Raw genomic sequence first — 243541 nt, forward strand, 5'->3', positions numbered from 1 at the left:
CACTCGGTTCTACCCATAGTCACAACGATTTTTAAAGAACAAAAATCTAACCACATCATTCCTCTGCTTAAAACTGTTCAGTTGTTTTGCATTGGCCTTGGACTAAAATCCAAACTCCATTTGGCTCCTGTTTGTATTTTATGCCTCATTTTTGCCAGTCTTTTTCTCAAAACTGATCATTGGGTTTTGCCCAAAGAAAGTGGCTTCCATAGTTCCCTGCACCTCCTCCTACATGGCATGCATAACTGTTGTTACTGTCTCCACTACTAGACTTAAGGGTTCCAAGGTCAGGGACCATCTGGTTCCTCTGCTGTGTCCCCAGGTGCCAAGCACAGCCCCCAGCACCATGGACACTCACTAGTGGTCGATGAATGCAGGCACAAATAACTGCTAGGCTCTGGAGACAAAAAGAACCTCCGCAAAAAGCTCCTAGTCCAGGTGGAGAACAGATACATTGATAATCTCTCAGCTAAGCAATCAGCAAATATGTGACAGGAATGGTAGATTTGCGTTGTCTTCTAAGTTCCACCAGGGGGCGTTATTGGAATGCCTCAGATTTCTCCTAATAAAAAACCATAGTTTTTTTTTGCTGAAAAGACCCTGCCTACTTTGAGTAGAAATGTGATTTTCACATGTGGTGTTTTCCAAAAGTGGTGGTTATCTTGTTTTGTGTTTTAATAAACTCCCTATTCAGTTCACTTGAGAGAGCTGTAGATGAGCCATCTGTGAATTTGAAGGACTAAAGTAATTCCTGTTGGTGCTCACTGTATACCTGCAGTGATTCTTCAACTTGAAATCATCTTCAAATTGGAATCAAGAGCTTTCAAAACATGATTTAACTTATATTCCACATCAACTGTTGGGAGCTAAAATAGGGATTGTCATTATTATTTTCATCTTAAAGATGGTAACTCTAAGGGGTCAAAGAGCTAATTTTCCCAAGGAATGACGGTAAAGCAAGGACTTGAATCTGTCTTCCAAATTCAAATATATTCAGTCACTAAAAACATATTGAGTTCCAGGCTCTCTGCAATATGACAGAGATGCAAAGACATACCCTCCAAAATTAATGTCTCAGAAGCAAAGACTGTCAAAGCTGGAGGGAACTTTGGGAAAAAAACAACTAAGTATTCTCAACGTAGGCGTGCTTAAGAATCACCTCATGAGCCTGGTAAAATGCACATTCCTGGGCCTTGCCTCCCCTTTACCTATATTTTGATTCAGTGAGTCTGTGGGGCTATGGGATCTGAATTTTTCCTAAGAACATCCACTCTTCCCTCCAATTCTGATACTGATGGACTGTGGACCACACTTTTAGGAACATGGACCCATTGATTGAATCCTTTCTGAATCTATAGAGGAGGAAACTGAGGAGAAGTGAGCAGAAGTGAGTCCCCAGAAACTCTCCTTGAATGTGGCCCGGGAACTGATAACGAGCAACCTGAAGTAACGATGCAATGGAAAAGCACTCAACGGGGTCCTGGAGACCCGGGTTCAATGTTTACCACCTTCCAGCCAAATCTCTTAACTTCAGATTTCTCAACAGTAAAATGCAGAAGAAAAATGCATCCCTCATAGGCTTATTCTGAGGGAAAGGAGATAGATACGGTAAAAGATTCAGCAAAGGACAAGCACAGAGAGGACCCTTGATTCATGGGATAGTTTTGAACGCTCTTTCAACTCCATTATCCTATTTTTTTAATATGTTTTTTATTGATTTCAGAGAAGAACAGAGAGGGAGAGATAGAAACATCAATGATGAGAGAGAATCATGGATTGGGTGCCTCCTGCACACTCCACACTGGAGATCGACCCTGTAACCCGGGCATGTGCCCTGACTGGGAATGGAACCGTGACCTCCTGGTTCATAGGTCAATGCTCAACCACTGAGCTATGCTGGCTGGGCCATTATTCTATTTTTTAATAATGACAATCCCAACAGTACTTACTGTTGCCAGGCAGTCCTGTCTACATAACACTTGTGATCTAGTGGAGCAGATATCCATCAATTATAGAAAAAAAGTATAACTGTAATAAATGCTACCAAGAGAAAATATAGGAGGTGTTTTAAATAATGTGGGGATTCAAACCTAGTCTGCAGACAAATAAAAGATCCTCAAGGAAATGACTCAAAGGATGAGTAGGAGTTAGTCAGAAATTACACATGAATCGGGAAAGAGCTTGGCAGGCAAGGAAATGAAAAGGCCAAACTCCAGCCTGGCAGTTGTGGAGTGAGCGGGGGGATTGCCATTACATGAAGCCAAGGATGCTCACTATTTCTGGAAAAGCCTTTCTTCTTTCCGGCCTTTATATTTATTTGAAAATCTTGATCTTTTTCTTGACCCTTATTATTTCTACTTATATTTCCTTTTCATTTTTGCATGAAAAGCCTAATGATAGTAACATTTATTCAAAGTTATTATACCATATATAATCATAATATTCAGAAATAGTGATTGTCTAATAATACAGGTAAAAAAAAAACCTCTGCTAAATACCAAACAGGAACATACATTGAGCCCTCAGAAACTTAGCCATGTTTGAAAAATATCTATTCTATTGTCACATAATTATTTGCACTTATAGCATAATTTAGTTACATTTTAGTTAGGTTTTAGTTAAACTTGGAATCCTGTTGTTACTTAGAGTGACTTCAAAAATTCCTCTCTGATGCAGAATTAAAATACCATAATGTAAGAAGTTCAAATTGTGGGGAAATATCTTACCCACTGAATGAAGCTATAAAACTTGGGCAGAATGCATGGAGCAGGCATTTAAGTATTCTCAAAAGTAAATGATAGCAGGGAGACTGGGGAAAGACCAGAATTTAAGCACCACTGAATTGGCGGGGACTTTCCCCTTTTCGTTCCTCAGTAGTCCTAACCCCAAGGCGAGAAGGCCTCTAGCTCTGGCTCAGGGAGAGGGAAAGAGGACTCTTCACGTGAGGTGGAGGGACATACCATGTTTTCCTGTCTTTGTCCTCTGTTCTTTTGCACCTTTCCCCCAGGCAATGGTGGTAGTGAGGGTCTATGGGTTATCTTATGTATTACATTTACATACATTGAAACCATATCAAATACCAGTAATGCTGTAAGTTTTGCTTTCAGCAATCCCAACCTGGGGGGGAGGGGAGGGGAGCAGAGGTGGGGAGGGCATATACCCACTGATTTTTTTCTCTTTCTGTTTTCCTGCCACTTGGCCCTAGATGCATGCAATCATGAGAAATACACAGCAGAGTAGAACAACTGAAGCCTCGGGTTTTTGGCAAGAGGACCAAAAATGGGAGTTTGAGAGGATTGGAAAATATCAGAGAGATCACAGAGAGGAAATAGGTTCAGGAGAGCAACCCCATAATTCCTGGCCTCACTCCTGAGCTGTGTATGCATGGATCTGATGCTAAAAAGCATATAATACATTTTCATGCTGAGATATGGGGTAGACCCCTGTCCAGATCCAAGGTTGGCCACTGGCTGGTGCACAACTGGGATGGATCTGTATAGCATTGAGAAGCTTTAAAGACTGAACTGATGTTGGAATCACAACCACAGAAGGCAGGTTAGGGTTTCTGAATTCAACTGAGTCAACTGCATGCTAAAATAAAAATATTACGATTCTCCATAAAATTTAAACAAGATCTAGATACTTACAATATTCAAAACGTCTAGTACTTAATCCAAAATTACTCAGCAAATGAACCAGGAAAACCTAGACATGGGACGAGCTCCCTCCTCAGAGTTGCCGTTGCTCATTGCACAACCCTCAGCTATCCTGACAGCGCTTTATTGTGGTTATTTGTCTACATCCCGGTCTCCCGCTGTGAGTCCAGGGTTGGTTCTGCTATTTCTGTGTCCTCAGCACAATGACAGAGGTGCTAAATACAGGATATTCCCCCCAAAATGTATACACACTTTAACAGCTGATAGCTCAATTGTGAAAATAAACCATATTTTATTAAACACCGCCTTTATAATTATTCAAAGTGTGTGTACACTTTTTTGGACATCCTATATTTGTTCAACGAATAAATGAACGGTGCCTGGGAAAGAAGGGAAAGGAATAAGTAGCCTAGTAGGATATACTAGTACGAATGGCAATATTTTGTTTGCTTAAGGGACCACGGGTGTGTTGTGTGGAGCAGGGACCCAGGACCTTTGAGATTTAGGTTCTGTAGGTCCTAGATTCGCGGGGCACTGACCCTAATGGCCTTTACCGGCTTCACCTCGGGCCAAAAATTCTACTCATCCTTTAAGATGGCTCAGCTGTGCAGGCCTTTGCGAAATGTTCTCCTCTCCTCCGTCCTCTCACAGCTCTTTACTCGCAATTCCCATAACACATCATTTACTCTCCTGGATTTCCCCATCAGAATCCAGTGGTATTTCTGTATTTCCACACCCTGATCTGGCGGTGGCGGTGGTGTGTGTGAATGTTTTTAGGATGGCTGTGTACAGCCATAGCCCGATTAATTCATGGCTCACCCCACCCCAGCCTCAGTTTCCCCGCGTGTGGAAGGGGCACAGCGAAAACACCTGCCCGGGGCTGTGCTCGGTGGAAGGCGGGCGGCCCCTGGGGTGCAGGCAGCCCCCGCGCAGCGAGAGGAGCTCGGGGGCAGGAGGTGGGAGCCCGGGAGTGAGCGCGGCGTCCGAGCAAAGGAGTCAGGGGCTGGGGCCAGGCGGGCGCAGGGGAGGACCAGCGGGGCGGGCGGGGCGGGGCGGGGCCGAGGGGCGGGCGGGGCGGGAGCTCCGGGCGGCGGGGCGTCTCGGGCGGGACGTCCGCGGGGACGCGTGCGGGCGCCGGCGATGGGCTCCGTGGCGCGGCTGGCGGCGCTGCTGGCGGTGCTGGCGCTGCGGGCGGGGGCGCCGGCGGGGGCCGCGGCGCGCGGGGACACCTTCTCGGCGCTGACCAGCGTGGCGCGCGCCCTGGCCCCCGAGCGCCGCCTGCTGGGGCTGCTGAGGCGCTACCTGCGCGGGGAGGAGGCGCGGCTGCGGGACCTGACCAGGTGAGGGGCCGGCAGAGTGGGGGAGACCGAGTCAGAGGCCGGGACTGAGACGCGCGCTCCAGGCTGGGGGTGGCGCTGGGACTCATTGCCGCCCTGCGTGGGACTTCACACCCAGCGTCACGCCCCCGTGAGACTGAGCCGCGGGGGGTGTGCCTCCCCAGATGCATTGTCACCCTGTGTGCGACCCCAGGCGAGACAGTGTGGCATGGGGTGATGGGGGAACTGAGGCTGAGGGTGACCCCGGAGACGCTGTGTCACACGGTGTGGCCACACACACACACACACACACACACACAGCGCCCTCCAGTCCAGCGTCGCACAGAGGCAGATGTGGGAAGGTGTGGCGGAGTGCCTCTGAGGCCAAGGAGGACCTGCAGGACAGTGTCCAAGGTGTGGGCCCCAGGCTCGGTGCCACAGAGATGCCCAGACGCTGCCAGAGGGCCATGGGGAGGAGACTGTGTGACGCTGCAGCCGTAGGTGTGTTGACCATGTGCCTGGGTCATTGGTGTTCTTATGAGTCAGGTGACATTCTGTGACCACGTGGGAGACGCTCATGTCAATGGAACTGGATGCACATGGCACTATGGATACCGTCCCCCTGGGAGAGATGCAGAGTGTGTACTCGTGATTGTGCAAGTCACTATGTGAGTGTGCTTCACTTTCACCAATTTATTCAACACGTGTGCTTGAGTGCCAAGCCCTGTTCCAGACACTGGGGATAAAACGGTGAACAAGACCCAAGAGTCAAGGAGCTTGGAGTCTGTAGCATCAGGATTGTGAGTCAGAGATGCCCACGTCTCCTTTGCTTTCAGCCCTCCCTTCTCTTCACCCCAGGAAGAGCTCTCTAAATTCTAAACAAATAACTGAGGTGTTATATGTGTATGAAAGTGGCTGACACCAAGAAAATACTGGGTACACAGACAATGGGGTGGTGAAGGCCTGGGGCAGGGGCAGGCGGGGGCTAGAAGGGGTCCATGGGGGGGGGGAGGAATATATGTAATACTTTCAACAAGAAAGATTAAAAAAAATACTGGGTAAAACCATTCTTGATGCTAGAGCAGCGGTTCTCAACCTGTGGGTCACGACCCCTTTGGGGGTCGAACAATCCTTTCACAGGGGTTGCCTAAGATCATTGGAAAACACACATATAATTACATATTGTTTTGTGACTAATCACTATGCTTGAACTATGTTCAATTTGTAACAATGAAATTGGGGGGTCACCACAACATGAGGAACTGTATTAAAGGGTCGCGGCATTAGGAAGGTTGAGAACCACTGTGCTAGAGGATGCTGGGTATAGCACACACAGGCAGATACTCAGCCAATACTGTTTTGCTATATAATCAACAAGCGCTAGTGCTACACACCGTGGGATAAAACGCTGTAGACTTGGAACACTGGGACACTGTCATCACATACTGACTCTGTCACTGTCAAGCTATGAAAGATCAATGATTGTATCTGACACCATATGTGTGGGCATGTGCTGTGCCTTCTCTGCTTGGGGCATGGAGAAGCCCGCAGTGTGAGAAATGGTGGTGTAAACACATTGTTATCTGAATATATTAATACCGTGCTTCTGAGATGGGCCCCTCTGCTGAGCTGAGACAACAGAAGGCTGTCTGAAACGTACTGCTTATAAAGTTGTGAGTGGGTGTTTGTGATGGGAATACCCATTCTGGGGCACATGGGAAGAAGGTGTGTGAAACACCAGGGCTGTGTGGGAGAGCCACGGACAAGAGAATCAATTTGTGTGTGGAAGTGTGTGTGATAGATCTTGCTTGTTACTCAGTGGTGACTGGATGATGATGTAATTTGGAATGTGCTCTTAAGTGTGTAGTTTGCATGTAAGCATTAGATGCATGTTTAAATTCACTGTTAGTTTCAAATAGGCATGATACACACATACATGTATAATGTATGTAAGTGTATATTAATAATAACAGTAAATGATTATGATTTCCATAATTTTTGTCACTCTTTGGAAGAGTATAGTTGCCTAATGTTCTGTAAGCCCACATTTACAGAGCAAAATATTTTAATTTTGTTCTTAGTCTTGATCAGTGATTTTCAACTTTTTTCATCTCATGGCACACATAAACTACTTCCTAAAATTCTGTGGCACACCAAAAAATGTATTTTTTGCCAATCAGACAAAAAAAAATAGGTCTAATTTTGATTCATTCACACCAGATGGTTATAGTTGTGTTGTCTGTTGTCCTTTTTTAATTTGACAATCTAGAGGAAAGGAGGTCAGTGACCCTGACTAGTCAGGTAGTGCATGTTTTAAACATTCTTGTGACACACGGGTTGAGAAGCGTTGGTCTAGATTCACTGAAGTCCAAGTTTATTGAGGGAAATAGCAGACTTTTTTGTCTTTGATTTCAGATCCCAACATGCTCCCGGCTACCCGTGTGCTTGCTCTCTTACCACTAACGCCTCTTTTTGGTGGTCCTGATGGAGATGAGGGTCAGAACTCTGACGCCCATGCCCAGCCTCTCGGGAACAGGCTCAGAAGGGCGCTTGTTGATTAAAACATCTGGGCAGGGCTTCACTGTCTGATCACCATTGTCATTGTCACAGTGGGAGGTTTTGCACAAACCTTCTCTCCTTTAATTCTCTCTGACACACAGTGCTTTGGAGGAGGTTTGTATTACTCTCTTAAACAAATGAGACATTATTTAAACTATGAGAAAACCGAAGGACTTTATCCAAGATTATAAATGCAGTCGGTAGCAAATCCAGGACTAGAACACAGCTCTTTTGATTCTCCTCCCATTATGCTGTGATGTTCTCCTGCTTGCTTCTCTGATATGACAGGACCCAGACCTGAGGTTTATGAGCAGCCAGAGTGCATAATGGTTAGGAGTCTGGATTCAGCAATTTAATGGACCTCTATTTGAATCCTGGGCTCTGACTTTGAGCGAGTTTCTTTATCTCTTTAATGCATTAGCTTTTTAACCTGTAAAATAATGGTAGTGAGAGTACCTACCCCCGTAGGGTTGTTGGAGGGATTAAATACCATATAAAGGTATTTATCATTGTGCTTGGGATGTAATAATTGCTCAATAAATGTTAGGTCTTCACGATTGTTAAGACTGACTAGTGAAACTAGACCCCACGTTTGGCTCTAAACGGTAACTGGGACTGTGAGAGCTCAGATAATAAAAAAGAATCAGAAAAATTCTAGATTCTCTTCTCATGTGACTTACGGACATGTAATTTCAGAAAGTGTAATTTGATATTTTTGAGACTGTCTGTTCTCGAATCAGTGCTCTAAAACCTAGTGAAATGTTTGCTTTTTAAAGCAAGAATTTTGGCGGTTCCTGCTCATGTTCTGATACTCCCGACCTGGTGATTTCATGGACTTGAGATGTTATTTCTAAGGGCCTCAGTTGATGTTCTTCTCTGAATTTTTCAATTTAAAAATGAAACTTTGGGGAGGTTGAAACTACTCTCTACCCACATTAATGAATAAAAATTATACTAGTTATAGTATATATTGTTATATACTAATATAGCATATATTTGTTACATATATAAATATAATATAGATATATATATAATTAAGCCCTAGCTCTTTTTATAGGTACAGTTTTTTAAAACTACCAAGATTGAAAGAGTAGGGCCAGCAGCAGTTATTTCTGTGCTAAGAATGAACCATTCTGAATGTCTCAGAAGAACTGAAGCAAAGCCATTTCTAAATTCCAAAGGAGAAACATATTGAATTGAAATAGCCCGTGTATTGTGGTTGGATCATCTGTCCAGGCTCCGTCTAATGCAGGGATTGGGTTGCACATTTTATGTGCAAATTCTTGAAGGAAAGGATCTGTTTTTCCACTCTCAGCAGCATTTGCCATTTAGGAAACCGTGAGGTTTGAATTCAGCATCCAGTTACTCAGTCTCTGAAAACCAGCTATTTGCTCAGAGGCTGGGCATGGGGCCAACGTTTAGATTCCAAACCAGCCTCGGATATTAGTGGATAGGGGTTTTTTCTCTCTGCAACAGAAAAGTGATGTATCTGAGCGCTGAACTGAATTATGTGCTTCAAGGAAGATCAGACCCCTGTGCTAAATAAATGGAGCCCGTCCTGCAGAGTGGGCTGCGAAGAGAAAAAGAGGTAGTGCTTTTGATCTGATTGATGGCTTGGTACACCTCTCTGTCTTACCTCTTTCCCATTGTGCCTCAGTTTCCTCTGTTGTCTGTTAGACATCAGTCCTCAAGCACCAGATGAGGAGTCTATTTACCCAGTTGCAGAAAAGGAAATGGAAAGAAATCCTAGAACAGTCACGCTAGAAGAGAGACCTCCTAGACTAGACCAGCTCTGTCATTCTATAGAGGAAGAAACTGAAGGATAGTTGGAGGGTGGGTCAGGATAAGTCTCAGGTCTCCTCCCAGTCCGACCGTCTTATAAAATCACTGCCCGTTCAGCCTCAGTTGTTTCTGGACACTTGCTCTTCAGGTTGGACTCCAGCCCAAGTCTCTGCTGAGAAGTTTTTTCATCGAGCAATGGAATATCTTTCATTAAGTAGTTCCATATGGAGCTGATGCAGGAAATAATGGGTAATAAAAAACAAAACAAAACCACACCCTGAGACTGGTATATTCAAAACCCTAGGACAGTGATGGCGAACCTATGACACATGAACTCATTTTTTTGGTTGATTTTTCTTTGTTAAATGGTATTTAAATATATAAAATAATATCAAAAATATAAATCTTTATTTTACTATGGTTGCAAATATCAAAAAATTTCTATATGTGACACGGCACCAGAGTTAAGTTAGGGTTTTTCAAAATGCTGACACGCCGAGCTCAAAAGGTTCACCATCACTGCCCTAGGATAACCGCTCTCAAACAGCCCTGTTTGGGGACCAGAGACACCCTGGTATTTGACAGGCTTCCCATTCCCTCCCTGGGGCACCCAGGTCCTGATTCTCCTTCCTTAGTTTATGCTTGAATTGAATATTTGGCTCCCTGGAAGCACCGTGAAGCAAGTCATCTTCTATTTTCAAGCTCTGTTTGATAGTTGCAGGAACCACCCTTGAGAAGTCTTTAGGTCAGACTCTGCTTGAAGGTATTGAAATCCTCCCACCCAACCACCATCTCTATTCTTCACTTTCATCCCTTTCCGCTCATGGAAGTCCCCACTCTTGCCAAAGAACTCCTGTATTCTCACGTGCTCCTGTACACATTCACATAAATCCATATCCTTTTTACTTTGATAACACTCCTTTCTTTTACTTCCTTTGTTGTTATTATATTTCTTGGAAATTAATAATTTTAAAACAAGGGGGGGGGAATTCTTTGAGGGCAGGACTAGAGCTCTTAAGTCTGCCTTTTTAAAATCTATACATTTCAATAGTATAAATCCCGCTGTTAGGAGTGGGATAACCATAGTAGACCAGAAAAGGAGACAGCATGTTTTGCTTACAGGAACACTCCTGTAGGATATCTGAGGAGAGAAATTAACGAGGAAGATGGTCACTTCTGGCCCCACTCTTCTGTCCCTTCCTGCAAATGGAAGCATGCTGGAAAACATCACCTCTTCATTCCCCATTAGCCATCATCAGTGTCTGCATGTCACTGTTATCATTCCGATTCTCCTGGTCTCTTGCTTGCAGTTTTGAAATGGCCTCCAAACTGGTCTTTCTGCCTCCAGTCGCTTCCACTTCTGAACCCTCCTCCCCACCCTTTCACAGACTTTTATATGTCAACATATCCCACTCTCACTTAAAACTTTTTGGTGGCTCCTAGTTGCACTCAGGGTCAAAACCAAATTCCTCAGCAAGGCCTATGAGGTGCTCCTCACTTCTCCCGTCGGATCTGCCCAACTGCCAATACTGCCTGTGCTCCAGCACTACTAAACTGCTTGTAAGTCCCCTGCTGTCTCTCTCTCTCCGTACCTTGGCATCCTCGGGACTGCCTCTGCCTATCGGGAAGGAGGCGTCCTCCTCCCTTCCTCATGTTTGCATTCCCCCATCAATCTCGGTTTATTACCTCCTTTGTGAAAGGAGAGATGATCTTCTCTGACTTGCTCTGGCCAAATCAATCACTCCCTTCTATACTCCCACCAAGTCTTGTTCAGAAGTCTGGTGTTGCTTCTGTCATGTCATTATTTGTGTCTGTATTACCCATTAGACCAGGGGTGGGCAACCTTCCTAATGCCACAACCCTTTAATACAGTTCCTCATGTTGTGGTGACCCCCAACCATAAAATTATTTTCATTGCTACTTCATAACTATAATTTTGCTACTGTTATGAATCGTAATGTAAATATCTGATATGCAGGATGTATTTAGGCGACCCCTGTGAAAGGGTTGTTCGACCGCCAAAGGGGTCGCGACCCACAGGTTGAGAACCGCTGCCTAGACTGTGAGTCTCTGAGAACCAAGGTTACTGTCTTATTCACAATTTTGTTCTTAACTCCTAGAATAATATAGTATTTCATTCATTCTTTCATAGAAGTATGTATTGAACTTAGGTATAGAGTGATGAGTATTTTCTTAGGCATAGAGTATTTTCTTATCTATGAAATCCTTGAGCATGGGCCCCTGTCTTGTCCAACTTCTGGCATGGCGTCTGACAAGTAAACAGTATAGAGTGACTTGTTGAGTGAACAAATACATGTCAAACCTCTATGCCTCTGTGCACATTATTCCCTGTTGGATCAAAAAACACTCTTCCTCCCTTCTTTGTTCTAGATCCATGGAAACACTATGGCACAGTCAACTGCGAACAGGCTTCAGAGTCGGCAGGCTTGGGTTCATTCTTGGTTTTGTTGCTAATAGTATGGCCTTGTTTCAGTTTCTTCTCCTGTAAAACGGGCATGATCAAATCTATTCTGAGGGTTGTTGGGGGTAATTAAATGAGACTATGTATTTAAAGTGCTTAGCAGAATGCCTAATACATGGTGAGGACTCAATAAGTAGTAGCTACCCATATTGTAGTCCTTCAGGACTCAGATCAAGAGCCATCCCCTCTGGGAAGTCTTTCTTATATTTCTTTCTCCTTTTAAAATTTTTTATTTATTAATTTTGAGGGAGAGAGAAAGAGAAACATGGATTTGTTGTTTTACTTGTTTATGTATTCATTGATTGCTTCTTGTATGTGCCCTGACTGGGGATCAAACCCACAACCTTGGCGTATTAGGACAATGCTCTAGTCAACTGAGCTGCCCAGCCAGGGCTCTTCCCTTACATTTCTAACTCCCATCTGGGTTAAGTGTCCTGCCTACAAATTGCTATAGCGTTCCATAGCATGATATGCTCACTTCACTTTTCTCATAGCATGTATCACAATTATTGCAATTAATTGAACAATGTGTTTGCATTTCTACCAGATTCTAAGTATTGAATATAGAATGGTGAGAGAGAAAAAAAGATTTTCTGGATTGTGAACTCCTTGAGAGCTGGACTCTGTCTTGCCTTTGTATCTCTAGCCCCTAGCATGATGCCTGATGTACAATAACTGACTGGTAGAGACTGACTTATTGAATGAACAAATGAAGAGACCTACTTTTGTTGTGATAGTAGTGGGTTTTTGTTGTTGTTGTTTTTGCTTATTGATTACAATATTCCATGAGTCTCAAGGGACTCAGCATTTCATTTTTAACTACTCTCAATGTTTATACAGCATGCCAGCCTTTCCTAGGTGTCTGGTTGCATCGGTAGGTGAGATCATCCCAGTCCTCTCTTTCAGGTTCTATCACAAGGTGCTTTCTTTGCATGAGGATTCAGCAACCCCTGTGTCTAACCCTCTGCTTGCATTTACTCTCATCAAACGCCTACAGTCTGACTGGAGGAATGTGGTACATAGTCTGGAGGCGAGTGAGAACACCCGAGGTAATGAGGAGGCGGGCTGGAGGGTAAAGAGATTCTATCTCCTGACTCAGTGGAAAGGAGAGAGATTCTGATGGGATGTGATGACGGGTAATAAGTGGGTAGGTATTACTTGATCTCCTTAACTCTAATTATCACAAAGAACTAGGTCCCCTTGTTAATAAGTTGATATAATTTTACATTAGAAAGCATCATACCCATTATCTCACTTGATTATGGATCGAATCCAAAATATCATCCCATTTACCTATATGTAAAAAGTGATGTCTTCTAATAATTTCTGTTTTATTAAGTTGCCACTACAGTGTGATCTGTTGCAGGATCACTTTCTTAATTTACTCTGCTTTGTATTTGAACAAGTTTGTTGACTTTAGGGAAGTTAAGAGGGAAAATAATTATCCCTGCAAAGGGAAAGACTCCTGGAGACAGAGAGGTGGGAGCAGTGTGGTAAAGGTGTGTGCCTTAGCTTTTACTCTAAAGCCTTTATTCCTCATTGAGAAGATTGTATTCAGCATCGCTCTGTGCCAGGAACGGTGCTTGCCACTGAGAAGAAAAGCAAATCAAATATTATTTTTATTCTTGAAATACGTGAACAGGTAATTGTGCCTTGCATGTATGAAAGGTTCACCGCCTGCTGTTTGAATGGGGCTTGTTTTCACGACCTTACAGCTCTGAAGGATGGCTTCGAGAAGGTGGAGCAGGACCTGCCAGCCTTCGAGGACCTTGAGGGAGCAGCGAGGGCCCTGATGCGGCTGCAGGACGTGTACACGCTCAACGTGAAGGGCCTTGCCCGCGGCGTCTTTCAGAGGGTCACTGGCTCCGCGGTCACTGACCTGTACAGCCCCAGCCGGCTTTTCTCCCTCACGGCAGATGACTGCTTCCAAGTTGGCAAGGTAACAGTCTTCAGAGAGAGGGTGAATTGCCAGGGGCTACTTTCTTGTGGATGAAATGATTATCTCCCGGTTGCTTTTTACATTTTTCTAATTCTGACAGCAAACTTGGACATTGGTTGTTATTCCCCATTTTCAGGTGAGGAAACTGAGGTTCAGAGAGGGTGTAGAACTTACCTAAGGTTTCACAATTTTAAGTAGGACTAAAATTTTTTTTTTTTTTTTTATAAATTTTTTTTTTTTTTATTGCTTAAAGTATTACAAAGGGTATTACATATGTATCCATTTTATCCCCCCACCCTAGACAGTCCCCTAGCCTCCCCTATCACCCAGTGTCTTATGTCCATTGGTTATGCTTATATGCATGCATACAAGTCCTTTAGTTGATCTCTTACCCCCCTACCTCCTGCCCCCCAACCCTCCCCGGCCTTCCCGCTGCAGCTCGACAATCTGTTTGAGGCAGCTCTGCCTCTGTATCTATTATTGTTCAAAAGTTTATAATGGTCTCTATTGTCCACGAATGAGTGAGATCATGTGGTATTTTTCCTTTATTGACTGGCTTATTTCACTTAGCATAATGCTCTCCAGTTCCATCCATGACGTTGCAAATGGTAAGAGTTCCTTCCTTTTTACAGCAGCATAGTATTCCATCGTGTAGATGTACCACAGTTTTCTAATCCATTCATCTACTGATGGGCACTTAGGCTGTTTCCAGATCTTAGCTATGGTGAATTGTGCTGCTATGAACATAGGGGTGCATATATCCTTTCTGATTGGTGTTTCTGGTTTCTTGGGATATATTCCTAGAAGTGGGATCACAGGGTCAAATGGGAGTTCCATTTTCAGTTTTTTAAGGAAACTCCATACTGTCTTCCATAGTGGCTGCACCAGTCTGCATTCCCACCAGCAGTGCACAAGTGTTCCTTTTTCTCCACATCCTCTCCAGCACTTGTCGTTTGTTGATTTGTTGATGATAGCCAGTCTGACAGGTGTGAGATGGTACCTCATTGCTGTTTTGATTTGCATCTCTCGGATGATTAGTGACTTTGAGCATGTTTTCATATGTCTCTTGGCTTTCTGAATGTCCTCTTTTGAAAGGTGTCTATTTAGGTCCTTTGCCCATTTTTTGATTGGGTTGTTTATCTTTCTTTTGTTAAGTTGTATGAGTTCCCTATAAATTTTGGAGATTAGGCCCTTATCAGATATGTCATTGGCAAATATGTTTTCCCACACAGTGGGTTTTCTCGTTGTTTTGTTGATGGTTTCTTTTGCTGTGCAGAAGCTTTTTATTTTGATGTAGTCCCATTTGTTCATTTTTTCTTTAGTTTCAAGTGCCCTAGGAGCTGTATCAGTGAAGAAATTGCTTCGGCATATGTCTGAGATTTTCTTGCCTTTGGATTCTTCTAGAATTTTTATGGTATCCTGTCGTACATTTAAGTCCTTTATCCATTTTGAGTTTATTTTTGTGTATGGTGTAAGTTGGTGGTCTAGTTTCATTTTCTTGCATATATCTGTCCAATTTTCCCAACACCATTTATTGAAGAGACTATCTTGGCTCCATTGTATGTTCTTGCCTCCTTTGTCAAATATTAATTGAGCATATTGGTTCGGGCCGATTTCTGGGCTCTCTATTCTATTCCATTGATCTATATGCCTATTCTTGTGCCAGTACCAGGCAGTTTTGAGAACAGTGGCTTTGTAATACAACTTGATATCTGGTATTGAGATCCCACCTACTTTGTTCTTTTTCAGGATTGCTGCAGCTATTCGGGGTCTTTTTTTATTCCAGATGAATTTTTGGAGAGTTCGTTCTAGATCTCTGAAGTATGCTGTTGGTACTTTAATGGGAAGTGCGTTGAATTTATAGATTGCTTTGGGTAGTATGGACATTTTGATGATGTTGATTCTACCAATCCATGAACACGGTATGTTCTTCCATCTGTTTATGTCTTCCTCTATGTCTTTTTTCAACGTCCTGTAGTTTTCTGAGTAGAGGTCTTTTACCTCTTTAGTTAAGTTTATTCCTAGGTAGCTTAGTTTTTTCGGTGCAATGGTAAACGGGATTGTTTTTATAATCTCTCTTTCTGAAAGTTCACTATTGGTGTATAGAAATGCCTCAGATTTCTTGGGGTTAATTTTGTATCCTGCTACATTGCCAAATTCATGTATTAAGTCTAGTAGCTTTTTGATGGAATCTCTAGGGTTTTGTATGTATAATATCATGTCGTCTGCAAATAAGGACAGTTTTACTTCCTCTTTTCCAATTTGGATGCCTTTTATTTCTTCTTCTTGCCGAATTGCAATGGCTAACACTTCCAGTACTATGTTGAACAGGAGTGGTGAGAGGGGGCATCCCTGTCTTGTTCCTGTTCTTAGGGGAAATGGTGTTAGTTTTTGTCCGTTGAGTATGATGTTGGCTGTGGGCCTGTCATATATGGCTTTTATTATGTTGAGGTATGATCCTTCTACTCCCACCTTGCTGAGAGTTTTTATCAAAAATGGGTGTTGAATTTTGTCAAATGCTTTTTCTGCATCAATTGATATGACCATGTGGTTTTTTTCTTTCAATTTGTTTATGTGATGTATCACGTTTATTGATTTGCGGATATTGTACCATCCTTGCATCCCTGGGATAAATCCTACTTGGTCATGGTGTATGATCTTTCTGATGTACTGCTGGATCCGATTTGCTAAGATTTTGTTGAGGATTTTGGCATCTATGTTCATGAGGGATATTGGCCTGTAATTCTCTTTCATTGTGTTGTCTTTACCTGGTTTTGGTATTAGGGTGATGCTGGCTTCATAGAATGAGCTTGGAAGTGTTCCTTCCTCTTGAATTTTTTGTAGTAGTCTGAGGAGGATAGGTTTTAGTTCTTCCTTGAATGTTTGGTAAAACTCCCCTGTGAAGCCGTCTGGTCCTGGGCTTTTGTTTGATGGAAGCTTTTTGATGACTGCTTCAATTTCTTCCATAGTTATTGGCCTGTTGAGATTTTTAGATTCTTCCTGATTGAGTTTTGGAATGCTGTATTTTTCTAGGAATTTGTCCATTTCCTCCAGGTTGTCTAGTTTGTTGGAGTAAAGCTGTCCATAGTATTTTTTAACAATCATTTGTATTTCTGTGGGGTCTGTTGTTATTTCGCCTCTATCGTTTCTGATTTTATTTATTTGGGTCCTCTCTCTCTGCTTCTTGGTGAGTCTGGCTAGAGGTTTATCAATCTTGTTTATCCTTTCAAAGAACCAGCTCTTGGTTTCATTGATTTTCTGTATTGTTTTTTTGGTCTCTATGTCATTTATTTCTGCTCTAATCTTTATTATCTCCTTCCTTCTGCTCACTCTGGGGTTTTCTTGTTGCTCTCTTTCTAATTCTTTGAGTTGTAGAGTTAGATGATTTACTACCATTTTTTCTTGTTTTTTGAGATAGGCCTGTAGAGCTATAAACTTCCCTCTCAGGACTGCTTTCAATGTGTCCCATAGGTTTTGGATTGTTGTGTTTTCATTGTCATTAGTTTCCAGGATGTTTTTAATTTCTTCTTTGATCTCATTGGTAACCCAATCAATATTTAATAGCATGCTATTCAGCTTCCAGGTGTTTGAGTATTTTGGGTTGTTTTTATTGTAGTTTATTTCTAATATTATGCCATCGTGGTCTGCGAAGACGCTTTTTATGATTTCAATCTTCTTGAATTTGGGGATACTTTGCTTGTGGCCCAATATGTGGTCTATTTTTGAATATGTCCCATGAGCACCTGAGAAGAACGTATATTCTCTGGCTTTGGGGTGAAGTGTTCTGAAGATGTCTATTAAGTCCATCTGATCTAGTGAGTCATTTAGGATTGCTGTATCTTTGCTGATTGTTTGTCTATAGGACTTATCCAGTGCTGTCAATGGTGTATTAAAGTCCCCTTAAGTAGGACTAAAATTTGAACCCGGGTCTTTTAACTCCAAATCCCGGGCTCTTTCCGTGATAGCTAAAGTGACCATCTACTTAGGACACTATTGGGAGTGGAAGGGGTGTTATTAGCCAGGACTGTCCTGGGGAAAGTGGTCCTTGGTCACCCTAGCTCAGTGGTCGGCAAACTCATTCGTCGACAGAGCCAAATATCAACAGTACAACGATTGGAATTTCTTTTGAGAGCCAAATTTTTTAAACGTAAACTATATGGGTAGGTGCGTTGTTATTAACTTAATTAGGGTACTCCTAAGGCTTAGGAAGAGCCACACTCAAGGGGCCAAAGAGCCGCATGTGGCTCGCGAGCCGCAGTTTGCCGACCACGGCCCTAGCTATTGCACCCTGACTGAGGATGAACGGCTGGGTGGAAAGGAGAAGCAGAGTTAAGGGTGGGGGAAGGGATAGGAGATGGTGGTTGTGGAGGGAAGATCATGGACAGTCGGCCTGCCGAGACGCTCTGGAATCCCTTGTACATTTCCTGGGAATTTAGAAATACTAAATTAAAGTAGTGTCAAAAACAGGCCATTCACTCTAACGTTATTGGAGGAAATAGACTTCAGGAAGCTCCCATATGAGATATTTTACTGATCTTTGATCATAAGTCATAAGCACACTTGAGGTCATTTTACAATATACTCTTTGTGTGCCGTTGCTTTAAGAAGTAATGGAGTATGACAAAGGAGGCAAGAACATACAATGGAGTCAAGACAGTCTCTTCAATAAATGGTGTTGGGAAAATTGGACAGATACATGCAAAAAAATGAAACTAGACCACCAACTCACACCATACACAAAAATAAACTCAAAATGGATAACGGGCTTAAACGTAAGACGGGAAACCATAAAAATACTAGAGGAATCCAAAGGCAACAAAATCTCAGACGTATGCCGAAGCAATTTCTTCACTGATACAGCTCCTAGGGCATTGGAGACCCTGAATGGAATTAGAGCTGAATCATCAGGTTCCTGGCTAATTTCAGTTTATGCCTGTTAAAGTAGTTCCATGTCAATATATGCTTCATTGGTGAGGCCTTTCTGAGTCCGAAACCATATGTTGAAAATTTAGTAAGTCAGTTCCTGAAAGTCTCCCTGGCAGTCTTTATTTCTGTGTGTATTTACTTATTTTGAAAGATAAGACATTTCAAATTTACCAAAAGTATGTAAAATAATACTGTAACAAGCAATTCTATCAGTCATTGAGATGAGATATACGTTCACATTTTGCTATATTTGTTTCAGTTTTTTTTTCAAGTCTTTACAAAAGAATTTACATAGAGCTAAATAAAGCCTCACTCCTTTTCCTTCTCACCACCCAGCACCCTTTCTACTCCACCTTCCCCAGGTACCAGGTAGCCGTTGTCCTGAACCACAGAATATGAGCTTTTCTGAGTCCAGCTCCTTTCTCTCAGCACATTATGTCTGTGAAGCTCATTCATGTTGTTGCATTTATTAGTAGTTCAATCCTTTTTATTGCTTAGTAGTATTCACCCAGTTTCCTATTGATGGATACTTGGATTGTTTCCAGGATGGGCTGCTTTGAATGGAGCTGCTAAAAACATTCTTATGTAAGTCTTTCTGTGGATGTTTGTTTTCATAGCTCTTGGTTAAAAAACCTGGGAATGGTGTTGCTGGGTCAAAGAATAAACTTCAATAATTATTCACATGTGGCCAAGTGTGTTTCATCTACATGTCTCCAATTCCCTCCATCATTGTTTATTTTATTTATTGATTTTAAATACATTTTATTGATTTCAGAGAGGAAGACGGGGGGGGGGAGAGTTAGAAACATCAATGATGAGAGAGAATCATTGATCCGCTGCCTCCTGTCCACCCCCCCCCACACACACACACATACACACACATACACACACTGGGGATTGAGCTTGCAACCCAGGCACATGCCCTGGCTAGGAACTGAACTGTGACCTCCTGGTTCATAGGTTGACACTCAACCACTGAGCCATGCCGGCTGGGCCATCATTGTTTATTTTAAAGTGGATCACTCCATTTTCTGATTTCTTAATTGTCTAATTCCCCGACCCTACCTAGTATTATGTCTGTTGATTCTTGTTCATGATCAGTTATTTCCTAATAGGATTTGTTGTGTTTGATCGTGAGGTTATTTTTAGCAGGACTTTCCCCCCCCCATAGAAGAATCTCTGTGCCCAGAACTGTGGGAATATTCCCCCAGAGAGTTTTGGATTTTCTTCTTCCAGGTACTCGGATGGTATCACTGGACTTAGACCTCCCCCTTTTTTTGACTCTATATTATATCCCCATGACTTATTTATTCTATGACTGGAAATTTATACCTTTTGACCCACCCCCTACCCCCTACCTTTGTCAACCAATTTGTTTTCTCTTTCTATGGGGTTGGGTTTGTTTGTTTGTTTAGATTTCACATATAAATGAAATCATATGGTATTTGTCTTTCTCTGTCTGACTTGTTTCACTTAGCATAATGCCCTCAAGGTCCATCCATGTTGCAAATTGCAAGAGTTCATTCTTTTTATGGCTGAATAATATTCCATTGTAGGTGTGTTATATATATGTATATAACTTTACTTATTCATTTGTCCATTGCTAAACACTTAGATTGTTTCCATATATTGGCTATTGTAAATAATGCTGCAATGAACATGTGGGTACAGATATCTTTTTGAGTGAGTGTTTTCATTTTCTTCAGATAAATACCCAGAAGGAATTGTTGGATCTAATGGCAGTTTTATTTTTAATTTTTTGCAGAATCTCCATACTGTTTCCCATAGTGGTTGCACCAATGTACATTCCCACCAACAGTGCGCAGGATTCCCTTTTCTCTACATCCTCGCCAGCACTTGTTGTTTCTTGTCTTACTGATAATAGCCATTCTAACAGGTGTGAAGTGATAACTCATGGTTTTGATTTGCTGTGGCCTTAGGTCTATTTTTATATTGATTAACTGGCCTGATGGTTCCTTAACTGTATGAATAATGTAAATTCACACCCTAAACTCAAGTGAAGCGTAGGCTTAAGGTTAGTAATATTCGAAGGAGCTATTTTATTCCCCTAAACAGAGCCAACAGAAACAAACCAACTTTCTTTTCTCCTTGTGGCAGTGGGTAGATTTTTTTCTGGTCTACTCTGATTCTTAAGGTATTGTTTTCAGTGGGTTACCGTTTTATGAATGTGTCTAAATTCCAATCCCTAGATTTGGGGAGGTCTGCAGAAGACTCATCTGTCCTCATGTGGGCATTACAATCTAAGGTTACTAAGAACCAAGGTTAATAAGACTTACCCCCATCCCAGGCAGCTTCAACATCTGCTCATAAGTTTATTGCTTGCATTTTTCAGCTGCTCCTTTTTTGTTTCTGGTGCCTGAGTATTTTCCGTTCTTTCTTAAAAATATATAAATAAATGTTTTGTTCAAAATTTCTAAATCTCTGTGGTTGGAAGGATTCCAATTATCTCAGTCTTTCTCATGGAAATCTTAAATAAATTGTTAACTTAGCAGAAAAGGTTCAGTCATTTTTTATCAGAATTCCTCAACTCAGTCTTGTCACAAATAGGGAACTTGAGGACCAGAGAGATAACACCGCAGGTGAAGTGCAGGCCTGGGATAGGAACCGACTTATAGTTAGGCTGCAGAGTCACGGTATCTCTGCATTCTGCTGTCTTTCTGCCTATCTGGAAGTTATACCTGCATTTGATCATTTTGTAAGAATCCTTCCAGCTCTGCGACTTTATAATTCCATGCTGTCTCCCACATCAATTTCCAGGAAATTCCACTAGCAGTTCTGGTATTCTAGTTAATGGTGAACTATTAAAAGACAGGTGCTATGTCTAGTACATGTTGCCATATTCCAACATTTAATATAGACAATGCACTGAACTCTCATACCATTCCCAGGTCTACCTTCATTATAGTGTCTAATGCATTGTGTGACAATTATTGGTTTATCACCAGCCCCTTGATTTTTAAGACCTTTAAGGGCAGGGACCACCGGGTACATTACAAACTCTCAGTAAATATTGAATAAATAAATGAATGAATTAGTCCATTCCTCACAATGCTGCCAGCAATATCTTCCTAAAAACAAGACACTCACAATTCTCACTAGCTTATCCCATGCTGCCCTTTTAAGTTCATTTCCTGCTTCTCTTCACCTTACACCACAGTCACAGTGTGTCATTTGAACACATTCTTGCTTTGGCTTCTGTTTCTACCATTCCCTCATTTAAAATGCCCTTCTTCCCAATCTTGGTGTATTGAAATCCTTTGGCTTCTTCAAGGGTGTCCCATCTCAGATGCCACTTCTTCCATGAAACCTTTTGAGAGTCTCAAGCCTCCTCCTTTTTTTATGTCTGCCCAGCATAGAATATATATATATTTCCTTCCAGCATTCATGCCAGTCTGTCCAGTATTATAATTAACCTGAGTTCATATCTGTCTTCTCTCCAGGTTATAAATTCCTTAAATGCAAGTATCCTTGTGTCTTCTCTGTACCCAGTGCAATGCCTTGTATGTAACAGGTGCTTAATAAATTGAATTTAATTGAATTTGAGATGGAAACTGGCTTTGTTGGGTTCCAAAGGCCCCCCACTCTTTGCATGTCATGCCCTTTCCTCTGCCTGTGGACTAAGGCTTTAATGATAGTGCCTGTGTTTCCTACAGGTGGCCTATGACATGGGGGATTACTACCATGCCATCCCCTGGCTGGAGGAGGCCGTCAGTCTCTTCCGAGGATCTTACGGAGAGTGGAAGACAGAGGATGAGGCAAGTCTCGAGGATGCCTTGGATCACTTGGCCTTTGCCTATTTCCAGGTAGGGGAGTAAGTGAGACTCACTGCTTTCATCACAATAAATGTAATGCTTTATATGCACTTTACAATTCTGTAAGCATTTTCATGTCTCTTAATTTATTTCATCTTCCTAACAGGACCAAATGTGAGTCGAGCAGGGCGGTAATTTTATTATTTCCGTATTTCATATGTGAGTAAACTAAATCTCAGAAGAATTCCTAACTTGTCACAAAGTTCACTTATCCAAGTCTGTCTGACTCTTAATCCAGTGCTCTTTCCAATGCACTCACTACTTTGAAATCGTCTCCCGTGTAGGAGGGCAGCCTTTCACCTGTAGCAGCAACAGCTGCATCGACACATGTTTAGTAGGCTCACGGTCAGTGAAGATCACTCTTTTGCACTCTCAACAATTCATAACTCTTCACAGATATTGTGCCATGATATTGCGAATATCCAAGGAAGAAGTTTGATTGCTGTCCTCTTCCATTTGCAGTCGAGTCCAACTGTAACATGACTAGTGTCCAGCTATAGAGCCGGCCTTATTGGTCCATAGTACCAGCTCAGTGCCTCCTCCAGTGTTTCCTTGACACTGTTGATCTTTGACCTGTTGTCCCTCACATGGAAGCTCATTTCCCTAAATATGGGAACTGTCATCTTTGGGCATAGCTAACCCCGTTTCCCAACTGCTTTGTGCAGTCTTCACGAATAGGCTGAAGAAGTCACTGCGGAGCCAATTCCTTAGAGTTTCAAAAACTAATAAACCAGTTCTACGCCCTTCATTCCTTTTTCTTTCCCCCTTTTGCTGAGAAAAGGGAGGAGGATATGGGCGGTCCAACCCTACGTGTTGCTCCCAAAACATATCTGTTCTCAGTGCAGCAAATGGTCTGGTTCCTCTCATGGAAGTTTCTGGTAAGTGGATCTTTGTTATAAAACGTATCAGGGTGCCTCTCCTAACTTTCTTGCTCAGTTGCTACATATTAAAACTGAAATCGAATCACTGTGATGCAGCAAAGCGCAGGAAGCGATTGAATTGTAATAGAGGAAGAAAATGGAGAATTGACACTGAGAGACTCGGAGAAGTTAAACTAAAGCAGCTTACCCTGAAAGATGGGGTTTTTAATCCCGTGTCTGATTGTTAAATTTGGGGTCTCCCCCCCCCCCGTGATGACTTAAATTTCTCTTCTACTCACTGACAAAATCTCCCTTCCCACAATCGTGCTTTGTCTGGTAAATTTTATTCATCTTACAAGGCATAGCTCAGATGTCACCTGTTTTGTGAAGTCTTTCTTAGTTCTCCCGAGACTCTCCTTCTTTGTGCTCTGACAGCGCAATTTTTTATGCAACAGTAATAGAACACATAAGGCATTGTCTTGTAGACCCTGTATGTTCCCTTTTTTTACCCCCAGTAAATTAGAAACCAATGTCTGTTCATGGACCTTTCATTTCATTTCAAAAAAAAATATATCAGCTTCAGCTAAAGACAAAGAAAGAGAGCTATGAGGAGAGGCCAGTTATGGGAGGTTATCCAGAAAAACATGGTAAACAAAGGTAAGGTTGTTGTGCAGATTTTTTTTCCCTTTATTGATTAAGATATTACAAATGTGTCCTTATCCCCCCAATGTCCCCTCATCCCCCAATCCTGCCCTCACCCTCACCCCCTGTTGTCCACATCCATCGCTTATGCTTATATGCATGCATACAAGTCCTTTGGTTAATCTCTCCCCCTCACCCCCGCCCTCCCCTATCTAAATGGATAAGATTCTCTTGTGATTTAGAGTCGTCCTTCCCTTCCTGGCCCACGGAGGGAGATACTTACAAATGGGGATGCCCTTTATGTCCCTTACAAAAGGGTAACACTACTCTGGTTTTCAGAATGTCTCCTGCGTCTGCTCTTTCTCAAAATATTTAGCTTAGAATTATCCTTATGCCCAAAAGGCATATTTGGGGATAGCATATTCTACTGCCATTCAGTGCTCACCTCAAAGAGTTGTGAGGATTAAATGAGCTCATATGTGTAACACCCTAACACTGACACATATGTACTCAATACATGGAAGCAATTATGATTATATTACATACCACAAGTGTATATTCTCTTTTTCCATTTAACATTATTTAGTATACACATTTCCAAAGAAATGTAACTGAAACATAAAAAGTAATTCTAACATTGTTCTTGATAAAATATAACTATTACATGAAAAAACCCTTCATCTTAAAAATATGTAAAATTACATTATAGTTCTCTTCATTTCAAAAGAGTTTGAAAAACTGTAACCCTTAGTTAATATCTGACATTATAAGATGTCAGTAGATTATTTAACTATTCCTCTGTTAAGTATAAAAAAGAATAATTATATTAAATATTTAGAAACGATCTGTATGTCCCACAATAGTGGAATGGCTAGGTCATCTGTGATGTAGCTTCTTGATGAAATAAAATGCACCCATTAAAAATGCCCAATCTCTTTCACACCCATGTTCATAGCAGCACTATTCACAATAGCTAAGAGGTGGCCGCAGCCCATGTGTCCATCAAAGGATGAATGGATAAGCAAAATGTGGTATATACATATAATGGAATATTATTTGGCCTTAAAAAAGAAGGAACTCTGACACATGTCACAACATAGGTGAACCTTACGGACATTATGCTAAATAAAACAAGCCAGTCACTAAAAGACAAATGCTGTAGGATTCCACTTATTTGAGGTATGGGTCTGCTTCATCGAGACAAAGCAGAATGTGGTTACTAGGGGCGAGGGGAAGAGGAAATGGGGTGTTGTTTAATGGGTACAGACTTTCAGTTTTGCAAGATGAAAACATTCTGGCAGTTGGTTGCACAACAGCGTGAATATATTTAATACTGTATGCTTAGAAGTGGTTAAGATGGTACATTTATTTTATGTGGGTTTTTTTTTTTTACCACATTTAAAAATAATAATTTTAAAATGCTGTCTCTGAAGACTAATTTTGTAATGATATATAAAAACCATTCCTGATAACCATGTTGAGTGGAACAATCAGGATATGAATATGTATTTTATAACTATGTAAAGACTATATGTTATCCAGAGTGTTTGGAGTGCCGGGTTCCAGTGGAGCATTGTTTTTCTATTTCTCATATGTTTTATTTATTTATTTATTTATTAAGATCTTTATTGTTGAAAGTATTACATATGTTCCCTGTTTTCCCCTATTGACCCCTTCATCACCCTATTGAACGTGTATGCATATATGCATAACCCATGGACACTGTCTCGTATGTTTTATAATGTGCTTATTATTGCGCTTATCACTAAAAATAAAAATTAAAAAAATACATATATTTTTATTGATTTCAGAGAGGAAGGGAGAGGGAGAAAGAGCTAGGAACATCAATGATGAGAGAGAATCATTGATTGGCTGCCTCCTGCACATTCCCTACTGGAGATCGAGCCTGCAACCTGGGCATGTGCCCTTGACTGGAATCGAACCTGGGACCCTTCAGTCCATAGGCTGACACTCTATCCACTGACCCAAACCAGCTAGGGTTAAAACTAAAAATTTTAATATGCAAAGGTAAAATGACCAGAAGGAAATAGTTCACCATCATCAGTTCACCATCATCCCAGAGCAAGGAGACAGACCACCTAACCTGGTCTGTTCCTCAGGTTTGTCTGGAAGGTCCTGTTTCCTTTTGCCCAAGGTTGAATGGCTACAGGAAGAGTTCATTACTATGTGGTAGGAATGGTTCAGGGTGAGGTATTCCTTTGCCTCCCTCCTGTTGGCAGCAAAATGGCACCAGGTGTGAGACCAGTGGAGTCAGATGGAATCTTGGTTCAGCAACCTCAGCACTTGAGTTCTGGCTAAGAAAGAATTCAGAGCCAAGATTCAAATACTACAAGCAAAAGTTTATTTAGAAACTCCCAGAGGGAAGAAAAGTGAGCCAGCTGGGCATGGGCTTAGGAACAAGTTGGAGGCAACAGAAGGGCCCTTGGAATTTAGGAGAAAGACAGAGGCAAGGAAAATGCACCTGAGGGAAGGGGGTGGGAAAGGTGCAGGGCTGCTCAAGAGAGAGCCACACTGGGTGCTGGTCTTGAGGGTTATTTATCTGGAGGTCCCAGGGGAGGATCTCAATAGAATATGCATCAGCTTTCCAGGTGTGTCCTTTCAGGGCCACGGTCTCCACTGATTGGCCGGCACCAGGTCAGGGCTCATTAGTCAGTGTAGCTGGTCCTGAGGTCAGCCATGGCATTTCTGTCTGGTTTTGCTGCTTTCCTGGGCCTGGGCCTGGGCCTGAAACACAACTGAGGCCTAGATGTTACCACAGGGGGTTGGGGCTTCAGGGAGGGGTCGTGCAAGGGCCAACATGGCAGTCGCATGAGGCCACGCTTTGGCCCCTTGTTCCTCCTCCAGGCGGTTATACCACATGACTAGTGACATGCCAGGGGAGGAAAGGGCAGGGCAGGGCCCAAGCCACACGACCAGCGATATGAAAGGTCGGGGGGCTAATCCCTATGACCAGCAATATGAAAGGTCAGGTCTGAATGAACTTCCCAGTTTTGCCCATTGCCAGGCACCCAGGCACCTGGTGAGCTTCCGCACCTGGCCTATCGTCCTTGCTCTGCTCGCGCCTGTCTAACTGCCGAGCACACTTCCACTAACTTTGTCGACTCCAGAAAGTATTGAGCCTGGAGAAAAAAATATATTTTTACTAAGGCTTTTGTAGTTTCATATTAAGTTTAATAATGAAATTTATCCAAATAATAACTACCCTGCAATTACATGGTCTTGCATGCTTTAGGGTTCGAGAACATTTTAAGAAAGTTTATTTTTACTTATTTTTCTACCTTCCCGGGTAAGGGTGGTAATAAGTCATTGGTAAATGAGGAAACTGAGGAGACCTGATTTACATCAGGGCTGCAAATCCTGAATTAGGACAGAGAGCCTCCCCATTTCTAGTCTGCTGCTCATTTCAATGAGTCTTATTATCTACTTATGGTAAGAATGTCTTACAATACTTTTGAAAATCCATTGATTGATTTGGTCAGAGGAGATATCCTCAGTGCAGTAAACTCTTTCCCTTTTCTTTCTTTCTTTTTTTTTTTATAGGCGGGAAATGTTTCATTTGCCCTCAGCCTCTCCCGGGAGTTTCTTCTCTACAGTACGTAATGATAAAAGATAAGCCACAAGTCTGAGTTACTGGAAATCCCTTCTGCCCTTGCCCTTTAATCTCTGCAAGTGGAATACAGCTATCTATTTTCATTTTTCTAATTTCATAATCTAAGTTACATTTCTAATTTTGGATTGAATCTTACGTAGTGATTGATGCATTGGGAGTGTGAGTGTGGGGGGAGTTTGAGTTGGAAAATCCTAAGAAGATACTAATCTGTCCTTTCCTCCTCCACCCCCAAACAGTTATATATCAATATTTATTCAGTGGGGAACAGGGCCTGGATTGGGAGCCAGCTTCTTCAGGGACATGGAAAGACCCAGGCTTGGGAAATAGACCTGGGAACTAGTGAACTCAAGGGGAGCTGTGTGTGCAAGGAGGGTGACTCAGCAGGATTATTCACATCTACAAAGAGATAGCAGTCCTTCCTTTAAACCAGGGCTCACTTTGCTATGCAAGCATCCCGCCCAGTTAGCACAGAATGGAGCTTGGACCCTCACCAGAGTTGAACAAGAGAGAGACTTTCTAGCTTAGCTCTCTGCTTGGATATTTTTGTGTACAATTTTGGTAGCAGATGGCTTCCCAGATTTTCCTTTAATAAGATATTTAGATTCTAAAGAAAGACACATAATCAATATGATGTTTTAATAGTTATACAATATTTCATGTAGGACTTTACAGTGGTTTTTTTTTATCTATCACTTTTGAATAAAGCCACTTAGTAATGTTATTCTATTCTGATAATTTGGCAAACCGGTAGGATAAGGAAGTAGCCGTATGGTCTGGAAACACATGGGCAATTAGTGGTGCAGGCAAAATGAGAACCCAATGTTCCTTTATTTTTGTGCTTGATGTGGTAAACTCTCTGCCTGTCCCAGAGGGCCCACATTGTGCACTGTTATAGGTGGATCAGCGGGACACAGCAAATTGAGAGTCCCAGTTCCGTTTCTGGCTTTGCAGTATTTTCATTGGTGTTTTGGGTTCATCATTTCCATTCTTCAGAATTCCATTTCTCCTCTTACGAAAAAAAAAAAAAAAAGGTGGTAATTTCTGTCCCCTCCTTCCCTCCTTTGTCAGGGCGGAGGTGGCGGTTAGAAGCACACCGAGCTCCACAGAGAAAGATGCTTTGGAAGCATTAGAGCAATTTAGCACCTTCTTCTGAGAATCATAGACAGAGGCTAGGCGGCCAGGGGTAGTTGCCAACTCGCAGGGCATCTTGCAGCCAAAGTGGGCACAAATAGGACACAAGACCCCACAGGATCTCGGGCTAGAAGTAAAGCTAGAACCCCCATGTCCCAGACTGCTTTGCTCTGTGTCTAGGCCGTTTAGGAATTCTGAAGGAGCTGGAAGAGTCAGGAATTAATCAGCTTCCAGTTCTCCAGGCGGAATAGGCTGGGCCTCTGCTATAGGGTTTGGCTCTCAACTTCTCTTTCATAGCACTCACTTGTCATGTTTCATTGTAACTACGTAATGTCTCTTCCCCATTAGACTGTAAACTCTAGAAAGTTAGCTCTAGCACAGTATCTGTGTATAGCAGATGTTTGCTGAAGATTTACTGAATCGATGACTAAGTGAACGAATGAAAGGATGAAGATCATTCCCTATGCAAAAAAAAATTGACCATGCCCTGCCCTAGAGCTGCCGTCCTGATGACCCCTTGGCCTAGGAGTGTTAAGTACCACTTTCCTTTCCAAAGTCCTTTACCTTCAGATCTATCAGGCCCAGTTCAATCTTCTTAAAATACCTGGTACTCTTCTGGGAGTGCGGGCCCCACATCCTCCTCCGTCCCCGGGGACACAGGCGTTACCAAGGTGTGCCGGTGCTGATCGCGGTGACAGTGAAGCCGTGGGACACCGTGGCAGCACTCCCGAGCCCACTGCTTGTCAACCTGCATGATCCCTGCTCTGCTCTCTCCCAGGCCCGGATAATAAGAGGATGGCCAGGAATGTCTTGAAATATGAAAAGCTCCTGGCAGAGAGCGCCAACCAGGCCGTCGCAGAGGCTGTCATCCAGAGGCCCAATGTGCCCCACCTGCAGACCAGGGCCACCTATGAGGGGTTGTGTCAGACCCTGGGTTCCCAGGTAGGATTTTTCAGAGAAAGAGAAAAGGGGAACTGCCTGGCTATAGAGAGAGTAGAATTGGGGCAATGAGGAAAAAGGCTAGTTTAAGAAACAACAACAACACTCACTTGGACAGCATCAGTGACCGCATTCTGGATCTCCCACAGTCCACTGTTTTTATGTGTAGTTGCCCTAAATTCGTGCCAGCTCCTAGGCCCTTTCCTCGTATGCTGACTCCAGCCTTTCCTTCCAGCCTACTCACTACCAGATCCCGAGCCTCCACTGCTCCTACGAGACCAATTCCAGTCCCTACCTGCTGCTGCAGCCTGTCCGGAAGGAGGTCATCCACCTGGAGCCCGATGTTGTCCTCTACCACGACTTCGTCAGTGACTCAGAGGCTCAGAAAATTAGAGGGCTGGCAGAACCGTGGGTGCGTGTCCCCAACGCTTGCCAAGAACTTCCCTCTGTGCCTTCACAGGCCTGGAGTTCAGGAGTGTGAGAACAGACAGCCTGAGCAACTACACCTGTCAGCGGTTCAGGAATTCAAAATGACAGCTGTGCTGTACAACTGATCAATGGTGCAAAAATATCACAGTAGTGGTTGCCTCTGGAGGGAGGGGATTGGCTGGGGAAAGGTACAAGGGATTTTCTGGGGTGCTGAAATGTGCTCTCAGTATCTTCTTAGGGATATGGAGTACGCAGCTGTAGGCATTTGTCAAAGCTCACCAAATAGTACACTCCAGTTCTGTGTGTTTCATTGTATATCAACTTAAAAAAAAAAAAAAAGGTATCTTCCCAAAATGTCCATCATTCTATGTAATTGGTAAAAGAAAAAAAGGGTGAAATGACAGGGTCAAGAGTGATATCCTGGTCCAGATCTACAGACTAACAGAGTAGAGAGATGATCCAGGTCAGCTTTATTATTTTGTTAAGGGGGAAACAGGCCCAGAGAAGAGAAGGGACCTGATTAAGGTCCCCCATGAAGCTAGAGCCAGAACAGGAACTGAGAGGGGCGGTGATGGTCACGCGGCTCGCCCCCCCCCGCCTGGTACCAGTTCGCTCAGGCTAAGTTACATTCGCCAGGAGCGGACTGAAATCTCCGGGACAGCAGACCGTCTGCTTCTTTCTCCCATTGCACGTCAGTGGTGGGCTGGCTGACTCCGCCCCGCTGTCTTCACTCAGACCCAGCCTGCAGGGCAGCCTCTGTTTGGGACATTGCCAGTCTCGTGGGAGAGGAAACAGACCGAGATGGCAGACTACTGGCTGGCTCTTAGAGCTTCTGCTTGGGCGTGTCAGACGTTCCTTCTGTTCACGTTTCGTTGGTGAAAGCAGCGCTGAGAGAGAATATTGGAGTCTCCCACAGGGAAGGCACTGCAAGTCGCTGTGCCAGGCTTGACGTTGGTGTAGAGGGGACGTTTAGTTGTCGCCCAGAAAATGTGGCACATATTTAGGGAAATTATAATACAGTCTCCCTCTCCACTCTAACATGTTGCGCCTTTTTACAAACGGCCCATGACCTGGCTCAGCAGTACTCACATGAGGGTGCCCGTCGTGGTGAGCTGTTCACGCAGCACCCGTTACTCACTGGTCGGGAGACGGAGCCTGCTGCGTGTCCACTCACCGACCCGCTGACACGCTGCGGGGGGCTGGCTCCCGCAGGGAGATGAAGTATGGGTCCTTCCCCTTTAGGGACACGCTGCATAACGGGGAAATAGAGATCTACAATACACTGTGCTGTGTGCTGTTGGAGAGGTGTGTGCAGGGAGCCGTGTGATGGCAGCATAGGAAGCGAACCTCCTGCTGAGGGAAAGGCAGTTGGGTGAGGAGTAGCTGAGGGAAGAGGAAGAAACAGGGCTTCCCCGTGGACATGAAATTCATCACAGTGACCAGGTGGCAGAGCATATTCCAAAGACAAGGCAGTCTGTGCAAGGACCTGAGGTGCAACGAGTTCAGGGGGTGGGGGAAGCTCCGTGGCTGGTGTGGTGGAAGTGAGGCTGCCCACGGAGGCAGCATCAGAGGCTGTAAGGACCACGGGGATGTGGATTCTATCCCGGAGGCAGGGGGAGAGCTGTCAGACAGGAGGGTGGCGAGATCGGGGCTGCAGATTGTAAGGAGGATTCTGACAGCAGGCAGGACTGGAGGGGAGAAGAGCAGCGATAATCATTTCACCTAAAAGCCCATCCAGTGAAGTATAGAATCTTCGTAGAGAAGGTGTTTGAGATGACTAAGCTCCACCGGGGAGCGGAGTGATGTATTTTCAGTAGCTTTGGCTTCTCAGGGAGCCAGCAGGAGCAGTTGGCCAGCAGCTACTTTCTCCTGAGAACAACTCTGTTGCCGTAGTAACAGGACAGAAGGCTCATCCGGAGATATGCACTTAATCCCTCTTGGCCAGGTCATCTATTTAGCTTGCACAAACCTTGCCACACTCCCTGTCCCCCAGAAGTGTCTTGCTGGGTGGCTGATCCCTGTCTGGTCTTTGGTCCTGCCAGCAATAAGCCCTGTTTGTGTGGTGGCGGCTGCCCCACGGGAGCTGAGCACAGACGCCTCAGAGGCTTGTGTTGAGTTTATCTGCTTCCTAGTCACTGTGCCTTTACCAAAGGATGCTCTCGCTCCCCCCCCCACCCCCCCCACCCCCCCCACACACACATCCACATTCTAACCAAACTTAAAGGCTCGGTTGAAACCCCTCACCTCCATTGACCCACTTAGCCCTGACCACTTTCATTGGTTCTTTCAGTAGAAACATTTTTTCAGAGTACTTTTGGGGGGCAACATACCATAATCTCTCCCTCTTCTGAACTGAAAGCTTTGCCACTAGTTGTTTGGTACTTTCCTTTTTTCTGCCATTTATATGTTGTCTGGTATCACTAAAAGTTTCATGGGTGAGCATCCTGTCCCCCCAATGAGACTGTCAACTAGCTGGGATCATACGTTGTCCTTCCTGAAATGCCTAGCCCTGTATCATACAGGATGCAACCAAAGTGACCTTTAAAAGGTTGAATCTGACCATGATAAGCCCTTGCTTAAACTCTCTAATGGGTTACTTTTGCTTTTGAATGATTACCAGCACCTTGGCCTGGCTGCTGCCAACCCCTTCTGTAGCATGCCCCCCTTGCACGCAACTCCCCAACTGCACTGAACTTGCAGCCCCAGGCAGGGGTCATACTCTCACCAGCCTCCACACACACTCTGCTCTCTGCCGGAAACGCTCTTGCCTTGGCTTCTTTTCACCTGCACGATTCCTGTTGCCTTTGGGGCATCCTGGGAAGCCTTTCTGTCCCCTAAGAATGGCCCAGATGCTCCCTCTCAGTATTTCCATAGCATCCTGTACTTGCCCCTGAGGGCACCATTGCATGACTCATGTCTGGTTTCATATGCTGTATTTCCAACGCCTAGCAGTGTTTTGCACAGAGAACAACCAATAAATATTTGTCCCCCAAAATGAATGATTTGTAGGTATACAATAAGTAATCGTTAAAGGAACTCAGTGCAAAGTGGTTCCTTAATAGTGGGGGTGAGAAAGCAGAGATTCTCTAGGATTTTTTTTTTTTAATCACTGCTGTTGCCCTAAAAGAACAGGAGGGAACATCTCTCCTCTTCAATGAACAACTCCGGAGAGGATGCTGGGAACAACTGGTGGAGGAGTGGGTAGAGCAGTGGTTCTCAACCTTCTGGCCCTTTAAATACAGCTCCTCATGTTGTGACCCAACCATAACATTATTTTTGTTGCTACTTCATAACTGTAATGTTGCTACTGTTAGGAATCGTAATGTAAATACCTGATATGCAGGATGGTCTTAGGCGACCCCTGTGAAAGGGTCATTCGACCGCCAAAGGGGTCGCGACCCACAGGTTGAGAACCACTGAGGTAGAGGCAATATCCATCACCCACTGACTTCCTGCATCCTGATATTGACAGGAACTTCCAAGCATGTGTTGTTCCCATGCTGCAGTTTGTGGCTGGGGAAACGGATCCAAGGAAAGGAAGGGGCTTTCCCAAGGGCATCCACCTGGTTTAAGAGCAGGAACAATAACATAGAAGCCTCCGGGAAGGAATAGGGTTTTTGTCTTGTGCAGGTCATTGCCCCGAGTTCTGCTCTGACTGCACGTAAAGTGACAGGGCTGGGCCTTTAGACAGCACTCTGCTCATCTCCCCAGTACTGAGCACCCACTCCCTGCCAGGCCCTCTCTGGGCCCTGGGGGCACAGCACCGACAGAAGACCAAGTCCTTGCCCTCATGAAGCTGACATTCTGATGACAGATGCAGAAGAAAATGCATCATCATAAAAGTAAACATTTTTCTTTCTATCCCTGGTACAGTGCTTTTGCAATTAGAACCCCCTTTATTTGAAAATAATGTTGCCCTGGCTGGTCTATGTGGCTCAGTTGGAGCATAGTACCATACACCAAAAAGTGGTGGGTTTGATTTCCAGTCAGGGCACATATTCAGGTTGTGGGTTCAATCCCCATATCACATCACATCAATGTTTCTCTCTCTCTCTCTCTTTCAAAATCAATATAAAAAATAATGTAGCCCTAGCTGGTTTGGCTCAGTGGATAAAGTGTTGGCCCATGGACTGAAGGGTCCCAGGTTTGATTCCGGTCAAGGGCACATACCTCTTGCAGGCTCCTCCCTGGCCCTGATGGGGGGAGAGGGGGACTCATTCAGGAAGCAACCAATCAGGGTGTCTCTCTCACATCAATGTTTCTTTCTCTCTCTCCATCTCTCCCCTTCCCTCCCTTCCACTGTCTCTAAAAATCAATGGAAAATTATCCTCAGGTGAAGATTAACAAAAAATAAAAATAAATAATGTAAATTTTATGTCCAAACATTCAGTTAAATTAGTGACTTCAAACCTGTATGGTCCCTACTCCCCCCAGTCAGGGCAGTTGTAGCAAACAGATTTTGGTTCCCTGTAAGGAAGGGCCTTTATTAGAGTTGTTCAGAAGGAATAGGCTGCCGCTGAAGGTAGAAAGTTTCCTTCTGTTGGAGGTGTTCATTTATTTTTTTATTTTTTATTTTTTTAATATGTTTTATTGACTTTCTACAGAGAGGAAGGGAGAGGGGTAGAGAGTTAGAAACATCGATGAGAGAGAAACATCGATCAGCTGCCTCCTACAAACCTCCTACTGGGGATGTGCCCGCAACCAAGGTACATGCCCTTGACCGGAATCAAACCCGGGACCCTTGAGTCCGCAGGCCGACGCTCTATCCACTGAGCGAAACCGGTTCTGGCTGGAGGTGTTCATTTAATTCAACAAACACTAAGTGCTTACCGTCGGGCAGGCCCTGTGCCAGACACTGGGATACAAAGAGGAATGAGAAACAGTTCTTTTTCTTACAGAACTCACAGCCGTGTGGATGCAAGAGGGATTAGACTATCACTGTGTTTCCGTTCAACAGACCTTTACCGAGTGCTTATTGTCTACCAGACTCAGTGTTAAAGATTATTTCAGCTCTGAGATTTTTGTCACTTCTTATTTTCAAGATCGATAGCTATTACTAAATTAGTATCCTGTGCAAAATATCCTTTAATTGGGAGGAACTGGCAATTGTTGGTTTATGCTTGGGGCTGGGGGGAGAGCATGTCAATGGAAATGACGGAGCTCTTCCCTCCGCATCATAACCACTTGGATGTTCTCTTACGTTCTTCCCATCAGCTGCAGAGATCTGTGGTGGCGTCCGGCGAAAAGCAGTTACCCGTGGAGTACCGCATTAGCAAAAGGTAAGAGGGTCCTTCCTTGTCTGGAACTCTGGCCATACCTGCCGCCTGCCTTCTGGCCAGCGGCTCAGCTGATGAAGGCCAGCAGCAGCCCTTTGGTGCCATTGGAGATGCTGCCGGAGAACCTCTAGTTGGTGCTGATACCTGTACATTCTTGTTGAGCAGGAGACATGGCCACTCCCCTGCCCCAAGGGCCTCTCACAGGTCGTTATATGGTCCAAGGACTTAACTAGGAGCCATAGGGAAACACTTGAAAAAGCTCCTTTGCCCTAACCGAAAAAGTAAGTGTGTAGTTACTCTAACCAGGATTGCTTTTCCAGAGAATACGGTCCCATCCCTCTTTGTAATTTGACTTTCCAAGATTCCATTCCCAGCTCCTGACTCATATTCGAAGCATGACTTGCCAGCGTTCAGGCAAGAAGGATGACTGGGATCTCTGGACCTGAAGGCTTCACTAGAGGGGCAGATTCAGCTGCTAGAGCCCAGCCGATCCCCTCCTTCCTCCCCTGTCCCCCCACCCCCACTGCAGCGCCTTATTTACACTGTAAGGACAAGACTGAGGATACAGTAAGAGGGTCCCCATCGCAGCCATGGAGATGAGATGACACATCCTTGGGGAGAGGCCAGACCTCAGGCTGGGTGGATAGTTTTTGCTGTCTGGGAAGTGAGGTGAGGGATTGGGTCTGGTCCCTTTAGGAAGCTTTCACTTTAGGAATTATCCTCTAAGCTTTGGAAGACACATATGACCTCAGCTTCATTGCGTTTCTAACCTTTCTGACATTCCAGTGTCAACGAGAAAATTAATCTTTAGGGCAGTGGGTCTTCTCTTTACTTTTCAGGTAAAGAAACTGAGATGCTCGTTACCTCTTCTTCCTTCCCATCCCTCTGCCTCCCTTGGAACTCTGGTTCTGTCCTCACAACGTCACTGTAACTGGTCTCTCAAAGGTCACCGTTGAACTCCTATTTGCCAAGTCATTTTCCTCCCACAGACTTCACTGACCATCCATTACCCACAAAGTGAAGACCAGGTTTCTGAACACGGTGTCCATCTTGTTCTCCAACATGCCGAGCCTGTTGGTTCAGCATTGTCTCGTATTGTTTTCACTTCTGTCCACACTATCTATTGTCACCCCTCCATGCCTGTACTTACGCTGTTTATTCATCCTGGAATACCCCTATGTCTTTTCTATCTCTTAACTTTTATGCACCCTTTAAAATTTGGCCTGCTTGTCACCATCTCACCGCAGTGCCCTAGTCAGAATGATGTCTTCTTCCTCTGTGCTCCCCAGAACTTTACTGTAAAGACTGGTTCTCATTTTTTCACTCTACCTTGATCTGTACTCAGTTACACTTGTGTATCTTCTCTCACGAGCTTTTTGATGCAACGGCCTTGTCTTGAGTACCTTTTAAACCTAAGAGCACATAGCACAGTACTTCCCTTGCACTCACTTCCTTGGGACCTACAGTCTGATCCCAAATCCTCCACTTTATCAGAACCTCAACAAGACAGTCAGGAAAAGAGACGGAACTTTGCTCTTTGGCCTTTGACCTGTCCTGGTTTGTCTTGGAGTGGGACAGAAGAGCAGAGATTGTTCTGGGTTTTACTGCAATCACTCACATGCAGCTTACAAATCATCTTCATATGCATTGACGCTCACAATCTTCCTAAGTCTATGAAGTAGATGTTATCATCATCCCCATTATATAGATGCGTACAGTGAGCCTTAGAGAGGTTAGAGGTTAAGTGCCTGACATAAGGTCACACAGATGATCAGGGACTGCCCTTACTACTTCGAATCCAAAGCTTTTCCCACTGCATGCAGCTGTTGACGTCTCTGAAACAGCCGTTTTAAAGGCAGGGTTTTGTCTTTTTCCTCTTTGTATCCCAGCTCCTCATGCTTTGAGCATTCTTCAGTCTTCACAGCACCTAGCACAGGGACTGGCATTCCGTGAGGAGCCTCAGAGAATGTTTGTTGAATGAATGAATGTGTGGATGGTTTGGTGGAGCATAATAGACTCAGCATGAGGAGCAAGTAGGTAATTAGGCCCTACATCTATCTTCCTGTCTTCCTTCCTCTGGCAGTTGACATCTCTCATTCCTTCATTCACAGATATTTACTAGTAATAGTTTCTGGCATAAGATCAGTAATGCTCCAACCTGTGATTTGTTTTAGTGCCTGGCTGAAGGACACCGTTGACCCAATGCTGGTCACCCTTGACCATCGCATTGCTGCCCTCACAGGCCTTGATGTCCAGCCTCCCTACGCCGAGTATCTCCAGGTGGTGAACTATGGAATCGGAGGGCACTATGAACCTCACTTTGACCACGCTACGGTAACTACGGGCTCAGAGACCCATCTCCTGGGGTGGAGAACCAAAGTGTCGTTTATTTCTCTGAGGCAGAGCTCTTATAGGACTCCCGTGGAAAACTAAGTGAAGGTTCTTGTTCCAGGAAGATCTGAAAGCCTTGGTTCCAGGCTGATTTCTGGTAACCCATTTTCTTATATCCACCGCCCACCGCTCCATCGTTTGCTAGTGGTGAGAAGAATGTGGCCTGTCAGTCTTCTATCTTGCTTCACTCGAGCACTTCCCAGGGAAGATTGTCCTTCCTCTAATCACTCTCTTTACCTACATATTTTATGATTCTATTTATATGAAATTTCTAGAAAAGGCAAAACTAAAGGAACAGAGAATAGATCAGTGGTTGCCCGGTATTGGGGGTCAGAGTGGTGATTGACTGCAAACAGACGAGGAAACTCAGTTGAGGGAAGTGTTCTCAAGTTGGATTGGTGGGATGGTTACACAACTCTTAAAATTTACTAAACGTCATTGAATAGTACACTTAAACAGGGTGAATTTCATAGTATGTAAATCATATCTTCATTAAGCTGTTCTATGACAAAAAAAAAGAGTATGTCTTTTCAACATATAACTGGGAACTCCAGTCTTATGACTTGGTATTACTACAGAATAATTATCTGTAATATTTTATATGTTAATTTATTTATTCCACCAAGAACCTGAAGGTGCAATTAGCCCCTCATACAGTTCTTTCACTACTAGCAAGGAATTGTGTTTTATGAGTGTCTAACAAATTAGTAATAAAAAAGTACATTGAGTACCAAAAAGCACAGATGGGCACAAATTTGATCGGGTGTAGCTCAAGACTATATCCCACCTGTGACACCCCCATTTTTCTCCTCCCTGTATTATGGTGGAATCCTGGCTGTCACTCTGGTGCCAACTGCATAAAATAATGATGTTTTATTTTTGTCTCAGTCACCAACCAGCCCACTGTACAGAATGAAGTCTGGGAACCGAGTTGCAACATTTATGATCTATGTGAGTCTTGCTCTGAACCAGGGCTTCTTACTTAAGGACTATTTATGTCTCTCTCTTATTTTATGGGTTTCAAAGCAATTTCAGGTGTTGATTTTATCTGATACTCGCAGCTGAAAAGTCTCTAGGAGATACAAAGAAGTGCAAATCAAGACAAAACTCTTCATATTAAGAAAGCACATCCATAATTCTAGAATATGGTGGTGAAACGCCTTAGCTGAGGTTACCTAGAGAGGGACTGAGTGACCTGGGAAAGATGCAATCAGTAGTTCCTATGATGCCCAACTTTCAAAACTAATTATTATACTCTAAACAGTGTTCTGTGAGACACAGGTCATGACCCATTAGTGCGCTGTGAAATACATTTAGTGGATCTGGTCAGTATTTAAGAATTCTGAACAAGAGAATAAAATGAAATGGAAAATAAGAGGGTATCTTATGTAGTAAGAATATTTTATGAAACATTTACTATTTCAGGGTGTGTGTGTGTGTGTCTTGGGTTGTGATATAACCGATGTTTCTTTCTGAGGGTCTCAAAGTTTGAATCTACTTATTGTCGCCTTCAATAAGGATGTTAATTTAGCTAGAAGGGTAAAGAAAGGGGGACTTCCTAAATGTCCTTCCTCCTGTGGCCCTGCAGGCAAGCACATTGAGTAGGCTTCTTTAATTCCTAAATTGGGTAATTGTCTTTCAGTATTACTCCCAGAGTTGAATAGGAGAACAGGGGAGGAATCTATGCAGAAATGACATCAGAGGTCAGGTAGGGCCGAGTAGGGCAGTCAGGGGCTCTTTCAATCTGGTTCTTCCTCTGGTGTTTCAGCTGAGCTCGGTGGAAGCTGGAGGAGCTACAGCCTTCATCTATGCCAACTTCAGCATGCCTGTGGTCAAGGTGAGTGGGGATCTGGTCCCAACAGATGGTTGTAAGGTGAAGAACTAACATTCTAGCTTTCATGTTGTCTGTGCTTGCAAGCTTATTCCGAGGGGATAAGGACAAGAAGAGGTCTTTCCCTGATTCCCGGAACAAAGATAATCCCTCAGTCTTGATGACCGCATGTTATTGTGCCTCTATTTTTTACACTTATATTACAAGTAGATGATTACATGTCTGCCTTCCCTATTATAGTAGAACTTCTCTATTACAATAGAACATAAAATAGAACTGTTTTTTTCTTAATCTTCGGATCCTCTACAGCACCTGGTCCCCCCAGTCACTGGTTCAGTAAACATTGAGGGCTGGAGGCACTGAGGGTACCAGGGAAAACTCACAGTCCTTGTCCTCCAGGAGCTCACAGAGAAGGTAACAGGCAGTAACAAGGTATGGCAATAGAGCTATGAAGTCATGTGAGGCACAGAGGAGGGCCAAGTAGTAAGAGGTTTGTTTAATGAATGAATATTTCCCCCAAATTTTAGACCAGCCAATCAATCAGGGATGGCAGCCCTTATTAAATTCAGGAATGAAATTAGGATAAATAAATGAGATTGTGCCTATAAAGCACTTGCCACAGCGCCCTGCACATCACAAAGCATCCATTAAGTAAATGCAGGTATCTACGAATACTCAGGGGTTGGCGAAGGTTAAAGTAAGTCTATAGAAGTATAGAGGGGGAAAGCTGGGTATGGAGGAAGAACATATGACTTGGAGTCCAAACATTGGACTTGGAGTCTTGACCTTGTTCCTTCTTAGTTGCATTAAGCCCCTGGGCCTCAACTTCCTGCTGATAAATTGGGGAGTGTGAAAATGCTGGCTCCCGAGGGTTGTTATTAGTGAGAGCCTAAGGAGGGGTGTCTGGATTAAGTTCTTAGTTGTATGAGGAATGTTTTATTCCACCTTGTGGATTTTTGTTGTGTGCATCTCCTCAGTGATTCAATGACATCCTATACCACTCATTTTTTTGGTTGATTTTTCTTTGTTAAATGGCATTTAAATATATAAAATAAATATCAAAAATATAAGTCTTTGTTTTACTATGGTTCCAGATATCAAAAAATTTCTGTATGTGACACGGCACCACAGTTAAGTTAGGGTTTTTCAAAATGCTGACACGCCGAGCTCAAAAGGTTCACCATCACTGTCCTATACTCACCTTTCTCCTAGCACTTATCACACTGTCTTGTCCTGGTCTGTTTTTAAATCTGTCTGTCCCAAAAGACTGTGAGCTCCTTAGAGCAGAATTGGACATGATTTGTCTCTGCATCTTCAGGGCCTGAAGCAGGGTAGGCCCTCAATAAAGGACAAATACATGCATGAATGAATGAATACATGGCAGCTTATGCCACTTTGTGATATTTTATGCATGCTCGCCCTCAACCTGCATGGAAAGCTTTCATGTAATGACATGCATGCATTTGTTCTCAGTCATGTGCTTCCCAAGGAATGACTGGGGTTGGGGTCATTTTGTTTCCAGAATGCTGCACTATTTTGGTGGAACCTGCATAAGAGTGGTGAAGGGGATGGTGACACACTTCATGCTGGCTGTCCTGTCCTGGTGGGAGATAAGTGGGGTAAGGCCTGCCTTTCTGGGTATAAGAATGGGGTGAGGGGTTCATAGTGAAGTGAAATAGGGGTGGATGGAAAATAGCCATCCTATCACTCTAAAAGCTTCATTGCAGTGCCACGTTATAGCGAGATGATCAGACTCTGGGGTAGTTGCCCTCAACAAATCGGGAGCCCACAAAGGGCAGGGATCTGTCACAGAGCAGGTGTCAGGAAAGGCTACTGACCTGACAGACGGGCCTGGATTCCTGAGTACAGCTGAGGAGGCAGATGGTGCTGAGTCCTAGTCCTGTGTCCCAGGGAGAGAACCATTCAGTGCCTCTCCATGAGGAGATGGTCAAACAAGGACGAGATAAGTAAGTAGGGGATGTGTTTATGTAATATGTGTGTCCAATAGGACTTGGCTCTGAATACAGAAAAAGGACAGGGACTCTCATGCTGAGATGGACACTGTCAGGAAGGGCCACCCTTTTCTCTCATTACTCTGGAGTGGCACCATGGTGGAGGTGGGCTCTTGGGAGCTACATGAATAAAAGATGACTGACCTCAGAACCCACAGGTTTGAAAATTCGTCTATAGTAGACAGGGCCTGTCAGGACTTTTCCTAGGGATCAATGTCCTCTTTGCTAATTATCTCTGCTTGAAGCAACATCTAGTCTGTCTGTAGCAGGACTGGGAGTAGGGTTAGGCAAGTGAGTTGCCTGGGTGCAGAATTTAAGGGTGCAACCCTGTGGTGAGCACTGCCACTGTTCGCTCTGCTGAGCCTGCTTTCTTCCTCCCCATTCTCCCCCAGTGGCCAACAAGTGGATACACGAGTATGGGCAGGAATTCCGCAGACCCTGCAGCTCAAGCCCCGAAGACTAACATGTTGGCAGAGAGAAGTTGATGACGTCCCATGGCTTTCCAGGCAAGCCAGAAGCCAAAGCGAGGGACTGGAGAGGAGAAAGGAGAGCATCCTTCTGGAAGAGGGCCTTGTCAGCACTGTGTTCCTTGAGAATGGGAGGCAGGGAAGTGGTCTTTATCAGGGCTCACCTGAGAATTCACTGAGAAACCATTCACATTTTTTCTGCTCCAGGCATGGGCACAGTAGAAGGGACAATACAAAGGGTGGGGCAAAAGGCTGGAGAGAGGTTTCTGGAGATCAGAGATCTCTGTTGGGAACAGGATATATCAACGGTCTCTGGGGCTTGGTACAAGGGGCTTTTGCCTTTTTGAACCTTGACACCAGGGTCCCATAGGTGCAGTGAGGACACCTGCAGGAAGGGCTGGCCGGCTCCCACGGCTTTTTGCCCTTCAGCCCACTGACTTGTGCTGAAGCCTAAGCAAGCAGTAACTCCGTATCAGGAGTGCACTTCATATGATAATTTTTTAAAGCATAAAGCAACTTTTTGTATGACAATTTTTAAATACTGTTATTAAAAAGGTTTACAAATCATTTCCACACCGAAAATATTCTTACATTATAATATTGAGTGAAAGAAGCAGAATGCAAACTTTTTATTTATGCCATAATCTCAACTTGGCTCACTTCCCACCACTCCCCTCTCACTCCATTCCAGACACATAACATTATTTCTTTTCTTTCTTTTTTAAAGCTATTATTTATTTCAGAGAGGAAGGGAGGGTGAGAGGGAGAGATAGAAACATCAATGATGAGAATCATTGATCGCTGCCTCCTGCACACCCCATACTGGGGTTCGAGCCCACAACCCAGGCAACATGTGCCCTGACTGGGAATCGAACCGGTGACCTCTTGGTTCATAGGTCAGTGCTCAACCACTGTCCCATACCGGCCGGGCACATGACATTCTTTCTGTTCCTCAAAACCACCATGCTCAGCACCCTCAGCACCATTCCTGCTTTCTAGACCTTTGTATTTGCAGCTCCCTCAACTCCTCCCTGGCCAAGCTCTTCTCATCATTTCACTCTTGGCTTAATGTCACTTCAGAGAGGACTTCCCTGATCACCCAGCCTTCTAGCCAGTGTCCTTCAGATTAACTACTTTTATTTTCTTTATAACAAGTTTCTCAAATTGAAATTACTTGATTCATTTGTTTGATTGTGGCCAATTGCCTTCCCTGCAGGATGAGTGCTTTAAGACCCCACTATGTTTTGTAAATGCCTCTATTACAGCTCTGAGCTCACTGAATTTCAGTATTTATTTGCCTGGCTGTTCACATTACACTCTGGGCTCCTCATTCCTCTTGGTGTCCCCAGAGGAAGGTCTGGTTTGAAATAAGTAGGCATTTAGCAAACATTTTGGATAAATCAATAAGAAGGCATCCTTTGAGCTGTGCTTTGGGGGACGGGTAGAACTTTAACAGGCAGAGTTTTAATGAGAAGCATTTCCCAGTGGAAGGATGAGCATGGGCCATCGTTGCGTTGATGGGTGACTATAGCATTCGAGCACCTGTGCACAGAGAACAGTCCATGCACCTTGGCTCAAGATCCTCAATAGGCAGGGGGGTGGGGGAGGGAGGGAGAAGGGGTGTGTCTCGCTTGCTCACAAAGAAACCACACAGTGAAATGACTGGGTGGTGAGACACTGCCGCCTCCATCCCAACCTGCACCATGCATGTCCCGATTTCTGCTTCCCAGAGCTCTGCAGCCCCTAACCTAGGGTTCTGATGTGCTGATGCACCGCATCCTGCAGAGCCTCAGCGAGCATCTGCTCACATCCCAGTATTTCTGCTGAGTGAGCCTGGGTTCTGGAAATCATCTAAGTTATTTTTATGTAGGAAAGGAAAAATAATTTTCCCTGTAACTTCTGTGTTCGTAGCTGAGACCTCTGCAATTAACAGATTAACCAGAGGAAACACGCATAAGTTGGAAATGAGTAACTCCCTGCGTTGTCGGGAATTCAGGCTTAACTACCATCCGAATAGAGAAAGGGGAGGGAGGATGTAGGCCTCCTTAGGAAAGATGAGTGGGCCCTTAGAAGAACAGATGGGAAGGAGGGATGATAGTTTGCGATCATTGGTCTGGGTGTGGTGTCCATTTCTCGTCTCCTCTCCTGTGATGAGTCAATCTTTCCTGCTTGATGAAACTCCCAGGGGGGATTCATGACCACTGCGTTCCTTTTGGAGGATGTGTCTTTAGGCAGATACAGCAGTTCAGAGGAAGTCTCCCTCTGCATTTGCTGTTTTTCAAAATAATCAGTATGCCCGAGCAGCGGTGTGGCATGTTCCGCTACCCTGACCGCCTGCCGCCTCCTGCTCCAGAGGAAACGGCCGAGGCAGAAAGCTGTCTGCGGGCACCACGGCTCCGCTTTCTTCCTGCTGCGGGGATCAGACCGGGCCTTCTCGGCACGGTGGGGTGGGTCTGAGCTAACAGCAGCAGTGGTGAAGTTGATGAGTTTCCCACGTGACAGGCACCTTTCCAAGGTTCATGTGAGTTAATGAAACTTTAAAGGCTTGATGAATTCACACTCACCCCAAGCCTATGAGGTCGATCAGTTATTATCCTCGTTTTACAGAAAAGAAGACAGAGTTAGAGAGTTAGGTTACTTGCTATAATCCCACATTTTGGCTCTAAACCTTGTGCTTTGAACCACTACTCTCGCAATATCTAAGAGGTGACAATTTTCAAACACCCAAGTGACTGAAATTCAAGAACTGTCTGGCTGCAAATGAAGCAACAATGACTTACAGAGCATTCGCAGGCCCAGGCCCAAGCCCAGGTGTGCTGTGGGAGTGAGAAGTGCTGGATGCAGTCAGCTGGTAGGGAGATGAGACATTCATCCGGGGTTAAATATTAGTGAAACACGATATGAAAATGTTGCATGCAGTAAGAGATGAATTATTGAATGCTTCAATTAAGAGCTGAAGGGGTCACTGTGGCTTGGGATAGTTGCGATAGCCTCATTTGTTTATTCAAATGAATTACCAAGGTGCGAACTCAGTGCCAGGCCTTTAGGAACACCAGGAATGGAAAGGAGAATTCCATGCCGACCCTGCCCAGACCCTCAGATCATCACAAGACAACGTAGTTATAGGTGGAGACAGAAGCAGAGCACTGAGGCTTCAGGGTAAGGAGAGGCTGACCAAGTCTTGATGACATGGGGCGGTCCTGGGAAGGGTTTGTAGAGGCGCAGAAAGAGGAGCAGGGTGGGGAGGAATGACTCTCCCTAGAGCTATGAATAGTACCACCTTACTTTTGGCCAGTATGTTAGTTTTAAAATCATTTCAGCGTCCCTTCTCTTGAGCCTCACCTACCAGGGAAGAAAGATGAGCAGGCATTGTAGAAAGCAAGTCCAGAATGGTTAGTGGCCTGCCTGGGGTGGCACAGCAGAGCTTGGCCTGAGACCTGGTCTTCTGACTCCCTCACCAGTGCTCTTTCCACTGGATGGCTCTCAAAGCTACGTCCCTTCATTGCACCACAGGTGGAGAGTGGAAAGGCCTCATTCTTTTATATTTGCACGAGTTTCTATGCCCTGGGCAACTGGCTAGTCCTTCAACAAAGTGGTGAGGCCGAGGGGCCCCAACATCGCTTAGTGGTTAGGTAGCTAATTATAAGTAGAACTGACCGTGGCTAGGGGCATAGCTTATTTATAATTTTCTTTTTTTCTTTCTTGTACTGTTCTTCAACCATTTTTCTAACAGCTTCGTCCACCCGGGGCTCTTGACATTGCATTATGTATCCCTCACAAGCTTCACTCCAGGGCATGTTCTTTACGTAATGACTATCATCATTATCCTCAGTAACCACATATTGACTATTTACTGCAGCCCAAGCACTGTGCTAAGAACTTAGGTGGATTTGTTTCTTCGGTCCTCACAATGAGATGGGCACTGTTATTCCCACTTTACAGATAAGGGAAACAGGGACAGAGGAGGTGTAACTTGCCTGAGGGTACACAGCTATAAAGTGGCAGAGGCAGGATTCAGATGAGGGTCTATCTCCAAATAGCGTCACTGGCCCTGTGTTGTCTGCGTTACATGTTGTTTTGCTGGGGTTGCTTTGCTCCCACTGGAAGCGTATCTTTTGGCGCCAACAACTTTTGAAAGGAGTCTCCAACGTTTCCCCAGGCTTTGGAAAGGTCTGTCTTTTGTGCCTCTAATGCCTAATGGCTAGGAACCCCGTCAGGATGTAGGTACTGGTTGAATACACAAATGAATCACCCCAATTCCACAGATGTACAATGAACACCTATTGTGCGACCAGCCCCATGCTAGGTACTCCATGAGAATCCAAGAAAATGAAGAGGTCTGTCTGCTCACTGCTCTTAAAGCAAAATTAGCACATGCCCAAGGCGGAGAATAGAGAAGTAGACATCATCAAGGGGAAAGCTGTGGGGTGCTCACCCTAAGGAGCATGGGAGCTGGGAGAAAGGGAAGAACCCTATGGATAGAGTAGACTGAAGGCTTCCATGTTGGGGCTCCAGGAATACAATGGAAGAGTGTGCTTGTGGAGGGAGCGGTTGTCACTTCACTTGTCCCCTTTCACACACAAGGGGGTAGGGAGAGCTGTCCAGGAGGAGGAGGATGTGAGAGGGTGTTGATTCTGGGGGGCCCTTGTCCAGCAATGCCAACAGCAGCCAACACAGACTGCCCTTTCATGGAACCACTCAAAGAGTTCCCTGTTTGGGAGCATTGCTTCTCAAGCTGAGAGCATCCACGAGGGAGGGAGGGTGGAACGAAGGGGGCACTTGCCCGCAGAGTGCTGCACACTCTGGCAACTCCGTGAAATCAGCCAAGGGCTAGGGGAGGAGACACACCTTTGTACCTATTCTGTGCCAGCTATTTATTCTCCCTTCTCTCTTTCACAACAAGTATGAGGTAAGGCAAGAGAGGGAAAGGAGGCTCAATGAAAAGACTTCCTTAAGTTCACACAGCTAGCAGCAGAGCCGGGTGCAGAGTGAGGCAGGCCTCCCTACCAGCTGCTTCTAACCTTTCTCACCTGAAGATCCTCACAACTTTCCCCCCCTTGGGAAGTAGAGCTTGTCTCTTTCCCGTCTTCGTCTCTACCCCATCCCTCATTCATTCCCTGTTGTGCTTGGGAGCAGTCCCACTTGGTGAGGCTGGGGAGGCGAACCCAGTGGACCTCAGATCTAAGGGGTTTTGCCTTGGTTTCCCCTCCTGTTGGAATTCCTTTGTCTTAGCAACATGGCATTTCCTGCTTTTCACCTGGACTACTGCAGGAAGCACATTTGAATTATACTTTAAATACTTAAGTCTCATTTAACCCTCCTGACACCTTGTAATTTAAGGATTATCAACCCATTTTTAAAATTTTTTTTTGGATAAGGAACCTGAAATTCTGAAAGAAGTCAATGGTCACCCAGCTAGTGGGTGGCTGAGAGCCTGTCACCACTAGTACCTGTCAGCAAGCCCCAATCTTCTCACCTGCCTCATCCCCATCTCTTTTCTGGTATATGTAGGAGTAATAAGGTGTGCACTGGCCTGGAAGCTCTGTGGCTTGAATCCGAGCCCAGACTGTGCTAATTGTGTGACCTTGGGCAAATTACTTCCCTTATCAGAGCTTTCGTTTTCTCACCTGTAGGATGGCACTGCTAATCTGCCACCCCTACCCACTCCAGAGGAGCTGTGAGACCTCGAAGGATGAAAATGTGCTTTATAAATGGTATATGCTGTATTGTGTCGTTAGGCTAAGCTTGATTAGTCATCGCTTTGTGGCATCATCATTGATCATCAGGAAAAACACTTTCTCCCCCATCACACAGTTCCCTACTCAGTTAACTGTTCCTTCCGTCCACCAGATAGTTGCAGGCTCCAATGTTTAGCCTGGCTACAGGCTGGGGTTTTCTAGCAAACTGCTGGGAGAGAAAGCCAGCTCTAGGAATAAGGGAGTCTCTTGAGTTTACATAACATTCTGAGCCTTGGAACCAGAGTGAGAATGTGTTGACTCTGGCTGCTGATGGGTAGCCAGCTGGGGCAGGAGAGTTGGCTGGAAGCTTACAAACAGCACGCTGTTCCTGCAGGGAAGAGTGTGGCTGCCTTTGCTTTCTCTACTCTTATAGGCTCTCTTCTTGCTTTTCCCTTATTGTCTTTACCCTTTAACTCCCTATCCCCTGTTCTGATGACAGGCTCTTGAATCCAACTTAAGGGTCCTTGCACCTCACTGTCCAAATCGGTTTGTCTTGTTCATTTCACATCCAAAATCTTGAGCCGGTTGCCTCCTCTCATCCCTGCAGCCATTGTCCTAGTTAAGTGTACTGTTGCCATTTACAACTGCCCCTTTACTGAGCTCCTGCCTCTCGTCTGGTGCAGACCAATCCAGCTACACAGGATACTAGAGTTCCTTCACTGCAAACAACTCCCCATTCTTGCCACTCAGGGTCTTTGGGTCTGCCTCCTACTCCAGCCACACTAATCAAGTAAATCTACCAGTTCTCAGAACGACTTTCAAGTCTCCTGGGCTTGTGTAAGCTGTCGCCTCTACCTGCAGTGAATTCCCCTTCCTTCTCTACCTCCGTCTGATGATGCTTCAAAGCTCAACTCAAATGCTACCTCTTTTGTGAACCGTCTCTGACCCGTTTCCAAAGGTTTGGTTGTCCTCTTGTCCTTTGCACAATGTGGTCACTGTTTCTGTAACGGTCTCTCTACCGTGAGCTAATTTAAAGGGCCTCATTATGTATTGATATCTGTCTCCAAAATCCACTAGAAGCTTTGCACAGAACAGGTTCTCAGGTTTGCTTAATCAGCAAACAAATGCTCACCAACAGCAGGTTTGAGGATAACACCAAGTCATGCCAGCTCCCCTCATGCCTTTGTCTGAGTCCTCTCAATTTTGAGATCCCCCCTTCTATTAGATCTGCCTACCTTCTTTTTAAATCCAGATTCAAAAGAGGGAGGAAGGGAAGGGAGGGAGAGAGGGCTGTTTTTCCACTTATTTATTTATGCATTCAACGGTTGATTCTTGTTATATGCCCTGACTGGGGATCAAACCCGCAACCTTGGCATATTGGGATGACACTCTAACTAACTGAGCTATCCAGTCAGGGCCACCTACCTTCTATTTTTCAGGAAGTTCTCCTTGGGTATTGGTCAGTGTGTGTGTGACAGAATCGTCTTTGGTTTGACCCAAACATGCTCCTTCTGGCTGTGCAGCAATCCTTCACTTAAAAGGTCCAGGGGTTTCCCAGCCAGAGTGGGTCAGCTGGTTAAGTGGCGATTCCAGTCAGAGCACATATCTGGGTTGTGGGTTCCAATCCCAGGTTGGGACATGTATGAAAGACAACCAATTGATGTTTCTCTCTCTCCTCTCCCCGTTCCAAGCATGTCCTCATGTGAAGATTATTAAAAAAATAATTTTTTTAAAAGGCGGAGTGGGGGGGGGGGTCTTCTTTATTCCCTGAGTTCATAGTGCTGACCTGTAGGCTCAAGGATGTTGTTATGGCCAGCACATAGTAAGTGCTCATTAAATATATGTTGTTTTGAATGTTTCCTTCTCTGCTGGGGTGTAGTGAAATGATCAGTAGACAAAGATGCTGCCACGTCCTAGCTGTGGCTGTGGGCAAGTCATTTCAGATCTCTGAGCTTCAATTTCTGTGCCTTTAAATTGGAGATAATGCCCATATGTCATAAGGATACAACATATAAAGGAGATGTGACTAGCACAGTACCTAACACTGCACAAACATTTCATTCATTCTCAGCCTCCATCCATCAAATCTGAAGAAGACTTATTTCCCTGGTCATCATTCTTTTTTTCTTTTTAGGTCCAGTATCTGGACCAAAATGACCTCTGCCCAGTGTCCCCATGTATTGTCTAGGAGGCAGCATGAAGAGGAAACAACCTAGGTTTGCATTCTGACACTGTCCCTTCCAAGCGATATAAATTTGGACCTGTCTACCTGTAAAAGGAACATCACTTACGTACCTCAAAGGGTTGCTGTGAGAATTAAATGGGATGTGTGTAAACTAACTTAGATCACCAACATTTGATGACTAAATTTGACTAGCCTGGTGAACAAAAGTGGCTGTGTCCCTGAGAACCATGCATGTGAGCATGCTGCCCCCCTGTGGGCAAAGGGCACACGCCCCACACAGAGATCCCACCCACACCCATATCCACAAGGGATTGGTGGGAGAAATGAGATCACACACAAACACTTTTCTTCTCTGCTAGGGAGCTCATGCTTTACCCTGAAATATTTAGTGGACATCTAACCCTCAACTTCTCAGGATTAATGTGCTTGTTAAAATACAGATCAATTCTTAATAGGTCTGGGGTAGGGACAAAATCTTTAACAAGCTTCCAGATGATACTGATACTACTAGCCCACAGACCACTTTGAGTGATAAAGGTTTTAAATTTAAAGTGTAATCTGGGAGTGACATGACAGGAACTATTCATTGAGTGCCTCCCCTGTGCCAGGTTAACCTATATTAACTTACATGGTCCTACCCTACTATTGATCTCCACTTTTCAGTTGAGGAAACTGCAGTATAGAATCAGTTATCTCATATAAACCATAATGGCTGGGCCATGGGTTCTAATTTAGGCAGCCTGGCCCCAAAGCTTTCTAGGACTCCAACATTGTGCAGAGGACGACCAAAGGAGGGGCTGTGGCAGGGAATCAGCACAGGTACTGAAGTGATCTGAGAGATGAGGCCTCAGCTAGGGCAGGAGCCATGGGTCTAACAGGTTTGGTAGTAGACTGGATATGGGTCTAAGAGAGCTATCTATGGAGCTCTAGCTGTCTGGTTTGGATAATTGGAGAGATGGTGGTACCTACCGTTTACTGAGCTAGGAAACACAGGAGAAATAACAAGTTAGTTTTAGAGGGAAGGTGAATTCAGTTTCAGGAATGGTCAACATGAGTGGCCTTTGGTCTTTTGGGAGAGATGAGGAGGTACAAGGACCCAACTGTTTGGAGCTCAGGAGATGATCTGGATTGTGGACAAAGTCTGGATGTTGGCAGATATGAAGCGATGAGTGGTGAGGTCACGTGAACAGGGCAGACTGTCCTGTTCCAGAACAACAAGTTAACACAGCACATAATTTGAAGAGATGGGACTGGAATCCAGGTTTCCCTGGCTGTTGTGGAGGCTGGCCCTGTCCATTCCACTGGGCATCCCAGACCTGAGGAACAGGCAGAGCATATCATGCTGATGGGCTACAAGAAAGGGATTTCTGGAGCTCTATGGTAACTAAATCCAATGAATTGTCCCCTGCCCCCCATATCAGCAGAAATAAGGACAACTTCACGGAGAGACTATATCAATAAAGGCTGGGAGATATTTATTTTAACAAGATCATAAATAACAAAGAAACAAAGTAGGTCCCAGACTCCAGACCGTGCAGCAGGATAAGGGAGAGGAAGTTGTTGGGTGAAAAGTGGAGGAGGCTAGGCATCACCTACGACAGTCACAGAAAAGGTGGGCTGCAGGAGACTGCCCCTCCCTGCCCTTGGAAAAGGTATGCTGGGGCAGCAGGGGGAGGCCGTAGTGCTGTGATGAGGCAACTGGAAGAGGCAAAGATTGAGGATGCTAAGCTAATTCTATGAACAGTGACCTGGGAACCACAAATGCTGAAGATAAGCTGTGTGGGTCTAGAAGAAGCAAGCGGGCACTCTGCACACCTCCAGGAACCACTTATGAAAATGGTTAAATTTGACCCTTAAAAACCACTGCACAGGCTTTAGCGCTGTGGCTTTGTGCATGGGCTGTACTTAACCTGGGTTGCTCTGTGACAGGTGAGGGCTCAAGAGGTCCCTGGAGCAGCCTGGCCTCAGCCCAGGACAGGTGTCCAGACATGTGGGAGTGGGACAGTGGGCTCTCCCCAGATAGGAGGCCATGTGCTTGGACTGGCTGGACCTGATTTTCAGGATGGTTTCTTGTGATGCTATCCACTACACCTCCTTATGCTTAAGGATTGGATCCTGGACTCTATGAGTCTTCCAAGCCTGGAAGAGTAAGACTGGGATAAAAAGGTACCTGACTGGTGATTTATTTGGAAGGGAAAAATAAGGACCACCCTATGCATGGCCCAAACCGTGAAGTAGGGCAGAGCTATGCCAAGAACAATATCAAGGAGTAGAGGTCTCTGAGCCTGGGGAGACATTTGAACCAGGTGCATTGCCTAATGCCAGAAATAGGGGCCCACGTGGCAGTTCTGATAAAGGCTTTACCCTAGGTAAGGCAGAGAGAACAGGAAAACCCTGAACAGGGAAGGGGTATGATCTGGGAACCTTTGACTAGGGAGGTTCATGTTGGTCAAAGGCCCTGAAAAACAATGCTTTCAACAGAAATACACAAAAGGGTCTGTATATCTGGAGATGCCCATCTATAGGAAGCCGGTGTCACATGGTCGGGCAGGATGGTGAGGAGGAGACAGCGGCATCACAGTGGCCTCTGGTGCGATGTATTTACAACAGAGCTCAATGTTAAGGGAAGGACAGATAGCAGGTCACTAACAGCCAGGAAACACACTGTGAAGAGTAGAAAGAGAAGGGAAACGAAATGTCACCCTGCCTCCTTCAGTATGCCCTTCCGAATGACCAGCAAGGACCTTGCAGATCGGTCCCACCCCCCACAGCTTCATTCAGGGCTGTACACAGGGTCTGCCCTCAGTGTACTGATGATTTGACAAAAGCTCCAAATGGTCTAGGGCCGTGGTCGGCAAACTGCGGCTCACGAGCCACATGCGGCTCTTTGGCCCCTTGAGTGTGGCTCTTCCTAAGCCTTAGGAGTACCCTAATTAAGTTAATAACAATGTACCTACCTATATAGTTTAAGTTTAAAAAATTTGGCTCTCAAAAGAAATTTCAATCGTTGTACTGTTGATATTTGGCTCTGTTGACTAATGAGTTTGCCGACCACTGGTAGGGCCCCAAACATTGCTTATTAAGGGAAATTCAGTCTTTACTTTTGATTCCTGGTCAGTCGCCTGTTTGGCATAAGGGAGTCACTTCTATGTGGCTCACTGTGCCAGGCTCTTGTCATCATTTCTAATGCCTACCCTGCCCTGTCACCCTCACCTCCCAGGCTCTGGTATTCCAAGTTCTCTAACACAAAAGCCTTTTCTTCTTCAAACTTCCTGAGGGTGGGGAACGGGTTTCCCTGGACCTTCACCAGGCTGTGGGCTCTGCGAGGTATCAGGGGCCTTCTGGAGCACAGCGAGGAGCTCCTTGAGGTGTGGCCAAGACTGTGTGGTGTGGGTCACCATGCTTCTCTTCCTCCTCAACAAAGAGCCCAACTGTGTCTCCCTAATCAGATGAAGGACATCCTAGCAGAGAAGCATCCTTTTCCCTCTAGACCAGTGGTCGGCAAACTGCGGCTCGCGAGCCACATGCGGCTCTTTGGCCCCTTGAGTGTGGCTCTTCCACAAAATACCACGTGTGGGTGCGCATGTACAGTGCGACTGAAACTTCGTGGCTCATGCGCAGAAGTCGGTATTTTGTGGAAGAGCCACGCTCAAGGGGCCAAAGAGCCGCATGTGGCTCGTGAGCCGCAGTTTGCCGACCACTGCTCTAGACCAATGGTTCTTGCCTGGGAGTGATTTTGCCTTCCTTAGGACATTTGGTAAAATCTAGAGACATTTTTGCTTGTCACAATTGTAAGTGTGTGGGGGTGCTACTGGCTTCTAGTGCAGAGAGGCCAGGGATGTTGTTTAAACATCCTATAATGCACAGGGCAGTCCCCAACACAAAGGATTACCTGCCCCAAGTATCAATAGTGCTGAGGTTGAATACCCTATTCTGGGTCTCTATTTAGCCTCCACAGCCGGCCCGGCCTTCCTCAGCAGATCTCTCTAAGAGCCTGGGAAAGGACGGATGCCCATCCCAGCTTCCTTAGAGAAGGGCCACCTCAATAAGAAGTGCACATGGGGGTGGGGTGTAGGGTGGTGAGGGACAATTTAATCTCAGCTCAGCAACAACCCACGACCTGAGAGACAAACAAACAACAGCATTGTAGAAACACACATTCTGGGCTCTGTGTTGAGGAAGGCATGGTGACTGAACCAGACAGGGTTAAGGAAGAGATAGTTACAACTTTGCAAATATCTTTTTGTTGGAGTTGGCCAACACTTTGGGCTCCTTAATCCTTTGTACACCATAAGCATCTATAGACACAAGCAGCGGACCTTCCCCACATGCCATGTGTGTCTATAGCCGCAAACCTCACCTATCAACTATGGTCACCCAATTTTAAAATCAGACTTGTTAGTGACATCTCTGGGTTTGTAAAGAAAATTATGGTAACTTAAATATTCCAGCACATATGGGAGAAATGGGGATGGTTTCCGTTTTGGATGTGTGGCAGTTAACTGGTTAAACCTTTTTACTGCTTACCACTGGAATCCACCGACGGACTCTGCAAACCTGTTCCGGATCAGGAAAGTGGCAACAGCTTCAGCTACCTAGAATACAGAGATTTTCCTAGCCATGTGAAGGTTAGCAATGGGCCTCAGCCTTAGAGGTCCTGGGGGCTTCTGCTGGAAGGTCAGACCCTATAGTGAACTCACGAGACCTATAGGTCTTGGGAGCTTGAGATCACAATGACCTGGGTACTGCTAGGGTAGGAGACTCATTCCTAACTATCAGTATAATTTAGGGAGCAGTTTCTACCCCAATTATCCCTTTTTCCATCTGGCTTTTGGAGGTAATGGAGAAGTGGAGCTTAAGATCTTCACTATCGGATCCCAGGATAAAATAGCAGGGTGCCAGTAACTTCTCAGCCCACACACAGAAAGCCAAGACCATTGGCTGCTGCCAGGGAGAGGTATGGGAGCTGGTGGAGTTGCATCTGTGTAGGTCCCACAGAAACAGCTGCAGGAACACAGACTGATTTAGAGCTATGTTCTATCTTCTGTGAGACCCAAGGTTACTCTCACAGAGGTCCTCATAACTCTCAGTCATCAGCACTGGGCTCACCTTGTCTGGGGCATCCTCATGGACTGCATGGCCACACTGAGGTAGGACCTGCATCTGGAACTTCCCTGGAGAAGAAACAAATCCAGGCAACTTCAGGGACAAAAATGGCTCTCTCCTTACCACCTCTGCAGCCTCATAGGACATTTCAGAAGCCCAGGACCTCTCCCTCCCTCTCTCCCCAAAACTCTAGACTCAGTTGCCAAGCCTTTGAAGAGGATTGTAGTATCTATAATTGTAATCTTGGACAAATCATTTTCCTTTCACTTTTTCCTTCTGCAACTATTTAATGTACAAATATCTACTTCAGGCCAGACATATAGGAAGAAACGGTTTCCTTTTTTCAGATTTATTATAGTCTAGTCGGGGAGCAAAACACAAGAACCAACATTTTAATGCAACAGGTAGTTCCTATGATTAAACTGCACACATGGTACTGGAATAATGTAAGAAAGGGGGCTTTGTAATCAAATAGGGATTCAGGGAGGCTTCCCACGGAAAAAAAGCCTACACAAAGGAAAGGAGGATGAAATAGTATTTATTCCTAGAAATAAAAACTTGGCATGGTGCTTGTGAGAGTTAATAATGAGGGTGGAAAAGCAAGCAAGGACCATAACATTAAGGGTTTTGCAAGCTATGCTAGGATTTTGAAATTTATTATTAAAGTTACCATTTGAGTGCTTAACTATATGCCAAACACTGTACAAATAAGGACACTGTTTTGTAGAACACTGTAAGCTCACAACTAATATGATCGTTATAAGGAGTTAACAGAGATGACTGATAAAGCAAGATCTCTGAGCAGACTAAAAGATATGGGACCAGAGCTCCCCAAAGCAGAGAGAGCTTCAGTGTCTCCATTTACAAACAAAGTGAGTGCACTCTGACAGCTCCTTTCTCTCTTTTTTAATAATTCTTTATTGTTGAAAGTATTGTCAATTCTTTATTAACCCCCTCCAGTCCGCCCCTTCCCCCTCCCCTGCCCCAGGCCTTCAGCACCCTATTGTCTGTGTCCATGGGGTATGGATATATGCATACAAGGTCTCTGATTACCTCCAACCCACCCACCTTCCCCCAACTCCCCTCTGAGATTCAGCACTCTGTTCCATGCTTTGAGTCTCTGGATCCACTTCATTCATCAGTTTATTACTTAGATTCCACATATGAGTGAGATCATGTGATACTTGTCTTTCTCTGACTGACGTATTTCACTTAGCATGATACTCTCCAGGTCCCTCCATGCTGTCTCAAAAGGTAAGAGATTCTTTTTTTTACTGTTGCATAGTATTCCATGGTATAAACATACCACAGCATTTTTATCCACTCATCTACTGATGGGCCTCGGGCTGTTTCCAGATCTTAGCTATTGTAAATTGTGCTGCCATGAACATAGGGGTGCATACATTCTCTGAAAGCTCTCTCGGGTCATTACATCCTGTGATTCTTACCCCAGTTACACAGTGCTTTAAAATATTTTTCAAGCCGAAGCCGGTTTGGCTCAGTGGATGGAGCGTCAGCCTGCGGACTGAGGGGTCCCGGGTTCGATTCCGGTCAAGGGCATGTGCCTTTGTTGCGGGCGCATCCCCAGTGGGAGATGTGCGGGAGGCAGCTGATCGATGTTTCTCTCTCATCGATGTTTCTAGCTCTCTATCTCTCTCCCTTCTTCTCTGTAAAAAGTCAATAAAATATATTTAAATATATATATATATATTTTTTTCAAAATAGGCTTCTATCCATGTTTTTAAGTTCTCAAATCTACCCTATAAAACTAAGCAGGACAAATACTGAAATTCTTTTTTCAGATGATGAAACTGACTGAGGCCATGATTAACAAAGTGATTTGCCCAAGGTAGCTTACTTAGTAGAGAAACTGCATTCCATTCAGTAAGGTTCAGCTTATTATGCCCATCCTCTTGCAGGAAGCTGCCCCCCGGTACTCAAGCCTAACTCCCCTCTCCTTTGTATCTCTTAATGTACTACTGTGAATGCATTTGAATCCAAATAGAGCAGTGTGTGCCACTCTTGTTTTGTAAGCTTATATTTTATACTAGTGGCCTGGTGCACGAAATTCATGCACGGGGGAGGGTGTGTTCCTCAGCCTGGCCTGTACCCTCTCCAATTTGTGACCCCTCGAAGGATGTCCTACTGCCAGTTTACAGGGATTGGGCCTAAACCAGCAGTCAGACAACCCTCACTCAATTCGGGACTGCTGGCTCCTAACCGCTTGCCTGCCTGCTTGCCCCCAACTGCCCCCACCCCGCTGCCTGCCTGCTTGCCCCCAAATGCCCCCCCGCCAGCCTGATCACCCCAAACTGCTTCCCCCCTGCTGGCCTGCTTGCCCCTACCTTCCCTCCCCCCTGGCCTGCTCATCCCCAACTGTCCCCCTGCTGGCCTGCTCACTCCAAACTGCCCCGCCCCCGCTGTCTTGATCACCTCCAACTGACCCCCACTAATGGCCTGCTTGCCCCCAACTGGCCCCCCTGCTGGTCTGCTTACCCCCAATAGCCCCGCCCCCCACCAGCCTGATCACCCACAACTGCCCTCCCCTCTTGGCCTCTAATCGCCTCTACCTTGGCCCTGCCACCATGGCTTTGTCCAGAACATCTGGAAGGTCTCCCAGTCTAATTAGCATATTACTCTTTTATTAGTATAGATATATTTGTCTGTAAATATGATTATGAATGCAGATATGAGTAGGACCAGGTAAAATTTTATAGAATGGGCCTTTTATTACAGATGGTTTGCCATGTATGCATTTTTTCTAAAGTAGTAAAAACTACTTTAAAAAATGTTTCAGGAAGACTTTGAGAAATTTACAGTATCTGCTTTTCTTCCAAGGAAGTTGTCACTTCTTTGCCAGAGTGAGAATTATCTGTATGCTTTGTATGTCAGCATTGGGCCACTGTGACTGGAAGGCACTTAGCTTGACTTGAGAGTAATTATCTTGCTGACTGACTGGGAGGGAGGGTGTGTGGCAGAGGAGATAAATACTCGGTTCTGAATTATTCATAGATTGCTGACTTTCTGGATTGATTGTGCAAGCCCCTCCTTTTATTGATGTCCACCTTCTATTGACAGACATCTACCCTGGTAGAGAAGTGAGATGAAACTCTCTTTCTTTTCATTGTAAAAAGCATTTGAATTCCTAAGGTGTGATAAGGCCACCCAGCCATCCACAGTCAAGGTACACATTTTCATGGAAGATGTTCCCACTCTTGAGTAAATTAAAACAATTTTTTCCTTTTAATTTAAACTTTCTTCTATAACTGTTTTCTTGTTACTTAAAAGCTAGTGTTTTTTAAACTACTTCCAAAGCTTTTCAAGCTGTATATGTCCTTGGAATGAATTTATAAATAAGAATTGAGCCCAGCCGGTGTGACTCAGTGGTTTAGCATTGACCTATGAACCAGGAAGTCACAGTTTGATTCCAGGTCAGGCCACATGCCCGGGTTGTGGGCTTGATCCCCAGTACGGGGCGTGTAGGAGGCAGCCGATCAATGATTCTCTCTCATCATTGATGTTTCTATCTCTCTCCCTCCCTCTCCCTTCCTCTCTGAATCAGTAAGAATATATTTTAAAAAGACAGAGAGAGAGAGAGAAAGAAGAGTATATATGTTTGTAAATAAGAAAACATGTATTTGATGCTCTAAGAAAGTCTTATTTTCTTTCATTAAAACTTGTGCAGTATAGGGCACTCCACAGATTTTCTTAATTTGAATAAAGTTAGAGGGAAAGGTGCTAATTCAGAGTTCCTTGGGAAAATGTGTCACATATTTTTTTTATGTTTATTTTTTTAAATCAAAAACTGAAATATTTTCTATTCAGAAAATATATTTGGATCTAAATATCGTCTGTAATTTTAACCCTAAAATATCAATTTAAATATTTTAAAAATGGTTGGGATGTTTGTTTTTTTAAATAGTTAGGTTACTGGAGTTCTACATGTTACTGGATCACCTGGGGTAATTTTCTGATTGGAAAATTAAGAATTATAGTCAGAGGGGAGGACATGAGAATTTTTAAAGAACATATTCAATTTACTTTAGAAGCCGAACCTCTCTTATCATGTGACTTGTTTGTATGTTTGTTAAACTATATTATCACATAAGCATTGCTGCTATTGGGACAAACAGTGACAGTTGATTCAGGTCATCTGAATGTCCACTGTGTTTTAATTTGTATGTTCATTTTGACTCTGTCATATGCTCAAACTTCAGTGGAAGTCATGAGAAACTATTATTTTTGCCTGCTCCCTCCTTTACGTTGGAAATATTCTTTTTTACTCAGGGGGACCTTAACTCTGATGTAAGGGATCATTTCCGTTGCCAACTGTTTTCTTCCTTGCCAAGTAAGACAGTTGCTGTGAACTCTTCAGTGATGCCTTCCCCAGGATATTTGCAGATGTGGTTGGGAAAAGTCACCTTTGCATGTCAGGTGCTGGGGTGCCGGGGTGCCGCTTCGCCTGCATCCTGGCTCTCCGATTGCGATGCGGCTCTCTCTCCCTCCGATCGCCATGGTGACCACGGGGCCGCAAGCCAGGCGGCACCCCTGGGCCTCAGGGGTGCCACCTCGCCTGTGCCCCGGTTCTCTCCCCCTCCGATTGCCATGTGATCACGGGGCCGCAGGCGATCACTGGCTGGGGGGTAGGCAAAGGCGGCCCCGGTTCTCCGATCCAGGGCTGGGGGGGCAGGGCAAAGGCAGCCCCCTGGGCCGCCTTTGCCCTGCCCCCCGGCTCTTGCCTGCTGCCTGGGTTTCCGATCACTGTTCTTCCATCCTTCCCCTCTCGCCTCCCATCATTGCGCTTATGTATGCAAATTAACCGCCATCTTTGTTGGTGGTTAACCGCCATCTTTCTTGGCAGTTAATTTGCATATCACCCTGATTAGCCAATGGGAAGCATAGTGAAGGTACAGTCAATTACCCTTTTTGTCTTTTATTAGACACTAGAGGCCCGATGCACGAAATTCGTGCATGGGTAGGGTCCCTAGGCCTGGCCAGCAATCAGGGCCGATCTGTGGGACGACCAGCAGGGCGATTGGGGGCTCCCTGCTGGCACCCACCCTGGCTGGCCTGGTGCCGCCCGCTTGCCAGCCCTGCCTCCCTGACCCCTCTCTCCCCCACCCCCCCTGCCACTGCCACTGGTCAACTCCCTCTGCAGGGCGACCAGCAGGGAGATCGGAGGGCCCCCACTGGCACCCGCCTTGGCTGGCCTGGGCCTGTGGGCTGGGGGAAGCTCCTGCGTTGAGCATCTGCCCTCTGGTGGTCAGTGCGTGTCATAGCAACCGGTTGTTCCACCGTTCGGTCGATTTGCATATTAGGCTTTTATTATATAGGATTGGTGCTTGCCTCCCCAGGAGTGTGTCATTTCTGTAAGGACTCCGGTTACTATCATTACTTGTTATATATCCCTAATAGGGTTCAACACAGGGCGAGACAATGAGCAAGTTAATAATTTAAGCAAATGATTTGATAAAACATATAACTCCCAGGATTAATGACTAGAGATGCATTTTAATTCCTATTTGAAAGAATGGGCATAAGGAACCAAGGAGAACTCACACATACTAACACTATAGCCAGTACACATAAAAATAATGTTATATGGGCAATCCTCACAATAATTCTATGAGGTGGGCATATTCCAAACCCTCCCCTGTCATCTTACAGATGAGGAACCTTAATTTTAGAGAATCTAAATTATTTACCCAAATTGCACTGTGAGTGAGCACTGGGTTTCCAGGATTTGATAACTAATTCAGTTGGTTTAAACACAACGCTGGAAAGGCTGAGGTTAGGAATTTATGCTGAGTTAGCCATTTCTCTTTGTTTTATCGAATGTCCCTCATCACAGCCATTTAATCTCTATACTCATGAGATACTTTGAAAGAGAAGGTGGCCTTGGCATAATCCTTACTGGAGAAACAAAAGAGCATCTAATGAGGAATCGTGACTGCTTCTTGAACATAGTGAAGCTATCATCTGTCAGACTCTTACTTCACCCACATTTTCTCATTTAAGCCTCACACAACTGTATTGAGATATAGCATTATCTCCACTTTATAGATTTTAAAAAAAACACCTCCGGATTAAAGAAATCAGCAATTCATTCAGGCCACAAAACCAGTAACAGGGAATCAAATCAAGAACTATCTGATGCCAAGGCTGGTGATCAACACTGGTTCCAAATGCGAGTCCAGTCCAGATCAACTGCTTTCAGAGTATCAGGTACCATGTTTGATTCTTCTGTCTGCCCAACAGCAAGCATAGGTCTTGCACAGAAAGAGTACTTAGGAAAGGTTTGCTTGAATTAAATTCAAGGAAAGGTGTTTAAGCTCAGAATTACCAACATCAGAATTACCAATCACACAGCCCCAGCCCAGAATTCTTCTCCAGGCTTCAGAACACTATGTAGTTGGAGAAAGAGATAGTATGAAAGCCTGGGGCCAGAGTTTGATAAATCATTCTGGAGTCTTTGAACAACTATTGTGAGGAAATATAACCCCCTTTCTCTGTGGACAGCTTAAGAACAGCTAAAAGAACAGTTTAAGGGGCCTATGAAATATCTAAGTGGAGCAGAGGTGCATGCTAAATCTGGGTCTAACTCTAAAGCTCAAGCTCTTTCCACTGCATCTCAACATCTCAGAATATTAATTTCCACATGACTGCACCTTTCTGTACCTTCAGAGAACCACCTAGGACAGTGATTTTCAACCATTGTGTCATAAGGATTTTTAAAACATGCAATAACTGACTATTAACTCAGGGGCCCTGACTTTTTCAAAACCCTTAGATTGTCAAATAAAAAATGACAACAGCCCTAACTGGATTGCTCAGTTGGTTGTAGCATCGTCCTGTACACCAGAAGATTGTGGGTTCGATTCCAGTCAGGGCACCTAGGTTGCAGGTTTGATCCCGTTTGAGAGCTTATGGGAGGCAACTGATCAATGTTTCTTTCTCTCTCTCTCTCTCCCCCCTTCCTTCCTCTCTATCTAAAATCAATAAAAACATATCCTCTGGTGAGGATAAAAAAAAAAAAGACAACAGCCAATACAAAAATAGTAGTCTGGTGCAAATGAATCAAAATTATACCTTTTTTCTTCTTTTTTGTTAGATCACAAAAAAATTATTTTTTGTGTGTGCCGAAGAATTTTAGTAATTAGTTTATGTGTGCCATGTGATAAAAAAGTTGAAAATCATTGGCCTAGGGATATCATTTCTTGATGTCTTACCTTGCATTTGGCCAATAGTCAGATCTTTATCCAATCTATCAACACCTAGAAAAAAAATAAGAGAATCCATAAGTAGCTTACTAGAAAAGGCCATGTGAAGTAGGTTTTACTGTTCAAGTATGATGTAAAAATTGTTACAAAGTTGTAAATATGATGACATTCTCAATTCATGTTAATGACAATCCTAACTCCCTAAGGGTATATTCTCACCATACGAAGCTTTCCAGGCAATCAATTTGCTCATTTAAACTGGTTTCTGAAAACAGGGTTTTACTTTTTAAAAGTTCCATTATACTCAGAATATCCTTACACCACTCTAGGAGAAGGACTTGGGCTTGACCAGGTACAGAGGCCAGGCCAGAATCAGGCCATCCCCGGTGGATGCTTATGCTTCATTAGGTTTAGGGATCTGGTGTGGGGAAGAAAAAGGGCACAAATGAGTGAGGATGGTATTTCACCTTGGAAGTCACTACCCATTTGGTGAGTATTTACATATAACAAGAACATATGCAGATGACCATATACCTACACTGCTATGAACTGAACTGTGGCCCCCCAAAATCCATATGTTGAAGCCCTAATCTGTAATGTGACTATATTTAGCAATATGGAAGTAATTATGATTAAATGAGGAAGTAAATGAGTTAAATGGGGTCATAAGGGTGGGGCCTCCATCACATAAGATTAGTGTCCTTATAAGAATAAACATCAGAGAGCTTGCTCTTGCTTTCTCTCTGCCATGTAAGGAAACAGTGAGAAGGTGGTTGTCTGCAAACCAGTAAGAAAGCTGTCACCAGAACTCAACCATGTTGGTACCCCGATCTCAGACTTTCAGCCTCCAGAATTAGAAAATAAATTTGTTGTTTAAGCCACCCAGTCTATGGTTATTTTGTTATGGCAGCCCAAACGGACTAATACAGGCACATACACACTTACCAGCCAAGAGCAGCAATTTAGGAATAGGACAACTAAGAAAGAGATTGGATAAGCCTCGGAACCAGCCATCCCAGTATTTTTCAGTTTTTGCCAGTTCAATCCTCCAAGTGTATGGATGGTCTTTCTTGGTCTGGAGGAATAAGAGAAAGTTCTGAGTCTCTGAGGGCAACCCCTGGAGGAACAAGATAAAAACAAGGTCCCTGGGAAAAGGAAAGGGAAGGAAACTAGCACTTATTAAGAACCTACAATGTCCCAGACATTTTAATAAACATTTAATTCTTTTAACAGCCTTGTGATATACTGTTATTTCTGTGTTTAGATAATGAGAAGTTTACTTTTACTTCTATTAATTCAGTGAACTTGGGGCATTTTCTTAATATTATAAGGCTAGTAAATGGTAAAGCCAAGACTGAGTTTCTCTATATTTAGTGAAAAAGAACACACCATCAAAAGGATAATTTAAAAAAACCATGTTGCATATGAAAAAAAATGCTTACGATATATTAAGTGAAAGAAGCAGAATACAACATGTCATCTACATTACGATTACCACTGGGAAAATATGGTATAGTTTGGGAAAGAACTGGAAAGGAAAACTGAAAATACGTTGATTTGTTAGGAGAGCATTTTTCTTACATTTTCATTTATGATAATGATATAATGTTCCTGCAAAAGTAATTTAAAAAAAGGAAATCTGACACAAATATAACAAAATGTCAATATCTGTTATATCTCAATATAAAGCAGATGGATGGGGGTGGGGTATTCACTCATCAAATGCAAACTGAAGAAATAATTCTCTATGCTTTCCTGCATCATTAAAAATTTGAAACATTATAACTGAAGTAAATAATTGGGATACTGCATCAACCACAAGATGAAAATCTAGAAGTGAACATAAGACAGCAATATATTATATTAAAGATCACTGGATGGTTAAGTTGTCCATATTATCCACAGCAATCTGCAGATTCAATGCAATCCCTATCAAAATCCCAATGGCGTTTTCCCAAAAATATTCATAGGGAATTTCAAGGGACCCTGAACAGTCAAAACAATTTTGAAAAAGAAAAAAAATCAGACTCTTTGCTTTTAAAACATTACAAAGCTACAGTGATTAAAACACACTCTGAACCATTCCCTACACCATCCTTCCAAGAATGCAGGCTTTTAATCACCTCCATGTCATCTTCCTTCTTCCTCTTGTTAACTGATTCACTTCCTTCTTCATCATCTTCGTCTTCCTCTATGATTCCTTCCACTACAGATTTTGAGCCTTCTGGACTTGTAATTCCTTCACACCTAGGTTTTTTAAAAAAGTGCTGTCACAAACCTCTCTTGTATACACAAATTATCTCAGAAATACTGAAACTTATGCTCTTTTATAATCAAACTAGAGGCCCGGTGTACGAAATTCATGCATGGGTAGGATCCTTAGGGCTGGCCAGCAATCAGGGCTAATTGGGGCCTTTCTTCCCCCGGCTGCTGGCTGCTAGCCGGGGCCTTCCTTCATTCCGTGCAGCCCGCTGGTGATCAGCATATGTCATAGCAAGCAGTCGAACTCCTGGTTGGTTGAACTCCGGGTTGGTCAAAGTCCCGAGGGGGCAATTTGCATATTAGCCTTTTATTATACAGGAGGGTGTTAGTTAAAACTTAACAACGCTTCTGGGAGGATGAGAAAAATGTGCTTTTTAAAATGTACAAAAGTAGCCCTGATCAGTTTGGCTCAGTGGATAGAGCGTCAGCCTGCGGACTGAAGGGTTCCAGGTTCGATTCCAGTCAAAGGCATGTACCTTGGTTGCAGGCACATCCCCAGTAGGGGGCGTGCAAAGGCAGCTGATTGATGTTTCTCATCGATGTTTCTAACTCTCTATCCCTCTCCCTTCCTCTCTGTAAAAAATCAATAATAAAAAAATATATATTTAAAAATAAATAAATAACACGTACAAAAGTAGACTAGAACTGTGGAAGGTAATGACCAACATAAAACTATACTACAAGAGATGGTTTCCAGTTCTGGTATCAAAATTGACCCACAGAAGGGAGTAATCACTTGGAGTTTTATTGACATTATCCTATGTAAATCCTCTTAACAATCCTATGAAATAGGCCTGAAGAGTTAAAAAATAGTCCAGGATCATCTAGCTCATGAGTAGATGAAGCTAGTAGGCAAATGCAGGCCCAATTAATTCTAAGGCAAAATGGATTTCTATTATACCCTTATAGTAGAACAAGGCTCAACCAAATGGAAAAAAGCTCCCATTTTTTAATGAGCTGATAGAAACTGGCAATTACAGTAATCATGACAGCTGAACCTTGCAAATTAGAACATCTGGTCCAACCAATTATTATTGTTGTGTTTCCTCTAAAAACATTATCTCTTTATTATGCAATTAGGTAGAAAAAATATTATTTTATGAACAGCTGGTGCCATAGTTACTTTTAGCGAGAAGTTATTAGAAAAAATATATTGACAAATGTTAGGGGTAAAAATCCCAAGGGTCTGGCCCAGCCGGTGCAACTCAGTGGTTGAACGTCGACTTATGAATCAAGAGGTCATGGTTCAATTCCTGGTCAGGGCACATGCCCGGGTTGTGGGCTTAATTCCCCATGTAAGGCATGCAGGGGGCAGCTGATCAATGATTCTTTCTCATCATTGATGTTTCTATCTCTTTCCCTCTCCCTTCCTCTCTGAAATCAATAAAAAATATTTTTAAAATTTATTTTTTAAAAATCCCAAGGGTCTGGATAGCAGCTAGTGCCAAGGTCTGCTAGGCATGGTACACAAGAATTTGTTTGAAAAGGAAAGAGAAGGGAGGAGAGAAAATAAGCAAAAAAGAGTGGGATAAACTGAAGGTCAGTGGACTTCAGTGGTGGGTTTTTAAGAATGGTAACTTCTCTTTCTCCTCTACCCAACTTTCAGTGAAGCCTATGGTCACAAATGGGGTTTCTACTGAACTTGGAGTATCAGGTTTCACATCTAGGGCAAAGGACCATAACAAAAACAACATGTGCTTTGGGTTTCCATAGCTATGAACTGGGAGATTCAAGAGAATTTCACCTAGATGAAGAGGGCAGAAATGTTACAGCTAATATCTATGTGACAATTAAAACACATATACTCTTACACACACAGATTTACAAATTAAGAGAAAACATTACTTAAGCTTACAAATAGTAAAATTTAAAAATCACTTAATTACCTGCACACCAGCTATGTAACTTCCTTACAAAATGCTTTACCACTGCTTAGACAAGTCAGATCTCAACATATTTAGGCACTGAAAAGTGGACAATTTCACAAATTACTCAAAGCCTCTGCTATGTGTCTGCCAGATATTACTACTCAAATTATACTTTTAGTCATAAAATCCATAATATAGACCTTAGAGTAAAATACACAGGAGTTTGAATCTGAGCTCTGTGATTCACTAGCTATGTGATCCTGAGAAAACCACTCTACTTTTCTGGACTTCCATATCTTCACTTATAAAATAATACTTATCTTAAAGAGGTATTGTAAGAATTAAATGAGATAAAGCAAATGAATTAATGAATCCAGGTAATGACCATCTATGGCTGCTAACATTCAAAAAAGAGACAAGCAGACATTATTTACTTTCTGATGGCATTAAACAATATTACCTTTTCTTAAAAACAAAAAACAAAATAAAAACAAATCAAATCTCTGGATCTCACTAACAATTTACAGACAATACAGGGAACAAAGGAACATGTTAAATTACACCTTGAAGGATCAACCAGCAAATTCAGATTGTGGGACATTCTACAGAGCAAACAACCATGTTTCCTCAACATATAAATTGCAAGAAAAAAATGAGAGAGATAGAAGTGAAACCTATAGAAAACATACTGAAATCATACAGAGGAAATTGTTTTTGTCTAGAATTTGTTTCACAATATTTTGTGCTTAGGGGAAATAAATAGGGGTACAGATAAAACAAGACTGGCCATGAGTCAGTAATTGTTATAAATGGGCAAAGGGTACACTGGGTTTCAATGTATTATTCTACTTTTATATGTCTAAGAATTTTCAATATTACAAGGTTTTAAAAAATGAGATAGTGTATATAAAATACCTTTCACAGTGCCTGGCAAATAGCACACATTCAATAATGCTATTATCATTACCATCAACTCTTATGTTCCCTGTCTGTTCCATTGGGCAACATTTTCTCATTTCACCTAAAGTTTCTTTTGTGCCTACATGGCAATATCAAGGGCTCATGTAACCCTATCCAGGAAGATCAACGGAGCTAAATAATCTTAGCTCAACATTAGAATCTGGCTTTCATTCAGGTTATGCTAAAGCTTTTATGCTGTAATTTCCTCACAACCATTATTGTTTTAGAAGGAGACTTTCAGAATAAAACCATACTGCCCGCACTTAAATGGACACTCAATTTCTTATTTTTGACTTGAGAGAGACAGAGAAACATTGATTTGTGTTCCAGTTATGTATGCCTTCACTCGTTGATTCTTGTATATTCCCTGACTGGGGATCGAACTCCCAACCTTGGCATGTTGGGATGATGCTCTAAACAACTGCGCTACCTGGCCAGGGCTGGCCACTTAATTTTCAATGTCCATTCTCTGGGATTCTTCACCTTTAATACCTGGAGTTGTACTAATAAGGTAATCCAATACTATACTGAAGGCACTAATTGGTCTTGGGATTTCCTCAAAAAAGAGAAAGAGAAAAGAAAATCAATACAATTGGCCCAACTGAGCTCACTTGTAAAAATTATCAAAAATGATGAAGACATTCACAAGGATGACAGGATAAGTGTATAAGAAAAAGAACAAATTGTAATTTCATCACCATGTTTCATTCTCTAACTAGCACAACAGGGAGAAATAGAACCTACTCTTTGACTTGGCCAACCATGGAGACTCGGGCAGACTCCAGATTTCTAATCTGGCCACTCTTCACACTAGAAGAGAAAAGAAAGAAGGGAGAGAGGTTATTCAGCATCCACCTTATCATGTCACTAGGGTCAAATGAGTAATTCTACAGATTCTGTAGGACCTACTAAAAAGTTATGGTTACCACTGTATGGAGGTTATCACTACTTCCCACTTAGTTATTATGTCTATAAACTGAGTAGTAAAAATTAAGACATTGAAGCCATTTCAGTTCTGCAAATATTTACCAAGAGGATACTATGTGGTAGGCCCATGCTGAAGAAGCATAATTCACTGGGGAGAAAGAAACACAAGCAGATCATTTTAACATAACAAGTCAAAGTTCAAAGGAGTCACCTTTATTTTCAATGGGAAGATTAGAGAAAGCTCCCCAAATGTCCTGCCTAAACTGAGAACTGAAGATAAGTAAAAGATAAAAGAGGTCAGAGCATTATTGGCAGAGGGTACACTGTGGGAATGAAGGTACTACAATGTAAAAAAGTCAGCAGGATGACGACTTTAGAGCAGGGGTCGCCAACGGTCCGCGGACCACTGGTGGTCCATGAGGCCTGACAAGGGCAACCGCTGCTTTAGAGGACAGAATACAAGGAAAAGCAGGGGCAAGCAAAGAGGGAGTGTGACAGGGCCTTGCATGTCATGATATAGACTAGAGTTTAGGAGCTTAGACTCTATCTTAATAGATTAGTATTCCCAGAGTTGTTTAAGCATCTGTAAGGGCCAAGGAAACACCACATGAACCAAGCAGGCCAACAGAACACATTTCTTTAAATCTCATATTTTAGCTTAAAAAAAATCATGTAAAATTCTAAAGTGCACCCTACTCAATGACCTTGTTTATTATTTTAGTAATAAACAGAAGCAATTAGAACTACTAATTCATTTTTCTACCACAAACTGAATCTACAGTAACAAACCCACCAGTATTCATGATCATATAGTCTTGTTTTGATGACAGTTTAATATATGAAATATCTCTGCTCCTATTCAAGGCCAACCATGGGTACTGGTTCCCATGCCCATGCCCTCTTGCTTATGAGGAGCTTGTTTCCTTTAGTTACCCTATCTCTCTCCTATGTCACCATTTTTTTCCTCTAATGGACATTATAAAACAACCCCTAGCCTTTTAAAACATTTTCAACCCACATTCACTACTAGATACTACCCCATTTCTGTTCTCCTAAACAACAAAACTTCTCAAAAAAGTTATCTCACTTACTTTCTCTACTATATCACCTCCCATCCTTTCCTCAACTAATATCCCAAACTTTTTTTAAAAATTAAATCTTTATTGTTCAGATTACAGTTGTTCCTTCCCCCACCCCCACCTCCCCTCCAACCAGTTTCTACCCCACCCTCTGCCCTTACCCCCGCCTGTCCTCATCCATAGGTGTACGATTTTTTTCCAGTCTCTTCCCACACCCCTTTCCCCCTGAGAATTGTCAGTCCACTCCCTTTCTATGCCCCTGATTCTATTATAGTCACCAGTTTATTCTGTTCATCAGATTTTTTATTCACTTGATTTTTAGATTCACTTGTTGATAGGTATTTATTGCTCATAATTTTTATCTTTACCTTTTTCTTCTTCTTCCTCTTCTTAAAGGATACCTTTCAGTATTTCATATAACACTGGTTTGGTGGTGATGAACTCCTTTAGCTTTTTCTTATCTGTGAAGCTCTTTATCTGACCTTCAATTCTGAATGATAGCTTTGCTGGGTAAAGTAATCTTGGTTGTAGGTTCTTGCTATTCATCACTTTGAATATTTCTTGCCACTCCCTTCTGGCCTGCACAGTTTCTATTGAGAAATCAGCTGACAGTCGTATGGGTACTCCCTTGTAGGTAACTAACTGTTTTTCTCTTGCTGCTTTTAAGATTCTCTTTGTCTTTTGCTCTTGGCATTTTAATTATGATGTGTCTTGGTGTGGTCCTCTTTGGATTCCTTTTGTTTGGGGTTCTCTGCGCTTCCTGGACTTGTAAATCTATTTCTTTCACCAGGTAGGGGAAGTTTTCTGTCATTATTTATTTCTTCAAATAGGTTTTCAATATCTTGCTCTCTCACTTCTTCTGGCACCCCCATAATTCAGATGTTGGTACGTTTGAAGTTGTCCCAAAGGCTCCTTACACTATCTTCATATTTTTGGATTCTTTTTTCTTTTTCTCGTTGGGTGTTTTTTGCTTCTTCGTATTTCAAATCTTTGACTTGATTCTTGGGATCCTCTAGTCTGCTGTTGGGAATCTGTACAATATTCTTTATTTCAGTCAGTGTATGCTTAATTTCTATTTGGTCCTTTTTCATATCCTCAAGGGTCTCAGTAGATTTATGGAGGGTCTCACTAAATTTATCAGCGGTTTCTAGAAAATTCTCGAAAAACCTTATAACCGTGGTTTTGAACTCTATTTCCAATAGTTTGCTTTCTTCCATTTCTGTCATTTGTGACCTGTTTTTTTGTCTCCTCATTTTGGCTGCTTCCCTGTGTTGGTAGAGTGGCTTTGTGTGCTAGGTGTCCTATAGGGCCCAGTGGCTCAGCCTCCCCAATTACCTGAGGTGGACACTCTTGGTGCACCCCTTTGTGGGCTTTGTGCACAGTCTTGTTGTAGTTTAGCCTTGATTATCGTAGGTAACACTGGGAGGAATTGACCTCCAGGCCAATTGGCTGTGAGAATTCGCTGTGTCTACGGTGGGAGAACTTCTGTGCTGGAGACACCCTTCTGGGGCAAGACTTGCTTCAGTGGGGCTTTGGTGCTCACTGAGTCTGCCCCCTGAGTGTGTCCCTTATGGATCTGAGGAGTTGTAATCTGGATGGTCCCACTCTGACCACTGGGTACACTGGCTCTTGGATCTCTAAGGAGGTGCCAATTTAGCCTCTGCCTGAGGCTACCCAGCAGGAGCTACAGAGAGATCTGCAGATTCCTCTTCTTTGTTTGGGATTTGGAGGTGCCCAGATGAGGCCCAGCTGTGAAGCAATGCAAGCTGCTGTGGGGCCTTGGGCCTTCTCTTGGAAGTTGTGGGTCTCTGTGACCCAGCTGCAGTTTGTTAGGTAATTTTAGATTGCAAAGGGCCAGGCCATTCATATGCAAAAGCCTCTGTGCACAGCCTGGGTGGGGCGGGGTCTCAGGGAATCAACAGGGTGGAGCAAACAGCTATGGCTGATCCTCAGTCCTGCCCTAAGAGGCCCTGCGTCTCAGTGTCCCGCAGTAATCGCTGCCAGCACCTCTGAGAGAAAGCCGCCCTCGAGTTCCGCCGGCTGCCAGACAGTCCAGTTTCTCCCTGTATGAGTCTGGGTCCCCAGAGACTCGCCCACAACTGGAATTCAGAGCTGTTGGAGCTTGAGACTCCTTCCCGATTGAAAAAGACAACCATGTCCTCAGCTGTCAGCCCTGTCCACACGCCCCCCTACCTCTGCACTTTACTTCCGCACCTCCTCTGAGTCTCAGTGTGCTTTTCTTTCCTTCTAGTTGTAGAATTTCCACTCAGCCAGCCTTCCTGTGGTTCTGGATGATGTCCGTTTTGTCTTTTAGTTGTATTTTGAAGTGGTTGTGCGAGGCAGCAATTTCTGGTGTTTACCTATGCCACCATCTTGGTTTCTCCCCCAAACTTATAAGGGGTTTTTATCTGCCCCTTATACTCTGAGATTTTTTGTTTTTGCAAGGTCACCTCCATCATGTCAATTCTAATGATCATTTCTTAGCCCTCATCTTGGGTGATCTCTCAGGATTATATGACACAAATGCTCTCTCCCTCCTTCTAGAAACATTTACTAGACTCCCCCCGTTTTCCTTTTATCTCACCAACTGTGCCTTTGCAGTTTCCTTTCTTCAACCTTCCCCCACTTTCCAAGCTCTAAATACTGGCTAGTACTCCAAGGATCAGTTCTTGGATCTTTTTTTCTATCAACATCAAATCCCTAGGTGATTACATTCAATCTTTTGGTTTTGAATACTATTAATACCAGAAGTGGGGAACCTTTTCTCGGCCAAGAGCCAATTGGCTATCTATATATATTTAAAAGCCTAAGCGACCATTATGACTGGTCGACCGGTCGCTATGATGCGACTGACCACCAGGGGGCAGACACTCAACACAGGAGCTGCCCCCCCGGTGGTCAGTGCACTCCCACAGGAGCGCTGCACAGCTGACCAGCATGAGCGGGGCCGGGATGAGCAGAAGTGGCTCCTCCCCAGATCCCCGCAGGCCATGCCAAGGGACCCCACTGGTGCACAAATTCGTGCACCAGGCCTCTAGTAAGTTATAAACTCAATTCAGATATCCAGCAGAGTATAAAACAAAATTAGCAAATATTTTATAGTACTCTCTGATTCTCAGACTCAGAAAGTGGGATCTATAAATCAGTGGCTTTCATGGAGCCCAGAACATTTTCACACAGAATATACAAAAATCTTATCCTATCCAATTTCTGCCACTAGAATCAAGACTCTATCTCAAGCATGTCAAACTCGTGGCCCACAGGCCACATATGGCCCACAACAAATATTTTTGTGGCCCAGTCAAAATAACAGTATGTAAGAAATGTTTTAATAAAAATTTTGTAACTTAATTTTTACGATATCCTGTTTACATAATTATTAATAACGAACTACAACTTTCACTAATGACTGATTACTATAATTGTGTTGCATTCATTTCCCTTACACGCCTTAGGCGCACCATTTCTCTCCACTAATACTAGCAGCGAGTATTTTAGCAGCCGACTGCCATGTCATTACTCTTGTACTGACTTGTTTGGTGTGCACAACAGGAAATATTTTGCTTTCGGAGAACAAGAAAAATAGGTTTATTTGCATTATGCTTATTAATTTGTGTAGTTATTCAGTGTCTGGTAAGTTCATGTTCAAGAAAAAATATTAATTTTTATTAAAATGTTCTATTATTTTATGTCAACGATTACTCATTTATTTCAGCCCTTTGTATTCAGCATGTTTCTCTCGAAATAAACCTATGTTTCTATGAAAATTGAGGCTTTTGTTTTTTTGCGGCCCACATAAACTTAAACCTTGTTTATCTGGCCCGTGTTAGCCTTTGAGTTTGACATGCTTACTCTGTCTCCTTTAGTAGGTCTGCCATGATTCCCAGGCTGAATTGGATACCTATCTTCCGTACCTCCTGTGATCCTTCATTGTATTGTTTATGTATTTACTTACTGATGTTGGTATCCCCAACAAGTAAATACATAAGAACTAAGTTTACCAGTAATTATCAGGTACTGAATACATTTAAAGTTATTTGGAATAATTTTCTCACTGGTTGCTACTGGGGAAGCAGGCAGTGTACTCAAGCTACATGTTGAGCTGGCAGCAGCTGCATTCTCAATGCTGTCACTGATGAAGATGGAGAGATCTTTGATGCTTCTGAGAGAGCAGTAGCATGAACACAAAAGGTAAAAGTGCCCTCACTAAACACACACATCATTCTGGCAAGGCATATTTGGCAAAAGACCCTCTGTCCTAGGGTAAAATCCCTTAAGATATATTTACCAGGTCCTTAATTTCCACTTGACATCTCTGATTCAGTTAATAGATATGTTCTGCCTGTTAGAGCAGCCAGCAATATGCTATATGCTATGTGAAAGTACTAAAGAAATAGAGAATAGCCGCTGTCCTTATGATGCAGGAAGGGCATTAAGGCAGAAATGAAAATTAACAATATAAGCATATCCCTTGCGGAAGGACTAGAAGCTTTAAGGGGTAAACAGTACAAAATAATTCAGATTTAAAGGTGTCAAGCAATTTTACTGAGGCAGTGATCTATGTGGTTTGGAGGAGTTAGAGAAAGGGTTCAGAAAGGGTTCTGGATATGAATTTTGAATAGGTAGGAAGATGGGATATTAAAGATATTTTATCTGAAGACTAATCTCTTTGGGGGAGCAGTGATTTACTTATCTCTGAATCTTCACCGTTTAGCACAAAGTGTTTAATAAATATTTAATCAAATAACTGAAGTAATAAACTAATGACTGAATAGCCTTTACTTAAGTGAAAGTCATAGACAATTCTGTCAGTGATTTTTATGAAAGCCATTTACCCAAAGGGTTTTTACTTATCCAAATAAACTGAGAAAGGAATCCACACCTATCTTTTGTTTCTCCATCATTTTTTCTGGAACACTGTAAGTGATTCTATAACCTTGGAGCAATAGAGGTGGAAGAGGTCTTAGAGTCTCAATTAGTCTAAACTCTCACCTTAGAAATGGGAACAGCTAGACAGCAGGTGATGCATAATTACTAAGATGTAGGAGATACTATAGTATATTAGAAAAAGGTTAGATTTGATGCAACTGAGACAAGTCTGAAGCATTTAAAACATTTTTTAAAATTCTGCTCTTTATATTTTTACTCATGATATTACAATAAAGCTAAGACATGGAATTATTCCTTTAAACTTTGGTACTTTAGTTGATGAAAAAGGAAAGCTCCAGCCTAACATTTAAAATACACACAATAGCCCTAACTGGTTTGGCTTAGTGGATAGAGCATCGGCCTGTGGACTGAAGGGTCCCAGGTTCAATTCTGGTCAAGGGCATGTACCTTGGTTGCGAGCACATCCCCAGTAGGGGGTGTGCAGGAGGCAGCTGATCAGTGTTTCTCTCTCATTGATGTTTCTAACTCTCTATCCCTCTCCCTTCCTCTCTGTAAAAAATCAATAAAATATATTTTTAAAAAAATAAAATACACACAATATAGATTTATGGATTACCTCCATTCAATGGCATTCTCCAGAGACTTGAAGGTTTTAGGACGACCACGTAAGAAATTCTGCATGCTATTAAGAGCATCCATGGCTGTACCTAGATGTTAAACAAAAATTTTAACCATAGCACTTAACATTTCCAAGCATTTACACTTACTGGGGAAATACACATATCTGCCTTCAAGGACTGCAGAATTCAGTGATGCTTGGGGAAAAAAAGATGCAGTTTAAGAAAATTCAGAAGCCGAGACCGGTTTGGCTCAGTGGATAGAGCGTCGGCCTGCGGACTGAAAGGTCCCAGGTTCGATTCCGGTCAAGGGCATGTACCTGGGTTGCGGGCACATCCCCAGTAGGAGATGTGCAGGAGGCAGCTGATCGATGTTTCTCTCTCATCGATGTTTCTAACTCTCTATCTCTCTCCCTTCTTCTCTGTAAAAAATCAATAAAATATATTAAAAAAAAAAAAAAAAGAAAGAAAATTCCGAAGATTGATGGGATAGCCAGGTTCCAAGATGGCCTCCAATGATTTCTTCTTCCTGGTATTCACTCCTTCCTGTAGTATCCCGACAATGAAAAGGGCTGACTTGTATATGTAATAGTGTGACTTCTGAGACTGGGTCATAGAAGACATGGCAGTTTCTTTTTAAATGTTAAATAAAATTATGGGATATACATAAAATTAAAATATTATGCAGCCATAAAAGATGTTTATGAAGAGTTTCTTATGTCATGGAGAATGATTAGGTAATGTGGGGTGTTGGTGACATGAATGTAGGTGTAAAAAAAAAGTTCCAGTCACAAAATAAGTAAGTCCTGGGGATACAATGTATAGCATGACTACCTACACTAATAAAAGAGAAAGATGCAAAATGACCATACCTTCACGACACTCACCAGCCAATCAGGAGTATGCAAATTAACCCAATAAAGATGGCGAGTTGATTTGCATACACAGGCACCAAGTGGCCGGGGGTGGGATGCTTGCGTCGTCGCCATGGCAATGACGCAGGTGTTCCACACCGCCCCAGCCCCTCAGGGCTCTGGGCAGCATGGGAAGGCGGAAAGGTGACTCCGGGACGGAGCAAAGGCAGAAAGGTGGCTCCAGCCAGAGCAAAGGCGGTGCCAGCAGCCAGGGGAAGGAAGGCCCATTCTTGCACAAATCTTTGTGCATCAGGCCTCTAGTAGTTAATGATACTGTATTATATATTTGAAAGTTGCAAAGAGAATAAATCTTAAAGTTCTCATAACAAGAAAAAAAAATTGTAACTGTGTGGTGATGAATATTAATTAGACATATATGGTGATCATTGTGCAATATATACTGAGTGGGGCAAAAAGGTTTATAGTCATGAGGATGCGAAACACAGTTTATTCTTGTAATATTATTTATTACTAGAGGCCCGGTGCACAAAAATTTGTGCACTCGGGGGGAAGGGGGGGTCCCTCAGCCCGGCCTGTGCCCTCTCGCAGTCTGGGACCCCTCGGGAGATAACGACCTGCTGGCTTAGGCCTGCTCCCGGGTGGCAGAGGGCAGGCCCAATCCCTAGGTGCAGCCCCTGGTCAGGCTCAGAGCAGGGCCGATTGGGGAGTTGGGGTGCCGCCCCCTGTCACGCACAGAGCAGGGCGGATTGGGAGGTTGTGATGCCACCCTCAGTCACGCTCAGGGTAGGGCCGATTGGGGGATTGGGGCACCGCCCCCTGTCACACTCAAGGCAGGGTCGATGGGGAGGTTGCGGCGCCACCCCCTGTCAGACACAGAGCAGGGCCAATCAGGGGGTTGGGACACTGCCCCCTGTCACGCACAGAGCAGTGCCCATCAGGGGGTTGGGGAGCTCCCCCCTGTCACACACAGAGCAGGGCGGATCAGGGGGTTGGGGATCTTCCCCGTCACACACAGAGCAGGGCGGATCAGCGGGTTGGGGCGCCGCCACTGTCACACTCAGGGCAGGGCTGATGGGGAGGTTATGGCTCTACCCCGTCACACACAGAGCAGGGCCGGTGGGGGGGGGGGAGGGTTGGGGTGCCGCACCCTGTCACACACAGAGCCGCAGGGCAATCAGGGGGTTTGGGCTCTGCCCCCTGTCACGCTGATCCCGGTGCTGGGAGCATATTACCCTTTTACTATATAGGGTAGAGGCCTGGTGCACGGTGGGTGCTGGCTGGTTTGCCCTGAAGGGTGTTCTGGATCAGGGTGGGGGTCCCCACTGGGGTGCCTGGCCAATCTGGGTGAGGGGCTGAGGGCTATTTTCAGGCTGGGGGTGACTGAAGCTCCCAACCGCTCCTTTTTTCCTTTTTTTTTTTTTTTTTTTTTTAATTCTGGGCCAGCTTTAGCTTGAGGCTTGGCTCTAGGTTTCTGGCCTTTGCATACAATGTTGCGATCCTGCTGGCTGAAGCCCGGTGGTATTTGTTACAATGTTTGAAACTGCAGGCTCAGAGGCCTGCAGCCGAAGGCGCAGGCGCAGGCGGGGAACGTTGGTTTCCTCTGTCACTGAGGCAAGCAAGCCTCATGTTAGTTCCAAGCTGCCTGGCTGCCGGTCGCCATCTTGGCTGACAGTTAATTTGCATATCTTGCTGATTAGCCAATGAAAAGGGTAGTGGTCGTACGCCAATTACCATGTTTCTCTTTTATTAGTGTAGATTATATTATTTTCCATATGAACTGTAAACCTACTTTTGTTCCACCCTATACATATACCAAATCATTATATTGTACAACTGAAACTAATACAAAGTTATATGTCCATTATATCCCAATTTAAAAAACACTTGGAATGCCTTTGCCACAAAATAACATGAAAGTAAGATATAAAAGACAAAGGGACATAATTCAAGATGAGTGAAATCAATAATAAGTTAAAACATGATAATAATATACCAGGATGGGCTCTTATACTCAAAGATTTTGAATGGGTTCGCACAGGGGTCCTCAAACTTTTTAAACAGGGGGCCAGTTCACTGTCCCTCAGACCGTTGGAGGGCCGGACTATAGTTTAAAAAAAAAACTATGAACAAATTCTTATGCACACTGCACATATCTTATTTTGAAGTAAAAAAACAAAATGGGAACAAATACAATATTTGTATTTGCATGTGGCCCGCGGGCCGTAGTTTAAGGACCCCTGGGTTAGCACAAGAAAACTTACCTTCCACAACATCAATCACGCATAGACCCAGGAGGCTTGGCACCAGGTTGGATGATGCTGTGTGGACTGCAATAGCTCCACCCATGCTATGTCCAATCAGCATAATCGGAGGAGGGAGGTCCCCATACATGGCTTCAATTACATTGCCAACATCTCTGCAAAAAGAAGCAAAGAAAGCTGGGAATGCTCTCTGACAACACAAAAATAGTTTTCTTTCCTCACTCCTTCCTTTGGTCTGTCACTAACAGGCCGAGGCCTGTAAAGGTCTATTGAGTCATCTCGCAAACGTGACTATGCAGAACCCCTAACATGTCCCCAGGATTTGTACACACAGCCACACACCTGGCTCTTATGGCAAATGACAGTTTAAGGACTGAGAACCCAAATATTTTTACTTTCCTTTATATAACACTTTCACTGTTCCACACAGTTAGTACTATTACATAATCACACAACTTTAGTTTAAACCTAAGCTTGAAACTCTGCACAAATCATTTAACTACTCTATGCTTTAGTTTCCCCATCTATAAAACAAAAAACAACTCTATTAAGCTTTACAATGTAGTGAAGTTTGGAGTCACAAGATGAATTACAGCCCAAGTCTATTTTTTACTATATGGACTTGGATTATTTAACCTTTCAGAGTTTCTATAACTCAAGATAAGGATGTCATTTACTATTCTGAATTGCTGTAAGAATTAACTGAGTGAATGTAAAAATACTTTGAAAAAAGTAAAGTACTATACAAATGTTAATTATTATTTATCATGTAAAGTTGTTTGAAGTATGAACATAAATGTAAGTATAGTGTACTGAGAAACTTGAAAGGTGTTTATATTTTTATTGGCTTCTGTCCTAGCCTTTAATTATGAGTAGGTCTGTTTAACAAAGTCAAACCTTACAGCTTTGAAAATGAGAACTAAAGTAGGAATTTTGGCTTTTATTTGGGACAGGCCTTCTTTGTTATAACAATAGTTTAAGTATGGTATATTTCTAGGAACCACTGGCTCTACTGTCTTCTTTAGGGAGTGGCTGAGTCAATCAAGTTCAAAAGACAGTTTTGCCTTGCTTAGTCTCCACAGTATTCAGAATACCGAAGGTAACTGTCATTATTTCCAAAGGAATTAATCTTAAAAACCTCATACAACAATACAAATGTCAATACGGTAGCTGCAGCATCTGCAGATAATCTGAATGAGAGATAAGGAGGCCACCAATTTTATAATTGAAAATAATGGAGTTAAATTTAAGGCTAAAATTTTGAGTCAGTAATAGATATAATTAAATAAATTAAAGATATAATAAATAAAAGATATAATTAGTAAAATAAAAGGATGCTGTAGAATTTGAATTCAGGTCTCCTTAAAATACTAAATTGAAGGGTTCTATGGTAGCTGCTTCATGCATGAAGGTGGATAGGGTCTGAAACAAACCAACTTAATATTGTATCTAAGCTTAGGAAAGGAATATTTCATACAGATAAAAGTTGGTTATGATCAATCCCTTGATCATCTATCACCAGGAGAAATGTATCCTTATTAAAGTTAGGCAAAATTCAGTCACGAAGATTAGAGCCTTGAGACATGTCCTGAAATTTCAGAGAAATAAAATAAAAATGAAGTAGAGATTAACTACAAATCTAGTCTATAACTGGATGTACCATAATTTTGGTAGTTGCTCTCTAAGGATATTCTATCATACTTATTAATAGTAGGTTCATTTCCTGAGAAGCAGTATAGCATATCACAGACATAACAGAAAAAGAATATCACAGTGACCTGAGCTCAAATCTCAGCTCTTCTACTTTCAGTGGAGTTGCATCTTATGTAGGGTATAGGTTCTAAAGTTGATACGTAAGGGGAAAATCATCCTGTCAGTACTACTTGAAAACCCCACTAATCACCCATTAAGTATACACCCATTTTGGGATTTTTGTTTCACAGAATTACTGAATTCAGAAATCATATAAATGTTTTACTGTTTAGTCTATTTCAGCAAGAATCCAACTTATTGGCCATAATCAGTTCTACATGATTTTAATCATTTATTTTCTCTTTAACTTTATTGTGCCAGTTATCAACTTATTATCTCTCAGCCCCAATTCACCTTTCATTGCATATTCTGCACAGTTGGACCTGAGGCCTTAAAATGTTTTTCCCTTGCCAGCTAACAAGACATTAAGCTGTGTCAGTAGATGACATAGGAGACGTTGCAGAAAGAAAGGTTTTGTTCCTGATTCATGGGTGTTTTCTTCACAAACTCCTATAACTTGCACTTCCCCAGCACCCAGGTCCTGCAGCACAGGAAACCCCCAGCTCCTGTACCACAAACAGTTTCCCCAGTGCCCAACTTCTCCAGCACTCCAACCCCCATTCCCAATGTTTTTCTTCCCAAGCTTTATTGAGGTATAACTGGTATACAAAGAAATGGTACATAATTAATATACACAATTTGGTAAGGCTGTATATATGTATATATATATTTATATATTTGTGTTAACATCACCCCAAAATTACCTTGATCATATCCATCACCTCCAAAAATTTCCTTGCATCACTTTAAAAAAATGTATTTATTTATTAAATTGATTGGGGTGACATTGGTCAACATGAACATATATGTTATAAGATCTGTATTTGCACCATATGCCCACTACCCAAAGTCAAATCATCTATCACCTTATATTAGGACCCTCCTTGCATCACTTTTGTGTGTGTGTTAAGAACACTTAACATAAGATCTACTCTCTTAAACTTTTTATAAAATGTTTTTATTGATTTTAGAAAGAAAGAAAGGGAGAGGAAAAGAGAGAAACATTGGTGAGGAACATTGATCAGCTGCCTCCTGCATGCCCTCTAGTGGGGAATGAGCCCACAACCTGAGCATGTGCCCTGACCCGAAATAGAAACAGAGACCTCTTGGTACATGGACCGAAGCTCAACCAATTGAGCCACGCCAGCCAGGGTACCCTCTTAATCTTTTAAGTACATAATATCTTACTGATAACTCCTCTTCCTCTCCCTTCTCTTTCTCTCTCTCTCTCTCTATCTGTCTCTCTGCCAAACACTATAGTTGAATGATCACAATTGGTCTATTAACTGTGTGATCGCCATAGTTATTCAACCTATCTGAACTAGTTTCTTCACTGGTAAAAAAGTGATAGTATCTACATTACAGAGTTAATAATGTAGACACATTTAAATAACTTAAATAAATTGTTTATTCTTAATAAATGCTTATTTTACACTTAATGAAGCCTGGCAAATAGAAAGAGCACAAACAGCATCTATTATCAACAACAAAATGATGGCCACATGAGTTTGGGTTCTAAAGGAAAAACAGTTTACTCTTGGATTAAAACTGTTAAAGTAAGTAGGAACAATATATTTTTGGCCAAAGTTGGTCAACTACTTGAGAAGACATATTAAGTACATGACAGAGCATGTATAAAAGCAGGGCCATAAGAATTCTGCTTACAATACAAGATAGTAATTCCAAAACACTAGTCCTATATCAGATTCCTCAATAGAGCTTTATCAAAATGCTAGAGGCCCAGTGCACAAAATTTGTGCACAAGGGGGAGAGGTTCCTCAGCCTGGCCTGCGCCCTCTCGCAATCCAGGACCCCTCGAGGGATGTCCAACTGTCGGTTTACAGGCCTAAACTGGCAATCGGACATCCCTCTTGCAATCTGGGATGCTGCATGCACCAGTGACTATACTTTTCATACAGGTGAAAGGCATCTTGCTGTTGTATGGGCAGCTATATTTTTTTGCCCCGATTATAAAAAGTAGTACATAACATGATCCTTCTGAGGCAGTAGTACCATTTCCCCCATCTTATAGATGGAAAAACTGAAGCAGAGAGAAGTAATTGGCTTTGTCACATAGTTATAAGTGTCAGAATCAGGGCTGACCACAAAATGTGCATGTCATCGCTGCATCATCCTGTTGTTTCAGTGTTAGAGTAGCCTTGCCAGATTTTAATTTTTAAATCTAAGAGACTGTTCCCAATATATAGGGTAGGGTTCCTAGGCCTGGCCGGAGATCAGGTCATTCCGCCATTCAGTTGATTTGCATATTAAGGTTTTATATAGATAGATAAATGCCCAGATTGCACTGATAGAGGCACTAATTCAGTAGGGTGAAGTAGGGCCAAATCATCTTTATTTTAATCACTTGTCAGGTGATTTTGAAGAGTGACCAGATTTGAGAGGTACTGTATATACTACATTTATTTTTTACTTAAGGCCTAGGATATAACTATTTTTTCTTTAAGACTCTTTTCCTGTCTTACTACAAAGCTGGACAAAGAATATGGGCAAGATATCTTAAGAACATTTCACAGGGCCTCTTATAGAGAACTACTTTCCAAGCATGGGTCCCCAATCAATATCCAGATTCTATTCAACAATGTCAACAAAAGAAAACTTTTCAAAAGCCAATACAAACTAAACTGTACCTCGAAGAATTTAAGTGCTTTATGTATGACCATCACATTAAATATACCAAGAAAGACGAATGTTTAAGTAGATTAAATAGTAAGGAGACACCAGATATAAGTAAAAAAGGATAGAGCATTTACTAATTATTGTCCAACAATCTCACCAGGAGAGTGGTAAAGGTATGCTACTCTTTATGACAGTAATGAAAGCTAGGTGATGTGTAAACAATATTAGATTACTTACTTTGCCATTGTTTCTGCAGACAGATCTTCAGAATTCTTGACTTTTGTTTCACCTAAAAAAAAAACAACCACTGTATTTTAAAAATAAAACTCCCAAGGATAGAAATTATAAATGCAAGAGTATTCTCTTTAAAAAACCTCACCTTTGGACAATGAAATGAAGACTTTATACTTATATAAGGAGGACTTAGCAAAATTTTGTGTTGCATGCACATCTTTATAGTTGTATACCCTAAGGATGATAATTACAATAGTCTAAAAGTGAGTTATTCACATTCCTTATATATTACCAGCATCCAAATCTGGTTACATTAAAGGACATTTTCTTAGCTAAGCAACAACAAATATATGTGTGTGTGTGTGTGTGTGTGTGTGCACTTGTAAAATATTTATAAAAACTGCAAGCTAGAACTTCCCTCAAAATGCCCAAATGGAAAGACCAGGTTATTTGACGGCCACACAGAAATTTGTAATATTTAACACTATTCAAAGGGCTTGGCAAATATGCCATTCAGTCAAAACTAATTAAGAATTTCACTCGCCCTGGCTGATGTGCTTCGTGATTGGAGCATCAGGCCATGCACCAAAGGGTCAGAGGTTCGATTGCCGGTCAAGGGTTGCAGGTTTGATCCCTGCCCCAGTCAGGTTGCATGTGGGAGGCACCCAATCGATGTGTCTCTCTCACATCAGTATTTCTCTCCCTCTCATTTCCCCTCCCTTCCTCCCTTCCTGTCTCTAAAAATCAATGGAAAAAAAACAAATGAGGATTAACAAAAAAATAATTTAAAAAAAGAAAAAGAACTTCACTCACCATGACCTCGCAGATCCAAAGCTACAATCCTACATTGAACCCTGCTAATGATCGCTGCCTAGGAGGAAAAGGAAATGTAGTAAGATACATCTGGGTTAGCAAAATTTTCCCATTACCAATAACTTTGTTGAATGACCTGCCATCAGGATTTGAGGATCTCAGGACAATTGAAATAAAACTTTCCAATTTTAAGCAAAAATTTTTAAATGACAATTTTCTGCTTTTTTGGTGCATACGATGGTTTCATCCCAACTTCAAAATATAACTTTCTCTACTTGAATCCCTTCATAAACCTTAACTCTTCCTAGCTTTTCATGAAACACAGAGTGAGCATCTCTAAGCAATGATCCTCTGTATTCTATTAACTGTGATTTTCATCCATATTCCTTGGTTATCTTTTCCCTACTTTGGAAGGGAGATTCCCTAGATAAGGACCATGAGTCAGTTAATATCTTAGTTCAGGATATCACACAAAGTAACATTCAGATCATGAAATAATCCTGAAAGCGGTAAAAGTCATAAAACCTGCCAAAGATTCACTTTCAATGCAGGAGTACACACAAACTTGTATTGCAGTTAAATAAAAATATATTTTGAAAAGAACATATATGCATAGCCCATGGACATAAACAGTGCAGTGAAAGCTATAGGAGAGGGGGCAGGGACTGGGTGGAGGTGGGCAAAGGGGGAAATGGAGGACATCTGTATTAGTGTCTACAATTTAAAAAAAAGAAAGAAATCATAATATCCTAGGGAATTACAATTTTAGAGGTTTAGATACTGTAAACTCATCTAAAACTGAATGCCTGAGTAAAGCACTTTATCAAGAACTGCACATCTTTTGTTTATTCTCACAACCACTCTATTAACTAGATGGTAATATATCCATTTCACAGATTAAGAAACTAGAGCTTGGTAGATTAAGCTGTTTTGAGATTTAAACCTCAGTCTGTTTGAAATGAAAGCTTCTTAAAATTTTTGCTGTTATTATTTGTATACATGTGCCATCTCCATTTTTCCTATCTTTAGGATATATTCACAATTAAGTAGTCCCATTTGACTTAAATCATTATATGAACAAGAGGATAGCATGTATATTTAATTCTCCATTGTATCCATAGCACCTAGCATAATGCCTTGGACAAAGCAGGGGTTTACCAAGCATTTGCTGATTGGCTAATCTTATAAAAGAGTGAACTCTCATTTTCCTATTTGAGTAACCCATCTCAATACCTGAGATATAGAATATACCTAGTAAATATTTGCTAACATAAATTGAATCAACTGAAAGAAGCAAAAGAAATCAGCAGACACTGCAGATTCAATTCTTGGCTTTAATCAATTCACACTTGTTTGGTCCCAGACCCCTTAGCAGTGGTTCTCAACCTTCCTAATGCCGCGACCCTTTAATACAGTTCCTCTGTATTTCATGTTGTGGTGACCCCCAACCATAAAATTATTTTCGTTGCTACTTCATAACTGTAATTTTGTACTGTTATGAATCGTAATGTAAATATCTGATATGCAGGATGTATTTAGGTGACCCCTGTGAAAGGGTCGTTCGGCCCCCAAAGGGGTCGTGACCCACAGGTTGAGAACCGCTGCCTTAGAGGTACCAAAACTGAAAACAACTGGAGGCTGGCAAAATGTAGCCTGCTGAAGGCTGCATGTATCAATGAGCTCCAACTGCTCCTCTGCTCTCTCAGCCAAACTTCAACTTCTGCTTAGTTCTGGATTTTCCCACAGCAATTATGCCAGTCTGTTATACCCATTACTTACTAATGGAGAAGTCTATAGAAGCCCTAAGTATTGTATTATCCACTACATATGATAAACTTGATTACAACAACTATAGTAATAACTAATTTATTGAATATAAACAAGGGATAAATAATTCTGAAAAATTAATTTTCTAGAAACCTAAAGCTTACCCTTTAAAACACCGTAATTCCCCTCTCTTAGTTATCATCCTTTAATAAATAATGATCACACACACACAAATGCCTTTGTGTTTTTGTTTTTCCTGTTACAAAAGCCAAAGTAGAAATGCTTTCTCTTGACAGTTAATAGAACTTGTTCAGGTGAATCTCTGGGGTCCCCCCCAAAAAACCCACAAAACATTTAATGTAAAAGGGTTTCTACTCAGGTCTAGAAATTTTACAGAATGATAGATAAGGAACATTAGGATATATTCACAATTAAATCCTACAACATGCACTATGCTGGAACACTACCAAGATGATGCTCCCCTTCCTCTGTAGAGGTCCTTGTCTGCTTTGAAATAGTCCCAATCTTTAGAAGTTCTGCCTTATGTGTCTCAAAAATATGCCTCTATGGTTTCTGCCCTGAGTCTGTACTCTTAGGCAGTACAGAACTGGTCTCCAGAGAAACATGACACTGGAGGCAGACAGAGGTAGGTTTAAGTTCTGGTGCAGTGAATGGCTGTTATTTCTCTAAATTTAACGTTCTCATCTGCCTACCCTCACAGAAATATAAAAAGAATTAAATGGGAACATGTAGGTAAGCACTTATCACAGTACCTGGTACATAATAAATGTTTAAAAGTTGTGGCTGATTTTTAAAAAAATTAATATTACAGTTGAAAGCAAATATTATGCCTCCCATGTCTTTGCTTTTCTTAGGCCAAACATTCAGTTGAATGCTACGGTTTCTAATCCTGGCTGGGCAAGTTTGTTTGCTAATCTCCTCTTAACTTGTAGGATAGAGAACTGAAGACAATCTTTGAATTCATCTTTGGAAATTAATGCAAACTTTTTCCTTTAAAAACAGTGTACATTAAAGAAAAAAACAATCTTTAAGTTATAAAATAAAAAACATACAACTGAAAGAAAACCTAGAAAATAGGAAAACAGAAAGAAAGCTTTTCCCATACTGTCCAGAATTATTTTAAAAGGTTGTATAATATTTTGTCTTATAGGTACACTAGAGGCCCGGTGCACAAAAATTTGTGCACTCGGGGGGAAGAGGGGGTTCCTCAGCCTGGCCTGTGCCCTCTCGCAGTCTGGGACCCCTCGGGAGATAACGACCTGCTGGCTTAGGCCCAATCCCTAGGTGCAGCCCCTGGTTGGGCTCAGAGCAGGGCCGATTGGGGAGTTGGGGCGCCGCCCCTTGTCATGCACAGAGCAGGGTGGATTGGGAGGTTGCGATGCCACCCCCAGTCACGCTCAGGGTAGGGCCGATTGGGGGGTTGGGGCACCGCCCCGTCACACTCAAGGCAGGGTCGATGGGGAGGTTGCGGCGCCACCCCCTGTCACGCACAGAGCAAGGCCCATCAGGGGGTTGAGGAGCTCCCCCCTGTCACTCAGAGAGTAGGGCTGATAGGGGAGTTGGGGCACCGCCCCCTGTCACACACAGAGCAGGGCCGATCAGGGGGTTGGGGCGCCGCCCTCTATCACCCACAGAGCAGGGCCGATCAGGGGGTTGGGACGCCGCCACTCTCACACTCAGGGCAGGGCCGATGCGGAGGTTATGGCTCTACCCTGTCACACACAGAGCAGGGCCAATCAGGGGGTTGGGGCGCCGCACCCTGTCACACACAGAGCCACAGGGTGATCAGAGGTTGGGGAGCTCCCCCATATTAGGCACAGAGCAGGGCTGATCAGGAGGTTGGGGCGCCTTCCCCTGTCATGAACAGAGCAGGGTGGATAGGGAGGTTGTGGCCCCACCCCGTCACACACAGAGCCGCAGGGCGATCAGGGGATTTGGGCGCTGCCCCCTGTCACGCTGATCCCTGTGCCCGGAGGCCTCTCAGCTCCGCTGATCCCGGTGCTGGGAGGCATATTACCCTTTTACTATATAGAATAAAGGCCTGGTGCATGGGTGGGGCCGGCTGGTTTGCCCTGAAGGGTTTCCTGGATCAGGGTGGGGGTCCCCACTGGGGTGCCTGGCCAGCCTGGATGAGGGGATGATGGCTGTTTGCAGCTGGTCACACACCCTTCAGGGTGGGGGTCCCCACTGCGGTGCCTGGCCAGTCTAGGTGAGGGGCTGAGGGTTGTTTTCAGGCTGGCGGGTGACGGAAGCTCCCAACCGCTCCTTTTATTCTTTTTTCTTTTTTTAATTCTGGGCCAGCTTTAGCTCTGAGGCTCCAGCTCTTAGGCCTCCGCTGGTAAAAGTAGGTAATCGAAACAACATATAACTCCAGCTCTGAGATCCCAGCTCACTGAAAGCTGGTTTCTGGGTGTGTTTTTTTTTGTTAAAATGTTTCAAACTGCCAGCTCAGAGGCCTGCAGCGGCAGGCGGGGAATGTTGGTTTCCTCCATCACTGAAGCAAGCAAGCCTCATGTTAGTTTCAAGCTGCCTGGCTGCCGGCCGCCATCTTGGCTGACAGTTAATTTGCATATCTCGCTGATTAGCCAATGAAAAGGGTAGTGGTCGTACGCCAATTACCATGTTTCTCTTTTATTAGTGTAGATACAGTTTATTTAAGCATTTACTTATTGTTGGACATTGGGATTGTTAATTTTTGACAAATAGCTTTTCCCATTTTTGGTATTTTTCCTTATAAGTACAATTTCTGTGTTAATTGGTATAAATATTTGCTGATTCATCACTGTAAATTACTTTCCAAAAAAGCTCTATTTACAGTGCCACCAGCAATGTTTGAAACTTTCGTTTTCTAAGTATCTTTGCCAATAGAGGATTTTTAAAAAATATATATTAATTTGATATTTAAAACAATGATACCTTTTATGAATCATATTTAATTACTAGTGAGGATAAACATTGTTTGTTCTCCATGAACTATTTCTTCCTGTCCTTTGGCCTCATGTCTCCTGGAGTTTGTAATTTTTCTAACACGTTATACAACTTGTTTATGTATCAGTTATATGTAAATGACTTACTGACATTTGATAAAGCCTTTAGGAAAATTACATACTTTTCTGCTTTCTTGAATGAGAGACAATGAACAAAATTTAATCTTTTAATTGTTAGGAGTTGGTATTAACTTATTCAAGGAAGAACTACTGAGCATCAACTCCATGCCAGGCTCTGTGTGCTAGACCTATAGGGTGAATAAGGCACAGATCTGCTCTCAAGGTTCTCATGATCTAGCATCAATCACAGTTATTCATCTCTTCCTTTGGCTGCCAATATACTTGTCCTCCTGCTATGCAAGGGCCTTTTTGCTTCTATTTTATTGCCTTTTTTTACCAAATATCATCTGGGCAAAGATCTCAGGGAAAATCTGCCTCTCAGGATGATGAAGCACTTGAGCTTATTCCTGCTATTCGCCACAGCTGCCTTCTGGATTCACAGACACAATTCAAAGCACAATCTCATATCAACGCATTCAGTGGGCTGGTACTCTGCAGGAATAACAAAAAAAAAAAGGGCAGGCAAATTTAACCAGCCAAGTCCAAGCTATTATTAAGTCAATTGAGTGGTAGAGAATTCCCTTGGTTACACAAGTAAACCAGGTAAGCAACTGGGACACAGTGATTTATCTACAAAAGGAGTTTCACAAAGTGTGAGAATCAGTAGACACTTCAGATTCAATTGTTTCAGAAAAAAGGAATCAAGTGGTCAAATACATTTAGGAGACATAGTTGAAATTTAATAGACTTCGAAAAACATCCTAAAGGCTTTAATAAAATACTGACATGCAGGATGAATTTCCAAGAGAGAATAAGAAAAGGATATCATATGTAATATTGCTCAAACTCATTTAATCACAAAATCCCTATTTCATTAATTTCTCATGGAATTTGTAATCTGTAGAATATATCTTGGTAAAAGAGATATCTTCTACAATAATAACAAATATAATAATGTCAGCAGCTATTTATCAATCACCTCCTCTATGCTAGGCACTTTCCATGTTATTTCATTGTTCCAATCAATGGATAAAAATATTTAATATCAATACATGCCAACAAATAGCTTATTATAGTATTTGTACAAGGCTTTATAATCTACAAAGTTTTTATATTCATTATTTCAAATAATCTTCAAAGAAGCCTTGAAGTCTAAAGAGACTGTATTTAGAGAATAAAGGCTTATGTGGCTTGCTCAAGGGCTAAAATAACTTTCACGAGGATGTATTACGAGTACTGGTAAAACTGGAGCTAGAAATCACATCTTCTGAACTCCACTTCATTGTTCCTTCTTTTAGTGTCAAAAGCAATAGCTGTTTTGTGGGAAGTATGTTCTCTAGCCCTACCTGGATCCCTCATCTCTAAGGATTCTGAATGCTCAAAGAGGTAATGTTACCTCTGATTTCCCACCAGACTATAAGAGAGTTGCTCAAAGTTCAAAGAATACAGTGAAGCCACCTCTAGCCTACATATGTAATTCTTTTTTTTTTAATTAAATCTTTATTGTTCAGATTATTACATTAGTTACTCTTTTTTCCCACCATAACTCCCCTCCACCCAGTTCCCACCCCACCTTCCGCCCTCACTCCCCACCCACTGTCCTCATCCATAGGTGCACGATTTTTGTCCAGTCTCTTCCCACATCTCCCACACCCCTTTCCCCCCCAAGAATAGTCAGTCCATTCCCTTTCTATGTCCCTGACCCTATTATAATCAACAGTTCATTCTGTTCATCAGATTATTAATTCACTTGATTCTTAGATTCCCTTGTTGATAGATGCATATTTGTTGTTCATAATGTGTATCTTTACCTTTTTCTTCTTATTCCTCTTCTTAAAGGATACCTTTCAGCATTTCATATAATACTGGTTTGGTGGTGATGAACTCCTTTAGCTTTTTCTTATCTGTGAAGCTCTTTATCTGGCCTTCACTTCTGAATGATAGTTTTGCTGGATAAAGTAGTCTTGGTTGTAGGTTCTTGGTATTCATCACTTTGAATATTTCTTGCCACTCCCTTCTGGCCTGCAAAGTTTCTGTTGAGAAATCAGCTGACAGTCGTATGGGTACTCCCTTGTAGGTAACTGATTTTCTTTCTCTTGCTGCTTTTAGGATTCTCTCTTTGTCGTTTGCTCTTGGCATTTTAATTATGATGTGAATTGGTGTGGTCCTCTTTGGATTCCTTTTGTTTGGGGTTCTCTGCGCTTCCTGGACTTGTAAGTCTATTTCTTTGACCAGGTAGGGGAAGTTTTCTGTCATTATTTCTTCAAATAGGTTTTCAATATCTTGCTCTCTCTCTTCTTCTGGCACCCCTATAATTCAGATGTTGGTACGCTTGAAGTTGTCCCAGAGGCTCCTTACACTATCTTCGTGTTTTTGGATTCTTTTTTCATTTTGCTTTTCCGGTTGGGTGTTTTTTGTTTCTTCATATTTCAAATCTTTGACTTGATTCTTGCGATCCTCTGATCTGTTGTTGGGAGTCTGTATAATGTTCTTTATTTCAGTCAGTGTATGCTTAATTTCTAGTTGGTTCTTTATCACAACATCGAGGGTCTCATTAGATTTCTTGAGGATCTCACTACATTTATCGGCGGTCTCACCAGTCTTCTTGAAGATCTCACTACATTTATCGGCGGTCTTACCAGTCTTTTCCAGGGCCTTATTAAGTTTATCGGCGGCTTCTAGACAGTTCTTTAAAGACCTTGAAAGTGTGGTTTTGAACTCTATATCCAGCAGTTTTCTTTCCTCCAATTCTGTCGTTTGTGTCCTGTTTCTTTGTTTCGGCATTTTTTATGCTTCGCTGTGTCGATAGAGTTCCTTTCTGTGCTAAGTGTCCCAATTACCTGAGGTAGACACTCTTGGTGCACCCCCTTGTGGGCTTTGTGCACAGTCTTGTTGTAATTAAGCCTTGATTGTTGTAGTTATCACTGTGAGGAATTGACCTCCAGGCCACTTGGCTGTGAGAATCAGCTGTGTCTGCAGTGGGAGAACTTCTGTGCTGGAGACACCCCTCTGGGGCTAGACTTGCTTCAATTGGGCTTTGGTGGTCACTGAGTCTTCCCCCTGAGTGTGTCTTTTATGGTTCCACAGAGCTGCAAACTGGATGGTCCCACTCTGACCTCTGGGCTTCCTGGCTCCTGGATCTCTAGGGAGGTGCTAATCTAGCCTTTGCCTGAGGCTATCCAGCAAAAGTCTCCCTGCAGGGCTTGGGCGGGGCGAGTCCCGAGGGATCAACAGGGCGGGGTTAGCAATTATGGCTGCTCTCAGTCTTGCCCTCAGAGGCTCTGCTTCTCTGTGTCCCAGTAATTGCTGCAAGCCCCACAGAGAGAAAGCTGCCCTAGGGTTCTGAGCGATGCCAGACAGTCCCGCTTCTCCCGTATGAGTCTGGGTCCCTAGAGACTTGCCCGGAGCTGGAGCTCAGAGTCTGAGACTCCCTCCCGATTGAAAACAACAACCATGCCCTCAGCCGCCAGCCTGCTCCGCATGCACTCTGTACCTTAGTATTTTACTTCAGCACTGCGCCTCCTCTGAGTCTCGGTATGTTTTACTCTTTCCTCCTAGTTGTAGAACTTCCACTCAACCAGCCTTCCTGTGGTTCTGGATGATGTCCATTCTGTCTTTTAGTTGTATTTTTGAAGTGGTTGTTCAAGGCAGCAAACGCCGGTGTTTACCTATGCCGCCATCTTGGTTTCTCTACATATGTAATTCTTATCTACACTAATAAAAGAGAAACATGGTAATTGGCGTACGACCGCTACCCTTCTTATTGGCTAATCAGTGGGATATGCAAATTAACTCACAGCCAAGATGGCGGCCGGCAGCCAGGCAGCTGAGAACAGGAGGCTTGGTTGCCCCAGTGATGGAGGAAGCCAAGGTTCCCCATCTGCAGCTGCGGGGCTCTGAGCTCCTGAAGCAACAGCTCCAAAAGATACAATGTTTCAATTATAGAAGCTAAAAGATGGCAGTTAATTTGCAAACTCAGGCTCCAAGTGGAGCGAAGCCAAACAGCCCTGAAGCAGCAGGGCAGAGAGGCCTCAGGGCCCCGGGAATGGTGGAGCAGACAGGCCTCCTGGCCCGGGATCAGCGGAGCCCCGAGGCCTCAGGACCCTGGGATCAGCGGAGCCACAAGTCCTCCCAGCCCCGCAATCAGCGGAGCCGAGAGGCCTCCCGGCCCCGGGATCAGCGGAGCTGAGAGGCCTCCCGGCCCCGGTTATCAGCGGAGCTGAGAGGCCTCCCGGCCCCATGATCAGCGGAGCCGCGAGGGCTCCCGGCCCTGGGATCAGCGGAGCCGAGAGGCCTCCCGGCCCGGGATCAGTGGAGCCACGAGGCCTCCCGGCCCCGCGATCAGCGGAGCCAAGAGGCCTTCCGGCCAGGGATCAGCGGAGCCATGAGGCCTCCCGGCCCGGGATCAGCAGAGTTGAGAGGCCTCCCAGCCCGGGATCAGCGGAGCCGCAAGGCCTCCCGGCCCCGGTTATCAGCGGAGCCAAGAGGCCTCAGGACCCCCAGATCAGCGGAGCGGAGAGGCGTCCTGGCCCCGGGATCAGCAGAGCCGAGAGGCGTCCTGGCCCCTGGATCAGCAGAGCAACGAGGCCTCCCAGCACCGGGATCAGTGTGACAGGGGGCAGCGACCAAAGCCCTGATCGCCCTGCAGGCTCTGGGTGTGACAGGGTCCGGATCCCCAACCCTCTGATGGGCCCTGCTTTGTGTGTGACGGGGGGAGCTCCCCAACCCCCTTATGGGCCCTGCTCTGTGTGTGACAGGGTACTGAGCCCCAACCCCCCTGAAGGGCCCTGCTCTGTGCATGACAGGGGGTGGCGCCGCAACCTCCCTATCGACCCTGCCTTGAGTGTGACAGGGGGCGGTGCCCCAACCCCCCAATCGGCCCTACCCTGAGTGTGACTGAGGGTGGCATCGCAACCTCCCGATCCGCCCTGCTCTGTGCATGACAGGGGGCGGTGCCCCAACTCCCCAATCAGCCCTGCTCTGAGCCCAACCAGGGGCTGCACCTAGGGATTGGGCCTGCCCTCTGCCACCCGGGAGTGGGCCTAAGCCAGCAGGTCGTTATCTCCCGAGGGGTCCCAGACTGCGAGAGGGCACAGGCCGGGCTGAGGGACCTCCTCTCCCCACCCCGAGTGCACAAATTTTTGTGCACCGGGCCTCTAGTAAATTTTATAAAACCTTGTAACCCATTAAGAACTATCCTTGGTTTTCCTATCCACAGGCTACTTTTTGCCAAATTTCTTATGAGGCGGTCTGGAGTCACTATCCCTAGAAAGTTTCAGTACAGTTATCTGAATGTGACATGACAATTAAGACAGTGCCTCTTTCCTTACAAGTCTTCAACATGTTAGCTGCCCCGTGACAGTGTATTAGCTTAGAGCAGAGCCAGGCAAGTCATTGTACATGAGCCACTTCTGGGGGCTCTGACTTTGGTTCAGGGCAACTGGAGTATTTTTTATTACTATAGCTGCTACATTAGGAAAATGCTATTATTTGTTCATTTCAGAAAAACATCCCTGAGCATACAATATGTGATAGGTAAAAATAAACTATGATCTTTACCTCTAAAAAAGCTTACAATTGACCTAGCCCCTGGTCGGCAAACTACGACTTGCGAGCCACATGTGGCTCTTTGGCCTCTTGAGTGTGGCTCTTCCTAAGCCTTAGGAGTACCCTAGTTAAGTTAATAACAATGTACCTACCTATATAGTTTAAGTTCAAAAAATTTGGCTCTCAAAAGAAATTTCAATCGTCGTACTGTTGATATTTGGCTCTGTTGACTGATGAGTTTGCCGACCACTGCCCTAGTCAGTTTTTCTAAGTGGTTAAAGTGTGGGCCTGCAAACTGAAGGGTCGCAGGTTTGATTCCAGTCAAGGGCATGTACCTTGGTTGCAGGCACATCCCCAGTAGGGGGTGTGCAGGAGGCAACTGATCAATGCTTCTCTCTCATCGATGTTTCTAACTCTCTATCCCTCTCCCTTCCTCTCTGTAAAAAAATCAATAAAAATATATATTTTTAAAACCAGGTGATATTTGGCCTACCATAATAAATACATAATCTCTCTCTCCTCCCCTCCCCTTCTTCCTCCCTTCCACTTTCTAAGAAAAGTCAATGGAAAATATATCCTCTAGTGAGAACTAACAAAACAAAACAAAAAAACTTACTATCTAGTAGAGGAATGTAACATGTCTAAAGCTACGCTACTAAGAACCTGAAATGTGGCTAGTCCAAATTGAAATGTGCTAAGTATAAAAGACACACTGGATATCAAAGACAGTATAAAAAATAATGTGAAATATCTCAACAGTAACTTTTAGACTGATTACCTGTGGGAATGATAAGATTTTGGGTACAATGGATTAAGTAAAACATGTTAAAATTAATTTCACCTGTTTCTTTTTAGCTATTTAATATCCCTACTCTGAAATTTAAAATTACATATATGGCTGGCATTGTATCTCTATTGGACAACACAGGTCTAGACACATGAAAGAGCCTGGCACTTATGGGCAAATCATACAGCTATATCCTAAAGCAAGAGATGGGAAGTAGCAAACAAAGCAGGGAACAAATCATTTAATAACAGTTGAATAAGTGCCTATGTGTCAAGAATTGTTTCAGGCATTTGGGAAACAAGAAAGAGTAAGACATTACCCTGTTCTCAAGGAATTCATATTCTAAAAGAAGAGACCAGATGGTGATTTTATACTTAATCCCAATAATCCTGCCAGAAACAAAATGATTATTCGGAAGCCTCTTCAGCTCCACACTCATCTGGCTCTGGGTACCTAGTGCTGCATTCCCAACTGCTCCCATTTTCGGACCCTCAGACTCCTTAGTGGTAAACAGAGGACGTATGTATATCTGCTTGATACACATAAGATATGACAATTTTACTTTATATAGGAATATTGCCAGTATCTTCCTTAGCAGTATCTCTCTTTACACATGGACCACCCCACCCCAGAGTCAAGGATATTAGGAAGACCCACAACTAACAGCATTCACAAAGATACACATCCTCTATTCTAGATCAGGTTATTATCAACCAAATATTGCTTATTTCCTAATAGCTCACAGGTACCATTAAGTGCAAAGCATCATTTGTAAAAAAGAAGGATTATTTCCCAAATACTTATGGGACATCTCTATGTATAAAGTACAATAGGCTCTATGAGGGAGAGAAATAAAAGATAGACATTATCTCTATTTAAAGCACCTCAATAGAATATGTCTGCTTCTCCATTACTTAGATCACTGAAATACAGACGCCCACTTTTGACAAGACACAAATTCCATCCCCCTCATCCCAATGAAATATCTGTAAAACATTTTACAAACCATTTGAAGAAATCATGCACTGAAGCTCACCCCAGTTAAGAACCTTTACCTTAAAGAACAAGTGATATTTGGCCTACCATAATAAATACAGAATCAACTCACATCCATAACCTTCTTATAATCAAGCCAAAGAGTGAGCACAAAAGGAAGAGTTAGGCTAGTCAAATTCATCCAAAAGTAAACAATAATTGCATTTATATCAACTTCTATCAACTACTTACCGTGAACACAGCCCAGGAAAGGGCGGAATGGCCTCCTCCATGCAAAAGGAGTAGGACTGGACCCTCTGAACCACTCTTATAAACTCGAAAAGAGTATGAATAGTTAAAGATAACATATCTAAACTTTGTTCATTGAAGTTTTTGATTAGTCATAATAATGCTGATTAGAAAACTAACTTATGCAGCATGAAGTTACATGCAAAGCTGCAGACTTCTAAACTTAAGAGATACTTCAATATAAGTTTCTGGCTTTGAAGCATGAGACCAGTATGACTATTTTATCAATGGGGGGAAAAATGCTTCCCTTTGCGCAAATGAGAACATACCCCTGGTTTCTAGACACTAAAAACCAGTTCAACTCACTTCACTCATGAAACTTTACCCTGGGCCCTTAGGAAATATACCAGTTTCAGAAATTTAATTCTTAATCCCTTCCCCATGCATTAGACAATTATAGCCACATAAAATATTGGCATTGACTTATAGGTAATATTCCATGCCACACACAAAAACAGGTGGAGAATAAAAATGAAATAAACAATAGTAATAAGGAACATTTTAGGAACTACTACATAAGTCTTTTACTTAAACAACATTATAAGCTTACTAAAGAATAAGCCATTTTGCAAAGGATATATCCTTGCCAGTTTCATTCTCTACTTCTACATCTTCCATGGACTCAAAGTACTGACTCCAAGAAACAGGGGAAAAATCCCGTTTTCTTCCAGGGCTATGGAAATAAAAAGAGGAAGAGAGATTTCAAGTAAAAAATAGTTATGCATTAAATGATTAAAATTTTTAAAAAATATATCTTTATTGATTTCAGAGAGGAAGGGAGAGGGAAAGAGAGAAATATCAATGATGAGAGAGAATCATTTATTGGCTGCCTCCTGCACGTCCCCTAATGGGGATCGAGCCCGCAACCCAGGCATGTGCCCTTGACCAGAATCGAACCTGGGACCCTTCAGTCCGCAGGCTGACGCTCTATCCACTGAGCCAAACCAGCTAGGGCAATGATTAAAATCTTGATCAAACAAATGCTAAATGTAAATCTGAAAAGAAAATAGCAAGGGTATTTTTTCCTTAAAGATATGAAGAGTTTTCATACACAAAGTATTACACTTAAAATTCAAATATGTTTATATTAAAGTTCAAATATATTTTAAGAGTAAAAAAAAATTAGGATTTGAGGAAATTAATTAGTATATTTTAATCACAAATGTATTCCGTGTATATATATATACCACAAAACCCAGTAGCTCTTTCTTCTATTCTTGGCTATAGGCTCATTCTTATCCTCTTAACCTGCTACAATAATTGTTTTGGTCACTTATGCTTTTTCATACCTTTAATTCCTCACATAATTTCACATTTATTATTTCCCAGCCAGTAAATATTCAACCCTTCATAGAAGGCAATATCAATACCTTGAACTTTTAAGAATTTATCCAAATATACGCTCACAAAGAAGTGAAATAACGTATCTATTCAAGGTAGCATCATTTGTAATAGAGAAAACAACCTAAATATCCATTAACAGGTGAGTGATTAAAATAAATTATAAATAAAGAAATAACATTTAGTTGTTAAAAGAAGGAAATATTTATATACTGATAAGATTCTTTATATATGGGGAAGATACACTGTTATGTAAATAAGCAAACATGATGCACATACTACCAATTGGGTAAAAATGGGAAATATGTATAAACTAGAGGCCTGATGCATGAAATTCGTGCAAGAGTAGGCCTTCCTTCCCCCGGCAGCCGGCACTGTCTTCCCTCTGGCACCCGGGACCCGGGCTTCCCTCACAGCCCCAGCTTCATCCTGAAGGTTATCTGGTCTAATTAGCATATTACACTTTTATTATTATAGATATGATTGCTTATATATGTTTAGTATATTTCTGGAAGAACAGTGATATAACATTGTTGGTATCCTGGGAGATAAGAAGGACAATCTTCAATATATATCCCTTTCTATCTTTTGATTTTTGAACCATGTATTATTAAAAATTTTAAGATTATTTTAAAACAAAAACAACCAATAAATGTCTATTTACAACCTGTCTTCAATCTTGGATGGGACACACAAAAGACATCCTAAGCCTTCCCCTATTTCAGTGATGGTGAACCTATGACACGCGTGTCAGAGGTGACACGCGAACTCATTTTTTTTGGTTGATTTTTCTTTGTTAAATGGCATTTAAATACATAAAATAAATATCAAAAATATAAGTCTTTGTTTTACTATGGTTGCAAATATCAAGAAATTTCTATATGTGACATGGCACCAGAGTTAAGTTAGGGTTTTTCAAAATGCTGACACACCGAGCTCAAAAGGTTCACCATCACTGCCCTATTTCCACACCTTCTTCCCAATAATGAAGGAAATTCAGAATTATATTGAAGCATCCATCTTATATAAAAACTGCTGTTTGAAATTTTAACCCTGCTATTTCTGACTTCTGTAAATGCTTGCTGGCTTAAATAATAAGGAAAATAAGACTACTCCCATTTCAGAGCAGCCATTAAACCTTCCCCAGACGAAGTTATCAGTGCTGGCACCAGGCCAAGCCTCTGGTTGAGGTCTCAAAGCCCCAACACATAGGGCCCTTTAAGAACTTGCAAAGGGAACCGGAAAAACCCCATATTTGGGAGACAAAGAAGGTAAAATAGTATAAATATGGGAAACTTCATGTGTGATTTCACCCAGAATCTGAGAGACATTTTTCTCTGGGCCCGCACGTAATAAATGTAACTCTATCTCTCTAAGTGTTGCTTGGTTCTTCTCCGGTTTTTCTGTAACAATATGAGCAGCAAAACACTTCCTGCCAAACATCTTCCTGTATATGCCATGGGGCTGAATGGAGAATATATACAAACTATAATACAAAGCCCTCTTTAAGACTTAAGTTAATACAAAAGTATTCTAGGTGGCTATAATACTGGAAAGAATTATAAGGAAGCAGCTCAACAGTCAGGTATATATTCTTTCAAAAATCAAGGATATATTAAATATTTACTCTTATAGACATTGAGACAGGTCAGTTCTCAATACAGCCTATATAATAAAAGCCTAATAAGCTCTGTCTGGTCATCAGGTCGTCTATTCAACCAATCAAAGTGTAATATGCTAATGATATGCTAAGGCCGCTCAACCACTCGCTATGACGTGCACTGACCATCAGGGGGCAGACAGTCAACTGGTCTACCAGTCACTATGATGTGCACTGACCACCAGGGGGCAGATGCTCCGACTGTTAGGTTAGCTTGCTGCTGGGGTCTGGCTGATTGGGACTGAGTGAGAAGAGCTGGACATACCCTGGAGCCCTCCCGTTGTCCCTCCCTGGCTGGCCAGCCTCCAGTATCCCTCCCTGGCCCTGATCAGGCAACAGTGGGGTCCCTCAGCTTGGCCTGTGCCCTCTTGCAATCTGGGACCCCTCAGGGGATGTTGAAGAGCCGGTTTCAGCCTGATCCCGCAGGCCAAGCTGAGGGACCCCATTGGTGCACGAATTCGTGCACCAGGCCTCTAGTGTAATAATAAAATCACCTAGGGAACTTTTAGAAATACTGATGATTAGGTCTCATTTCTAGAAATTGATTTAAATGGTCTGAGGTATGATGAGGCACTAATTTTTCAAGTTCTAGAAGTTGAAAGAGGGGTGTTAAAAATGCAAAGGTAGCCGAAACCGGTTTGGCTCAGTGGATAGAGCGTCGGCCTGCGGACTGAAAGGTCCCAGGTTTGATTCCGGTCAGGGGCATGTACCTGGGTTGCGGGCATATCCCCAGTGGGAGATGTGCAGGAGGCAATTGATCGATGTTTCTCTCTCATCGATGTTTCTAACTCTCTATCTCTCTCCCTTCCTCTCTGTAAAAAAATCAATAAAATATATTAAAAAAATAAATAAAATAAAATAAAATAAATTGCAGGTCAGCAATGAATAATGTTTAAAAAAAAATGCAAAGGTAAAGTATAGGATTTGGAAGGAGAAAGGAGTTCAAATTCCTCACAGTTCGTACTTTTTCCCTTAATTCCCTACAAATTCCTAATGCAGTATGGGCTTAGAAAATTCAAATTATTTAAACTTCTTCTGCCTTTTATTGTAGTGACTAAATAAAATAACATATTTTAAAAAAATCTAATATACCTGGCATTTGGTGGTTTCTCAGTAAATAAGTAATCCTATCTCCTGATAGAAAAACTATCTCTGTGACAGTAAATTACAACTTTAGCCTAGACCAATTTTTTTTTTCATTTGCTGGTTGCACTTGAATTCTTACTGGAAAACTAAAAGCAAAACTCTTAATTCTACCGACTCATCAGTCACTCACAAATCCACCTATGCATATACTGATTTCAAGTATAACAACCACAACATGGCATGCCAAGCATTTATATAAGGGCCTCTTATATAAATGGATTTTTTATATCATCATAGTAATAGTACCTAACATTTACTGTACACAACAGGCACTGTGCCAAATACAGGCAGGATTCCATTTAACCCTCACAAAATTTTGAGTTATTTTCATCCCCATTTCACAAATAAAAACAGATTTAGAGATGTAAAGTAACTTGTCCAAGGTTATACAACTACTAAGTGGCAGTGACAGCATTCAAATCCAGTTCCACCACTCTTCAAACCCTCTGCTATTTACCTCAATGCTATATTAATAATTCTTAGATTCATCTTAGATTCATTCTTATTCAAAAGTAATAAGGCTTTAGGACATATTATCAGAGGTTTCCTTTTCACAGTCTAAGTATGGTTGACTTTGTCAAGGCCACAGGAACTTTCCAAGTTGGCTAGGTACCAGTTAAAGAAAAATTACTTCCTAAAAACAGAAATTCTTCCTAGGAGAATACCCTCCACTTCTAATTTCCTTCATTAAAAAAAAAAAAAAAAAAAAGTTCCAGGGATTACCCAATTTACACCAACATATAGGTAATTCCCATTTGATAAAAGCACCAATAGTCTATACCTCCAAATGTTACTCCTGCTCCCAGAGATTTTTCTAGCATACTTATAATATCTTCATTTGAACACACAATTGTTTATAGACTCCACTACTTCAGGTAATTTTGCAACTAATGTTAGACATGAAGTAGATAGCAAGGACCTTACATTAATCTTTACATACTTGCTAGAATAGATAATGCCTGTTCTCAATAAGCTAATGTCAAATACCTAGATATCTAACATAATGTACAGTTAAATAACCTAAGAGGTATGGCTAAAGTGCTATGAATGTTCAAGGAGGAAAGAAAGATTACTTTCAGCTTGGGAAATAAAGAGAGACTTCAGAGGAAAAATAATATTTAAGCTAGTAATTGAAGAACAGACAAAATACAGACTAACGGAAATAGGGAGGAGGAAATAAGACATTTCAGGCAGAGAAAAGGATACAAATAAGAACCCAATATGGTGCCAGTCATAGGGGGCACTGATAAAAAAACAAAAATTTAAAAATAGCTAACTGCAATATGTAGGAGTAAGCACAGCAGTTCTGAAAAACTAAAGGAAGTGGATACAACTGAAAGCAGGTAGTGGAGAAGGAATAATATTAGATATAATAAAGAAGGGAATATAATATGCCCCACTTCTGTTATTTGTGTGTTAGGGCCCTAAAAGTCAAAGAGGGTTTGGATGGTATTGTAGAAAACGAGGAGCCAATTCAAGTATTTTAAAAAGATAAATGTGGTAAAAGATACAAAATAGACTTGATTCTGGAAAATATGTTGCAGTAACTTGGTTAGAAGATGGGAGTCTAGACTGGTAATAGAATTAAAAAGGAAGAACACATAGAAAGACTTTTCAAAAAGACAATCAACAAATCTCAGGAATGTTAAAGATATGAAAAACAGTAGAATCAAAGTCAATTCTAAAGTTCTGAACTAACAGAGAGATGAATTATTAAGTCCTCAACTTATAAATAAAAATCTTTGGGATGTAAATATATAGAGAAAATTTTGATGTCACAATTAAGTTTATTTCAAACCTAACAAAATAAATGTATAATTCCCTCCCATCTCCTGCTACGAGAAAAAGGAGTCTGGCAGAGAGGGAACAAAATGGTGCTTGAAACACAAAGGAAATATGGCTTCGGTCTAAACCACAAAATTCAAATTGTTTATGGACCCTTTGCCATTATCATAGACCCTGTTAAGAATCTTGATGAGCACTATAAAGTTTCACTCTTTAAAAAAAAAAAAGCACAAATATATATTTTACGTACAGTTCCATTGGCTTCAGAAAACCCATCTATGAATCCCAAATTAAGAACCCTTGTCATATTTTGACCGTAACAACCTATTTCCAGCAGAAAGAATAATTTTTTTAAAAAAGGAGATACAAAACTTTTAATACATCCTAAACCTAAATTAATTTTCCATTTGCTACTGACTAAAGATTTGTTTTCATAACCCATTTCTGCCTTTATTATTTCTGTGAACTTTGGCAAGTCACTTAACTTCTCTAAGCCAGAGTTTCTTCATGTCAGATGGAGTTATACTGCCTATTTTATAGGGGTTGATATGAGAATTAAAGTAGCCTGCTTACCCTTTGGTTACTCTCAAATTAGCCTGTGCTAATTTGCTACTAATGTGAGATCCATGAGAGCATGAATGTTCTGCATCTATTCATCAATGTACTCTCAGAGTCTGACACATTGATGATTACCTGTCAACACTATGAAATGAGCTAATGTGTGTAAAGTACTTACCTTGGTGTCTCAATAAATGTTTTTATTATGATTACTAGAGGCCCGGTGCACAAAAATTTGTGCACTCGGTGGGGGTCCCTCAGCCCGGCCTGTGCCCTCTCACAGTATGGGACCCCTTGGGGGATGTCCACCTGTTGACTTAGGCCCGCTCCCCGGGGGATCGGGCCTAAGATGGCAGTCAGACATCCCTCTGGCAGCCCGGGAGCCCTCGGGGGATGTCCACTTGCCAGCGGGGAGCAGGCCTAAGCTGTAGTCGGACATCCTTAGCGCTGCTGAGGAGGCGGGAGAGGCTCCCGCCACCACTGCTGTACTGGCAGCCATCAGCCTGGCTTGTGGCTGAGCAGAGCTCCCCTGTGGGAGCACACTGACCACCAGGGGGCAGCTCCTGCATTGAGCATCTGCCCCCTGGTGGTCAGTGTGTGTCATAGTGACCAGTCATTCCGTCATTCTGCCGTTAGGGTCAATTTGCATATTACCCTTTTATTATATAGGATTATTAGGCTTTGAGGCTAATAAGCAGAATTCTCCTTACTGAATCCTCAGTTTCCAGTAAAAGGTAATGGAACATGCCCAGACGGCATGACTCAGTGGATAAAGCATCAGCCTGCGGACTGAATGGTTCTGGGTTCGATTCCGGTCAAGGGCACATGCCTGGGTTACAGGCTCGATCCCCAGTAGGAGGCATGCAGTAGGCAGCAGATAATGATTCTCTCTCATCAGTTCTCTCTCATCATTAATGTTTTTATCTCTCTCTCCTTTCCGCTCTGAAATCAAGGGGAATGATAAACATGCAGTTTGAGACTATGGGGCATGGAGGTGTCCTTGGGAAGAAAAAAACAGACTTCCATTCCTGACACCTTCCATTCATCTGCTCCAAACGGAACTGCTTCTTCTATGGGTATGATGAATTGTCATTTCACTATCATCTTGAGAATTCCTTTTGCCTTTCTCCTATGTTGAAACCCTGATTACCAAATCCCATATTTTTTTTTGATGCATTACTTTATTTTGATGAAACATATGGTCCATTAGCTTCCTGAGAAAAGGAGATTTTCAAACTTTACACGTCAGAAAATGCCATTACCCCATTTTCACACTTGACTGGCAGTTTTCTTAGGTATAAAAATTTTATGTTGGGGACTGCTTGCTTCATGGTAATTAGGTAACTTGATCGATACAACTTTGGAAATGTTTTAAATGACATGCACATGTGTTTAAAAATATATTAATATATAAAAATAAATGTGTATTATATTTTATTACATTACATTACATATAATTATATTCATTCATTCATTCATTCTTAAATGCACAGATGAACTGGCATGAAAGTAAGGAATATGGAACATTGAGAGCAAAAGTTAAGGTGGGAACCCAGAGAGGCATTCAGTCCATTAAAGTTAGCTTTTTATCTTGATGGCATTTGCCAGCTAACTGAACTTTAGGTTTTGGGGGTTTCCTGGGGTATACCACACAAAGCCCAAGGTGGGGACTGAGTAGGAAACCTTTCACCCATAAAGCTGGGATTGCAAAGTATTATATAACCAGTGAAAGGGTAAAGTAAAACTAACTCTCAGCTCCCTAACCCAATTCTAAGACTAAGGAAAAAAATTCCTGTCCTGAAACTTGATATTGAGAGGGAGAAGAAAAACAAACCAAAAATCCTTCTCAAGACAACTTTCATACTAATTTTAGCTAAATTCATACCACTTATATGTTCCAAGAAATTTCAAGTTAAGAATTTAGTTTAAAGTCGACCCTTAAGGTAGTGCCCTTAAGACCCCAACATGAGCAAAGGCAAATCTTCTTTGAAATCAACCTTCATTCTAGGACAAAAAACTCCCGAAGTTCCAAAACAAATGACCACTTCACAGTCAAAAAGCATAAATCGTGTGAGGAAGATGTATAAAGACTTCTCATATTGAAATTACCAAATAGAACACAAAATAACTTTAATATGTCTTTTAAAAGAATAGAAACTTGAAAATAAATACAACTCTTAGAATGAAAGAATATAATTAAAAAATAAATGGTCAGCTAAGGGAAAGAGTAAACATGCATTTGTTCACATATATGTAGATATATCTAGAATATAACATAAAAACAAAAGATGAAAAATATGAAAGAAGTTAGAAATATGGGAGAGAAATAAGATTTGCATATGTCAGATCAGAGTTCCCACAGGAAATTAGAGAACGGATAAAGGCACCATTTGAAGAGTAATAGCTGTAGATTCCAGAACTGAAACTTCAAACTACAGATTCATAAAGCCCAAGGAATTACAAGATTTTAAGAGAATTACTACGTTGCAGTTAAACGGCAGGACATTAAAGACAATTATGTTAAAAGTAGCCCCCCTCCGCCCTGATATGAAAGGATCTATGCAAGTTTGTTCATTTCAGCACTACCTGAAATATAAAATTATGGGAAGAACCCAATGTCTATCAATAAGTAGAGTGGTTGAATAAATTATGTTATATCCACATAGTGGAGTACTATGCACCTGAAAAAAAATGAAAAAGATTTCTATATATTGCTAAGGAGTGATTGAGATATGTTAAATTTTAAAAAGTCATATGCAGCACAGCTGGGATGGCTCGGTGCTTGAGCACTGACCCATGAACCAAGAGGTCACTGAGTGGATTTCTAGTCAAGGCACATGCCAGGTTGCGGGCTCAAGCCCCAGTAAGGGACATGCAGGAGGCAACTGATCGATGTTTCTCTCTCATCGATGTTTTTATCTTTCTATTCCTCTCCCTTCCCATTTCTCTAAAATCAATAAAAACGTATTTTTAAAAAAATATGCAGAGGCGTATATAAAATGTTATCTTCTATCAAAGAAAGGGGGATTATAAATATATACATATAAGTTTTTTAAAGTAGAAGAATTAAACAAAAACTAATGAAAATGGTTATCTGTAGCGCACTGGAGGAGAAAAAGGCAAATGCTATCCTTTTCTGAATACACACTGTTTATACTTTCAACTTTGGAGTCATGTAAATAATTTGTGTGCTTTTTTATTTCTAAATATATTAAAGTTTGTAGAAACTAATCACCAACAGTAATAAAGAAGGGAGAAAATTAACCTAATGGCATACAACATTTATTTCAAGTGACTTTAAAACACAATTACTTAGAAAAAGAAAAAAAAAATAAGCACAATTACCTGACTGTACATCTCTGGTGAGACATACTTTAAGGAAAAAAAGAACATAACAATAAAAATCTTAAATAGTATTCCATAATCACACTGTTGGTAGTTTTTGTTGGTAGTATAATTGGTTATTTTGAACATCACATGCGTGCATATTTATATACATGTATATCTATATAATAAAAACCTAAGCAACTATTACAGCGGAACAACAAGAATGACAAGAATGACCGACCGGTCACTATGATGCACAATGACCACCAGAGGGCAGACGCTCAATGCAGGAGCTGCCCCCTGGTGGTCAGTGCGCTCCCACAGTGGGAGCGCCGCTCACCCAGAAACCAAGCTCCCCGTGGGGATCCGGCCTAAACCGGCAGGCGGACATCCCCCAAGGGCTCCCAGACTGCAAGACGGCGCAGGCCGGGCTGAGGGACCCCCCCTCCAAGTGCACGAATTTCGTGCCCAGGCCACTAGTACTATAGAAAGTAGGTAGTTAGGTTAATGTCATTAGAAACTAAGATTTCCATTGTAAAAGCAGAGAGATAATTATATGAAATCAAAGTAAAGAAACACACGGCAATCTTATTTGAATTGGAAATATCAATGAATTCATTTTGTCTTGATTCCTTTTGTCTTAAAAAGTACATTCTAGGTCCCTGCCCATTGCAAAGGCCTACATCAATAATCAACCTAGTAGCAACCTTGTTCATTAGACTCTACATATAAGTGAGATCATATGGAATTTGTCTCTGTCTGGCTTATTCACTTAGCATAATAATCTCCAAGTCCATCCATGCTGTTACAAAAAGAGTTCCCTTTTTTTTTACACCCGTGTAGTATTCCATTGTGTACCACAGCTTTTTTAGTCACTCATCTACTGTTTTAAATACCATTTTCAGCTTCTAGAAGATGCCTGTATTACTTGCTTCAGAGATTCTTCCTCCATTTTCAAAGCCAGCAAGCAAAATAGCATCTTCAAATTTCCCTTAAATTTTGACTACTCTTCTGCCTCCCTGTTCTTTAAAGGACACTGTGACTGCACTGGGCCCACCCAAATATTCAAGAATAATATATTTTATTTTTTATTTATTTAGGTTAAACAAAATATGTTAAATGAAAGAAGCCAGGCACAAAAGATTCCATTTATTGTAAAGATCCAGATTAAGTAAATCTATAGAGAAAGTAAATAGATTAGTGGTTGCCTAGGCCTGGGAAGTGTGGGAAAAAGTGAGAGTTAACTGCTGGTGGGTATGGGGTTTCTTTCTGGAGTGCTAAACATGTTCTAAAATTCATTGTGGTAATGGTTACAGAACTTTGTGAATATGCTAAAAATAATTGATTGCATACTCTACCTGGTCACTTGTATGATATATGAATTCTATCTTAATAAAGTTGTTACCAAAAAATGTTAAAGTAACCATTCAAAGAATTTATCTAGAGACTGTATCATTACTAATCCAATAGAAAAATATGGAATGAGAAAAAGAAACACAGGTCAGATGAGACAAACAGAAAGTATAAAATAAGGTGGTAAAAATAAATCCAAATATATCAAGGGCAAACTAAATGCTCTAGGTCTGAAACATATACCCTTAGATGAATTTTTTAACTCCAGCTATACTAGTATACTATGTAAAAGAGACTAAAGTTCCAAGACAAAGATACAGTAGGCAAATACTAGCCAAAATAATTTTAGGTTAGATATCTTTCTCAAAATGTAAGGCATTTTTCTATCATCTTTTAAGTAAAGTACTGCTATTGAGATATTTTTAAAAAACCTTTTTATCCCCTGTACTTCCCAATTTTAATCTTAATGTAGAACTACTTTCTAGAAGATTCCTTAAACTTTCTCTTCTACTGAATTTATATCTACCACATATATATTTTCATTCCTAATAGTTATTTCTTATTCTCTGAAGCAAGTTGTTTTTTTAAAGAGCATCCTTTTCTTGTTTAATAGGTGCCATAGTGTCTCTTGTCTTTCTGACAAGAGATATTATTTTAAGATTCTCTTCTGTTCTATGCATTATAGTTTCCTTTCTTCATTTTGTTTTGGTCTCTGTCTTTCATGTTAGAGGCTTTCCTTGGATATTTGGTGAGTCCATGAGAGAGCGAGTAGGACTCATTTACTACTAAATATCACTGTATAGTTATCAGGTAGAGGCCCGGACATTTAAATGGAGGACTCTTCCCCCAAACATCAATATCTTACATGTCTTTTCTTTTAGACCAGTCATTTCTCCAGAGAGAAATCCTCCACTCTCCTGCATGGGAACATAAGACTAGCTGTTAGAACTTCTGAAAAAGTTAAACAAATATTCATTAAGCATCTATGAGATACTATTTTAGGTACTGGGAATACTGCCAAAAGAGATAAAACAAAAGAGATAAAACCCCTTACCCTTGTGATGTTTACACTCTAGTAGAAGGAGACACAACTAAAAATTTGTCAGGCAGCAGTAAGTGCCATGGAGAAAAATGAGGCCAGGAATGAAAATACTGAGAACTAGATCAGAAAGGACTATAGTTTTAAATCCGGTGGTCAGGGAAGGCACCTTTAAGCAAAGACCTGAAGGAGGTGAGGGAGCAAGCTATGAATCTATCTAGGGAAGAGATGTATATCTAAATTTAAAAACTGTTTTCATCCTGGTGCTTTTCCTTTGCTCTCATAGGCCTAACTGTGTCTGAGTCCATTCTTCCAGTCTGACTCAGTTCTCCCAGAAATTAACCTGTCTCCCATCACACTAAGGAAAAAGATAAGATCTGGGAGTCTACTGGTACCTTATTCAGATTTTCTACCAGCCTTCCTGTTTTAAAACCCATTTCAGAAGTAGTTAGCACCTACAATTCCTTAGCCTTTATGGGATTCTGACAGGGATTAGCTTGCACTTTCATTCTTTCTGTGAATGGCTTTATTTTTGCTCTCTATTATGAGTGAATTAATATTCTTCAACTTGCTATCTTCCTAAATCTTGTTGGTATCTTATCTTCCCTCCTCTTCTTTGTCATTTGGTTTTATCCCTTTTTCCAAATTACTTTATAATAATTTAATGGGGTTTGGGGGAGAGACTAGAGATAAATTCATAAATTGATTTAATTTCCACTACAACCCTCTGGGGTAGCTACTATTATCCCTGTTTTGCAAATGAGAAAACTAAAACCAAGGGACTACAGAAAGTAGCTGAGCTAGAATCGTACTCTCAGGGGTGCTTCTTTATCAATTTGCAATAGTACCCTCAAATACTAGGTTCTCCATTCTGGAAATCACCAAAGATAGCAATGAGCACCCAGAAATCCCCAGGAAGAGATGGAAAAAGACTGGTTCTTACATAGGGATAATGGGACATCACAGAATCCAAAAATGGAAACAGTAACATGTCACACTATGTCCTGCATTAAACAAAACAAGATACATATGGTGCAATATATGAAATGGTTTAAGCAAATGAATGAAACCTTACCTCACTTAAAAATAGTTTCAGCCCTAGCAAGTGTTTCTCGGTGGTTAGAGCATCAGCCTGCAGACCCCAGGGGTTTCGGGTTCGATTCCTGGTCAAGGGCATGTACCTGGGTTGCAGGTTCCATCCCTGGCTCCAGTCAGGGTGCATGCAGGAGGAAACCAATCAATGTGTCTCTCTCACAAGATGTTTCTATTTCTCTCTCTCTCCCTCCCTCTCTCCCTTCCACCCTCTCTAAAAATCAATAGAAAAAATAACCTTGGGTGAGGATTAACAACAGCAACAACAAAAGAACAGTTTCAGATAAAACAATCCAGAGAAATTTTCAACCTGCTGAGTCAGATCACACAAAAGTATACTTTGTTTAAATGGATGGATAAACAGACTGCTGCAGCACAGGAAGAACTTGTAATCTTATACCTTTGGTGATAAAAAATTCTGCTTTAGTTAAGTTAGAAAAATTTCTAAATTTTATGTCCACCATTCACTCAACCTAAGAACATATTTTTTTTTGCCAAAACCCTAAAAGGAAAGTGGGGGGGAATGACAACTTTACTAAAGTGGTCTGGCCTCATACAAAAACACAACTACTGATACATAAGTAAGAAAGCAGGCAGAGTACAGTGTTTTCTTAATGTTTTGAAAGAGCTAAGTGTAGCTGTTTTTCTTATAATCAATGTGTATGGCCATACTCAAGGGTCAGAACTTACCAGTAGCTACCATTCTACTTAAGACAGTACCACATCAGGAAGAAACCAAGCAGGTTTGGGGTCAAAGTTTAAAAGGCCAACAAGTCTGAAGAAACCCAAAACACTAATTTGAAAGAATATATGCACCCCTATGTTCACTGCAGCACTACTTACAATAATCAAGCTATGGAAGCAACCCAAGTGCCCATCATTAGATGAGTGGATAAAAAGCAATGATACAGCCCTGGCCATTGTGGCACAGTTGGTTGAGCGTTGTCCTGGCACCAAGGGATTGCAGGTTCAATTTCCAGTCAGGGCACATCCTCAGGTTGCAGGCTCATTTCTCCATAGGCAGCAGCTGATGGATGTTTTTCACTCTCTCTCTCCCTCTAAAATCAATAAAAACATATCCTCGGGTCAGGATTAAAAAGTTTATTAAGCCCAGCCAGTGAGGCTGAATGGATGAACATCGACCCATGCCCAAGAGGTCATCAGTTTGATTCCCAGACAGGGCACATGCCTGGGTTTCAGGCTTGATCTCCAGTAGGAGACATGCAGGAGGCAATTGATCGAAGTCTCTCTCTCATCGGTTTCTATCTCTCTAGCCCCTCTCCCGTCTTCTCTCTCTAAAATCAATAAAAAAGAGCCTGGCCAGCATGGCTCAGTGGTTGAGTGTCAACCTATAAACCAGGAGGTCACAGTTCAATCCCCAGTTAGGGCACAGGCCCGGGTTTGGGGCTCAATCCCCAGTGTGGGGCATGCAGGAGGCAGGTGATCCATGATTCACTCTCATTGTTGATGTTTCTATCTCTCGTTCCCTCTCCCTTCTTCTCTAAAATCAATAAAAATATATTAAAAAATAATAACACGAAACATATTTTTAAATATATATATATGGAATCCTGGACCAACAACAAAAATGCTATAAAAGTCATTTTGTCTCAATGTTAAATTCGTTCCGAGATCGAGCTCGTTAAGGAGCTCGTTAACTCAAATTACTCTATCAACTCAATGCAAAAAATCAGCCGGGAGACAGCAGGTATCTCAAAAAATTCGTTAGTCGGGACACTCGTAAGTCAAGGCCCCCACTGTACAGGTATATAAATATGGAATCACAGAAGACTATAAACAGGGTACAATTCATTTTTACATAATATTAATAATCAGTTTTTAAATCTCACATCTATACTCAACAAGTCAATGGCTTTTCCCTCTTATTTACTTCCCTACTAAATTCAGGGAGGACAATTCTAAACTATTGAAAAAAATTGTCATGTGTCCACTGTTTCTGAGTATCATTCATTAATTCATCAAATGTTTATTGAGCTCCTGTGTGCTTACCACTTTGGGCATGTAAATAAAACACAAAAGGAGTTTACAATTAAATTAGGGAAGACTAAACAAGTTTGATCACAATATTGTTATTAATAGAATAGATAAAATATTGTATCTATAAAGCACCATCAATTATAAGATGAACCATAATTTTATGTATCACTAAGAAAAAGAGCTACCCATTAAAGTATGTAACACTTTATGACTTAGAATTCATTTTATATTTCTTGAAAGAGCTCTTTTGTACTTACATTGAATCATCATATATCACTTATGGGTATACATAAAAAGAAAAATGAGAGCAAAATAAAATACTTAAGGTATTCCTGACCAATTTCTTCATACTGTGAGTCCTACTCTGAATCATTCTGACTAATATAGTCCTTTCTGCTTCACAAGAACATTGGTGATGGAGTATTTCTTAAAACTAAACACCAGCTCATATCCAACTTTACCATTATGTAAAGAGTTATATTATTTTTATTCTCATTTAAGGAATATTGCTTAACTCATTCTCACAACCATTCAGTTATTTGTGGTTAAAAATACTCCACTTTTGGACCTGGCCAGGTAGCTCAGTTGGTTAGGGCATCATCCCGATACACCAAGGTTTGGGTTTGATCCCTGGTCAAGGCACATACAAGAAGCAACCAATGAATGCATAAATAAGTGGAACAACAAATCAGTGTTTCTCTCTCTCTCTTAACTCAATCAATGTTTTATAAATTAATTTAAAAATGTTCCACTTTTGTCTCCAGAATTTTCTCCCAAGCTGCCAACAACTATTTTACAAGTTTTAATTCTGGTTTTGGTGTTCACTCATGCATTAGCAATGACAAACAAGTTAGGGCTGTTACCTGACCAACAGCAATTGTTAAGATCCTATTATTTTAAATATAAAAAGAAGTGATCTTAGAATTTGCAAAATTCAGTAAATAAGTTTCCATTTACAGCTTTACAATTTAAGCAATAATTCCATATATATATATCATCTCTTTCTCCTCAAAAACAACTCTTTGAGGCCAGTATTACCCACATTTTAAGAATATAAAGTCAAGTTTGCACCAGTTAAATAGCATGTAGCAAAGTATGTTGACTTAAAACCTATCTATATATCTATATATATAAAAGCCCAGCAACTGAACAGCAGAATGACCAGAACGACTGGTCAACCAGTTGCTATGATGCACACTGACCACCAGGGGGCAGACACTCAATGCAGGAGCTGCCCCCTGCTGGTTAGTGAACTCCCACAGTGGAAGCACAGCTCGGCTGACTGGGATGAGTGGCGCTCCCACAGCAGGCCGATCCCTGCAGGCCACAATAGAAGTACAGAACTAATAGTATTGATACGGAGTTGGCAACCTATAGTCTCTGGACAAATCTAGCCACAATTTCAGCCTTCTGCTATGGCTTGGAATGACTGGACTTTCAACATAATTTCTTATTCAGTTTTCAAAATATATTGGCAGTACATGCTTAGGACTAGTTGTCAATACAGGTATTCCTCAGAGATACTGCGGGTTCTGTGCCAGACCACCACAATAAAGTGAGTACTGCAATAAAGTGAGTCATAATCTTTTTACTGGTGGAGAGTCCTGCCTTCAAGATCTTGCAAAAACCACAGTATCTGCCAAGTGCAATAAAGTGAAGCACAACAAAACGAGGTATATTTGTACTGCATTTTAAAGAACATCTAAGTGAGGTGTATAAGTGCACAACTCTTTTAATAGTGCTATGAATTAAAACTTTCTTCTCTAAATGAAAGTACTTCATTCATATCATGAAGAAAAAAAGTTTTTCCTAACCAACCACAGGTGTTTTCTCAAATCTGAAAGCTAGTAACAGAACAAGAGGGCTCATTAGGTTTAAAAAATCCAATTATCCAATTTTGGAGACCCTAAGAAGAAATATATTTGCTGGTAATAAGCCTAGCAACAATGGGGGAAATAGACATTTACTCAGAAGTGCTCAGGTCAAGGGGCTCAAACCTGGCACAAGTGGGAAAGGGTGGAGAGGAGGGGTCCCGTCCTATATAATGAAAACAGTAGGGAATCTGAAGCCAGAAGATTAGTCTCCCCGACTTGTTAACATCAGGACTTGAGGCAGCTGCTGTTAACTCTCTACATTCTTTCCCCACTTCCCAGTCTCTAATCCCTAACAGAATTCCAAATTGTTTCAGTAGGTAGTAGAGATATCTTGTTATCTTTCCTCCAGCCCGAGGAAATGAATCAGAATTAAACATCAATCAGTAATAGTAATCACATTCCATGCTGCCAGTGATTGGTCTCAGGAAGGACATGTGAACTAGTTCTAGACCAGTGGTTCTCAACCTTCCTGATGCCGCGACCCTTTAATACAGTTCCTCATATTGTGGTGACCCCCAACCATAAAATTATTTTCGTTGCTACTTCATAACTGTAATTTTGCTAGTTATGAATCGTAATGTAAATATCTGATATGCAGGATGTATTTTCATTGTTACAAATTGAACATAATTAAAGCACAGTGATTAATCACAAAAACAATATGTAATTATATGTGTTTTCCGATGGTCTTGGGCAACCCGTGAAAGGGTCGTTCAACCCCCAAAGGGGTCGCGACCCACAGGTTGAGAACCGCTGTTCTAGACTATGAGACTTAGGGAAAATGTGCTGGGAAATTGAGAGAGAGAAGTTTATATAGGAAATGGCCTTTGCCCCTGTTCCTTTTTATTTGGAAAGACAGAATAAAGGTAAGATGCAAATGGAGTTGCAGCAACCATAAGGTGAAAACAAGAGACGGAAAAGCCAATATTTCTAAGAATGGCAAAAGAAAGGATGCAAAAAGTCTGGGTCCTGAATGATCAGTTGAATGACTAGATTAACTCTAGAACTTCCTATTAATAATAAATAAATGTTAACAGTAAATTATTTCACATGAACGCAATGTTCCTAATTTTAAGTTTTGTGTGTTTAATTATTAATTAAACAGTAAGTTTGTTGAGTTTTCTAATTATATAAGAGTAATATGAGGTTTACTCATACAGAAGGCATTTTCCCTATATTTGGGATCTGAAATATTTTCCTTCAAAAGAAATTCATATATATGTCTTTAAGGAAGATTCAACATCATTAAAATGTTTACTCTAAGTTATTTTATATATTTAATATAGTCCCAATAAAAATAATATCAAGATTTTTTCTGACACTAGTCTAGTTGGTTAGAAAGTTTATTTGTAAGAATAAATAAGAGGACCCAGGAAAATGTTAAAAATGAGGGAGAACCTACCTCTACCATGTACTAATACATATTAATGATGCCTAATTAAAAGTATAGCAGTGGCACATAAAAAAAGGAAAAGAAACTTCATAAACCCAAATCTATGTGGAAATTTGGTATATAATAAAGATGTCATTTTAATCAGTAGAGAAATGCATTTTTTTTTTTTTAGGTGAAATACATAATGGGAAAAGGACTTTTTAACAAAAGGTGTTAAAAATAACTGGACAGCCTGTGGATAAAGATAAAATTGGCTCTGTTCCTCACTTTGCACATCAAGATAAATATGAAATGGGTGCAAAAAAAGAAACCCTACTGGTCCTGAAAAAAACAAAACAAAAAACATATATGAATTATTTTATAACCTGGGAGAAGAAAATGTATTTCTATGATTCAAAATCCAGAGTATGCATACATCTAAATAAAGTTAGTAAAATTGAGGGCAAACGATTATGAAACATAGTTAAAAGAGTAAGTAAGAAGTTGGCAAAGAAACAGGCCCAACTTTAAAGTTAGAGATAGATGGGAAAGTGGGAAAAGTGGTAAGATAGGAAAAAAGCAAGTGAGTAGAGGAAAAATAAAGGATGCTTTGAAATTGGTGGAAGTGAGACTTCATAAATCAGGACCCAGGAAAAAAAAACTAAATCCTAGAGTATTTGCAAAGGAGAAAGATACACAACTCAATTTAAATACTGCCAAGATAACAACTATGAATCCAAAAAAACCACAATGGGTCTCAAGAGTTAAGAAACCCATGTTCTAGATTAGCATGGCCCTTGCACAAGGATGACACACAAATTCATGAAGCGTTCCATATTTAAATAAAATAAAAAAAGAAAGAAACCCATGTTCTAGTCCTTAGCCGCCAGCCCTACCACCAAGCTTCTAGGATACCTCAGTAGGAAGAAGATGTGAGTTTCAGTTTGTCATTTATTAAGAAAAAACATTGTCCCCTGCTCCTTAGTTTACCTTACAGAATACAGAATTCTGAGTCTCAGTTTCCTCTGCTCTACAGTGAAATGGTGAGATGAGATCATTTCAAGAGCTCTCTTCCAGCTTTTTGATTGCAGGGGGCAATGGGTCTATACCATCACTAACATTAGACTTAGAGGAGGCCTGCCTAGTTCCAATAAGAAAGAAGAGGGGAAAAAACAAAAGTAAGCCACTTGACGACCACATAAAATTCACCAACATATGCTCTTCTCTTTACAACAGTATAAAGAAGCTTCTCTCTAAATACTTTCCAGGCCCTAAGCGGTTTGGCTCAGTGGATAGGGTGTCAGCCTAGGGACTAAAGCAGTGGCCAATAGCAAAGAAACAGAATTTCCGGAGGATGAGGCCCAGAAACCAGGATTTTAGAAAGATTCCCAGGTGATTCTAATGTGCAGCCAAGGTTGAGAACCACTGGACTCAAGGGTGCCAGGTTTGATTCCGGTCAAGGGCATGTACCTTGGTTGCGGGCACATCCCCAGTAGGGGGTGTGCAGGAGGCAGCTGATCCATGTTTCTCTCTCATCGATGTTTCTAACTCTCTATCCCTCTCCCTTCCTCCCTGTAAAAAATCAATAAGATAATATATTTTTTTAAAAAGAATACTTTCCAGGATAAGCAGTTAACCTAAATTACTAACAATTATACAATCTTCTAATCAGCAGATTTCCCCTTTATTTTCTCTTAGTATTTTCCTTCAGTTCTTCCTCTTCAGAGAACTTGATTTGACAAAGTGAGAAGCTGAGTTCTAATTAAACTTATCTGAAGCATGTATAGCTATTAAAAAGGTAATATTTTGGCACAGTTTTTAAATCAGAGTGCTGGTATACTGAAAGATCAAATTTTAGATGAAGATAGGCAACAACATAAGCTACCTATCAACAATAAATGTTACATTAATTTTATACTCCAGGTAATTTTCCCTAAATAACCTGTTATGGGTCAATTTCCAAATCCTCCTTATTATTCATGTTGCAGTCCTACCTTTCTGTCTTCCAAAGCTAAAACAATTTTCTTAAACGTAGCCTTCTACCACCTCTTTCTGTTGTGCCTCAAGTGGCCTATCTTCTCTCCTGTCAAGGTTCTCGCGTTTTTCTACTGTAGATCACCGTCGTCTCCCCTTCAATTCTTAGTTTCCTTCCCTGGTTTTTCCAACCATTCTCGCCAGCTCCTACTGCTTTAATTCACAAGATTTTCCTTGCTCTTCGTTGTTAGTTAGGGCCTGCTTTCACAGTACACTCTCCCATCCTCATCTCCTTTTCATCCGTGTTTGTACAGATCACTTCTTCACCGCCTGAGGTTTCTCTTCCCTGGTCCTCAATCCCAAGAACATCTACCAAATCCTTCTCTAGATTCCTGAACACGTACTCTGCCTGACTACCTTCTCCCCAAGTATCCTCCCAGCCCCTTTCCTCTGTGCAGTCATCCGTTTCCAAAATCTTGTCTGATGCTACCAACACCCCTCCCTCCAAACCAACTTGCCCATTCAACTCTCCCTGCTTTTCAGCAGCTAACCCTGTCTGTCCCCTTCAACTCATCACGCTCCCTCCTACACCTCCTCCGTACCCCCCCCCCCCTAAACCTGGCCCGAGCCACTCAGCAACCTAAAATGCCGCGTCTCCCTCTGCAACGCCGCTCCCTTCTCCCCTGGAAATGGTCTCCCTGAAACATTTTAAGTAGCTACTTTCCATGCTCCATTAACTCTGTTTTGTTTTGTTTTTCAAACCAGCACACGGCTTCCATCAGACCTGTTCGCCAGGCGAAAGCTAGCTGCCCGCATCTTCCTCTTGAAGCTTCCCGTGCACTCAACCAAACCCCGCTCCTCGTCCTTTCTCCATGTCCAGAGCCCACGGTCGCTCCTCGAACCCCCTCGGTGCCCTCCCTTCTCATCGCATCCCTCTCACCCTCCACAGTCCTCTTGGCTGTGGGATCCATCTTTCCTCGGGCCTCTCCCCCCAGCTTTCCTTTCTCCCAACTCCCCGAGTCTGCCTCTGACACCCCCGAGACCCTCTCTAGAACCCAAAACTGCTCCCTCGTTCCTTTCTTTCTCTAGCCCTGCTTCCGAGGTTCTCCGGTTCTCAGAGCTTTTCTAACATCTAGCTCTCACCGTCTTTCTCCTCCTCCCAAATCTTTCCCAAGTTGCTTCCCCTGACTCCCAACTTTTCTCTCTGTCATTCCCCATTTCCCTCCGCCCTCCCTGGCAGCTTCAAACCCACCTCTGTCATCGCTGGACTCCCTTTTTTCAAACCTCCTCCATCCCTTCCTCTGTAGGTGCTTCCTAAGGCTCTCTGCCTTATTCCTTTCCCCCTTCAATCCTATCTGTCCTCCAATTTCCATCAACTTGGCGCCTGCCGGAGAGCCCACACCTGGCTTCTGCTCCACCTACACGTCTCCAGGCCGCCGCCACCATTCTCTCCTCCGCTCCTTAGCCTCCCTTGCCGTGCAGCTCCAAACGCCCAGGGACACCATTCTCCAACGGCCAAGGCCTGGCCTCTAAGAAGAAGGGGTCCGGGTTACGTACCCCATTCGCATCTTGGCTCCGCTCTGATTGCCTCCGTTGCCGGGTAGAGGGGGGCGAGAGGGCAGGCGGCCGAGGTGCATGCTCTTCTCGAGGGCGGACATGAAGGGGAGGCCGCAGTCACACAGGAGCCAAAGCTTAGTCCCAGGCGAGGTGCGGCTCAGCTGGTCCCAGCTCGCCCCTTTAGCTGCTCCCAGTCGCCTCTGGACAGCACCCAGCCAGCCGCAGCACCACCCACAGACCACCGGCGCCGTAAACTCCACCCACTCTCTTCAGGCGGTTTCAACGGAAGTGCGCAACAGGAAACTTCACAAAGGAAGCCGGGTAACGGAGTCTGCGGACCCTTCAGACCCCTAGCGGAGAACTCCACGGAACCTCGCCGGAAAGAGAAGCGCCCCTGGTGGCAATGCACTCTGGGCAATGGAGTCCTCAAAGGATGTATCCCTGTGCGCCTGCGCAGCTGGAGGCGATCGCGTCCAACCCCGCAGAGGTAGAGTAGCAAAGCATCGTGGGTGTTGCAGTCTATTGGCGGTACGGAGTCTTGGCGCCTTCCCTTCTCACCGCTTCCCCGACTGTTAGAGGAAGAGCGGCTGCTTTGTGCCTCCCAGGCTGCCCAGCGGCGCCGTTGCCGGGGAACGCAGGCGCGGTGGGAAGGGATGGCGGGAGGCTACGGCTTAGCCTTAGGTGCTGGGGCCGGAGTTGAGTTGGCGAAGAAAAGTTCGGCCTCGTCATGAAACAACGGAAAGGCCAGGGGCCTGGGGGCGGCCGTGGCCGCAAGAAAGGAGGTAACCTGAGCGGCCGAAGGTGGAGGAAAGCGTAATAGGGTGGAGTTATGGAAGCAGGGTGTAAGGTGTTCTAGGGAGACCCCCACACCTGCCTGTAAAAAAAAAAAAAAGGTGGGGGGAGAATAGCCAGGGAATCAGGTTTAAAAAGAGGGCAGTTAGCTCTCCAACGAATGGAAAGGAAACAGGGGCTGGAGTGGGGTGGGGACGGCAAACTGGGCAAATAAGTGGGGCGAAGTGAGAGCTAAAGGGTACAGGGAGGACGCTTCTACATTCTACAGATTTTTTTTCTTTCTTTTACTTTTTAGAAATTGAGATATAATTGACGTGACATTCTGTTAGTCTCCGGCAACTTTCACATGTATAATACACTGTTACCTACAGTCACCGCGGCATGCATTACATCCCCGTGACTTGGGCGGGCTTTTAATAACCACGGTAAACGTGTGTGAGGACATCCCTTTGGAGGTCCATCTAGGACGGAAGAAGCATAAGTTGGGGAGGGGAGTATGTCAGTAATCCCAATAGGCAAGGGCCATTGCTTTCTACGTCACGGAGTCCTCAAGAAGTAGCACAAAATAGGACTCAGTAAATACTCGGTGAATGAGGGAAGCATGAGGGGCTTCAGGCGGGAGTGGGGAAGGATAGTTGTGGGGAGAGAGGAAGGCGTGGGCGTTACGCGTGTGGTAGGTAGGGTGGGAGTGGGGACGAGGGCAGGGGGCTCTCTGAAGGCTTTGAGATGATGGAAGAGTGTGTAGGTAGCAAGAGGTTATCATCAGGTTAGCGCCCTCGGAGAGACACAAGGTCGCCAGGAGAGTAGGAAAAGTGTTAGGTGCAGTGAGAAGTCACCCTAAGAACCCAGGGCAGATCAGGAAACTGGAAATTGAATCTCTACACACAGGGCTGCCTCAAAAAACAAAACAAAACAAAACAAAATCAGGTGACTGCCTTTTTACATTACATGCAAGGAGATGATAGAAATAGTGATCATACATTAGGGGTGAGGACGGAAGCTGCAGGCTGGAAATGACTCTTACCCAACCGTGTACAGATATTTAAACAGTTTTGAGGCAGTGCCTTTCCTCCCAGGAATGATGAAGCATGGAAGTGGCCAGTTTTGCTGCTCCCTGTGTCAAACCAGTCAAGTTTATTTGGTTGATAGGAAAATCAAAGTAGACATAGCACAAGAATGCCCTACACGCTGTACCATATACATATGTAGTAATGCTCATATATACACCTGTCTATAACTTTTATATTGAAACTAGTCATCCATAAAGATTATGGTAGATTTTTTCTTTTCTATAGAGAAAAGAGAAGGTGTTCATTTCAGAAATCCGAAAAGGCATTTATATAGATATCTCATCTGAGAGGCTCCAGTGTATTTTCCTGTGAGGCCTACCCACTCCCCAAGGGAAAAGTCAGAGGAATAGAAAAGTGTGTGTGATGTAGGAATGGTTTCTTACATCAGAGTCTTGGTTAGAAACATTAAAGGAGAGTTTTATAGAAAGCTATGATTAATTGCCTCATTTACATTTTGTTATTTGTCTGAAAGCCAGCAAATATTACAAACCGAACTTTGTGCCAAAAAAATAGTGTAGAATCTGAAGAATATAACCTCTGTACTCATTAACTGTATGATATTGGGCAGGAAAGTAAACATAGACAATTTAAGGTGATCTTCATTAAGCATTGTGGACTTTGCAATAATCAAATCAACAGTACTTGGAAGAACATTTTCAATTACTGAGATTTGCATGTCTTAACTTAGTATGTTCTTTACTTATAAATAACCTGAATCAAACCCTAAATACTAATTTGTTACCAGGATGACTTAAGGGGCCCAAATAGGCTATTCTATGGTCTGGTTTGTTAGTTACTTCTCCTTTATTAGGATAGATAGGATAAGCCTGCTCTCTGTTTTTGTGTATTTTTACTCAAAAAGCAGATTATATATTTTCTGTATTTAGTCTAAATTTTGACTTGTTATTCTTGAATTCCTCCACAGGTTTGAGTGACATTCCTCCATCTACAAGCCTACCACCTCTAGTTGAAGGCCAGCTACGCTGCTTTCTGAAACTTACTGTTAGTAAAGTCATATGGAAGATTGCAAAGCCTCCCTCTTGTGTACTTGTCCGAGTGAGATGGTGGGGAGAAACATCAGATGGAACCCTCTTTTGTCCCACGGACACATTGCAGACTGAACCAAAAGCTGTGAGAACAACTACACGTTATGCTGTTCGCTGTGGTCCAAAGCAATTTACCTCTTATCTAACAGGTATGCTTTTGTCTTATCATTTCACCTATAGACCTAACTAGAGGCCCGATGCATGAAGATTCGTGCAAGAACAGGCCTTCCTTCCCTGGCTGCTGGCACCGCCTTCGCTCCAGCCCAGAGCCTCTTTTTGGCCTTTGCTCCGGCCTGGAGCCACCTTCTGCCTTCGTACTGCCCAGAGGCCCCGAGTGGCTGGGGTGGGGCAGAATGCCTGCGCCGTCACAAGTGTCACGGCCTGGCCACCATCATCTTTGTTAATTTGCATATTCCCTCCTTATTGGTTGTGGGCACCGCCATCTTTTGTCTCGAAGTGATGGTCAATTTGCATATTCCATCTTTATTAGATAGGATAAGCATGTAGTAATGTTGTTAGCAATAGGCGTTACTATGTACCTAGTATCTATGGCATTATTAATTATTGAGGACTCAAAGAGGTATTATACTGGCCATCGTTATTGAGAGTATACTATGCGCCAGCAATTGATTCATGTTATAGTCTTTGCTCTGGGACTTACATTATGCTCAAAGAAAAAAGATATAGACATGAAATTTACTAACATTACAAGAGAATACATACTAATTGCCAAATGAATGGTTTAATGAATTAGTACTACAGGTTTTTAAAAAGAGAAGGATCCCTCTATAAGAATCCAGAAGCCCAAATTTCTTCATTTCTTTTCAAGGAAAATATTCTAAATGTACTGTATTATTTTTCAATATTTAGGTCGGACTTTCACATAAACACATTTTTGGATCATGAGGTTATTTATCAAATCAATCCAGTGTAAGTCAGTAAAAATCAAGCATTTATCATGTAAACATTGTTGGGCTAAGAATACTGGAGAGCCAAAGATGAATTAAAGATTAAAGATTTAATTAAAGATCTGTCCTTAAGAAGCTTACATTCTATCAAGAAAACATTTTGAAAACATCAAATGTAAAGAACAATAAAAATTCAGTAATTCAGAAAATATATATTGAATATTTAGCATGTGCTACACATTGTGCTAGGCACTATGGGATTACAAATGTGAATAAAAGTGTAATCAGAATAGTATCTAATTCTAACTAAATTCACAGAGTTTAGTTATAATAGTAGGTAGAAAGTGATAAGTGCTATTAAAGAATACCCATAGATACTCATGTACTATAGACTTTAAACTTAAGTCCGCAGGTGGTATTTTTATATAATTTTAACAAATGAAGAGTGATTAGAAATTCTTCAGTAAGAAAGAAAATATCTGTTAATATGATAATTAACAGGTCAGAGACTTATTTGAGCATCCTATGGTAAAATAAAGAATGCATTAGCCAGTTTGGCTCAGTGGATAGAGCATTGTTCTGTGGACTGAAGGGTTGCAGATTTGATTCCAGTCAAGGGCACATACCTAGGTTGCAGGCTCAATCCTTGGCCCTGGTCCGGGCTCATAGGGGAGGCAACCAATCAATATGTCTCTCTCACCTCAATGTTTCTCTCTCTCTGTCTCTCCCCCTCCCTTTCGCTCTCTCTAAAAATCAATGGAGCCAAACCGGTTTGGCTCAGTGGATAGAGCGTCGGCCTGCGGTCTGAAAGGTCCCAGGTTCGATTCCGGCCCGGGGCATGTACCTTGGTTGCGGGCACATCCCCAGTAGGAGGTGTGCAGGAGGCAGCTGGTCGATGTTTCTCTCTCATCGATGTTTCTAACTCTCTATCCCTCTCCCTTCCTCTCTGTAAAAAATCAATAAAATATATTTTAAAAAAATAATAATAAAAAAATAAAAATCAATGGAAAAATATCCTCAGGTGAGGATTAACAACAATGCAAAAAGAATGCATTAGACTTGGCATCTGAACATTAGGTTGTTATCGGCTGTGGGATTTTGGGAAAGTCCCTTCCCATTTTTGACCCCCTTTTTCCTCATCTGTGAAATGGGATCAAATGGCTGCCCTTTCTATGAAAAAGCAGCCTGATTGAATGAGAAGAGCATGGGTTTTGAAGTCAGACAGTCTTGAATTTGAATTCTGGCTTTAGGATTGGATGCTAGGTGATGCTGGAAGGTTCCTTAAGATCTTGGAGCCTCGTTTTCTTATTAGTTATATGGGGATAATAGCACTTACCTAGAAGAAATTGTTGTGAAGATTAAACAAAAAAATTTTGTGTCATTACTGCTCCAGTACCTGGCACATATGAGTGTGTGTGAGTCTTATAAAAATATAATGTCTTAAGTACAGCATAGGGAATCTATAATAATAAAAACGTAATATGCTAATTAGACCGGACATCCTTCCAAACGAAGTAGGTGCCAGAGGGAAGCCCGGGCCCCGGGTGCCAGGGGAAGGAAGGCCTACTCCTGCACGATTTTCGTGCGTCGGGCCTCTAGTATAGTCAGTAACATTGTAATAACTATGTACAGTGCCAGGTGGCGAGGTGAAATATTGGGGGTTCCACTTTGTAAAGAATATGATTGTCTAACCACTATCTATGCAGTACACCTGAAACTCATGAAAAATAACATTGACTATAAACTGCAATTGAGAAATAGATTTTTTTGAAAAAATACCCTACCAACAAATACCAAGAGGGTTAAAGAGAGAGAGAGAGAATCTGAGTAGAAATCCAAAGAGAGAGAGAGTATGAATCTGAGTAGAAATCCAAAACCGCAGGAAATTTGTATTTTCTAGTCACTCTGGCTATTCTTTATTTACTCCTCCAGCAAACTTGCTGCTGGAAAAAATAAAAATGAATACAGGTTTAATTTTTTAAAAAGTGTGTGTGTATTGTATGCATACATATATGAGTCTTGGGCACTGTGGAGGATACAGAGATTTTATTTTGTGGGGGGGAGGGGGAATACAGAGATTTTAGATGTACCCTCTAATCAAAAGGAACTTAAAGATTTGTTGAAAAAAACAAAACTGACATATATGAAACAAAAGTGAGCAGTACCAAATAGTATGTAATTAAATACTTGATTATCTGGTGCATACAATGAGTACTATATGAATATTCCAAGAAATTAATAAGGGCTAAACTATCCTAAGCTACTAGGAAACCAGAATTCTTCTGTTCTACACCAACTTGCTGCTAGACTTTGAGCAAACCATTTCATCTTCCTGGGTCTTAATTTTCCCATTAATAAATTGAAGGGGTTAACCTCCAAATGGGTCAATACTCAAATTTTATTATTCTAATTAGGAAAGAAGCCTTGGAGAAGGTTGCATTTGAATAGGAGACACATGAGGTAAACCTTGTAAGTGATGGCCCAACTGTAAACACGAGTATATGTGTATTTGAAAATGAAGCCCTGGCCGGTTGCTCAGTGGTTAGAACATTGGCCCATGTACCGAAGTGTCTGGGTTCAATTCTCAGTCAAGGGCGGGTACCTGCATTGCAGGCCCGATTCTGGCCTGGGCATGTGCAGGAGGCAACCAATTGATGTGTCTCTCTCACACCGATGTCTGTCTCTCTCTCTCTCTCTCTCTCTCTCTCTCTCTCTTCCCCCCCCTCTTCCACTCTCTCTAAAAATCATTGGAAAAAATATCCTCAGGTGAGGATTAACCAAAAAAATAAAAGGATCTTACATTAAAGGACTTCTAAGAAATAAAAAAGTCTTTTTTTAAAAAAAAGAAAATGAAGACACAACATTGGTTTACATGAGTATGTGGTCTAACTGAAAACTTGGAGAAAGTATAACTATTTCTTTTTTTTTAATATATATTTTTATTGCTTTCAGAGAGGAAGGGGGAGAGAGAGAGAGAGAGAGAGAGAGAGAGAGAGAGAGAGAGAGAAACATCAATGTTGAGAGAGAATCATTGATTGGCTGCCTCCTACATGCCCCACACTGGGGATCGAGCCCGCAACCCAGGCATGTGCCCTTGACCAGAATCGAACCTGGGACTCTTCAGTCCACAGGCTGACACTCTATCCACCGAGCCAAACCAGCTAGGGCTATAACTATTTCTTAAGATGTGTGATATTATTATTTTATGTATTCCTTTGTATGCATAGCTCATTTAAAAGAAAATAAGGTTCATAAACTAAACCAATGAATATAATGTCTCATATTAGCATAAAGTATGAATAGATCCATGTTGGAAAGAGGAAGGCAGTAAAATGGAGATTATACAAATTCCTCAGATAAAAATAATAAAAGGAACAAATGAAAATGTATAGCATTTTGTAACTCAAGTCCATCATCTTATTTGATGTTTAAAATGACCCTGTGATGTAGGTAGGATTATTTGTTTTATTCATTTCTTTTTCTTTTCTTTTTTGTTAATCTCCACCCAAGAATATTTTTTCCATTGATTTTTAGAGAGTAGAAGGGAGGGAGAGAGAGAGAGAAATAAACATGTGAGAGAAAGACATTGACTGGTTGCCTCCCACATGCGCCCAACTGGGGCCGGGGATCAAGCCTACAACCAAGGTATGTGTCCTTGACCGGAACCACCACCCTCCAGTCTGTGAGCTGGTGCTCTAAAGGGAGGGGTGGGGAACCTTTTTTCTGCCAAGGGCCATTTGGATATTTATAACATCATTCTAGAGCCATACTTATCAGCTTAAAAATTAGCCTGCTATATATGGCCAAACATTTAATAACCCATCCTTAATGCCTTAGAAGGGCCTGACCAAATGATTTCTCAGGCCTTAAATGGCCTGCAGGCCAGATATTCCCCACCCCTGCTCTAACCATTGAGAAAACTAGCTAGGGTTATTTTACTCTTTTTTCTAAAAAATATATTTTTATTGATTTCAGAGAGGAATGGAGAGGGAAAGAGAAACATCAGTGATGAATCATTGATCGGCCGCCTCCTGCATGCCCCTACTGGGGATCAAGCCTGCACCCCAGGCATGTGCCTTTGATGGGAATCAAACCCAGGACCCTTCAATCCGCAGGTGGCTGCTCTATCCATTGAGCCAAACCAGCTAGGGCTACTCATTTCTTTATATCTATCTTATTCTGAACAAAGGCATTTTGTTTTTAATTAGGGTTGGTATAAGGGTGACCTTGAGTAAGTCCCACTTCTAACTCTGAAACTCAAATTCATCACCTAGAAAGTGAGGCTAATACCCATTATAATTATACTAGGGGCCCGGTGCACGAAATTCGTGCACTGGGTGTGTGTGTGTGGGGGGGGGGGGAGTGTCCCTCAGCCCAGCCTGCCCCCTCTCACATACTGGGAGCCCTCAGGCGTTGACCCCCATCACCCTCCAATCGCAGGATCGGCCCCTTGCCCAGGCCTGACGCCTCTGCCAGAGGTGTCAGGCTTGGACAGGGGACCCCCATCTCCCCCTGATCACTGGCTCTGGCCCCGGCCCAGGCCTGAGGCCTCTGGCCCAGGAATCATGCCTGGGCAGGGGACCCCCATCTCCCTCTGATCGCTTGCTCCACCCCCCGCCCAAGCCTGACGCCTCTGACCCAGGCTTCAGGCCTGGGCAAGGGGACCATCATATCCCCCCAATCCCCGGCTCCGCCCCCCGCCCAGGCCTGATGCCTCAGCCAGAGGAGTTGACCCTCATCACCCTCTGATCACCAATCACCAGATCGGCCCCTTGCCCAGGCCTAACACCTCTGGCTGAGGCGTCCGGCTCGGGCAGCGGGGACCCGCAGCTGCAGCGGCCCCGCGATCGTGGGCTCCGCTTTAGGCCCAGGCATGGGACCCCTAGCTCCCGGGACTGCCAGCTTCCACCGTGCCCAGCTCCCATCGCTGGCTCCACCCCTACTTTCTGCTATCACTGGCCAGGGCGGCAAAGGCGCCTGATTCTCCGATCATGGCTGGGGGGGAGGGCAAAGGCGGCCCTGGGGCCCTGCCCCCCAGTTCTTAGCTCCCCCCTGGGTTTCCGATCACTGTCAGTGGCAGGGGGCTTCTTCCTGCTTTCCCTTTCGCCTCCCTGCATTGTGCCTACATATGCAAATTAACCGCCATCTTGTTGGCAGTTAACTGCCAATCTTAGTTGGCAGTTAATTTGCATATAGCCCTGATTAGCCAATGAAAAGGGTATCGTCGTACGCCAATTACCATTTTTCTCTTTTATTAGATAGGATGAGGCCTCACAATATGCATTCTAATACACTTCCAGTATCTTTCTCTCATTCCTCCTACTGTATTTTCACATCCTTTAGCAAAAGTTCTTAAAGATTTAAAATGTAAAGGTCACCCTTACATCAACCCTAATTTCAACGATGTCCTGAATCCAAGATCATTAATGTTTCTGTTGGGCCATAATGCCTCAGGAAATAGAGGGATTAGCAGTGGTTCTCAACCTTCTGGTCCTTTAAATACAGTTCCTCATGTTGTGACCCAACCATAAAATTATTTTCGTTGCTACTTCATAACTGTAATGTTGCTACTGTTATGAATCGTAATGTAAATATCTGATATGCAGGGTGGTCTTAGGCGACCCCTGTGAAAGGGTCGTTCGACCGCCAAAGGGGTCGCGACTCACAGGTTGAGAACTGCTGGATTATAGGATTCTGAGATATGTGTCATACTCTTTTCTGACGTCTTTCCTCCCTTATTCTTGATCTCTTTATGGGAAATCACAGCCCTGAAAATGTTTGAAGCATGTGAAGATTAGAGTAGAAACTGAAAATTGCAATAATTCACTGAGTTTCATCACTTGATTTTTGCCTCTCTTTAATCAGATAGGATTGAGTTAGTTGCTCTATGAAAGACAATGGGGGTGGAAAGAAAGCTCAACAATAAGGATTCTAATTTCACAGAATGTTTTATATACCTTAATCCCCCTTTTCTATGTCTGAACCTTTCCTGCATATGGGGTCTCTAATTCTCTCATGTATGTGGGGTTCCCATACAGGTGTAAATATTAAATTTGGTTATTTTCTCTTGCTAAAAAATATAAAAATAATAATATAAATAATTCCACAGCAAAAGTGAAGCATAGAAGTCAGAAGTCTATTAAGAATTAACGTTTTTTCTCCCTAGAAGTGATGAATAGTGAAGCAGCATGGTATAGTGTACTTTATATTTAGATCAAACTGAGTGTTAGTCCATTTTTGTGACTTACAGTTAGGTGAATTTAGGAGTGTTCATGACTTCTATGAGCCTGTGGTTTTCTCAAATGGGGATAGAAATCCTGTATCATAAGTTGTTAAGAGAATTAATGAGACATGGAATAGCCTGGCTGTTAGTAAATAACCAAAAAATGTTTATACGCTTCCCTTATTCTGCATATGCACGTCATTTTATAGTCTTCAAAGTACTTTTACATTTATTAGCTCATGATTTGCCGATAACTTCCATAGGAAGGTAAGACAGGGAATGTGATATGATAGGTAATTTGCTTAAAGACCTATAACAGTCATTAAGGATCTACCATGTGAGAGGACCCTGTGCTATGTTTTACTTGCAACACCCATCTCATATAGTCATGCTATATTATGATTCCTGTTTTACAGATAACTGGCTTACACAGAAGTAGTTTTTTAATATTGGCACTATAACACAGTCACAGGTTTTCTAATTATAGTTCCTATGCTCTTTTCACTACAGTATTGAATCTATAGTGAAAATGAATCATTTTCTCAACTTTGGTAAACAAATATTCAGAAGTTATACTGTCCTGAAAGAATCTTAGATTCCAAATGAATGCATTCTATTTCTTCTGCTGTAAATTATGACCATGACGGTATTAAGTTTGAGCAACTAACTGAAGAGTACAGTTAAGGAGTTTATTTTCATCCCGGTTAGTTCCAAATGCTCTCAGTATTTCAGTTCTCCAGATACAATCAAGGAGTAAGCAATTAGATACTCCTGGGAGGCAGGGACTGACACTTGCATTTTATAAGGGAAGTCCTTTATTTAGTTCAAAACTAGAAATGGTGAGAATAAAAGAACTAAGAGTTAGTGCTTTTTATATTTCAAAAGCGAAGCCTGAGTTCTTGCCAAATAAGTTAAAAATACTCTTGTTGCCGAAGCCGGTTTGGCTCAGTGGATGGAGCGTCGGCCTGCGGACTGAAGGGTCCCAGGTTCGATTCCGGTCAAGGGCATGTACCTGGGTTGCGGGCACATCCCCAGTGGGAGATGTGCAGGAGGCAGCTGATCGATGTTTCTCTCTCATCGATGTTTCTAACTCTCTATCTCTCTCCCTTCCTCTCTGTAAAAAAAATCAATAAAATATATATATATAAAAAAAATAAAAATACTCTTGTTAATGAAAATTTTTAATCAAATACTTGATATGCTAAATTATTTTGTTCAATGTAATTGTTTTTTCTCCATGCAAGGTATTTTGTCATTGTTCTTCTCTAAAACTTTGTTCTGTTAAACATGGGTTCACTCTCCCTCCTACCCCAGAATGATATGGTAAGTGCATGGTTTATCTGAAAATAAAATGATTTTTTAACGTAAAAATTTTTTTCTAATGTATACCTCTGTTCACTTCAAAAAATCAAAGTAAATGAAAGTATCTATATTGTAATTGTTTCTGATTAGATATGGCTGTGCTGGTGCTGGAAGTAATCACCAAACTTGATCATCTTCCAATTGGTAGAGTTCAGATCAATGGATTAGCCAAGCTTTCTCCAACCCAACATATCAATGGATTTTTCAACATTGTTTCACCAACATCTAAGAAACTTGGAGAACTCCAGGTAAAGATATTTTAATTCTTTGTTGCATAGAATAAAAATTTGGGAGCGCAAATAGGTGAGTCTGTTTGTAGGATAGATAGGTACATGACTCCCATATACCATGTGAATTCCCACTTAACGCCTTTGTTCAGATTTTTACCCAAAGGTATATAATATACCTTTGTTTCCCACTTATTCTTGATATTTTTTTCTATTGCTAAATACTCAAATTCACTAATCTTTTTAAAAATTCTTTATTGTTTAAAGTATTCCCCCATTGACCTCTCCCCAGCTACTCCCACCCCCCAGCACATGCCCTCACCCCCCTACTGTCTATGTCCATTGGTTATGCTCATATGCATGCATACAAGTCCTTTAGTTGGTCTCTTAACCTACCACCCACCCACCCCCGCCTTCCCTCTTAGGTTGGATGGTCTGTTTGATGCTTCTATGACTCTGGCTCTATTTTTGTTCATCAATTAATGTTGTTCAGTATATTCTACAAATGAGTGAGATCATGTGATATTTATCTTACTCCCACTGGCTTATTTCACTTAGCATAATGCTCTGCAGGTCCATTCATGCTGTTACAAATGGTAAGAGTTCCTTCTTTTTCACAGGAGCATAGTATTCCATTGTGTAGATGCACCACAGTTTTTTAATCCACTCATCTGCTGATGGGCACATAGGCTGTTTCCAAATCTTAGCTATTGTAAATTGTGCTGCTATGAACATAGGGGTGCATATATCCTTTCTGATTGGTGTTTCTGATTTCATGGGATATATTCCTAGAAGTGGAATAACTGGGTCAAGTGGGAGTTCCATTTTTTAATTTTTTGAGGAAACGCCATACTGTTCTCCACAGTGGCTGCACCAGTCTGCATTCCCACCAGCAGTGCACAATGGTTCCATTTTCTCCACATCCTCGCCAGCACTTGTTTGCTGATTTGTTGATGATAGCCATTCTGACAGGTGTGAGGTGGTATCTCATTGTCGTTTCAATTTGCATCTCTTGGATGATTAGTGACTCTGAGCATGTTTTCATATGTCTCTTGGCCTTCTGTATGTCCTCTTTTGAGAAATATCTATTTAGGTCCTTTGCCATTTTTTGATTGTTTTGTTTATCTTCCTTTTGTTAAATTGTATGAGTTCCCTGTAAATTTTGTAGATTAAACCCATATCGGAGATAACATTGGTAAATATGTTCTCCCATGCAGTGGGCTTTCTTGTTGTTTTATTGATGGTTTCTTTTGCTGTGCCGAAGATTTTTATATTGATGTAAGTCCCATTTGTTTATTTTCTCCTTAGTTTCCAGCGTCCTAGGAGCTATATCAGTAAAGATATTGCTATGACATATGTCTGCTATTTTGCTGCCTATGGATTCTTCTAAGATTTTTATGGTTTCCCATCTTATGTTTAAGTTTTTTATCTGTTTTGAGTTTATCTTTGTGTATGGTGTAAGTTGGTGGTCTAGTTTCATTTTTTTGCATGTATCTGTCCAATTTTCCCAACACCATTTATTGAAAAGACTGTGTTGACTCCATTGTATGCTCTTGCCTCCTTTGTCAAATATTAATTGAGCATAATGGCTTGGGTCAAATTCTGGGTTCTCTGTTCTGTTCCATTTGTCTGTATGTCTGTTCTTGTGCCAGTACCAGGCTGTTTTGAGAACAGTGGCTTTGTAATACAGCTTGATATCTGATATTGTGATCCCTCCAACTTTGTTCTTCTTTCTCAGGATTGCTGCAGCTATTCAGGGTCTTTTTTTTTTTATTCCATATGAACTTTTGGAGAGTTTGTTCTAAGTCTGTGAAATATGCTGTTGGTATTTTAACAGGGATTGCATTGAATTTATAGATTGCTTTGGGCAGTATGGACATTTTAATGATGTTGATTATACCAATCTATGAACACAGTATATTCTTCCATTTGTTTATGTTTTCCTCTATCTCTTTTGTCAATGTCCTGTAGTTTTCCGAGTACAGGTTTTTTTTACCTCCTTAGTTAAGTTTATTGCTAGGTATCTTAATTTTTTTGGTGCAATGGTAAATGGGATTGTTGTTTTAGTTTCTCTTTCTGTGAGTTCATTATTGGTGTATAAAAAAGCCATAGAGTTCTGAGTGTTGATTTTGTATCCTGCTACATTGACAAATTCATTTATTAAGTCTAGTAGTTTTTTTATGGAGTCTTTGGAGTTGTCTGTGTACAAGATCATGTCATCTGCAAATAATGACGGTTTTATTTCTTCTTTTTCAGTTTGGGTGCCTTTTATTTCTTCTTCTTGTCTGATCACTATGGCTAGCACTTCCAGTACTATGTCAAACAGGAGTGGTGAATGTGGGCATCCCTGTCTCGTTCTTAGGAGAAATGGGCCTAGTTTTTGCCCATTGAGTATGATGTTGGCTGTAGGTTTGTCATATAGGGCTTTTATTATGTTGAGATATGCTCCCTCTATTCCCACTTTCCTGAGAGTTTTTATCAAGGAAGGGTATGGATTTTGTCAAATGTTTTTTCTGCATCGATTGGTATGATTATGTGATTTTTTTTCTCAATTTTTTTATGTGATGTGTCACACTTATTGATTTGCAGATATTGTACCCGCCTTGCATCCCCAGAGAAAACTGCTGGATCCAATTTACTAGAATTTTGTTACGGATCTTTTTTTGTACAGTGTCAGATCTGTTCTTAATCCCATCAATCATGTTTTCATTTCAGATACTGTTTTTCATCTCTTTAAAAGTTACATTTTTTAAATTTTATTTAAGTTTATCTTTTTTAAAAATAAGTTTTTTTTTCGTAATTACAGTTGACATACAATATTATATTAGTTTCAGGTGTACAACTCAGTGATTAAACATTTATATAATTTAGGAAATGATCAACCCAGTAACAAATTTCATATATTAAATGTACAATTTATTTTTTGCTTTACATTCATATTTTCTTTTGCATCCTTGAGCATTAAGAGCATCTATATAATAGTTGTTTCAATATCATATCTATTACTTTTACTATCTCTGTCATTTGTTTGTTTTAATTGATTTCAGTGTTCTTGAGATAGTAGGGCTCTTCCTGCTTCTCGTAATTTTTGATTGCATACTGGACATTGTGAATTTACATGTTCTGTACTTGATTTTTTTATTCCTTTAAGGAGTATTGGACTCCGGCAGGTAGTTCAGTTACTTCCCAGTATCCTATCTAATAAAAGAGAAACATGGTAATTAGCCGTACATCCACTACCCTTCCCATTGGCTAATCAGGGCGATATGCAAATTAACTGCCAGCCAAGATGGCAGCCGGCAGCCAGGCAGCTTGAAGCTAACATGAGGATTGCTTGCTTCAGTGACGGAGGAAACCAACCTTCCCCGCCTGCCTTGCCGGCCTCTGAGCTGGCAGTTTGAAACATTGTTACAAATATAGAAGCTAAACAAAACCCCAGAAACCAGCTTTCAGAGAGCTGGGATCTCAGAGCTGGAGTTGATACAGTGTTTCGATTATAGAACCCAAACAAACCAGATAACTGCTTTCAGCAGCAGAGGCCTCAGAGCTAGAGCCAGAGCTAAAGCTGGCCCAGAATAAAAAAATAGAAAAAAAGGAGCGGTTGGGAGCTTCAGTCACCCGCCAGCCTGAAAACAGCCATCAGCCCACACCCAGACTGGCCAGGCACCCCAGTGGGGACCCCCACCCTGAAGGGTGTGTGACCAGCTGCAAACAGCCATCATCCCCTCACCCAGGCTGGCCAGGCACCCCAGTGGGGACCCCCACCCTGATCCAGGACACCCTTTAGGTCAAACCACCCGGCCTCCACCCATGCACCAGGCCTCTATCCTATATAGTAAAAGGGTAATATGCCTCCCAACACCGGGATCAGCGGAGCCGCGAGGCCTCCCGGCACCGGCATCAGCGTGACAGGGGGCAGCGCCCAAACCCCCTGATCGCCCTGCGGCTCTGTGTGTGACAGGGAGCGGGGCCACAACCTCCCCATCCGCCCTGCTCTGTTCCTGACAGGGGAAGGCGCCCCAACCCCCTGATCAGCCCTGCTCTGTGCCTGATAGGGAGGAGCTCCCCAAACCCCTGATCACCCTGCGGCTCTGTGTGTGACAGGGTGCGGCGCCCCAACTTCCCCACCCCACGGGCCCTGCTCTGTGTGTGACAGGGTAGATCCATAACCTCCCCATTGGCCCTGCCCTGAGTATGACAGTGGCGGCGCCCCAACCCCGTGATCCGCCCTGCTCTGTGTGTGACAGGGCGCGGTGCCCCAACTTCCCTATCGGCCCTACTCTGTGAGTGACAGGGGGGAGCTCCTCAACCCCCTGATCGGCACTGCTCTGTGCGTGACAGGGTGAAGCTCCCCAACCCCCTGATTGACCCTGCTCTGTTCGTGACAGGGTACGGAGCCCCAAACCCCTGATGGGCTCTGCTCTGTGCATGACAGGGGGCAGTGCCCCAACCCCCTGATTGGCCCTGCTCTGTGCGTGACAAGGGGCAGCGCCCCAACCCCCTGATGGGCCCTGCTCTGTGAGTGACAGGGGGGAGTGCCCCAACACCCTGATCGACCCTGCTCTGTGCGTGACAGGGGGTGGCGCCGCAACCTCCCCATCAACCCTGCCTTGAGTGTGACGGGGGCGATGCCACAACCCCCCAATCGGCCCTACCCTGAGCATGACTGAGGGTGGCATCACAACCTCCCAATCCGCCCTGCTCTGTGCATGACAGGGGGCGGCGCCCCAACTCCCCAATCGGCCCTGCTCTGAGCCCAACCAGGGGCTGCACCTAGGGATTGGGCCTGCCCTCTGCCACCCGGGAGCAGGCCTAAGCCAGCAGGTCGTTATCTCCCGAGGGGTACCAGACTGCGAGAGGGCACAGGCCGGGCTGAGGGGCCCCCTCTCCCCCCCCCCCCCCGCCAGTGCACAAATTTTTGTGTACCGGGCCTCTAGTTAAATATATCCGTTTTCATGTTTAAAAAGCTACTGAGTTCTCAGTTATGAAAAAAATTAGAAACAATCAGGGAAATTGGAATGTTGACTTAATTTTTGACACTATTAAAAATATTATTAATGCTTTATATATGCTAATGGTAACATGTTTATGTTCTGGAAAGGGAAAGAATCCTCATATTATTACTAATGTATTTACAGAAGAAATGGTATGATATCTAGGACTTGTGTCACAATATCCCAATGGTATAAATGAAATGTGATTAGTCATGTGATGATAATTATTGAAACTGAATAATGAATACCTGAGTTCATTTTACCAATTATTTCTAATTTTGTGTCTTAAATTTTTCTTTTTTCTTTTTTTTTATTTTTTTTAATTAAATCTTTATTGTTCAGATTATTACATTTGTTCCCTTTTTTTTCCCCCCCATAACTCCCCTCCTCCCAGTTCCCACCCCACCCTCCGCCCTCACTCCCCACCCACTGTCCTCATCCATAGGTGCACGATTTTTGTCCAATCTCTTCCCAAATCTCCCACACCCCTTTCCCCCCCAAGAATAGTCAGTCCATTCCCTTTCTATGTCCCTGATTCTATTATAATCAACAGTTCATTCTTTTCATCAGATTATTTATTCACTTGATTCTTAGATTCACTTGTTGATAGATGCATATTTGTTGTTCATAATTTGTATCTTTACCTTTTTCTTCCTCTTCCTCTTCTTAAAGGATACCTTTCAGCATCCTATCTAATAAAAGAGAAAAATGGTAATTGGCGTACGACGATACCCTTTTCATTGGCTAATCAGGGCTATATGCAAATTAACTGCCAACTATGATTGGCAGTTAACTGCCAACTATGATTGGCAGTTAACTGCCAACTAAGATTGGCAGTTAACTGCCAACAAGATGGCGGTTAATTTGCATATGTAGGCACAATGCAGGGAGGCGAAAGGGAAAGCAGGAAGAAGCCCCCTGCCACTGACAGTGATCGGAAACCCAGGGGGGAGCTAAGAGCTGGGGGGCAGGTCAAAGGCGGCCCTGGGGCCGCCTTTGCCCTGCCCCCCAGCCATGATCGGAGAATCAGGCGCCTTTGCAGCCCTGGCCAGTGATAGCAGGAAGTAGGGGTGGAGCCAGCGATGGGAGCTGGGCACGGTCGAAGCTGGCAATCCCGGGAGCTAGGGGTCCCATGCCTGGGCCTAAAGCGGAGCCCACGATCGCGGGGCCGCTGCAGCTGCGGGTCCCCGCTGCCCGGGCCGGACGCCTAGGCCAGAGGCCTCAGGCCTGGTCAAGGGGCCGATCCGGTGATTGGTGATCGGAGGGTGATGAGGGTCAACTCCTCTGGCCGAGGCATCAGGCCTGGGTGGGGGGCAGAGCCGGGGATTGGGGGGATATGATGGTCCCCTTGCCCAGGCCTGAAGCCTGGGTCAGAGGCGTCAGGCTTGGGCGGGGGGTGGAGCAAGCGATCAGAGGGAGATGGGGGTCCCCTGCCCAGGCATGATTCCTGGGCCAGAGGCCTCAGGCCTGGGCGGGGGCCAGAGCCAGTGATCGGGGGAGATGGGGGTCCCCTGTCCAAGCCTGACACCTCTGGCGGAGGCGTCAGGCCTGGGCAAGGGGCCGATCCTGAGATTGGAGGGTGATGGGGGTCAACGCCTGAGGGCTCCCAGTATGTGAGAGGGGGTAGGCTGGGCTGAGGGACACTACCCCCCCCCCCACACACACACACACCCAGTGCACGAATTTCGTGCACCGGGCCCCTAGTTTCATATAATCCTGGTTTGGTGGTGATGAACTCCTTTAGCTTTTCCTTATCTGTGAAGCTCTTTATCTGACCTTCAATTCTGAATGATAGCTTTGCTGGATAAAGTAATCTTGGTTGTAGGTTCTTGGTATTCATCACTTTGAATATTTCTTGCCACTCCCTTCTGGCCTGCAAAGTTTCTGTTGAGAAATCAGCTGACAGTCGTATGGGTATTCCCTTGTAGGTAACTGAGTTACTTTCTCTTGCTGCTTTTAAGATTCTCTCTTTATCTTTTGCTCTTGGCATTTTAATGATGATGTGTCTTGGTGTGGTCCTCTTTGGATTCCTTTTGTTTGGGGTTCTCCGCGCTTCTTGGACCTGTAAGTCCATTTCTTTCACCAGGTGGGGGAAGTTTTCTGTCATTATTTCTTCAAATAGGTTTTCAATATCTTGCTCTCTCTCATCTTCTGGCACCCCTATAATTCTGATGTTGGTACGCTTGAAGCTGTCCCAGAGGCTCCTTACACTATCCTCGCATTTTTGGATTCTTTTTTCATTTTGCTTTTCCGGTTGGATGTTTTTTGCTTCCTCGCATTTCAAATCATTGACTTGATTCTTGCGCTCCTCTGGTCTGCTGTCGGGCGTCTGTATAATATTCGTTATTTCAGTCCGTGTGTGCTTAATTTCTAGTTGGTTCCCCAATATAAGATCGAGGGTCTTATTAGTTTTCGTGTAGATCTCATTAAGTTTATCGGCAGCTTCTAAACAGTTCTTGAGAGACCTTAAAAGTGTGGTTCTGAACTCTATTTCTTCCATTGACAATTTTGTCCTGTTTCTTTGTCTCCGCATTTTGTTATGCTTCCTTGGTGCACCCCCTAGTGGTCTTTGTTCGCAGTCTTATAGTTAAATCTTGATTGTTGTAGCTAATTCCAGGGAGGGTTTGACCTCCAGGCCAAGTGGCTATGAGAATCAGCTGTGTCAGCAGTGAGAGAACTTCTGTCCTCTAGGGAGGTGCTAATCTAGCCTTTGCCTGAGGCTATCCAGCAAATGCCTCTGTGCAGGGCGTGGGCAGGGCGGGTCGCACAGGATCAACAGGGTGGGCCAGAGAGAGCAGTTATGGCTGCTCTCAGTCCTGTCCCCAGGGGCTCTGCCTCTCTGAGTCCCAGCACCCGCTGCAAAGCTCGGAGAGAAAGCTGCACTCGCTCTGACCGAAGCCAGACAGTCCCGCTTCTCCCGTTTGAGTCTGGGTCCCTAAAGACTCGCCCGGATCTGGAGCTCAGAGTCTGCGACTCCCTCCCGATTGAAAACGCCAACCGTGCCCTCCGCCGCCAGCCTGCTCCGCGCGCTCCGCACCTCAGAATTTGACTTCAGCACTGCGCCTCCTCTGAGTGTCCGTATGCGTTTCTCTTTCCTCCTAGTTGTAGGACTTCCACTCAGCCAGCGTTCCTGTGGTTCTGGGTGATGTCCGTTCCGTGTTTTAGTTTCACTTTTGAAGTAGTTGTTCAAAGCAGCAAACTCCAGCGTTAACCTATGCCGCCATCTTGGTTCTCCCTTAAATTTTTCTTAATAAAAACACTTTTCATATTAAAACTTTTTTTAGAATGGCCCTTTGAGTATAACACAATGAATGAAAACTAACTTACACCAAGGTATAAACATTGTGACATTTCAGAATATTAAAAATAAGACAATCCAATAAGCTTCCAGAGAAAGGGAGAGTCACATACAAAGAACTGGGAAGTAGTATTGCTTCAGGCTTCTGAATAGAAATATTAGGAGCCAGAAGACAATTCAATAATACCTTTAGAATGTTGAATAAACATAGACTAGCCTGGCTCGTGTGGTTCAGTGGTTGAGCATAGAGCTGTGAAACAGGAGGTCATGGTTTGATTCCTGGTCAGGCCCAGGCCCAGGTTTGAGGCTCAATCCCCAGTGGGGGGTGTGCAGGAGGCAGCTGATCAGTGATTCTCTCTCATCATTTCTGTCTCTCTCTCCCTCTCTTCCTCTATGAAATCAATAAAAAATATGTATTTTAAAAAGCTTTTTATCTTAATAATTTTGTGTCAGAAATACCACTTATTTTATTAGTTTTTAAAAAACAAATCCTGCTTAAATTTCAGTACATTTCTGTTTATTCCATTTTCATCATGCATCTTTTCTACATACTGATTATGCTTTTGTAATTTGTTTCATAAATGCTAACTTTTGATAGTCTCATTTTGTTTGCTTTATTTCGTCATTAGGAATATTCGCTTCCATAAAGAAAATGCCTTCTTCCATTTCTTTTGAAAATTATAGGTCTCTAGTTCTCTCTTTTATGAATACTAGTACAAGAAATATTTCACTTTCCTCTTGATTCTACTGTAAGAAACACAGCAACCTACATGACACAGAGACATTGAGGCAATATTACAAACAATTCTATTAATTTGACAATTTATATAAAATAAATCAATTCTTTGAAAACCACACTACCAGAAATCACTCAAAATGAAATACATAACTTGCATAGACCTCTAAACTATTAAATAAATTGAATTTGTAGTTTAAAACCTTCAAAAAAAGAAATCTGGTTGTAGGGAAAAAGCAAAACTCAGTGGTAGGCCAGCCAGCAGGTCAGTGTTAAGGCCAGGGACACAACAATTATTCTCAGTGTCTCCTTTGTTTCTAGAATACATTTTCAGTCTTTTGGCAAGTGATGAATTGCAAGGGAACACTTGCTGGCATTCACATTTGGGCAGCCAGGATTTTATGTGACGCTATTACAATGATCACTGCGCAGAGTATTTGTCCCACTGCATTCCTGTCTGTTGTCTTTGTAGATTGATGATGAATAGATTTAAAAGACTATGTTATTTGATTCATGAACAGAATTCTCATTAAGACCCAAGTATGTTTTATTGAATCTGTGCCTTAGCAGTTTCTCTGCCCAGATTATTTCATTGACCTTCCCAGAGACATCTTAAAGCATCTAACTGCAATCTTTCATTTTTGTTTGATTCTCTTTGGCTGCTTAAATAATTCCTGCTGCTTTTTTATTATTGTAACTGAACTTTCAAGACAGCTATTCTTTTCTTTTGGAGTATATTCAACTTTCTTGTGTAGAGTTGTGCTCTAGAATCTAATTTATTTTCTATTCCTCATTAGGCTTTTCAGATGACTGGAGAACCTTTTAATGGGGAACCTGAACTCACAGGAATGAGATGATAAAGGAAATTTCAAGTGATTACTTTTTGTCTAAGTGTTTCTCCCTTCTCACCCTGCCTTATTCCCAGCTTAGAACGAGGACCTTATTTTTCTCGAATAACTAACAATGACGACATGGGAGATAATGTCACTCTCCTATTGTTCAGTTTATTAGTCATTAGGCATACTAGACTTGTACACCGTGTACTATGCTAATTAGTCCACAGAAAAAGAATATGACAGTCCATGCCTTCAAGGATTTCATAATCAGGATGAAAAATAAGCTGCAAGTTACAAATACCTCCTCTAAGCCTCTCTTGGTTCTTTGTAATCTTCAAATTAGGGTAATATACTTTTCTGACAGTGTTATATGAGCTTTTCTGTGTGAGGAACTTAGCACAGCTTCTGTTCTATAGTAAAGTGTTCAATAAGAGATGGTTATATTGAGTAAGCAGAAACGTGAAGGAAGGGAGTGGCTATGACATCTCTTCCTGGACACAAAGAAGTTTACACAGAAAAAGTAATACTGAAAATTGCACATACAAAGGCATAAGGGAATGAATATAAGGTGCATTTAGAGAACCCTAAGTAATTGGTTTACCTACAAGAGAGGGTTGGAGGAGGGAAGAACAGTGAGAGGTGAGGCTTCTGAGGTAGGCAGGAATTTTAACTTGGTCCTATAAGGAATGGGGGACGTTAATTTATAGCAAGGAGTCTCAAAATTAGTCAATACTAAAGACAAGTTCTCGTATATTGCATGTCTCTTTCAGGTCTCACTTGCCCTGGAGCCTCTGTCAGAAACTTATGACAGCTACAACCCTCTTCTTACTACTGACATGACAGAAAGTGCACTTTTATCTGAGGAGGGATTCAGGGAATTTACTGAACCCAGCAATACCCAGTTTCTGGTTCCATCAAGACCTCGCAGGATATCTACCACCAAAATTAATGGAAAAGAATTAACAGCCAATAGTAGTAGATCAACCACTCCAAGGTAATTACCACACCTAATACCAGTCAGTCTGTCAGCTAATTCCCACTACACTCATAATTTCTGACTTTCATTTTGTGATTGGGTAAAAGACTAAAGGTAGGCACTTATTTAGCAAATAGTGACTTGTCCAGTACCAACTACTGGGCATAGGAATTAATAAGACATACAGAACAGTCATGGGGTTGGAAAATACAGTGTAGGAAGTATAATCAATAATATTATAATAACAATAACATGATGCCAAGTAGGTACTAGAATTATTGGGGGGATCACTTTGTAAGTTATATAATGTTTAATCGCTGTACTATACATCTGAAACTAATATAAAATATTGAAAGACAACTGACATTGAAAAATCAACACTAATAAAAGAGAAAAATGGTAATTGGCGTACGAGCTACCCTTTTCATTGGCTAATCAGGGCTATATGCAAATTAACTGCCAACTAAGATTGGCAGTTAACTGACAACTAAGATTGGCAGTTAACTGCCAACAAGATGGCGGTTAATTTGCATATGTAGGCACAATGCAGGGAGGCGAAAGGGAAAGCAGGAAGAAGCCCCCTGCCACTGACAGTGATTGGAAACCCAGGGGGGAGCTAAGAGCTGGGGGGCAGGGCAAAGGCGGCCCTGGGGCCGCCTTTGCCCTGCCCCCCAGCCATGACCAGAGAATCAGGCGCCTTTTCCACCCTGGCCAGTGAGAGCAGGAAGTAGGGGTGGAGCCAGCGATGGGAGCTGGGCACGGTCGAAGCTGGCAGTCCCAGGAGCTAGGGGTCCCTTGCCTGGGCCTAAAGTGGAGCCCATGATCGTGGGGCCGCTGCAGCTGCGGGTCCCCGCTGCCCGGGCCGGACGCCTCAGCCAGAGGTGTCAGCCCTGGGCAAGGGGCCGATCCTGCGATTGGAGGGTGATGGGGGTCAACGCCTGAGGGCTCCCAGTATGTGAGAGGGGGCAGGCTGGGCTGAGGGACACTCCCCCCCCCCACACACACACACACACACACCCAGTGCACGAATTTCGTGCACCGGGCCCCTAGTAAAATAATAAGACATAATTCCTGTTTTTGAGGTCTGCTTACAGTCTAGTGGGGAGGCCAACATTCAGGTAAATAAGTATGACTAAGTCATGTGCAGATGACATGAGATGTCCATGAGGAAAGAGGGAAAGGCAGTATTTTGTGAAACAGAATAGAGTAAGAGGAATAGCTTTTGATTTTAAATAATATTGAAGCATTTGCTTTGTGCCAGGCCCACCACTTTATCCACAACCACACAGAAGTAGGCAAAGCATCTATTACTTCATTTGGGACATGAAAAACAGATTACAAAATCAAAGCTACACTGCTACTGCTATAAACCACTGATCCACTTTCTGTCTCTGACAAAGTGGAATGTTACCATATGGAAAATAAACTGCTGATGTTTTTTATTTTAAAACAGGGGAAAGGACCACTTGTACTTTGCAGAGAACTCTGATAGAATAAAGGACTCTTTTTTTGGACTACAGCACCATCTTAATTCAGGGCAGAGCTTAGAGTCTATGGCTCTGAAAGGCAAAGCCCCACAGAAACAGATGTCTCTTCTCAACAGTTCTGAATCGCAGCCTCAAATTAGGACAGTTGCCAAGAGTCACAGTGACTCTTGCATTCTTTCTTCAAACAATCCCCCTACCAAAGACCTTCTTTCGGGTATGTATATGTTGTGAACTGAGACTAAACTATATTTATTGGGATTACGCTGCTTTTTAGCCAGCCTACAAAGAGAACCAAAACTTCTGTTTGAACTAAATAGCCAAATAAAAGAACCCAGAATTTCTCACCACTTAAAGGCAGCTCTATTAAACCATTAAGTTACTTCTAAATACGAGGTGCTTATAATTGTAGGTTTAGGAAAGAAACCTGGTGATGGGGGAAATCCTTTATCATAGAAAAAATATTAGTTCTTATTTGTACTGAAGTAATTCAAGGCAAATAAGGTTTTGCCTCAATACCAGCATTTACTTGTATGACTGTGCAGAGGCTGGTACTAAATCTGTTTCACATTCTGAAAACTGGTCGCAGAGGGAAACATTCAGTGCACAGCAACTGCTGATCGTAAGCCTGGGAATTAACTATGACTTGCAGGCAAACAGAAGTAGAAAGGAGTCACTTTACCTGTGTAAGGGCTTAGACTGAAATAAAAAAGCAAATAGGAACTGGATCAGGTTATCTCAAGTTAGGGATTGGTATTTTAAAGGAAATGAGGTAACTTACATTACACTGTTATGGTCAATTATATATCTCTGTGACATTGAGAGCATGACAAGAATTTGTTTCCATCCTCACAAGTAAAATTTCCAAAGTACAAAGTCTGCAGCATTAGCAGAAAAATCTTTGAAATAACTGGGTACATAATTTACATTAGTAAGGGTACTTTTTTCATGAAAAAAATTTGTTTATATTTGTAAAATTGAAATGTCTTTGCTCCCCTATTTTTAAAAATATACTCTGATTATAATCTACTAGAGGCCCAGGGCACGAAATTCATGCACTGGGGGGTGGGGGTCCCTCAGCCCAGCTTGCCCCCTCTCACAGTCCAGGAGCCCTCAGGGGATGTCCTAAGCCGCAGTCTGGCTGTGGAGGCTCAGAGCAGGAGCCGTTTGTGTGTGTGTGTGTGTGTGTGTGTGTGTGTGTGTGCAGGAGCCGTGTGTGTGTGTGTGTGTGTGTGTGTGTGTGTGTGTGTCCCCGCTATGGGGGAAGGGGGGTAGTGCGGCGTGGCCAGGCCCGGCCCTGAGTAGCACCACCGCTGCTACCACTGTCATTAGCGTCTGGGATGCAGGCATGGGTTAAAAAGACTGAACCATACCCCAGGCCTCTCTAACCCTGAGTTTGTTCATCTGGGAGTTGAAGCAGGAGGGGCTGGGCCCCGCATTCTAGGCTCTTCACGAAGACATCTTTTTTGCCCTCGGTTGTCTTCTCCTTTCCAGGCCTGAGGACAGCAGTGTTCTTCTTACCTTTTTTTTTTTTAAAGAAGGTGGAGATTTCTAAAAAAGACAAAATTACAGAGACAGAAAGCAGACCTGTGGTTGCCTGGGGTTGGGGTGGGGTTGACTGCAGATGGGCAAACAGCCTGATGGAAGCTTGAAAACAGTTTGTGTTGGTGGTTGAGCTGCTGTGGAAATTCACGCATCAAACAGTATGCCTGCTGTGGGTGAGTTGTATGTCATCTAAGTGCCTCTTCAAAAAAAGCTCTGTAAAGGCGTACATTTTAAAGGGAACCCTCTTAAAACCACAGTTGGTGAGGGATTACCACCTTCTAGGAACTTGATAAAACGTGTTCAGTCAATGGTAGTGAACGTGAAGAAGAGTGGAGAGGGTGCTGAATTGGAAACCTTTATGTGACCTGGGCAGGTCTAAACTCTGGGTCTGTTTCCCCATCTGTGACATCCTGAGTTGATGCCCTTGGAGGGGTGAGAGGTGCCAGGGACGGCCCCTGCGGTGGCTGCCCTGCCTGGCTCTCTGTGCTGCAGACCCTCAGGCTGTCCCAGGGCCGCTGTGCCTTCGCCTTTGCCACAGAGCACCTCTGCCTTCCTGCCTTTGTGCGGAGAACTTCCTCCTGCCAGCTCCTGAAGCAAGCACACACCAGGAACAATTGGAAAATCCCGATTGGCCTGGCCTCGTTTCCCCCCACCCCTTCAGACCAAGGGGCCCAAGCACCTCCTGGGCACTGGTACTCATGGCAGGCTAGGCTTTCCTCTCCCTTTGCAGCCCTGACAGGTGACCTTAGCTGCATAGTCTCGGAGCAGGCGCCCTGTGTGTGTGTGTGTGTGTGTGTGTGTGTGTGTGTCTGTTGGTCTGCTGGGGGTTGCCCCCAGCCACATCAGAGGCTCGGAGCAGGCACCCCTCTGTTGATCTCTCAGGCTCTGGGCTGTGCCTGCGTGTTGTTCTCTCAGGCTAGGGGCCAAGCCTGGCCCCTCCTCCTGAGCTGGTCGTGACCTTTATGGAGTCTCGACCTCATTTGCATATTACTGCTTTATAGATTAACTAGAGGCCTGTTGCACAAAGAGATTCGTGCAATAGGCCTTCCTTTCCCTTGGCTGCTGGCACCAGTTTGCCTCCGGCACCCAGGGCCCAGGCCTTCACTCTGGCCGAGTTCTGGCCGGAGCTGGCCCTGGAAACGTCAGGCCTCGCTGCTCCGCTGGCCCCGGAAATGTCAGGCTTCGCTCCATCGCTTGGAGCCTACGGATGCAAATTAACCATCTGGTTAAGTTTACCATCTTTTATGGGTGTGGTTTATGCTACCCTAAAATAATTATAATAGTAATATCAAAATTCGCTGGTCACAAATCACCATAAGAAATGTAATAGTAATGAAAAAGTTGAAATACTGACAAAGACACAAAGTGAGCAAATGCGGTTGGAAAAATGCCACTGATAGACTTGCTCAGCACAGGATTCCCACAGACCTTCAATTATAAAACACATTATCTGTGAAATACAATAAAGTGAAGTGCAATAAAATGAGGTATGCCTATATAAGGAATATATTGAAATGTTAACAATTAGTATTCTTGGGTATGGCATTGTTGGGTGTAGCAGTTTCCTGCTGCTGCATAACAAATTACCACAAACTTAGTGGCTTAAAACAGCACCCATATTTATTAGCTAACAGTTCTGTGGATCAGAAATCCAGCAAGGTATGGCTAGGTTTTCTGCATAGGGTATCAGAGGCTAAAATCAAGGGGTCAGCCAAGCCAAGTTATCATCAGGAAGCTCTGTTCCAAGGTCATTCTTGTTGGCATAATCCTGTTCCTTTCAGTTGTACAACTGAGGTCCCATTTCCTTGCTGGCTGTAGTCAGGGGCCACTTGGCTCCTAGAGCAGCGGTTCTCAACTTGTGGGTCGCGACCCCTTTGGCGGTGGAATGACCCTTTCACAGGGGTTGCCTAAGACCATCCTGCATATCAGATATTTACATTACGATTCATAAGAGTAGCAACATTACAGTTATGAAGTAGCAATGAAAATAATTTTATGGTTGGGTCACAACATGAGGAACTGTATTTAAAGGGCCAGAAGGTTGAGAACCACTGTCCTAGAGACTGCCTGCATTTTTTGCCACATGGTCCCTTCTGTCTTTAAGACAGCAGTGATACTAAGTCCTTCATAGCTTCAACTCTCTGACTTTCATATCTTGCAAATAGCTAGAGAAAACTTTTTAAAAGGTTTGGGCCCACCTTCCTATCTTAAGGTTGACTGACTTGGAACCATAATGACCTCCAAAATCCCATCAGAGCAATACCGCAATGAGCGTGTGAATCGCTGGGAGAAAGTATGTGTACACAGGAGCTGGGGAATCTTGATGGGGTTGCGGGTAGAGGGCATCTTAGGATTCTGCCTACCTTGACGAGTGATCTTTATTTTTTTTAAGCTTAGTTGTATTTTCACTAAATGATACATTGAACATGATATTTTGGGGTTTGTGTTTGCATTTTTGTGTTTTTTTAGTTTCTAAGCTATATTTTGAATTCTTTTTACTAACAAATATTAGATGTTTATAAATCTGTTTAGCTTGTTTTTTTCCTCATAGCCTGTCTATCATATCTTCTTTATTATAGAAGCTATAAAACTCTAGACTAATATGATGGTGTCTAGCCTCATTCCCTCTAAATAATTGTGGAAACTCAAGAAAAGAATACTTCCCAGTATTCCTTAGAATAATGCCACTGGTCCTAAACTTTTTAAAAAGAAGTCTAAGAGCTAAAGTGGGGTCACATATAGTATAGTGCAGGCGTCCTCAAACTACGGCCCGCGGGCCACATGCGGCCCACCGAAAACATTTATCCGGCCCGCCGGGTGTTTTTGCTGCCACAGTGTGCATAGGAATTTGTTCATAGTTTTTTTTAAAACTATAGTCCGGCCCGCCAACAGTCTGAGGGACAGTGAACTGGCCCCCTGTTTAAAATGTTTGAGGACCTCTGGTATAGTGGTTAAAATCAGAGGGTAGGGAGTCATCCTGGTTCTGTATACATCTACTGCATGCATAACAGGCAAATTACTTATCCTCTGCACCTCATTTTTTTCCATCTGGAAAATGAAGGAAATAGTATCTATCTTAGAGGATTGTTGGGAGGATTGAGTGAGTTAGCACAGGGTAAGGGCTCAGTAAATGTTATCTGCTATCCTTGTTGTTATTGTTATAGGGATGGGGTAAATTTTACCTATCTGAAAGTCTGAAGGCTTATCCTGACTTTTCTGTTAACCTGCTGTGTGATCTTAGAAAAGTTATGGACATTTATTGGCATTCTTTGTCCATAAAAATATAAATGTGGAATAGGTTGTCACTATGGTTCCTAAAATTTAGATGGTATAGTTGTGTTTTTTTGGATAAGAATGACATTAAAACTATTGAGGATAATAGAATTCAATAAGGTATCTGATACAAAAATAATATATACACATTACTAACCTTACTATGTACAAACACCAGTTGAACTAGTCAATAATGACTTCTATAAAGAAGTCAGGTCTCTTCAGAAGAGAGACTTCATTCACTGCTATAATACCAGCATCTAAAGCAGTTCACATATTTGTTGTGAAATGAATGTTCTTAAGGAATTCCCAAGCTAGTGGGAAAGGCAGACAAGTAAGCCATTACAGTGCACTGTGATAATTGTGATAGAAGCAAAGATGCTAAAGATTACAAGTATTTCTGCTGGATTTTAGATTTTTTTGTGTTCTAATTTTGCCCTCCTCAGCTCTGTTGGAACAAGGAAATAAACTACGTAATGCCATGGTGGTTTCTGCAATGAAATCAAGCCCAGATACCAGCATGTTGTTGGACGAAGTTCATCCTCCTGTGAAGGAAGATTTTCTTAAAGCATCAACACAGTAAGCTATAAAATAAACATGAACCCCAACAGTTTATTTTTTGATAGTTGTTAACATGTGTTTTGTCAAATTATGGACGAAATAATTTTGGAAGTATTCAGCAAACAATTCTTAAAGTGGTGGAAAAGAAGCCTAAACTAAAGTTAAGATAATCGAAATCTAGACCTAGCACTGGCACTTACTAAATATGTGAATGACTAAATTCTTTGCTCCCTCTGACCAGTATGCCTGTATTTGGAATCAGGATATTCTCTCCTCCCTCTCTTACAGAAATGACATGAGATTCTAATGTAGGAAAAGGCTTTGTAAATTACGAAATTTTATGTATATTTAAGATAGTTAAATCTAAAGTGTGTTAAATTTTCCCTGCTGAACCATCTTTTAGCTCAATTAATCTAATTTACATTATTTTCCATGTGTCAGCCTCTCAGAAAGTATTTTCCCACACCTTAGAATCAAAGCCTTATCTAAGAATCAATTTAAAGACCACAGTGAAGATCACCTCCTCCCTCTAACTGAGAACAAATTTTGGAAACATGACACAAAAGCTGATACCAGAGCCATACAGCTGCTATTAGGCAGGTAAGAGCTCTTAACTAGCTTTCTTTGCTTTAAATTTTTTGGCTATATCATTGTGTACATTGTTCACAGATTTATCTTCATAAAGTAACACTTCCTTAGAAAAACCAAGACATTCTCTTGCTTACTTGTTGCACACTAAATAAAAACCCATTTTCATTACTCAATAAGTAAAAATTTAATCTTTAGCTTTTTATTCTTTTTTTATTTTTAGAAATTCTTTTTATTTTTTAATCCTCACCTGAGATATTTTTCCATTGATTTTTAGGAAGAGTGGAAGGGAGAAGGAGAGACAGAAACATCAATGTGAGAAACATCGATTGGTTGCCTCCCACATGTGCCTCAAGCAGAGGAGGGGCAATCGAGGTACATGCCCTTGACCAGAATCAAACCCAGGACCCTTCAGTCCACAGGCTGATGCTGTGTATCCACTGAACCAAACCAGCTAGGGCCTTTTTTTAAAAAACAGTTTTTATTTATTTCAGAGAAGAAGGGAGAGGTAGAGAAAGATAGAAACATCAGTGATAATAGAGAGCCATTGATCAGCTGCCTCCTGCATGCCCCACACTGGGGATCGAGCCCACAACCCAGGCATGTGCCCTTGACCGGAATCAAACCCAGGACCCAGCAGGCCGACACTCTGTCCGCTGAGCCAAACCAGCCAGGGCCACCTTTTCATTTTTTTTTTTTCAAATATATTTCTTTATTGATTTCAGAGAAGAAGGGAGAAGGAGAGAAAGAGGTAGAAACATCAATGATGAGAGAGAATCACTGACTGGCTGCCTCCTGCACACCCCCCACTGGGGATCAAGCCCGCAACCCAGGCATGTGCCCTTGGCCAGAATCAAACCCAGGACCCTTCAGTCCACAGGCTGACACTCTATCCACTGAGCCAAGCCAGCCAGGGCCACCTTTTCATTCTTATCTCCCAACTTTATCCCCAACACCAGTGTTAAAGTATAATGAAAAGAGAATGGATTTTACATAGACACAAGTTGAAATTTGGAGTCTGTCTCTTATTACCTATTAGGGGCCCGGTGCACAAAATTCCGTCATGGGTAGAGTCCCTAGGCCTGGCCGGCGAACAGGGCCGAATTGCAGGGCGACCGGCAAAGTGATGTGGGGGAGGGGGAATGGCCCCACTGGCACCTGCGTTGGCTGGCCTGCGGGCTGAGGGCAGCTCCTGCATTGAGCATCTGACCCCAGGTGGTCAGTGCGCATCATAGCAACCAGTTGTTCTGCCATTCAGTCAGTTTGCATATTAGGCTTTTATTATAGAGGATGTGACTTGCACAATTAGGCAGGAAAAAATAAGCAGGGTTCTAATTGTAAAGGAGCAAGTAAAATTATCTCTAGTCACAGGTGACAGGATCTGGTATATGGAAAATCCTAAGGAATGCACTAAAAAATAATTAGAACTAATAAATTCAAGAAGATTGCAGGATAAAAGATTAATATAAAAAAATAACTTGTATCCTATATAATAAAACCCAAATATGCAAATCAACCAAATGGTTGAATGACCAGCCGCTATTATGCGCACTAACCACCAAGGGGCAGACACTCAACGTCTGCCCCCCGAGAGGGAGGTGACTGGCAGCAGCGAGAGGGGTGCAGGGCCTGCCAGTGGAAAATGAAACTAATAAATAATTCATTTACAGTAACATTGATAAGAATAAAGTACTTAGGGATAAATTTAACAAAAGTACAAATATGAACTCTGAAAACTGCAACACACTGTTGAAAAAAATTTTAAAGATCTGAAACCTGGAGGGGGGGACCCCATGTTTATTATTCAATGCAATCCCTGTTGAAATCACAGCTGACTTCTTTGTGGAAATTGACAAGCTGATTTATAAAATTCCTATGAAATTGCGAGTGATTCAGAATAGCCAAAGCAATCTTGAAAAAGAATTTAGGAAGAGGATTCACACCTCCCTATTTTTAAACTTCCTTCAAAGCAACAGTAATCAAGTCAGTTTGGTACTGGCGTAAGAACAAACATATAAATCAATAGACTAGTCTAAAAAATAAACCTATGTGTCTATATTCAACTGATATTCTACAAGAACAACAACATTCAAATAGTTTTTTTAACAACTCATGCTGGGATAGCTGGCTAGCCACACATTTTTTAAAAATGAAGTTGGAACCTTACCTCAAATTGTGTACAAAAATTAACTCAAAATGGATCAAATAGCTAAACAGAAGAGCTAAAACTATAAAACTCTTGGAAGAAAACATAGAGGTAAATTTTTATGACCTTCATTTGGGAAAGGATTCTTAGATATGATACCAAAGCACAAACAACAACAAATAGATAAATTAGAAATAGTAAAACTTTAAAATATTTGCCCTGGTCAGTATGGCTCAGTTGGAGTGTCGTCCCATGCTTCAAAGGATCTTGGGTTTGATTCCTGGTCAGGGCACATACCCAGATTAAAGGTTCAATTCCCAGTTGGGATGCATGTAGGAGGCATGTTTCTCTTTTTTTAAAACATATTTTTATTGATTTCAGAGAGGAAGGGAAAGGGAGAGAGAGATAGAAACACCAATGATGAAAGAGAATAACCAAAGCAGTTCCTCTGAAAGAGATTCAGAAAGTAAATGAGCAACTTCTACACATCAGACAAATGAGAAAATAACCCTGCAACTGCACCACACAGTCGGGAGAGAAGCCCTAACTCCTAGCTTCTCCTTGAATACAATTTGGACCACACATCTAGTGCCCCAACTTTTAGAATTCCCACCACAAAGAGACGGGGCTCCCAAAATGTCTAGCTCTGAAAACGAACAGGGCTTATGTACACAAGACTATAACAAACAAAGATTAGAAAAATGGTTTCTAGGGGGGCCAGGAGAAATAGGGAGTGATTGATGAAAGGGTACAAACTTTCAGTTAAAAGTTGAATAAGGTCTGAGGTGACTAGTTGATAACACTGTATTGTAAAATTGAGACTTGCTAAGAGAGTAGAACTTAAATGTTTTCACCCCTCCCCCAAAAAAGTAAATATGTGAGGTGAAGGATATTTTACTAGTAATTAATTCAATGGGGAGAATCCTTCACAGTGTATACGTATATTAAATTATCACATTATACACTTTTAATATTTTATCATTTTATTTGTCAATTATATCTCAGTTAAGCTGGAAACAAACAAAATAAAAGGCTTTTCCACCAGCTCCATGGAAGACAATGGAGAAATGCTTTCAGAATTCTGAATTTTCAACCTCAAATTCCATTCTCAGTCACTATTAATCAAGTGTAAGGGTAAAGTAAAAATGTTTTCATGTATCCAGGGTCTCAAGTTTACCTCTCTTGAGCAGATTTAAGTTCTGTGTCATATTTAGAGAATGCACACTCCTTTGGGGAGCTAGACAGGGCTTCACTAGGAATATTTCACTAGGGAAGGGGGCAGGTAGAGACACATTTCTCCTGTGTTTGACCAAATTGAGAGGAAATTTTCAGTTCTCTTGGAGAATTCAATAATGAAATAGTAATAGGCACATAGAAAACTAGATGAAAATTAAGGCAGTTATTAAAAGAAGGAAAACTAAAAGTTGTTTATGAAAGTGTAAAAAATTATACTTGGCTCTGATATTATGTAAACCCTGAAAAATAACTGCAAGAAAAAGTAATATAACTAAATTAAGAAGATGGGTGGAAGGGACATCTGTGTCCAAGAGTAGTGGTATAAAAGAGTGGATTCTTCATTTTTCATAATAGGAAGTCCATAAATCACTTAGAAAAGGAAAAAAATCAGAAAATGGCAGTACACGTGTTATTTAGCAATGTGAAAATAAATACTAGAAGAAATATCTTAGTGAGTTGAAAGTAAGGAAGAAGGCCGCTACTATTTTTTATTATGTCCTGCAATCCTACAAGTCAGTGGGCCAAAGCTCTATCCACTGGAGCAAACTGGCCAGGGCGCATCCCTCTTTTTTTTCCATTCTCCTTTCTCCTGCCCTCCCAGCTGCACAGGAATCCCAGGCGTCTGTCCTGTGCAAAATAGCTCTGACCTCTCCCAGTTTCTGGTATAAGTACGTCCAAAATATTGCATGGAGGGAAATGGCATGCCCTTTCAGTGTGTCATAGACAGTAGAATAAATTCAAAGAAATGTTAATTTGAAAAAAGTAAAAGGTGGAGGACTATATACTGAACAGCAGAGATCTTGCTACTTTAAGGGAATGCAAGGGGGCGGGGAGAACAGCAAGCAAATGAGTATGTGGGAATGAAGGGGGGATCATAATTGGCAAGCGAGAGTTGTATAGAATACCAAGAAGTAGAGCTTCACAAAGGAGCAGTGCACAGAAGCTGCAGAGAAGCCATGTCAATTGGGAAGTTGCTAGTTGGGTTTTTGGTAGTTAGGAAGTTGTTCTGACCTTTGAGGGAGAGATTACTGTAGAGCAGTGGTTCCCAACTGGGGACAGTTCTCCCCTGGTCCCCATGGGACATTTGGTAATTATCTGGAGACATTTGGGGTTGTCAAAACTGGGGTAGTGCTACTGGCATCTGGTAAGTAGAGTCCAGGGATCCAAAATGCACAGATAGCTCCCAGTGACAAAAGAATTATCTTAACCAACATGTCAGTAGTGCTAAGATTGAGAAATTCTGCTCTAGATTAAGGAACGGTGAAGAAAAGAACCTGTTAGTTGCAAGAAATATAGGAGCATGATCTAATTTGAAGGTATTTATTGTGTCCTATATTCCTGAGAAATCAAAGAAGGGGATAAAGTATAGCAGCTAGTTTGAGAGGGAAGCGGAGTTGAAAGAATAATTGAAATGCTTAGCATAGTGTCCGGCACAGATTAAGTGTTTAATACATACTGCTTTCATTATGAAGAACATGTTTATTAAGAATTCAGTAGGTTCGTTAACAGATTTTCATTAGTTACTACAAGAGAAACAAACATGAAATATACATATGCTTATATGCTTATCTTATTAGTTTACAAATTCTATAAGTAGGGTATCTATTTTACTCACTTCTATATTCTACAAAAAACTAATCTTGCCATAATTAACCCTAAATACACATTTTTGCTTAGTGAAGAAAGCATATTTATGAATTAGCCATTCTTCACAAAAACAACATAAAACATTTAACTCATTAAATTATAGTTAATTATTTCCCTTTTTTCCCCCCTCCCTGCTAGACCATAAGCAACACAAGAGTAGAGCAAGTTAGCTTAGCCATCTCTGTATCATTTAGTATCTAACACCATGCCTGGCACATAATAGGTGCCCAGTAAAGTGTTTGTTAAATAAATGAATGAAATCACAATCAGTGTCAGTAGTATATTTTTTGAATACTAGCTGTTGGCATCCCAGAGGAGGGGGAATATAATATGAAAATATTTATCAGATAGTCTCCTGTTTAATGTGAGTCTTCTGTTTAACATATCTTCATATTTAGAACTTTAGAAATTTTTGCAAAAAAGAATAATAGCTCAGCTGAAACTTCTTTTAAAGTTCTGCCTTGTTTTATTTTTTTAATCTCTGCAGTGCTGAATTTTCCCAAGGTCAGTACTGGGACGGACTAGGCTCTCCTCCAGATTCTCCAGCTCCTGGCAGTGATGTGTATTGCAGCAGTGAGCCGAATGACCCTCAGTATGACCAGAGTCTCCTGGAGAACTTATTTTACACAGTACCTGTAAGTCATTGAATCTGAAGCTTTAGGAGTTATATAACAATTAAAAGTATTAATAGTATTAGTAAGGGCCAGCATCTTGCTACTTGCCAGATAGAAAGCTGTCCATTTTATATACCATATTTAATTGTAATGACAACCTGAAAAGGAAAGTATTGTCCTCATTCTGCAGGTGCAGAAACAGGCCTATGAGATTAAGTGTATTGTCGATAAGTACACATAGTGTTAGAACCAGGATTCAAATTCTAGTTTACCTGAGTCCAAAGCTACATTATATAGCTTCCTTAGAGCTCTTCTAAGGAAGAGCTAATGCAGGTGTACCTTCAGAACTACCCTTGACTGGTATCTTTTCAAAATATTCCAGACACACCTCTATTTACTGGTGACAAATACCTCTACTGTCCTAGCATTTTCAAAGTTCTTTCTTATATCAAGCCATATGTTCTGTTCATTGGCTTTTAGTATCTCCTAGGGTCTACACATATTAAGTTCAGTCCCTGTTCCACAAGTAATCATTTATATTTGTGAACATTGCTGTCAAATTCCTGATTTTCCTTTTCTCCGGGTCAGAAAAGATAACTGACATATAGGGTAGTTTATACCAGCTCACTGATAAGACAATGAATGCTATCAGGGTTCAGAGCAAACGAGGAGAACTTTTACATGAGATTGTCACGAGAGAGCATTATGAGGAGTTAGGGGTTTTTACTGAGACTTGAAAGATGGTATTTAGAGAGAAAAAAGATATGAAATGGGAATAGAAAGAATGACCTATCTAGAGAAGCAGTTTGTGCACTGCGAGGTATCTAAATTGACTAGATGAAAATTTCTATGGGAGAGAAGTAGTCCATAAGGCAGGCTAGCACATTGCAACCAGTCTGTGAAAGCCTGTGAATGTCAGATGATGCGGAAATGACATGATCATGATAGTGTTTTAGGAATGTTAATCTGGCAATGATGTAGGGGGCCAGTAAGGGAGAATGACCAGAAGCAGACAGGAAGCCACTGGGCTCCTAGAGGTGTGAGAGAGAGGGGGAGCCTGAATAACAGTGGCAGCATTTGGAAAGGAGGAGATGGATTTAAAAGACATTATGAGCCTGGCCAGCGTAGCTGAATGGTTAAGTATCCACATATGAACCTGGAGGTCACAGTTCAATTCCTGGTCACGTCAAATGCCCTGGTTGCGGTCTCGATCCCTAGTGTGGGGCATGCAGGAGGCAGCTGATCAATGATTCTCTCTCAACATCATTGATGTCTCTATCTCTCTCTCCCTCTTCCTTCCTCTCTCAATTCAATAAAAATATTAATAAATAACATTATGAATCCTTAGGATTTCATGACTTCCTGCCTTCAAAATCATCACTGCCCAGCTGGAATGGCTCAGTGGTTGAGCATTGACCTATGAACCTCAGAAATACGTCATCTTTTCTCCCCTTTGTGCAGTTTTCTTCCTTCTCTCCCTCCCCTCCAACAAATCTGCTTGCTTCATTAGAATATTACTGTTCATTCTCTCCCAAGTGCCTTGCTTTTGTAAAAATGTTCTGTTGTTTCTATAACAGGAGGAGCTGGGGGAGCGGGTTGTTTGCTGTCTTTGGGACCTGACTAGTAGATGAACCTGGCTCAAACAACTATGGAGGCACTTTGCTCTGTGGGATGAACTAAGAGTGACTGAATTTTGCTGATAACCTTATAGAACTCATTGTGGCACGCTTCCTTCTGGCTAGGCCCAGGGATGGAATTCGTTCATGATACTACAGATTTGGGACAGGCATGCACACAGGATGGGATAAGGCCAATCTTACACATAGAGGTGGGGTGGAGAGTGGTCGGCAGGAAGGCACTTCACGGAGGTGAGAACTAAGAGGACTCATGATTATGCTGGGGACTAGAAAAAATCTCTCAAAGATTGGCTACTCTCCCCAACCTCTTCCCTCACTCCATTTCCACCCCTACCTCTGAACTTCTGGGCACAGTAACTCAGAGATGGATGGCCAAAGTGTTCAAACCTGGGTGAAGGTGTTTGGCTATTGCTGCTCTTCCCCTGGACCATACACCCCTCTGGTGCTGGAACCCTTCAGTGGAGTTGTGGCCTGTTCTGGAGGCTGGGATGATAGGCCAAGATATAAAGTTTATTCCCCATGTTAAATTTTTTTCCTTCATGTCTAACCATCTCTGAGGTTTTATTCCTAGTAAAAGGGACTAACTCTACCTGGGTCAACCCCAGTCATTTAAAAAAGATGGAGGTCTCAAGTATGGACACCTCCTCTCCCCCTGGAGGTGTGTGCCTACCATACTTCCTTCCCCTGCCCTTTTCAGACCTTTTTCCAGTTAGGTTTGTTATTCTGTTCTCTTCTTTCTAATTTTATGCTGCTACTGTGTCACCCAGGGGACAGATGGCCTTCTTTGTCATCTTCACTCTTCACCCCAGAGAGGAATCAGCCATAACTCAATCATCCAACCCCACCCAAAGATAGTTGAGTAGGTGCATGATATTTTGAGAATGTAGAGGACCCTGATGAGCCCACATGTGTCCTCCTTTAATGCCTTTGGGGCAAAGGCAGCCTTTCTTACTATCATCCATATCCCTTGAGGCTTCTACATTCTTAAAAAATAAATATGGACACCAGCAACTGTCCTGTGGGGATGCAAAGATGCTTTTCTCTCTATCTGGCTGGACTGATCTGTCTCACAAGAAGTCATGAAATTATTGAATCCAAAAAAAGAAAAAAAGCTTTGTGATAACACCTTAAAAGGTTGGATTGCTTCCTATAAGGATATTCTGCTCAAGCTTAGTTAACTGTTAACTTGTTACTCTTATTACACAGTCAACAACACACTATACACCCTGAAAAAGGGAGTTGGAGATGATACACTTAAGATAACTTTGGATCGGCCTCCTGCATTTATATTTGCAAGCTTTGGGGGTGTGTTTTACTATATAACTGTACTCCAATAACTATAATACTGTCTTCTCTATTTTGTATTTTGTGGTAGAAAGGGCTAATCAGTCAATTGTGGTAGCTGCCTTTTCTCAAAAATTAATTACTAGGGACTTGGCCACTGGTTCCCCCATTAAGGAAATTTGTGACATATAATAAACAGTTCATCTTAGCAAAATTAAAAGTAGAATGGGTCATTAGTAGCATGGAGAGGTGAAAAAAGCAATCTGTGCTTCCATATAGTGAGATGGCATTTATCAGTGACTTTGCCTCATATTATGGTAGAAATACAGGCTTTGGAACCCACGGGGATCAAACCTGCCTATACTACTTACTGCTGTGAATCATAAACAAGCTAACTTCTCTCAGCTTCCATTTTCTCAATTATAAAATTTAGGTGAGGTCATCTTATAGGAATGTGGTATTAGAAATACACATGAAGCATTCAACATAGTACCAGATACATAGCAGGCAGTCAATAAATAGTGGTTATTATTATTGTTAATTTGAAAGAAGAATCTATTTTGTTTGAACTGACCTTGTAGGTTATTTTTGTTATTATTGTTCAAAACCTTGAACAACATGGTTTTGAACTGCACAGGGTCACTTGTACACAGATTTTTTTCAAGTAATATTCAGCCCTATGTATCTGCAGATTTTGCATCCATGGATCAACCACCATGAACTGAAAACAGTATTTTTGCATTCCCAACCATGGTTTCCCAACTGTGATTCATGAAAATACTGTTTTCGATTCACATTTGGTTGAACTCGTGATGCAAAGGGCCAACTGTAGTTAGGGTTTGGGGGAGTCAAAAAGTTATAGACAGATTATCGACTACACAGGGGGATCAGTGCCCTTAACTCCCACATGTTCAAGGGTCAACTGTATTTTTGTATAACCAGGAGAAACATGGGATTATCTGATACCCGGGTGTTAGTTATCGCTTTTAGAATGACATATGTACAGAGAACTTGATTACTTGTAGAGAAATGTTTTTGTTACCACTACCCCCAAAGCACTTATCTTTTAGTGCCTCTTTTCATTTCTTCCCCTCACCCATAGAAATCTGATAGCAGCATAAGTGATTTCTTCAGTGAAGATGATGATATTGTCCCTTCTGAAAAAATGAGCCAATCGAAAGCTCTTGCCAGACCTTCTAAGGTTCTGGAGTCAAATGATCACAAGATGAAAAAGAGAGCAGCAGGCAAGAAAAATAGGTAAGCATCTTTATGAATGTTTGTTTAGAGGCAAAAGCAAAGGAAGATTATTTTTACAAGATCTAAAGTGAAATGATCTGTGCTTATCCAACAGTATCAGGCTGATTAAGTTAGTTACTGTAACTCATTAAATACTGTAGTCCTTAAAAATATAATATGAAAAGATGGATATGATGAAATGGTTCAGGAAGAAAGAAGAATTCTAGGTAGTATATGTGCTGTATTATATTTGTGTAAAAATATACGTAAGGAAAGCAAATGAAAAGGAATACAAAAAAGTAATGATAGTAGTTATATTAAAGTAGTGGGTAACTGAAGTTTGTATCCCATGTAGAAAAACTAGTTCTTTGACATCAGTTTCTATACATGTATGGAGATAAGCCTATAGATTAGAAAAATGTTTTTACAGTTTTTGAGATTTCTTTCACTGTGAATTAGGACCAGAATTTTGATAAAATCCATTTCCCAATACTAGATAACTTGTGAGTTAAGATGCTTGCTGCCCTTCTTCTTTCTCCTCTTGCCAGTAAAAACTAGATCATTTCATATCGGGCCTCTGACTGTCTGCCTCACTGTCTGTATGAATTCCTTTCAGAAATTTGGTTGAACAACAAATGAAACCAGTAACTCCAGAAGATGCCCAAGTGATGACACTAAGTGTAGACAGGCTGGCCCTTCTGGGTAGAACACACTCAGTCAGAATCATCATTGAGACAATGGAAGTTCCTCCAGATAGTCCACAGATGACCCCTGGCAAAAAAAGCTTTCCTGGGAGACCACCTAAGCTGACAACAAAAAAACGGTATTTCTCTAACATGGGAAAGCTAAATTTGACAGTGGGAAGTGTCCGATAAAAATATCTATAATAATAAAACTGTAGTATGCTAATTAGACTGGACACCCTTCCGGATGACCTTCCGGACAAAGCAGGGGCTACAAGGGCCGAGGTGGCCACTGTGGCGGGCGGGGGCACCCAAGCCCCTTGCACGAATTTTGTGCATCGGGCCTCTAGTAAATAAATAATTGTACCAGTATAATACTTTATGGTTTGTAAAATACTTTCATAGGCACCATTCAAGCAACAAAAATGTATTGAATTCCCCCACTAAGTCCCAAGCACTATGCTAGGTATGTGTAAGAATAAAGAAAGTTAAGATTCAAACTCTGTTTTTACATACTTTACAGTCAGCAGGAGAGAGATATTTTTAAATGGCTATCTGTAATATAGGGCTAAGTTTTATATTAAAAGTGCTGTGGGAGCAGAAGGAAGGGAGCCTTTAGTTTTGCCTGGCAGGATTGGTGAAGGCTGTGAAGAGAGGAAATAGTTCCTCTGAGGACCTGAGATCCTGAAAATAGAACCCTGAAAGATATGTAGAATTTATCAGACAAAAAATAAGTTTATTATTTGGTTTGTTTTAATCACTTTTTTTTTTAGCACCTTCTTTGTGGAATATCACTTTCCTGTGGGCTTTTCCAAAAGTGGATTGGGAAAGACAACTTTGATAACTGAGGTTGTTCGACTCGCCTCCAGCAAAACTGAAGATGGAAGTAAGAGAAAGACTGGTTTTCTGCTTCTTAAACATTTTTGCTTTGGAAGAATTTTGAATCGCTAATTATTGATCTGACTCTTACAGTATCATTGAATTTTAGATTTGAAAGGGAGGTGGGTGGTGTCAAAGCATGGATTGATGATGGCTCTATTTGGGTGACAGGTACTTATGTGTCTGATTTTCCTTGCAGTGGTAAAATTCCAGCAGAGATTTGTGTTTCCAGTACAGTTTGGTGGTCCAATGATAGAACATTGGTGGAATTCCAATCTTATTTTCCAAATTTACACAAAGAAAATACAGAAAAAGGTACTTCACATGATTTTGACATTTACACCAGGGATTTGAAACATACTTAAAACTATATGTCTCCATAACATAGGAATTTCTGTAGGCTCAAACAACACTAATGCTTTTGATTATTGTCATTATTTTTAAATTTCTGTTTGCTGTTTGTTATAGAGCAGATATTATTGTCTGTCTGCTGTTATAGAATGGATGTGCTAAAAGCTCTACATCAGTGGTTCTCAACCTGTGGGTCGAGACCCCTTTGGCGCTCGAACGACCCTTTCACAGGGGTCACCTAAGACCATCCTGCATATCAGATATTTACATTACAATTCATAACAGCGACATTACAGTTATAAAGTAGCAACGAAAATAATTTTATGGTTGGGTCACAACATGAGGAACTGTATTTAAAGGGCCAGAAGGTTGAGAACCACTGCTCTACATGAATATACTGTCAAATTTAATGATTACAGGCCGGCACTCTATCCACTGAGCCAAACCAGCTAGGGTGAGAAACACTTTTAAAAAGCAAAAATCGAATGTCAAGGGGGGGTGGGGGGGGAAGAAGACATATGTAATACTCTTTGTAATACTTTAAGCAATAAAACAAAATTTTTTTAAAAATGGCAAAAATCACCTGTTATCCTGTCACCAAGAAATAACTATTATTTATGTGTGTTCTTTTCTCTTTTCCAAATGACTGCAGTATATTATATATGTAAATCTTTGTCAGTATTAGGATAATTTTGTATGCAGTTTTTATCCTTTTTTTAAATGTAACATTGTCTTCAGAGTTTTTATTTATTTATTTTTTTTTTCCCCAAAAAATATGTTTAGCCCTAGCTGGTATGGCTCAATGGATAGAATGTCAGACTGCAGACCAGGAGGTCCTGGGTTCAATTCCGGCCAAGGGCACGTACCTCAATTGCAGGCTCCTTCCTGGCCTGGGCCCTGGTCAGGCCGTGAGCAGGAGGCAATCAATCAATGCGTTTCTCTCACATCGATATTTCTGTCTTTCCCTCTCTCTTCCACTCTCTCTAAAAATCAGTGGGAAAATATCCTCGGGTGAGGATTAAAAATATAAAATAAAATAGTGAAATGATATATTAAAAAAGGAAAATTAAGTTAAAATCAATAAACTACTAAAAATATCTGTTTAATCTTTTCTGCAAAATTTTATAAATATTTCAATACCCTATTTTTATCAAATATTATAAGAAATATTGTTTATATTCAGACTTTTAGTAAACATCATTTTAATGGCTGTTATTTTATTGTAGGAATGTACAGTAATTAGCTTAATTATAATAATTTGATTATTGAACATCTAGTTATTTCTCTTTGTTAAATATACATATTTGTATGTAAGGTTTTTATGTATTTACTAGAGGCCCAGTGCACAAAATCGTGCATTGGGGGTGGGGGGCGGTACCTTCAGTCTGGCCTGCACCCTCTCGCAGTCCAGGAGCCCTCAGGGAATGTCCAACTGATGGTGTAGGCCCACTCCCCTGGACATCCCTAGTGCTGCCTTGGAGGTGGGAGAGGCACCAGCCATCACCACTGTGCTTGCCAGCCGTGAGCCTGGCTCAGGGCTTCTTGCTGAGTTGCACTCCCCCGCCAACCACCAGGGGGCAGCTCCTACACTGAGCATCTGCCCCCTGGTGGTCAGTGCGCATCATAGTGACTGGTCGTTCTGCCATTTGATCAATTTGCATATTAGCCTTTTATTATATATAGGATTATTTATTTAGTATAAATTTCCAGCAGTGAAATTACTGGGTCAAAGAATATGAATATTTAAAGCTTTTTATATTTATTGCCAAATTTGCTGTCCAAAAGTGTGTTGCCAGTTTATATTCCCAACTGCAGGCATATGACAGCCTCTGTTTCTCTATAACCTTGATAGCCTCAGCCATAGGGTTTTGTTATTTTCTTAGCTTTAATGGCAAAAAGTTATATCCTCTTTCATTTCATATATTTAAGAGTGAAGTTGGACAATTTTCATAAAGAATTGACTTTTAAATATAGAAAGAGAAAATCTTGTGGCTTCTTTGTGACTCATGAAACCCTCTGTAATCTCCCAGGGAGAAGTAGTGAAGCACAGAAGGGGGATCAAAATATGGCAGAATATGGATTTCTACTTAGAGTTGCCTCAGTCAAATAATTAAGCTATTTACTTCATAAAGTTTGGGTGCCTATATAAGATAATCATATGTTGTCATTTCAATTAAAGTTTCCTGTGGCTCCTCTTTAACTTAAACTTTTTCTTTCCTTCTTCTCTCAGCCAGAAGTCATTGGATCTGCATCATTGCCTTTGAGAGCTGTCATTCAGTCTGAATTGCTTTCTTTCAGTGACCAGCTTCCAGTACAACAAGAAAATGGTCAAGTTCCACTTGGCCCCCTCAAGGTACATAGATATCATTCAGGCAGTCCAGTATTTATGAAGCACATATTACTGGCTGGCCCTGAGAATATAACAGTGAAGAAGAAAGTCAGGGTCCCTGCTCTTGCAGCTTATATTAAACTAGAGGCCCAGTGCACGGATTTGTGCCCATTGAAAGGAAATTAATTAGAAGAAATATTTTAGAGGCCGGGGAGGGACCGCAGGAGGTTGGCTCCAAGATGTGTCCGGCCCATCTTGCCCAGTCCCGATCAGCCAGACCCCAGCAGCAAGCTAACCTACCGGTCGAAGAGTCTGCCCTCTGGTGATCAGTACGCATGATAGCACCTGGTCAAACAGTTGAATGAACAGTTGGACACTTAGCATATTAGGCTTTTATATATATAGATAAGGCAACAGAAGTGCCTTGAAGGAAATAAATGTTTTGGTGTGATAATGAGTGCTGGGAGGAAATAGGAGATGGTGGTCAGGGAAGGTCCCTCTATGGAGGTGACATTTAAGGTGAGATTTGATGAATGAGAGGAAGAGGCTACAAAGTAAAAAGCACAGGAAAGATCATTTTGGACAAGGAATAACACATCCAAATGCCCTAAAATGGGAATGGGCTTGGTGTTGTCAAGGGACAGAATGTGGGTACAGAATAGTGAGCCAAAAAGGCAAGTGGTAGAAAATAAAATTGGATGGGCAGTCAGGAGCTATAACATTCAGAGCTTTGTAGGTCAAAGTAAAGGATTTAATTTTTATCCTAGAGGCAAGAAAGAACTTTGAAGTATGGGAATGACATCTCATTTACATTTTAGAAGATTACTGTGTGGAAAATAGACTGTAGGGTGCAAGAGGGAAAATGGGAAGTTTGTTGGATTAGTTCATAAAAGAGATTGTTCATGGGTTGGAGTAGAATAGTGACCATGGACAAGGAGAGAAGTGACTGAGTTTGTGCCGGTGGATGAATTCTGATCTGTAATTCATTGGAGAAAGGGTTCGTTCCCTGTATTCAGAAGCATCAGAATTTCTTAGGTGGTAGAATTTGAATGAAGGGCTTGTCCTGGTGAGCTTTTAAAGTCATCAGAGCCATACCTAAAACATTTCCATGGCCCCTCATATACCCAAAGGATAAAATACAGGACACACCAATGACCCTAGCCTACCACTGTAGCTTTCTCTCTTACAGTGGTCCTACCAATAGCTATGTCAAGCTATGTAAAGACTTGTTAAGGTATCATGCTGGTTTATGCCTCAGTGCTTTTGTTCTTGGTTTTCATGCTGCTTCCTCTTCTTGGAAGCCCTTTTCCTGGTGTTAATAATAATGCCATTTAGTTGTAAAGACTTACGTGATTATCATTGCAAAAATTAACATCACATTACTTTTCTGCAATCAGAGTTTTTTTTGTTTGCCTAATTCATTCTGGCCTGCATGGTTTAAAATTAGAAAGGTAAAAATAGAATTGAGGGACTAGAAATTGTTTCTATTCTGTCTCTTGAGAGAAGTTCTGTTCTAGATAGATTGCTGTCTAGATTCAGTAGAACTTTGCTGTGGAGTTTAAATAAAAGAAACAGCAATTTCCCTTTTTCTTTAGTAATTCAGTCTCATAATAGTGACCACTTTTCATCATTTTTCCTACATCCTCTTTTATTTCATACTAGAGGTCCGGTGCATGAAATTCGTGCATGGGTAGGATCCCTAGGCCTGGCCAGTGATCAGGGCCGATCTGTGGGGTGACTGGTGGGGCAATCGTGGGGGCCCCTGCTAACACCTGCCTTGGATGGCCTGGCGCTGCCCACTGGCCAGCTCCACCCCCCGCTGCCGCCACCAGTCAACTCCCTCTGTGGGACAACGCAGGGCAATTGGGGGGCCCCCACTAGCACCTGCCTTGGCTGGCCTCAGGCCTGCGGGCTGGGGGCAGCTCCTGCATTGTGCCTGCCCCCTGTTGGTCAGTGCGCATCATAGCAACCAGTCATTCCACTGTTCAGTTGATTTGCATATTAGGCTTTTATTATATAGGATTTTAACTTTTTAAAAATAACTTCAAACTTTCAAAATTGAAGAGAAAATTGCAAAAATAGTATAAAGAACTTGCATACCCTTTTCCTAGACTCAGCAATTATTTATATTTGTCACATTTGCTTTATCATGTCTGTCTACCTCTTCTTTCTGTATCTTTCTTTTTTTTCACTTTCTCCTTTTTGTCTCCCTTCCCTCTACATACACATGCACAATTTTTTTCTAAACTATTTGAGATTCTGTTACAGACATAGTGTCTCTTTTCCCCTAAAATTCTGGTGTATATTTCCTGAGAACAAACACATTATCATACATAACACTGAACAGTTATAAAAATCAATTTAAATCTGATACTGTATTCTATCTATAGTCCATATTCAAACACTTCCTGTTGTAGCTGGTTTTTTTCCGAGTCCATGATCATCCATTGCATTTCAGCAGCCCTGCTTTGTCTTTTAGGACTTAGATATTTTTGAAAAGTAAGGCCAGTTATTTTGTAGAATGTCCTCTACTGGGATTTACATGAATCACTTATTACTATAATGATTGAGAGATGATTTTCTAATTCCACCTTAACTCCACCATTCCTTGTACATTTATTTTTTTAATCTCTTTTTTTTTTTTAACTCTCACTTGAGGATATTTTTCTGTATATTTTTAGAGAATAAAAGAGTGAGGAAAAAACAGAGAGAAATATTGGTGTGAGAGAACCACATGGATTGGTTGCCTCCTGCATGAGCCCTGACCAGGGCCTGGGCCAGAGAAGAGCCAGCAACTGAGATACGTGCCCTTGACCAGAATTGAACCTGGGACCCTTCAGTCCATAGGCCGACGCTCTATCCACTAAGCCAAACTGACTGGGGCACCTTGTACATTTACTAATTGGCATTCTACTATAGGGAAGAGTTTGCCTTTCTCCCATATTTATTTATATTTATATGGACTCATGGGTTTTTACATTATTTAATTGGTTGTAATCCATTACTATTACTCATTTCGATGCTTAAATAGTCCCAGTCTTGGCCAGCGGGAGCCCCTTCAACTGGATTCTGTATCCTTTCAATATGTCTTTATCCTTAGTTTCTGGCAGAAGTTGAGGTTCCAGGTTCATCTTATATTACTGATAAATGATCTCCCTAGCTTTTCTTAATTCTGGTAAGGTAATGTATATGGAGTCTACTAATGTTCTTCCTATTATGGCATTTGTGGATGAATTAATTTATTTCCTAACAATCCAGTGCTGCATCTAGCTTCAAAATTCTGATTCTGATTCTAGAAGAGATTCTTACTAACTCCCTTTCTTTTGTGTTCTATAGGTAACTGTGGAGCTTGTTATAGATAATAAGGATTTCAGTGGTGTCGAGACTAAGTTAAATAGTAGCACCCCACATACCCTATTTTCTACTCTTATAAGCCCAGATAAGAAACTGTCAGAACCTAGCCATCATGTTACCTGCACCAAAAATTCACAGAACCTAAATCAAGTTCATGAAGAAACTGCAAAGGAAGAACAGAATTTGGTGCTCTCCAACCCAAAGTCACCAAGCCCTGTTGCACCAAATCCTTCAACCTTCATGGCTATGCCAGCCTCTCACAATTTGGTAAATCAGACAAATGGGTCAACCAAAGAGAGTGCTTTGCTGTTGCATGTGCTTTTGATGGTGCCAGATGGGAAAGATTTCATTACTGAAGAATCTGAGAAACCACCACCATGCAATGTTTATTTAAATTGCAAACTCTTCAGCACAGAGGAAGTCACCAGATCTGTCATCGCATGGGGCACAACACAGCCAGTCTTTAACTTTTCTCAGGTAACTTTGTACATATCTTTACATTTCCTATCTATTAGGGATGTATGGAGGTGGAAGACAAGTATGTTTCCCAAATCATAATGCCATTGTAAAAGAAATCTAGAATGTTCAACCTGGGAGGAACCTTCGTAATTTTCTGGTATGTAAATCCAGTCCCACTATTGGGTGGGAAGAGGAAAAGATATTGCCAGCATTTTCAAACTTTTTGTATGTCTATTTCTTTCTGTTCTGTCTCAATTCCCCACTATTTCTTTTGCCTGAATTCTGAATTCTATTCCTTGCTGCGGAGGCAGGGGTCCTCAAACTACGGCCCGCGGGCCACATGCGGCCCGCCGAAAACATTTATCCGGCCCGCTGGGTGTTTTTGTCGCCACTGCCTGTTGCTTAGTAGCCGACTCGTTTTTTTTTAAACTATAGTCCGGCCCTCCAACGGTCTGAGGGACAGTGAACTGGCCCCCTGTTTAAAAAGTTTGAGGACCCCTGCTCCAGGGCTTTGATCAGTTAAACTTCCTCTTTTCCTTTCTGTTCCTCCAGTCTCTCCTTTATTTTTTTATTTACTTAATTTTTTTTCTCACTGATTTATTCCTTCACTTACTTCAGTACTCATTTTGCTTGGTTTCTCTGTAGAATTTCATGCTATTGCTTAGTTTTCTTTCTCGATCTTTGGAACTCTAATCTCTTATATTTTTTCTTGACTTAACTGTCCTTTTTTAGTTATTGGGTCAGAGGAAAAGAGTGGTGACACCAGCACTTCTCTCTTTTACCTTTAATTATCTCCTATTCATTATCCTTGTAATTCTTCCAAACCAACCGTTTTTCTTTCTTTCCTTTTAATGTTTTTATTCATTTTGGAGAGAGGAAGGGAGAGAGATAGAAACATCAGTGAGAGAAAATCATCTATCAGCTGCTTCTTGCGTGTCCTCTAATAGGGATCGAGCCCACAACCTGGGCATGTGCCCTGACCAGGAATTGAATCGTGACTCCTGGTTCATAGGTCGACACTCAACCAGTGAGCCACACCGGCTGGGCCAAACCAACCTTTTCCCCATGGTCACCACATCTACTCTCATAGCTTCAGCTCTCATATATGTGAAAATGACTTCCTACACTTCTTTGTAGGACAGACAATCTCCTGTAGTTTCACATCTCTATATCCTGTTATCTGCTGTTTGTCACCACCTGGATGTCTCAAAAGCACTTTATACTTGGTACCCACCGCATCACCTTTCATATCACAGATATTCAATAAAGATGCGTACATGGAAAGAAGAAATTCAAATGTGTCCAAATCTAAATTTATTTTCCTTCCAATTCTGTTTCTCCTCCTCCTGTCTGCCCTAATTCATGTTATAATTTACTGAGAAACCCAAGTAGAACCTAAAAGTTTACTCTTTCTTATATAATTATTCACCAAGTTCCATAGATACTGCAAACTTAATTATCTCTGGATATATCCTCTTATCTCCACTTCATTGCCATTGCTTTCATTCTGGCCCTCGCTTTCTTTCTAAATAGCCTTCACATTGGCTACCTGTTTCTGTTCACTCCCTGTCCATCCCTTCCTGTGCACCTCTAAAACACTAACCTGAATATTTTACTCCTCTGCTCAGACCTTTCAATGTTTCTTCATAGCCTTTAGGATAGAGTCCAAATCCTTGTTTTGGACTATAAGACCCTCTAAGAACTGTCTGTACTCTCCAGTTTCCACTCTTCCCTTCACACTAGATAACCTAGGTATGCTCAGCTACTTGTATTTCCTGAATATTCTCTTTCCCTACCTCTGTGTCTTTCTATGTATTTCTGCCTGGAATTTCCTCTCAACTTTCATGACTCCTATTAGGCAGAGCTTTTTGTACTAGTTAACTCCTGCTTATCGTTAAGATTTAAGTTTATTTTCTCCCAGAAGCTCTTTCTGAAATCTCCCTATTTGTAGGTTAGGTTGATGTGTTGTACTTTTTTTGGTTTCAAGGACCAGAAATGTGCTCAGGGTACCTTATCTAATTGAAGTTTCTTAGATGAATACAAAAGTACATCTGCTCTTCTGATTTCACCCCTTTGCCTCTTGTGTTTTCTGTTAACTTCATCACTAGGTTTCTCTCTCTTCTGCTGTTAGTTATTCTAAGTTTGTTATTAATTTGACTGACCTGCTCTTGTCTCTGGAGCTCTGGTTCTTTTTTCATTCAACTAACAGCTGACTGGCCAATTCTGGAGTCCTTTTACACTGAAAATCCAGATGAACAGTTGGGCTTGCTATTTACTATAGTACCTGTTGGGCAGAGCTTTATGCACTGGACCATACCACCCAACCAGTGGATTGGCTGCCCTTTGATCAGGTGCTCAATGTTTGTCTAGTCCAGGGGTCCTCAAACTTTTTAAACAGGGGGCCAGTTCACTGTCCCTCAGACCGTTGGAGGGCCAGACTATAGTTTAAAAAAAAAACTATGAACAAATTCCTATGCACACTGCACATATCTTATTTTGAAGTAAAAAAACAAAACGGGAACAAATACAATATTTGTATTTGCATGTGGCCCGCGGGCCGTAGTTTGAGGACCCATGGCTAGTCAGTAGTCACTTTTGTTCCAAAAACATCAGTCTTTCAGCAGGAGTTTACAAATGGGTCATTTTGCCTTAGGAAGATTGAATGAGCTTTGCAGGCACCATGATCAACTTGTCTGACAACTTTCTCTGTCCTTGAAGCCCCATCTGTATGAGCTTTATCATCAGAGAACTCATGCCATTTTGTATTTGGCCTTTATATATGTTAGTTTCTGACACCAGACTGTGGCTTTAAACTGAGGATGTAGGTTGGATTTTATTTTAATGTCTTCAGCTCTTAGCACTGTGCAAGGCACACAGTAGGCTTTCAGTAAATGTGTGTTGAATAAAAGTATGAATTAATTATTTTGTCTCAGGTGTGGGCTTTTGTTTCTTGTTGTTCCTCTCCCCAGGTGATTCCTGTCTCTCTGTCTCCCAAATACTTGGAAAGGCTTAAGAACAATGTGATGGTAATCGAAACTTGGAACAAGGTGCGGAGCCCAGGACAGGACAAGCTGCTCGGGCTGGTGAAACTCCCCCTCCATCAGTTTTACATGTCATTCAAGTAAATAGGATCTTTTGGAGTATTCTTTATTTTACATCTTTAACTTTGTATGGACTGAAGAGGAATTCTTGTGGTTTGCAAATATGGCTAGCCCTATAATTCCTTGGAGGACTTTTTCAATTTCAACGTAATTTTGCTCTTTCTCCTGTGTTAAAGCAGTCTTACAGATACTGCTTACCATGTTTCAGGCCCTATTTTAAGAACCTTACTTATACCATCAAGTCATTTAACCCTCACAACAATCCTCTGAGGCAGGTAACTTTTATTTTCCCAATTTTACTGATGAGGTAACAGAGGCACAGAGAAGCTATGTAACATGTCATTAAATCGTAAGTAGTAGAACAGGTAGTAGAACAGGTAGAACCCAGAGAGCCTGGCTCTAGAGTCCACCCTCCTCACCAAGCAGCTCAACTGCCAAAGGTTACCACAAAACTAATGGTTTATCCTGTCATAAACTTTAGTATTTTTCACATCAGCTATTTGCAAGATTTCTGCACCCAGTATTGTCTTAGACCTTCAGACTTGATTACTGCACCTCACTTGTCACTACCCAACACCTAGATGAGGTATTAATTTTACCTGAAGGCAATTTCTATCTGCAGTACAGACTCATTTTCTGTTTTGATTCAAGGTGCTGATTTTTTCTTATTTTAACATTGACCTCTTTCCTAACAGCCTTTTCATGTATCTGTGTTTTAAATGCTGTGTCATATTTACAAAGAGCACTGTTGGGGGCGCTATCTCATATGAACCTTTCTATAACTGTAGGAGGTATTATCATTATCCCCATTTTACAAATGAGAAAACCTGTTCTTTAATTTGGAGAAGTCAATCTCTTTGACTTTCTTTTTATCATCTATAAAATGAGTTTAAGGGTAGATCATCTTTCTCCCTCCTGGAGCAATTGTAAGAATCTAGTGAGAAAATAAGTAAGCCTTCTATGAACGCTTACGTACTTATGATGGCAACATTGGAAAGCATAGCCAGGCTAAGGAGTACTGCCGGAATCATGGATACCACTGCCAACTCAAGGCTTTGGACTCTTGCTTCCTTTTTTAGTTGTGATATTAGTCTGGTTTGATATTCCCCTTCTCATTTCATTAAACCCCATTCTTTGCTGAGAGAGCAAAACACTACTAGATACCAATGACTGAGCACTTACCAAAATATGCCAGGCATCACTGTTTGTATTTTATATTTGTTATCTTAGCATACTGCTTATAACAGTCCTTTGATGGACGTTTCATTACCTACATTTTGCAGATGAGGAAATAGACAGATTAAATTGATTACTTAGTGTCATACAGCAAGTAAGGGCAGAGCAAAGATTCAGCATGAAGAGCATGTGGACTTTTTATTGTCTGTTAATAGTGGATAATATTAACCCTTTGCAGTATTAGAAGGATTATAGAAACTGTAAAGTGCTTATCATATAGTAAGCACTTAGTAAGTGGTAATGTTATTGTTAATATTATCCAAATTTTATCCACCAGACTCCAAAGTCCATACTTTTTCTAGTTGACCATACTGCCTACCTGTAAAATAATGCAATTCAAAAGGCCTCTACTGAGGACCATGATGATACTGAGATAAATCAGACACATTCTCTGTCTTCAATTTGCTACATTTGGAACTTAATGCCTGGTATTTTTTTTTCTATAATCCTCACCCAAAGATGTGTTTATTGATTTTTAAAAAGAGAGGAAAGGATAGAGAGAGAAATATCAATGTAAGAGAGAAACATCAATTGGTCTCCTCCCGTACACACCCTCACCTGGGATTGGGGAACAAACTCAAAACCTAAGTATATGCCCTGACCAGGAATTGAACCTGCAGCCTTTTGGTGTATGGGACGACACTCCAACCAACTGAGACACCTGTCCAGGTCCTGCCTGGTAAATTTTATTTGATGGATTATGAATAGAATCATATGTTTTCTCAAGCCACTATTACTTTTCTAGTTGTAGATACATTTTTAGCAAACTGAGAAAATGAGCCAAGTAAGAAATGAAGCAACTCTATGACATGATTGATAATTGTTATTTGCTCATGTACAATTTCTCTCCCTTTAGAGATCCCAAGATTTCTCGCCTGCTGCTTGATGCTCAGTTCCCAGTTGTTGCTGTCGACAGCTACATGCCTGTGATTGATGTGTTCTCAGGCCAGAAAAATGGGAGTCTTCGAGTCTTTTTAGCTATGGGTTCTTCAGATCAGATAATGGCACTACAAAGATTGAAGAATGAAGAAGGAACACTTCCTCCCTTCAGCCCGAGGCCAGCCCATTTACTGGACCAGCTATCTAAAGCATCCAATGCAATGGTAATGACTAAACACTTGATTGTATGTTTATGTTGTAAAATGATTATCAGAATCAAGCTAATTATCATATCCATCACTTCACCTAGTTACCTTTTTGTGTGTGTGGTAAGAATACTTAATGTACTCTCTTAGCAAATTTTTTAAGTACATAATCTCATTTTATCTTGCATGTTTTAGTGAAACCATTGCCCCAAATCCTTATTTCAGTAGTGAAAGGCTTAACAAAAGAACATATTTGTACTTCAGTGCTTATGATAGATCAAAGGAATCATTGTTATTTTTCTTTTATGGCTTAAATGCATATCTGTATCCCTCTGAGCTCCTTGAATTTATAAAGAAAATCTAATTGGACAACTAGATCTTAATCCTCTAATTTACTAACTTAATTGCCTTTGTAAAATATTGGGGTGAACCTTAGCTGCTCTAAAAAAAATAGTCTTAATTTTAAAAACTTTTAAAGATAATCCAAGAAAAAAACGGGGATTCTGGGATGAAGAGTGATCCCAAATGTAAGCCAGCAAAATCTTATTCTGTTTTTCTTGACCAGATCCAAGTTGGAAAGTTAGAGTGAAGTTCCTTGCTTTTCTAATAAGTTAAAAGTAACTTATTTTGTATAGTGCTATACAGTTAAGAAAATACTTTATCATGATTATTTTCCTAACAACTACATGAGGTTGGTCTTTTTTTTTTTTTAATTGTTTTATTGCTTAAAGTATTACAGAGAGTATTATATATGTTTTTTTTTCTCCCCTAGCTTCCCATACCCCCCAGTGTCTTGTGTCCATTGGTTATGCTCATATGCATGCATACAAGTCCTTTGGTTGATCTCTTGCCCCCTCCCCCCACCCCCCAACCCTCCCCAGCCTTCCCACCGTAGTTTGACAGTCTGTTCGATGTTGTGAGGTTGGTCATTTTCATTCTCTTTTATACTTGACTAGAAGCCTGGTGACTAGAATTCGTGCACCAATGGGGTCCCTCAGCTTGGCCTACGGGATCAGGCTGAAACCAGCTCTCTGACGTCCCCTGAGAGGTCCCAGATTGCAAGAGGGCACAGGCCAGGCCGAGGGACTCCACCAGTGCACAATCGGGGCTGGGGAGAGACATGGGAGGTTGACCAGCTCGGGAGGGAACATGGGAGGGCTCTAGGGCGTGTCTGGTCCATCTCGCTCAGTCCCAATCAGCTGGACCCCAGCAGTAGCTAACCTACCAGTCTGAGTGTCTGCCCCCTGGTGGTCAGTGCATGTCATAGTGAGTGGTTGAGCGGCCTTAGCTTATCATTAGCATATTACGCTTTGATTGGTTGACTGGCCGACTGGCCAACCAGACACTTAGCATCCTATCTAATAATAGACAAACATGGTAATTAACTGTACCTTCGCTACTCTTCCCATTGGCTAATCAGGGCGATATGCAAATTAACCGCCAACCAAGATGGCGGCCGGTAGCCATGCAACTGAAGCAAGCAGGAGGCTTGCTTGCTCCAGTGATGGAGGAAGCCAAGGTTCCCCACCTGCCGCGGCCCGGCTCTGAGCTCCGAAAACAACAAAGTTTCAATTATAGAAGCTAAACCAGCCGTGGGCAAACTACGGCCCGCGGGCCATATCCGGCCCTTTTGAAATGAATAAAACTAAAAAAAAAAAGACCGTACCCTTTTATGTAATGATGTTTACTTTGAATTTATATTAGTTCACACAAACACTCCATCCATGCTTTTGTTCCGGCCCTCCGGTCCAGTTTAAGAACCCATTGTGGCCCTCGAGTCAAAAAGTTTGCCCACCCCTGAGCTAAACAAACCCCAGATACCTACTTTCAGCAGGCCATGGCCACAGAGCTGGAGCCGGCTCTTAGCTCCAGTGACGGCAACAAAGTTTCAATTATAGAAGCTAAACAAACTCCAGATACCTCCTTTCAGCAGACCGTGGCCTCAGAGCTGGAGCAAGCAGGAGTGGCTCTCAGCTCCAGTGATGGCAACAAAGTTTCAATTATAGAAGGTAAATAAATCCCAGAGTAAAAAAAAAAAAGAAAAAGAGGAGAGGCTGGGAGCTTCAGTCGCCGGCCAGCCTGAAAATGGCCCTCAGCCCCTTACCCAGATTGGCCAGGTGTCCCAGTGGGGACCTCCACCCTAAAGGGGGTGTGGTCAGCCTGAAAACAGCCATCAGCCCCTCATCCAGGCTGGCCAGGCACCCCAGTGGGGACCCCCACCCTGAAGGGGGTGTGACCAGCTGCAAACAGCCATCAGCCCCTCACCCAGGCTGGCCAGGCACCCCAGTGGGGACCCCCACCCTGATCCGGGACACCATTTAGGGCAAACCAGCTGGCCCCCACCCATGCACCAGGCCTCTATCCTATATAGTAAAAGGGTAATATGCAGACTGACCCTAACAGCAAAAAGACTTGGAATGACTGGTCACTATGACACACACTGACCACCAGGGGGCAGACGCTCAATGCAGGAGCTGCCCTCTGGTGGTCAGTGCACTCGCACATGGGGGAGCTCTGCTCAGCCACAAGCCAGGCTGATGGCTGCTAGTACAGCGGTGGTGGTGGGAGCCTCTCCTGCCTCCTCAGCAGCGCTAAGGATGTCCGACTGCAGCTTAGGTCTGCTCCCCGCTGGCAAGTGGACATCCCCCAAGGGCTGCCGGGCTGCCAGAGGGTTGTCTGATTGCCAGCTTAGGCCCAATCCCCCGGGGAGCAGGCCTAAGCCAGCAGGTGGTCATCCCCTGCCGGGGTCCAGCCCCAGCGGGTCCAGGGGTCCCCAAAGGTGTGGACGGAGTCGGCGAAGAAGGAAGGACACGGAGACAGTGTTCAGTTGATCAGCAGCCTAGCCAGGATCTCCAGCCAGGATCTCCAGCCAAGTTCTGGTCTGGATCTCCAGAAACGTTCTGCTTCGGATCTCCAGCCAGGTTCTGTGGCCATGTTCCCTCGCTAGGTTCTCCAGCCAGGTTCTGTCCAGGTTCTCCAGCCAGGTTCAGTCACCAGGTTCTAGTCAGGTTCTCTTGCCAATTTCTGTAGTCAGGTTCAGTCCAGGATCTTTTGCCATGTTCTCTCCAGCGAAGTTCTTCTGTCTGTAGGTTCTGTGTAGGTTCTGTCTTCTTGGCTCTCTTCTAAGTTCTGTCTCTTTCTGTCTTGTTACATCTGTATTTATACCAGTTTGATTCAATCCTATCAATCTCTATTACAAAGGTTAGGGCGTTTCTTATCTCCATTCCAGGGAGTAAAGATTATGTAGCTTAAGCATGACTGTTCGTAGTTAAAGTGATTAATTACCCACCTGGCACTTAGTTGAGGGGTTTTATCCCCTCCCTGACTTCAGGGAAAAATCCCTACCTGGGGAAACAACCTTTCTCGGAGAGGTGACCTTGGTTAAAACACACAGCACTAAGGGGAGCAAACATATTAAGAACAGTATGCTATATATGCCAGGTCCCTTGAAACAGCAAGGATGGACCGGCTCCCGGCAATCCCCCAAGGGGTCCCAGACTGCGAGAGGGCACAGGCCGGGCTGAGGGACCCCCACCGCCCTGAGTGCACAAATTTTTGTGCACTGGGCCTCTAGTATTATATAGGATGAAATAGAAAATCAAAGAGGTTGTGTTATTTTTCCAGGATCCCATAGCTAAGAATGGTAGAATTGGAGTTCAGATACAGGTCTTCTGACTTCTAAGTCCATAATATCATGTCCTGTTGTATCTTACATTTGGTGTCTCTTGGTGTCCACTATAGCTAAATCTCAGTCTCCACACCATTTAAGTATGTTATATTTTTTAATCTGAATCTGAATGACATTTTAAGTTTCTAGCAAAGAAAGAACTATTAGGAAAGTATCCATTAATAGGTTATTATTTATTATGAACTCTAAACTTTTCTGTTTTTATTGAATATTAGTGTCTATCAATAGATAGTAGTGTTTTATTTTTATTTAAAAATGACATAAAAGCACAAATAAAAAAATCATCTCTATTCCCAACTGTTATTGTAGTATAGAAAGTTAGAAAATGTTACTACAAGCACAAAAATCCTTGAAATGTTGGATATCAATAAAATACAGTTGTTTTTTCTCCTACATTCATAAGTGCCTCACCCTGTTCAACATCTGCAGAACTAAATTATTAAATTACTAAAATACTGTATGGCCAAATTGAGCAGGCACTGTAATTTGGAGGGGTTTTTTTCCCCTATATTTTTCTTCTCTGGGAAATCAAATTGTAAGTTTTCTGTTTCCGTAGGAAGGTTTTTGAGCAGGTATTGCTGACATGCATTTTTAGATTTCAAAGCAAAGACCTAATGCAATCTCTATTCCAAATGTATTGAATGTTAAACATGTATAAATCATACAGTCTGAACCTTATCTGAATCCTGTATTTCCCCTTTGAACATTCCTAATAATCAGTTATCTAGTGTCTGCTGTACAGAATAGAGGTAAAGAACTTTGGCCCTGGAATTAGACTACCTGAGTTCAAATCCTAGTTCCACTGTTGTTAGCTATGCATGTTAAATTAGCTAATATAAGTGAAGGGCTTAATAGAGTGCCTGGCTCATAGTAAGTAGTAACTACATTATTAGTTATTCAGTAACAGTGTATTCACTACCTCCCCAAATAGTCCTTACCATTGACAAGCAGTTTTGGGGTGGGGTGGTGGGGGGAGTGTTAATCCTCACCTGAGGATATTTTTCCATTGATATTTAGAGAGTGGGCCCTGACCGGTTTGACTCAATGGATAGAGCATCGGCCTGTGGACTCAAGGGTCCCTGGTTTGATTCCCGTCAAGGGCATGTACCTTGGTCGCTGGCACATCCCCAGTAGGAGGTGTGCAGGAGGCAGCAGATCGATGGTTCTCTCTCATCAATGTTTCTAACTCTCTATCCCTCTCTCTTCCTCTCTGTAAAAAATTAATAAAATATATTTTAAAAAATAGAGAGTGGAAGGAAGGGGGGAGACAGAGAGAGAAACATCGATGTGCGAGAGACACATCAATTGGTTGCCTCCCGAATGTGTCCAGATCGGGAACGGAGGTCAAGCCTGCAACTACGTACATGCCCTTTACCAGCATCAAACCCAGGACCCTTCAGTCTGCAGGTTGATGCTCTATTCAATGAGCCAAACCGGCTAGGGCCATTGACAAACAGTTTTGATATTATTCCTAACTTCATCAAAAATAGGAATTAAGTAAATTAATGTCTGTTCGTTTCAAATGTATATTTCCTGTTTTATTAAGGAAATAACCTTTTATTCTTAAGTTTGCTGAGAATTAGGAACAGGTGTTAAATTTTATCAAATGCCTTTTTTGCCTTCCTTTCATTAATGTACTGGATTACATTATAGGTTTCATAGTATTGACTCAGTCTCATAATCTGGAGTAAATCCAGCTTGATCTGATTATAATGAGATTTATACATAATGAAAATTAAGTATCTGTTTTAGGCTAATTAATTATGCTTATTTTTTCATCTATATTCAGACTTCATAGAGAAGCAATAATATTCTATACAGCTCACCAGTCTCTCTGTGTTTAATAGGCAGAAAACCAAGGAAATGGACTGATGGAGCACCACTTTGAGCTCCATGTAGACAAGGTTAAAGGGCTGGTCCCTCTTCAGGCCACAGTCTGGGGAGAAGCAGATTGTTATGTTCAGTACTACTTTCCAGTTCAAGATTCACAATCCAGTGTGTTAAAAGGACCTGAATTCCTTGAAAATGGTAGGTGGAGGAGATTAGGCCTTCTCATTCTTGTTTAATTCTTTTACTGGATATACTTAGGAATTTTTTCTTCCTGAGTGAATTTTGTGTTCCTCAAAAATTAGTCTTACCCGGGCAAAACAGGAGATAGGCTAAGTGTTTATTTTACTTTTTTAAAAATTTTTTTGGTAACTTTTTATTTTAATTTGGCTTCAAATTTATGGAAAAGTTGTAAAAATAGTACAAAGAACTTCTGTGTATCCTTTCTAGATCCATCAGATTATTTACATTTTGTCCCATCTTATATCATTTGCATGCCTACTCATTCTTTTTTTTTAACGTTTTTATTGATTTCCAAGAGAATGAGAGAGAGATAGAAACATTGATGGGAGAGAAACATCAATCAGCTGCCTTCTGCACATCCCTTACTGGGGATCAGGCTAGCGACCAGGGCATGTGCCCTGACCAGGAATCGAACCAGTGACCTCCTGGTGCATGGGTCAACACTCAACCACTGAGCCACACCAGCCAGGCAGCCTACTCAATCTTATCATCTATAAACATACAATTGATCCTCATTGTCCATGGAACTTAGGTTCTATAATGTCTATAAGAACACCAATTTTAAAAATACTGAACCATTGCTCCTGGGGGAAATATGTACATATATATACCTCACATATATCATAATCTTTTAAATTTTATTTTCAATTATAGTTTACATTCAATATTATTTTGTTTTAGTTTCAGGTGTACAGCATAGTAGCTCATAAATCTTAAAGCCTAAAAACAACTTATTCTGGTCGATTCTATTTTCTTTATTTTACAATTAAGGAAACAAGGTTCAGAAATGTGAAATGACTAAGGCCACCTCACTAACAATTGCCAAGGTTGACGTTCATGCCCTGTCCACTGGCCCCACAGCTTCTTGCATTATACTGCACTGTCTCCTACCATATCTATCTTGTCATTTCTGAGAGCTAAAATAAGGAAGCAGAGTATTGCTTTTTTTTTACCTCATCTTGAAATGAGTAAGTCAGGTGACTCAAACTTTTTTGCCATTCTGAGCATGTCAGAAATAACTGGGGAAGCACTACCAGTGTTGGTTTTAGGGTTTAAATAACAGACTCGTACCCTAAATATATAAAGAACTTTATAAATCAACTAGGGGCCCGGTGCACGAAATTCGTGCACTGGGTGTGTGTGGGGGGCGGGGAGTGTCCCTCAGCCCAGCCTGCCCCCTCTCACATACTGGGAGCCCTCAGGCATTGACCCCCATCACCCTCCAATCGCAGGATCGGCCCCTTGCCCAGGCCTGACGCCTCTGACAGAGGTGTCAGGCCTGGGCAGGGGACCCTCATTTCCCCCCATCACTGGTTCTGCCCCCAGCCCCCTCTGATTACTGGCTCTGCCCCTTGCCCAGGCCTGATGCCTCAGCCAGAGGCATAGACCCCCATAACCCTCTGATCTCCTGATCGGCCCTTGCCCAGGCCTGACGCCTCCGCCAGAGGTGTCAGGCTTGGACAGGGGACTCCCATCTCCCCCCGATCACTGGTTCTGGCCCCCGCCCAGGCCTGAGGCCTCTGGCCCAGGAATCATGCCTGGGCAGGGGACCCCCATCTCCCTCTGATCGCTTGCTCCACCCCCCGCCCAAGCCTGACGCTTCTGACCCAGGCTTCAGGCCTGGGCAAGGGGACCATCATATCCCCCCAATCCCCGGCTCCGCCCCCCGCCCAGGCCTGATGCCTCGGCCAGAGGAGTTGACCCTCATCACCCTCTGATCACCAATCACCGGATCGGCCCCTTGACCAGGCCTGAGGCCTCCGGCAGAGGTGTCAGGCCTGGGCAGGGGACCCCCAGCTCCCCGTGGTTGCAGGCTCCGCCCCTGCCCAGGCCTAACGCCTCTGGCTGAGGCGTCCGGCTCGGGCAGCGGGGACCCGCAGCTGCAGCGGCCCCGCGATCGTGGGCTCCGCTTTAGGCCCAGGCAAGGGACCCCTAGCTCCCGGGACTGCCAGCTTCGACTGTGCCCAGCTCCCATCGCTGGCTCCACCCCTACTTCCTGCTATCACTGGCCAGGGCGGCAAAGGCGCCTGATTCTCCAATCATGGCTAGGGGGCAGGGCAAAGGCGGCCCCAGGGCCGCCTTTGCCCTGCCCCCCAGCTCTTAGCTCCCCCCTGGGTTTCCGATCACTGTCAGTGGCAGGGGGCTTCTTCCTGCTTTCCCTTTCGCCTCCCTGCATTGTGCCTACATATGCAAATTAACCGCCATCTTGTTGGCAGTTAACTGCCAATCATAGTTGGCAGTTAATTTGCATATAGCCCTGATTAGCCAATGAAAAGGGTATCGTCGTACGCCAATTACCATTTTTCTCTTTTATTAGTGTAGATAATAGAAAGACAATCCAATTAAAAATGGGCAGAGATCTCAAAACATTTCTCCAAATTCATATAAATGGTCAATAAGCTCATGAAAAGATACTCAACATCATTAGTCATTTGGGGAATGGAAATCAAAACCACCACAAGATACCACTAAGATGGCTATAATTTTTTAAAAAAAAGAAAGAGCCCTAGCTGCTTTAGCTCAGTAGATAGAGCGTCCGCCTGCAGACTAAAGGGTCCCAGGTTCAGTTCTGGCCAAGGGCACGTGCTGGGGTTGCAGGCTTGATCCCCTCATTGGGGGGCATGCAGGAGGCAGCTAATCAATGATTCTCTCTCATCATTGATGTTTCTATCTCCTTATACCTCTCCCTTCCTCTCTGAAATCAATAAAAATATATTTCAAAAAAATTTTAAAAAGACTAATAAGTGTTGGTGAAGATGTGGAGAAAGTGAAACCCTCATTCATTGCCCACCAACAAAGGGACCTTTTACTTCTGTATTATGATGAGATCTTAGGTACCATAACTACTAGAGAAATGGACCTTGATAGGACTTACAGTCTGGAGATAATAGATTCTGGCTCCAGGTCTGTGACCTACTAGCTCTAAGACCTTCAGGTTCACCATGTAACCCAAGGTGTTCATTCATATCCTCATCTATGAAGTAGGAGTAATAATACCTCCTTTGATTTCTTTATAGGAATATTGTGAGGATAAAATTGAAAAATATTGGACATTAACATACTGTCTTACTACGTATAAAACACTAAATGATGTGTTGATTGTTCTGAATTGCTTTTCTTTTCCAAAGGAATCACTCTGAGGCCTTTCAGATCTGCAACCACACTCTGTGTTCCAGATCCCATCTTTAATAGTCAGCACCATCACTCTCTCCTGTTGCCAACAGAAGTTCCAGTGCAAAGGCTCCTACTCAGTGCCTTCTCTGCACAAGCACTTGTGCCCGGAGGTGGAGTCCACTTTGAAATCTGGTGCAGGTAGTGTGGAGAACCCAATCCTGTGCTTAGGAAGGAAATACACAAGCATAGAGCATCCTTCCCATAACTAGTCTAGGTTGAATTATAAGGAAGCTAAGCAGTCCCTTCTGCCGTGTTTTATATTATTTGTGTTTGTTAATGATTGTTGAATAGATTATTGAAATCTATTCAATTATTAGGCTCTTGGAAGCAGTTGTATCTTACACTTCTAACCACTACATATAAGTGAAATTCCATCAGTTTTACCTCCTGTTCTCTCAAATGTATCAGTCATCTTTTTCTGATTATCTTACTGCCTTATTTACTTCAGGCCCACATTAGATCATGCCTAAATTAATGTAATGGCCTTCTTATAATCTGTTCATCCCACCACCAGAAGAGTATCCTTCATAAATATAAATCCACTCATGTCACAAACTTTGGCAATTTCCAGAAAAAATAATGGCATTAAAACTGGTGTTCAAACTCCTCCTTTGCATCCCCATCCCCAAGAAGCCAACTAAAATGACTAAGAGAGTATAATTCTAAAAGGAGAGAAACCAACATCAGGAACAGAAGTAGGGAAGGGTACAGCCACTTGCCAGAACCTTTTCCTAAATAGAATCAGGTGGAAATTAGGTTTGATAACTTTGTGATCTAAGAATGGGATGTTTTAAGATGAGAGTGAAATGGTGTAGGTACCAAAAGATCCTCATACACCTCCAAATTTGAGGGGCTTGGGCCTGAAGACGAAGAAATTTAGACTGCTCCACCTAGAACCACTCTGCTACTGCAGGATGGATACTTTCAGGAGCGGCTGCTCCCAAAGGTCCAAGCCAGATGCAGATACCTCAAACAGAACGCCTGTGGGAAGCTGGGCTTTATCCTGAACACAGAGTAATTTATGGGGTTCCATCTCCACGTAATGGGCAATAAATCCAGCCAGACACAACCACAGCTGTATACCACAAATACAGGTCGGGCTCCAAAGTTGATCCCTAGAGCAGACTGAATCATTTATCTGCCTAATTCTTCCAACTGACAGCTTGTGCTTTTGTGGCTTTCAGATACTATTATCCTAATGTGAGAGACCAGATGGTCGCCAAAGGAACCTTGCCATTATCGAGGATCTGTGCCATGGTAACCATGCAGCACCGTGAGGATGTGGGAATGCAGACCTTTAACCTCCCTTTAACCCCCAGGCTTGAGAATAGGAAAGAATTGAGGAACCAGTCATCAGGTAATTGAGGACTGTTTTTGTTTTTCCCTTTCAAAATCAGTATGCATAAATATCTCTTTTTCCCTAAATTAATGTTTCATCACATGTTGTGATATTCACCCTTCTAAGAATCTGATTAAAACTCTGAGGCCCCTTCTGTTAGAAAAATTAGTGTAGAATATACACTCCAAATTTTGCATACAGCTTTAGAAAATTTATAGTTCCACACACTGTCTACATAAATGTTGCTTGTCTCATTTCACCTTTAAATTCAGCAAGTGTTGAATAAACTCTCGCAGCCTAAATCCTAAGTATTAGATAGATGTACTCAGAGAATTATTATTCCAAGGCAACATAAGCAGATGTGGGATTGGTGGAATATATTTATATGAACTAGGAATTCACTGTAATAGAGGAGAAGGTTAGGATTTAAAGTTGGAAGGAATTAATTAGAATTTGAAATTTTGAATTCTATCCTAATGGTTCCATTAGGATGACCCAACCTCCAAGTACATAACTTAATAGATGAATAGGATTAGCCTCCTAAATTAAGTTATGGTATGAGCTTTCTGGAGAGTATCTGTGAAACAAAAGGTTTTATCTTGCCGTGGTTAAGATTATTTCCTCCTGATGCTCACTGATCAGCTTGTTCTGTTGTTCCTTAAAAAATAAAAAAAAGATGGTATGTGAAGGGTGGTGGCAGGAGGGTAATAGGAATTTGAGTTTAAAAGAAGAAAAGCTAGAGCTCATCTCAATTCTGTAAATAACTAGGAGTTTAGTAAACCTGGATTTAAGTTCTGCCTCTGATAGTTGTATAATCTTGGCAGGCAATTGTATCTCTGAGCCATATATTCTTGAATATAAAGTATAAATAGTAACTACTATTATGTGTGTTTTTTTAAATATATATTTTTTTACTTCGGAGAGGAAGGGAGAGGGAGAAAGAGATAGAAACATCAGTGTTGAGAGAGAATCATTGATTGGCTGCCTCCTGCATGCCCCACACTAGGGATAGAGCCCACAACCAGGGCATGTGTTCTGACCAGGAATTGAACCATGACCTCCTGGTTCATAGGTCGACAGTCAGCCACTGAGCCACACCAGCCGGGCTATCTTTATTAATCCTATAGTACAATAATTTAATGTGATTCTGACCATGGGCAGATCCTCTCACTGCTAAGGACCCTTATTGTTCATTAGGATTATAGAGTTTATTCTCTTCCTTCCTTCCTAACCAAAATTTGGGGCTTGATAGAACCGAGATTCTTCCAACCCACCTTTTTATATTTTGTTTTCCTTTTTTCTGATTCTTCAGGTTTACTAGATGTGGGCCTGAGGTACAGGCGTACTCCAAGGACAGCAGAGGGAGTTCTTGCTGGCCGAGCTGTCTCTATCTCAGTCCAGATTATCAGAGCCTGTGGTCTGCAAGCAGCAGCCAAGTAAGTTCCCTTAAAAAGCAATTCTCAAACATTTTCCCACTGCAGTCCACAAGATTTACAATGCTCAGATACACAAACTTTCTTATGTACAATTTCCAGCTCATTAACCACAACTCTACTTTTTTTGTTGTTTTTATAAGAAAGCATATAAGAATATAAGTGAATAAATAGTTGCAAACTCTGCTATTTTTTAACTATTATCAGCAATTTAGTTCCTCAACCTTGTCCAACAACTTTATCCTTAACCCTACTTAAGCACTTAATACCCACGGTCATACTCTACACCCTCGAAACATGCCAGGACCAGTCATTGATACTCTTCTGTAATCTCAAGTTCTGTCTCTGAATAGCAGCTTCTATTTTTCTAGTTTGTTCACCTTCAAGTCACTTCTCAATACAGAAGCCAGTTATCCCATGAAAACTTAAGTCAGATCTTGACACATCTCTATTTTATTAGACACGTCTCTATTTGGAACCCACCAATGACTTTCCATATTGGTCAAAGTAAAAGCTAAACTCCTTAAAATGGCGGTAAGGCCCCACATGATCTGACTCCATTATCTTTATGACTCATCTCTTTTTGCTAGTCTCCCCTCTGCTTATTCCACTCTGGCCCTCTTACTGCTTCTGAACACACCAAGCTCATTTTCCTCTTAGGGCCTTTGTCTTAACTGTTTTCTCCACCTGGAACACTTTTTCTGTATATAAGCAGCTTGGCCCTCTTTGCCTCCTTCAGGTCTTAACTCATTTTTTTGGTTGATTTTTCTTTGTTAAATGGCATTTAAATATACACAATAAATATCAAAAATATAAGTCTTTGTTTTACTGTGGTTGCAAATAGCAAAAAAATTCTATATGTGACACGGCTCCAGAGTTAAGTTAGGGTTTTTCAAAATGCTGACACACCGAGCTCAAAAGGTTCGCCATCACTGTTCTATACCAATGTATAGGTTTTTTCGATTACTACCATTTGTATAGATAATTAATGTTACATTTATTAACCAGTAGAATATAGTAAAATCAGAAACAAGTTTTACATGGCCTCTATTGAAGAAGAAATTCTTGGTACTCTCAACTTATTCCTCCTTTGAATCTTCACTCTGGTATCCAGATTGCAGGTGCTCTGAAGTGAGCCTTCTCACTTGCTCGGTGGTTAGAGCGCGTGGGAGGCAACCAGTCTCTCTCTCTCTCTCTCTCTCTCTCTTTCTCTCCCTCTCTCCCTCTCCCCCCCTCCTCTTCCTTCCTCCCACTCTCTATAAAAATCAATGAAAAAAATATCCTCAAAGCAAAGCCCCACTTCCTTAAACACACATTCCTTCAAATCACCTAACATGAGCCCAGTGCTGTAAGTCCTTTCTGAGACCTACTTACTAAGGTGCCCTATGATTCCCACAGTGTGTGTTCAGTAGTGTGTTCTCCCTATTACAGTGAGCACTGAACCCAACTTGTTCAGTTGTAGTTGGTTCCTGGTAGCCTTTGGCTAAAGTACACTGGCCAAACAATGAAGTGTCTGTGAAGTGTCACTCTGGTGTGGATGACTGCTGTCTCTTCCCACCCACCCACACATACACACTGAAACCAGATTACTAAGAAAACACACTGTGGCACTGCCAAAAGCCTAGAGAGGAAATATGGTCGCTTAATGTTCTTGCCTCACAGAAACGGTGGAGATGTTTTCTGAGCAGGCAAGCTGATTTTTTATATTTCTTTCTCCTCCTGCCCACTCTTTTCCCTACAGGGCTTTGGCTGAGCAGGAACCCTCTCTACAGTTCAGTGCATCAGTAGGGGTCAATGCCTTTGTCACCGTTCATCTCTCCTTCCTGCCCAAGGGAGAACAGCGCCAAACCCGCCCTGTGGCCTGTACCTTCTGCCCTGAGTTCTCCCATCACACCGAGTTCTCATGTAACTTAGTAACTCAGCACTGCAGTGGAGAGGCCTGTTTCCTGGCAGAGCTGTTGGAGTTTGCAGAGGTCACTTTTGCCATTTATCATGAAGATACCAAGTCAGGTGAGCACCAAATGGCTCATCACAATCATAATTAAAAGGGACTCTGTTTTGAATGATATGTCTTTCCTAGAAGATACATGCTGAAGTATTTAGGGATGAGGAGTTATATTCTCTGCAACTTAACTTCTGAAGGGTATAATGAAAATAAGTAGAATATGTATTGACTATGTGTATGTGTGAGAATGTAGAGAAAGATAAATGTGTCCGGATGTTAGTGGGTAAATCTAGGTGAATTTCATTGTACTATTCTTGAAGACTTTCTATATGCCTGAATTTTTTCAAAATAAAATTATTTAAAATTACACACACACTCATTCATATATGACTAATTTAATTAAAACCATTTAAAGGGCATTTGATTGGAGCAAGATGATCTCTAATGCATCTTCTAACACTAAGATTTAGTGAGTATAAATGAAGGATTATGTGAATATACTGTAAATACAAACTCTTCGGTCAGTAGATCCCCAAGTAATTTCTATTTTTTGTTTGATTTGACAGCCAGTGATATAACCAGTATCCAGTCATTAAAAAAGTATCTGCTTGGAGTAGTAAAGGTTCCAACAAAAGAATTGCTAATCAAGAGGTCTGGTAAGGATCCTAGATTATCACTTTTTAATCCTACCTTTCCCATTCACTTCCCTGTAAGAGACCATCTGTCTAACTGCCATAAAATGTGCAAAAAAAAATATGATCCTGTAACACATGCTTCTGAATTCTCCCAGATACCTCAAAAGTTTTCTCAAAAGCATTTTAAACCCTTGCTGGTATTTAGAGCATAGGCCTACATAACAGTGGGTCACAGGTTTGATTCCTGCTCAGGGGCATGTAGGGGTGGCAGGTTCGGTCCCCAGCCATGTGCAGGAGGCAACCAAGCAATGTGTCTCTCACATCAATGTCTCTCTCTCTCTTCCTCCCTCTCTCCCTCTCCCTCTCTCTCTTCCTTTCTTTTCCTCTGTTCCTCCCTCCCTCCTTCCTTCCCTTCCAACTCTCTCTAAAAAAACAAAGGAAACAATATCCTCAGGTGAGGATTAACAAAAAAGAAAAGAAAGGGCATTTTAAGTCTTCTCCTAATTATTTCAAAGTTTTTCTAATAAAGTAAAGAAGCTCAAAACATTGTACTGTCATCTTCCTCTAGGAAAAATAATGATAATGATACTAATAATAAATATGGTGATATCTATTACATTATATAGCACTTGGTAAAATGCCGGGGTCCAACCCCAGCAGGTCCAGGGGTTCCCAAAGGCGTAGACGGAGTCGGCGAAGAAGGAAGGACACGGAGACAGTGTTCAGTTGATCAGCAGCCTAGCCAGGATCTCTAGCCCGGATCTCCAGCCAAGTTCTGGTCTGGATCTCCAGAGAGGTTCTGCTTCGGATCTCCAGCGAGGTTCTGTAGCCATGTTCCCTCGCTAGGCTCTCCAGCCAGGCTCCGTCCAGGCTCTCCAGCCAGGTTCTGTCCAGGTACTCCAGTCAGGTTCAGTCACCAGGTTCTAGTCAGTTCTCTTGCCAATTTCTGTAGTCAGGTTCAGTCCAGGATCCCTTGCCATGTTCTCTCCAGCGAAGCTCTTCCATCTCCAGGTCCCGCATAGGTTCTATCTTCTGAATTCTGTCTGAAGTTCTGAGTGTTTCTGTCTTGTTACAACTGTATTTATACCAGTTGATTCAATCCTATCAATCTCTATTACAAAGGTTAGGGCGTTTCTTATCTCCATTCCAGGGAGAAAAGATTATGTAGTTTAAGCATGATTGTTCGTAGTTAAAGGGATTAATTACCCGCCTCGCATTTAGTTGAGGGGTTTTATTCCCTCCCTAACTTCAGGGGAAAATCCCTACCTGGGGATTCAACCTTTCTCGGAGAGGTGACCTTGGTTAAAACACAGCGCCAAGAAGGTGAGCAAACATATTAAGAACCGTATGCCATATATGCCAGGTCCCTTGAAACAGCAAGGATGGACCGGCTCCCGGCAGTAAAATACTTTCTTAACTCTTGTTTAAGACTGGCAGGGGTACAGGATCTTATTTTCATTTGACAGATGACAGAAAAGTTAGGCTCATAGAGGTGATTTGCAAATACCACACAGCTAGTGAGTGGCAGTACTGGAAATCAAATCCAGATTTTCCCATTCTTTTTTTCTAAATTATTTTCATTTGGTGAAAAAGGAATAAGGACATGAGGTGAAGATACAACCACCAAGGCAGTTGGGAATTAGTGGTCCTATCCTACTTATTACTAGCCTGGTGACCTTGACAAAATGACCTTGTCCTCTGGGCCCCAGTTTTCTTAGCTCATGGATGGAGACAGTCTGTAGGTGGGAATTGATTAAATAGGATAACATTGACACATAATAAGCACTCAGTAAATGTTTTCCTTCTCTTGTCCATTTTCCTCCCTAGGGTTATGTAATCTAGTTTCCAAAATTCTGTCACACAGCTCCCTGAGCAATACTCTAATAAGCAGGCACTGTGTGCCTGGCAGAGAGAAGTCTGTACAACTTAATAATAGAGTTTAACTCTCACTTCTGTCACTTACTGTTTGTGATCTAGAAAAAGTTCCTTTATCTCTCAGATCCATAGTTTCCTCATCTGAAAATTAGGAATAATAAGATCAACTATGCAAGATTATTGAACCAGTCAATGAAATTATACATGTAAAGGATCTTGGCACATAGGAAACCTCAGTTTCTCTCCTGAAACTTACTACAGAGTTTGTCAGGCAATAGGCACCATCTGGGAAATTTCATATTTACAAATTAGATTTAACCCCTTGGAAATAAACCTTTTAGACAGTTTGGGATATATCTTTGTCTTTGTTTTCAGAGTTATTCTAAACTGAACTTTCTATTTTCTTTCCTCCTGCCAATAATCTCAATTATTGAATCACAGAGCAACAGGAACCATCTAATCTAGCAGTTTTTAATTGCTGAAATGGTGTGAAAATTAGTGTGTGTGTGTGTGTGTGTGCATTTGTGTGATTTTCTGGGGGTAATAACCAAAGGGATCTGTAACCAAAAAATGTTAAGAACCACTATGTTGTGGGGAAATTAGTAACCAGAAGGGAGAAGGTACTAAAGCTAAGGCCATAAGTTCTTAGACTGACAAAGCCTAAAGGAGTCTTAGAGATCAACATATTTAGCGTCCTCAGTGTACGGATGAAAACTAGGAAGGCTCAGAAAAATTAAAGGCTTTTTCCAAAAGTCACAAAGCCATAAGTGATCTTTGGCAAATTAATTTCAACAAGTCTAAATATTCTCATCTATAAAGTATAATTAATGAAACCTTTCTCATAAAATTGTTGTGAATATTATTATACCAATCCACAGTCTGTTTTATATAATTGTGAATTCCAAAAAGCTTCGAAATCAAGTTTTTTATTAACTCATTAAACTGCAAATCTGACCTCAACTGACAGACTAGTCTTTATTTATGACTTACGCAGCTTCCTGATTATATGAAGTTTTATTAGAACACATAATGCCCAATATTTACATATTGTGTATGGCCACTTTACACAACAACAAGGTAGCTGAGCAGTTGAAACAGACTATATGGCCTAAAGTCTAAAATATTTAGTCTGGCTTTTTGCAGAATAAGTTTACCAACCCTGACTTACATGACCACTGACCATTATATAATATTTTGTTTATGTACCATATTATCTTTCTAAAATATGAAAAATTCTAAATTCAGAAACAAATCTGGCCCTAAGGGTTTCAGATAAGATATTGTAAACCTATAGTATAGGTGGAATGTAGACTGGAACCAGTTAGACCTGGGTTCAAATACTAGCTCTACCACTTGGTAGCTATAACAACTTGGACAGGTCTCTGGGTTTCCATTTTTTCTTCTACAAAATAGGGATTCTTATCCCAGTTAATCCTCAGAATTTCACAGGGTTATCAGGAGAATGAAATTTAGTAATATATATATAAAACTAGGGGAATTTCTGACACATAGTAAATACTCAATAGAGAAGCTGTTATTATTTTGAAATCTAATTCCTGGTCCTTGGTATATGTTCACTAAGTGGCAGTTCCCTGGAACTAGACCCCAAATCTCCTGATTGCTTGTCCCTTGCCTTTTTCATTATATTATCCTATAGCCTATATAAAAAAAGGCTAATATGCAAATTGCCCCCTCAGGAGTTCAACCAATCAGGAGTTCAACCACTCGCTATGATGTGCACTGACCACCAGGGAGTGACACGGAATGAAGGAAGGCCCTGGCAGGCAGCCAGAAGGCCTCCATTGGCCCTGATTGCTGGCCAGCCTAAGAACCCTACCCATGCATGAATTTCATGCGCTGGGCATCTAGTAACATCATAATAACATTTCAGGTCTTGTGTAGTACTTCTCTTTGAAAGCTTTTCTAAAACCACTATCATTTAATAATCATAACAACTTTGTCTGGTAGGCAAGATCAGCAGTAATTTTCCCATTTGTCAGGTAAGGAAAACAAAGCTGAGAGAAATAAATGGCTTACCCAGATTGACCATTAGTTTTGGGCTGAGCCAAGGAGAGAATTTAGATCTTTCAACTCCTAGACTTTGGTCTTCAACCTGTTCTCATTGCCTTTCAGTGGTCAGATGAAACAAACTACAATGCACTGTTCAGTATATGTTTTCTGTTCTATCTTGGGCTAGGCCAGTGGTCGGCAAACTCATTAGTCAGCAGAGCCAAATATCAACAGTACAACGATTAAAATTTCTTTTGAGAGCCAAATTTTCCAACTTAAACTATGTAGGTAGGTACATTGTTACTAATTTAATTAGAGTACTCCTAAGGCTTAGGAAGAGCCACACTCAAGGGGCCAAAGAGCCACAGTTTGCCGACCACGGGGCTAGGGTAAAGGTGGCTCTGGGGTGGATAATGGGTAAGTCTTTGTACTTTTAGGACAATAATTGAAAATGTTTTCTCCCATAAGGGATCACAGGATGGTATCCTATTGTTTTACCAGAAGATGGAGCCATGCCTCATGGCTTGGAGCTCATGCAGAAGATTGTGGGTGGTCTGGAGCTTTCAGTTTCCTTCACCCATCCTGGAGACAGAGAACGGGTGTTAGAAGCTGCTGAACTATTGGGCTGGAGCTTTGAGAATAACCTGAAGGATCTTGTCAAGATGGATGAGGAGGAGCCAGCCACTATCACCATCTCCACACCACGGCTCTGGCTGCCCGTCCATTGTGTGCTGCTTGCTGGCCAGAAGCACATTCATAAGAGCACATATTGCTACCTCCGCTACAAGTTGTATGATCATGAATGCTTTTGGACTCCTCTCAGGAAACCTAAGGAATCTACAAACCAAAAGCAGGTCATAGTTACTTTTAAGGCATCCAAAAAAGCAGAAATCTTTAGGGGCCCGTCACTGCTTTGGTACTTCAGGGAGGAGAGATTAGAGATCCAAGTGTGGCGGGCTTATGGCAATGAAAATGTGGAGAGGCCCCACAATACGGACAGCTGGATTGGCTCAGCCTATGTGGACCTGTCCAGACTTGGGGAGAGGACAGCAAGGACACTGACTATCAGTGGTAAGTTAAGAACCAGCCTCAGCTCTTGTGGTCTGAGCACCTGCTCTATGACAAGCACTATGTGACATACCCTCTCAGACATTTTATTTGATCCAGCAATCCTGTGAGGTAGGTATTAGACCCATTTTATAGTCATGAAAATGGAGGCTCACAGAGGTTGGGTAACTGCCCAGGATCATGGGAAATGTTCTTTCCATTATTGTGTGCTGAAGATTAATAGTAACTTAGTGATGTTTCTCATAACTAAAGAGATTCCAAAAAGAGGTTTGCTGGCTGCTTTAAAAAGAGCATTATCTCCTGACAATCTACCTTCATTGAATCACCACAGCTCTAAGAACTGGCTCTGAACTTAGTAATTTTAGAGTACATCCAAATATATCAGATTTTTGCACCTAACGTACTGCCTACAACATTGTAAGCACTCAGTTAATATGTATGACGTAATGAGTAAATTTAGGGGACTACTGTAATCAATCACTTCTGTAAGAACTTATATGATAATCTAGAATCCTAGTTTTTTAAATACACTGAAAAGCATACCTGCTAATGAAACTAGGATATCCTTTCTCTCTGGTCAGCAGATTTTGAAATCATAAAGAAAATCAATATAGTACATTGGTTCACAGACAGAAAGGAAAAAGGTAACATTATACAAGTGGCATTATGTGCTGGGTACTTTCCTTTCAAACATTTGTTCAATACATGATAAATGTACTGGGCCCTGGGAACTCAGATGTGTAGGAAATAATGCTGACCTCAATAAAGTAGTAAATACACAATTACAGTGAAGCATACAAACTATGAAGAAGGTTTTCTCAGTGGTGCTAAGGGAGCACAGGGGTTCAGCATCTCTTTAGTTCAAGGACATCTCGGAAAAAGACCCAGGTTTCAAAGAATTTAGGAATAAGCCAAGAAAAGTGGGAAACAAGGGTGTTTTAAAAGGGTGTGTGTGGAGACACAGAGGCCTGAAGCAGTTTGATACATTTTAGGCACTATAAGTAATTTGGTGCTGCTGAATCATAGGATACACAGGTTGGGAAATGATGGGAGATGAAACTAGAGAGGTGGGCAAGAATATGATGTTGAAGGCCTCTTCTAAGCAGAAGAGTTTGGAGAGCTATGGAAAACTATAATGGGTTCTGTATAGAACAGTGACATAGCTTTGCATGCTAGAAAAAATAAGTCTAGCAACTATAGTGCATAATAAATGGAGATGACCAGACTAGATTTTTTACAAACATGATATTTATCCATCTCATATATATGTAAGGTTGTTATTTCCCTACCTAAAAATAGAAAAAGACAGGAAAGGTGCCATCTCCCCCCGTAAAGATGCTTTATTGATTTTTGGAGAGAGAGAGAGAGAGATACCTCAATGTGAGAGCGCCAGGCATGTGCCCTGACCGGGAATCAACCAACCCAGCCAGGGCAGGAAAGGTTCCATCTTATGCTATCTGTAAATCAGTTAACTGTATTTTCCTGAATTGAAATGAGTCTACTAAAGCAAACTTTGGGCTTCTGAAAGAAACACTAGTGCCTTATGCTTTATAAATAAAATCTCATTGAATATCCAGCAAGCCAATAAAGCTCATATCCCTGAATTTAAACCTGCCACTTATTGGAAAAGTCATCTTTGCAGGGTACTTAACCCCTCTGAGATTCTGGCACACAAAAAAACAGTCAACAAATACTGATTTCTTACTTTCTTGCCTCCTCTGCCACCGCCTCCTACTTCCCTTCCAAATGCTCTCCAAGTCTACTGCCAAAACGTATTTAGTTAGTGAAACAGGCTAAATTGAGTATCAGGGCAGCTTCCTGATGAGAAGAAGCCCTAAGAACAAGAGTCAGTGGGACATGTGGAAAAGAAGACAGGCCGCTCCTGATTTCATAAAAATCTTGGACTTGTAAGTGGCTTCAGAAGTCATCAAAGCCTAGTTGCCCCTCAGCACATGAATCCCTTCCACAACAGCTCTGCCTGTAGTCATTTGGCTTTGTCTTCAATTCTAAGCTCTCACTACTTTCCCTTATTGGAGATAGTGCGTGACAAGGGGGATGGGGAGTGTTGGGGGAGTTAAAAATTTTCACAATGTATAGTAACTTCACAGGTTTTTTTGCAAATTGGTATGTTGGGGCCTGTACGTCTACAAAAGGAAAGAGGGACCACAAGCACCCTCTTTGAGCATCTCTTCCACGGTCATTGATTCCTGCTTGCTTAGGCTTATTCTCCTGTATTCTTTTGCAGGTGTGTATCCTCTATTTGGACGAAATGCTTCCAATCTCTCAGGAGCTGCCTTGCGAGTTCATGTGGTTCTTTCCTCTCTCCCCCCACACCCTGGGCCCACTCATGAGCTGGACTCCATGGACTGCAGCAGCCACAGTGAGTCTGAGCAACTCCCCAGAAGGAAGGATGAGATCCAACTCTCGGTACCACCTGACCACCAGAAGCCTCCCACCTGCACCCAGGTTCCCTGCGACAGCACCACAGCTGAAGTCTGCCCCGCCCAGGAGGGTCCTGCTGAATTGGATGGAACTTTTGCAGTCAGCATCCTGGTAGAAAGAGCAATGCACTTAAGCTTGAAAGGTATGCTCTACTCACTTATCCAGAAACATGTATCTTATTCCTCAGGCTGTGGTCATATCTTCACAGATCTTTCAAATCATGGCAGCATCTGCAAGAACTGTTAACCATCTTAATCAATAATTATTATATTTTCCAAGCCTAAAGCTTAAGCAACCTGAAAGCCTTTCCAAACATAAGTGGACCTTGTCAGTTATCCTAATTTTGCATATCATAAATTTCCCAGTCCAGAAACCTGAGTATCAGCTTAAATACTTTTCCTTAGTTACCATCAAATTGTAAAATTCATTAAATTGTTCTCTGACTTAATTTTCTTTTAGATCTCTTCCTTCTTTTCTATTGCTACCAACTCAGGCCTTCACTGTACACCAAGGGCAAGACTTTTTTTTGGTTTGGTTTGGTTTGGGGTTTGGTTTTGTTAATCCTCACCTGAGGATATTTCTCCATTGATTTTTTTAAAATATATTTTTATTGATTCCAGAGAGGAAGGGAAAGGAGTAGATAGAAACATCAGTGATGAGAGAGAATCATTGATTGGCTGCCTCCTCCACACCCCCCTACTGAGGATCAAGCCCTCAACCCAGGCATGTGCCCTTGACTGGAATCGAACCTGGGACCCTTCAGTCCGCAGGCCGACACTCTATCCACTGAGTATCCACTAGGGCTCCATTGATTTTTAGAGAGTGGAAAGGAGGGAGGGTGAGAGAGAGAGAGAGAGACATCAATTGGTTGCCTCCCCAAGACATTCCTACTGGGACTGAGGAACAAACCTGCAACCCAGGAAAATACCCTTGACCAGGAATCAAACTTTCAACCCTTCAGTGCTCGGGCCGATGCTCTACCACTGAGTGACACACGCCAGGGCAGGCCAAGAGTTTTTAACACTGGATTCATAAAACCCCCAAGGGAGCCAGGATAAAAATCAGGGTTGGTGAACTTGGATAGGAAAATAATTACACATCTTACTTTTATTAGTCTCTAACTCAGTGATTTTCAACAGGGGTTCTGGGATGAAGAGTGATCCCAAATGTAAGCCAGCAAAATCTTATTCTGTTTTTCTTGACCAGATCCATGTTGGAAAGTTAGAGTGAAGTTCCTCGCTTTTCTAATAAGTTAAAAGTAATTTATTTTGTATAGTGCGGTACAATTAAGAAAGTACTTTATCGTGATTATTTTCCTAACAACTACATGAAGTAGGTCATTTTCATTCTCTTTTATACTTGGCCTGGTGCACAAATTCATGCACTAGTGGGGTCCCTCAGCCTGGCCTGCGGGATCATGCTGAAACAGGCTCTCTGACATTCCCCAAGGGGTCCCGGGTTGTGAGAGGGTGCAGGCCAGGCCAAGGGACCCCACCGGTGTACGATCGTGGCCAGGGAGAGACGCAGGATGTTGGCCAGCCAGGTAGGGACTGCGAGAGGGCTCCAGGGCATGTCTAGCCCTTCTCGCTCAGTCCCGATTGGCCGGACCCCAGCAGCAAGCTAACCTACCAGTCAGGGTGTCTGCCCCCTGGTGGTCAGTGCTCATCATAGCAAGCGGTTGAGTGACCTTAGCATATCATTAGCATATTACACTTTGAATGGTTGAACGGCTGACTGGTTGACTGGACACTTAGCATATTAGGCTTTTATTATATAGGATACTGAAAATGTAAATGTCTCTCTCCACTAGGCTGTTTGTTCCTTGGGGACAAGGACTGTATGTTATTTCTGTATTCCAGAAATTCCTTGATCTTCACGATGTAGCTAAGCAAACATAATGCCTCTTATTTGTGAATATGATACTTAACACCTCTCTCATTTCTGGCATGAGTTACAAAATGTAAGTTACTTGTTATTTGACCTATTTCTGTTGGCCAGGTCAGAATAAGCATCAGAGTAGGCATCTGACTTTCAGACATCTCTCTTGGATCCTGATTCCCACCCACGCAGTGATAAACCTGTGTAGTCCTTCCCCCCACAACATTTATATGTCAGGCACTGTGCTGATCCCTGAGATTACAGCTCTTCCCATCATCCCTCTGAAATGTGCCTTCCAAATTATGATGTAATAGAAAGAGTTCTGGAATGAGAATCAGAAGATGGAGTTCTGCCCTAGCTGGTTTGGCTCAGCAGATAGTGTCGGCCTGCGGACTAAAGGGTCCTGGGTTCGACTGTGGTCAAGGGCACATTCCCAGGTTGCAGGCTTGATCCCCAGTAGGGAGTGTGCAGGAGGCAGCCAATCAATGATTCTCTCTCATCATTGATGTTTCTATCCATCTCTCCTCTCCCTTCTCTGAAATAATAAAAATGTATGTTAAGAAATTTTTTAAAAAAAGAAGATGGAGTTCTGGCTATAGCTGAGCCATTAACTTGATTGCTTTGGGCAAAGCCATTTCTCTTTTCCTCAACTGTAAAATGTGATCATCATACAAGATCATTGCTATGATTATCTTCAGAGTACAGCAGAATATAGAAGTCATGCCTCTCAGAATTGCAATTCGTCCTCTCTGCTGATATCTCTCAGAATTTTCCTGAGCAGATGTTGCTGTCTTCTGCTGGTATGCACTACAAGCAGACAGGGTAGTTTCTCTCTTCCAACCCTGGCAACCATCTATAAACAAAGAGCAGTGGAAATCTTTAGACCTTTAATAAGGGCCTTGTGCCTACTCTGCAATCTGGGCACTCTCACTCTGGTAAGGGAAGCACAGACACAAAGATCATAATAGACTACTGTGGGAACTGCCGGTATAGAGGCAGGTTCTCTTTCCCTAGCTGTGAAGATTTATGACATTTCATTAAAAGGAATCGGTTGAGTAGCTTGAAATCTCTAAGGAACTTGGGGGAGGTATGAAAGCTATGTCATGGAGAGTCCAGTTATAGGAAACTTCCTCCAGACATTTTAGACAATAAGGGTTTAATATAAAATTTTAAGGTACTTCAAGTCATTGGAATAGCTAGAGGAGTGGGTTTTAGGCTAAGCTTAACCACTAGATCTTTTAAGTTCAGAATCGTATGCCAAAACTTATTGTCACTATTACCACAGGGACTCTGAGCACCCAGCAACCAAACCCTGGAACAGAAAATTCAATGTCACCCTTGCTAATCGGAAAAGCAGAAGGAAAAGAAAGATGTCTTCTGCCTCATATCTGCCTTCCAAATCTGTTGTAATAGTGTCTAATTGCAAGAAGCCAATTATCATCCATACTCTAGCTGCAAAAGAGTCTGGGAAATGTCGTTGTTGCCCTTTCAGTCTTTACAGTAAAGGAATACAATACAGTAAAAGTAGGTGGGGATGGATGCTGACTGAGCATGTCAGTCCATATAAATATTGTTCAGTTTCACTAAAATAAAACCTTTAAGAAGATAACTCACTAGATAAAGGCACTATTGTGCCATTCTATGCATTTTCTATTTTTAATGATGGGTACTATATTAGTGATTTTCATTAACTGGTTTTTGCTTATTACCATTTTATTAGAATCTTCTTTCCTGCTCTTTCAAGAATATACTTGAAAACTGGTTTTGTCATGGTGTAAGCCAGTGGTTTATGTGTTACTTTGTTCCCCATATAGTTCTCCTCTGTATCTTTAGTGACTTTCTGATTCTAAAGCTTTTCTCCCTCCAGGTTCAGCCTTTCTCTAGGTTCTGCTTTGTTGGCAACCCTTACACATGCCTCAGCTCCCTCCTGCCTCGCAGGCACCACCAGATTTCACTTCCAGGGCTAGCATTCTTCTTCCTTCTTGTCAGTTCTCTTTCCCCAGGCCTCCTACAAAATCTCCACTCCCTTTCTCCCCTTATCACCCATTTTCTTTCTTTATTACTTATCTCCTGTAAGACAGTCTAAAAGTAATGCCATTTGGTCTGGTTGTGTGCTCCAAGGTGTTGAGAAGTTATGAGATTAAATAATATAATACGTCAATTTTTTACCAGGAGTTGGGGGGAAATTGTTTTTAGTTTAAACAAATCCTATATAATAAAAGCATAATATGCAAATCGACCGAACAGCGGAACAACCGGTCGCTATGATGTGTACTGACTCCCCACCAGGGGAGCACCGCTCAGCCAGAAGCCAGGCTCATGGCTGGCAAATCCAGCAGCAGTGGTGGGAGCCTCTCACATCTCCAAGGGAGCGCTAAGGAGCAGCAAGCCGAGCTCACGGCTGGCAAGCACAGTGGTGGTGGCAGGAGCCTCTCCTGCCTCCTCTACAGGTGGGCAGTAAGGAGCGAGGGGTCCCAGACTTCGAGAGGGATGTCTGACTGCCAGCTTAGACCTGATCCCCCCAGCCAGGCATAGGCCGGACTGAGGGACACACACACACCACCCCCTCTCCCCCGTCCCGCCGCGCCCCCCCCCCCAGTGCACAAATCTCATGCACCAGGCCTCTAGTAGAGCTGTTTTATGGAAGATAACATAAAAGCCTCATGGATTTTTAGGTTAAGTACAAGCCTCCTAGTAGATATGCTTATTGTTGCCCTTTAAAGGCAACAGAAACCCCAATACTTTATAGAGTTTAGTGTTTACTTTTCTCTGGATTATTGTTACTTTGGTGGAAAAGTTTGAAAAGAATTGGTCTATTCTAATGGAAACACTTTTGGTTGAGGAAAATACATCAAAGTAAAGTGGCAGGTACTTCTCTTTCGCTAAAAGAAAGCTGAAGTTGGAGAAATCTAACTGAAGGTATAAAGTTCAGTGATTCTGCCTAGAGAGTCGAGAGGCTTCTGAGAGTAGATGGTGGTTGAGCCCTTTTAATGGCTACTTATTAAGTGTTACACTGCTCATGGAGGAGAGTAAAATCAGCAATTCCTGACCATGGCCTGTTCATCAGTTTGCTTTCTGTCACAGGATAGCCTGAGGTCTTTGGAAGAGTAGTCACTGAAAGGAGCAGCCAGATAGAGAAGGAGCAGGGTGGTGCCTCAAAGATTAACTTCACCTATAAGGTGAAGTGAGAGTGTGCATTTGGGGAAACCTGGGGCTAGCTAGCCGCTAGACAGACAGAAGACAAATTGCTTAGAATCCACATATAGAATTTGTGTCTCTGGATCACATAAATAATGTTTAAAACGTACTTATTTTCTCACTCTTTTTCTCTTTTCTTCCCTTCCCTACATTTGTAATCCTGAGATTCATAGTGTTTTAGAGCTAAGAGGGAGCTTATGGAGTACATAGAGTCTAGTGGTCGCTCGTATTTAGCACTATCAAAAAGAACTTTGTACTTTCATTGAAATGTTCTATATCTTTACTGCCCGGTATGGTAACCACTAACTACATGTGGCTATTGAGCACTTGAAGTATGGCTAGAGCAACTGAGGAATTAAATTTTTAATATTATTTAATTTTCGTTAATTTAAAGTTGGACAGCTCAGTTAGACTATCTGGTATCATTAGCCATCTTCATTTTGCATTTGTTTTAAAAGAAAACAAATGACTGAGTCTCTTATGTTGGAAACCTAAAAATTTCCAGCATAGTACCCAGTGTTTTATATTCGTCAACTCTGTAGTGGAGGCATTATATTGATGTCTGGGAGCTTGGACTCTGGAGCCAGAATGCTTGAGTTCTACTGTATAATAAGTGTGTGGCCACTTAATAAATGTTTAATCTCCTGTACCCCAGTTTTTTCATCTGTTTAATGGGAATAATAACAATAATACCTACCTCAGAGGGTTGTTGTAAAGATTAAAGGAGTTAATACATATACATGTATTAGAACAGTACCTGGCACATAAGTGATATACGTGTTGCCTACTATTATTTATTTTTAACGTCTTAGGAGATGTATCATGTGCCCTATTTGAGGAAGCTGTGGCCTAGATAGACCTTTGTTCAAGGTCACACAGAATATATATGACAAAGCTAATAATTGATCACCTGACTCTTAAGTTTATGACTTTTTGCAGCTCTATCTTTTGCCTCTCAATCACATACTTTCCATCATTCCATAAAGTACAAGGAGATGGGAGAAGTCATTTTTTGTCTGGGAATATTCATGAACTAAGCCTTGATAGGACAGTTTTAGTAGCAGAAAGGACACCGAAAACATTTCGAATACAGGGAATAGCTCAAGCAAAGACCCAAAGGTAGGAGATGGCTGGAATGGTCCTGCTCTTGTGCCTGTATAATGGGATGCTTCCAACAAATTCTTTCTGGTACCCTAAAGTACAGTCACTCCACTCTCTTCTATTTCAGGGAGCCCCTTGACAGAGCGGAAGGTATCAATACCCAGTTGTTGTGTATCCTTTGCAACAGCTGATGAGCCATCTCCTGTCTACACCCCAGTGGTTAAAAACACAGATTCCCCCATCTGGAATTTTCAACAGCAATCAAGGTTTGTATTTTATAATGTTCCATTAGCCTCTAGAATCTGGTTTTGTTCCAGGAGACAAACTCAGAGCAAGGAATATAACAAACACAGTAATCGTTTGCAGACCTGGGAAATGATTTTCTTATCAAGCAATTATTTAATCCTAATGCTTTTAAATTCACAGCAAAAGGTGAAGGGATTAAGAAGTACAAATTGGTACTTATAAAATAGTCATGGGGTGTGAAGTACAGCATCGGGAATATAGTCAATAAAACTGTAATAACTATGCATGGTGTCAGGTGGTACTTGAAATATCAAGGGATCACTTTGTAAAGTATTGATTTTCTAATCACTATGCTGTGTACCTGAAACTAATACAAAATAATATTGAATGTAAACTACAATTGAAAAATAAAAGAAAAAAATAGGGAAAAATAAATTCATAGCTAGCAGTGGTTTAAAAGTTTGATGTGTTTTTTATTCAGTGAGGATTGTAATTATCTTTAACTCCCAGTACCTAGAACAAAGCAGGGCATTTCAGGTAATTAAGATAAATTTAAAAATTACACATAGTGGCATATGCTGCTCTCAGCTCTATATTCTTAGAAGGTGATAGCTAAACGTTCAGGGAAGACTTCTTAAACAAGATATCTCAGCTAAGTATGGAGGAATGTATGTGTTATCTAGATGAAGGCCAAGAGAACAAACCTCAGAAAAGACTGAGGATTGTACATACTTGGGAAAGATTTCTGGTGCAGTGGGAAGAGGCTGGCTTTGGAACTAGAGAAAGGTGGCCTCCAGCCTCATCTCTGTCAGTTACTAACTCTGTGAACAAGTTACATAACATCTCTGAACCTTTGATTCCTCATCTGTCAAATGGGATAAATCACAGGGTTATTGTGAGGTCCAAATTAGATGACATTTAGGAAAGTTACCTCGTGGTACATATTAGGTACACAGCAGATCTTGTGGAGGGCTCAAAAATCGGAGGCTGAGTTATGTTAGTCATATTACAGTTGTACTGACTGTGGCACAGGGAGGTTACATAATCTGTAGGCAAGATAAGAAGAAAAATGAATAATGATACATTTTTTTATTCCTTTATCACAAAATTGTTTCATTTGATCCTCCTAGCAACCTGTAGGTAGATGTTATTATCTCATTTAACAGATTTATTATCCCAAAGTAAGCCAGACTCAGGATCACTCAGGTGACAGTAGTAGAACTAGAATTCAAAGGTAAGAATTTGGACCCCCAGCTAGAATTCAAAACTCTGACACAATATTCGTTTCACTTTAGCACAGTGTCTCTCATTCAATTCCCCAGTGGTCTCTGGGGAAAAAAATTAAATCTCTTGATTTACCTTGGTTCTCCCATCTTGCTCACCTGAAACAGTGATACCTGGTTTAGAACTTTCCAAATCTGTGTAATTTAAAACTGTGTAATTCATGTCATATAAAACATTAAAGAATTCCACATCAACTTCTTTACCTGGTATGAAAGTTGGGCATCTTCCTATTTTGGTGCCTTACCTGTGCACAGAGTGGCTTTGGAGTCAGGCAAACTAGGGTTCAAATCCCAGCTCTGCCACTTGCTGACTTTTATGTCACCTTGAACAAATCACTCACCTCTCTGAGCCTAGCTTCATCATCTATAAAATAGGGATAATAATGCCCATGTCATAGGTTTTTGTGCAGATTACATGTCCATAAAACACTTGATGCTATGCCTGGCCCAAAATAGGCACTCAGTAAATGTTCTTTTTCCCCCTCTTTTTTCCTTCTCACCATTCCCCCACTCCCATGGCACAGGAAGTATTCTTACCTGCTGCAACAAAACTGTTCATTACCTGTTGAGGGACTCCCTTTCCACACTCCCTCCCTTGTCTTGAAAAACAGAGTGAGTGTGAGGGGGAAGCCGCAGTATCAGGGGAACCTGTTTTCAGGTCTTGGCAAGTTACTTCATCTCTCTGACTTTCCATCTCCTCCTTTTAACTGTGAAAATAAAAATAAATCCTAAATAATGACATTGAAGGTAAAATGAAAGTGCATTGCAAACTACAAGATATTCTTCAAACCTACACAGTTCATTTACTGTGGTTGTTTTTCTTATTAGGCTATCAAAAGAGCTTCTTTTGGACCCACAACAAACTCTGGTCTTCAAAGTTTGGCATAAAGGAGGTATGAACTCTATTCTATAAACTCTGGTTGTGAAAATGAGCTCACACACAATTGGCAGTTTGCTAGTTCTTTTCTTTTTTTAACCAAGTGAAACAGTAGAACTGGTGGTGTTGAATACCTACAAATGTGTTAGAAGTGAATCCCACAGAATGCCCTGGAATTTAAATCCTTACAAAGCAGATAATGTTGTTTGACCACATGCTTAGTGCAGAAATCCAAGTACATCTGAGTCTTTCCAATTGTATCTCAACTATCATAATGTACGGCGTGCCATACACAAGTGATAACTACCCCTTGTGGATGATGTTGTTATGCCTCCTGTTAACTCTGGATTATTAATGAAGGCGCTAGCATTTTCAGGCAGTAGAATCAGACAGCTTGCCCTTCCTTGTTTTAAGAACCTTCCCAGGATAGAGGTGCTGACATCATGGTCCTTGAATCTAGTTTTATTCAGCTAGCATTAATTAGGAAGCATAATACAACAGAGTTAAGAGCACAGACTCTGAAGCCACACTCTTTAAATTTAAATACCAGTTCTGCCCTTACAAAATAGTATGACCTTGGGTGAATGACTTGACTTCTCTATGCTTCAAGTTTCCTAAAATAAAGATGATAATAGTACCTACCTCATAGCTTTTTGGGAGTATTAAATAAATGCTTGATACTTACTAAATACTATCTCAGTTTTTATTACTAAATAGCAATGTGCCAAGAGCACAAATATTTCTGATCCTGCAAGGTAAAAATATAATTTGTTCAATTTTATAGATGTGAAAGCCCAAGGAAATTTAGTGGCTTAACTAAGGTTATATATCTACTAGAGACCTGGTGCATGAAATTCGTGCATGGTAGGGCAGTCCCCTCAGCCCAGCCTGCACACTCTCCAATCCAGGACCCCTCAGGGGATGTCCAACTGCCAGATCCCGGGGATTGGGCCTAAATTGGCAGTCGGACATGCCTCTCACAATCCAGGACTGCTGGCTCCTAAGTGCTCACCTGCCTGCCTGCCTGATCGTCCCTAACTGCCCCCCCCCCAACAGCCTGATTGCCCCTAACTACCCCCCCTGCTGGCCTGGTCACCCCCAACTGCCTTCCCCCCCGTCAGCCTGATCACCTCTAACCGCCTCCCTCCCTGCCTAATTACCTACCCTCCCTGCCGGCCTGGTCACCCCCAACTGCCCACCCCCTGCCAGCCTGGTAGCCCCTCACTGCCCACCCTGCTGGCCCGATCGCCCCTAACTACCCCTCCTGCCGGACTGGTCATCCCCAATTGCCCCTAGCCTGGTCGCCCCCAACTGCCCCCCCCCACCAGCCTGATCACCCCTAACTGCCTCTTCCTACTGGCCTGATCACCCCTAACTACCCCCATGCCAGCCTGGTCACCCCCAACTGCCCTCCCCCCGTCAGCCTGATCACCTCTAACTGCCTCTGCCTGCTAGCCTAATTGCCCCTAAATACCCTCCCTGCCGGCCTGATCACCCCCAACTGCCCACCCCCCTGCCAGCCTGGTCACCCCTCACTGCCCCCCCTACTGGCCTGATTGCCCCTAACTATCCCCCCTGCCGGACTGGTCACTCCCAACTGCCCCCCAACTGCAGCTCCTACCTGCTGCTCCCACTCACCCAGGCCCCACTGTGCCCAATCAGTCCCCGATGAGAGGCTCACGCTGCCACAGCAGCACTTGCCAGCCATGAGCCCTGCATGTGGTGCCCTCCCAAGGGGAGTGGCCTGTGGGATCTGGGTGAAACTGGCTCTCTGACATCTCCCGGGGGTCCCAGATTGCAAGAGGACACAGGCCAGGCTGAGGGACCCCACCAGTGCATGATCAGGCTGGGGAGGGGCCATGGGAGGGCTCCAGGGCATGTCCAGCCCATCTCTCTCAGTCCTGATCATCCAGACCCCCAGCAGCAAGCTAACCTACCTGTTGGAGCATCTGCCCCCTGATGGTCAGTGCATGTCATAGTGAGCAGTTGAGCAGCCTTAGCATATCACTAGCATGTTATGCTTTGATTTGTTGTTTGGTTGTTCTACCATTTGGTCTATTTGCATATTACCCTTTAATTATAGAGGATTTTGCCCTATAGCAAAACAGATATACATATCAAAGATAAGGTTTGGTAAGCAGTAAAGTATTTTTAGGTTGGGGGAACTGCCCTCAGCTGTCTGGCAGCAGGCAATAATATATGCAGATCTTCAGGTTTGGGAAATGCTTTCAGCTATTCCAGCAGCAGGTAATATGATTCAGCCCTGCTGAAGCCTTAAGTTCCATCAACCTTTTGATGAACTTCTTGCATTTATTATGACATGCTGGAATTAGCCTCCAGCAACTAAATCCCTCCTGTAAAACTAGTTGCTGTAAGATTCCTGCTAGGGCCTGGTTTTCAAACTTTTGGTTGATTTGAGTCATCCACAGCATCACAGTTTTTGTTTGGTAGTGGTAAGTTTTAGAGCTAACCCCAAAGCCTAATAAAGACCTGAAAAATAGAGTATAAAGGAAATCAGCTTACCTGTCTCTTGCTGTCCTCCTGTTTGGAAGTGATGCTGTGGGTCTGGTTTAAATGGTTCCTCCCATGCTGCTTCCTCGGATTCACTTATGCCCCCACCCCTCATAAATGCAGCAGGAGCTGATCATAAATAGGTTTTCTCTGAATCAACACTAGGAATTCCTGCTTCATTTAGTTAGGCTCCACACTCCTGTCTTACTTTCTATTCTCTCTCTGACGTATTCCAGAGATTGTAAAGCAGACCAAGACTCACCTTATTAATTCAATACTTATTTATCAGGATAACAAGAATAAGCCTTTGGTCTTATACAGACCTGGATTCAAATCTTGGCTCTGCTGTTTACAAACTGTGTGGCCAAGAAAGGGATCTTCTCAGTCATTAAGGGCAGCCCCCTTAGGAACCAGAGCCTAAGCTCATTTTGCACCCTGTACTGGTTTTCTAGGGGATTATTTGTCTTTTGTGATTTTTAAATTAAATATCTTATCAAAAATTTTGAAAATACAGATAAGCATAGTGGGAAAATGCAGATAAATCCCTCAAAATTCCAGGGGTGATGGTCTTTCAAATGCTTTCTTTCAAGACCCAGTCCCTTGAGGAAAATCACTAAGACACAATAACCAATGGACAAGAACAAGTTTCTTATATTTAAGAGTGCTCTCCAGTTGTCTGTATCAAGAGGACACATCTCAACACTGCCAGCTTTTCCCTGCCATACCAAAAGGGAATCTATAATAATTAAGGTGTACTGGATGTCCTTCCAGACGAAGCTGGGGCTGCAAGGAAAGCCTGGGTCCCGGGTGCCTGCTGGCAGCTGGAGGGAGGGAAGCCCAAGTCCCGGTGCCAGAGGGAAGCCTGGGTGCTGGAGGGAAGCCCGGGTCCCGGGTGCCAGAGTGAAGCCGGTGCCGGCAGCCAGGGGAAGGAAGGCCTACTTTTGCACAAATTTCATGCATCAGGCCTCTAGTCTATATATATAAAAGCCTAATATGCTAAGTGTCTGACCTTTCAACCGGTAGCTATGACACACCCTGACCACCAGGGGGCAGATGCTTGGCGCACAGGCATGGAAACATGGAACAGACTGATGAATCTCAGAGGAAAGGGGAGGGCAGGAAGAGATTAATAAAAGATCTTATATGCATACTAGAGGCCCAGTGCACAGATTCTTGCACCGGTGGGGTCCCTCAGCCTGGCCTGTGGGGATCGGGCCGAAACCGGCTCTCCGACATCCCCAAGGGGTTGCAGATTGAGAGAGTGTGCAGGCCAGGCTGAGGGACCCTACCGGTGCACAAAATTCAACGGTCGTCTAGTTAATCCATAATAGTGCAAGCAGGCTGTGGTTGTCAGTCTCATTCTCATTATCTGTCTCTTCTGTTGATTTTGGAACCACTAAACCTCCCAGTCCCCTAAATCAGTTTCTCTGTGTGCAGCCTCTAATCTCAGTGGCAAGACATGCCTAGCCACACTGCTCTTCTCTTTCTCCCACAGATGAGGAAAGGGTGATTGGCTTTGCCTCGGTGGACCTCTCCCCGCTTCTCTCTGGCTTCCAGTTTGTCTGTGGCTGGTACAACATCACAGACTTCAGTGGAGAGTGCCAGGGGCAGGTAAAAGTTGCTGTCTCCCCTATGGAGAGTTTGATGCACTTCAAAGAAGAAAAACAAGCAAGACGTGGGGTGGAGACCCCAGGATCACTGGTATGTATCCTACTTCACATCCTTAACCAAAAAGGGTTCAACTGAGTAAAATCTACAAGAAAATTCTTTATATGTATTTAGTACTTTCCAGCTTATAGAACACATTATATATTTGTGTTTTGTAATAACCTCATGACCTTTTAGAGGTGATAAAAATGTTCTGGAACTATATATCTCAGTTTTTAAATAAAATAAGATTAGTTGCAGTGTGAATTTGAAATCATATTGGTTGAACATTTTTAAAACTCTTACATTAAAATCATTGGTCTATCGCCCGGCCTGCGTGGCTCAGTGGTTGAATGTCAACCTATGAATCGAGGTCACGGTTTGATTCCCAGTCAAAGCACATGCCTGGGTTGGGGGCTCTATCCCCAATGTTAGGCGTGCAGGAGGCAGCCAGTCAATGATTCTCTCTCATCATTGATGTTTCTGTCTGTCTCTCTCTCTCCCTTCCTCTCTGAAATCAATAAAAATATATTTTTTTAATCATTGGTCTACCTTTTAAAAAAATTCAAAGGGAGAGACTGGGAAGAAGGAATTGATGATAGTAAGCATAGACAACTCTTTCATGGAGTTTAACTATAAAGGAAATGAGAATTTCAAACTGTCCGAGATAGGGGAGCTCTGTCAACACAAAGGTTGTAACATATTCATCTCTTTATCATGGGTGCCTGGTTCAGGATCTGACAGAGTGGGCACCACCAAATAATGAATGAATGCATACATGAGAAAATGATGAGTTTAACAGTCTCTATATAATAAGGACTTTTCTTCACATCAACCCTGGTAGCTATCAGATAAGAAATATCACAGCCACATTATTCTCACATGTAAATGTAAAACAATGTCTAGCCAGGAGTTCACAGACTAGCTGGAGGAACAAGATCATAAATATGTATAGATAGAGCAACTAAAAGGCAATCTAATAGTATAGTCTGTAAAATGGGCATAACAGTATCTACCTCATAAGATTATTGTGAAGTTTAAATGAGAAAATGCATGTAAATTGCTTAGGTCAGTGCTCAACACATAGAAAACACTAAGTAAATTATATTTATAAGTATATAATATATTTTACAAATTTATTTATATTACTTTGTCCCAAAAGGATTTATGATGACAAGTGTACCATTATTTTCATTGCTTCTACAGATCCCAATATACCATCCTTTTTCCTTCCCTGTCTCTGATGTGTATGCTGCATTCCCCAGCTGCATTGCTAGACAGACTCCAGAACAACTTGTTCACACCTCTTCAAAAGAGCTTGGTTTCTCCTCCCCTGGGAGGTGAGTGATTTCTTGATGATGGGACGAAATGGAGTCAAAGTGTAGAAGAGTTCGAGCTGGCTTGTCATTTCTCTCTTTCCTTCATTAAAGGAAGAAACTAAAGACAGGGAAAGAACTTTGTTGACCTTCTGTCACAATATCTGGGAACCTCAAGATCCTATGAAAACAATGTTTTTATAATATAGGAACTAGAACTTTTACTGCTGTCAAAGGGATAGCTTTAGCCCAGCTGGTATGGCTTAGTGGTTGCGTGTCGACCTATGAGCCAGGGGTCACAATTCAATTCACAGTCAGGGCACAAGCCCAGGTTGTGGGCATGCAGAAGGCAGCTGGTCAGTGATTCTCTCTCATCATTGATGTTTCTATCTATCTCTCCCTCTCCCTTACTCTCTGAAATCAATAAAAATATTTTTTTAAAAATAAAAGAATAGCTTCAGGCAAGAGATATGTTTCTGTATTCTCTGGAGGCCTGTGACCTTTGTCTGTAAAATCAGTTATCAGCTGTATGAGAAAGATATCATGATCTTCCTCCTCCCAAACCAATTTGCCAGGTTATTTTGTAAAAAGCAACCGGCTCATCCTTTTCACCCACGCCAACCATGGCTATGCATATGGATATCAGGCTAGAGCATATTTCATCCTGTCAAAGGGCAGGGTCTAAGAATAAGATTGCTTCTCCCCACCCCCCACTCTCTTCAAGGCCCTGGTGTCATCTGGTCTCCTTCTGCCTCTACCAGTCTTTCCCATGTCTAACTCTCTACCTCAGAGAGAAGACAGGGGATCTTCCCCTACAGCAGCTACTCCAACAGCAGCAGTTACCGAGTAGACCTTTTATTCCAAGAAAGATACTTCAATACACCACTCAAAGGCCCACTCCAGTGCTATGTAGCTTTCTGCCTGCTCACTACATGAGGAGAGCCTCTGTGCTCTGCATAAAGGGAGCCCATGTATCTGTCAAATCCTAGATCCCAGGTTTAGATCATTTCTGGTTTGGTTTTTTTTTTTCTTTATTGAATTTATTGGAGTGACATTGGTTAATAAAATTATATAGGTTTTAGATATATAGTTCTATAATACATCATATGTATATTGTATTGTACACTCACCAGCTCAAGTCTGCTCTTACTATTTTATAGGTGTTATTTTGATCATAGCCATCCATGAGACATAAGGGTAGGATAAGGGTACTGTACAAGAACAGAAATACAGATCAGTGGTGAGGCCACTGTTTAGTAATTGTAAAAGCTACAAGTTTAGTGGTTTGCTTTTTGTCCAGACAAAAATGTTTCTGTTCCCACTTCAAAGGGCTATATCAAAAAGTCAAATTCTAGCTAACCATCCAAGGCTACCCTTATTATGGTATATTCATACAGTGGATTAAACTGAAAAGTAAAAAAGGCAATGTTGGTTTACAACAAAATGAATCAAAATAGAAGTTAGACAAAAATAATATGCTTTATATTATTTCATTTATATAAAATTCTAGAAAATACATTCTAATCTATAGTGATAGAAAGCAAATCACTTTGCCTAAAGACAAAGTAGGATGAATGGAGCTGAAAGGAAGGAGGAGTTACTAAGCATAGAAGGAAACTTTTAGGGGTGATGGATATATTTATTACCTTGATGTGGTAATAAATTCCTTAAATATACATGTATCTCAAAACTCATTATATTCTATATTTTAAATATGTGGTTTATTATATACTGGCTATACCTTAGTAAAGCAGTGGTTCTTAAATATTTCCACTTCAAAACACCTTTATACTCTTAAAAATTATTGATGACCTCAAAGCAGTTTGTTTATATAGGTTATCTATCGTTTTTTAAATTTAAACAGAAAATTTTAAAATATAATATGCAAAATCAATTGTGTCTATATATCAGCAATGAGTAATCCAAAATGAAATTGAAAAAAACAATTTCATTTACAATAGCATCAAAAAAGATAAAATACTTAATAAATTTAACCAAAAAATTATAAAACTTATTCTCTGAAAACTACAAAACATTGTTAAAAGAAATTAAAGGTCTAAATACATCAAAAAACATCCCATGTTCATGATTGGAAGACTAATATTGTCAAGATGGCAGTGCTGCCCAAACTGACCTACAAATTCAATACACATTGTCACAATTCCTGCTGGATTCCTTATGGAAATGGGCAAGCTAGTCCTAAAATTCACATGGAAATTCAAGGAACACAATAAACAAAATAGTCTGGAAAAAAACAAAGTTCCCGATTTCAAAACTTAATACAAATCTACAGTAAACAACACAGTGTGGTACTGGCATAAGAATAGAAATATAGACCAATGATCGCCAGCCAGGCCTAGGGACCCAACCCATGCACGAATTTTGTGCATCGGGCCTCTGGTTTTTTAAATAATAGTAAAAATAAAGAGATTATTGCTGGGGTCAAGTTCTTAAATGCCCTACTAAGGAATTTGAAATTTGTTTTATAGATATAAAAGAAGCCAAAACTAGAGAGGAATGATGATGATTAAATAGGTTAGTACATGTTGAATGCTTAAAGCATTGCTTGGCATGTAATAAGGACTCCATAAATGTTCTCATTATTTCAGATCTGTGTTTTCAAAAAATCACTCAGGCTATAATATGGAAAACTTATTCAAGAGGAATGGGTAATACTGAAGGTAAGATTATTTAGGAGATTGTTATAATCCAAGAAGTTGATGAAGCCAGAACTGTGGTAGTGGGATGGATTTGCAATACCATTTCAGGAAGGTGATTTGTTTATTGTCACACTAGGAGTTTTCTCATTGGATGGAAATTTAATTCCCCTCATTTATTCCTGACAGAAGTAGTGCTGCAAGAAGCCAGGCATCACGGCATGAAGAGCATGTGCAGAACATCCGCCGATTTCATGAATCCCTGCAGCAGGGAGAGGCAGTCCCGCCAAGTGATGACAAACTGACCACACCTCCCTGGTCTTCCCATACTTCCATTCTGACTTCTCTGAGGTGAGGCCTTCTGCTGAGAAAAGACACAGGAAACTATAGTGGAGCACAGGTGAATGGGCAACGGCAACCTGCAATACAGCTTTTCCATCAACTACCACCACTCTAGGAGGTTTAATAGGGGCTTTGATGCACATTAGTGTCAAATTGGACCCTGGAGTCTCGCAGGTTTCCTCATACGTGAACCTGTCTCAGCTTGGACCTTTTATTCCTTCACGAGGCTCTGTTATTAATGCACTGTAAATACAGGAATTTTACATTACTCACCAAACTTATAACTACCCTCATAGCTACACAGCATCTCATCTACTTTACAATTTACAAAGCCTCTTTCTGTCCACCATCTTTATCCTCACAACCACTGAATTCTTCCAGACCAGCATCTGTCTCGTAATGCTTCCCTCTTTCTTAGTTTAGTCAGCATCTGAACCAAAGAAGCACTGTAGGAATTGATGGGCCATTATACATCATCTGGATCAGCCATGAATTATCTAATAAGTGTAGTGCAGTGAAAAGGACTTTATTATTATTTTTTTAATCCTCAACCAAGGATATTTTTCCATTGATTTTTTAAAAATATTTATTGATTTCAGAAAGGAAGGGACAGGGAGAGAGAGAGAGAGAAATATCAATGATGAGAGAGAGTCATTGCCTCCTGTATGCCCCGTACTAGGGATCGAGCCTGCAACCCGGGCATGTGCCCTTGACCGGAATCAAACTCGGAACTCTTCAGTCCACAGGCCGACACTCTATCTACTGAGCCAAACCAGGTAGGGCCCCATGGATTTTTAGAGAGTAGAAGAGAGAGGGAAAGACAGACAGAAATACTGATCTGAGAGAAACACATCAATTGGTTGCTTCCTGCACGAGCCTCAACCGGGGCCCAGGCCTGGGAGGAGCCTGTAACCAAGGTACATGCCCTTGACCAGAATTGAACCCAGGACCCTTCAGTCCCCCAGTCGACGCTCTACCCACTAAGCCAAACCAGCTAGGGCCCAGATTCTCATTTTAGATTCTCATTTTAGATTCTCAGCTGGAGACTGAGGCTATTTAAGTAAAACCATCCATAGTGTGACTATATTTATTAGGTCATTCACATAACATATTTTAGAACCCACTGAAAAAAAGAGAAAAAGGAACTCTCCTTCAACCTAGAGCAGTTTCTCTTAACCTCAGCACTGTTGACATTCGGGCCAGATTTTTGCTGTGGGGCATATCCCATGATATTTAGCAGCATCCCTGGACTCTGTCCACTAGACACCAGTAGCACCCCTCTCCCAGTTGTGACAACCAAAAATGTCTCCACACTTTGCCAGATGTCATCTTGGGATCAAAATCGCCAGGCTAAGAACCACGGTTCTAGAGCTTTAGTTCTCAAAATGTTGTGTGTGTCAGAATTGCATGAAAGGACTTGTTGAAACAGATTGCTGGGACCCATCCATACAATTCCTGATTCAATCGGGCCTGAGAATTTGCATTTCTTACAAGTTCTCAGGTGATGCTGGTGCTACCAGGATGACTCTCTACCAAATAGAGAGGAATAGAGATAATCTTGCATTACTTCCTTGGGCTCACAAAGCCCTAAAACAGTATTTTCTTTGAGCAGTCCTATGAGGCCTGCAGAGAAAGTATTAATAAACTTTTTTCACAGATGAGAAATTCTTCGCTTGCTATTACTAGGTTCTGAACCCGGAACCTCTGACAAGGCCAGTTGGGTTTGCATATTTCCTAAAGCTTCACCGTGTTTACATTTATTTGCATGTTCCTGCTACAGGTATTTATCCATGTGGCATACACCCAGATATAGACACCTGAGTAAATCCACTGTGATTTGGTAGAGTCGTTGGCATCTAGTGACAGAATAAGGATCAGCTTTGTCCCCGCATTTAGCTTGGATTTGACTCTAAGACATGCAGACTGTTCCTAACAAAAGGATAGAAAGACTTTTGGTTTACTTCACAGGTATTTAATATCTATGCTGTGCCAATTGTATCAGGCACATTGAGTATACTAGAGAAATGGAGAAGTTTGAGATATTATCTTCTATTACCAGATGCTCATGGCCTAGTTAGGGAAACTAAACTAACACATAATGAGAAAACTAAAGGAAAATCTAAGACAGCAAGTCAGTGGAGATGCCAAGAGTGAAGGAGTTTAAGGGAGAGGTGGACCAATGTTTTGGGGTGATGGACTTTGAAAGGGAGAAATGTGAGCACCTTAAAAGTTGAAAGGAATAAGGACAGAGCAGGGGAGTAGTTTGAACTCAGGTTCCAGCATTCAGAGCTGTGAGACAGGAATGATCCCTGTCTATTATCATGGAAAAAGCACAAGACTTGGAGTCCCAAATTCTGAGTAGCTGCATACCACTCACCCTGGACAAATTCTCTGATCCTCACATTCCTTGTTTGTAAAACAGTAATTACTGATCTCATCTGGTTGGCTGAGAATTAAACAAGGTAATGTATTTGAAAGCATAAAATATTAAATCCTATGCAAATGAAGGTGGTAGTGGTTGGTGTGATTTCTCACTGGAGAATGGTAAGAATAAAAAGGGCCCGTCTCACCGAAACCGGTTTGGCTCAGTGGATAGAGCGTCGGCCTGCGGACTGAAAGGTCCCTGGTTCGATTCCGGTCAAGGGCATGTACCTGGGTTGCGGGCACATCCCCAGTAGGGAGTGTGCAGGAGGCAGCTGATCGATGTTTCTAACTCTCTATCTCTCTCCCTTCCTCTCTGTAAAAAATCAATAAAATATATTTTAAAAAAAAGGGGGGGGGGGCATCTTTCCATGCTGATAGCGCTCTCGAAAACATGGTGAACATTCCTAAAACCCACCAGACTTTCTGTAAGTCTCTTTCTCTCTTGAAAACATATTTTAAAAAATATATTTGTGGTAAGCATCACTTATTAAAATAGTGTTAACAGTATTTTTTTTATATCCATTTAACATTGATTTAATTTTTGTCAAGCACTATGCTAGGTGTAATAGATACATATAAAGGAATCAGCACAGAGCTTATACTTCTTCAGAGGAAATCAATGTGAAACAAACAAGTGATGGGATTGAAGCATATAGAAAGAACTGTGGTGCACAGAGGACCCTTAAAACAATTTAGAGGGTGGTCAGAGAAGGCTTGCTAGACCTTGAAGGATCAGGAATGGTTATGAGGTAGCAAAGGTCAGCGTTATCCAGAGGAAGGCCTTTTTCTGTCAGGTATAGGGCGTGAGGACAGGAATGACGATCAGGAGTGTTTCCCACCAGGAAGTAAGGTTTTTGCTGTGCATCAGAAGAATTGCATAAGCCATACAGAAGAGGGAGAAAGTTGTCCCCAGTGGTGGGATTGTCGTCAGAGAAGTGAAGGATGAGTTGTTGGTAGATTGGAGAGAAAGAGAGCCCTAGTATTCATAGACCAAATGAGAGGTATTAAGGTCCTACCTCACGCAGTAGAATGTCAGGGGAACATAAAAGATGCCTATAATTTCATTGAAAGACCCTTTTGTCCTCTTCTCCCCTTCTTTTTTTACAGGAGGAATCTGAGTGAGCTAGATCAGATTCAGAGGTACTTCAGCCAGAAGCTCACCAAGCCTTTACTTCCCCTCAGTCCTCAAACTCAGACGATCTTGCAGTGCCAACAGAGCCATGGGGACTCTTGTGGGCCAGAAGCCAGCAGCCTAGATCCTGAGAGCCGGTGCATCCTGGAGAAATCCAATAACCTGGTGTTGCAAGTCAGCTCCTTAATCACGGGTATGGCTCAGGCCCCTCTTGTTGAGAAGTTATGATCACTGGGTGGCTATTCAAAAGGCAGTTGAATGTCTATCCTCAGACAAGCTCCTATGACCAACAGAGACCAACAGTTTCATCATCTTATTTATCATCTTCCTTCTGAGAGGAGAGGCATAGTAGCATGGCACAAGAACATGTGCAATGGAAAGAGCATTGGACTGAGAGGCAGGAGACCCGGGTGGGGCTTGATGGGTTTCTAGCATGGACTTACTATTTGACTCTGAGCATATCCTTTCCCTTCTTAAGGTTTCCCCAACCCAAAAAAAAAAAAAAAGAGGGGACAGTTGGATTAGATGAGTTCTTCAGTAGCAGTTCTTGAACTTGTGCCACTCTATTTTCAGAAAAAGTCAACTACATACATATTTAAAATTCTGATTCTAAATATAAAAAGAGCCCAGAAGTCTGCATTTTTAGGAAGCACCCCAGATGCTTTTGGATGTTAGTAATCCACCCTTTGAAAATCTCTTAAAGTGGTAGTTCTCACTTTGGCTGCATATTAGAGTTACCAAGGGAGCTTTTAAAAATCCAGATGCCCAGCCCACCAGCATGGCTCAGTGGTTGAGAGTCGACCTATAAACCTGGAGGTAATGGTTCGATTCCCATTCAGGGCACGTGACCGGGTTGTGAGCTCAATCCCCAGTAAGGGGCATGCAGGAGGCAGCTGATCAGTAATTCTCTCTCATCATTGATGTTTCTCTTTCTCTCTTCCTCTCCCTTCCTTTCTGAAATCAATGAGAATATATTTCTTTAAAAACATCCAGATGCCCAGACTGCACCATACGTCAGTTGCATCAGTATCTCTGAGAGTGAGACCCAGCATCAGTATTTTTCATAATTCCCCAGATAATTCCACTGTGCAGCCCAGAGAGATCACTCCAGAAAAAGTATTTCCAAACTTGCCTGAGATAAGAATCACCTGTGGTACTTATTTTGAAATACAGATTGCTGGGTCCTACTGATTCAGAATCCAGGGTTAAGCCCTAGAAACAGGTGTGCTGTGAGGATTATTACGAAATCATTTAGATCAGCACCTGAATGCAACTCACTTGGTGTCATTTTTGCTCAAGGAAAATATGTAAATTGTACACACGGATGGATAAGTTTCATTTTCCTTCTTTAAAGGGGAAAAAAAGCCACCAGAAATCTTATTCCTACTTTGTTTTTCTAGATATCTAACCTGTTGGTAGCCAGGACCCCAGAAGTGTACTGTGTATTTGGTTTCCTCTTGCTTGGAAATAATATTCCGTCAGCTATTTATTGAGCACTAACCATGCCAGGCATTATTGTTTTACTAGTTCCAGGAAGGTACAGTGGTGGACAAGATAGGCATTATCTCTGCTTTCAGGCTCATTAGGGATAGAGGTGAGAGCAAATAGGGAATCCCTTTAAAGGGCTATATTAAAAGAGGAGAGAGAAAAGAACTGAAGGATTGAAGCTGGAGGGCCTTGAAGGCAAGCTTGAGAGTTTACTCTTTCTCCTGGAAGAAAATGGGGAGTTTTAAGCAAGAGGATGACAGGATGAGAATTAATTTTCACAAGGAAAGGATGAGTTTTGAAAGAGATGATGGGATCAGGGAAGCCAGGTTCTGCCTCCATCGTATCTCAATACACTTTTAATGAAATAATTAGACAAGTAGGTATGAGTGAAGCTTGAGAGGGAGTTACTGAATGGTTGTTTCATTTTTGCCACATCTATGTGCCAGGTCCTTTGCTGGGCTCTGAAGTTGCAACATGAATCAGATATATATGGTCTCTGCCTTTGAGAAGCTCACAATCTGATAGGAGAAATATGTAGACAGACAATTACACAATAGCATGTTCTTATGCTTCCATGTAGAAAAAAGCTATGTAGCTATCCCTTCCAGCTGGTGCATCTGGGAGGGCTTCCTGGAGGAGATGCAGTAGAGTGAGGCCTTAAAAGATAGGCTAGTTTTTAAAAAGCAGAAAGACTGCTCTAAGACAGAAGGGTAGTTCAGGCCAAAGGGCCAGGAGCAATTAAATGTGCTTCCTGGTTCCTGTTCCTATTTGCAGCAGGAATGTCCCATTTTCATACATCTACTCACTCCCCTTTGAGACTTGAAAAGTGTCAATGTATTAAGCCTAGCCAGGACCTTCTGTAGGCTGTGTACCCCATTAGGTGCTATGAGGGAGATGTGATACCTACTCTTGGGAGTCAAATTTGCCTCCAGCTTCTTTCTCCTCTCAAATAATCATGTAAAAATATGACATTTGCTACACCTGTTTATTAATTTATTCCCTACCATTTCACCTTTAAAACAATTTGAGGTGACTAGCAGCTTCCATTTATTAAGTGTCTATATATGTGCCACACAGTATGTGCCCATTTATCTCATCTGTTCTTTATATCAAAACCTTGTGAAAAGGGTGGTGTTGATCATATTTTAAAGATAAACAGGCTCAGAGAAAAGAGTTTGCTGTTGACCACAAAGTTGGCAGAGATTTGAACTGAAGACTGACAGCTCCAAAGCCTCTGCTCTTTCCAACACACCATGCTGCCTCCATTTTCTCTGTAAACCTCCCTACCTTATCATTTGGGTGATAGGTATTTCCTTGCTTTCATTTTCCAAGTAAAATAGATAGTTCAAATAGTTATCATCAGATAGGTAAATAAGTGGATTCTCATTTTGATTTTTAATATAGGTAATTACTGAAGTAAAAGGAAGCATGAACATACCCACCAGGACTCCCAGCTCCCAAGAATTCCTGAGCAGGAGCAGATAGTCTCTGAAAGCGTTTCTACAGATGTAACCACAACCATAAATAGATTAGATTTTGGTCTTCTGATATTAGAATAAAGTGCTAGAAATTGTTCTGTGTTGAATATAGTTTCACTGACTCTTGGGTAGATTAACTATCTTTAAGATTTGTTCAAAGTCTGATTGCAAGAATACTTCTTTTTCCTTTTGTTCTTTTTTTTTCCCCCCCAAGAATAATTCTGAAGCTAGAGGCTAATGTGGGGAAGTTCAGTGGTCTGTGGCCCTACTTTGTAGTAAGAATGACATCTGTTGCTGTTCAGATCTGCAGACTATCACCAGGAATTCTCAAGCATCTTTGAGTTCTCACCAAGCCAGGAGTAGAAGCAGAGAAGTTACCACTCTCCCAGATGCTCAGAACACAGGAGCCATGCAAGAACAAAGCACAATTCTGGACCTGCCCATGTCAAGAGCTCCAGATGAGGGTGCAGACTCCCCTCCTCCCCATACTCCAGAAGAGCCTTCGAGTGGAAGAGTAATGCTCCATGAGTCCCTTGGACACACAATACCCATTACAAGGATGCAGAGCAATGAAGACACTGAGGCAGGCCCAGCCTACAGTGATGAAGACTATGAAGAAGACATCATTGAGCCCAGGACACTCAATGAGATCACCACCATCACAGACAAAACTAGCCCTTGGTCCAGTTTTGTGTCAGACTCAAGTGAGATCATTAGCCTTCATCCTGATGAGGTGCAGAGGGTAGGCCCCTCTTGTCCTTCTCCCGAGCCCTGCCTTAGAGAGGAGCTCAGGGTCAGAAGTAGCTTTCTGTCCAGTCCAGAAAGAGCTGTCAACTCCCACCTGCCTAGGCAGGGTTCTGCTAGCCAAAGTCTTGTTCCTTGTGAGGGTAAGAGCCCTAAGACCCGGGCTGGAGAGCCTGCCTCAACAGACCCTCAGCTCATCCCAGGTGTGACACTCTCAAGAGCCCCAAAGAACACTTGCTCACCAAAGGCAGATCAGGACCAGGAGCCCAAGCCACAGGTCCAGGCTGAGGATGAAGCTGCCTCCAGTGAGCTAAGTGACTCTGCTAATAGCTTGGAGAAATTCCCTCTACATGTAGCCTCCCAGAACAAAAGGGAAAATCATAAGGGACTACCCATCAACTGCCCTGACATCAGGCAGAAGCAGGCGACATCTGAATCAGAGGTTTCCACAAAGCAGAATCTCCTTCTGTATCCTTTGACGGTTTCCCACAAGTAGCCCAGTGTAGGCATTTTGGATGCTGGTGCTTAGGCCAGCCTAGTGGGCATGAGCAGTGGCTACCACCTTCATGGGATTCACTGAGGGGCATGGGAAGATCCTTCAAAAGACTCACCTGCACTGACAAGGTGCTCCAATTCTCCCATTAACACCAGCCCTCTGAAGCACAGTGTTTTTAACTGGGTTTAGGGTGTTGGGAGCACATTCATTAGCCTGTCCTGGTATATTGGGTATTTTACAGCTGGCCCTAGGAATGAGACCTTTAATCTCAGTTGAAATAGAAGTGGAGGGTGCAGATGGGAAAGAAGAGTACTACCACTGATTGAGCATTTACTTTGTGCCAGGCACTAGACATACATTTTTTACTCAGTCAACTCAAGTCTTTAAGGTAGGTATTATTTCTGTTTTGCATGTAAGAAAACTGAGGCTCAGAGTTGTAGTGATTTGCCTAATTTTTTTTTTAAGGCAAGTGATGGAGCCAAGAGGAGGGGAAGTAGGCATAGTTGAAATGGCAGTGTTGATGGGGAGAGGGGGCACCTTCTTTCTCCTTTGAAACGCAGTTGGACACATTATGGAGAAAGGAAACCACTTAGGATCATCAACAGCCCTCACATGTGCAGCCTAACCAGTTGGCTTTAATGACTGGAGGCTGAGTACTGACAGCCAACTCTCTGGTGGAGTTGTTTCCTGGACTCCCTTATTGCAGCTTCTGACACTGCTGCCTTTACAGTGCTCAGAATTTATGCTCGGTGGAGGAGCAGTCACAGGTCCTAATTCAGACCTTCCCTCAACTATTCTTTAAAAATAACGAGTATTGCCCGGCCCTGTGCTGTGTACTGAGAACAGAGATTTTAATCAGACTTTACCTCAAGCAGTTTCCATTATGAGGTAATGATAATAACAGTAAACAGACCATGACAGTTAGTGTTCTAAGTGTTGTGATGAGTCATGGACTGTATGCTGGGGAACAAGAGGAGGAAGCTGCCATAACTGCTTAAGGGTATCCCAGTAAGAGACATTAGAGCTGGACCTCAGAGATGAATAGGCATTCTGTAAACAGAGATGAGAAAGTGGATTGTGTGTGCAGGGCATAGCCAGGTGAGAGAGCCTAGCTTCTGGGCAGCAGCAGTTCACTGTGGCTAGAGCCCACGTGTAAACACACGGAGAAAGGTGAGGTAGGACTGGATCTTCAAGGGCCATGTATGCCTGGCTAAGGTGCTTAGACTATCCTGCAAGCAATTTAAACTTCAGTTTCCTTATCTTTAAAATGGAGATAATAGACCTTTTCTTGGAGTGGTTGTAAAAATTAAAATAATGATGTAAACTACCTAGTACAGTGCCTGGTACATAAATAGGGTTCAGTAAAGTTAACTGGCAAGAGTATGATATGGTCAGATTTACATATTAGGAAAGTCACCCAGTTCCCTGTAAAGAGAGGATTAGATCAGAGGAGAACAGAAGAAAGTTTGACCAAAAGCATAGACTGCTTTATTTTTTTTAATATATTTTTTTTTAATTTCAGAGAGAGAAGGGAGTGGGGGAGAGAGAGAGAAACATCAATGATGTTGAAAAGGAGAGGGATAGATTTGAGAGGATTAGTTAGATAAGAAGGACAAAGGATGACAAAGAAAAAAACAAAGTATGATAAGTATCTATGACTTGGATATTTCTATCACAAGTTACTAGGTAATGGTGTCATTTATTGGATAGGGAACCGCACATAGAGATAAACAGATTCTGGTAAAGAGCAGATTTCCATTTTGGACCTGTGCCTGTAAAACATTTAGGCCTGGAGTTCAGGACGAGATCAGATAGAAAGGTAGGTTGTGGAAATAGATTAGGGCAGCAGGGAGAACATGGAAAGGGAGAACCACACAAGACAGAGTCCTGAGGATCAATATGTAAACGGTTGGCAGAACAGATACCCACAGAGAAGAGCTGGTCAGAGCTGGAGCAGCAGGAGAGGCGGTGTGGGAGCATAGTTTCAGGAATTAGTTGTCAACATTGACACTTAAGACAGGCCCAGTAGATTATGGACTGACCTGTGTTCACTGGCTTTAGCATTAAAGAGGACAGTGCAAAATGGAGAATGCAAAGCAGTTTTCAGTGGGTGAGGGAACCAGTGGTGAGGACAGTGAGAAAAAGCAACTTTTTCCCATTAATCAGGGAGACAAGAATAGCTGGCATCGAATGCTTGCTATGTGTCAGGCACCATTCTCAGCACTTTGCATGTAAAAACTCTTAATTCTCAAAACAAACGGTACTATTAGTATATCCATTTTATTGGTGAAGAAACAGGCATAAAAGTGAACTTTCCTGAAGTCATCATCTAATAATTGACAGAAGTTACTGGTGGAGCAGGACCCTTAGGCAGGAGGTGATGGGTTTCAGACACACCCCTGAGACCTCGCAGCAAAGCCGTTCCCCCCCAGCATCAGCTGACTATCCAGCAGAGTCCCCAGAAGTCCGAGCAGCAACAGCACCGGCCCTGCCTCACCAGGGACTTGAACCAAAGCAGGAAATGCTGCATTTCATTCATTTGGTGGGTGTTTATTGAACACTAACTGTGTCCCAGGTGCTATGCCAGGTGACAGGAATATGGCTATGAAAGAGATCATCTATGCCCTCTTGGAGTTCAAAGTCTTGCATGGGAGAACGATGATAAGCCAGTTTGAATCAGAACCATACTTAGCTTATTGAGCAGAAACAAAAAATTAAACATCAGAATGGCCCCATCTCTCCCCTCCCAAACTGAGTAAGTGCCTTGAACAAATATTCTCATCACAGTGCTGGATATCTGCAGGGTATACAAAGGAGAAGTACAAGATCCAGTGTCTGCCTCCAAGGGCTTACATCCAGACTGCGCGGACCAGCTGTGCCCACTTAGGCAGAACCCTCATTTCTGGGTATAAGCAGAAAAGAACCAGGGGGACCCTCCTTTTTTACTAGGCATCTCCCTCCAATCTAAGACACTGCGCCTTGGAGCCACCTTGTCTGAAGGCCTCATGTGTGTTCTAAGGAAGTAGTGAGGTCACTGATGGAAACTATGCCATCTTTGCTTTTGAGAAGTTTGGGGGAATTTTGAGAAAAACACATTGAGATTCATATCACACTAAAGCATCAAGCATTATCCTGTGTTGCAAGCTCTGCTGTAGAAGGAGGAATCACTGTGGGCTAAGATCAGGAGAAAGCTTCCCAGAGGAGGTGGGATTTAAACTGACCCATAAAGAAAGCATAGACTATGATTTGTTAGGAGTGGGGAGGGCCTTCCAGGGAGAGGGAACCATGAGCAAAGGATTCATGGGCAGGAATAGGTTCAGGGTGGGGGTGGACGGGATGAAAGGATCATTGAGACCAGTGACTTTGCTGGTCTGGCAGGCGGGAGGATTTCTAGGTATATGTGTCCCTTAACTACCATGATAGCCCAGAGCCCATTGTGGTGCCCAACTTTTTTTTGCCTCCCCAGCAGTTGGAGGCCTCCCTGCGGATGCTGTCATTCTCTACAGCTTTGCCACCACCAGTCACAACAAATCAGGTAAGAGAACTTTCTCTCCTGTAGAGTCATCATCTCGTCCATGAAAGTGTACACAATGCAGAGCTACCTTGGGCCGGCTTCCTGAAAAGGCAGGTGGCGGGGTCACTCTCCAAGCTTGTACTGAGCATATTCTGTGGGCCCAACATTGAGCAAGGAGCTCAGGAAAAGTGAAGAGCAAAAGTGTTAAGGGCAGGGCATCATCAGCTAAGATAGCGGTTCTCAACCTGTGGGTCGCAACCCCTTTGGAGGTCGAAGGACCCTTTCATAGGGTTCGCCTAAGACCATTGGAAAACATATATATAATTACATATTGTTTTTGTGATTAATCACTATGCTATAATGATGTTCAATTTGAACAATGAAAATACATCCTGCATATCAGATATTTACATTACGATTCCTAATAGTAGCAAAATTACAGTTATGAAGTAGCAACGAAAATAATTTTATGGTTGGGGGTCACCACAACATGAGGAACTGTATTAAAGGGTCGCGGCATTAGGAAGGTTGAGAACCGCTGAGCTAAGAGGATGTAGAAGAAACAGTGCAGAAGCATAAAAGCAGGACTCAGCTAAGAAATGCATACCTAATGCTGTGGGAGCTCCACTGAGCCACGGTGGCTGTGAGCAGAGGAAGCCTGCCACAGGAGGCGCAACCTTAGGAGACCCGACAGCTGAGTAAGGCCTGGATGAAGAGAATACCAGCGGCATAGCTGTTTGTTTATGGAACACCGCATAACTGCTCATCACTCAGCTAGTTAGGTGGTTGGAACACTCGTGCAAATCCCAGCTCTTTTATTTTCTTCTTTTTTTTAAAATACATTTTTATTGATTTCAGAGAGGAAGAGAGATGGAGAGAGAGAGAGATACATCAATGATGAGAGAGAATAATGGTGTCTGGGCCCTTTTTCTTATGTGCCCCAACCTAACAGTAATCCTTTTGTGGTAGATATTTGAATAGTATGTTTCTGTCTTCACACACTGGCTGTGACCTGCCCTGATTGTGATTCTCATTCTCTCACGCCCTCCACAGTCCGGGTGTTCATGTGTGCGCAGCACAGGGAGGAGGCTGGGTGGTTATTTCTCATACGTACTGAGTCCTGTCTGCAAAATGGGTCGGGCTCTGCTTGTTGGGGTCCAGCCCCAACAGGTCCAGGGGTTCCCCAAGGTATGGACGGACTCAGCGAAGAAGGAATGACACAGAGGCAGCAGCGTTCAGTTGATCAACATAGTTGGGTTCTCTTGCCTGGTTCTGTGGCCAGGTTCTCCAGCCAGGTTCTGTCCAGGTTCTCTTGCCAGGTTCTCTCACCAGGCTCTCCAGCCAGGTTCTATCCAGGTTCTCTAGCCATGTTCTCTTGATAGGTCCAAATCCCAGCTCTTGTCTTTTCCCCCTTGGCACAGCACTTGACCTTCCTTGAGGGTGGCAAGAAAAATAACTACTTTTCTAATCATTCAATATATACTTATCATCAGGCATTGTGCTGGGTATACAATAGTAAATAAGACAAATTCCAAGTCTTCATGGACCACAAAGAGTAAACAAAAAAATAAAATATTTACAGATTGTGGTGAGTACTGGGTACTCTGATTAAAAACAGGGTCTCTGAAGAGTCTGCATTTCAGCTGAACGATGACCAATGTGGTGCTTGCCTGGTACCAGGCACAGTTCTAAGCACTTTATATTAACTGACATATTTCAGCAACGTAAGGAGGGACATATTTTTTCCCTACTTTAAGGTGAGGAAATTGAGGTACACAGAGATTAAATAACTTGCCTTACACAGGTAGTAAATGGTAGAGCCTGAACTGGAAACCAGTCAGTTTGATTTCAAAATCGGTGTTCCTAACTACTTAATGTACTATACTGAGAAGGAGCCGTGTAAGCAGCTTGGAGAGAGTATACCAGGCAGAGAACACAACAAATGCAAAGGCCCTCAGGCTGAAAGAGCTTGGCCTGATCTAGGAACTGACTCGGAGCTCGTGGCACTGGAACGTACAGACTGACATAATGAGTCGAAGGGCCAGATCATGAAGGACATGTAAATCATGGAAAGGACTTTTGATTTTATTCTAAAGGCAGGGCTGTCCATCTAAGTGTGTTAAGCAGAAGAGTGAGAGCTAATTCAATTTTAAAGGATTCATCCAAGGTGCTGAGTGGAGAATGGGTTGTCTTTCAGATTTGGCAGCACGATGGTCATTGGTGGCCTTGAAAGAGAAATTGCAGTGATGTTGTGGAGAAAGGTGCCGTGAAGTACAGCTGCCTGCCGGGCACTATTCTCAATCATGGGGTAAACTAGGCACAAAGCACCTGCCTCATGGAACTTTAAAAACAACAAGATAGCCGAAACCGGTTTGGCTCAGTGGATAGAGCGTCGGCCTGCGGACTGAAAGGTCCCAGGTTCGATTCCGGTCAAGGGCATGTACCTGGGTTGCGGGCACATCCCCAGTAGGGGGTGTGCAGGAGGCAGCTGATCGATGTTTCTCTCTCATCGATGTTTCTAACTCTCTATCTCTCTCCCTTCCTCTCTGTAAAAAATCAATAAAATATATTTTAAAAAAAAAAAAAAACCAAGATAATTTCAGAGAATAATACATGCACTATGGGCAAAACATATTAGCTTGTTTATTAATTATAATTACTAACCCCTATTTAATGCTTACTATGCACTAAACATTATTCTAAGTATTTTACATATATAAACTCTTTCTTCCAATGATGCAATGAGGTGGGTACTTTTATTATTCCCATTTTAAAAAATGAGAAAACTGAGGCTCAGAGCTTACCATGCCAACCTACTAGGTATTATTATTTCTATTTTATAGAGACGCATAAAGATTCAGTCACTTGCTCAGGGTCTCCCAACTAGTAAGTCACTCTAAATGTATGACTCCAAACTCTATGCTTTTCATTACACCACTTTAAAATTGTGACACTTGTCTTATGGTGTATTTTTCTAGCCAATTTGCCTTCTTTTAAGTAGACTTTATTTTGCAATTAACATTTAAACATTTTTTTATGCTTTCCCAGAGCCTACTTTAATGACAGATGGGGTCAGTGCAGAAGTACCCTAAGAGCCTGAGGGCATAGTCCTAAAGAGAAGCCTTTAGATGTCTGGTCCTTTTACTGGTTTTCCTTCTCTCTCTCTCCCTCAACTTCCCCAGCACCATTTCCAGGACATCTCATTGATTTGGCACATGGATCAACCTAAGTCCCCCACACATCTCAGTTTTTATCAAATTTGTACATCCTCTCTGAGTCCCCACCCAGGAACTCTGCATTTTTGTGGCGTTTGTTCCTAGTCTGGTTGTGGTCATCAGCTCACCTCTTTCCTCTCTGCATCTTCCTTGCATGTCCCATACATACCCATCAGCATTTACTTGAGGGTCATGGGACTACGTCCAAGCAGCAAGCACAAGCTTGTGAGCAAAACATCCAGGGAGTGAAATACTTAATCTGCTACGCAGTAGCTAAGTTTCTGAGTCTCAGGATCCTTATAAATAACACGAGGCTAATAAAATTCTTACCTGATAGCGAGAATTGCCCTGGAGGAAAGAAACAGACACTGTCCGCTTCCTTTCCCTCTCCCCCTATCAGCCAAGTGGGTGAAGTGTCAGTGAGTCATGCCCCTTGGGAAGGGAGGTCTGTGAGCCACTTGGAGCTGTTATCCCGCACCTGCCAAGCAGAACTTATGTTCCTGCCCTGTGTTTTTGCCTTCATAATGTGCCGACTCCCACGGGAACATACTGTCTTTGATCTATTAAACATACGATAAAAATATGGGAGAGGGAGGAAGAATTTTCACTTCAGTTAAAAAACAAGTCTAGTTTTTGTTGTTGGTGTTAATCATCACCCAAGGATATTTGTTCCATTGACTTTTCAGAGAGAATGGAAGGGAAGGGGGGAGAGAGAGACACTTGACTGGTTGCCTCCTGCACGCACCCCTCTGGGACCAGGGATCAAGCCTGCAACCCTTCAGTCCGCAGGCCAACGCTCAAACCAGGTAGTGCTCCAGTCTCTTTTCTTTCTTGCCCACAAAATATTATTTGTCTGCTGATCTTAGGGTCAGCTCTCTCCTTAAGACCTCATTTCTGGGTCCTCGTTAGGGTAACCAGTCATCACAGTTCACACCCAAAACGGTCCCATTTTCAGCACTGAAAGTCCCACAATCCAGGAAACCTCAGGAGGTTGGTCATCCTCACTGCTCGTGGCCTCTCTCACTACTTGATGCATTTGTACCTACGTTTTCTGAGCCATGCTCTTGGCTGGGTGCCAGCCAGTGCCAACTAACCTAGGGATCAAGTATGTGTTTAAGGCACAAGTAGAGCCACCAAAAATTAAGGGGTTGGGGGAGGAGAGGAATTTTAAGAATTATATTTTTTTAAAAACATTGCAATAGTCACCATGGGATCAATCAGAACTTACTACCTTCTTTATGTGTCTGATTTATTTTAGACTTCATTGTGAATTATGTTTGGGCAAGGGCACCTTAATCATCTCAGCTTGGGGTCTCTGAAGGACTTAAAAGTGGACTTACTGAAAATTGTAAGACATAAAACAGTATTTTATATTTACCCCATACTTATCTCTTGTGTTTCTTTCATTCTTCACATCCTGATTTCAGTCTAGGGCCTTTCCCTTCAGTATGAAGGGAATTCATACATTGTAAAGGCAATTCCTTTAGAATTTTATGTAGTGCAGATCTACTGGTAACTGATGTTCTCAGCTTCAGTTGTCTAGAAATATCTTTATTTGCCTTCATTTTTTAAAGGCTTTTTTTCCCACTGGATGTAGAACAACTTGAATGTTGTTTCTTTTAGCATTTAGAACTGTCTACACTGCTGATTTCCAGTTTCCAGTGAGAAGCAACCATCATTCTTATTGTTGTTGCCCTAAATGTAATGTGACCTTTATCTCTGGCTGCTAAGATTTTTCTCTGCGGTTTTCAACAGTTTGACTACAATGTTTATAGTTGTGGAGAGGGGGTAGGGTAAGGAAAGGGGAGCACATAAGTCTCTTCAACATTATTAATAACTAGTAGCCCTGTGCATGAATCCATGCGCCAGTAACTTGCTGCCGCCCTCCAGTAGCTCTCTGCCCGCTGCCCCGCCCTCCTGTAGCTCCCTCTGCCCCCCTACTCCCTATAGCTTGCTGTCCTGCCCCCTCCTATAGCTCTCTGCCACAAGCTTGTAGCTGTCTGCCCCACCCTCCTGCTGATCCGTGATCTGGTCGTTATGGGTCGGTCATTGGTCATTACATAATGACCATTTGCATATTATATCTTTATTATATGGGATGTTTTAATTCTTAGGTTTGGTTTTGTGGATTTATAGATGTTAATTTTTATTATGTTCATAATTTACATGTGTTACATAGATTCTTTGATGCGTTACATGATGAAATCACAAAATCGTATTAATTAAAAGTTTAAGAATGATTGAAGGTTGGCAAAATGGAGACACCAACTCCTCCCATAAATTTGGCAATTGGAGCAGAGAAACAGCATAGTGACTGGAGTAGCAGTGAGTTCAAGGGAGGTGTTTTGGTTTTGTGTTTTAAATATGGGACCAGCTAGAACTTTCTTTTTTTTTTTTTTTTTTAATTAAATCTTTATTGTTCAGATTATTACATTTGTTCCTTTTTTTTTTCCCCCCATAACTCCCCTCCTCCCAGTTCCCGCCCCACCCTCCGCCCTCACTCCCCACCCACTGTCCTCATCCATAGGTGCACGATTTTTGTCCAGTCTCTTCCCACATCTCCCACACCCCTTTCCCCCCCAAGAATAGTCAGTCCATTCCCTTTCTATGTCCCTGATTCTATTATAATCAACAGTTCATTCTGTTCATCAGATTATTTATTCACTTGATTCTTAGATTCACTTGTTGATAGATGCATATTTGTTGTTCATAATTTGTATCTTTACCTTTTTCTTCCTCTTCCTCTTCTTAAAGGATACCTTTCAGCATTTCATATAATCCTGGTTTGGTGGTGATGAACTCCTTTAGCTTTTCCTTATCTGTGAAGCTCTTTATCTGACCTTCAATTCTGAATGATAGCTTTGCTGGATAAAGTAATCTTGGTTGTAGGTTCTTGGTATTCATCACTTTGAATATTTCTTGCCACTCCCTTCTGGCCTGCAAAGTTTCTGTTGAGAAATCAGCTGACAGTCGTATGGGTATTCCCTTGTAGGTAACTGAGTTTCTTTCTCTTGCTGTTTTTAAGATTCTCTCTTTATCTTTTGCTCTTGGCATTTTAATGATGATGTGTCTTGGTGTGGTCCTCTTTGGATTCCTTTTGTTTGGGGTTCTCCGCGCTTCTTGGACCTGTAAGTCCATTTCTTTCACCAGGTGGGGGAAGTTTTCTGTCATTATTTCTTCAAATAGGTTTTCAATATCTTGCTCTCTCTCATCTTCTGGCACCCCTATAATTCTGATGTTGGTACGCTTGAAGCTGTCCCAGAGGCTCCTTACACTATCCTCGCATTTTTGGATTCTTTTTTCATTTTGCTTTTCCCGTTGGATGTTTTTTGCTTCCTCGCAATTCAAATCATTGACTTGATTCTTGCGCTCCTCTGGTCTGCTGTCGGGCGTCTGTTTAATATTCGTTATTTCAGACCGTGTGTGTTTAATTTCTAGTTGGTTCCCCAATATAAGATCGAGGGTCTTATTAGTTTTCGTGTAGATCTCATTAAGTTTATCGGCAGCTTCTAAACAGTTCTTGAGAGACCTTAAAAGTGTGGTTCTGAACTCTATTTCTTCCATTGACAATTTTGTCCTGTTTCTTTGTCTCCGCATTTTGTTATGCTTCTTTGGTGCACCCCCTAGTGGTCTTTGTTCGCAGTCTTATAGATAAATCTTGATTGTTGTAGCTAATTCCAGGGAGGGTTTGACCTCCAGGCCAAGTGGCTATGAGAATCAGCTGTGTCAGCAGTGAGAGAACTTCTGTCCTCTAGGGAGGTGCTAATCTAGCCTTTGCCTGAGGCTATCCGGTAAATGCCTCTGTGCAGGGCTTGGGCGGGGCGGGTCGCACAGGATCAACAGGGTGGGCCAGAGAGAGCAGTTATGGCGGCTCTCAGTCCTGTCCCCAGGGGCTCTGCCTCTCTGAGTCCCAGCACCCGCTGCAAGGCTCGGAGAGAAAGCTGCACTCGCTCTGACCGAAGCCAGACAGTCCGCTTCTCCTGTTTGAGCCTGGGTCCCTAAAGACTCGCCTGTATCTGGAGCTCAGAGTCTGCGACTCCCTCCCGATTGAAAACAACAACCGCGCCCTCCGCCGCCAGCCTGCTCCGCGCACTCCGCACCTCAGAATTTGACTTCAGCACTGCGCCTCCTCTGAGTGTCCGTATGCGTTTCTCTTTCCTCCTAGTTGTAGGACTTCCACTCAGCCAGCGTTCCTGTGGTTCTGGGTGATGTCCGTTCCGTGTTTTAGTTTCACTTTTGAAGTAGTTGTTCAAAGCAGCAAACTCCGGCGTTAACCTATGCCGCCATCTTGGTTCTCTCCAGCTAGAACTTTCTGTATGCTAATGCAGTGATCCAGTAGAGAAAGGGAGAAGGGGAAGATGCAGGAGAGGGAGAGAAAATAGGCACAATCAACAGCTCAAAGTGAGAGATGAGGGGAGGACAGGAGCCCTATCCTGTACCTCCATTTGAGGATTCCATCTATTCTGCCTCCTCCTAAGGCCAGCCTTGGCCTGAAGGCAGAAGAAGAGGATTTGAGAGGCTGCTGGTCTCTTCTCAGCCAGTGTGTTGGGATGGCTGTGTTGTAGCTGACCTGCTTCCGGGCCAGGGCAAGTGATTCGTCCTCAGAAAGAGAGCTTGTAAGTGCTGGCTCAGTTGCTCTGGCTTCACCATAAGCTCTAAGGGAGGGCCTAATCCTTCACTCCACATTGAAACCCTCCAGACCAGCAGTTGACAACCAATGGTCTGTGAGGTGCGAAAGGCTGGCGACCACTGCTCCAGACTGTCTCTACTTCAAGAATTTGTGGAGCAGGCTTTTTCCCCTCCCTACGCCATGTATCGTGGATACAGGTCTTTTTGTGACATTAGTCAAGTCTTCTGGTCTTCCTGAGTTTGTTTTCTTATCTGCCAGATGGGGTTATCATGTTACAGAAAAACCGGAAAAGAACCAAGCAACGCTCTGAGAGTTTGGAGTTACACTTTATTCACCACAGTGGGCTTAGGGAAATGAATCCAAATTCTAAGCAAAGCTACAAGCAGAACTTCCCTTTTTATGGGAGAGCCAGCCCTTTGTGCGCTTAGTGGTTATCTTGCTGGCGGCCTTGAAAACTACACAGTTCTCATGGCATTGGGCGTATCTAGTCTCTGGCCTACAAGGTCAGACAGCTAAGTTTATCTTCCTCATTATTCAAGCAGGCTAAAGCGGGCTAGAAAGCAAAGTTATTTTTTTCAGAATACGAGGCCGTCTAAAGAATAGCAGAGAATTCGAAACAGTAGTTTTACAGAATAGGGGTTTGCCTTCACAATCAGGCCTCCCAGGATGCTTGTCCTGTAGAATACCACGTGCCACACAGGTTGGGTATAGAGGCCTTCCCTTGGCTCACCTTTCTCATGACAGTTTCGTCTTATAATTGTTGCCTCTTCGAGAAGGAAAGGAGGGAGCCTGGCTGGCGTGGCTCAGTGGTTGAGCATCAGCCTACGAACCAGGATATCTTTGATTCCAGGTCAGGGCACATGCCTGGCTATGGGCTCGATCCCCAGGAGCGGTCGTGCAGGAGGCAGCCAATCAATGATTCTTTCTCATCATCTAGGTTTCTGTCTCTCTCCCTTCCTCTCTGTAATGAATAAAAATATATTTTAAAAAACAAAGAGAAGGATGGCAGGTTGAGCAGGTTTCACATGGCTTGTGAATCTGTCAAGTTCTGCCTCAGCTTCCTCTTCCAGTGATGAAGTACCTCTTCAAGGGACAGCTTCCTGGTTTTATTTAAAGTTACTTCTGGCTCTGTTTGCTTAGCCACCATGAGCAAACTAGTTTTATCAACTTCCCTAAAAGGGGAGGAAAGAGTATAAAACTAATTTGCATGTTGTTTTCCCCAGGCTTATGTCTTCTGCTCTTGTAGGAATTTATTTAGGAAAATCTCAACCACTTAGTTATTTCCGTTGTTATTTACAGTTTGATGACTCTCAAATCCCTATCTTCTGTCTAGACTTCTCTCCCATACTGCAGATACTCATGGATCCAACTGTATCCTAGATGTCTTTTCTTTGATGTGTTACAAACAGTTCATTATATTCAAAACATGAGCCTGTCATGTTCCTTTGCATACCCTCGACCGCCTACACTTAGCTCCGTAAACTCAATCAGAGCATAGGTGTCATCTTCACCGCTTCCGCCTCTAGCCCCCTGGATTCTCAGCCAGTCTCTTACCAAGGCCTGTTAATGCCAACCCCTGAATATCTTTTGAAACCACTTTTCATCAATTCTTTAGTCCCAGTCATCTCGCCCATGACTATTTCTGACCAGTCACTCATATCCACACTTTCTCAGCACTATCCACTCTCCATACTGCAGCCACTGTGATCTCCCACTGTAATCAAACTTTAACCCACTTTACCACTGGAGTGGGAGGGCCTCTTCAAGATTGCCCAAAAAACCACACAAAAACAAACAACACCAAAAACCTCCATATTCCTAAATCAGTTATCCAATCTGAGTGCCCAGTTTATTTGACCTCTCAGCAGCAAGAGACCTAGTTGATCTCTCTGCTTTAAACACTTTCTTCACTGGTTTCTAAGGCAGCCGTCTCTCTTGGTTCTCCTCCTCTCTCATTGGCTGCTCCTGCTTGGCCTGTACTGGTTCTCCCTCATTTCCCTACTTGTTAATAGAAGGGTGACCCAGGGCATAGTTGTTAGACCTCTCTATTTACACGTACTTTGTAGGTGACCCCATTTCATCTGAAGACTTTAAATTCCCTCTCTATGGGGAAGACTCCTTATGGTTACTTAGCTCAGATCTCTCCCTCCTGTAATTCTAGGCTCGTAGTCCAACTGCCTCCTCAACATCTCCACTTGGATATCTAACTGGTATCTCTATGTCCAAAACTCAACCAGATTCTATTCCTCAAACCTGTTCCTCAGTCTTTCCCATCTCGGTTCAGAGATAATCAATCCTTCTAATTTAGTTGTTTAGGCCAAACTTTTAGAATCCTTCCTGATTTCTCTGCCAATCCACCAGGAAATTATGGCAGCTCTGCCTTTAAAATACATCCATATCCAACCACTTTTTACCACCCCCTCTGTTACCACCCTGGCCTAACCCATCATTATCTCTTGTCTAGATTATTGTAGGAGCCTCCTAACTTGCCTCTCTGCTTCTGCCCTTGCCTCTACAGTGTTAAATAAGTCATTGAATAGATCATGTGACTTCTCTGTTGCGAACTCTTCAATAACTTCAGTTGGTGATTAGGTGAGCCAGAGCTGGGCCTGAGGACAGGAAGGCCAGAGCCAGAGAGTAGGAAGGTAGTTTGAGCCTCAAACTTGAAATATACATCTTTTCGCAAATGCACAAAGACATTCCTGAACCAGATGCAGGAGAAGATAGGAGCTATGGCCCTTTTTGGGGGGAGCTCACAGTTCCACAAGGGAACCAGTTTTATGTCTAAGTCCACCAATTCCTACAAAACACCTGTAATATTTAAAGAGCTGGATCTGGTGCTACAGACCCAGCCTTCAGGGAGTGCACAGTTCTTTGAGAGGCACTGGCCTCCAAACCATTCACTAACTTCCTCAAATGACATTAGCCTATATTAACACTTAAATAAAACAAAGCAAAGAAAATGAGAATAGGGAAAGGAAGACAGCAACATATGGGGTGGCTTGAGTAGAATTCAACAAAGGTGAAGGAAAGGCTTTGTAGGCTGTGGATTTGGAGAAAAGAAATCTGTCAGAGAATCGCAGCTGGGAGGTACAAACACTATAGCCTAGAGAGAAGGCCAGAGATGAGGAGAGAGGCCTGGACATAAACAATCATGTTAAGATAGGGATCAGGAACAAAGAGCAAGAAGCAACCTGTCATCTGAGCCTTGGCCGCTCTGGCTGCCTACATAACAGCTCCTTACCATGAGATTGCCCTGTCTTGTTCTGTGCTTGCCTTCCCGCAGGCCAGGCTCTGCCACATCATGAATGAGCCCCTAGATTAACCACAGGCGTGGGGCCAAACGCTGTCCCAGAGAGTGAGTGTAGGAGGCAGGACGTCGGAGACAAGGCCAGGCAGGTTGCCCACCCCCTCCCACCCTCGTGTTCTCACCTCCACTCAGCCGGACACAGTGTTTCAGACATTACTAGTAATCAGGGTGTTCGGCCAGCGGGGAAGCTGAGAGCAGACCTGGTGCCTTGCCCAGGCTCTGCTGCTGGCTTTCTGGGATCTAGGGCAAAGTTTCTCTGGTCTCAATTTGTGGCTGTACTTCCCTCTTCCCTCCAGTCAGGCAGTTTGTGTAGTGGTTAGGAGCATGGCCTCTGAATCCAGACTGCTTAGGTTTAAAGCTCAGCTGTGTAAACTGGGACAAGTTACCTAACTTTTCTATGCTTCATTTTATCTAAAAAATGGGCACAATAGTACCTGCCGCCTGGGTTTTGTGTAGGATTAACTGGGTAAGATGATGTACAGTCTTTGAACCGTTCTTAGCACGCAACATAGTAAGAACTATACAATGTTAACGGTTGTAATTTTTATCATTTGTATTGAAATGTCTTCTCTCTTAGGCTGTTACATCTTGGGTGAACTGGTAGGAAAGAAATACTAAGGGATAGAGACATGATCAGAAGCTTAGCACTGGGAACAGGGAGCTGAGAAATATGGAAAGCATTGCTCAGGACTGTAGCATTTACTGGGTGCTCAATTCAGACCCAGAGTTAGAGGCCCAGAACAACACACTGCCCCACCTAAGAGTGATAGGGCCCTAGCCACAGCAGTCCATGGCCTGCCTGTCTATGAGTCTTAAGGCATTAAGTCTGCTGCTTTTCTCCCAGGAATCCAAGGAATTTTTCTGTCCCTTGATTTCCCTTCCCCAAACCCAGAGACATCTGATATACAATCGCCCGGCCAGTGTTGCTCAGTGGTTGAGCATTTTTGGTCAGGGCATGTGCCTGAGTTGTGGGCTCGACCCCCTGTGAGGGGTATGCAAGAGGCAGCCAATCAATGATCTCTCATTATTGATATTTCTGTCTCTCCTTCTCCCTTCCTATCTCTAAAATTAATAAAAACATTAAAAAATAAAATAAAAGCCCAGCTGCTGTGGCTCCGTGGTTGAGCATCAACCTCTGAACCAGGAGGTCACGGTTCCATTCCCAGTCAGGGCACATGCCCAGGTTGCAGGCTCGATCCCCAGTGGGGTGTGTGCAGGAGGCAGCCAGTCAGTGATTCTCTCTCATCATTGATGTTTTTAATCTCCCTGTCCCTTCCTCTCTGAAATCAATAAATAAAAATAAATATACAATCCTGACAAAGAAGCCCAACCACCACAAAATCACCAGATCAGATCAGCAAGGAAACTTCCTGAGCCTGTGCCGGGGTCCAGCCCCAGCGGGTCCAGGGGTCCCCAAAGGTGTGGACGGAGTCGGCGAAGAAGGAAGGGCACGGAGACAGTGTTCAGTTGATCAGCAGCCTAGCCAGGATCTCTAGCCAGGATCTCCAGCCAAGTCTTGGTCTGGATCTCCAGCAAAGTTCTGGTTCGGATCTCCAGCGAGGTTCTGTAGCCATGTTCCCTCGCTAGGTTCTCCAGCCAGGTTCTGTCCAGGCTCTCCAGTCAGGTTCAGTGTCCAGGTTCCAGTCAGGTTCTCTTGCCAATTTCTGTAGTCAGGTTCAGTCCAGGATCTTTTGCCATGTTCTCTCCAGCGAAGTCCTTCTGTCTCTAGAGAACGTTCTGTGTAGGTTCTGTGCCTAGGCTCTGTCTCTCTTGGTCCTGTCTTCCAAGCCCTGTGTTCTAAGTTCTGTGTTCTGAGTTCTGTCTCTTTCTGTCTTGTTACATCTGTATTTATACCAGTTGACTCAATCCCATCAATCTCTATTACAAAGGTTAGGGCGTTTCTTATCTCCATTCCAGGGAGAAAAGATTATGTAGTTTAAGCATGATTGTTCGTAGTTAAAGGGATTAATTACCCGCCTGGCACTTAGTTGAGGGGTTTTATTCCCTCCCTAACTTCAGGGGAAAATCCCTACCTGGGGAAACAACCTTTCTCGGAGAGGTGACCTTGGTTAAAACACATAGTGCCAAGAAGGTGAGCAAACATATTAAGAACAGTATGCCATATATGCCAGGTCCTTTGAAACAGCAAGGATGGACCGGCTCCCGGCAAGCCTGGTGTCTTCTGTCCTCAGCCTGTGCTCCAGGCCTGATGGCTGAACTGTCCCTCTTGGAGCTGGAGGCCCATCTTTGTGAGCCACCAAGACTCTAGCCCTCTGCAGAGCCCCAAGAGGAGACCTAAAGATTAAAGGGCTTCTGATAAGGGCCACACAAAGCTTTGGGAAGGAGATGAGCTCCCTGGTCAAGGATGGACAGAAATCAGGGGAAATAGCTAGAATTGGCTGATGCCCACCCTGGCCCAGAATGCAATTTGACAGGCTCCTCAAGGGAAAGGACCAATTGTCACTTTAACCCTCCCCTCTCAGGAATCTGGACTTTTGGGCCCTCTCACTGACGGCCTGGGTTCAAAAGGTTGAGGAGTCTGGATCTAGTCAGGCCTCTTGATTGGGTAGATGACGAGACAGGCCTAAGGTGAGGGAGTGATCCTAGGCCCTGGGGAACAGCCTGTTGTCAGGGAAGGCTTCTCAAAGGGAGCATGTAGGTAGTGAGATCCACATGATGAGAGCTCTAATGCAGGCATGAAGTGTGAGCTCAGAGCGTGGGCCCCAGCTGTGCTAGAGCTGGGCTGGGTGGGTCAGATTAAGACTGGCCTCGTAGGGCTATGCCTGTGGTCTGTATCTTGTCCCCACTTCCCCCTGCTCTTAGCCACAGCTGCTAAGTTTTCAGCTCTCTTTAGCACCAAGTCTTAGTCCCGGCCTTCAGAGAGGACTCTGTGAGCCCCACCCCCACCCCAGAAGCAGGCAGCCAGCCAAGGGAGTGAAAGTTGAGCAAGGCAGGCAACTATCCTGAGCCCTCACTTGTCTGAAGCAGTGATCTGTTGGCAAGCCCACCTAGCCAGCCAGAACCAAGAGGCTATTAACAGTTTTCAGCTCTGGAAAGTTTTGCTTCCAGCTCCTGAGTCAGTGTTTATCACTTAGGGGAGCTGCTCTGGGAAAGAACAAAACTTCAGTCCTAATGCCAGGCCCAGAGGCTCACTGGGCAGGGCTCAGTGAAGTGGGGAGAGCCTGGCCAGGCCTGGCCTAGCATGCCTTGGGGAGGTGTTGTACCCAGTTCTTCTCTGCTAGGGTGAGGTCCGAGAACAGCAAGGCTTCATTTACTCTCTGCAGCTGGTGTCAGCTGTAGCTCCAGCTTAGCACCTGTGTTTTGCAAGATGTTGTACCTGGCCAGAGCCTTGGCCACATCTGAATTTTATTTCTCAGTTTCACAGTAGACCTGAGGTAAGAAGGCCAAACAGAAGTTCTTAGCTCCATTTGGCAATGACGTTACTGAGACTCAGAGAGAGAAAGTATCTTGGCTCTAGCAAGTGGGCAGTTGAGCTTGGCCTCAGACCAGTGTTCCTCCCGCTCCACCCCACTGTCTCCCCTGTGAGAAAGTCCCAGGGGTAAGTGGGGGCACCTGCATCTACCACCCTCCTGGGAACATGTTGTGGCCTTTTCAGGGGGACCCATCTGGGGACTGGAGTGGAGGGAACCCAAATCACAGTGCCTTGGAGAAGATGCATCACAGGGACATGGCCAAAGAGGGAACCCAGCTGGGTTAAGTCCCTGAGTTACAGAGCCTCCTCTGGCATTATCTGCTCCTCCTGATCCATTTCAGATGGGGAAACCAAGGCCCAGAGAGAAAATGACTTGCCCAAAATCACTTGTCTAAGAAGCACTAGAGCCAGAACTAGAACCAGCTCCCAGCCAGAGTTAGCCTCTTGATTTGAGGTGCCCGGGAAGCCCCAAATTTTCCTTCCACCACCATATCTTACTCCTTCCATGACACTTTATTTTCACCCCAGCGGAGTTCTACCTTTTGGCATTAAAATCTCCTTTGAGACACCTGTCTCAAATAATAGGCATTAAGACCTGTTCTTCATGGCCTGGGTGTCCAGGTGTTCAGAAAAAAGGAGGTTCCCATATTTGAAAGTTATATTTGAAAGTTGGAGAATTTAATGGGAAAGCGGGGTGAGTTTAATGGGGACAGTTGGAGAGCCCCTGGCTTGCTACCATGGTTACCCAGACCATTGGAAAAAACAGTTCTGCCCTTCAACCCAGGACAGTAGTCAAACCTCCACCCCAGATCCCACAGAGGAATATGGTCAGTTTCTCCCCAGACATTTAGGAAGATCCCTCAGCAAGCCCCAGTCCCCTTCTCTGGGTTTTCCATTATCTCTACGTACAGTTCAACCAGGCCCATCCCCACTGTTTTCCCAGCAAAGAAATTCCTTCTTCACACTTTTGTTCAAGTTGAGCTTCTACCTGGAACACCCTCTCTCATATTCCACCTTCATGATTTTTCAAGTCCCTCTTCAAAGTATCCTTCCAGGGATGTCACCCCATATATGACACCCACTGTCTAGACTCCAGGGCCCCTACAGCCCCTCAGTCTGAGGATCCTGCTTCCATGTGGGTTCCTCCTGCCTCCCCAGGAAAGCTGAGGTTCCTGCAAATCCCAGGCTATGGTGACAACTTGCTTCTGCCAAAAGGGCTAGCTTCACCTCTGCCCAGCCCTCCAGGTTGTGTATTTTAGGGTAGCAATCCTGATGAAGAAAAAACGTTTATTACTAGTCAAGATGTTTTTTAAACCCTGTTGAGGCCAACAAAAACCAAATGCTGCTGAGGGTGTGTTCTCTGTCTTTCCACACCTCTGCCTCACCCTGTACACACAGCCAAGCCCTGGTCCCTGGGCCTGGGCCACACAGATAAGGCTCCCTAAGTTGCTGGGTCTGGGCGTGGGTGCTGGGAGGTTGGCTGGACCAGCCACACTAGATTCAGCTCCAGGGCGGTTGGCCCAGGCAGCAAGTGCAGGCCTGTGCTCATGCTGTTCCCTCCAGTGGATGACCTCATGTCCTTCCCCCAGCTCTGCTGAAACCCTGCTCATCTCAGATCCCACCTCTGTGTGAAGAGTCCTGACCTTTCCAGCTATTAATAGTTGATCCTTTCTCCATGCTCCCAAGTTCTAGGCCTCATCTCTGATTGTTGGGTAGGTTGGTATCTGTCTCCCCTCTTGCTGAGCAGACCCATGAGGACAGGACCCAGGGCTACCTATTATCCTTAAGAATTAATTAGGTTGGCCTGGCCAGCATAGCTCAGTAGTTGAGCATCGACCTATGAACCAGGAGGTCATGGTTCCATTCCTGGTCAGGGCATATGCCCGGGTTGCAGGCTCAATCCCCCAGAGGGGGGAGGAGGGGGCCGGGGCTTGCAGAAGGCAGCCGATCAATGATTATCTCTCATCATTAATGTTTCCATCTCTCTCTCCCTCTCCCTTCCTCTCTAAAATCAATAAAATCTATTTAAAAAGAAGAAGAATTGATCATGTTGGCCCAGCCGTCATGGCTCAGTGGTTAAGCTTCAATCCAGGAACCAAAAGATCACTGGTTTGATTCCCAGTCAAGGCACATGCCCAGGTTGTGGGCTCAATCCCAGTAGAAGGCGTGCAGGAGGCAGCCAATCAATGATGTTTCTCTATCATCAGTGTTTCTATCTCTCTTTCCCTCCCCCTTTTTATCTCTCTAAAAATCAATGAAAACATATTTTTTTTAAAAAGAATTGATTAGGTTGAACAGATCTTAGGCTCCTGAAAGGTTTGATGAATCACCAACTAAGATCTTTTGATGGTCATTTCATGAACTGAGGTACTTGGCCCTTCCATCATGGAGAGCAAGGCCCATCAGAGCTTCTAAAACAGAATGCTTCCCCTCGATCAGGACACAGAGGCCTGGTTTTAAATTTGAGAGAGGACCGATATCTCCCTGGTCCCCTTTCACTGTAGCAGAAAAGAAATGGAAATTGTGCTCGCTTTGGCAGCACATATACTAAAATTGGAACAGTACAGAGAAGATTAGCATGGCCCCTGCACAAGGATGACACGCAAATTTGTAAAGCGTTCCATATTTTTTTTGACCCAGTGATCCCACTTCTAAGAATATATCCCAAGAAACAAGAAACACCAATCAATAAGGATATATGCACCCCTATGTTCATAGCAGCACACTTTACAATAGCTAAGATTTGGAAGCAGCCTAAGTGCCCATCAGCAGATGAATGGATTAGAAAACTGTGGTACATCTACACAATGGACTACTACGCTACTATAAAAAAGAAAGAACTCCTACCATTTGCAACAGCATGGATGGACCTGGAGAGCATTATGCTACGCGAAATAAGCCAGTCAGAGAAAGATAAATATCACATGATCTCACTCATTTGTGGAATATAATGAACAACATAAACTGATAAACAAAAACAGATCCAGAGACAGAGAAACATCGATCAGACCGTCAAACCTCAGAGGGAAGGCAGGGGAAGTGGGGGGAAGGGGGAGAGATGAACCAAAGGAATTATATGCATGCATATAAGCATAAACAATGGATATAAACACTAGGGGGCTGAGGGCATGAGCGGGGAGGTGGGGTGGGGGAGATAAGGACATATATGTAATACCTTAATAAATAAAAAAATCAAAAACAAAAAAAAGAAATGGAAATTAAGCTGGTGACCCAGAAGATCCATCTGCAGTACAACTAGATGACTGGAATGGTACTTGGTGTCACTCCTAGATTCTAAATAGTTCCGGAAACAGCAATCTTGGATCTTGGGAGTAGAGAAAGGTATGCTGAGGCTTAAAATGCTGAAGAAAGGAGTTGACTCTAAAGATTTGGCACATAGTAGGCCGTACCAACCATGGGTTCCAGAATGAATGAATGAGATATTTGCTACAAGAGACAGTCTCCTCCCCCTCAATTTAAGCCTCTGGTCACAGTGGCTTGGTCCCGCCCATTCACTGATCTAACAGCTACCAGGCTCCTATCTTGGATCTGGACCAGTTGGAATCACAAGCATAGATTCAGTTCAGGCCCTTAGGAGCACTCAGTCTGGAAGGGGAAGGTAACGGGCAGTGGCTAGGCAACTGGCCTCCCCTGGTCTGAGGCATTATGGGATGCAGGTGCCTCCCATATTTTGGAAAGAAGAAATGCATACACTAACAAAGGGTTGGTTTCCTTTTTCTCCTTTTAGCCTAGGCCTGCCTGGAAGACGGAACCATATCTTCCAGTCTCTGTTCAGCTCCTAGCACCACTTTGCTCTTGGTTCCCAGGAAATCCTGTCATACCTGAGAGCTTACTCAGGTTGTATGCACTCCATTGGCATTTTAAATTCCAGATTGGCAAGGACCCTTGAGGTTGCCCATCTTCCCCTTTTCCATGGGTGGGAAACTGATGCCCAGGCAGTAGAGTGGGGATGCCTGATTTCCACTCTCCTTATATGCTGGCTGCTACTCTAATTCTTTCAGTAGATCTTTCTGTCTCCCCTGCGTAACTGAGCTGTGGAGGTCAAGAAATGAATTCTGTCCATTTCTGTCTCCCTCTCACAGTAGGCATCATAAATAGGTTAAGGAAATGAAGGGTCACTAAATGTTACTGATCCCAGAAGCAGCTATAGCTGGGCCTCAGTTTCCCATGAGCAGCAGAGTTTCAGGAAGCGGGAGGTAGCCTCAAGCTCCTCGGTGCCCGAGGGGTGTGCAGTGTGTTCTTAGTGTTCTTCAGCTAGTGAAGGTCACAGCTCCTGGAGCTGGAGGAAGAGAGGTCCATCCAGAGGGCAGGCTGCAGGCTGCAAACTCAGCCCAGTTTGCCTGTGGTGGCGACTCCCATTTCCTTTTAGCACTTCCTCTTCTCCTGCAAGGCCTCCACCTCTTCCCCAGGGTCGTGCTCTCGCCCAGCTGCCGGGGGTAGCTTTCCTGTATAGCTTTGAGCTCCTTCAGGGCAGGAGACTAGCACAGACTAAGCAAGAAAAAAGGTTGAGCAGATGAGTGAGTCATAGAGGAGTCGAGGACCACAGTGGACTAGCCCAAATGGAGCACCTTAGGGTGGAATTAGTTAGTGCTAACCTGTCCGCTCGAGTCGGAGAGATGTTTGATAGTAGGACCATGAGTATGTGCTTCATGTCACCTGCAGCTTGAGGAACTCCAAGGGCCAACAGAGTGTTATTCACCAACATCTTCTTCCCAGAAGTTGAATATATTCCCGGTGTCACACGTGGGACAGACATAACTCAGAGGACAAATGTCTTGTCTAGACTCATACAGACAGAATGGATGAGCCTTCAGACCCACCCTAGAGGGGACTGCCCCTCCAGAGGCCCAGAAAGAGTCTGAGCTGGTTCACATCTTAGCTGCTACTCCAGGCTGTGGGACCTTGAGTTCATTTCACTTGAACTGTAGTTTCCTCATCCATGACATGGGAGTGATGTACCCAGCCATGGGGTTGAGGTAAGGATTATACAAGATCAGGTATGTAAAGTGCTTTGTAAACCAGTAAGCTCTGCATCACTGTTAGCCAAAGGACCAAAAGATAAGAGGAACCAAAGCCATCTCTTGGTGGTGCCACATCCTCAGTGCTAACCTAGCTGACTTCCTCTCCAGGACAAGAGTGAAGGCACTGGAAGCACCCCGTCCCGAAGGCCTTGTCGCCCAAGACCTAACTCGCTGCCTCCTAACCTGTCTGAAGAAGAAACTCGTAGAATCGCACGGATATTTTCTTCCCAGTACTCCCAGAAAGACTCACGCAGCCTGAGAGACTGAAGGAAGGAGCCCTGCCCACCGCCCTCAGCCTCGTCCAGCTTGCAGGAGGGCCAGGTCTCCTCTCTGGGCTGTGAGAGTCCTGAAACCACTAGGCTAGTTCATGGGCACCCCGAGACCCAGACAGCACATGGACAGTGAGAGCGTCCAAACCGGCCCCTTGTCCATCTGCAAGGACTTCGGCTTCTTCCTGACATACTGAGGCAAAGACTAGAAACGGAATGGATTCCAGCACCCAACTGGCCCACTTGTCTTTTGAAGGGACCCCCTCAGGCATCTTTTGGCTGAGAAACTCCTCCCAATGTCCTTGACACAGCATACTGCTGGCATGAGCTCACTCTCTGCCTGTGATGGGCCATTTCTGCCTTAAAGGTGTTGGGGGGAGGTGTAGACTGCATTGTGCATAAATGAGGAAATGCTACACCACCTTCAGTTCATTTGCTTGGGAATAAGGATATTTTATAGATCTAAATTATTTTATGCTGTGTTGAATTAGTAGGAGAGGAGGGGGAAATCACCTCCTTCAAACATTTTATCTGATTGTCTGAAATTCTAACCATGCTTTTAACTTATTATTTTTACCCAGCTCTGAAGGTCATTGTTCCTGCCTGTGTTTGAATAAAATCATATTGGTATTTGTATTCTGTGCACAAGTATTTCCTGGGTTGGCCACTGGACAGGAGGGTTAGGAATTCCCCAAAGATCGGGTTGATCCAGATTAGGGTGACACCCATTACTTCTTTGCTGGTGCCTCAAATCTATCAGCAAAGTAAAGGGAGTCTCCTGCAACAAGTCGTCTCAGAATTCCCCACCCTCCGGGATGGGTGGCTCTGGCTTAGACTGTCAGACCTCAAACTGAGCAGCTACTGTAGACAAGGCCTGCGGGGGAGATAAGGACAAAGATGTGCAGAGTGGCTGCGACAGGCTAGAAGGGAGCTAACATGGAGGGTCCTGCTTTCTACTCCTAAGCACAGGTCATTTCACTTAATCCAAAAAAAACAACTCTATAACCTACATGTTAGGTTTCCCATTTTAGAGTTAACTAAAGCTCAGTGAAGTTAATTTGCCTCTGTTGATGTAGCTAGGAAGTGAACCACCACACAAGAAATCTCCAGAGATGTCACAAGGCTTCTGCACTCAGTGACCAAAACAGGACACAACCAGTAAGTGCTGTGAATTCAGGGACTCTATGGAGAAAGGCCACGTGGGTTGGAGCAGTCAGTGAAGGCTTCCTAGAACCGAGAAGTCGAGGTGAGCCCAGAGAACCCAGAGGGTCCTCAGGCCATATGCATCTGGGGATAGAGAAGACACCACTCACCCAGTCGGTTCCCCCCCCCCCCCCGCCTTGACTCTCCCTGCATCTGCGCCTCTGTTGCCTCATCTGTAAAATGGAGATAACCCCAGCTTCATAGGGTTGGTGCGAAGAATAAATGAGATGACATTTGTGAAAGGGCTTCGCCTGCACTTGGCACTTAGTGGAGGCTTAGGAACTGTCAGCCCCGCCCACAACCTCCACACTCTTCTGGACAGGCAAGCGCACCAGTAACTGTGAGATAGGCAGGACGTGCCCACGGAGGGCACACCGTGATGCAGGACCCCAGGGACAGACACAGTGCCCTCCTCAGTGAAGTGCCCTCAGACCAGCCTGCCCTCCTTCATCTGTTCGCCTCGGCCCCCTCGCCTGCCAGCTCGCCCCCTCCCCAGAGCCTCCTCCTCAAGCCACCAGCCCAGAGTGTTAAGGCCTGGGGTTATTCCTCCCTTGAGGCCACAGAGAACCTGCAGTGGAGCAGTCGGGCCCAGGCCTGAGGTGTTAAGCTGGTGGCGAATATTCCTTCTAAATCCTCTTCAGGTCCTGTAAATAGCCTGATCAGGTCGAGTTAGGATAAGGCCGTAGGAGGACACGGGCTGCTTCCACCCAGGCCCAGGGCAGCCTTCATGACGTAGACACTCTGAGGGTCTGAAACCCACTGCACCCCGGAAGCTGGGTCTGTTTGCCAGTGACAGCTCAGAGGTGAAACACCGTGCAGGGTCCTGCCGTGTGAGTACCTGTTTGTTCCCACCACCAGCAGCAGAGCTAGCCTTGTCTCCCCCACTTCCCTTTGAGCGCTTCCTTTGTGGAGACCTGAAAATGGGTGTTTCTGATCACCCACAGCTTGATCCCAGCTCAGAGCAGCCAACCTTGGGACTTCTAGAGCAGGCTGGGTTCTAGGGACAGAACCAAAGCAGACAGGCCTGGCCCCGCCCTCAAGAAGCTCTCAGGCCAGTGTAAGCTGAGCCAGCCTGCCTGCCTGCCCTCTGACTTTCTCCAGGGCCCACTGTCCCCTAGTTTGGGTCCCTACTGTTTATCCCTCCCCAGATACAGTGCCCACTGCAATTCACCCACCA

General features: G+C 42.6%; 3 protein-coding genes, 1 non-coding gene and 1 pseudogene across 19 annotated transcripts; 4 read left to right on the forward strand and 1 right to left on the reverse strand.

The window, feature by feature from the left end:
• Nucleotides 1-4751: 4751 nt before the first annotated feature.
• Nucleotides 4752-48502, forward strand: P4HA3 (prolyl 4-hydroxylase subunit alpha 3). Its single transcript, XM_059708459.1, has 13 exons — nucleotides 4752-4996; nucleotides 12702-12844; nucleotides 13511-13734; nucleotides 22335-22484; nucleotides 27557-27608; nucleotides 29536-29699; nucleotides 29932-30108; nucleotides 35340-35404; nucleotides 37576-37735; nucleotides 38681-38743; nucleotides 39561-39629; nucleotides 41146-41242; nucleotides 42028-48502. Exons 1-13 carry the CDS (start codon nucleotides 4797-4799, stop codon nucleotides 42096-42098), a joined length of 1635 nt encoding a protein of 544 aa, XP_059564442.1. The 5' UTR covers nucleotides 4752-4796; the 3' UTR covers nucleotides 42099-48502.
• A 2917-nt stretch (nucleotides 48503-51419) lies between these two features.
• Nucleotides 51420-118190, reverse strand: PPME1 (protein phosphatase methylesterase 1). 10 transcript variants are annotated; one of them, XR_009454408.1, is made up of 14 exons: nucleotides 118056-118190; nucleotides 96559-96652; nucleotides 95923-96015; nucleotides 83527-83584; nucleotides 82717-82768; nucleotides 78031-78185; nucleotides 74894-74984; nucleotides 68126-68191; nucleotides 64415-64538; nucleotides 63237-63366; nucleotides 62301-62345; nucleotides 55075-55139; nucleotides 54493-54579; nucleotides 51420-52629 (listed from the first exon to the last, which is right to left on the reverse strand). XR_009454408.1 is itself a non-coding variant. In XM_059708460.1 (14 exons), exons 1-14 carry the CDS (start codon nucleotides 118154-118156, stop codon nucleotides 52611-52613), a joined length of 1161 nt encoding a protein of 386 aa, XP_059564443.1. In that variant the 5' UTR covers nucleotides 118157-118190; the 3' UTR covers nucleotides 51420-52610. The 10 variants fall into 10 exon arrangements, 8 of the variants coding, with proteins under 8 accessions (XP_059564443.1, XP_059564444.1, XP_059564447.1 ...); XM_059708460.1 differs by having other exon boundaries at nucleotides 54493-54560; XM_059708461.1 differs by lacking the exon at nucleotides 118056-118190 and adding an exon at nucleotides 117921-118018 and having other exon boundaries at nucleotides 54493-54560.
• LOC132242386 (U6 spliceosomal RNA) lies at nucleotides 115306-115366 on the forward strand (annotated as a pseudogene).
• A 242-nt stretch (nucleotides 118191-118432) lies between the features above and the next one.
• Nucleotides 118433-241797, forward strand: C2CD3 (C2 domain containing 3 centriole elongation regulator). 7 transcript variants are annotated; one of them, XM_059708451.1, is made up of 33 exons: nucleotides 118433-118542; nucleotides 120843-121112; nucleotides 129547-129704; nucleotides 140318-140541; nucleotides 141977-142224; nucleotides 147272-147404; nucleotides 147828-147986; nucleotides 153491-153638; nucleotides 157641-157795; nucleotides 158391-158597; nucleotides 159231-159343; nucleotides 159536-159651; nucleotides 161918-162040; nucleotides 165353-165847; nucleotides 168799-168950; nucleotides 171023-171269; nucleotides 176787-176967; nucleotides 180138-180321; nucleotides 181368-181540; nucleotides 182835-182958; nucleotides 184697-184965; nucleotides 185467-185556; nucleotides 189889-190491; nucleotides 192734-193072; nucleotides 199235-199373; nucleotides 201465-201529; nucleotides 205520-205725; nucleotides 206878-207011; nucleotides 209834-209995; nucleotides 213518-213735; nucleotides 216811-217720; nucleotides 221172-221283; nucleotides 241001-241797. In XM_059708451.1, exons 1-33 carry the CDS (start codon nucleotides 118473-118475, stop codon nucleotides 241157-241159), a joined length of 7086 nt encoding a protein of 2361 aa, XP_059564434.1. In that variant the 5' UTR covers nucleotides 118433-118472; the 3' UTR covers nucleotides 241160-241797. The 7 variants fall into 7 exon arrangements, with proteins under 7 accessions (XP_059564434.1, XP_059564436.1, XP_059564435.1 ...); XM_059708453.1 differs by having other exon boundaries at nucleotides 147858-147986; XM_059708452.1 differs by lacking the exon at nucleotides 118433-118542 and adding an exon at nucleotides 118556-118837.
• LOC132242503 (U6 spliceosomal RNA) lies at nucleotides 238374-238480 on the forward strand. Its single transcript, XR_009454667.1, has one exon. It is a non-coding gene; the product is annotated as a U6 spliceosomal RNA (small nuclear RNA).
• Nucleotides 241798-243541: the final 1744 nt, after the last annotated feature.

The sequence above is a fragment of the Myotis daubentonii genome, chromosome 9 (assembly GCF_963259705.1).
Source record: "Myotis daubentonii chromosome 9, mMyoDau2.1, whole genome shotgun sequence".
Classification (NCBI taxonomy): domain Eukaryota; kingdom Metazoa; phylum Chordata; class Mammalia; order Chiroptera; family Vespertilionidae; genus Myotis; species Myotis daubentonii.

Coding starts and splice junctions, on each gene's coding strand:
- P4HA3 (XM_059708459.1), top strand. CDS start 4,797: ATGGGCTCCGTGGCGCGGCTGGCGGCGCTGCTGGCGGTGCTGGCGCTG. Junction 13,735..22,334: donor ACTGCTTCCAAGTTGGCAAG/GTAACAGTCTTC, acceptor TGTTTCCTACAG/GTGGCCTATGACATGGGGGA. Junction 30,109..35,339: donor GAGGGCTGGCAGAACCGTGG/GTGCGTGTCCCC, acceptor TCTTCCCATCAG/CTGCAGAGATCTGTGGTGGC.
- PPME1 (XM_059708460.1), bottom strand. CDS start 118,156: ATGTCCGCCCTCGAGAAGAGCATGCACCTCGGCCGCCTGCCCTCTCGC. Junction 96,653..118,055: donor GGAGCCAAGATGCGAATGGG/GTACGTAACCCG, acceptor TTATTTCCATAG/CCCTGGAAGAAAACGGGATT. Junction 63,367..64,414: donor AGAAGGAAGATGACATGGAG/GTGATTAAAAGC, acceptor TTATTCCTCCAG/ACCAAGAAAGACCATCCATA.
- C2CD3 (XM_059708451.1), top strand. CDS start 118,473: ATGGAGTCCTCAAAGGATGTATCCCTGTGCGCCTGCGCAGCTGGAGGC. Junction 147,987..153,490: donor ATACAGCTGCTATTAGGCAG/GTAAGAGCTCTT, acceptor TAATCTCTGCAG/TGCTGAATTTTCCCAAGGTC. Junction 181,541..182,834: donor ATTGAGGAACCAGTCATCAG/GTAATTGAGGAC, acceptor CTGATTCTTCAG/GTTTACTAGATGTGGGCCTG.